Below are 288,358 nucleotides of genomic sequence, written 5' to 3' on the forward strand. Positions count from 1 at the left end.
AATGGAAATCAGGAACTGGAAATGCTGTGATGGTGGTCGCATGGTATAGCTGATGAAGACGAGGTAAAATGGGTACAAGGTCAGGATACAAGCGATGTTTGCGGTCTGCAAAGGGACGCAACTTGATGGCTAGGATCGAGGCAGTGAGTGAGGTCGATGACCGGAACAGCAGTTAGGATGCCTCATAGAATTCTGGTTGCATCTCAAAGAGGCACCAAGAAGCCTCTCATGGGCATGTTAAACTCAACAGTTGTACAACAGAATCAGCACTACGTAATGCACAACTTAAATAAGTTGAGGAGGAATACTTTATTTACATACAAGAAATTTTTTGCGTAGATAAGAATGGCAGAGGAATGGATCCGTGTTTGCTTAGTGTTCAGTATACTGCGATTTAAACAGCCAACTATCGCTCTGAACCAGCAGATAACGTGCATATCATTCTTGTATAAGTAATGTCCAAAACATGCTCTGATAAACTGTATGTCAGACAAATTTTCATTTGTATTTACTGTACAGTTTAAGTCAATAATACAACCGAGTTTTGTTGTAGATAGACGCAGCTGTCGGCTACTGCATGTTGAAGCACTATGGTTGTTACACGTCCATGACAGGTACTGCCTCGCCATATTCGGAGAGGATTTTAATATTCGACAAAGCACAAGCGAGATAACGGTTTGCTGATCACAACTTAAGTAAGTAAAAAGTGTCACAGGGTTTTGTTGGTGTACTAATCTGGCTGTACATTGCAATATGCGCTAGCATTATATTGGTATGTCAATGTCCCATAGTTTCACCGGACATTCACCAGTGTAGAAAAAAAATTTCAAATTGAGTTTACTGTGTCATAGCCATTCAGTACCTATTTCGTACATAGGCGTCCATCATTTCGCCCTCACAGAGTGAAATATTTTGTTGAAATAGAGGAGAAACAAAACATTTGCAGAATGTACACGGAGGTGACAAAAGTCATGGGATACCTCCTAATATCGTGCCAGAGCTCATTTTGCCCGGTTTAGTGCAGCAGCCGGAAGTGGTATGGTCGCTGGAAGTCCCTGCAGAAATATTGAGCCATGTTGTCTCTACGACAGTCCATACGTGCGAAATTGTTGCCGGTGCAGGATTCTTTGCACCAACTGACCTCTAGATTACGCACCATAAATGTTCGATGAGATTCGTGTTGGGCGATCTGGGTGCCCAAATCATTCGCTCGAATTGTCCAGAATATTGTTAAAACCCATCGTAATAAAATTATCTTGAAAAGTGAATTCCATGAATGGTTATAAATGACTCCCAAGCAGCCGAACATAACCATTTTCAGTCAATTATCGGTTCAGCTGGACGAGAGGACTTAGACCGTTCCATGTAAACACAGCCCTCACCTTTATGGAGCCACTACCAGCTTGCACACTACGGGACCATAACTTCATCGCGTCAGTCGTCTGCTGACATAGTCCATTAACACCAAATTTCGCCGCAGTGCCCTAATGGATACGTTCGTCTTACGTCCTCCATTGATCTCTGTGACTATTTCACGCAGTGTTTCTTGTCTCTTAGCGTTATCAACGCTGTGCAAACGCCGCAGCTGTCTCTCATTGAGTGAAGGCCGTCGGCGAGTGCGTTGTCTGCAGTGAGAAATAATATCTTAACTTTGTTACTCTCGCACATTCTTGACGCTGTGTATCTCGTAACATTGAATTCCCTAAGGATTTCCAAAAGTGAATGTACCATGCATTCAGCTCCAACCACCGTTCAGCATTCAAAGTCTATTAATTCCCGTCACGTGGCTATAATCACGTCGGAGACCTTTACACACGAATCACCTGAGTGGAAATGACTCCACCAGTGCACTGCCCTTTTAAGCGTCGTGCATGCTATATTATTGCCACCTATATACACTCCTGGAAATTGAAATAAGAACACCGCGAATTCATTGTCACAGGAAGGGGAAACTTTATTGACACATTCCTGGGGTCAGATACATCACATGATCACACTGACAGAACCACAGGCACATAGACACAGGCAACAGAGCATGCACAATGTCGGCACTAGTACAGTGTATATCCACCTTTCGCAGCAATGCAGGCTGCTATTCTCCCATGGAGACGATCGTAGAGATGCTGGATGTAGTCCTGTGGAACGGCTCGCCATGCCATTTCCACCTGGCGCCTCAGTTGGACCAGCGTTCGTGCTGGACGTGCAGACCGCGTGAGACGACGCTTCATCCAGTCCCAAACATGCTCAATGGGGGACAGATCCGGAGATCTTGCTGGCCAGGGTAGTTGACTTACACCTTCTAGAGCACGTTGGGTGGCACGGGATACATGTGGACGTGCATTGTCCTGTTGGAACAGCAAGTTCCCTTGCCGGTCTAGGAATGGTAGAACGATGGGTTCGATGACGGTTTGGATGTACCGTGCACTATTCAGTGTCCCCTCGACGATCACCAGTGGTGTACGGCCAGTGTAGGAGATCGCTCCCCACACCATGATGCCGGGTGTTGGCCCTGTGTGCCTCGGTCGTATGCAGTCCTGATTGTGGCGCTCACCTGCACGGCGCCAAACACGCATACGACCATCATTGGCACCAAGGCAAAAGCGACTCTTATCGCTGAAGACGACACGTCTCCATTCGTCCCTCCATTCACGCCTGTCGCGACACCACTGGAGGCGGGCTGCACGATGTTGGGGCGTGAGCGGAAGACGGCCTAACGGTGTGCGGGACCGTAGCCCAGCTTCATGGAGACGGTTGCGAATGGTCCTCGCCGATACCCCAGGAGCAACAGTGTCCCTAATTTGCTGGGAAGTGGCGGTGCGGTCCCCTACGGCACTGCGTAGGATCCTACGGTCTTGGCGTGCATCCGTGCGTCGCTGCGGTCCGGTCCCAGGTCGACGGGCACGTGCACCTTCCGCCGACCACTGGCGACAACATCGATGTACTGTGGAGACCTCACGCCCCACGTGTTGAGCAATTCGGCGGTACGTCCACCCGGCCTCCCGCATGCCCACTATACGCCCTCGCTCAAAGTCCGTCAACTGCACATACGGTTCACGTCCACGCTGTCGCGGCATGCTACCAGTGTTAAAGACTGCGATGGAGCTCCGTATGCCACGGCAAACTGGCTGACACTGACGGCGGCGGTGCACAAATGCTGCGCAGGTAGCGCCATTCGACAGCCAACACCGCGGTTCCTGGTGTGTCCGCTGTGCCGTGCGTGTGATCATTGCTTGTACAGCCCTCACGCAGTGTCCGGAGCAAGTATGGTGGGTCTGACACACCGGTGTCAATGTGTTCTTTTTTCCATTTCCAGGAGTGTATGTGCATATCGCAATCCCATGACTTTCGTCGCATCAGTGTATATATGTAGTGGGAAAGATACCCATGACCCACAATGAGATATACATGTCCATATAAAAGTAAAAATTTTGACGACTCTGACATGAGCTATTAAAACGCCGGTTTTCCGTAGTATCTTACCATTCAGGTAGACCAGGACAACGTATTTATTTACTTAAAGCAAAATTACTATTTTTGTAGAGTGCATAAAAATCAGAGCCATGCGCAAAATTACATCAAAACTCAGAAATAATAGGGAGCAGGCACAAACAGAGCAAAATATTTACTTAGAAATCGCGAAATTTCAGGTTAAAGGTAGTCGTTCGAAACCCATGGATATTTAATAACGCTATATTTCACATGACTTTGAACGCTGTTAATACAGAGTCAAAACTTCAACCAAATATCATGGTATGAATTTATATTACATTAGTACAAACGATCAGAGCTAAAGACATTCCCTCATGCATCAAGGTCTGATGTCATTTATTTCAGATGTACTAGGGAAGACAAATACGTCTTACAACTGAATACTTAGTATTGTGAAAAGATAGAGGGTAAATTATTTACACAGTTAAGGATCTAGCTTTGTGCACAAATTTCTCCATTTTTTGAGAACATAAGTTTAGTAACTTGAGATAAGATAACATTACAGTAATTCTACTAAACCACCAGAGGTACTGAGCATAACTCGTTCAGCTCATGACTCTGTACACTGTCCTTGTTGAGAACTACAATATGAAGTCCTCAGTGCCATAATTGGTAGTTTATTCAAAATACACGCTAACACTCAAAATGTTTGTTTACTCTGTTCCTCTACCAGCTATTATATACATATACATTCAGTCATTAAGTGAGACATAGCGAGTGCAGTGCCCAGTATTCAGCCCACGTGATGAGTGAAAATATTGTAGCGAGGATTTCTTAATCTGTGCACTAATCATCAGTTATCCAAATGCAATGAGTGTTTTAGTACTAACAGCATTGATGACATTTACTTCTCGCATTCCATGTGGATTCCGTGTATAATTCTAATATTTCCTAAAAGAATAAAAAAATTAAGTTAATAACTGATATAAATCAATTACCCACGTGTTTACAAACATTACTAAAAGTTAAACAAGATCAATCGTTAACTTAGATATTTATTAAGATCATAATGGGAATATATTTGATTAATATCTGTGCATCCTGTACAAGGCGGACATTAAATCAGGTTTAGTTACAGCTAATAAAAAGCTGCGATAAGGAAAGAGGGATTATTCTACAATTTTTGATTCTGACATCCGTCATATTTCTTTAGCAACTGTCTCTTGTTTTTACTGTGGAATGGGATATGAGTTAGGCAGTAAATTTTGTGTAGAAGTACTTCCATAGAATGATAAGTATGTATGATACCTTACCGATTATTCGAAACCTGCATACACCATACACTTAAAGAAGTGACAGTTCTTTAGGTTCGTCCTGCTGTTCAGAGTTATTACTTGAAGAATCTGACATTTTGCCATTAATGTGGACTTCTGCACTCTTGACTGTCCTACCGATTAAGGCAGCTTTTGCCTTCATAAACTTAACTCCTGTGCCTACTTAGTATTTTCCATGCACAACCTTCGTATTTTCAAATTCACAAGGATATCTTCACCATCGATAGTCAGATAAAACATGACCAAGGAGAAGTCTATTTTTGCGTCCCTCTCCCTCAGAAATTCCATGACAAAAATTAATTCATCTATTGACATATTTATAATTAAAAACGGGCAAATTGTGTCTCCGTTTCCTGTAAGTATCTGAACCTGCGTTTGCACTTTGACATTTCATAACCTTATATCGACAACTCCAATAAACTATGCAGTTTTATACTGACTAAATGTTATTTAAAAGGTCCGCTGATATTACACGCAGAGTAGCACCTTAGAAAATAACTGCGTTCGAAATTTTTCTCACAAAAGAACCAGTAGTTACATGAACTATATTTTCTCTGTGATAACGACATTAATAGAATTAAGTTCCTAACTCACTTCTAATGTCTGTGTCTTTGCTATGCGTTAACAAGCTCACTAAATTATGTTCTCTCGCGCAACACATGACCGTCATTGGATTGCATAATGCAACTGGCTCTAATTTGCTGAAGCAGTCATAGTCGAGCAGGATACTTCAGTCAGATCAATAACGTTTACTGTTGGCTGACTTCCAGCAAGCTGGAGTAGCTTGGGCCAGCAGCTTCCGTTAAGCATTAGAACGAAACACCAGTTCAGTTTGCGAATTTTTACTTTTTATTCATTCGATGGCTAGTTTTCGGGACGAGACCCATTTTCAAATCAACATAACATGGTCGAAAATGACGTTTCTTAGCCGCGCGGGATTAGCCGCGCGGTCTAGGGCGGTGCAGTCTTGGGCTGTGTGGCTGGTCCCGACGGAGCTTCGAGTCCTCCCTCTGGCATGGGTGTGTGTGTTTGTCCTTAGGATAATTTAGGTTAAATAGTGTGTAAGCTTAGGGACAGATGACCTTAGCTGTTAAGTACAGCCGGTCGAAGTGGCCGCGTGGTTCTAGGCGCTACAGTCTGGAACCGCGCGACCGCTACGGTCGCAGGTTCGAATCCTGCCTCGGGCATGAATGTGTGTGATGTCCTTAGGTTAGTTACGTTTAAGTAGTTCTAAGTTCTAGAGGACTGATGACCTTAGCAGTTAAGTCCCATAGTGCTCAGAGCCATTTGAACCATTTTTTGTTAAGTACCATAATATTTCACACACATTTGAACATTTTTGACATTTACGAAGATGTCAAAAATGTGCAGTAAACACGTAAATGTTCACTTCACAATTTTGACATCCTTGGAAATGCAATTTTCGACTACTTTCTGATGATTTGAAAATGGATCTCTGCCGGAACACTAGTCATCGAATGATTTAAAATTAAAAATTTGTAACTTCGACTAGTTTTTCGTTCTACAGAATTCATGTTGGGTTTTGCGATCGCTAGCATGTATCAACAGCATTGTTTTGTGTTGGACCACTTTTCTGGTTTGGACCCTTTATGTTTCATTGGCTGTGTTTTCCTGTATGGGAATTCCACTCGTTGTTATTGCTTTGATTCCATTGATCTACTCTGTCCCTATTATATACGGAGCGGTATCTATTATTAGCTCTTCTTATTTTGTTAGAATTCGGCAGACATTGGTCAGAATGCTGAGCACTGAGCAGCACAAGTGTCGCCGGCTGTATTTTGATCTGCCGTCATGGTAGAACTGTGTATGCTATGGAGTGGACTGACCCGTACCACCATTATTATTATTGGTGTTATTCAACTTAGAATATTCATGTATTCAATTAGCAGAATCCAATATGGATATGTGGTGTTCTATGTTTGTCTCTGGAAAGTGGACTGACTTTTCTCTAATATGCAGTGCCACGCAACAGGATGAATCTTTTCTTGTCAGGTGTAAAAATCTGGAACTCTCGGTGTTTCAAGAAACTTTATTCTAGCAAAACGTACGATAAAGAAGAAAGTTCCCAATTCGATACGACATATGGTTAGGTGACAGACCAGCATGATATAAATTCATGTCTGCACATACGGTCAGATGGTGCCGTACTGTTACAATCGTCACACGTCCTAGTTACCGAGGACAGCGTGTCATGTATTATCTGAGAGACAGTGGGCAACTCCTGCTGCATATGACTAACCTGAGAAGTGACACTGCCATGCCATTCAGGTAAATATTTACTTAAAATAGTTTTGATTTAATTCTCCAACTGATTCTTTTGAAGTGCCTCTCTCAAATTACTCAAGTAACAGACTGCTGTAAGTCAAGTTGTAATGCTGAATCTAATTTGTCATTGACCTTGTTGTCATGCGAAAACTTGAAAAGTCCTGTGAGAAGGTTTCCCTCTATGCGTCGAACTGTTCGCTAATCTTAAACTCTTGTTCAGCAGTATAATTATCTACTTTTGTATTTACCTTACGAACAGATTCTTCTATATAACTCTGTTAGTTAATTTTCGATAGCATCAGGATTGCGCTAGTATTCGGTTTTCAATTCAGAATTTCAGTTTCCATTCATTCCCTTGGAATGACAAATTTATCAATTTAGACAACGTTTCGTCTTATGTAGACGATATTTCATTATGCTTAGACCACAGATCATTTAGCATAGATGATATTACAGATGACATTTCATTCTGCCGTAATGACAAGTGTTCAAAACTTGTTTTTATCATGAGTCTAAACTTCAATGTAATGCTGTAAATGGGTCTTCCGTACGACTGATTGATGGAATAATTTATTTTCAGACTGCAATTCCATTTTCGCGTGCTGAAGTATCCGTATTTTCAACAGCTATAACAGGAAATTTGTTAGGTTCGGCATGTGATACTACGTCATTACATGCTTCAGACTCAATTTTTACAGACTTTCCTACCTTTACCCAAACACAGAGATGCCTGAAACTACTTTAATGAAATTAAATATTTTAGTTTAATAACACTGCACAATAATAATAATGCTGAACACGAAATTCTCAGCAAGGAGACATCAATCAGTCGAAACAAGGAAGCAGCACAGCACCATCTAGCGCACACCTTATACAATGTCAGACAACTTGTACGACTTCACTTCGCAAGTACTACAGATAATTACCAAAATTTTAATAACAACATTTTGAATAAAAATTGGCCGCGAAAAATTATTTTGATTGGCAACAGTTATGATACGTAGAGACAAAGTAAGATAAGGAACGTTTTCCTTACCTGATACGTTGTGACACGATGTAGATCATTAACATTAATTTCTAAAAATATTATATCCCTTCCTTCGTTCATCAATTTCTTTTTATCTATCAATCGCGTCCTTATTTTTCTTCAGCTTCAAACAGTTTTTGTCAGTACATTAGCGATTTGCGTTCATTACATGGAACAGAAGACAGCAACCTGTATGAATGTAATGAATATAAAATGTCATACACGGAATATTCATAAAACTGTCCTGTAATATTATAGACCGTGTAATGTATCCTTTCCCTGCAGTGCGGATCTTCGTGATTTTAGATCTAAATACAAAGTGAAATTTTAACGAAGAAATAACACACCATATTTCCAGCAAGAAAATAGAGCATATAGTTATGAAAATGAGAGAGCATCGAAGTTGACACGGTTACTGTGGTGTAAGAGGATTCTGCAAGAGATTGTTTCTTCACACTTGCGAGTTTTGCTACAGACCCGGAAGTCATCGCTGGAATGCAGCAAACTCGGTGACATAAGACCATGTAACTGATAATGTAACGAAATTGTTTGAATAATAATACTAATAACAATAATTTCAATCTGATTTCGTCAAAAACATAAGCTGCATGTTCAAATACATTTTTTTTTTTGAGTCATCAGTCTTTCGATTGTTTCGATGCGGTTCGTCACGGATTCCTCTCCTCTGCTAAACTCTTCATGTCAGAGTAGAAAAAAATGTTCAGATGTGTGTGAAATCTTATGGGACTTAACTGCTAAGGTCATCAGTCCCTAAGCTTACACAATACTTAACCTAAATTATCCTTAGGACAAACACACATATCCATGCCCGAGGGAGGACTCGAACCTCCGCCCGGACCAGCCGCACAGTCCATGACTGCAGCGCCTCAGACCGCATGTCTGAGTAGCACTTGCAACCTTTGTCCTCGTTATTTCCTGGATTCCCTCTACAGCTGCCTCTAGTACCGTGGAAGTCACCCCAGATGTTTTAATAGATATGCTAGCACCCTGACCCTTCTCCTTGTCAGTGTTTTCCACACCTTCCCTCTTCGATTCAGCGCAGAGCCTCCTCATACCTTACCTCATCAGTCCACCTAATTTTCAACATTCGCCTGTAGCACATCATCTCAAATGTTTCTATTCTCTCCTGTTCCGGTTTTCCCACAGTCGGTGTTTCATTACCGTACAATGTGTTCCATTTACAATGTGGGAAATGGGAAAAAAGCAGTAGCGCGTTTACGGCGCATGATCGTTGCTTCACCAAACCGACTACTACCAACAAATTTAAAAGGCCAAAAGATATATAAATGATGTAATTATCTCATGCATGCAGGACTATGCACACTACTAACAAACAATTAAAAGCTCTAGATTTAGTTATTATTTCATAACAGAATTTAAGATACGAGATTAATACAATCTTCTAGCAGTGGGCTAGAAGAAGAAGGAAGACTAAATATCAGTTCTCTCTTTTTTTTTTTTTAAGAAAGATAGTTCGAAAATAATTTACTGAAATGAAGTTCATAGTGTCACATGCAAGTACAATGATTTGTTACGTAGTGTAGATATGCAGTAGCCTCCGCTATGCGCTATACGGTCACCTACGGGGTAATTATATACACAAAATGTGTGTGTGTGTGTGTGTAACGTAAGTCGCAACACGACTTTTATTTCGTGTACGGTTCCAGGTAGTGAAATGAGATTTTCGGCAAACAGTTGCATAGTAAATGGCAGGGACTTATGTATGTGATAAACAGTCTTAAGTCTTGTATCGATCGAGTTATTCAAGCAAGTATGAATTTTCAAATAGTGACATACTTTTCTAACGGAATCCGAAAGCGTTTGAAAAGATAACTATAGTAATGTAATCTCTGTTAATTTTGTGGTTGAGTCTCTTCGGAAAAGAATCCGAGAAATTTACAAAAATTGAAAAGCAGTTCGGCTGGAATCGGCTATTCCACTGTTAACACGCTCATGCCAGGCTGCGGCATCGTATATGGCCTTTCGATTGTTTACTTGTCCACACTGCAAAACTAGCAGGATCTGGGACATCTGTCGGTAGGTCATTTCTGTTTCAATATTCCTTGCATGGAAACGAGTGCACAAATTAGGAGAATTTGAACAGCCTACTTTTATGCGACGAATGTCAAAGGCATGCTCTCGAAACGGCACGGCGGGATAGGAATGTCTATTCTAATCATTGTTGTCCGTCGTGTCAGGCACTTGAACTAGTTATTAGGTCATTCCTGCAAACAGGCAGCTTCAACGTCGGAGGACGAGGAGAAAGACTGCAGCTAACATAGCATACTGAGAAGCTGTCCTAGCAACGATGCTTATGAATCCGCACTGTGACATAAGATGTACTGCCAAGAATATAGCATTAGCCAGACGAGAGTCATTCGCATCTTCTATACGTATACGAGGGTTGGACCTTAAATAGTGCCAATTATTTAGTCACAACCGGTACAAAAGAGTTACATGTTTGCATCTGTAGCTGTCCTACAAAGTAGTCACCAGTGTTGTGTGGAATTCGCTGCCAACCATGTGGAAGGCGTAGTATACCGTTAGCAGAACTTGTTCTGTTGATGGTGCGAATGGAGCGGTCTACTGCCTGTCGGATCTTTAGAACAGTTCTGAAGCGAATGTTGCGAAGTGGTTCCATCATCTTCGGAATCAAATCAAAGTGACAAGGACTTAATTCCGAGGAGTATGGTGGATGATCCCAATCCCATCGACCGAACAGTGCAGCCACGGCTTGCGCTGTATGCGCCCGCGCATTGTCGTGCAAAATGATGGATGGGTTGTGCAGAAAGTGTCGCCGCTTCTTTCGCAAAGCTGGTTGCAGGTGATGCTCCAAAAACGAACAGTAATACTGTGTGTTGACTGTCTGCCGAGGAGGAACGTAATGCGTTAGGATAACACCATCACAGTCGTGCACGAGAATCACCATGACTTTAGATCGCTCTATTCGCACCATCAACAGAACCGGCTCTGGTAACGGTATACTACGCCTTCCACATTGCTGGCAACGGGTTCTACACGTCGCCGGTGAGTACCTTGAAGGACAGTAATAGGTACGAACATGTAACTCTTTTGTATCGGTTGTGAATAAATAGTTGCCACTATTTAAGTTCCAACCCTTGTAAATTCCACCCTTATCACCTGTTATTACATCAGGCACTTGGAGGATGTGATTTCGAATGTCGTATAGAATTCTATCGGTTTGTTTTGCAGTGCTTAGGAGACGACAATACGTTTCTCCAACGTGTGTGCTCTTTACCGATTAAGTAACTTTTACGAACTACGGTGATGCACTACTGGGCAGCTGAATATCCACGCTGGCTTCGTCTGGTACAACGCAAATGTCCACGGAGCGTAACCGTGCGGTGTCGCACCATAGAGAATTCGGTTGTGGGACTGAGTGAGATGGTGTAGCACACTAGACTCGCATTTGGGAGGACGACGGCTCAAACCCGCCTCCAACCATTCTAATTTAGGTTCTCTGTGATTTCCCTAAATCGCTTCAGGCAAATGCCCGTTTGGTTTCTTTAAAAGAGCACGACTGACTTCCTTCCCTAATCAGATGGAACCGATGACATCACTGTTTGGTCCCCTCCTTCCAGATCAACCAATCTGTTGTGGGACTGTACTTCTGGTCAGGGGTGTTAAATGAAAATACGTTTGAACATTATCTTACGAAGATCTTCAAGAAGAAGTACAACTGGAATAGCGACAGTATAAGTGGTTCCAACAAGATAGCTGCCCAGCTCCCATGTTGCAAAGCAAATATTGAATGAAAAGTTTTGCAGACCGCTTAAACGGAAGGAATGCTGCAGTACAATGGCCAGCCAGATGCCCTGATTTGACTCACCTTGATTTCTTTCTACGGTGAGCACTAAAATAGTGTATCGTGAAGCCCAGACTGTCCCAGAGGACATGCGCCATCGAATGGCGACAGCATGCAACGGCATATCATCCAAAGATATCGAACAGTAATTGCCTTGCAGTCAATGGTATTGATATTGAGCACACGCGTAAGTAAAGTGTAAAACTATGTTTCTTTAAGAAAAATATATATTTTGTGGGTGACATATCGTCAGTAATTCTCAATAAAATGTTTAATTTATTCAAAGTGTATTCCGGCTAGTTACGATTTGGAGTAATATATATAGACTCATTTGTCCGACAGCTGAAACTTCCTGGCAGATTAAAATTGTATGCCAGACCGAGAATCGAGACCTGTGTCTTTCGCGGGCAAGGGCTCTACCAGCTGAGCTACCCAAGCACGACTGACGACCCGTCCTCAGTTTCCTCAGCCAGTATCTCATTTCCTATCCTCCAAATTTCACAGAGGTTCACTTGCGAAACTTGCAGGATTTTCACTCCTGGTAGAAAAGATATTGCAATGACATGGCTTAGCCGGTCTTTGTGGCCTAGCGGTTCTAGGCGCTTCAGTCGGAAACCGCCCTCCTGCTACGGTCGCAGATTCGAATCCTCCCTCGGGCATGGCAGTATGTAATGTCCTTAGGTTAGTTAGGTTTAAGTAATTCTAAGTCTAGGGGATTGATGACCTCATATGTTAAGTCCAATAGTACTCAGAGCCATTTGAACAATTTTATTTTATTTTTATTAATTAATTTATTTATTTATCTATTTTTTTTGACATGGCTTAGCCACAGCCTGGAGGATATTTCTACAACGGAGTGTGTGCTGATATGAAACTTTCTGCCAGATTAAAACTGTATGCCAGACCGATACTCGAACATTGGACTTTGCTTTTTGCGAAGAAGGGCTCTTCCAACTCAGCTACCGAAGCGCGACTCATGACGTCACCTCACAGGTGTGAGAAAAGGTACCGAGTTGGAGTTTCGGTCCGGAACACAGTTTTGATCTGCCAGAAAGTTTCATATCAGCGCACACTCCGTTGCAGAGAATGTTGATCAAGGAATTGTCTTATCTTTAAGAAGCATTGAGACGACTCTGGACAAAGACAGGTCAGGTAATATATTTTTTTCTAATCTAACAACGTTAGTGCATTAGTTTTTCTGTCCATGAGTAGGGATGTTTTGTAATTATGAAGTATTAACGATAAGCCTTTCTGTTTCGGTATTGTCAAAGTAAGCAGCAACGGGGAGAGTTTATGGGGAAAAGTCACGTAACTGCCGTTGTAAGTGTACACACATCTGAAATTGTTTTCCTAATCCCCATGTGACGTGACCAAAGGTAGCTCACTATGTATCTAACTTCAATAGCCGAAAACCTCGCTTCGATATTTGAAGCCGTTCGAGAAAAAAAGGGCGTTAAATCTTACGCGACTCACCATGTACAACCACCCTCCCACAAATACCCACACATACATATACATACATACACACACACACACACACACACACACACACACACACACACACACACACATATATATATATATATATATATATATATATATATATATATATATATATATATATATATATTCTACTGGTTTTATTCATTTTCTATAAATGAAGAAGTATTTAAACAAGTTATACCGAAATATAGTTAGAAAAGAAAGTATTGAAATGTCTAAGCGAAAAGACTGTGTAAATTGTTACTTAGAGAACGGTATTTTAGTCTCTGTAAAGTGTTTTCTGTCCATTAAATGTGTCACAGTTTCACCTCAAAAGGAGAGCTTAATAAGGTTAAATATATATTTTTGTCTGACAGGGCTTATTTTTCAGTACGGTCTACAACTGTGCGCAGGATCATGTATCAACGTTTTATACGAAAGAGAGTTTTAGTTTTCTTTAGAAAGATTTGAACGTTATCAAAATTAGGCAGTGTTCAGGAGATTTCCATGCGTCCTAGAATCGTCTGATTTGTAGGTGCTCCAATCAATGATCCCTTCGGATTAACAAGCTCTTTCCTAGCATGGTTGGGAGGAAACCGACTCTCTCTTTTATCACAGGTCGCACCCCCAGTTGGCTGGCATCCACAGAAGTTCGCCGTTGACCAATGAGCTAGAAGGTAGCCTCTCTTTTGGCTGTCCGTTTAACAGCCATTGTAACTACATACCTGGTCTCTGGATTACGTTACAGAGAACAGTAGTAGCATCCACCCTCAAACATACACGTATTACTGTGTGTGTGTGTGTGTGTGTGTGAAAAATATTTCCAACATTTCGTGTTGATCTTATATTACAGAGAAAACCAATAAATTTCCTGCATCTTGTTAGTAAATAATCAATGTTATACATGTGAGCGGCACTAAAAAACAGTGTTAAAGTTGCAACAACAACCAATACCAGCACCATTTATGCCAGTAGAAATTTGGAGATAAGATTTTTTTCTTACTTTGACTTTCAGTGATAAGTTGTGAGATTTAATTATTATTAATATTTAGTGAAAATTCTATTTCTTTGTAACAATTGACTGGAATATTGTAGTACGCCATTGCCTGTTTACTTTAACTGCCTGTGTCGCAAAATTAAATTACCCACAACAAAATGATTACAATAAATTAAATTAGAGCACACCAGCTCCTCATGTTAACAAAATAAAGCTGCCTTATGTGCAATTGATTTGCAAATCTAAAAAAATAAAATCATTTTAAAAAATGTTTTTCATTTTGTGTTCAATAAACTTGTACATCTTAACTGTTAACATAATCTGAAGTCCTATAAAACACGTGGCATACACACACTTGTTCATAATCTACGAACGTATTTAACAACATTAGGTTTATGGAAACAGTGTGTCCCAGCAATAATGGTCAGTATTCAGGGATATGACAGGGGTGATGAGATGTATACCTTAAGCTCTATGAGCACTTCTTCATATTCGGTACTATACTAAAAATCTTTTATACTGTAAATTCTTTCCTCCCCATACATTGGATAGAGGTGATATGGGCCAAAGATGAATAAAATTGTCTAGTAAAAATTGGCCCTAAAAATGTGTACCTTAAGGGATATGTGCACTTGTTAAGTAGAAGAGATGTGTTTCACAGTAGCGAAGATGGAAAAGTACTCAAAACTCTTAAGGTATGCACTTTAGAGCCCATGTTTACCACACTTTCTGCTACGAACAATCGTTGCTGTCAAATCACTGATTATCGACCATCCCTCCAGGGACGCCCTGTACTGTGTGTTCTCCATGTTGCTTTTGAGAGCTTTCAGCAGACTGCCAGACTAAAATACATAGGAATAAAGTACGAAAAAAATAATTATTTCAACTTTGTGTACGTTATGTTACAGTAGCTACAGAGCGGTAGGAGGGATAATGTACACTTCCCTTTTACAACTAATTACTCCTTTAGTTAAATTCAGTTAATACTAGTTTCATATGCCGCAAACTGAATGACGGGTAACTTTTTCGTTCAAATTCCACATTCCACTAATAATCACATACAAACTGAGAATTGAACGCGTTAAAGCATATAGGTTATGTGGATCTCTGTTATTTTTAAATCAATACAATGAAATCTGTTACAAGAGCTCCCTTTATTCTCATTATTTCATTAACTTACGTTTCGTAGAATACAGAAGTCTGGAAAACTTTTGTGTGTCGAACGAAAAGACACTATATGTAAAGCGAACTTCTGAAATCTGTGAAATAGAAGGTTAATCGCATTTGTATCAGAATAAACGATTTTACATTCGGCTGTCAGTAGAATTCTAAAAAAAGATTGATGTTTACCACAACTTTGTAATCTGCACTTCGTTTGCGAAATTTCTCAGTAAATGCTGCTATTTGCCGACGCGCTTGTTGTGGCTTCTAAAGCAGCTCGTGGGAGAGATAAATGAATATTAAACCATGATCTGTTCCAGGTTCTTACCAGAGCATGATTTCCCTACGTGTAATGATCAACTATATCCATACTGCTCAAGAAAAATAAAAAAAAGTTAACCGTTTGCCGTCAGACAACACGACCATTAATTTTGTCATGATTCTCAGCACGGGATTAAAGGTGAGAGACACGTATTGTACGAAATTATTTCAGAGGGGGACACACTGGAGACCTGAGACGCCCCTCCAGGGCCGGCCTCAGGCAGTGCAGTGTGGAATCTGCGCGGAGCCGGTGACTAACATTCCTGCTTCTGTACAACATTTCTCCGCTATGCGGGAAGTGCCCGTTGGGCGAACGGTGGAACGTGCCTTGGTATGCAGTGTAATATCACAGCTATTTAAACAGACTGGGTGGGTTACTAAGAAAACGGCAAGAGACGAGCCACGTCGCAAACCAAAACTCGGTTAATTACACAATGGTATGTGGAGTCAATAACCCGTAATTTATCGTAACATACATTATTCCATCAGTGATGGACACTGGATGTAAAGGTTTCGTTTTGTGGATGAAAAATTCCGTACACCGAAATTTGAAATGCTCACGCGGTGCCTGTCGATTGCTCTGTAATTAAATGTTCAGAGTTCTGCACGGATTGCCACTATTAGCGAATACACATCATCAGTAATGGCTAGTTTATGGATAAAAGCCTGCAACAATGCGAATTTCATCGGGTACATCTCCAGGTATCAGCAATTACAATTATTTTGTAGTTACAGGCAGCGTCTATATCGTGAAATATTTTGGCATTTTATGCGATCGACGCTCGATGATCGCGATCGAATAAAGTGGCACAGTATATTTATTGCAAGGCTGGTGTATACTGGCTGCGTGAAGGCGTTCTTGAAATGTTTACTAGGCCCATGCCCTCCGCAATGACATTTCCATCCTTACCTTTTACTACCTCATCTACTGGCTGTGTGTTGCCAAGACCTAATCATTGGCAAATTCTGTAAGAGCGTAAGGGATGATACTGCTGGGTGTTATCGAAGTGCTATATGCAAGATGAAACGTTTCTGCCATCCTCTGTTAGTCCTTTTTGGTGCTTGAGTGACCAGCTAAGACGGCCGGAGTGGCCGAGCGGTTCTAGGCGCCACAGTCTGAAACTGCGCAACCGCTACGGTCGCATGTTCGAATCCTGCCTCGGGCTTGAATGTGTGTTATGTCCGTAGGTTGGTTAGGTTTAAGTAGTTCTAAGCTATAGGTGACTGATGACCTCAGATGTTAAGTCCCATAGTGCTCAGAGCCATTTAAACCATTTTAGAGGAATCTCGCTGAACGGACTTATTACAGACGGAAGCTAAAGTTGGCTTCTTCGCTGCACTTTCTTTTAATTGTTGGTAAATTTTTCGTATCTCTTCGTCCTATCCACAGTTTGTAATTCCAAATAGTATTTTACCGTACATATGCTAATAAGTACGGAGATATGTAACAGGTGCCACCTGGCCCCGTCAACAGAAAACGAGTGATGATTATATCATATACGAAATGGTCGTTAAACTTTTTCATGAAAGCTTGTATAGTACAGGCATATGGTTAGGAACGACTGAACTACTGAATAATGCAGGCTGTAAATCCACTTGCGGCATACAAACTGACGATAGCAGTACTCCTGCAAATTTATGAAAGACATTACCACATTTAATCAACAATTACCTCTGAAAGAAGAGTCGGAAACCAAAATTAAAGCGGCAGACAAAGACAACGCTGCGATGTATTGGTTGAAGTTATTGTAAGGTGACTGTACAGATCCAAAGAACAAGAGAGTTGGTTGTAGCGAATTTACGTGTACATTCCAAATCAGCCTAAAATTTGAAACGAGGTGCACGGTATAAGGCTAAACACAAAGACGACTTTGCTGGCCGTGTCTGCGTCCACATATTATGCAAAGTAGTGCCTGTGGTTGGATTGTATAGTTCATTGTTACTGTTGTTGTTGTTGTTGTAGTCTTCAGTCCTGAGACTGGTTTGATGCAGCTCTCCATGCTACCCTATCCTGTGCAAGCTTCTTCATCTCCCAGTGCTTACTGCAACCTACATCCTTCTGAATCTGCTTAGTGTATTCATCTCTTGGTCTCCCTCTACGATTTTTACCCTCCACGCTGCCCTACAATGCTAAATTTGTGATCCCTTGATGCCTCAGAACATGTCCTACCAACCGGTCCCTTCTTCTTGTCAAGTTGTGCCACAAACTCCTCTTCTCCCCAATTCTATTCAGTACCTCCACATTAGTTATGTGATCTACCCATCGAATCTTCAGCATTCTTCTGTAGCACCACATTTCGAAAGCTTCTATTCTCTTCTTGTCCAAACTGTTTATCGTCCATGTTTCACTTCCATACATGGCTACACTCCAAACAAATACTTTCAGAAACGACTTCCTGACATTTAAATCTATACTTGATGTTAACAAATTTCTCTTCTTCAGAAACGCTTTCCTTGCCACTGCCAGCCTACATTTTATATCCTCTCTACTTCGACCATCATCACTTATTTTTCTCCCCAAATAGCAAAACTCCTTTACTACTTTAAGTGTCTCATTTCCTAATCTAATTCCCTCAGCATCGCCCGACTTAATTCGACTACATTCCATTATCCTCGTTTTGAATTTGTTGATGTTCATCTTATATCCTCCTTTCAAGACACTGTCCATTCCGTTCGACAGCTCTTCCAAGTCCTTTGCTGTCTCTGATAGTATTACAATGTCATCGGTGAACCTCAAAGTTTTTATTTCTTCTTCATGGATTTTAATACCTACTCCGAATTTTTCTTTTGTTTCCTTTACTGCTTGCTCAATATACAGATTGAATAACATCGGGGAGAGGCTACAACCCTATCTCACTCCCTTTCCAACCACTGCTTCCCTTTCATGCCCCTCGACTCTTATAACTGCCATGTTGTTTCTGTACAAATTGTAAATAGCCTTTCGCTCCCTGTATTTTACCCCTGCCACTTTTAGAATTTGAAAGAGAGTATTCCAATAAACATTATCAAAGGCTTTCTCTAAGTCTACAAATGCTAGAAACGTAGGTTTGCCTTTCCTTAATCTTTCTTCTAAGATGAGTCGTAGGGTCAGAATTGCCTCACGTGTTTCGAGATTTCTACGGAATCCAAACTGATCTTCACCGAGGTCGGCTTCTACCAGTTTTTCCATTCGTCTGTAAAGAAGTCGCGTTAGTATTTTGCAGCTGTGACTTATTAAACTGATGGTTCGGTAATTTTCACATCTGTCAACACCTGCTTTCTTTGGGATTGGAATTATTATATTCTTCTTGAAGTCTGAGGGTATTTCACCTGTCTCATACATCTTGCTTACCATATGGTAGAGTTTTGTCATGACTGGCTCTCCCAAGGCCGTCAGTAGTTGTAATGGAATGTTGTCTACTCCTGGGGCCTTGTTTCGACTCAGGTCTTTCAGTGCTCTATCAAACTCTTCACGCAGTATCGTATCTCCCATTTCATCTTCATCTACATCCTCTTCCATTTCCCTGATATTGTCCTCAAGTACATTGCCTTTGTATAGACCCTGTATATACTCCTTCCACCTTCCTGCTTTCCCTTCTTTGCTTAGAACTGGGTTTCCATCTGAGCTCTTGATATTCATACAACTGGTTCTCTTATCTCCAAAGGTCTCTTTAATTTTCCTGTAGGCAGTATCTATCTTACCCCTAGTGAGATAAGCCTCTACATCCTTACATTTGTCGTCTAGCCATCCCTGCTTAGCTATTTTGCACTACCTGTCGATCTCATGTTTGAGACGTTTGTATGCTTTTTTGCCTGCTTCATTTACTGCATTTTCATATTTTCTCCTTTGATCGATTAAATTCAATATTTCTTCTGTTACCCAAGGATTTCTACTAGCCCTCGTCTTATTACTTACTTGATCCTCTGCTGCCTTCACTATCCCTCAGAGCTATCCATTCTTCTTCTATTGTATTTCTTTCCCCTATTCCTATCAGTTGTTCCCTTATGCTCTCCCTGAAACTCTCTACAACGTCTGATTTAGTTTATCCAGGTCCCTTCTCCTTAAATTCCCACCTTTTTGCAGTTTCTTCAGTTTTTATTTACAGTTTATAACCAATAGATTGTGGTCAGAGTCCACATCTGCCCCTGGAAATGTCTTACAATTTAACACCTGGTTCCTAAATCTCGGTCTTACCATTATATAATCCATCAGATACCTTCTAGTATCTCCAGGATTCTTCCATGTATACACCCTTCTTTTATGATTCTTGAACCAAGTGTTAGCTATGATTATGTTATGCTCTGTGCAAAATTCTACCAGACGGCTTCCTCTTTAACTTCTTACCCCAATCCATATTCACCTACTATGTTTACTTCTCTCCCTTTTCCTACTCTCGAATTCCAATCACCCATGACTATTAAATGTTCGTCTCCCTTCACTACTTGAATAATTTCTTTTATGTCATAATACATTTCTGCAATCTCTTCATCATCTGCAGAGCTAGTTGGCATATATTCTTGTACTACTGTAGCAGGCGTGGGTTTCTTGTCTATCTTGGCCACAATAATGCGTTCACTATGCTGTTTGTAGTAGCTTACCCGTACTCCTATTTTCTTATTCATTATTAAACCGACTCCTGCATTACCCCTATTTGATTTTGTATTTATAACCCTGTATTCACCTGACCAAAAGTCTGGTTCCTCCTGCCACCGAACTTCACTAATTCCCACTATATCTAACTTTAACCTATCCATTTCCCTTTTTAAATTTTCTAACCTACCTGCCCGATTGAGGGATCTGACATTCCACGCTCCGATCCGTAGAACGCGTTATCTTTCTCCTGATAACGACGTCCTCTTGAGTAGTCCCCGCCCGGCGATCCGAATGGGGGACTATTTTACCTCCGGAATATTTTACCCAAGAGGACACCATCATCGGCCGGCCAGTGTGGCCGAGCGGTTCTAGGCGCTTCAGTCTGGAACCGCGCGTCCGCTACGGTCGCAGGTTCGAATCCTGCCTCGGGCATGGATGTGTGTGATGTCCTTAGGTTAGTTAGGTTTAAGTAGTTCTAAGTTCTAGGGGACTGATGACCTCAGATGTTAAGTCCCATAGTGCTCAGAGCCATTTTAGGACACCACCATCATTTAACCATACAGTAAAGCTGCATGTCCTCGGGAAAAATTACGGCCGTAGTTTCCCCTTGCTTTCAGCCGTTCGCAGTACCAGCACAGCAAGGCCGCTTTGGTTAGTGTTACAAGGCCAGATCAGTCAATATCCAGACTGTTGCCCCCGCAGCTACTGAAAAGGCTGCTGCCCCTCTTCAGTAACCACACGTTTGTCTGGCCTCTCAACAGATACCCCTCCGTTGTGGTTGCACCTACGATACGGCCATTTGTATTGCTGAAGCACGTTACTAATGTTATGTATCTTTACACTAGCGTGGAAGAAGTATTCATCTGAACACAAAGGTTTGTAGGAGATGCATCAAAATATGTTTGAAAATGGGAAAACTGAATACTTAAATTTTCAAGTTTCACTCTTCTTTCAGTTTGGGAAAACAAACGCTTTCTCATTATAGATTGTTGGATAGATAATAAAAATTCTGTATCATTATCAGTCACATTTAGAACTCACACTGATAAAAATGTTAAATACTGCAGATTGCATGTAACAAATACTCTTCAGCTAGTAGGCCCAGTAATTTTCTTGAATATATATAAACTTACACAGGGTGTAACACGTATATTTGCAGATATCTCTACAAGGTGGCAAGGGCCTTGCTGCAGTGGATACACCGGTTCGCATCAGATCACCGAAATTAAGCACTGTTGGGTGGGGTCGGCACTTGGATGGGTGACCATCTGGGCCGCCATACGCTGTTGCAATTTTTTTGGGTGCACTCATCCTCGTGATGCCAATTGAGGAGCTACTCGACGGAATAGTAGTGGCTCTGGTACAAGAAAACCATCATAAAGACTGCGAGAGCGGTGTGCTGATCACACGCCCCTCCTATCCGCATCCTCAGCTGAGGATGAAATGGCAGTCGGATGGTCCCGATGGCCACTTGTGGGCTGAAGACGGTGTGCGTACCCTATAATGTACACACATCAGTTTGTTGGTTGTTTTTTCTCTACGTCAAACAGTCTTCCCACAAAACACATCAAGGACTTTACAACTTGCTGCGTTCTACACAGTCATACTGCACCAGTACGTGAACGATACCTGTCGCTATAGACTAACCGTTTTACGTCCATCCAGCTTCAACACTTGATGTGCTGTCCTGTTGAATTTAAACATTAATGTCTTGCTTTTACCACAAGTACTTGGAGATACTAACCAACCTAAAAACATACGACTTGTATTGTCTATAATTATTCGTCTACATATGACGTAAATACTTACATAATGTTTTTCTCTACACCATCCTCAGTCACCAGTAGAAATATTTGTTACATCTTTTATATGTGTGGTGTCTGTTCTATTGGATATCTCATACAGGACAGGCACCATGCATTTGTGGTATGTGTGTGTGTATCTTCATGTCTATGAGTGCAACGGGTCTTACGATTATTTCATTTCGAATGTACAGCATGTACGAACTCCTGTGGGAATCAGTGTGGGCTGCTAGCAGGAGGAGAAATGGATAGGGACGCTACTTAACATACGGCAGGCATGGGAATTTGGATCGGATGAGAAGCGCGCCAGGATAGCCGAGGTGGCCAATGCGACTTCTCGCATTAAGCAGGAAATCTGGATCCGAGTCAATGTCTGGCACAAATTTTCACTTACCGTCTCTGGAGTATTTCAAAGCCTGAAAGTGTCTGATGTCGACTTCTCTTTAATGAGAGAGATTTTCCGTCAGTGATATGGTTTTCACTGAACATTAACACGGAGAATTATTAGGGACAGATATCTACAGTTTTCAGTCTGCACCATGACAGTTCTTAAGTTACCATTTTTTTCTCTCCCAGCTTTCAAAAACTAATCAACTAAGCAGAGCACTTAACAGGAGGGTCTCAGTTCTATGGCGCAGCTTTCTCCCAAAACGTAGAGGTCATTCTAATCCTGACAGGGCTGTCAGTCTCGTTCTTAAATTAGTTTAATGGAGCACAAAGTGTCTATGTCTGGAACATTGTATCAACATTTCATACTTTTTCAATTATTGGAATACATAAAATTAAGATATATGGGTTGAAAATTTCGTGTTTGTGTGCATATAATTCATAAAGTTTGGAAAGAAGGTTAAAGATGAAACGTAAGTTGTATTTCTCTAAGAGTGTTTATCTTTAGATCGTTTTTAATCGGTGCGTCAGCTCTCGCAACACTGCGAGAAGAGGGCGGAGCGTAGCGTTGTGGCAGTATAAAGTGCAGTACGCTAGGCAGTTTCAAGCCCGGATAGCGTGCGCTAAACTTTAAATTTCACAATTATTTTTCAGTTCCTTCCAGTTCGTGTCGGCAGCTAAAATTTTGCGTACGGACTTTTTCCGAAGTCGACCGACACTGCGAAAAAAGCCAACTCACGTTACGTCGAACACAACACGTCTGACCATTCCCTTGCTAACATCCACTTCTACAGTGTGGTAACACTTGTTTTGAACGTCGATGCTAAATCTCCCTCTGTTTTTGTCACGAGACTTAGCAATGTCGATCGTCTTCTCTCACAAAGGAAACTTCCTTATCGGTGCAAAGAATGGAAATCGACTCCTCCACATTGCAGATTCCGTTAACTTCGTACGGTGCTATTTTAAGAGAATTTTTCACTATCGCCGACTATAGTGCCAATAACAGTTATTTCACAGAATATTAGAGGACTTAGGAAAAAGTGTTCAACGACAACTAAAGATACCGATTTCTGCAACTCTGAAAATACTCAGCAAGATCCACCAGTATTAACATTCAAATTAAATTTGTTTCGATGCTGAAACTGTGGCTAACGCATTCGTGTTCGAACCGCATTGTTTGCAAATTTCGCGATGTATCTGGAGCGCCCCCAAAACGAAGTGAAATAAGTTTAGCCACGTCGGGTGAACTTGCTGACCGAGTTGGTCCCATTGGATTTGTAGCGGCCGAGTAACCCATTTAACCGGCAGATATTTTCGCCGGCGGCAGTAAATAGTTGTGGATGTGGCGGTCAGCAGTGCGATTACACCGCGCCCGCCGGTGCAGCTGCTGGCCCAGAGCTGCGTCGGGCCAGTAATTGAGTGTGACCACCGCACATCAATTTATTGGCTTCAATAAACTGCGCACCCCCAAGCTGACAACGTAGTTAGTTGGGTCATCCATGATTAATTTAAGCTCCTTAAATGTTTCTTTTTCAATGGCATTCAAATGGTTTGACCAGTTTTTTTTCCAATTCTGCCTCTTTCTCTTCAGTTGTACACTCTAAGGGAAAAAAAAGCACAACGCACCACAAAGGAATTATCCGATTGGTGCAGAAATCGGTAGATGTGATGTTCATTTACAGACAAACAAATAATAAGTTTCCGAAAAATTTGATGATTTATTCAGTAGAAAGAACTTCCCAAATGGAGCAAGTCAAAGTCCAGTTCTGTCCCTTACACGTACAGTTACTCGGCGTAAAATATCACTGACTGGAGAAGAACTGTCTCCAGTGATTAGTCTCGCATCGAACCGAGTTCTGATGACCACCGAAGATACGTCAGAGCGCTCCAGACAACGTTGGGATACCAAAGTGACTATCGCCCTCCATACGACCAGATAACGAGTGAAGGTCTGGGGTGCCATTATATTTATAGTAGGACCAGTGTGGTTGTCATATATCACAGCGGTACTTCAACGATATTATACGCTCCGTTCTGTTCCCTTCATGGCAAGCTATCATGGGCTAATAATTCAGCAAGTTAATGCCCTCCCGCACACGGCGAGAGTTTTTACTTCTGGTCTTTGTGCTTGCAAAACCATGCCTTCGCCAGCAAGGTCACTGGTTCTATTCCCAGTTGAGAACGTTTGGGGCATTGTACGTAGACCAGAATTTTAACGATCTAATGTGCCAGTTGGACAGAAACTGACACGTTATCCCTCAGCAGGACACCCAACAACTCTGTCAGTCAATACCAGCGGAACAGCTACTTGCGTAAGGTAGACGTGAACGAACACGTAATTTACTAGCTCAATTTGTGAAGTTCTTCCTCTTGAATAAATCGCCCAGTTTTTCTGAAATGTTAATCATTTGTTTGCCTCTACATGTACGTCACATTTACCGATTTCCGTCCCATTTGGATAATTCCTTCGTAATACTTTTTTTTTTACTGTAGAATGTAAACACATCGTGTTTTGAAATAATGTCCCAGCGATGATAAAATCTTCTCATGTTGACAGCCGAGTCGATGTGTTGTTTTCCAGAAACGTTTCAGCAAGTTTCTTACTTGCCATCTTCAGGCTGACGCTGAAAAGACGAGCCTATCCTTGGCTCGATATGGTGAAATTTGGACTAAATTTGTCATTCCTGTGCTTCCTGTGGGAGAGAGGAAAAAAAATATCTTACCACTTTCTTGCTGGTGTAGCCCGAAAAAGAGAAAGACACACTCTGATGGCGGATTAGTAAAACTTAATCCCTCAGCAGGTCAGGCCAACGCGTGGTTGGTCTGTGGTGAGGTTGTTGGTCCAGTTCACGGATGAGCCGGTTGCGGGAGTGTTCCGCTTTCTCGTAGAACTTTTTGGCGATGACGCGGAACCTGTCCCGGAGAGGCAGGATCCCGGTGTCGTCGTGGAGTTGGCGGGTCGAGAAGCGCCTCGGAAGATGCATAGCAGTCTGCAGGGCGGGGTTCTGTATTCGCTGCATAGTCACAATGTGAGCACCTGCGGCTATCCCCCATACCATGGCTGCATACTCTAACAGTGGGCGGAACAATGTTAGATATAGCGTGATGACGAGTTGCGGTGGCAGTGGCGACTGCGGGTTTAGCAGCGGATACAGGGCGCGAAGGCGTCCTCTTGCTCTCCCTTTCACATCACGGATGTGACGCTTCCAGGTGAGCCTGCGGTCTAGGGTGACCCCTAAGTATTTCGCCGTCCCACTCCATGGGACAGGTTCTCCCAGGATTTCGACTGGCGTAAGCCCTGGCAGCAGAAGTCTTCGGGTGAAGACAACTGCCTGGCGCTTCGTGGAGTTGAATTTAGGCGCCATTTTGTTGCCCATGAGCCCAGGGCGTCGCACCCGCGTTGGAGATGGTTTCTCAGCACTTGGCCGATCATGCTAAGAGTGAACAGGGCTGTATCAACAGCGTACAGCGCCAGTTCGACTCCTGCCACTTTCGGCACGTCGGCCGTGTACAGTGAGTATAGCGAGGGGCCGAGGACCGACCCCTGCGGCACTCCTGCACGTATCTGCCAGTCCGTGGACGTACCGCCGTCAGCACTCACGTGGAAGGTTCGTTCAGACAGGTACGACCGTAGTAGCGTCATGTGCAGAAAGGCCCGTACAGGACTTGCAACATGCGGTCGTGCATTATCTTGCTGTAATGTAGGGTTTCGCAGGGATCGAATGAAGGGTAGAGCCACGGGTCGTAACACATCTGAAATGTAACGTCCACTGTACAAAGTGCCGTCAATGCGAACAAGAGGTGACCGAGACGTGTAACCAATGGCACCCCATACCATCACGCCGGGTGATACGCCAGTAAGGCGATGACGAATACAAGCTTCCAATGTGCGTTCACCACGATGTCGCCAAACACGGATGCGACCATCATGATGCTGTAAACAGAACCTGGATTCATCCGAAAAAATGACGTTTTGCCATTCGTGCACCCAGGTTCGTCGTTGAGTACACCATCGCATGCGCTCCTGTCTGTGATACAGCGTCAAGGGTAACCGCAGTCATCGTCTCCGAGCTGATAGTCCACGCTGCTGCAAACGTCGTCGAACTGTTCGTGCAGATGGTTGTTGCCTTGCAAACGTCCCCATCTGTTGACTCAGGGATCGAGACGTGGCTGCACGTGGATAAGATGTCTGTCATCTCGACTGCCAGTGATACGAGGCCGTTGGGATCCAGCACGGCGTTTCGTATTACCCTCCTCAACCCACCATTGGATCTCGACCAACGCGAGCAACAATGTCGCGATACGATAAACCACAATCGCGATAGGCTACTGTAGTGGACTGTTAAGGCAGCCAGTCCACAGTGAAGTAGCCGAAAGGGCACGCGTCAACTCACGCCGTCAGGCGTTAAGTCTGGAACAGGATACGTGATGAATGTGATAAAGAAAAGAACGTAGCTACTAGAACACTTAACTTTTATATCGTCCTTTGGTATACAGCATTCTTGATAATACAAGTGAGACTCAGTAGATACATGAAGTTACTTATGGCGCCTTGCTAGGTCGTAGCCATTAGCTGAAGGCTATTCTATCTGCTCGGCAAATGAGCGAAAGGCTTCGTCAGTGTAGTCGCTAGCAAAGTCGTCGTACAACTGGGGCGAGTGCTAGTCAGTCTCTCGAGACCTTCCGTGTGGTGGCGCTCGGTCTACGATCACACAGTGGCGACACGCGGGTCCGACATGTACTAATGGACCGCGGCCGATTTAAGCTACCACCTAGCAAGGGTGGTGTCTGGCGGTGACACCACAGCTACAATCCGACCTTTATCAAAGTCGGAAACGTGATGGTACGCATTTCTCCTCCTTACACGAGGAATCACCACAACGTTTCACCAGGCAAGGCCGGTCAACTGCTGTTTTTGTATGAGAAATCGGCTGGAAACTTTCCTCATGTCAGTACGTTATAGGTGTCGCCACCGGCGCCAACCTTGTGTGAATGCTCTGAAAAGCTAATCATTTGCATATCACAACATCTTATTCCTGTCAGTTAAATTGTGCATCTGTAGCACGTCATCTTCGTGGTGTAGCAATTTTAATGGCCAGCAGTGTAGACCTCAAGACAGCGTGTCTCCACTATAACCAAGCACAAGACATTGCTAAAGTAGATACCCTTCACATAGATCTCAAATGCGTCCCAACCATCACTAACCACAAGACTCTCCTAAAGTAATTAGTCTCCACATAGACCTTAAGACAGCGGGTCTCAACCGCGAACAAGCACAAGACAGGACTAAAGCAGATATCCTCCACATAGACCTGAAGATAAAGTATCTGACCAGTGACAAAGCAGAAGATTGCATCTAGAGGAGACAGTGAACCAAAAAGGTGGACTCTGATTCAGTACCGGACCAACATCGAGAGAAAATCTGTTTCGTTGTTTTTATCCTCAACACGTTTTCTGACGTTTACATATGACACTTTCTTCTCATACGTGCCAGCATGAAACTGTTTTTATACATGAGTAAGTTAGTATAAAGGCACGTGGTCTTTCGTGAAAAAAAAAAAACATGTTTATTTACGTATTTGGTAACGCACACATTTTTCCCATACGGTTTACAGCAAAGCAAAACAAAATACGTTCTCTTTTCACCATTAGAATTACGCAGAGTCCCTAAAAACTGCAAAAAGACGGAATTTCGGCTAGGATGGACTGGAATCTGGTACAAAGGCAGGTCCGCTGGATGACGCGCACTCTGGTGAATGTCAAGAGTTCGCTACAGTTAAGTTTCTAGGTGCGTCTCCTAACGTCGTACGCCGGTTATTATGGTAATGTTGCGTGGAAAGTCACTGTCGGGTGACGAGCAAGCACGTGTTTAAGCCTTACAAAGAAATGGGCCTGACTAGTCATCTGACTACTAAGAAATTATAGCCCTCACTTTGTGTTATCGGTGATTTTGTCAGATTGCGTGTACAGTATGGGAAAAAACGGCAAGTATGGCAGAACACGAAAATTATCAGCACCAGATACTCGTTGGATTCTGCGTAAAGCAAAAGTCAACCGCTTGTGCTAGTCCCAAATAGTGGCTGACTTGCAGTTATCAGTCACCTCCAGACGCGTTAGACCAATCCCGGCCAAAGACGCGAATCCGGCCTTCGACCTTTAAACAATGCACATTAGGAGGCTCGACTGAAGTTTGTGGAAGAACGTTTGTCGTGGACCGTAGAATGGAACAAAGTAATATTCAACAGAAGAAGTAGTTTAATTTGGAGAGGCCAGATGGTTTTCAGTATTATTGGCATGATTTCCGTGCAAAAGAACACGTTCGGATTAATATAAACTATGGCGGTGGCAGCATTATGATATGGACAGCATTTTGTGCTAAAGGCACGTCCAACATAGCATGGCTGCACCCCAAATTGAAGTCCGATCATTATACAGAAATGCTGGAAATTGAATCGGTTCGTATATATGAAGAGTTTGCCGATGATAATTTACTATTCCAACTGCGTAACGCAGGGATTCACAAGTCTTTCAAGACAAGGTTGTGATTTCAAGATAAAGGAATTTTGCTTCTGTTTTACTATCGAGAAGTCTGGATTTAAATCCCGTTGAGAATCTAAGGTGAGTCGTTGCACGACGTGTTTATCGCTATGACTGAGACTGTCCGAGCTGAAAACTGCAATTCGAATGAAGTGGACGTCAATCTCAGAAGGAGATCTTTGCCCTTATGGAGTCAATGCCTAAGAAGATTTTTGCACTTATCTAGAACAGTGGAGGTTCAACTAAATACCTAAATACTGGGTGATAGTTGTGATCTATTGACTGGAAACGTTAGGTTATTCTTATGTGCCTTTATATCGGCTTATACCCCTAAGGCTCCTTGTTCCTTCAAATTGGTAAAATAATAAAATGAGAATGCATTTTGTTTTGATTTGTTGTATACTGCACGGGAAAAATGCGTGCAGTATTAAACACACAAAAACGAATTTCCATCACTGTTTTCTACCTTTAGCAGTCCCACATCCGAAATTCTACTGTATTTCTTACAGATTTAATTGTCACAATGATTGAAACATTGCTCCAGTGTTAAAGAAGAGCAGTGTTCGAGAGGTACAATATTGTTGGAATTTTACATTTAGAACACGATAAATATACTTCTGTCGTTTGTAAGAACGCAGCTGCTTAGAAAGAGCTGTATTAGAAGAAATTGAGAGCTGAAGATTTATTTTTCAGACAAGCCTCAGGATTACTGGAAACGAACATCATGTATCTGCTGTTAACATTTTCTCTTTACTCATTTTGTATCCACTTATGCCCAGCTGGTTGCGAGTTCCATGTAATCCTTTAACAGATGATGTCTGTATCCGTGAAAGTACAACGTACGCTGCCCACAAAAAGTTTTGATCTTTTGAGAACTTATAAGTAATTCAGCACACTGATGGCAGACGTACAAAAATAGAATTCCCAGTAAACTAGCAACTTAAAGTTATACGAATAGGCAGACATGGAAGAGCAATAGAATTCAAACCTATATATAAATGACTCGGTAAATCTGCTCTGTGCCTTGTCGAAGTAAGTCATATATAACATTATTGGTTTCGTGCGGCAGTTGAGGTGGTAGGGGGAGCCAGAATCCAGTTATCAGAGAAGGATGTGCTTCCCATTACGATGGGGATACTTTACTGTGCGCACCTTATGAACGAATGAAGAGTCCACTTCCATCTGAGATAGCGGACGGATATTGTCGAGATCTACACTTTGTTCCGAGGGAGAAAATCGGTTTTCGGAGGCGAAACTTGTTTAAATGAAATCATTCCGTTGGGATTGTAAATACCTGCACTAATTTCTGTTCCTAAAATGGTTAGAAAGCATTCTGCAAATTCTGCCTTCTTAATTTTGTAGCTGAGTAGATCATTAACCAGCATAACTATTCCATACCTAAATAACTATCACGAGTTTCTCAAACCTAATTGTTTCCCCGATCGTGTCTCATAGGCCATGTATAATATGTGCAGCCGGGAATAAAACCGGTTCATTAGTCCACGCACAGCACATACAGCTTTCGGAACAGTGAGGCATTTTTTCAGTTGACATTGTTTGTACACGGTATAATCTATGGACTGCAATTTTTCTGTGACGAACTTTGGCCATAAACAGGGTGTTTCAAAATTCATATTACACACGTCTAGATGCTGTAGAAGGGACTTAGTTGATCAAGTTTGACACGGGAAACCACGTCTGGAAACGTCATCCAACACCATGAAAGATCGTCAAAGTTATAGGCCGCGGCGCCTTTATGTGTATACACGGTGAATCGGTGATGATATTACAGAGATTCAAGGATGATGGAAAAATATAACAATGTGAGGTGAGAGTAGCTGGTTGGAAACGAACGAGTCAGAGGTTACAAGCGACAATCATTCTGATACTGCCTCAGACAGTGGAGTACATGTACCTGTATTGTTGTTGCTGAGAATGTACTTTCAGAGGCGGAAGAATAGACCAAGACAACAAAACTGTCTAGTAAACACGGGGTCTAAAATACGTACCTCAGGAGCTATGAGCACTTGTTCATCTTCGTTAGTGTGAAACACATCTCCTCTATTGAACAAGTGCTCACATCTTTGAAGATATGCATTTTAGAGCCCACGTTACTAGACTTTTTTTCATCCATACTACCACCTCGGAAAATTGCCTACCCTGCAATCTTAGCAACAAAGGCACCGATACATGTTTTCCACTGTCAGAGATATCAGAAGGTTTTCGTGTCCAAACCAGGGACCCTTAACGCAGAGTGATACATTTGAAACGTCCCCTTTGAACAATTAAACATGACTGTGCTTAAACTGACACACAATATTTTTTTAGCGCAACGCAATCTGACTTTCAATAATCCCTACAAAAGAATGGCCCTGACTAACATTAACCTATACCTTTCGCAAATCACTTACCTCACAAAAATCTTCGTTACTCGAACTACTGCAATACAGCGAGCGCCACTACTGCCAGCTAAATAAAAGATTCAAACTACGGAATGCACTAACTACTGATGGGTATAGTTAGCAAATGAAAGATTTTAATAGAGAACAAACAATGTCTTTACCTTAATACAAATAATATATATAGCAGTTCATGACATCCAGTCTTACAAATTTCAAAACTCCGCCATTTCTCTCCCCACATCCACCACTGCTGGCGGCTCACCTCCAACTGCGCAACGCTACGCGCTGTTCGCATCCAGCTGCCCAACACTACAATGGCTAACAACAATGCAAACCAGCCAAAGACTGCACACAGCACAGCCAGTGATTTTTATACAGAGTGCTACGTGGCGTTTCCAATATAAGAAAACATAAACAGCCTACTTACATAGCCCCCATGCTCCCCACAAAAAATTTTACAAATTGTTTTGGGCAGTGGCCAATAATGATTTGATAAAATTTTTCATAATTACAATAACAAAGATATCAAATGCTCACACTTATTGATACAATGTTGGTCAAAAGCTAAAATTTTCTCACAGTCCATAAAGACAGTCCTGATCATTCATCTCAGTAAAATTGCAGTGTTTTTCTGAAAGTCTGAGCAGTAAAATTAAATGCACACAGAAGTAGTGGACTTCCATGCAGTCTTGAAGAAGTAGTGTTGTTCTTCCAACGGAAAGACAGTGCTGACTCTCGACATGCAGACAAGTAATGGGCCACAACAGAGCAAACCCACAGCAGAGTCATTCAAAGTTTTGAAGAATATTGGTAGGCAGGTCATCACAGAGTAGACCCACTGCAGTCCTGGTAGAGATTACGGTATTGGTGGGCCACCAGAGGTGCAGATTCACTGTAGTCCTGGTAGAGATTGTGGTATTTGTGGGCCACCAGAGGTGCAGACCCACTGCAGTCCTTGTAGAAATAATGGTATTGGTGGATCATCAAAGGTGTAGACCCATTGTAGTCCTTGTAGGACACAATCACCATCGAAGGGTCTTGCGGACAATATAGCAAGTCTATAACCACCACTTGTGCACTAAAAAAAATTTTTTTTAATGTCCTTAGAACCAGCAATGCTGTTATCCAGTCCCTTGCTGAATTATTAATACATGTGCAAACACTAACAGTCCCAACTTCTCACATATTGTCCATATACTATGACCAACAGAAACGTGTGCAGTGAAATGTAACTTAATTAGAAGAACTGGTGTCTATACAATTATAAATTTACAACATAATAATACAATTACAAAGGTACAAAATACATCATTAAAGAACATAATAGTACATATAACATTTGTAGTAATACAGGCTTTACAAAAGAATAGAAATAGACATATACATCAGTGTTACAGGAATTATGACATAAGTAAATATATAAAATAATGAGAATAGGTTTCGAAACATTAATTTCACACATGAGCATTGAAAGAAAGCAGAATTAATAATGTCTATAAACATCTTTACAAAGAAAATAACATATTATTAATGCAAATTATATTTGAGGATAACAGTATTCCTCATAATAGTGAATGTAGCTTAGTACTAGAAAAATTCTACAACATAAATCTTGTTAGCTAAACACATAAAGACAGAAAAAACACAAATACACGAGGGTACACAAACATATAGCGGAATAATAAAAAAGGAAAGGACAGGGTTTGTTTTACTGCAGTATTTTGCAAACAAAACTTTCTTTACTTCTTGGAGATCTCCCTTCATTTATCATTATTCCCAAAAAGACCTATCTATACCTCCTTTCTGTAGTCTATTCATATTTCTTTCAAAATAATTATTTCTCATTGAACGATACTCATTTTGGCCCATATCTTTTTCATATAACTTCTCAATGCATTCTTTCCCTATTATCCATAGTCAGTTTCTTATATAGTCTACCCCCTCTTAAGCTAAGTTAAATCTACTGAGCTCAGACATATATCCTAAGGGACAAGGCAACACAGCAGCACAAAACAATTAACACAAACAGCAATGACAAAAAAATGGAAATTGGCAAAGCAAGCAGCAGCAGCAAATGCAATAACTTATATGTAATTATGACAAAGCTCAAGCATAAAAAAATATTACAGTAAAGATGGCCATGTCTAATACCTATGTCACATCTTAACACTAGAGTGATGCATCATGAGAACTTACACTAGCAGATAAGTTACCAAATCGTAAAGAAATTATTTATGCAATTCCTGTGAAGGGAAATGTCTATGTGCCCTCGTTTTCTTGGAAGTAGATCATAAATTTCTTATTAACTGGATCTGTAGGCATAAAATAACTATATTAGTACATCTATTAAATTTTATTTTAACCAATGCTGCAGTGCAGCTAGAAACTAGATATTAAACAACATGAGTAAATAAATACATAAAGCAAGCTATATGGCATTTCTCTCAACTAGCAAGACAACAGCCGTGAAATGTTTCTCATCGTTTCATTAGGCATTTTAGTAAATATCATAAATTAAGAACTCCACAGTATAATCACATGTTTTCAAGACTGAGTGTGTCGTATTTGCGATGCTTTCTTCAAAGGAATGTCATAAGCGAGGATAATGGCCTTTTTTTTTTCACCTGTGCCTCTGAAAGGCACACACTAATGGCTTTTTTCAAGGCGACTGTCGGGCAGCTGGGTGCCCACGACACATTACGTGCAGGTGGTCACTTAACTTCTTACCGAAATATTTACGACACCAGTTTGCACTACAGGTCGAGAATTTGCGTTTCAAAACTGTAGAAACAAAATCCTGTAAATATAACAGCGTCCAAAAATTTTTCGCCAGCATAGTGATACATTCACGCATATACACACATTTCATAACTCTTAAAGTACGATTCTTGGTTTCCAACATCCTTTTTCACCAACCAGAGTCCCTAACTTCTATTCATTATTCATATACATATAAACATGTAATCACATTCCTCATATAGCATCTGCTTATTGATCATAAACATACCTCAACAGCATAATACACATTGTCATCGTAATAATATCATAACATCTCAGTCAATTCTCAAAATCGTCGTAGCTTTCTCCAATAATTTCAAAACCTAAAAAAATATTCTCTGCTCATTTCAATAGTGTCATCTACCTCAAACGTACTTTAAAAATCATGATCTCATACCAAATACATCATTCAAAGCCCTCATAGCATCACAATGGTTCAGAAAAAATATGAACAGTTCACAAAGTACAGCCAAAATACAATTTCGTTGTGTGAAGTTATCCAACTGTGTAATTACGTACACATCTGTCACTGATGTAGTAAAATAAATATTTGTCTCTCTCAGTTAAATGATCAGATAGCTGTGTAATTCTGTGTTAGAGAAATATGGTACCGATGCATAAAGTTGTATAAGCAAATACCATATTAGCTAGGGCTCCTTGTGCTTGCCAAACACATGGTACACAAAGTAAGCGTGTACCCCCCTGAGGATTAATGTAATTATACCCTCAGGTGTTACAGATTACAGCAATGGAATGAAATGTATCACAGAAAACCTTTGTATCATTGTACTTCAAATATCTTTAAAAATAAATGATTTAAGTACAAAATGAATCACTCAAATACGTTTCCTGTAGCGCTAAATGTGCGTCTTGCTGTAAGATAATCTCTGTGGAAGTGTCGTAGTTATTGTCCCCCGAAAGCTAAGTTCTGCAGAAGCCAATGTACTTACCTCATGATCAACAAAAGTGAAATGCTTTGCATATATATATCTTAGTTATTACGCTTATTGTCGTGATGAAGAAAGTACTGTGCTGTAAAGTATTGTTGTGCTACGGAAAAGGCTGTCTCATTATAACTATACCACAAAAGTTACTACTAAAACATGTTTTACTTTCCAGAATAATTCATAAAAACTGTGCAGATATAAAACAGATACACCGCAAAAGCAACAATGTAAATCGTGTCACATATTAGTAGCGTCGTGATATAATCGTGTAGCTGTCAAAGAAACCAAATACTAAGTCATCGGTAATCTCACAGAAAGTACTTTAAATCCATAATATATTTTCAAGTAAACCAAAATGTTGCATTAAAATCTCATTAGCAGTACTGGTAAATGTTCTAAGTATGTGAGCCTTATAGTCGTTAGTAATCGTGCAACTAACAAGTAAGAATGTACAAACACAATAACACTGAGTCATCTGTTCACCATAACAATGCATTCGTAATTTCTGTTTAAATAAGTTCTCTTGGTTCTTGATTGGAATTTTAACTTCAAACATTGTTGCATGGTAACAGTTTCTAAGTCTGACAATGCATACTAGAAATGTGAAATGAAAAGTTTTATGGCAAAGACAAAGTTAAAAAGCAGATTATCTTTCAATTAACGGTTTTACATGTGAAATGTGGTGTAAACCTTTACTCTTCCTAGTACGCAGAGTTTCAGCTTCAGTGGAATTATCATGTGGTATATGGTACATTGGTAAAGAATGCTAAAATTTTTCTCAAGGTTAGCGTCTATGTAATTTTTCCTTGAGCCAGCCGGCGCACGTGGCTGCCTGCGGTGCGAGTCTCTTTGTTGGCGTGCGTCGTTATTGGGATTAGGAGACCTAACTTCTACAAATTCACCTTGTCGAGAGTGCCCTGCTCTGTTTCAATTCCGCCAGTTCTGATGGAATTCAGATCTGTCGTTTTGCTGGTAGTTTACATAGTTTCTTGTTTGTCGGTCATGTGTTGGAGAAATTCTCCCGGAATCGTAACTGCGCGCTGAACTGTTTCATCTGAGGTTATTCTGTCTACCTTGATAATAATTTATTTTGTTCCCATACTGTCTGTTTCTATGGTAATCTCTGTCATATTCATTATTACGGAAATGCGATCTTTCTCTGTAACTACTATTACTCTGCCAGTGGTTGTCATATGGCTGGTGTCTGTTTTGGTCACGATTTGCGTTGTAACGATTTGCGTTGTAAGAATAGACTTGTCGTGTCCAGTTATTGTTTCTGTCGTCACGGAATTGTGACGGATGTGACCTATAGTGATTGTTTTCCTGCTTTCGCATCCTGCGACTGTCTGTGTCAATTTCTAATTCTTGTAACAGTCCCTGAAAAGCTTCAATGTCGTCTTTGCAACGTCCTGCCAAAATAATTTGTCGTAAATGTTAAGGCAATTTGACTAAGCAAATGCGGATGAGTTCTGAGGGGCTGTATGGGTTTGAAAGATATTGATTCTAATGCAACATGTCTTCAAAATATTTGACAAGACTGAAAAATTCAGATTGTTCAAAGTGTTTCGTCACTATGATGCTATGTTTTACTCGGTCTTGTGTAGCTTGAGATCAATACGCTGAGAGGAAGGCATGATAAAATACTCCTTCACTGTGGCAGTCGTGAATGACCGATCGCATTCTTACAGCTGGTTCATTCTCTAAATACCCACGCATAAATTCTAATCTGTGCTCTAATGACCAATTGGGAGGAAAACAATGAGAGAGTTGATGAAGCCACGCCTGTGGATGAATGTCGTTGCCGGAATTCTTAAATGTTTTGAAATTACGTGTAGTAATCAACAGCTTATAGTCAAAATCATCATGTCGGCGAGTCGTATATCGGTCATTGTTGCATCGTTTCGGCGGTTCCATCTCAAAATTCGGTGCACCTTGCCAATTTCTTTCATAATTTCCGAAATGCCCTATGTTATTATTTTGTGACTTTTCCGTATTTCTAAGTTCCTCTTCCCGTGTTGGAGCGCGAGTGTCCTCTGAAATACGTAATTCTTGTATTACTTGCGCCAACTGATCTTGTACTTCCCGAATTTCTCTTTTGTACTGTGTATTGATTTGATTTTGATTTTGTTTGAATTTTCTAACTTGTTCATTACTCTTCAGTGTCAGTGAAGGCTACAGGTCTTGTGTCATTCAGATCATCATCTACCTTTGTAGATAAATTATTTAGCTGATCCGAAAGTTGGACTACTTTCTCTGATATTGAACTAATTTCCTTCATGTGTCTTTCTGAACCAATTTTGCCGGCTGAAGTGGCCGCGCGGTTCTGGCGCTGCAGTCTGGAACCGCGAGACCGCTACGGTCGCAGGTTCGAATCCTGCCTCGGGCATGGATGTGTGTGATGTCCTTAGGTTAGTTAGGTTTAACTAGTTCTAAGTTCTAGGGGACTAATGACCTCAGCAATTGAGTCCCATAGTGCTCAGAGCCATTTGAACCAATTTTCAGAGTATCTACTGTGTCCTTTAAGTTTTCCTGAGTTTTTGCAAGTTGCGTAACCGAATCAGTAGATGCAACTGAGTCAATTTTAGCTTGCAAGGTCTCATGATTTTCATGAACAATAGTTTGCAGTTGTTTTATGGCTGCTTCGTGATTCTGTAATGCATTTTCATGCCGCGAAAAAATAGGTTGAAAATGAACACAAATTTGTGTTTTTACGTCATTACAGACTTTTTGACATTTCGATTCAATGTTATGTAACTCAGTAGTTAAATCTTCACGTGTTTGTTCAAGTGTGGTGTCTAACTTTTGAAGCTTTTGCTGTGTTTGCCTCTGATTTTGTTCCATGGTGTCTAACTTTTGAAGATTTTGTTCCATTGCGTCTAACTTTTGAAGCTTTTGCTGTGTTTGTCTCTGATTTTGTTCCATTATGTCTAACTTTTGAAACTTTTGTCCCATTTGTTGCATTAATTGTAATAACAATGCACTGGTGTCTGAAACATGTTCCTCAGTTCTTTTCGGCAGTGAATTTGCACCGGCAACATTCACATTTTGACAAGCGGAAAATGTGTCTTCACTCATTTGAGAAAACGGTGAGAACCCAAAACCTGAGTCTACAGTATTTGCAATATTGTGTTCTGTCCTTCCCGATTCCTGAGGTGAGCTGTTGCCGACCGATCGATCGATAATGCTTCCCAGTTCACTACCTGTTTTACTGTCTACGCCATTATTTGCCGCCCGCTCCATTTCCCTATGCACAATTACCAAATTACCACTTTTGAATGTCTGTTAATTCATTACAGAGTGGTGCTGGTTAGCTACGCTCGTCGTCACTATTATTTCTCAGTTTACTTTGGAGCCTAGTTTTACGTTTTTCACACGCCATTATTGTCACAATATTTCACACTATAACACAGAAAAGCACAATTTGAAGAGCAAAAATAAGAGAACACATTAACATAGCACTGAAAATAATATCTGGTTAATTGCAAGCGCAGCTGCGAAATACTTGGTGCAAATCTACATGCATGCCACAGCTGTTTTACTGTACAACAGTGAAAGACTGCACCTACAAGGAGATTCTCTCTACAATTACGCGCTAGCAATAAACAAAAGCTACACTAATTACACAAACTACAAGAAAAAATCAGAAGATTCCAGTGAGGTATCCTCGGCTAAGGGTCGACATATGAAACGTCCCCTTTGAACAATTATACATGACTGTGCTTAAACTGACACACAATATTTTTTTAGCGCAACGCAATCTGACTTTCAATAATCCCTACAAAAGAATGGCCCTGACTAACATTAACCTATACCTTTCGCAAATCACTTACCTCACAAAAATCTTCATTACTCGAACTACTGCAATACAGCGAGCGCCACTACTGCCAGCTAAATAAAAGATTCAAATTACGGAAGGCACTGACTACTGATAGGTATAGTTAGCAAATGAAAGATTTTAATAGAGAAGAAACAATGTATTTACCATAATAGTCATAATATATATAGCAGTTCATGACATGCAGTCTTACAAATTTTAAAACTCCGCCATCTCTCTCCCCACATCCACCACTGCTGGCGGCACACCTCCAACTGCGCAACGCTACGCGCTGTTCACATCCAGCTGCCCAACACTACAGTGGCCAACAACAGTGCAAACCAGCCACAGACTGCACACAGCACAGCCAGTGATTTTTATACAGAGCGCTACGTGGCGTTATTAATATAAGAAAACGTAAACAGCCTACTTACACATTTATCCTTCTCCATCATCCTTGTACGTTTATAGCATTATCAAGGAATCACCCTGTACGTACGTACATTTACAGGCGCTGTCGCCTATAACTTTGACGCTCTGTCGCGTCGTCGGACGAACTTTCCCTGCATGAGTTCTTGTGCAAAACTTGATTCGCTCAACAACCGCTGGGAGTGCGAAGCATGAATTGTGAAACACTCTGTATGCAGCATCATTTGACTGCTGTTTGGATAAACTGTTCATCTGATAACGATAATATCATCTATACTGATATACAAGTATGTGTGCTAGACGCAGACCATTTCATTTGATATCTTCAATGTGGTCAATAAAAGGGTGTCTAATCATACACTACAGAAAAAAAGCTCAAGTTAATCTTCTGTTACGCTGTAGCTGGATCGCCGAAGTCTCGTTAAGATGCGCAATGAACTTTGAGGTTCACATATGATGCTGATAGCTTCCTCAGAATATAACGTGGCATGTATACTCTGTGGAGTGTTTCTGAATGTGTACACTAGCCCACGATCAAATGCTTAAAAATTTTCTCAACGTTTAGTTCAACGTAAGGAATTGTGGCATAAAATCTCGTTCTATACCACAAGTACGACACAGCAAACGAGATACTGTCTTACTTCATTCTGGACATAAAATGGTGGTTTATAAATTTATTTTTAACTGAGTAAATCGCAGTAATACAGTAAATAAAAGTTTGTTGATATCTTGTGTGAGTTGCCAGACAACCATATCTGCAAAAATAACAATAAACATACAATTACCTTTACCATAAAGCGAATTTAACAACCTTTAAAACATATATTAGTTCAAAATAACAAAATAAAAGAGTAAAATAGTGAAAATGTACCAACCTTAGTAGAGGCTCATTCTTTATGTACGTGTAGGCCACCAAATCATCATTAGTAAGTCTATTTTGGGGCTATGTAGATAAACGGAAAATGTCTATCAGTTAAAGCGAACAGTTAACAATCCTTAAGATACACATTATTTAGAGGATGTTAGAGCGTTTAAAATATTAAAATCCCGTACCATGCTCATTAAACTGCCAGGCTTTAAATGCACTATAGGAAATGTATTCGCAGTTGTGAATACGGTCAACCTCCAACTGTAGAATGGAATGACGACATTGAAGATGTGTGCCGGACCAGCACTCGAACCCGGATTTCTCCCTTGTCGTGAGCGGTCGCTCTAACCATTTCGGCTATACATGCACACTCTAGGCCAGACCCAAACTTTCATATGTCGTCGTCCATGTGTCATTAACCTGCACTTGTATATTTATTGTAATGCATGCATTTCCGAAGGAACATTGCATCATGCTCCTTCCAAACACAGACACTACAGTATCATACTTAAGTACACTGTTGATCATATCAACAAAATTGCTAAGTGCAGTTCCGAACCTATGGAGACAAGTCGAAAATTTCCTTTCAGTAAAAGTGGAGATATTAACCACTTTTAGAGGAAAATTACTTAGAAAAGCATTGAAACACGAAAAACGTATAGTACAGTAAAAACGTACCATATTTTTTAAGAACTGTGTACGTAAGTACATTGTCGGCAGTATGCTCGTTACTTTTTGAAGAAGTTTGGTGACAAAAAATAAAAAGGAAGTATGGTTGTCACCGTTTAAAGCCATCAGAAAACTAACCTCTGTGTGTGCCTGTCTGCGCCAGTAATAACAGACATTTGGCGCGGTAATATGCGCAATAACAAATTAAGGAACGTATATTATGTATTAACGTCACAATAGCAGTTATAAAAAAGTTGAGACAAGTACAAAAACGTACATGAAAAGTTAAACTCTCAACATAAATATCAAATTCGCAGTGTCCTTCATAATACATAAGATACATACATTAGTACATAAGATCTAGTACGAGGGCTATTCAGGAAGTAAGGTCCGATGGGGTGCAAAATGGAAACCAAGATCATGTACGAGGGCTATTCCGGAAGTAAGGTTCGATGGGGTGCGAAATGGAAATCACAGTGAAAATCCGGTGAAGCTTTGTACAGATGCTTCGGGCAGTGCCTCTAGTATGCCCGTCAATAGTGTCACATCGCTCTTTTCAATTCTGAGCTCACAGTGAGCACGTAAAGATGCTTAGAGCAATAGGGTCTCCCTCAAAGTATGAGGGCCTGCTGTAAAATGACGCCTGATGTCATGCAGCCCACGTAACATAACTGTTATGCATTTCCTTCTGCGTGACAATTCTCCGCCACAATCCGCAGGGGCAATGAAGATGCTCCTGCAGCGTTTTCGATGGGATGTACCTGTAATTGACTCTCCCTTAGTTTTATCTCTGCTTATATGTACCGCTGGCTATGAAGACGATGTTCTGGCACAGACAACTAGCTGTAGACAAGCACAGAGAATTGGCAGGGAGCATAGGTGGCAGCCTTCTATGACGAGGGTATTGAAAAGTTGGTACAACGCTACGACAAATGTCTAAATCTGGAAGGCGTAGATAACTGTTGTAAATAAATCATTTTCGATTTTCACAGTGGTTTCCATTTTGTGACCGATCAGCCCTTATTTTCTATATAGGCCCAGTAGTATTTATTAAAATGATTAAAACCACGACCTGTAACAACCACATTTTAGATCAAGTGAGTGCTGATAAGTATGTGTTGTAATCTAGGAGTAGAAGGCCAATGGTCTGTCACCGTGACTGAGGCGCCACCACCCAGAATGCGTATGCAGTGGATCCATTGTCGCGGGTGCCCACAGTGGGGTATGACTTCCGCTTTCATGTTACCGAGATACTTTGGCTTTTTTATTTCAGTTTAAACTCATTATTTGCTTATGTGACATTTTAGATTGAACTCTCAGGTAAAGTCGGTGCTTCAATAAAGCATCTTATCTCTAAGCGCAAAATATTAAGCCTACAGACTTTCTAACAAATCAGCAGCTTTGGGGTTCTATCGAATATAATCAGTGTAATGCCAGATATAGAATGTAAGCTGTTTAATTTTTTGGCGTCTTTGAAACCAACAATACCGTTCGACATTACACGAATATTCATAAAGTTTTGATAATTGTGTTGTGGCATATCTTAACAATTTCACTTTATGTTCAACATGATAATGAAATAGACTTAATTAGAGAGACTGTGTGCACTTTAACTAAGGTTAGAGGCATGTGATGTATTTTTCTCGACCAAGCACGAGTCAATAGCCTGCAGAAATATTTTTAAAATTGCTTCCGTGGGATCTGTACCACGCTTGCTTGTGGTGATATTATTCCTCAGGATACTATTAGTGAGCACCCGTTATGTAAAACAGTCGCCACGTTTGCGTCCAGTACGTATAACGCCAGATAGAGCGTAAAGGAATCGGAATCATATTTCAATGCGAGGACTTTCTGCAGACATGGAGCCACTTTCAATTTTTCAGTGTTTCGCTGTCGCGCGCGCCGTTGACGCGGCAGCAAAGTGTCACAAACGGCGACCGGGGTGGGAATTTTTGCAGAGGCGAGTAACGGGAGCGCGACGCCTCGCACACAGCTTTGTCCCGCGGTGTGTCAATATATGGGGACACACATCCCAGAGCGACGGAACGCAAAAGAGAACGTGAAATAACAGCAGTCTGCATCGAGGTGAGCCATCAAAAGGGAATTCTGCACTCGGTAGATACGATTTTTAAATGAAATAGCTGTGCCGTGTCAACGTTCAGAAGGAAAGATGAGCGCAATCACAGCGACTGAAAACGGTATAAATATTGCTGCAGGCGTGTAGGTTTGCGAACATCATGACTTCTGCGTTATTTGTGTGCTCGACAGCGCATTGCTGAGTTGTCCTGGAGACACGATGTACTGTTCTGCAACTTTAACAAATACAACTGTTTCAGATAAATATGTCAGTTCCATAGTACACACTCTCATACAGATGTTATAATTTGTACGATTGTGTCTGCAAATAAACTTCTGTCATTACATGGATAATATAAAAATTGCTTAAAAGAGATTTGTGGGGCTTATACCTATGCATTCTGTACTATTCGTTGGATTTCTTTATTATCTTTCACAAGGCATCTACAAAAAACATCTCAAATCTGCGAACAGTCTGTGGGACAAAATTAGCTATTAAAATAGATTTTGTATAGTTACTTACCGTGAACCAACCCGGAGAACTGCTTGCCATTACTCCTGTTCCACTGGATTCTATTTGCTGTTTTCTGCCGTAAGTCACCTTCTATGCCGATTTGTAGCAAGTCCTCATGGATTCCATCTCTCTGCCTAGTGGTCTCCGTCCGCGGGAAGGAAAATTTACGAATTACAAAAGTCGTCGATGTTTACCTAACCGAGCAACATGACCTGCCCATATAAGCCGTTTCCGTCTCATCAGGCCTAAAAATTTGGCCTGTTGTAGATGTAATTCAGCTCACAATTATGCCGGATCCTCCAGACCTCAGTGATCAGGTACAGATCAAGATTATTGAAGTCTTTTTTTTTCCGTATACTCCAGGTTTTGCAATAACATATCCCTAAAGGTTGGATCTGTGTTTTTTACAGCTGGAGTTTGAAACTCCTTGACACTGCCTGATTTAAAAAACTGAGACTCGAATACGACTGGTTTGCGACTTGGCCTTTCGCTTTAATTTCTGCCTCAGTCCATGCGTCCTATGTAGAGATTACCTCTAGATATTTAAAATTAAGAACCCTTTTGTAGGATCGGTTTCCGACTACCAGTGGCTAGAGAGGATGTCTTGAACAGGCATGAGTCCTGCTCATCATGCTGCCATGTCCTCGCTGTCGCTCATCCTCACCAGTTCTTCCTAAGATCTGGACAATACGGCCGCGTCGTCGACAGGTAGAACAAGTGATTGCCGAATGTGAGGGTGATTTCAGAAATGGATTTCCGACTGTGGACAACATGTATGTACTACGACAGCTAACCGAGAAAATCTGGAAAAATACATGTGCGTTTCATACATTTTAAGAAGGCATTCGATTGCAGTGACCGGAAGAGCCTGATGAATTGCCTAACCGAGTTTGGTATACCCAAGAAACTCGTCAGCTTAATTATAGCTTGTCTCGGAAGCCAATTGATGGAGAGATTTAACATGAACACCGGGTTGATACGAAGAAGAAATATTTTTATGGGATCCAAAACATTGCTCTAATTCGTAAAGGCTTTAATGCTGTGTTTGCAGTAGCACTGACATTTAGTGTAGAAGGAAGTCTGTAATAAGCACTGGTTAATCTCTATAGTAGCGGCTATAAAAAGTGGACATTCTGTGGACACTGAATCAGTATTTCTTGAGGTGAACGACATATGGCGGAATCCTATATCGCAACTCAAAATCTGATATTCGAGAAGGGGGCCAACAAGCAACCACAGCAGGGTCCACAAATGTTGGGAGGAGAAAGTCACTCCAGCAGCCATGTATCTCATAATAAAGAAGCACTTGTATCTTGTGGTAAAACTGACCACCCCTCACCCGCTCTGGACCTCAGTCGATAAAAATAACAGAATAAGTGATATCTCAGTTATTTCAGGAAATAGAAATTATTGTAAAAATTGGGTGTACAAAGTCATTGATACGGTAACTGAAATAAAAGTAAAGTTACATCGCCGGCCGGAGTGGCCGTGCGGTTCTAGGCGCTTCAGTCTGGAACGGAGCGACCGCTACTGTCGCAGGTTAGAATCCTGCCTCGGGGATGGATGTGTGTGATGTCCTTAGGTTAGTTAGGTTTAATTAGTTCTAAGTTCTAAGCGAGTGATGACCTCAGAGGTTAAGTCGCATAGTGCTCAGAGCCTTTTTAACCAAAGTTACACCTAGCCTAATAAATCGTGTTTTACTACGAATAAAAATTTTCAGGTGTTTTAGAGTGACCGGTCCACACTACATTCGTTATAGTGAGCCCACTATTTATTTGCACAGACGTAATATACAATTTTTGTATTATGTTTAGTATACTATTATTTCATTCTACAAAATGAATAGAACATTATAGTAACCATAACGTATATTTTGCATTCAAATCTCAAATGTGTCCACTTCTGTATCTTGACATCTGTTCTAAGTCATACGTTTCATAGAAATCGAGTCATGATGTAACTTTTTTTAAGGTTTCAAATAAAAAACGGGTAAATAGGATCTTGCACTATGTACAAATACACATCTTTAAAGTCTGTGGCCCCACTTTAAGACAAAAAGAGACGTACCACGAAGGAAATATCCGAATGGGATGGAAATCGGCATTTGTGATGTACGTGTACATACAAACAAATTATTACAATTCCACAAAAACTGGATGATTTATTCCAGCGAAGTATTTTCAGAAACTGATCAAATCAATAATACGTTGGCCCACCTCTCACCGTTATGCAAGTGGTTACTCGGCTTGGCAATAATTGATAGAGATGTTTGGTGTCCTCCTGAGGTATATTGTGTCGAATTCCATCCAATTGAAACCTTAGATTGTCGAGATGGTTGGAGGCATTGCCCGTAAAACTCCATACGTTCTCAATTGGGGAGAGATTCGGGACCTGAAGTTAGGGCAAAGGTAGGGTTTGAGAAGCACAAAGACAAGCAATAGATAGCGGACGGGTATTATCTTACTGAAATATAAGCACAGGATAACTTACCATGAAGGCTAATAAATCGGGGAGTACAATATCATTGACATACCACTGTTCCGTAATGGTGACACTATGACCATCAACGGGATTCTGTTATGAAATGCAAATGGCGCCATAGACCATCATTCGTGGGTTGTCTGACCGTATAGCAGCTGGTATCCCACTGCTGTCTGTGGCGTCTCCAAACACATCTTTGGCCCAAATGTCATTGACTGGGCTAGAACTGTCTTCAGTGACAAGTCACGCTTCGAAACGAGCTCCGACGACCAGCGAAGACGTGTTTGGAGACGTCCCAGTCAGTGATGGGATACAGACCTGGCTCTCGTCCGCCATACGGCCCGACAACCACGAATGGTGCTCTGGACGGCCGTTTCATTTGTAGTAGGACCCCATTGGGGCTGACATCCGTGGCACTCTTACATCACAGCGGTACGTCGACGATATTGCTCACCCACTTTTGTCGCACACAATGGCTAGCCACTTTGGCTTACATTTTAACACAATAATGCCCGCCCGCGCACAACAAGTGTCTCTTCTACTTGTCTTCGTGCTTGCGAAACCCTAACTTGGTCACGAAGTCGCTGGGTTTCTTCCCAATTGAGAACGTCTGGAGCATTACCGTCAGGCTCCTCGAATTAGCTCGGGATTTCGACGATCTAACGCGCCAGCTGGAGAGCAGGAACGCTGTAGATTTTACTCGTTTCAGGTTTCAAACAAACGACTCCTAAAGTTCATGATATCATAGTTAGAGAAAGTCTCATTAACGTTTGTGAGGTTGCTGAGGTGAAGTCGTCAGTCCGAAGACAAGTACGATGCACCTGTCCATGCTAATCTTATACAAGTCAGCCTCTTCATCTCTGACAACGGCAACTTGCATCCATTTGAATCTGCTTACCGGACACAGAATTTGGTCCCCACCACACTTCTCTCCATTTGTAAAGGACTCTTCTTTGACGTCTTACGATGCTAATCAACATATCTCTTTTAGTCCAGTTGTGTTACACAGCTAACAGATCAGCTATTCTAATCGTTGATATTCTTCTGCACCAAAACATTTGCAAATCAATTATCTTTTTCGTTGCACTCTTTCCCATTCTCCTTTCACTTACATAAAATACGTGGTCATATGACACAAAAATACTTGCAGCAACGATTTCCTAAAACCTAAACTTACATTCTATGTTAACATGCTTCTCTTTTTCAGGATAGCTGTGTCAGTGTGCGTTTTATATCCTCACTTCTGTCACCATCATCTATTATTTTGCTATCGAAATAGGAAAATTCGTTTTGCGTCTCATTTCCTGATATAATTCCTTCAGCATCACTTGAGCTCGTACGACTACGCTCCAGCACTATCCTTTTATTCTTATTGATGTTAATCTTATATCCTTCATTCAAGGCACTACCTACTCCGTTCTAATGTTCTCACAATTTCTTTGCTGACTTTCACGGAATTACTCGAACAGTCCACGGGTATACTGCCGGTTCATAGTGTCAAACTGGCACAATATTTCGGCGATCAGACATGTCGCCATCGTCAGGGGCGCTGACGAACTGAGAACCTGAGGGCGGGCAGCCGATTTAAATCCCCTCCCCCCGCGGGCCGCTCTCTTCACCGTCCGCGCCCGCGCGTCGTCGGTCGCGAAGACGTGGGCGTCGGAATCTGTCGTAGCGTCGATGTGCTTGCTACGTCCGCCCTGGTCGCCAGTTCGTACTTCTTGCTGAGAGTCTTCTTAATTAAATTCAGTGCCGGGTCCCAAGCCTTGCTGAGATTGTAGCCGCAATCTCGGTTGATAAGATCTTCCCTGTTGCTAATTTCGATAGCCTCCCTTATAATGCTGTCCCGATACTTAGAGGTCTGAGCCAGGAACGCTCTTAATCCATCTCGTGTTTCTCGGACAAACAGTGCTCTGCTGCCGCCGACTTATTTGGATATTTCAGTCGAGTGTGCCTTTGATGTTCTCGGCAACGATCTTCGATGGTGCGTACTGTTTGTCCGATATAAGTCTTCCCACACTCGCAGGGAATTTGGTATATGCCGGCCTTCCTCAAACCGAGGTCATCTTTCACAGTTCCCAGTAAAGCTCGTGTTTTATTGGGTGGGCAAAAGACGGTTTTAACTCGGTGTTTCTTTAGTATACGGCCGATTTTCCCCGATAGTGCGCCATTGTACGGAATAAAGGCAGTGGCTACATCTTCTTTCGTGACTTCATCCGTCTCCACAGGTTGTGCTGTGGGGGTGCGATGGAAAGCGCGTCTAATCTGCCATTCCGAGTACCCGTTTTTTCGGAACACGGTTTTGAGGTGTTCCAATTCCTGGGGCAGATTCTCTGCGTCTGAGCTGCTGCGCGTCCTGTGTATTAGTGTTTTTAGTGCTCCATTCCTCTGAGAAGGGTGGTGGCAGCTGTGCATGCAGGTACAGGTCACTGTGGGTTTTCTTCCTACACACCGTGGCTCAGGGTACCATCAGCTCTTCTCTTGACCATGACGTCCAGGAATGGTAATCTTCCTTCTGCTTCGGTCTCCATAGTGAATCTGATGTTTGGATGTATGGAGTTTAGGTGTGTAAGGAAATCCAGGAGCTTGTCCCTACCATGGGGCCAGATGACGAACGTGTCATCGACATAACGGAAGAAACAAGTAGGTTTCCAATTGGATGACGCCAAGGCTTCGTCCTCGAAGTACTCCATGTACAGATTCGCAACCACCGGCGAGAGTGGGCTGCCCACTGCGACTCCATCCATTTGCTCATAGTATTCCCCATTAAACAGAAAATACGTTGGGGTAAAGACATGCCTAAAGAGTTCGGTGGTCTTCTCGTCAAATTTCTGCCCAATAAGCTCGACTGACTCTCGTAGAGGCACCCTGGTGAATAGTGAAACCACGTCGAAGGTCACTAGGATATCAGTGTCTCTCAGTCTGAAGCTGTCGAGACGTTTCAAGAAATCCATTGAGTTACGGATATGGTGAGGGCATTTACCTACATAGGGGCTACGTAATTCAGCCAGATATTTTGCCAGCAAGTAAGTAGGTGCCCTAATGTTGCTGACAATCGGGCGCATGGGTACCCCCTCTTTATGGACCTTAGGGAGTCCATAGAGTCTTCGTGGTACAGGCTTGTTGTTCTTTCCCGTAAGGACTACATTGAGAAGATGCAGCGCCTGCTATATGACGACTCCTATAGGAAGATCAAAGCTGACGCCACGAATAAGGCGGAGAACAAGACCAGGGCTCTACTCAAGGACGCAGATCTACCTGAGGGGGACGCCAAGAAATTGTCACCTCAAGGACCTGTACCACCAAGACGTTACATTCCAATAGTCGTTCACATTGTTGACATGCACAAGATACGACAGCGTAACTTGCACCTTTCCTCATTGCACATGTTAATGAGCTAGCAAATAACACGTAGATAAGTTTCTTGCACACGTGAACATTATAAATGTTGTGTATACGAGTTGAAAGCTGAAAATGTAACGAACAAGAAAGCGCTACCAGCAAGCAAAAAAAAAAAAAAAAAAAAAAAAAAAAAAAAAAAAAAAACCACTGATTTCGGAGTTCCAGCTTCGTTTGCTATCGTTAAAATAAAGTAAAAGTGGAGTGAAACGTATTACGGAAACACGTTTCTCACATTTACTTCTTTTTTGGTTATTCGAAATATGCTCTGAAGAAACAAAGAAATTGGTACACCTGCCTAATATAGTGAAGAGCCCCCGCGAGCACGCAGAAGTGCCGCAACACAATGTGGCATGAACTGGAATAACGCCTGAAGTAGTGCTGGAGGGAAATGACACCATTAATCCTGCAGAGATGTCCATAAATCCGTAAGAGCGCGAGAGGGTGGAGATCTCTTCTGAACAGCACGTTACAAGGCATCCCATGTACGTTCCATAATGTTCATGTCTGGTGAGTTTGGTGGTCAGCGGAAGTGTTTAAACACAGAAGAATCTTCCTGGAGCCTCTCTGTAGCCATTCTGAACGTGTGGGTTGCCCAAATCCGTCGGAATGCACAATGGACATGAATGGATGCAGGTGATCAGACAGGATATTTACGTACGTGTCACCTGTCAGAGTCGTATCTAAACGTATCAGGGATCCCATATCCCTCCAACTATACTCGCCCCACACCTTCACAGAGCCTGACCAGCTTGAACAATCTCCTGCTGACATGCAGGGTCCATGGATTCATAAGGTTTCCTCCATCCCGTACATATACATCCTCTTGATACAATTAGAAACGAGACTCGTCCACCCAGGTAACATGTTTCAGTCATCAACAGTCCAATGTCGGAGTTTGCGGGCACAGGAGAGGGGTAAAGCTTTGTCTCGCGCTATCATTAAGGGTATACGAGTGAGCCTTCAGCTCCGAAAGCCCATATCGATGATGTTTCGTAGAATGGTTCGTACGCTGACACTTGTGGATTGTACAGCGTTGAAATCTGTAGCAATTTGCGGAAGGGTTTCTCTTCTGTCATTTTGAACGATTCTCTTCAGCCGTCGTTGGTGCGGTTTTGCAGGATCGTTTTCCGGCTGTAGAGATAACGGATATTTGATGTTTTACCGGATTCCTGATATTCACGGTACACTCGTGAAATGGTCGTATGGAAAAATCACCACTTCATCTTTACCTCTAATCGCACGTGAGCCGACTGTAATACAACGTTCAAACTCACTTAAATCTTCATAACCTGCCATTGAAGCAGCAGTAGCCGATCTAGCATCTTCGCCGACAATTGTCTTACATAGGCATTGCCGACCGCAGCGCCGTATTCTGCTTGTCTACCACTGCCAGACTTAAGTGGAGTACAGCATCAGGTAGAACGAGGAGCAGGAAATGTGCAGCACGCTTCAACCAAGGCCAAGAAGCCTAGGAATGTACAAAGTGTTAGGAAGAAGAGAGTGCTGCTGCTAGGTGCGAGGTGTAGGCCCTCAGTTACAGGAAAGTATAGGGACAGCGTACCAGGCCACCAGTATCTTCAAGCCAAATACCGGGCTAAGTCATGTGAAAGAGGAGCTAGGGTCTTTATGTGAGGACTGTACAAAAGAGGACCATATAGTGATAGTGGGTGGGGCGGTAAACAGTTTGGACGGGGATGGGGCATATGACGTAGGTGGCGACCTGGACAAGGTAGCTTCCCTGACTCATGGCACCAACGTACACTTTGTTGAACTGTTCCGGCCTCATGATCGACCACAACTTAGAGCTGTGAGGCGAATCAATGTGGGGTTAGGAATGGCTCTGAGGACAGCCAACTTCGCTCATGTTTCTCTGGTGCCCGTAGGGACTATCAACAGCTGGGGTTTCACTAGGCATGGCCTACACCTAATCAGGACTGAGAAGGGAAGTTTGGTGCAGCTGATTGATGGAAGTATAGTTGGTGGATCTCGGGCCACACATGATCAAATACCTGTTGTCATAGGTAGGAAAAGTAGGTCTTTTTTAGGATAAATCCAGACAACAGGTTCCCCTACCTAAAGAGTATCTCGAGCACTTTGAAAAATACTGAAACAATTACTCATAAGACAGATTTTAACACCTCAAATATCACACATAGTAGATGTCACAAAGAAAAACAAACTATTGTAAAAAGTAACGTGGGGCATTTCACAGACTTAACAATCCTCCATCAAAAGATGCAATCAATAAAAAATTAAATACAATTATTAGAGGTTGAGCTCCAATCTTTGAACTGCTCAGTAGTTTGTATTACTGAGCACTGGTGTAGAGACACAGAAATCCAACATGTTGTATCATCATTGTATGAAAAGCAAAACTCTTACTGCAGAACTACTTCAACGGGTGGAGGAGCATGCATTTATATCAGAAAAGGAACACAGTTCAAATCAAGACATGACCTCAGTACCGTAAGTGAAGAGAAACACTTTGAAATATCAGCTATTGATTTAACAGTGCTTGATATCACCAAGAAATTCATCATTTTGTGTGTGTATAGATCTCGCAGTGGTAGTGTGGACACTTTTTTCAATTAGTTAACAGAAGTTCTAGAGAAAGTCTCAAGTACCAAGGTCAACATAATTCTGTGTGGGGACATTAATATCAACACTAACATCATAAATTAATCCAGCAGCACCTTCATAAACCACCTTCGAAGTTTTGGCATGTCCCTATTGGTCAATAATGTAACAAGGCTTACCACAAGGATTTCATCAGTAATCGACAATGTGGCCACAAATATGGTCAGGGAAAAATCTGATGTAGCTGTAAAAGATCTCGGACTATCAGACCATCTCTGTCAAATAACAACAGTAAAGTCAGGCATTGAATCATTCCCTAAACTAAGAGTCTACAAACGACATCTATCAGAAATCAAAATAAAATATTTTTCAAAAGAACTACGAAAAACAAAGCTGGGATTAAGTGTATAAGAAAACCAGTGTGAATATGAAATTCTCTAAATTCTCCACATTGTTTAAAATGAACTTCGAAAAAGCATTTCCAAACGTTTACATGCCTGTATCAACATCTCACAAAAACAGATGGATAACAGCAGGTATTAAGAAGTCCTCCCAAACACTTAAACACCTCAGTTCCATACAAAAGATTCGCAATGATCCAGAATTCTTAAATTTCTCTCATAGATACAAAAAGATCTATAGGAAGGTGCTGATTGCTGCAAAAAAGTCATTTAATGACAAAATAATATACAATGCAGATAATAAAAGCGAAGCAGTCTGGGATGTTATAAAAAAGGAAACGGGGGGGAGGCAAACAAATGCAGAATAACATACTGCTAAGGGAGCGCGATAAAGTAATAAATGATCCACAGCAATTAGCAAACTATGAAAACGAGCATTTTAAAGTATTGCACGGAATCTGCAGCAAAAATTACCCCCAAAAAATATAACACATATAAATAATGTTGCACTAAATACAATGATGTTACTTCCAACAACAGAGAATGAAGTCAGAAAAACAATTCAGAAACTAAAAAATAAAAAGTCAGTAGGCGTAGATGAAGTACCAATGTGTGTACTGAAACAATGCATAGAGATTATAAAAGGCCCATTAACAAATATAATAAATGAATTCTTCACATCACGTACATTTGCAGAGCAATTAGAACAGGCAAGAGTTGTATCTTTGTTTAAGAAAGGTTATGCAGAAGACATAGAAAATTACAGGCCCATTCCCATGCTGTCAGCGTTCCCAAAAATAATAGAAGAAATTATGAAAGACAGATTAATAAACTACCTGAATAAATACAATATTTTAAGCGAATCACAGTCTGGCTTCCGAATTGGCAAAAATACTGAGTCAGCCATAGCAGAATTCACAAACGTTGTACTTGATGCTCTTGATAAAGATGAGTGTGTCACAGGTCTATTTTTGACTCTTTTTAAGGCGTTTGATACAGACGACCACAAGACTCTATTACATAAATTAGAATCATTAAGAATAAGAGGGGTAGCTAATGACTGGTTTCGATCATACCTAACAGATAGGGTACAAAGAGTAGAGATAACACATACTTCAAATAGATCTAAACATTTAGTAAAACACTTATCGGAACTAAAATACATTAATATAGGGGTTCTGCAAGGTAACATATTAGGACCAATACTGTTCCTGATATATATCAATAAATTTCCCAGTAGTGTTACTCATGGTGAAAAAATCCTCTCCGCTGAAGACAGCAATATTATAGTCACTGAGAAAACAAGAGAACTCCTTGCCGACGAAAATTATGATTGGTCAATAAGTAATAAAGTGACATTGAACATAAAGAAACTAATGCCATGAATTTCAATTTGAAGCAGAAAAATGGCAATGTTAAATTAAATGTAGATGGCACCTCTATAGACTGTGTAACAAACGAAAAATTTCTAGGAATGAATGTCAATTCTCAGTTGAGGTGGTGTGAACGCACGAAGGTACTTCCAAACAGAATGTCATCAGCATGCAATGCCCTTAGAATCCTATCATCAGTGAGTAACATGCAGTGACTTTTAGTTACATATTATTCATATTTACATTCAGTTCTTAGCTATGGCATTCTTTTTTGGGGAACAAATGCACAAAATATGAACACAGTTTTCAAACTCAAGAAAAGAGCTATAAGAATATTAACCAAAAATACTAGTCGCGCTCATTGTGAAGATTTATTCATAACACTGGGGATTTTAACTGCTCCATGTGAATACAATTACCAGTCAGATGTACACATCAAAAATAACATTGGTAATTACTGCACAAACAGCTCTGTCCATGACCATGCAACAAGAGATAGACTCAACTTACATATACTAAGAAAAAATAAACATAAAACTCAAAACAGCATTTTCTATCAAGGAATAAAACTGTAGAATAAACTACCAAAGAGATTAAAGAAATTGCCAAAATACACTTATTTAAAAAAGCAGCTAAAAAGTACCTGATATGCAATACATTTTATACATTGAGAGATTACTTAGCTAAAACAGAGTAGGGGTTATAAAAATTTTATACAAATAAATAATAATAATAATAATAATAATGATTACAACATATCCAGCATTCCAAACAACACCTTCACTTTATGCTTATATCCTTCTTTTTTTCCTTTCTAGAAATAATTACCCCCAAACTTTGCATAGCATAGCACAATACTAACACCTCTTCCTCTTTCTGAGCTCAAGATCTCACTCATTACGGGGGCATGCCACTTCAGTTTTTCAGGATAGCAAATGGGAAGTTGCGGTACAGAAAATGGCCCAGAGATCGCCAATGTGTCGTGTGTGTGTGTGTGTGTGTGTGTGTGTGTGTGTGTGTGTGTGTGTGTGTAGTGAGTGAAGTGTTATGAAACAATGTGTGTATAGTGTGAGCAGTGACTGATGGTAAAATATGAGTGAACAATGTGGCATTACATTGTATAATAAGTTATTTGTAAAAAAAGTATTGTATACCAAGTGTAAATCTAATGATTTTATCTAATTAGAAGTCTGTAAATATATGTGTATACGAATTAGCTTATTTTAAATTGATCTAAATTTGTAAATACTTTGACATGTCCCATATCCTTGTAAAAGGAGATCTACATATGATAAAGCTACTACTACTACTACTACATATCTCTGTATTTAATTTTTACTATTTAAAACAGTTCTTGCGTGCAAAAGACAGAAATAATGAACAAAAAGCAGACGTAAACAGTTGTCTGTTAATATAGAGATCTTTTTAAGATGGCGGCAAGCCCCGTCCATTCTACCTTAAAAACAACCTACAGGCGGTAAGTTATAGCGCCATCACCCTTCTTTTTATTTTTTTTTCTCTGACGCGTGACTTATTCGCACTTGCTAATTATTCAAACTTTTAAATATTACGGAATATGCCACACATTTATATCTTCATTGTCGCACAATTAGATAGAAAAACTAAACGCACATTCTTCTTTCGAAACACCAAATCCAGCTATTGCTGTTGTGGTCTTCAGTCCACAGACTGGTTTGATGCAGCTCTCCATGCTACTCTATCGTGTGCAAGCCTCTTCATCCGCGAGTAAGTACTGCAACCTACATCCTTCTGAATCTGGTCACTGTATTCAGTTCTTGGTATCCCTCTGCGCTTCACCCCAGTATTAAAAACAATTGGTGGTGCCTTGATGCCTCAGAACGTGTCCTACCAACCGATCCTTTCTTCTAGTCAAGTTGGGCCACAAATTGCTTTTCTTCCCAATTCTATTCAGTACCTCCTCATTAGTTACGCGATCTACCCATCTAATCTCCAGATTTTTCTGTAGCACCACATTTCAAAAGCTACTATTCTCTTCTTGTCTGAACAGTCTATCGTCCATTTTTCACATTCTTACATAGCTACACTCCGTACAAATACTTTCAGAAAAGACCCTTAAATCTAACCTCGATTTTAACAATTTTCTCTTCTTCAGAAACACATTCCTTGCCATCGTCAGTCTACATTTTATATCCTCCCGTCTTCGACTATCCTCAGTTATTTTGTTGCCCAAATAACAAAACTCATTTACTATTTTAAGTGTCTCATTTCCTGATCTAATTCCCTCAATATCACCTGACCTAATTCGACTACATTCCATTATTCTCGTTTTTCTTTTGTTGATGTTCATCTTATATCCTCCTTTCCAAACACTGTCCATTCCATTCAACTATTCTTGTTAGTCCTTTGCTGTCTCTGACAGAATTACAATGCCATCGGCAAACCTCAAGTTTATTTCTTCACCCTGGACTTCAATTCCTACCCCAAATTTTTCTTTGGTTTCCTTTACTGCTTGTTCAATGTACAGATTGAATTACATTGGGGATAGGCTACAATCCTGTCTCATTCGCTTCTCGACCATTGTTTCCCTTTCGTGCCCCTCGACTCTTAACACCGCCTTCTGGTTTCTGTACAAATTAAAAGTAACATTTCGCTCCCTGTATTTTACCCCAGCCACCTTTAGAATTTGAAAGAGAGTATTCCAGTAAACATTATAAAAAGCTTTCTCTAAGTCTTCAAATGCGAGAAACGTAGGTTTGGCTTTCCTTAACCTAGCTTCTAAGATAAGGCATAGGGTCGGTATTGCCTCACGTGTTCCTACATTTCTCCTGAATGAAAACTGATCTTCCTCAAGGTCGGCTTCTACCAGTTTTTCTATCTAAGCGATTGAAATGAAGAAAATATAAAGAAGTGATATCTGTGGCTTCTAAAACAAATGACTTCTGCGACCTCTCTCCATTAAACTGAAGCGGGGACTAACTACGACGTTATATGGCTAAAATGTCAAATTACAACAATGTCTTACCCACTGGACGTACATTCGTTACTATTATTTATTAAGTTGTCTCTTTTACTATGTTGTGCGTTTAGTCGACATGCCTAGAGTATACGGACTGTTATCTCACTGCGATGCTAGTGTGGCATGTAGAAGACATGATAAGAAGAAAGCAGAAGTTCTTGCTACGTAAATTTTTTGGCGACTATACCCGTTGAGCACAAGAGGTTGCAAAGAGCCACACAAAAAAAGTCAGGATTTTATAAAATAATATATTGTTCGTAGTAGGCTGTAAGGTAAACGTTCTTTACTTAAATCATGCTATTAGCTCATTTAGACCATAAGTCATTTTCAAACACATGCATGTTGGTACGTACCACATATTGCAAGTTTTCAGATTATTTTGCTTGGAATGTTAAAAACAGACGTCATATTAGATTAAGAATGAACCCACATCAAAAACTCTACAACCTCACATGTCGCAAAGTACTTAGATTCCAGTTACCAACATGTGGCAAGTGATTATGTAATGTTTTAATGTAATTATGAAATATGACGTCCAGTTTTTTGTAGGTGTAAAGTAGAAGAATCTGATAATTACAGTATGTAATACGTAGCACCACATATGTGCCTCAGAATGACTTATAGTCGAATTTAGCTACTCTCAACATTCAAATAAAGAACCTTTACATTATAGTCTACTAGGGACCATGTTTTCTTTTATCAAGCATTTGAGGGTTGTGGATGCTCATAGAAATAAAACAAAAAAGTTAAATGAGGTTTACTGTACAATAAAGTATCGCAGTCTGCTGGAGTAATTTGTAGACTGTAATTGCGGCTTTCGCGCATAGCAGCATACTTATGTAACTGATCTAAGAGTAGTAGCTCCCGTAGTACTAATCACAGATGCAGCAGATACTTTTCTTGGTCGAAGGTAACCATCGCCTCTCCCACCTCCCTATCATAATTTCAAAACTCCACATAAGTAACAAGGCTTAATTGCTAAACTTGAGGGAATTGTTTCTTTTCCGAAGTCACACTGTAAAGTATTTTATAATTTCTTCATTTGTTGATGCCCACTAGATTTCATGCAGCGTCTTGTTTACTTATGATGTCTATACTGGTATTATCCCCCCTCGCCTCATATATCCTACTAAGCGTCAGCAAACTGAACATGAACTTGAGGACAGAACAAAAAGAAAACATGGAAACGCATAAATCGCTTCTAATTACACTTACATAAACTGCACAGCAATGTACCAACGAAGTTTGTGCGCACATAACGTATGAAGCTTCACTCAGTTTGATCCTAACTTATCAGTGAAAAACAAATGTGCTTTGAATAAATAGTCGCGTTGATCCGTGGACCTGCACGGTGGGATTTGTAATAATCTTCCCAGTTTGAAATGCAGAGGATTCACAAAAAAGTCACGAATGCAAGCGGAAAACAATGTGTAGGCCACACGGGCTATCTGTAGGCAGCCCTGGGGAACAATTTCCAAATTGGAACAGGTGCTTTCACTGAGGCGGCCATAATAGCGGCATTTGTTCCCGGCAGCTGGATAGCGGAACGGCCGCTGTTCGACCCATTACTGGATTTGCGGTGGCTCTGTTGTTGTCTGTTAATACCACTGATAGTCTACCGCATCGACCGCTATCCGGTATTAAAGTGAGTCGACAGTACGTTTTGCTGTGCGTCGTAGATACAAACTATACTGATTGCTGGCGGGACAAAGTGACAATGGCTTAGAATATGTGTATCATAATTTCATGACCTTTGATGTAAACGATCCGCGCGTTAGATACTTTTATCTGCTTACACGTTACAGTCCTACGAGCTCCTTCTTGACTTAAGAAGTATAAAAAGGACAGAACGCACGTATTCAAAAGACACAGGAACATCAGAAAAATTCGGTTGGTATATAATTTTTTAAATGATCCAGCCTTAAAAATGTAATTCAGCAGCTGTTCTGCGTCACTTAAGCATAGTTTACACGACGACACTAGGTTGCAGGCAACTGCGCTACCTGCGACTGCGCATGCGCGCCGCGTGTTCGCGCAACTCGTTGGTGAAACTAAACACTTTCGGCGTGTTCCAACTTTGGCGACAGTAGTTGCATGAGTTTTGAGGTTATGTGTGTTCGTAGAGTGTAGACAAACGGAAATATGAAGTGGGGAACGGAGAATAACGTTCGTTGTTTTGGGATCTACGCTTTGCCTAGGTGTTTGTGGGATTTCAGTGATGCTGTTTACAAAACTAAGCAACATATCTCTGCCGCTGATACCGTCACGTGCGATTATAACATAGCTGGTTTGACAATATCTAAGCTGCAAAGCAAAATTTATTGAGTTAGGAGCACATATACAACTGAATTAAGAAAAATATAAGCAAGTGTAATTCTAGCTGTCGCAATTCTCTCGTCTACTAGACTAAAATCCCATCGATAGAGTTGGCCAACTCTTTCTTAAGGAATATTGTTCACAGGAGGGAAAGCTATACAAATTTAAGAAGCAGCATTCTTTATTCAATATTCATATTTTTAAAACGTCGCTGCAGGACTCCCCATTCACATAGCCTATGTTAGAATTTTGAAATATTACCACTGTAAAGATCTCTCTTCCAGAAAGTAGTTTGCAAACCATTCTCTTCTTAATGCGACCTGCTTCGAGTAATTATTGTTGCTAATGTTAATAATTATTATTGTTAATATTAATAATTATTGGTGTTAATGCAAAAGTGTCATCACCAACTAAAACCGCATCTTGTAGCATGCCGAGTATTCTCGATTGTAATTCATGCAATGTGATATGTAATTTCAGTTCTGGCGACAAGTGCCTCATGCATTACAATATCTGTATTCCTTATCGCATAATTAACTCTGTTTAGAAGAAACGTTAACAGTTCTGGTGACATTCTAAGATAATTAAAAGAACTTCTTGTGTCTTTCATTACGCTGAGCAACCGAACTGACGTCTTTTCTTCATCCAGTCACGAATCGAAACACGTTTCTTATGCAGCGATTCAACGCAACAAGCTTTAACTCACAACTCGTGCGACGTGCAGCTGCCAAAACTTTCATATCAGACACAACTCAGGAACTCACAAGACAACGAAACTGAAGTATATATTGGTTTCGCTATGTCTACAGTGAAATATGAAACCATTTGCGTGCAACACATTCCACGCAACGAGTGGCGCAACCCAATGTCGTCGTGTAAACTAGGCTTTACTGTTCTACGTCACTTACGCTGCTACTCTGCACCTGACTGTTATTTCTTGGTAAGATCGTGAACTTCTTTTACGTATCTAATCTTTTGTACCTGTAATAGATTTCCGAGTAAATGAATTTTTACCTTTATAGTAGCTGAGATTCAGGAAGCTGCAATTCTCACAGTTTTCTATTTACCGCTACGAAAGTGTATCAGCTTCTTCAAATGAAAAAGAAATTAGCTGTGAATTCAATTTTTCTGACTGAACATTTATAGCTGAATTTCGTCGAAAAAATTACTTTTGTTGCATGATGGAAAATTAAGAAAGGAAGTGTGTTTTCGCGGCTTTAGTACCTGAGCTCATATGTAAAAGTACTTTCCAGCTCTATCTGCTCAAACATATCATGATGTCTATTAGAGAATGAATATGTTGTCTGTCAGTCCTTCACCTCTATGAGAGCTTGAACTCTGTTAGGGACACTTTCACGAGGTGTAGGAATATTTTTGGAGGAATGGCAGCCTATTATTCCTTAAGAGCCGAAACCAGAGAACATAGTGATGTTGGACGCTGGGGTGTGGAGAGAATCTGACGTTCTTACTTACCTCAAAGATGTTCCCTTGGGTTCAAGTCCGAACTCTGGACACGCCAGTCCATTTCATGAATGTTACTGTCCACAAGTCATTACCCCAAAGACGTTACTTTAGTACACAGTACACTATCAAGCTGATAGAGTTAACCATAATTTTCGAACAGTTCCTCAACTGTACGCAGTAAGCAGAGTTGTAAAATGTGATCATATCCTGCCGTCCTTAGCGTTCTCTTAAGCGCGACAAGGCGACCTACCCGTACCGTAGCACCGTGTGCTACACCACCGGAGGAACAGGAACGAATAGCCTGTATGTTACTACCGGGTCGACACTTCAAGTGTCTGTTAGCGTTACCTTGTAGTGAAGTGATCCCTGTTGCTATCGAACTTGAATCTACGTTTTCCAGTACAAATTCATTAGTGTTCGCACGAGAAATTATTGTTACACGTCTGTGTTTGCTTGGCCCTTAACTGATAATGAACCCTTTGAATATACACACATAAAAGAAAGTATTGCATCACCCCAGTTCCCAGAACTCCTTAAGATAGACGTTGACTGTGGATATTGTATCACAGACACACTCCCCTTTGACTGTTCAGAGATATCACTAAACCCGCCAAATTACGTAAACAGCTCCTATTAGATGGAGGGGGTCCGACAGCCGATCATTTCCAATCATTCCAACAGGAACGAGGTACATAGCTCGTGTTGTCTGAAGTTCAACAATGCCTAGACTGTCAGTACCACGGTTCGATCGCGTCCGCATTGTTACTTTGTGCCAGGAAGCGCTCACAACAAGGGAAGGGTTCAGGCGTCTCGGGGTGAACCAAAGCGACGTTGTTCGGACATGAAGGAGATAGAGAGAGACAGGAACTCTCGATGACATGCCTCGCTCAGGCCCCCCCAAGGGCTTCTACTGCAGTGCATGAGCGCTACCTACGGATTATGGCTCGGAGGAACCCTGGCAGCAACGCCACCATCTTCAATAATGCTTTTCGTGCAGCCACAGGACCTCGTGTTACGACTGAAACTGTGCGCAATAGGCTGCATGATGCGCAACTTCTCTCCCGACGTCCATGGCGAGCTCCATCTTTGCAAACATGACACAATGCAGCGCAGTACAGATGGGCCCAACAACATGCTGAATGGACCGCTCAGGGTTTGCATCACGTTCTCTTCACCGATTAGTGTCGCATGTGTGTGCATTAGTGCGGACGCGATCTAACCGTGGTACTGACAGTCTAGGCATTGTTGAACTTCACACAACACGAGCTATGTACCTCGTTCCTGGTGGAATCATTGGAACTGATCGGCTGTCGGACCCCCTCCATCTAATAGGAGCTGTTTACGTAATTTGGCGGGTGTAGTGACATCTCTGAACAGTCAAAGGGGAGTGTGTCTGTGATACAATATTCACAGTCAACGTCTATCTTCAGGAGTTCTGGGAACTGGCGTGATGCAACCACAGAATCATCGGAGACGTGTCTGGAGGCAACGTGGTCATGCTGAACGCCTTAGCGACACTGCCCAGCGAGTGCAGCAAGGTGGAGGTTTCCTGCTCTTTTGGAGTGGCATTAAATCAGTATCAGTAGCGAAAACTAGTTATGTAAACGCTTATCAATAATATTTCCGTCAATCAAAAATTAGACATGTGGTCGTATCACAAATAGCATCTTCAGCTTTGATTATGCGAAGACGAAAATGTCTCATCAAAAATTGCAGCTTGTGTCGTTTACCTGTGTACTAAGCGAACCAATTGTAATTTGAAGTTAAAAGGAAAAATTTCTTTCATAAGCGCAATCAATCAAACAAAGTGTTCTTTGGTATACATGAATTACGGTTGCGCTGTTTACTTTTATTCAGTCCTGTGTTTTTCATGGCTTTCCCAATAGCAAACGCTCCGACATCCAAGCCACACTATATCACCGGTCTCGTCTCCACAGAACACATCACTACGTGACCGCGCTGATTGCCGGGGCGGAGCTCGTACCCTAAATTCCTCCCGCTGATTTATTAATTGTTCACATTTCCTCTCTCTTTAAGAAAGATTCTGGCTATAACAGCCAGAGACAGCGGTCACGTGTGTGTCAGTTTGGTGCGTATGACTGTACGAATGTATGTGTGGTGTATGTATGTGTGGTGTGTGTGTGTGTGTGTGTGTGTGTGTGTGTGTGTGTGTAAAACGTTTTTCCTTGACAAATCCTCCTATTAGGCAGAAGAACATCTATTATTTTCATGTGTAAATGGTGGTGGGAAGGAATTACTAACATCCCTCTCTCTTTAACTATAAACCTAATAAATGATCAGAATGGCGGTATATTTGAGGAAAAGAACGACAATTGAGGCAATTGATGTTAATACAGAGCGAACATTAATAAAACTGACAAACTGCAGGGGCCGATTTCTGACTGGAAATGGAGGAAAAAGGTCCTATGAATAAGTGTTTGGAAATGCACATTTGGCAAGGTAGATGACGCAGACGAGTGAAACTTCCTCTGATAACGTGCAGTGTGTTACTTGGGTTTGCAGGCTATGAGGTCGATGCAGACTACTGAAATCAGCAGAATGGTCCCGTATTCATGTCGGGAACACGCCGAGATGAAGATTGTCTACGGCCAAGCAAATGGAAACGGTCGAGAGGCATCACTGCTATGCCAAAACAATTACCCTCACAGACATCAAACACATTCCACAAAATTTCAAGACCTGTGTGGGCGTTTGTATGGTCACAGGTCCTTTCAGACAGACGAACGTGCAGGGAGGCGGTAGATTATGCGTTCACCAGAATTGGAGGACCGGGCTCTACAGGATATTGAGGCCAACCCTGGCAAGTGGTCCGCTAACATGGCGTAAGCCAAAGTATGATTATGTGTACCCTGCGTGACAACCGTTACCATCGATATCACCTGCAACAAGTGCAAGGATTATCTGCAATAGAGTTCCCTCTATGGCAACTGATTTGTCGATGGTTTTTGCAACAGACCATTTCAGTTCTGGGTTTTCTGTCATCAGTCCTCTTCACCGACTAACCAACCTTTACCAGAACTGGCATCATCAATCTAAGTAATTGTCATCTGTGCGCTACAGACACGCCCTGGGGAATACTTGAGGCGTCTCTTCAGGATCGGTTCAGCATTAATGTGTGCGCAAGGATTCTTGGCGACCACGTTCTTCGACCGATTATTATTTGGCAACGCTTCGACAAAGGACTTTAACCGGACTTCTTGCTGGATACTCTACCTCGGCTGCTTGATAATGTGCCTTTGGCAATACGACAGGTTATGTGGTTTCTGCATGACGGAGCACTACCCCACTTTCGCATTATTCGCCAACACCTCAGCAACATCTTTCCCGGAACTTGGATAGGACGCCGATGCCCTGTAGCATGGCCTGCTAGATCACCAGACTTGACACCCCTGGATTTTTACCTCTGGAGAGCCTCTGAAAAGCGCTGAGTATGTTGAACCAGTTCCTTATGTGCAGACCCTTCAACAGCGTGTTCACGACGCCTGTGACGCTATTCGGAGAGGCCGGAAAGTGGGAAAGAGTGCGACCATCTATGATGCGACGTCTGAACGTGTGCATTGCATCCCAAAGAGGCCACTTAGAACATTTGTTGTGACGTGGATGCGATGCAATTCTGTACTGTGCTTCGGGACGATTTGTTGTCGTTGCACGCACGCAGTCCGTTTCCGGACACATGTTCATAGGGCCTTTTTTTCCTCCGTTTCCACTCAGGAATCCGTCCCTGCAGTTTGTCGGTCTTATTAATGTTCACCCTATACAAAATGACTCTTCCACATCATTACGATTTATAGTGCAAATTATATATGGAACGTGAAACTAAGTAACTGCTGGTACATCATAAAGCAAGGTATAATCTTATACAGTTGGAAAATCTCAAAATAAAACTCAAATTTAAAATAAATCGGATGATCAAACTAGACGTACATTCCACTTGCGATATGTTTGGGTATTCATGAAAAACTGACAGAGTTATTGACGAGAAATATTCCGGGAAAATTAGAAAATAGGTTACTGTTGGAAAGGAAGGCCTGTATGTTACCGTGGTTAGGCTTTCATTTCTAAAAATGACTTACCGGTATATGCATGTTAAGGAAGAAATAAGAGAACCACTTGTATGAACATCAAGAGCTCAGATGGAAACCCAGTTCTAAGCAAAGAAGAGAAAGCAGAAAGGTGGAAGGAGTATACAGAGGGTCTATACAAGGGCGATGTACTTGAGGACAATATTATGGAAATGGAAGAGGATGTAGATGAAGATGAAATGGGAGATACGATACTGCGTGAAGAGTTTGACAGAGCACTGAAAGACCTGGGTCGAAACAAGGCCCCCGGAGTAGACAACATTCCATTGGAACTACTGACGGCCTTGGGAGAGCCAGTCCTGACAAAACTCTACCATCTGGTGAGCAAGATGTATGAAACAGGCGAAATACCCTCAGACTTCAAGAAGAATATAATAATTCCAATCCCAAAGAAAGCAGGTGTTGACAGATGTGAGAATTACCGAACAATCAGTTTAATAAGCCACAGCTGCAAAATACTAACACGAATTCTTTACAGACGAATTTAAAAAAGTAGTAGAAGCCGACCTCGGGGAAGATCAGTTTGGATTCCGTAGAAATACTGGAACACGTGAGGCAATACTGACCTTACGACTTATCTTAGAAGAAAGATTAAGGAAAGGCAAACCTACGTTTCTAGCATTTGTAGATTTAGAGAAAGCTTTTGACAATGTTGACTGGAATGCTCTCTTTCAAATTCTAAAGGTGGCAGGGGTAAAATACAGGGAGCGAAAGGCTATTTACAATTTGTACAGTAACCACATGGCAGTTATAAGAGTCGAGGGACATGAAAGGGAAGCAGTGGTTGGGAAGGGAGTAAGACAGGGTTGTAGCCTCTCCCCGATGTTATTCAATCTGTATATTGAGCAAGCAGTAAAGGAAACAAAAGAAAAATTCGGAATAGGTATTAAAATCCATGGAGAAGAAATAAAAACCTTGAGGTTCGCCGATGACATTGTAATTCTGTCAGAGACAGCAAAGGACTTGGAAGAGCAGTTGAACGGAATGGATGGTGTCTTGAAAGGAGGATATAAGATGAACATGAACAAAAGCAAAACGAGGATAATGGAATTTAGTCGATTTAAGTCGGGTGATGTTGAGGGTATTAGATTAGGAAATGAGACACTTAAAGCAGTAAAGGAGTTTTGCTATTTGGGGAGCAAAATAACTAATGATGGTAGAAGTAGAGAGGATATAAAATGTAGACTGGCAATGGCAAGGAAAGCGTTTCTGAAGAAGAGAAATTTGTTAACATCGAATATAGATTTAAGTGTCAGGAAGTCATTTCTGAAAGTATTTGTATGGAGTATAGCCATGTATGGAAGTGAAACATGGACGGTAAATAGTTTGGACAAGAAGAGAATAGAAGCTTTCGAAATGTGGTGCTACAGAAGAATGCTGAAGATTAGATGGGTAGATCACATAACTAATGAGGAGGTACTGAATAGGATTGGCACAACTTGACCAGAAGAAGGGATCGGTTGGTAGGACATGTTCTGAGGCATCAAGGGATCACCAATTTAGTATTGGAGGGCAGCGTGGAGGGTAAAAATCGTAGGGGGAGCCCAAGAGATGAATACACTAAGCAGATTCAGAAGGATGTAGGATGCAGTAGGTACTGGGAGATGAAGAAGCTTGCACAGGATAGAGTAGCATGGAGAGCTGCATCAAACCAGTCTCAGGACTGAAGACCACAACAACAACACAACAACAACCCTTAATCACATTTAGAGTATCGCAAAATGCTGGAACATGCTTAAAATATGGCTTTTTTAACCCTGTAAAATGCTATTATTGGGCACACACGGAATGACGCATCAAAGGCAGGATTTCAGAGGTATACGATGTGTAAACTACAGTACAACTATTGCATTGACAATCTAATAAAACATGAACTCTATATAAACTGTGACTTTTCTTCGCGGAGGTATACCTATATCCAGTACTGTTTCTTTGACATTTCAATGTTCTTTTACTTTATTGACATTCTTCTTTCCTCAGTTCCCACGTTTATGTGCTAACAGAGAAGACACTAAGTTATTTGCTAACGTAAACATGAAAAATGATATTCATACGAGATGAAACCTAAAGATGTAACGAAGAAGAATCAATACCAGTAAGCGAAAAGCATGGGTTTCGGAGTTCCAGCTACATTTGCTCTCGATACATGCTCATTAAAAGTATAATTAAATGGATTACTAAAGCAAGCTTTTCACATCACTTCCTTCTCTTCTTTGTTATTCGAATTATACCAACAAAGAACATAGCCAAAAGTGTCGTATTAATAGAGCAAATACGCATTTACGAACAAAAAACGGCCGAAATAGCCTTTTTGATACTATGTTCTTCGTATAAGCACCGTAATTTTTAGTGTTTAAAACAGTTGTTGCGTACACACGACAGAAATAATGAACAAGAAGCGATCGTAAACAGCAGTCTACAAATATTTTGGGCTATTTAAGATGGCGGCAGGCCTCGCATACTCTGGCTTCAAATCAAAGTACAAAAGAACAGAAGTCCTTAGTGCCATCTCTCTTCCTTTTTTACCCCAATGTTTCGTCTACGAAAAAAATCTGATTTCTTTTTGCTTCTTTTCTTCTCTCTTTTAAAATGCCATTAACTTTGTAACATTTATAACCTTATTCGAATCCATCCCTGATTTTTCAAGAAATTTTCAATATGTAATCAAGGATGTAGTCGGCTGAGGTTATAACTGTTACAAAGTGAATTTTATATATTGACCATCTAGAGTATATTAAGGATCTTGGTCTTCCTTTACATAACCTTTTAAATTCTTATTTTTTATTGGTCTCTAGGGATGATAGAAGTAATTATAATTCAGGAGGCAGATATTCGTTTAAGTAACGAAGCTTTATTTCTTAACATTAATATCAATTACAACCAATACGTCTCAAGAGTACGAGTGCCAACAAAATCTCTCAGTCGCCATTAGCGGAGAGTAACCATAAAAAAAAAATGACAAACAAAAACCTATCTTCCACCACCACTTTGGACCATGTAGGCCCCAGTTAAACAATTTAAACAAAGTTAAACTCTCTTGAGGTATTATCGACACGCAACTCACTATGAGAGCCTAGTTGAAAACGTCGCTCGACGCTACTAAATCAGAAGTAGTGGTTTGCTGTACAAATGCTTTCAATAATGGTTTCTTGAGTGGTCTCTCTTCAACTATTTGAGGGCAGATCTTCACAAATTCACGGGCGAATTTATACTGTAAGCACAAGATAAGATTCTGCACTCCAGTGTTGGGGTCTTCACCTTAAATACAGTGAATCTGAGGTATTACTTTGCGCAAGGCCAAAATTCCACCTATACACAACCACAAACTAGCCACAAATCAATTACATTAGAGTGTGCTACAAGAACCACAGTAACATTCCCGGAAGAATACGACTATCAGTCAGCTGTCACAAGTCAGCAAGTGAAAATCTCAATTGTTAACACTTGCTCCTTAAAGCTCCAAAAACATACTATTATAAGTAGGCTGTTTAGGTTTTTATGTTGGCAACGCCATGTAGCGCTCTATATGAAAATCACTGACTGTGCTGTGTGAAGGTAGTGGTTGGTTTGCATTGTTGGAGTAATATTCGCCATTGTAGTGTTGGGCAGTTGGCTGTTAACAGCGCGTAGCGTTGCGCAGTTGGAGGTGTGCCGTCAGCAGTGGTGGATGTGGGGAGAGAAATGGACGTGTGTCCATCAGAGACAGTAAATTTGTAAGACTGGAAAATTCAGATTGTTCGAAATGTTTCATCATTATGATGCTATGTTTTACTCGGTCTTGTGTAGCTTGAGACCAATTTGCTGAGAGGAAGGCATGATAAAATTCTCCTTCACTGTGACAATCGTGAATGACCGATCGCATTCTTACAGCTGGTTCATTCTCTAAGTAGCCACACATAAATTCTAATCTGTGCTCTAATGACCAGTTGGGAGGAAAAAAATTAGAGAATTGATGAAGCCACGCTTGTGGATGAATGTCGTTGCCGGAATTCTTAAATGTTTTGTATTTGCTTGTAGTAATAAAAAGCTTATAGTCAAAAACATCAAGTCGGAGAGTCGCATGTCGGTCATTGTTACGTCGTTTCGGCGGTTCCATCTCAAAATTCGGTTTACCTTGCCAATTTCTTTCATAATTTCCGAAGTGCCCTGTGTTATTATTTTGTGGCTGTTCCGTATTTCTATGTCCCTCTTCCTGTATTGGAGAGCGAGTGTCCTCTGAAATATGTAATTCTTGTATTACCTATGTCATCTGATCTTGCACTTCCCGAATTTCTCTTTTGTACTGTGTATTGATTTGATTTTGATTTTGTTTGAATTTTCTAATTTGTTCATTACTCTTCAGTGTCAGTGAAGGCTACAGGTCTTGTGTCATTCAGATCATCATCTACCTTTGTAGATAAATTATTTAGCTGATCCGAAAGTTCGACTACTTTCTCTGATAATGAACTAATTTCCTCCATGTGTCTTTCTGAACCCATTTTCAGAGTATCTACTGTGTCCTTTAAGTTTTCCTGAGTTTTTGCAAGTTGCGTAACCGAATCAGTAGGTGCAACTGAGTCAATTTTAGCTTGCAAGGTCTCATGATTTTCATGAACAATAGTTTGCAGTTGTTTTATGGCTGCTTCGTGATTCTGTAATGCATTTTCATGCCGCGGAAAAATAGGTTGAAAATGAACACAAATTTGTGTTTTTACGTCATTACAGACTTTCTGACATTTAGATTCGATGTTATGTAACTCAGTAGTTAAATCTTCACGTGTTTTTTCAAGCGTGGTGTCTAATTTTTGAAGATTTTATTCCATTGTGTCTAACTTTCGAAGATTTTGTTCCATTGTATCTAACTTTTGAAGCTTTTGCTGTGTTTGTCTCTGATTTTGTTCCATCGTGTCTAACTTTTGAAGCTTTTGTCCCGTTCTTTGTATTAATTGTTATAACAATGCAGTGGTGTCTGAAACATGTTCCTCAGTGCTTTTCGGCAGTGAATTTGCACCAACAACATTCACATTTTGACAAGCAGAAAATGTGTCTTGACTTATTTGAGAAAATGGTGAGGACCCAAAACCTGAATCTACAGTATTTGCGAGATTGTGTCCTGTTATTTCGGATTCCTGAGGCGAGCTGTTGCCGACCGAGCGATCGATAATGCTTCCCTGTTCACTAATTGTTTCACTGTCTAAGCCATTATTTGCCGCCCGCTCCATTTCCCTATGCACAATTACGAAATTACTACACAGAAAAGCACAATTTGAAGAGCAAAATAAGAAAACACATTAACATAGCACTGAAAATAATATATAGTTAATTGCAAGCGCAGCTGCGAACTACTTGGTGCAAATCTACATGCATGCCGCAACTGTTTTACTGTACAACAATGAAAAACTACAACTACAAAGGAAATTCTCTCTATAATTATGCGCTAGCAATAAACAATAGCTACACTAATTACACAAACTACAAGAAAAATCCAAAGATTCCAGTGAGGTATCCTCGGCTAAGGGTCGACATATGAAACGTGCCCTCAGAAAACTTAATGAATTACTGTGCTGATGAACCTCTTACATTATTTGGTTTTCAAACAGCTGAGCAGAACTGAACGTACTCCGACATTTCGCTCTTTACTTATTCTGATCAACACTAAACTAACACACAATATTTTTAGCGCAACGGAATCTGACTTTCAATAATCCCTACAAAAGAATGGCCCTGACTAACATTAACCTATACCTTTCATAAATCACTTACCTCACAAAAATCTTCGTTACTCGAACTACTGCAATACAGCGAGCGCCACTACTGCCAGCTGAATAAAAGATTCAAACTACTGAAGGCACTAACTACTGATAGGCATAGTTAGCAAATGAATGATTTTGATAGAGAACAATGTATTTACCTTAATAGTGTTCAAAAGTCATAATATATATATAGCAGTTCATGACATCCAGTCTTACAAATGTACTGTCTCTGATGGACACACGTCCAGATCATCCGCTCTCAAAACTCCGCCATTTCTCTCCCCACATCCACCACTGCTGGCGGCACACCTCCAACTGCGCAACGCTACGCGCTGTTAACAGCCAACTGCCCAACACTACAATGGCGAATATTACTCCAACAATGTAAACCAACCACAGCCTTCACACAACACAGTCAGTGATTTTCATATAGAGCGCTACATGGCGTTACCAACATAAAAACCTAAACAACCTACTTACACTGTCACAACAATATGTAATTATACTCAGGGCAATTAAACATTAACTCGCTACCAGAAGATCTGCCTTTACCACGGGAATGTTTAGCTGAATTGTTACTCTGTTAACTACGAAAACAGAAATGTATTAATCCGAAATTATTTTAGGAGGAAGTGTGATGCTATCGCCGGTAGTGTCTTCCTATTGCGTGACTTGTCAAACCCGATAGCTTTCTCCCGACAACGATCTCAACCAAGACTATCTCTCTTCAATACTCGAACTGAATAACAGCTCAGCAGAAACGATACTACCTATCTGTACAACGTTAGAAACTGATTGTAACCATTGATTCACGCAAATGTATAACATCACTATTCCTTTGAAGAGTTTAAATATGATTGATGAAAGCCGTCGGGTGCATTCTCAGTAGCCAGCTCCGACAGTAGGCCGTAACTCATCTGAACTGCACGGTGACAGGTCGTCGCGCACCGCGGCAAAGCTCCAAAACTGGTGTAGAGCATCTCCAATTTATGGCAACCACAAGTACGACATACATATAAGGAAACATTTACAGGCATTTTTCACACTTCCTTGGGTACGAAACATACGCTGATTCAATAAGTGAAGGCGACAGAAAAGAAAAAAAATCGTGCTTGACACAGCACGATTACCTCCTCTGCACCTCACGGTTGATAGTGCTTAGGATGGTAGGCGGTTCCCAGGCATACGCCAAAGCAAAACCCTTCTATTAGATTTCCTTGGGGTACAGTTTTATATCACTGCAAATCGCTCGTTTTAAGTCATCCATTGTCGTGTGGCGTCGGTATTAATACAACCTCAAGTGTCGCTTAACAGTTACCACAGAAATACGGTGCTGATGAGGAGGTGCTCACATTTGTAAGCCCTAATTTTTAACTCCCTACGCCAAATAATTCTGCTAGTTGGACTAATGGTAGCAGTTTGAAACTCACGAGCGATTCCTTCCGTTGATTTTACGCGATTTTGAAGAAATAGCCTCAACAATGCGCGACTGTCCGTGTACGTCAGTACATAAGGTCTGCCTAGTTTTGGTTTACTTGTGGCTGATCCTTCGTATTTCCACTTCACAATTACATCACCAACAGCGAACCTTCACAGCTGTAGAAGAACTGAAATTTCCACGATGGACCTGTTACTCGGGTGACATCCACGTTCGAAGTCACTGAGCGCTCCTGACCGACCCACTTTGCTGCTGTTGCTTCTCCACTGACAAAGCTACATTCCCTGCTTCATTTAATGCTGCAGATTCCGCCTCCCCTGGCATCTATTGGTCAATTCCGTATTGCATAGGGGGGGGGGGGGGGGGGGTCCGGATACTTTTGATCCGGCAATGTATGGTCGACGCGATCAGTGCAACCTGTACTGCCTTTTTTATGTTCTTTTGTTGTCCATGTATTAAGTACATTCACAACACAATTATTCGATAAACACATTATTATAAAGTAACACGTATTGTTATAGATTTACCACTAAGTGGCAGTTTCTTTCACACTCTTTTTACAGATACGTTTAAGTTACCTGCAGAGAGACCCAATAAAACAGTTAACATTGTACCATACATCTATTTAACTACTGCCAGGACCGTTGTTCTCTATTGTCGCACACAGATACCAGAATAGACACTATTGTCTCATAAATATATTAAAAATAGTTCCAATCCTCTAGTTGCACCGAACATTTTTTGGGAGGCTTCCTTTCGTTACCAGGCGAATGTAACTGTAAATCCTCTGACGAATATTCTCAATTCTGAATCCTTTTGTCCTTCCCTCTCCGCAGGGACATTCGGCTGAGAACTAAATTCTACGGAAGACCGCACACTTTACCGGTCTCTGTTATATCGGTCGCCTGCATTTTACTATTTCTAAATTTGCAGTGAAAACTGAGTGATAACTCTTTTGATCGATGCAGAGTGAATACTATCGCTATGGCGAATGTAACAATGTTGTTTACCACTAGGGAGAGAGTAAGAGAAATTCTGAAAAATATCATCTTTCAAGCATTAAGAAACATCTTTCTCCTAAAACCTTGCATAGAAACGTCCAAGGAACGTTGTCGGGATCAACGCATGACTATAATTCAGTGTTCTGCATTTGGCTGTCGAAGATACAAAAAGGAGAAAAGATATAATTTTCCCAGCTCCATCGGTAAAGGCAATGGAAGGAATACCAAGAATATGTAAAATAAAATAACTCTCTATGTGCACTTTATACATTATAGGGGTGCCGGCCGCGGTGGTCTCGCGGTTCTAGGCGCGCAGTCCGGAACCGTGCGACTGCTATGGTCGCAGGTTCGAATCCTGCCTCGGGCATGGATGTGTGTGATGTCCTTAGGTTAGTTAGGTTTAAGTAGTTCTAAGTTCTAGGGGTCTGATAACCACAGCAGTTGAGTCCCATAGTGCTCAGAGCCATTTGAACCATTATAGGGGTGTGGATGTACATATAAACATGGATGCAGGGTGTGGTGGGAAGATACGGGAACACAAAGATGGGTGGGATGGCTGCTCAAAGGAAGGAGAAGAGAGAGAGAGAGACAGAGAGAGAGAAGCAAAACCAGTAAAAAGCGGTTTTCGGCTGCGGTCCCGATAAGTAAGGTAATATTGGCCTCCTGCCTACAGTAACAACCGTAGCACACGGCTGGCGAGCGCTAGAGAGTGAGCGCCCGTTGGGCTTCCACCGTGGTTTGAGAGACAACACACCTATGTGTCGGGTTATCAGTGTTTACCGACGACATACCAGAACAAGTTGCTGCATAATGCTTTCTCCTTGCGTTAATAGTCTTTTTATACCCTTTGACGTAATTCAGTTCTTCAGCACAGCATCAAGTACTGCGATCACTAGCATTCAAAACCTCATTAAGATTTGACCTTAAATTTAGACTGGAGAAAACTGTCAGATAGCGTAGAGAAAATCTAACTTTCATGTCGACACTAATGCCGAAACGTATTTTTTACAACAAGAAGCAACTAAAAATATCTGAAAAATATGACTTTTATGTGGCATTATCATCAAAACAAAGACAGCATGACACACGTTGAAGTAAGATGATTAAGTAAAGTACTCAAAAGTATCTGTTATTAAATTCAATGTGTGGAAAAGCAATTTGCGTTACTACCTCACTTTTTATGTGAAATAAGGCAAAACCTCCTACATTTTGGACTTATTTCTGAATGAGTATTGGTACAGTGAAAACCCCAGTGGGGGCGCGCCAATCGCGGATAAACAGAGACACGTGACCACATTCGGTCACTTCCAGCAGTTCCACACTAGCACAGTGAGTTGCAGTTCATCAGTTCGTCCGTGGTAAATCCCAGTATACAGTTCCGTAATAGCAAGCATCTATTTACGAGTGATTATCGCACAGTGAAGCGTAGAGTGTCTAGCAACATTCAGATTCAAAGACCGAACTTGAAAGCTATGTATAGTTCTTGAGAAAAGGCAGATTGTTTTGAATTTTGAACAGTACGAGCTTCTTTGGATGCCTGAACAAATGAATCATACGTAGTCTTTGGCTACCAGTGGTTGTTTTACTAGCAGAGCACGAGCCAGTGAGTGCATTCTTTGTATTTAATTCCATTTGTAGATAGTCAGATTCTATTTAGATTAGTTGCGATAATGTACATCAAAAGTAATTTACATTGTTAATCTCTATGTTCGAGAGTAGGGTGGCTAAGGCTACTCTAGATCAGAATACAGGGCGACATTTTAACCGAAATTTAAAAGTACTTGTTTTTACATTGCTAGTGAGGTGCTTTGGCATACATTTTTCAATTACCAAGTTTAAATGAAACTTCCTGGCAGATTAAAACTGTGTGCCGGACCGAGACTCGAACTCGGGACGTTTGCCTTTCGCGGGCACACAGTTTTAATCTGCCAGGAAGTTTCATATCAGCGCACACTCCGCTGCAGAGTGAAAATCTCATTCTGGAACCAATTTTAAATGTTAAAATTTCATCCTTAATGAAGGCCATATACATAATTTCAAAGAGAAAACTGTTGATTAGATAGTTAACTTTAATGTGTTAGTTTAGTTAGAGAAATGAAGTTGAATTCAAGTGTAAGGAACCTATCTGCTTTCAATGTTGGGTTTTGTATGTATGTTATTTTTATGAATTTTTCTTACATGCTTCATCTTGTGTTGCCCATATTAATTGTTTCACTTATTATGCTCTCTGATCGCATGCGTTCCAAGCGTGCGAGACATCTATCTCGTACAGCAACGAATATTCTCTTCCAGGAGGTATGTTTCCTATTTTCTTGGATGTTGCTGCCTAGGCTTTCTTTAAAGCTGGGACATCTGTTTGCTTAACCTTTAATTCGAAAGGTGGTGGAAGGGCGGCCTGAATAAAGTGAACATTTCATTTTCAATGGGTTTATTATCTACCCAAAACAATCACATAAAAGTTCACAGGTGCCACTCGGGCAAGATTATTTAAGGGACTTACATTGCATAAAATCTTAAGGAATTTAATAAATCACTAGGCAAACATTGAGAATCGCGACTCAGTCAAAATATTTACCAAATTTTCATTTCATGAAATCATAAGTTAATAAATCATTAGCCAAACATTAAGAACCGCCACTCAGGCAAAATATTACCATAGCTTTAGCAAAGCAACTCTGGTTAAGACACAACAGAAAATGTGTACCAACCGACGCAGGGCCCAAGCTTGTAAGGCCGTAGTTTAATCACGAACGGTGGAACCGGATGAGGGAAGCAATACTTAACTTCGAACCAAGATGTGGCTCCGTTTGCAACCCCATGTCGAGTAGGCCACCAAAATGTGAACCAAGCAAACGCTACCGAAGAGGAACACACGAGCTCAGGCGAAGTCCACCGCCCGTAAGCCGAACTTGTAATCTAAAGGGAAGCTCTGCGCTTCGGTTGCCGCTGCCTCAGCTCACTGAAACACAGACCACGCTCGACAACAGCAGGGAAGAAACTTTTCTTAACTTTAACATCTAAGATAGACCAGTAAATTAACTCTATAAAATCAAGTCTAAACAACAACTAATTTCACTCGCAAGTCCTTCAAGTGAAACAGTACTTGATAGACAAACGCTGAGAGTGGGAAATGAACTGGCTCATGAGAACCGACACTGACTAGAAGTTAAGGACACACGTCTGCAAATACATCGATATTATGCGGAAGCAGAGCATACGCTTAGTTAGAGGCTTCAAATGGAATCAAACAAACATAACTTCATACGTCTTGTGACGTCTTACTGCACCAAGAGCGATGACAACGACAGTTAACTAAGCGCTCTTAGTAAATAGCGTACTTAACTTGGTGTCTTGATGCTGGTGCGATTTTGCAAAGATGTCAAACCAGCGCTTCGCAAGTCCGTAAAAGCGTATCCCTCCAAGGGAGCGGTCACATCCACAGCTCACGAGGTCGCCGGCCAACTCCCGCCCCCTCTAGTACAACCGCGTGACAACCGTCGCCCGGCCTCAGGCACGCCGTCTTCGCCTCTGTCCGCCAGCCAATCGCCGACTCCCGCACCGCGGTGTAACGTTCTCAAAGCGCTGTGTCCTCCCCCCTACTCGCTGTTGGCGTACCCTTATATCTCGAGCCGGCCCAAGCCCAAAGACAAACCTCTGCACTAGGAAATCGATCGTACTCGTGTCAGAGATACTACTGGCCCCAGTTCCGCCAAGGCTTAAGTGCATAAAACATTCATTTTGGTGATGTTGAAAAACTAGGAACAATGTCCATTCTTTTGTGAAGAGGTAAAACTAGGAATTAACGCCATTCAAATAATCAATACTTATCAAGGGTTTGGGGGGGGGGGGGGGGGTGCTTATTGGACTATCTTTGTGGCAACATATATACGTTCCTTAGCTCTAATTGATCACTATAAACTGATTTTGTGTTGCTAATCCCATTTATATTCTGACAGACTACGAAGAATTTTATATACTATTCAGAGTTGAATTTTTCAGACGTGGCCCAACGGTATTGTTCAATCAGATAGCGTGCAGTCGATGATGCTGTTGCTGCAGCAGCTGTCAAATACACACGAGATACTGCTAGTGTGCCTCGCCAACCCTGAAGCAGACAAGGAACGTGGCCGACGATAATTTAAGATGTCGCCACCATTTTTTCCAGCGTTCGACCGGAATTAGAAGTCTGGCCCAATTACATAGTGGAATAACATTTCGTCTCACATCGTCTACCAGGTGATGCTGAGCGCGAAGCTTTCCTTATTTCCAGTACAGGATCAGATTTGTTTAAGTTAATGCAAAAGTTATGTCTGGAAACTGATCTAGTGACCCTGTCCTATTGTGGTAGTTAGTATAAATTAGAATCACACTTTGAGCCAGAAGTGCATGCTGCTGCACCCAGTAATAAATTCTTCAATGTTTTGGGAAGCCGAATCGAGAGTATATAAAGAGTGAAAATCACAATAATGGGCTCTACTAGAGAGTTTAAATTTCAGTGCCGATCAGGCATTCGCCAGATAGTAAATTTAAGAAAGACTTACTTAGCGTTACTAATCTGTATTTGCAAGACTGTTATTAATATAGGTTTATCAACAGGTAGAAATATCGGCTGATAGTGAAGTGCTTCCGATGCACCAGCAACCGATACAGCCAAGCGAGCAGCGCGGCCCTTCTAGGAAGTCACATGTATTTCAAACACCACGACAGAATCAACATTCCGTAAACACGTTCACTACTGTGATAGTAAAATTTTGAACATCCTGTGAAATTGATCGCAAGCGAGAAAGTGGCTTCTTTCGAAATGTGCATAGCCATTACTGTAGAAGATAAGGTACTAAGCAGAAGTTTTCAGCAACAAGCATATCGGGCAACGGAATGAAACACACATACGTACAAAATTGATTAATAATAAAATTAAAGTCTTGTTAGCGACCAACGTGCACCAGCTTCCACCGAGAAAATTGTAATGTGACTGCAATTTTTTTTTCAGTGAGTAAGATGGCCTTATCTGTAACACTAAGAGTTAACAAAATCCATTAAAATCTCAAACTGACGCACGCTCGTCAGTTTATATAATTAATCTACAAGCGTACAAGAAATTAGATTAGTGAGACTCATCATACTTTCAGCGTTCACTGTTTAGCAACAGAGACCAACAGATCGCACTCAAAGCTCGATCTATCACGCTTGTTATATACATGTGTACACCAAACAGGCAAAACTGATACAAGGGTGTACGGAAAAGTAATGCGTCCTAATTTTCTTGAGACAACTCTTAAACTATTTAAATAAAAGAAACTTTATTAACATTCTACCTCTTTATTCTTTATGTCTACGTATTTATGAATATAGTCACCATGGCGACGAACACATTTCTCCGAGCGACATACAAGTTTATTGATACTGTCAGTATAGAATGAATCCGTTGAAGGAGCTGCAGCCTCACTTCTGCTTGCACCACTTCATCACTATCAGAATGAAGTCTCCGAAAGTGTTGTTTAAGTTTTAGAAACAAATGAAAATTGGATGGGGCCAAGTCGGGACTGTACGGAGGATGATCGATGACAGAGAACCCAAGACGTCGGATTGTTGTAGGTGTCGCAAAACTTGTGTATGGTCTTGCATTGTCATTCTGAACGGAATGGTGCTGCATATGTGGACGAATTCTTCGAATTCGTGCTGCCAGTTTTCTGAGGGTCTCTCAGTACCTTACAGAGTTTGTGATGGGCCCCAAATGCACCACACTTTGAACACCCCAGAAGAATATGAGTATGACTTTGCCTACTAATGAAACGATCATGAACTTTTATGGCAACGGTGATCCTTTCTGGCCGTTCTCTACTGAAGCTCTCTTCTTTTCGGTGTCAAAGTGTGAAATAAGCTTTCATCAACGATCACACTCAAGCTGAAAACGCGAAAGACATTGTTGACAGATGTCCAGTGTCTCCTGTATCATGTCAGGGTTGAGCACCCGATGCACCCACTGTGAACACAGTTTTCTGTACCTCAGTTCTGCAGTGACAGCCTTTGCCTGCCCTCGTGACACGCCATGCTTAGATGAGAGCCGCGTCTGTGTTATCTGACGACCTTCTCTGATCAGTTCATCGTCTCGTTTCCCATGAGTCTCGTCGGATACTGTACGCGGTAGCCCACTCCAAACTCTTGTAACACACGTTGAGGTTAGCACCAGCGTTTCTTTAATTACGGGCATTGTTGGTGCATATACGTTCATCTTCGTAAAAAAATTTCATTCTATGGATTTCAGTTCGAGGCAGGTTTTTAGCGATTAGAAACTATGTTACAGCACGCTGTTTCTCACTTCCGACATAGCTACGTCACACACCGCCGTGTTACCCGCGACAATTGGGAGCCGTCTAGCGGCAGTGTTGCAATTTGCGTAAGCGAAGCCGGAAGGTCAGGTAAGTAATATTCGTTGCATTTCATACCTCAGTCTATTTGAGAGCAGAATAAAAAATTCGGAGCCATTACTTTTCGGCACGCCCAGGTAGTTGTCAGTTCACAGATTGCAACGAGTTTACAAGACTTTGATCTTTTCAGTACGTTACGCTTCACAATTCATTAACGAGTTAATCAGATTCTTACTGACATCTTGACTGACCAACTACGAAACTGTGCCAAATTTTTGACAGTATTTTCTTGCAGAAGCAACGAGTAGTGTTAAAAATTACGTGGCACTTACCACGTTGGAGTGAGATGTAGAGGCTAAATTTAGCAAAGCATGGAACGTTACTTTTGCGTTGAAGGATAAGAAAAAAGAGAAAATTGACAGCCTAAAAATTAAAATAAATAACCGGAAGCAAACCTGCATCGGAAATCATAAGCCGAATGGCACCTTAAGGAAATGTGGAGATTTCAAAAGGGGAGTCACTACGCAAAGCATCACCGATTCTTACCTAGTTCCGAAACCGGGAGCACTCATGTAGAAATTTGCTGTCGGTGGCTACCTTGCAGACCTTGCCATCAACGACGCTTACTTAAAAAAAAGTTGGACGATGTAACACAGAAACTAACGGTTATAATCCTTCGTTTGTTTTAAAACGGCACAAGAGGTTACCATTTGGGACTATCATTCCACAGAATTTGTTCCAGCGATATTTCAAACGCTATGGACTACCTATAGGTCTTGCGAAAAACTCCAGAGAAGCTGTACAGAATTTGGAATCTCTTTTCAAAATTTCGTAGAAGCAAATTTAAGGCGTAACAAAAATAAGTGCATATTCTTCCAGCACTAAATGCAATACTTGGGACCCATTCGATCTGCACACGGCGTCAGGCCTTCGCCATAGCATACTGACTCTACGAAAAACCGTGTGCCTCACCGAGACACCAAGCAATTAGAAGAAATTGGCTATCACAGGAAGTACATCCCATAAGTGAACCTCTTCACAGATTATTACACAAAGTCACAAAAAGGATCATTCAATGTTAAGGCGCATTCAACAAACTGAAACCAAGTTTGCTAAAAAGCAAATTTGTAATGACATACTATGATTTGAACAATATGTTCGCCAATTTTAGTCGATGTTACGGAATACGGAACTGACGCCGTTTTGTTACGTTGACAACATGATTTTGTATGACCAATAGAATTCACAGCAAAAAAAAAAAAAAAAAACTGACAATGGCTTAGTGGATCTACATTGTAATTGAGAAGGAGGCTCTTGTGATTATTTATGGTGAGAAAAAGTTCCGTGAACATCTTTACGGTCGTACATTCATTCTCCTTATGGGCCTCAAGTCGTTCATGCTTATCTTTGGATTGAAAAACACTGCTCTAACCAGGATATTTCACCAACAGCAGTACTGGGCTTTACTTTTGTCTAATTACGACCATGAAATAAGTTTCAGGTAAACTGCTCAACTTGCAAATTCAGATTTGCTTCCACAACTGCCAATAGGACATGACAAAAATCTTGAATTTTCAATGGATGTATATGTTTCATTAGATTTAATTAGTAAGGAAACAGGAAATTTTGCAATTAAATTCTAATAAACTGCAAGTTGAACCTAAAGAATCCAATTTTATCCAACATTAAGTAGTGCATTGAGACGGAGTTGACTCTAAATAGAAAGTTGACAACTCAGCTTGAAATGAAGTTATACTGACGTACGAGACATGCACTCTTTGTTTACAAAGTGTCATTATGGGACAATGAGAACCAGCAAAGGCAAGAAAGACACGAGTGGTTATTCCCGAGGTACTTAAACACAAAGTGCCTCAAACGCTACATCAGTGCCACTGGGGCATATGAAGTGCCAAATGCATTATCAGAGAGCATTGCTACTGGGCAAATATAGATAAGGACATAGAAGTGACGCTGAACGAATGACACGCAAAAAACGCCAGCACCCTCCTCCTCAATTATATTTACTTAATACACATGCCTCAGAATGCAGGTTAGATCTACACGCCGATTTTGCAGGACCTCTCGTAGGAAAATGCGTCGTCATCATAGTATATTTCAAATTTACAGTTGTGCTTAGAATGTCATCAACTACTCCAATGAAAACAGTTCAGAATTTGTCATGGACTTGCTCGACTGAAGGTTTGCTGAAAGCAGTTGTAACGCACAATGACATTTAGTTTTCGGCTCAGGATTTCAGGAGTTTCTGTGATCTAAATGGTATTTCACAATACAAAACCACACCATTTCGTTCTGAAGCCAGTGGAATTGCAGAAAGACTTGTACGCACCTTCAAGTCACATACGACAAAGCTTGTGCAACAGTACAATAAAGACAAAGATTTGTTGATTTATCTCTCTCAGTAAAGAGCCACTTTACATAATGCAAAATTTGCAGCTGAAAAACTACATAGGTGTCCATATCGCACTTTAATGTCAATTTTAAAGCTACTCGTACACCCACAGGCCGAGCTCAACGCGAGTCGAGACTTTTTTTAAGTAGTTGATGTATTCATTACAATGCTCAAATATGGCGAGAAATGTGGGGTACCAGGCAGAGAAAAATAGCAGTTCGGCAACGCCACGTTTAAAATACAATGTTAGTATGCTGTCGCAATGAACAGTAGGAGTCAAATGTGGCCGCATTGTGCTCAAGTACATATAGGCTGTTGCGTTTTACAGACGTCAATGCCGCCAGCCATCTGGGAAACCTTACATCTGCAGCCGGCAACCGTCTCAGCAGTTTGCCACTGGCATCAGGACCAAACTGCAGCTTACCACGACACGATGAATGTGTACGGCACACCCCACCTCACAGAAGAGCCTATAGACACTGATGTGGCCCAAAGCCTGGTGGTCGCTCCCTAACTAAAGTTTTGCCTCTGGTTTTTCCACACTGCTGGAGGAAAATACGAGGGGCAGCAACGTGTGTGCACCCACCATACCCATACATCGGAAAGCGAAGATTCGTGACGCTAATGAAGTCAGATGAATCAGGTTCCCTCCTCCGACCCTCCTCCAACCCTCCTCCCAGCGGAGGGATGCTATGTATAGCGGCGTGTGGTACAAAACAATATCACAACAGGGTGTCACCAAGGACACACTCTTCCCGCCTGGCAGTGCAAAGTTTGTACCGGTAGTCGTCTTGATTGAGTTCATAATCTGGAAGCAGTTTCTGCTTCTTCGTTTAAACCTTCAGATGCATCTGCTGTTAGTTCCGTCAGCCGCGACAGGAGGGGCTGAAAGATGGAAATACGATCACAGATGCAAAATTGTTCCGCGGTTCGCGAATAGGTGGAGCCGCATGACCACACTCAGCCAGGTCCTGTACTTCCATAGTTGCGGATCCAGTTACATTCGTCAGTCCTTCTGCACTACAATTGCAGCCGATGCTGATCATGCGCTGTCACCGTAATACCAAACCGCTACTTATAAGTGATCGTTTAGCAGCTAAACGCCGAGTGTCTTGTGAAATTTAGATTCAGAATCTGAACTTAATAGCTGTCATGTAGAGCAGTCCCGACGTACAAGATGCCGTAGCTTGGAATGTCTTTAATCCTTATATGGGGCCTATCGCACCTGAAATTTACATTCAGTTTATTCATCCGTATTCGTTGAATTGAAAAAAGTACGGAGCACTACAGTTTATCAGCAGAAAAGTGGGAAAGAATTTAATTCGATGTCTGCTCAAAGGCTTCACACACATAATAATCTTGCTAATAGGATTACAATGTAGAGACTGTAAGTACACAAGGAAGCTTCACTCTCATTACTCGGCTTCACTTAAGTCTTTTTGGGCAGAAGATCTCGAAATCCGTAAGTTTCGTTGCATGACTCAAACGTTTGATGAATTTACCTAGGTATGAATGCTCTGAGCGTACAGAGTGGGTAAAGGTAACGTAGAGGACTGAATGCTACAGGAAACAGATCAACTAGCAGCCTACATACATCCCAACGTAGTTGGTCACACGAAAGGATTACCATGAGAAAAGAGTCAAAATCAACCGCAACCGGTTGTCACTAGCCGACGGTGAAATACAGTATCAAAATTAAAAATGGAAGTGAACACAAAATGATACTGTCCATCCACCAACCAGCAGACTACCCTGCTCCACGTCGATTGTTTAGCAAAGAAAATACCTCAGATATTTTAAAATATTCCACGAAAAGAAACGGGAAGCAATTTAGATCTCGGCTTCATTCAGTTTAAATAATCAGAGAATACCGTACAGAGATTACTGGACATAATGAACGATGTAGGACACTGCCGAATCCCATGTGCAGGCAGTCACAAATAGGACACAATTAATTACGAGAAATTACATCCGTCACAGATTGAAAACGTTAAAGACCATCATTGGAATCATTAATATGAGAGAGGAAGCGCGATGATTTCATTTAAACCCAGGATATGCACGGAAAGCAGATCAGTAACACGCGAAAACAATAACTGAATGCAGGTTGGTAAAAAATGTAAACAACAAGACTAGAAACCATCGGTATGTTGCACGAGCATTATTCAAACAGGCATAAAGGCAGGTTGAAAAAAAATGGTTCAAATGCCTCTGAGCACTGTGGGACTTAACTTCTGAGGTCATCAGTCAGCTAGAACTTAGAACTACTTAAACCCAACTAACCTAAGGACATCACACATATCCATGCCCGAGGCAGAATTTGAACCTGCGACCGTAGCGGTCGCGCGGTTCTAGACTGTAGCGCCTAGAACCACTCGGCCACTCCGGCTGGCACAGGTTGAAAGAAAAACACTTCAAGACGATGACTGACAATTTTCAATTTCTTTTTTTTTTTTTGAATCGTCAGTCTTCTGACTGGTTCGATGAACCCCGCCACGAATTCCTCTCCTGTGGCAGCCTCTTCATCTCAGAGCAGCACTTACAACCAGCGTCCTGATTTATTTGTTGGATGTATTCCAGTCTCTGTCTTCCTCTACAGTTTTTACTCTCTACAGGTCCCTAGTACCATGGAAGTTATTCCCTGGTGCCGTAACAGATGTCCTGTCGTCCTGCTCCTTCTTCTTGTCAGTGTTTTCCATATATTTCTTTTCTCATCGATCCTGTGCTGAACTTCCTCATTCCTAACCTATCAGTCCACCTAATTTTAAACATTCGCCTGTAGCACCACGTGTCAAATGTTTCGAATTTTCTTTTGATCTGGTTTCCACACGGTCCATGTTACACAACCATACAATGCTGCGATCCAAACGTACATTCTCAGAAATTTCTTCTTCAAATTAAGGACTACGATTGATACTAGTAGACTTCTCGTGGCCAGGAACACCCTTTTTGCCAGTGCTGGTCTGCTGTTGATGTCCTTCTTGCTCCGTCCGTCATGGGTTACGTTACTGTCTTGGAAGTGGAATTCCTTAACTTCACATGCTTCGTGACAATCAATCCTGACGCTAAGTTGCTCACTGTTCTCATTTCTACTACGTTTCATTACTTTCGTCTTTCTTCGAGTTACTCTTAATCGATACGCTGTACGCAATAGACTGTTCATTTCATTCAGCAGACCATCTAATGTTCTTTCACAATCACTGAGTATAGCAATGTTATCAGCGAACCGTATCATTGATATCCTTACACCTTGATCGTGAATTTTTCTTTTTTCCATCATTACTTCTCCGATGTAAAGATTGAATAGTAGGGTCGAAAAACTACATTCTTGTCTTACAACCTTTATAATCAGAGGAGTTGTTTTTGGTCTTGTACTCATATTGTTCTCTCTTGGCTCTTGTACGTGTTGTACATTACCTGTCTCTCCCAATAGTGTACCCCTACATTCCTCAGAATTTCGAACATCTTGCACCATTTGACGCTCTTTTCAGATCAACAAATCCTATGAACGTGTCTTGAGTTTTCGTTACTGTTACTTCCATTATAGACCGAAAGTCATAACTGTCTCTCTGGTGACTTTACCTCTCCTAAAGCCAAGCTGAACGTCATCTAACACATGCTCTGTTTTCTTTTCCATCCATTCTTCTATTTATCTAAAAACATTTGACGTCTCAGTGTCTGCCTGCAGACCCAAGGGCGTCCTATTTTCTACTTCCTAAGGAAAAAAAAAGACTGGGTGAGAATACCATTTACTTACAGATACTATTCATTTCTTTTATTCATACAAACTGCAGCTCCTTCAGATGCAGGTGTCGGATTAATCTTTCATCTAATGAAACGAGTGTCTCTAAACTTGGAAGAGGCGTTTCAAACAGAACTCTATAGCATAGATAGCTAACTTTCAATGCATTAACTTTCTATGTATTACACTACTTAAATGATATATGTTGCAAACCTGTAAGCCAACTGCCTTGCACGGCAACGAATATTCTGTGACAGGATGTTCACTTCCTGCTACCTTCGGCGCAAAACTTATTTTATTGAATACAACAGTATTTTGTGGCACATTTCGAGGCTTAGTATCTCACGGGCGCTTTCGTGTCGTCCACAACATCTTGGCTGGCGTCGCTCTTAACAATGCTATTATAATTATTTTTTCAGGCGACAGTGTTATTATTCCCATTATTAGGTAAACCCTTACGCGGTGTCATCATTGTAGGCATAAATATAATGCTTTTACGTTCATACACTACACTGATGGTCTGTCAACTGTTTCGATGCGTCCGAAATAAAATCAGAAAAGGTATGGTGCAATATGTGGTTTTGCTTAGTGTAGTTAGACTGAGTTGATACGGGAAAATTTTGGAAAACACTCTAAGGTCTGGTGTGCATCTAGCTACGCTGGTCCGAGTTCTACGAAGGTAGCTTGTGGCTGCCCGCGTGTGGTTCAGCCGTATCTCGGCTGGCTGTTGTAACACGCAGATGATACACCGGCGTCACGGTACTTCCTGACGCAGCACCGCGCAGCATCCAGGGTGCCCTCGCTCAGTTGCCGGAACTGTAAACAGGTGAACTGCGGGAATTCCGTAGCGCGCAGATAAGGGGCTTAGCACTGTTGTCAGCCGAGGGCTGGGGGTGTGGTGAGGCTGGTCGCGCGGCGGTAGTATCGTTTAGATAAGGGTTTTGTGGCGGCGCCTGCGCTGCCGTGCCGCTGGTTACTGTACAGGCAGCCGCACAACCTCTGCACTTTTCCCCACGCAGAAAGTGAGTTGTCTGGGCATAAAAGTCTACTATATTTTCACTGCACAGTTAACCTATGTCACAGTTTGAAGAGTTGTAGTACCCTGTTTCAGGCGTTGACTTGTTCCAGTATGACTTCTCTCTACGGTAGTTGAAAACCAATAAAGTATTTGTCGTTCGGCCTGCTATTTGAATTTGCGCTGTAGCGACCACCCTCCAGCTACTTCTAGAGTAGACAGTTTTTTTCAGAGACGTCCTCTTTTAGAGAATACTGCAATAGTGGGAGGAGTAAATTTTTTCCCGTCCTGAAGTAAGGTAATGTAATATCATTCCAGCGGGTACCTCAGTCGTACAGAATTTCTATAATTTATGTTTTTATTTTCCATTACTTGCCAAATTCGGCTATTAAGCCTTTTTTAAGTTCTGTAAAAACAGTTGCACGCAGCACTACTTATCGCCAGTTTTGTGTTTGCTCGCCATGTGCTGTTGGCTGAACATCTAGGTACCCTGTACCCATGCAGGGTTTCAAAATAGTTCAAATGGCTCTTAGCACTATAGGACTTAACGTCTTAGGTCATCAGTCCCCTAGAACTTAGAACTACTTAAACCTAACTAACCTAAGGACATCACACGCACCCATGCTCGAGGCAGGATTCGAACCTGCGACCGTAGCAGTCACGCGGTTCCGGACTGAAGCGCCTAGAATCGCTCAGCCACCGCAGCCGGCCAAAAGGGTTTAATTCCATTGTAAAAGAAAGAGTTGAAATGTCATTACAGTTATAAGGCAATCAGTTTTAAACCGTTACGAGCGTACCTACAGTGAGGAAGGTGCTTTATCTGCCTACGACTGATGGCCAAGATGCTAATGCATGACGAACAATATAACTGCAAAACTTCTACCACGAGAATAATGTCCGGATTAGTAATTTGTGACCGCTACACTGATTTTTCATCAGTTGTGTTAAGTGGAATAGTTGATAAGGACAATAGTAAAGTATTAATTTGCTCTTTTTTCAAGCAGAATGCTGTCATGAATAGCTCCGTTAGAATAGTCAACCAGAAACGCCTTCATTGGTCTGGAATTGGGTGTACGGTTTTATGTTGTAAAATGTAATCTTTCATAATTAATAAAATGTTCTGCTCACTAGTGAGCGGGACTTTGGATCGGAAATTCAAAGAAGCTACGATCCCCTTTGAAAATGTCTTCCTTAGACGGGGACGAAAAGCTGGTGTTTAAGGTGAAATCCATTCGACCACGGCATAATAGGCCGGAACATTTTGTTAATTTTGGTTTATGCTGACGTCCAGGGTTCACGGTCTCAGTCTGTAAAACGAAGAAGCATACGATTTGCTTGTATGGTTTTCATTGGAAGTCGTAAGAATTGTGGTAGCACCTGCAACCAGCGTCTGTCGCATCTGATCGACTGTGAATGGTCTCACTAAACGGCTTTGACTCATTTATCATCCATTCCATGTTCAACCCGCCTCCACACCATTCTCGTAATAGTCTTCCACGCTAATATGTTACCTTTCTTTGTATACCAGTCTTTCCCTGAAAATCCGAATACTGACCTATCTTAGGACTATGGGCAGTTGTCGCATTAAAAGTTCATGCTACACTACCATACATCAGAATCGGCAATAGCAGGGAATTTAATCTTTCTATTGAAATTTTCCGGAAGAGTGGTTTTAAAAATGCTGAGCTGTGTATAAAAATCATTTCAGTCCATCTTTATAATCTTATTGTTTTCTCGCAATTCAGTACTGAGATAATTCGTAAGGTTTTGAAAATTCTAATTAGTGTAGCAAAATTATTCCAGGCCATCTTTACTTTTCCAAAGTTTTTCGGATGTCTTCATCTGCCCTAACTAGTTGTTGTTGTTGTGGTCTTCAGTCCTGAGACTGGTTTGATGCAGCTCTCCATGCGACTCTATCCTGTGCAAGCTTCTTCATCTCCCAGTACCTACTGCAACCTACATCCTTCTGAATCTGTTTAGTGTATTCATCTCTTGGTCTCCCCCTACGATTTTTACCCTCCACGCTGCCCTCCAATACTAAATTGGTGATCCCTTGATGCCTCAGAACATGTCCTACCAACCGATCCCTTCTTCTGGTCAAGTTGTGCCACAAACTCCTCTTCTCCCCAATCCTATTCAATACCTCCTCATTAGTTATGTGATCTACCCATCTAATCTTCAGCATTCTTCTGTAGCACCACATTTCGAAAGCTTCTATTCTCTTCTTGTCCAAACTATTTACCGTCCATGTCTCACTTCCATACATGGCAACACTCCATACAAATACTTTCAGAAATGACTTCCTGACACTTAAATCTATACTCGATTTTAACAAATTTCTCTTCTACAGAAACGCTTTCCTTGCCATTGCCAGTCTACATTTTATATCCTCTCTACTTCGACCATCATCAGTTATTTTGCTCCCCAAATAGCAAAACTCCTTTACTACTTTAAGTGTCTCATTTCTTAATCTAATACCCTCAACATCACCCGACTTAATTCGACTACATTCCATTATCCTCGTTTTGCTTTTGTTGATGTTCATCTTATATCCTCCCTTCAAGACACCATCCATTCCATTCAACTGCTCTTCCAAGTCCTTTGCTGTCTCTGACAGAATTACAATGTCATCGGCGAACCTCAAAGTTTTTATTTCTTCTCCATGGATTTTAATACCTACTCCGAATTTTTCTTTTGTTTGCTTTACTGCTTGCTCAATACACAGATTGAATAACAGCGGGGAGAGGCTACAAACCTGTCTTACACCCTTCCCAACCACTGCTTCCCTTTCATGTCCCTCGACTCTTCTAACTGCCATCTGGTTTCTGTACAAATTGTAAATAGCCTTTCGCTCCCTGTATTTTACCCCTGCCACCTTTAGAATTTGAAAGAGAGTATTCCAGTCAACATTGTCAAAAGCTTTCTCTAGGTCTACAAATGCTAGAAACGTAGGTTTGCCTTTCCTTAATCTTTCTTCTAAGATAAGTCGTAAGGTCAGTATTGCCTCACGTGTTCCAGTATTTCTACGGAATCCGAACTGATCTTCCCCGAGGTCGGCTTCTACTAGTTTTTCCATTCGTCTGTAAAGAATTCGTGTCAGTATTTTGCTGCTGTGGCTTATTAAACTGATTGTTCGGTAATACTCACATCTGTCAACACCTGCTTTCTTTGGGATTGGAATTATTGTATTCTTCTTGACGTCTGAGGGTATTTCGCCTGTTTCATACATCTTGCTCAGCAGATGGTAGAGTTTTGTCAGGACTGGCTCTCCCAAGGCCGTCAGTAGTTCCAGTGGAATGTTGTCTACTCCGGGGGCTTTGTTTCGACTCAGGTCTTTCAGTGCTCTGTCAAACTCTTCACGCAGTATTGTATCTCCCATTTCATCTTCATCTACATCCTCTTCCATTTCCATAATATTGTCCTCAAGTACATCGCCCTTGTATAGACCCTCTATATACTCCTTCCACCTTTCTGCTTTCCCTTCTTTGCTTAGAACTGGGTTTCCATCTGCGCTCTTTGTTGTGGCGTAACAAGCTAGTCACGCCACACTGAGGAGGAAGCCGAAACGCACGCGTACACACACGCCGACTGGCGTCAAGTCTGGAACAGGATACGTTATGACTGCTATAAAGAAACTACGTCTGTGGAATATACTTAACTTTTAATCAATCCTTGTGATACATCTCTCTTGACTATACAAATGAGACTCGTAAGATACATGCACTGTGACAATTGGCGCCTTGCTAAGTCGTAGCCATTAACTTAGCTGAAGGCTATTCTAACTGTCTCTCGGCAAATGAGAGCAAAGGCTTCGTCAGTATAGTCGCTAGCAACGTCGTCGTACAACTGGGGCGAGTTCTCGTACGTCTCTCGAGATCTGCCGTGTGGTGGCGCTCGGTCTGCGATCACACAGTGGCGACACGCGGGTCCGACATGTACTAATGGACCGCGGCTGATTTAAGCTACCACCTAGCAAGTGTGGTGTCTGGCAGTGACACCACATTCCTCCCCCGCAAATCGGCGAACGGTTGTGTTATAAGGCTGCCGCCCGCCGTGGGGAGGACCCCATGTTGACGTATGCGATGAGGTGGGAAGCCTAACAACAGGCGAGGCTGTGCCACCCGCACCCGGCCATTCGGTCCGAGGGGAGCTAGGGAATGCCTGAAAACCTAGTCCAGGGTGCACGTCAACATGCGGTGTATGCGCCCGTAATGAGACAGGAGGGGCCGAAGGGTCGACCTCCATTGCGTCGGGGCTCCCGACGCGCGATGACGCCATGTGGTCCGGAGCGGGCAAGAGTTCCATGGCGGAGGACAGCTGGTCACGGGAAGCGATCGGCGGCGCATGACCCAGGGAGGCGCTTGGCGGCTGCAGCGAAGCGTCCACTGTGGGCGGCGCCGGCAGGAGAACAGGCGGAGGCGGCGGCGCGTCGCCATGAGGCAAAACGGAAGGGGATGAGGCGAGCCAGTAGATGGGTCCCCAGGGCGCTGACCGGACGGCACCGTCGCTGAAAGCAGACGGGGAGCGGCAGAACCCAGGCGACGACAGAGGCGCAGCTGATTGAGATGCCGACGCACCTCACCAGAGCCCCTCAAAACCAAATACATCGCGCGGCCGAGGCAGCGAAGAATGCGCCCTGCGAGCCAACGCCGTGAACCGCGATAGTTGCGATAGAAAACATCGTCGCCAGGAGCAAAAGCAGTAGTCTGCCGCTGCACTGGAACCTGATGCGGCGGATGCAGCAAAGACATCAAGGTTCGATGAGGATGACCATGTAGCAAAGCCGGCGAGCGACCATCGCCGGGCTGAGAGCGATACGAAGACAAAAAGAGCAACAATGCGTCCTCCGTAGAACGCGACTCTTTCAACTTCAACATCTGTGATTTGAAAGTCCAGACCAACCGTTCAGCGGCACCGTTTGACTGAGGCGAAAACGGCGCGGATGTCAGATGTTGAATACCATTGGCCTTGCAGAATGACTGAAATTCTGCGGACATGAATTGTGGGCCATTGTCGGAAACAATAGTCTGGGGAAGACCTTCAATGCAAAAAATAGCGGACAACGCTTGGATGGTGGCAGATGACGTCGTGGAAGACATCCGGACAACAAAAGGAAAATTACTGAAGGAATCCACCACAACCAACCATCTAGCATTCCAGAATGGACCAGCAAAATCGATGTGCAAGCGTTGCCAAGGGGAAGTGGCTGTCGGCCATGCAAAGAATTTCCGCGGCGGGGCGGATTGTTGTTCGGCACACGCCACGCAAGAAGAGCACATAATCGCAATCGCAGCATCGATTCCGAACCAAGTACAGTGCTGACGAGCAAGTTGTTTCGTTCGCACTATACCCCAATGTCCTTGGTGAAGAAGCCGTAAGACAGAGGACTGAAACGAACGTGGGACCACGACTCGGGATTGATCATTATCCGAACGCAACAACAAAACACCACGTCGTACAAAAAGTCTCTCCTTCTGAGCAAAAAATCGGCGAACCAGCGGATCCTCGATCCGTGACTTTGACAAGGGCCATTGCGTGGCAACAAAACGCAAAACAGTAGCAAGGACAGGGTCAGCAGCTTAGGCTGTAGCGACACGACGAAAATCAATCGGAAACGATTCGACCATGTCATCGGTTTCCGAATCAATGAACATGCAAGCAAGTTCGGAAGAATCGAATGCTTTATCCTCAGCAACAGGCAAACGGGACAACGCATCAGCGTTTCCGTGCTTAGCAGTGGACCGATACAAGATATCGTAGCGGTACTGCGAGAGGAAAAGAGACCAGCGAATGAATTTCTGCGCTGTACGTGGAGGTACAGGCTTGTTCGGATGAAAAAGCGATGTCAATGGTTTGTGGTTTGTGACGATGGTAAAGTGACGACCATACAAGAAATCATGGAACTTAGTAACACCAAACACGAGAGCTAAAGCTTCTTTCTCTATCTGGGAATAATTGCGTTGCGCAGACGAGAGCAATTTTGAAGCAAAGGCAATAGGACGATCATGCGATCCATCTTTGTGCGCAAGCACAGCACCGATCCCGAATTCCGATGCATCGACCATCAACAAAAGGGGTTTCTGGGGATCGAATGGCGTAAGGCAAGTATTTGAAAGCAACGCCGATTTCAACCGGCGAAAGGCGCGGTCGCATTCCGTCGTCCAGACGAACGGAACACCTTTACGGCGTAAGCGATGAAGCGGAGCTGAAATGGAAGAAGCGCGCGGCACAAACCGTGCATAGTAGTTAAATTTTCCCAACACACTCTGTAGCTGTTTCACATTTTGTGGCGAAGGCAACTCCTGTATGGCACGGAGGTGCTCTGGACTCGGATGTATGCCTTGTGCATTTATGACATGGCCCAGATATGGTAAGTCACGAGCAAAAAACACACATTTGTCCTTCCTCAAGCGAAGACCATTTTGTCTCAAGACCTGAAATAACGTTCGTAGGTTGGCTAAATGTTCGGCCTCTGTCTTTCCGGAAATCACAATATCGTCCACATAGTTCGCAGCAGTAGCGACCGACGCACAAACAGTTTGTAAATATTGCTGAAACAATGCAGGGGCGGATGCACACCCGAATGGCAGTCTTTTGAATCGGTACAATCCAAGATGCGTGTTAACCACCAAGACGCGCTGGGATTCTGCGTCCACCAGTATTTGCAAGTACGCATCTGCTAGGTCCAATTTCGAAAAATACTTTCCCGGGCACAGTTTGTCAAAAAGATCTTCCGGGCGTGGCAAAGGAAAAGTAGCAGTCACAAGTTGTGGGTTCACAGTTGCCTTGAAGTCCACGCAAAGTCTCAATTTTCCGGAAGGTTTTGGCAAAATTACTAAGGGTGAGGCCCAGAGAGAAGCCAGCACACGTTCAATTACACCTTGAGATTCTAAACCGTGTAATGTTCTTGCGACCTCATCACGCAATGCGTGGGGAACATTGCGCGCTCTGAAAAATTTCGGTTGCGCGTCCACTTTGAGTTCCAAATGTGCTTCATAGTTCTTAGCGCAACCAAGGCCCGGTGCAAAAATGTCTGCAAATTCCTCACATAGACGAGAAACACTGTCTGAAGGCACAGTCTGGTTCACTGATAGGACCTTATTTACGATAGACATGTTAAACAACTGAAATAAATCTAAACCAAACAAGTTCACTGCCGTAGAAGAACGAAGAACGTAAAATGACACAAGTTTTGTTTGTCCCTTGTATGTGGCAAGAAGGCTGCACTGTCCTAACACAGGTATCTGCTGTCCTAAATAACTATTGAGCTGAACATTTGCGGCACGCAACGGAGGCTTGCCCAGCTGTTTGTACGTGTCTTGATTGAGCAATGAAACTGCAGCTCCGGTATCGAGCTGGAATGGTATCACTTTGCCTCCAAAGTCTAAGTCTACAAAAAGTTTATTGTCCTGCTGACGACAAGAGCGACTTTCACGTGCAATTTGAACTGATACAGGTACAGAAGCACTTGCGACTTTACGGGATTTCCGGCGACGTCGACGCATACTTTTTGTGGGACGAACACAGTCACTGTTAGATAAAGCGGCACTGGACGGGGTGGAATGAACTACATGAATGTCCATGGGCGAAGGTTCACGAGCCTGATTGTCCCTGGTTCGATTCCGGCGTGAAGCAAAGGGCCTGGAATGGTTTTGATTGTCTGATCTTAGCTTTTTCTGGCAAACACTTTGAACATGTCCTTTCTTATGACAGTAAAAGCAAATAGCTTGGCGTGACGGGCAATTGTCACGCGAATGTCTAGTGGCACACCGCGGGCAAGATTGTAGAACTGCATTGGCATGCTTACGCGGCACACGTGTTTGCGAGCTAGGCTACAGCTGCGCTGACATGCGCGAGGGCCGTTTAACGTCCCGTGCTGCGCGCCCGGCGGGCCGGTCAATGCGACACACTGCTGGCGAAGTTTCAAATGATTCCTGAGCAAAGTCAAGTGTGTCTTGCCTATCCAATATGTCTATCACTTGTTGAAGGGAGGGATTAACTAGTTTCAAAATCTGTTCCCGTATGCGAATATCAGAAACGTTCTGTGCTATTTCATCACGCAGCATAGTATCTGAATACGGAAGTCCACATTCACATGCAAATTCACAATCCCTAGTAAGTCCTTGCAATGTTGCAACCCACTCCCTATTAGTCTGACCGGCCGTACGTTTGGTACGAAAGAACGTATACCTTTTGGCAACTACATTAACTGTTTCTCTGAAATAGGCATCTAAAGCAGACAAAATTTCTTCGTAGGACAGAGTTGCTATGTCGCGTCGGGGAAACAATTTCACTATCACACGGTAGGTGGACACACCGACACAGGAAAGCAAAAATGGCTGCCGCTCATTACCTTGAATTCTGTATGCGGCTAGATGGAAGCCAAACTGGCGTGACCATTCTGGCCACGTTTCTTGCGTTGAATCAAAATTATGGAAGGATGGTGCAACGGCGTGTTGTGGCTGCAGTAGCGATGAAACGGCGGCGGCCGCATCGGGGTGCAGCGCACGTTGACCCTGGACGAGCTGTCCAAGGGCATCCAATAACGCCTGCGTCTGCTGATTCTGCAAGCGATAAAATTCGGACAGTACATCTGGCGAAGCCATGACACAAGTAATGTAAGCAAAGCAAGAAGAACGAAGACCGTTTTTACGCTCGTCGCCAATCTGTTGTGGCGTAACGAGCTAGTCACGCCACACTGAGGAGGAAGCCGAAACGCACGCGTACACACACGCCGACTGGCGTCAAGTCTGGAACAGGATACGTTATGACTGCTATAAAGAAAATACGTCTGTGGAATATACTTAACTTTTAATCAATCCTTGTGATACATCTCTCTTGACTATACAAATGAGACTCGTAAGATACATGCACTGTGACAATTGGCGCCTTGCTAAGTCGTAGCCATTAACTTAGCTGAAGGCTATTCTAACTGTCTCTCGGCAAATGAGAGCAAAGGCTTCGTCAGTATAGTCGCTAGCAACGTCGTCGTACAACTGGGGCGAGTTCTCGTACGTCTCTCGAGACCTGCCGTGTGGTGGCGCTCGGTCTGCGATCACACAGTGGCGACACGCGGGTCCGACACGTACTAATGGTCCGCGGCCGATTTAAGCTACCACCTAGCAAGTGTGGTGTCTGGCAGTGACACCACACTCTTGATGTTCATACAAGTGGTTCTCTTATCTCCAAAGGTCTCTTTAATTTTCCTGTAGGCAGTATCTATCTTACCCCTAGTAAGATAAGCTTCTACAGCCTTACATTTGTCCTCTAGCCATCCCTGCTTAGCCATTTTGCACTTCCTGTCGATCTCATTTTTGAGACGTTTGTATTCCTTTTTGCCTGCTTCATTTACTGCATTTTTATATATTCTCCTTTCATCAATTAAATTAAATATTTCTTCTGTTACCCAAGGATTTCTACTAGCCCTCGTCTTTTTACCTACTTGATCCTCTGCTACCTTCAGTACTTCATCCCTCAAAGCTACCCATTCTTCTTCTACTGTATTTCTTTCCCCCATTCCTGTCAATTGTTCCCTTATGCTCTCCCTGAAACTCTCTACAACCTCTGGTTCTTTCAGTTTATCCAGGTCCCATCTCCTTAAATTCCCACCTTTTTGCAGTTTCTTCAGTTTTAATCTAACTAGAAGAACTTGTAATGTCTCTTGCAGCGGTCTCTCCGCGATATTTACAGAAATTTTATAAATCATATAACTCAGTACATATCTCGAAATATCTCTTCTTATCTTACCGATTATCAAGGCAAAGTAGTGTCAAGCCCAATTATTCCTTGGAGCGTCCATTTACTCCATTGAATAGCTTCTCTGCTATCTATGTTTTTCTCTTAGGAAAAAGAATAGTGGACTTCTTGCCGATTAGTCTGAAAGAAGGATGTATATGTATGTACTGTTGAGCTAGTCGCCATCTTGATGAGATTCTGTATGAGAAGGAATTTAATACATGAACTAAACTAAAGTAAGTGTGTTCGCGTATTATTTAACTGTTTATTATTGACAGTGTCTGCTTACTACGCTGTGTTGCACGGGATCAGTGGGGAACGTCTGATTTACACTGGACGAACCTTCCGTTTTGTGTGCTCAAGATATCCAGTTACTTCAAATAAATAGGCTAACACGGTCTTACCAGCAGATCTCCGGTCTTCCCCATGTGATCACCGAAAGTTAATAATTATTACAAATGTTTCCAGGAGATCGACTGACAATTTTCGTCGCACCGAGACTTCGAAATTGCTTCACTGCCTTATGGAATTTAAGTTAAGCTTAATTTAATCAGGATAGAACAGTATTGAACTGTGTGAATGTGATAAGCCTGCTTTGTCAATGAAAATTCCCTTAATATACGCATCTTTTTACTATCCTGATCAGTGAAGCTAAATCAGGCCGGTGTGAGAGATGTTTTTAAATTTTTAGATCCCATACAAAATATATTAAAAACTCATCATTTCGTTCTATGATTCTTGAAATGTAGTTCTTGATATGTGATTATAATGAATTTTGATTTACGATAATACTTTTTTGTGGCTACTTTCCAAATGACTGCTATTGTTGGTCCTAGACGAAATTTATTTGTAGTAGCAACTACGTCATCGACAAAAAGAAAATGATTCAGAAACAATGCATCGAAACGTATTCCTTGTTAGTTTTCCCAGTTTAGAGATCTGCAACTACTGAGAAACATTTTGCTGATACAGACCTTCCTTCCTTGTCACATCATTTGTTGCAGATCTCAGTTGAAAAGCTAAGCCTCCGTTTGCTGGCCCAGTCCACAATTTAGTATCAACCGTCCACCCTGTTGTTCTCTGGCAATAGCGTCGTTCTGATGCAAAGTGGAGGGGTATGAGTCGGCACAACGCTCTCAGGCACATTGTCAGCCTCCCAGGTCTTGGTTCACTCACTCAGATAGTTCCTCAGTTGGTATCACAAGGCTGACTTTGCCATGTGGCAGCCATCTTAGAAAGGACGTTTGCAGTGCTGGGAACCGAACCCATATCCTCCAAATATCAGGCAGATACACTGATAAATTAGGTACCGAGGCAAATGTTTCTATCCTAATATTGTCCAAAGATATTTATTAATTCACACATATTGTTGAGTATACTAATACAGGCTGAATAAAAAGATTGTTTTTATGGGCTGTTACTGATATGCAGTCACGCCTTAAAACATTTGTGTGTGTAGCAATTACTGAAGGGGAAAACTTTACGTCTCGTTGAATGAGACAACTTCCCCTTTTGCTAAACATTTTCACTTTTAGTCAAACTAACTTTTTCTGTCATTAGATTATTCCTATTTCTGTAGTTCACAAATAATAACTCATTTGTCTGGGATTTATTAATTGCTACCCTTTACGTTGCAACTTCACCAGCATATGTGTTGAAAAAACATATTGAACACAACTCCTCCTCCCACTCTCTGCGTCCACCTCTTCCTCAATCTGTCTGTCCTTCTCATCCTTCCACCTCCGTCTGTCTCCTCCTTCCCACTCTGCTGCTTCATCTCCTCTTCTTCTCTCTTTGTCCATTTCCTCTATCTCATCTCCCTGACCATGTCTGCCTCCTTACTTCATCTGACTATATCCTCCTATTCCTTCTTTCCATCTCCACCACACTCTCCTTCCTTTTACACCTGACCACTAGCCCTCTGTCTTTCACATGTCTCATGCATCTCGTCCTCCTCCCCTCTTTCTGTCTGTTTCATCCTCCGCCTTGCTCTGTCCACCCCTCTGCTATTCATCTGAACCTCTCCATACCTGCACAAAGTGATGTGTAACCCCTGCATTAGAGCTCTAGGAAACAGGTCGATACTAATCGCACAACACTCCTGTCTTGCAGGGGCGGGCTACACATCAGTTACTTGAAAATCATTTATTTGTCTCTGATGTACAGGTGGCCATGCAAAGCCAGTCGATAAAGCTGGATGATACTGCTCTTGCACAACATGTCTGTCATGCAGGGGGGCATACATATAGGGGCGTAGTTAACTACTTACTCGAAAAGTAACTAATAACAGTGCTACAGTACTAGTGGCGTTGATATAAAACAGGGCAATGGCAACGAAAGAGAAAGCAAACACTGCCTTATATCTACAGCCACAGCACTATAAGTTGCAAGGACAATAGGGAATATTTATGTCACTGTAAGCAAGAGTGGAAATATGGGTATAAGAGAACTACAACTGTGGTATGAGCACTGCTTTTGGCCAGTAGATGGTCTCAAGAGCTTGATTTTGCTTGATTCCTCACCTGTGTATGAAAATAATACTCCTTTAGAGCAAACTATTCCACCTGAAAAAGTGTGTGTCATTGCACTTGATACCATCTGGAAGCAATGAACAAATTCAGCCTATGGACATTTGTTTTTCTGTCCCTATAAAACATGTTAACGCATTCTCTGCAGCTGCGCCTTAAACGATTTCCAGTTTCACAATAACCTTCACGACAGACTATTTCACATTCGGTTGCGTGCGATCACATTCCATCAGTTCCCATCACTTCGTTACAACAATATGATTCTATTTGCATTATTTAAAAGTGGATACCTAGCTGAATGTCCTGCAAGGTTTGTTCCCTTTCGATCTTGATGGTGTGAAACTTTATCACTGTGGTGTGCCATTTTTCATTAGGTGTTGATGGTGCAAGTTAATGATTTATTTTGAACATTTCTTGATTGTCAACGATGCCCATTCTGTGAAATGTAATACATATATCCCACAAAAGTTTGATCTCCATACCTCCCGGATTCTCATTTTCTGTAACCCTCGTCATGCACATGTAGAGCAACCCGGCCAATATTTTTTCTGAAATAATTATTACCGCAATACTTTCAAATGAGCCTTACTGAGGATTGAACATGCGACCTCGCACTCAAGGGGTTCCTTGTCAGAGTAACTTATCACTTTATCACTTGACACAGCATGTGTATTGAGCTTTAATGCTTGTATCTGCAGTTTATTTGGTATCATTTTCGTGACTGGTTAACCTTGCGACAAAGTAAATTTTCGGTCATTGTTCCAAGCTGGAGCAATGACGCAGTAAATTCGACGGTATGCTGCAGCCGATCTTTTGTTTTGTGATACTTATCCAGAAAGGCTTGCTCTAGGATAGCACAGTATCCATCACCAACATGTGACAGTACTTCCACATACTCCCGAAAATTCCTTGCTGCAGCACTGAAACTGAGCAATTTTGAACCCACTAATGCCATCTAACTACCCATTAGTTTACGTAGCATAAATTGTGGAGACTTATTCTCTGTCTACCTGGGAGGTTCAGATTAACTACCGACACATGATACCCTATGTCCACTAAAATCTATGTTGCATTCCACCTTTGCACTAGTCTATTCTGTAGGGAACACCGTCCGGCGGTTAAGGCAGTCCCACTGGCTTATTAACAAACGCTAATCACTACGGTGACCATTTTGCTTCTTATTTCAACAACCATGCGCTCGACGTCCCACTACTCTGCACTCATAGCATTAAGGTCGACGACATTGTTTCTAACATGGCCCGTACATCCACACTTGTAGCATTTCTCCTCTTAGAATATTATATTCGTTCATTTTGTCCTTGGGTCGGAATGTCGACCTCTTCGGGTTGCGCAGCAATAAAAATAATCTTCCAGGTTTCCCAATTTTACTCTCCTCGGCATATCACAAGTCTCCTCAAAAAGGCATCCAGGGTCCTACAGTCCATCTCCTGGAGAATAATTCTATCTGCTTACACGTTCTGTGTCGACCCCCGTAGATTTGAGCATTCATTCTCATAATTCTGTCCACGAACGCCTCTACTGACTCGTCTCTTCCCTGAAGCAATCCATTAAGTTTTCATAGAAACTTCGTGCCATTTTGTTTGTGGTAACGATGACAAAGCTCTTCATTTAGCCGCTCAAATACCTGTGCCTAATTTAACCCCATATGATACACGAAGACACAAGCTTTTACATCATCGACTTAGCCATGTACATCTGCGTCCCATTTGACTACCGAACTTAGCGGTAGCATCTAAGTCACTAAGAAACACTGACACATCGTCGGTGGATTTATCCGAAAAAAGCGTTAGTAGATTGGCTGTAACAGGATGGACGGAAGTGGCAGGAACACAAACGAAAACTTATTCCTCTACCGGTTGTCTATGCCAATTAACGGCCTTTGAAGTGTTTTCCTCCCTTTGAATTGCTTCATTCTTTTTCAATTTAGCACCGCAAACTCTCTCGCAAAAACCATAATCGTTTCCTGCACCTTTCATGGCTTGTGTTTCTAGCATTTGTGCAACCTCAATCAAACAACACAATATGAATGAAGGATACCAATCATAAACAGATAGGGGTACAAAAAATTACACTAATCCTTATGCCGGATCGACGCCCAACGTGACTCAAAGTACTGTGTCGACTACCTGGAAGCATGTTAACTAGTGTCCTGCAAAGTTACAGTACTCACAACTCGTTGAACGTAAATAATATTACCTAGGAACAGTTGTGCTATGAGTTGGTGCCTACTAGATAATCGATGTGCCTTCAGTGAAACAGTTTTGACAAACCAGTATTTATTATTCAGTATACATTAGTATGTGTGACATCGATCCAGACAGAATGTGCCTGCAGGGCACCGGTATGCACGCCTGCTGAGGGAGGCACTATCCAGCACATGCCCGCAGCTGCAGGCGGATTCCAGCAAGGGAAGCAATGGCCTCAACATCTACGATATCACCAGGTGGTAAACCCTGCTGACTGAGTCGCTGCGTCACCCATACTTCACAATGGTCTCCAGCAGCCTTGTGATTAGACTGCCAGGGCGAGCATTACTACGATGCAGACTTCGTGCAGAGGAGGAGTCACAAGGAGTCTACACACATGGATAGTGCTGGCAGCAAGAAGATTGCTCACACAAATGAAGGTGGACGCATACGCACACCACCATCCAAAAAACTAATTCTTAATATTTTCCTCTGCATAAGCATAGAAATATGGCTGGCAGTGTCTACATCCACAGGAGAAAATGTGTAGACCCAGGGAACTCATAGATCACTACAAGTGAAGACTGTGGATCATCATGGTTCCATACTCGTAGCTGGATGCCGGTGGATCGTAAACGATGAATATTTATATAGCCCTGGCCAGTACTTGTTAAGCTATATAATTGGTTTCTTCCATTAAAGTCATCACAGAATCTCGTCGTGGGCATGAGGTAGCCAGGCCACATACGCCGTAGTCTTCCTGTCTTCCTGTCTTTCTGCTGTGTTGGTACTTTGACGCCTCTGGTCATCCAGCTTGGTAACAGCTTGAAATTACTACCTCGGTTCCAGGACAGCATTTCCTTAACAGAGGCTGCAATCTCTACCTTCCAAATTCGTACGATATACATTGGGCAATTTTTTATCATTTTGGGGAACGTATACCTATGTGTATAAATACACACTTGTGAATATACATGGAAGTCGTACAAAATATGTCACTATGCATGAAATTCCAGGATAGCCTTGATACTAATTAACACCTCATCCAACAAGATTCTCCACGACTATTAAATTTCCACACTCAAATGTAGTCAGAAAGCCATCTATCATCGGTCACAGTACCGAGCACATACGCAGTAAGGTAATAAGAGTAGCCCTACTTACCAGAACCGTTTTGTGATATGATTCAACAGCACGACATAAGTGCACTGGCAGAAATTTACAACAAATAGTATTAATCGGCATTTGGAAAATTAATATTAATTTTTTGCAGCTTTATATACACGGCTGTGAAACAGCCGAAATGAATTACTATTTCACTAAAATGCGCATTCATAAAAGCCACAAAATAATGTGCACGTCTGTGCAGTAAATTTCAGCAATAATAGCCGCGCGGTTTCAGGCGCCATGTCACGGATTGCGCGGCCCCTCCCGCCGGAGGTTCGAGTCCTCCCTCAGGCATGGGTGTGTGTGTCTTGTTCTTAGCATAAGTTAGTTTTAGTAGTATGTAAGTCTAGGGACAGATTACCTCAGCAGCTGGTCCCTTAGGAATTCACACATTTTTGTACAACAATAAATATTAGTTACTTATAGAAGCAGAGTTAAGATAAATTTCACGTCTGCGAAGCAGGCGTTTGGCTCAGTACGGACAAAATATTGATGATCATACATACACAGCCGGCTCAGAGTGCGAATTTTCAAGAAACTATCAATCTGCAGAAACAAGATAATAGTGCTATTCCATATTGCTCAAGCTGCACACCAAGTTAGCCATCTTATTGACTCTAATCTCATGAGTACCGTAAATAGTTATCAAGTTGTAAAACTGGTTCTGGGATAAACTATGGAGCATGAAGTATCTATCTGACTGACAAAACCTTATCCCATGCTTTTTTTGTAATATGAGGCTTCTGACTGGTCTGATGTGGCCGGCCACGAATTCCTCTGCTTGTCAACCCTTTTATCTAAGAGTAGCACTTGTCACCCACCTACTTAATTATTTGATGGTTGTATTATAATCTCTATCTTCCTCACACGCATAGGCAGAGGAGTAATATATGATATCACTACCCTATGTGTGGCTATGTGTTTTAGTTCATTGTAAAAATATTTCTATTGGCAGATTTTATCTTGGGAAATTTATAAATTCTTTTCTTCATCCGTTTCATTACTTACTGTCGTTTATTTAATTTGTTTCACCACATCAGATCGTCTTGTTATCGGCGTATGTGAATAAGAAAAAGAATACAATTTGCAGTAACTTGTCAACAAAATCTGTAAATATATGAAACCTAACAAAGTTAAATTTAAGTCCTAATGAGTGGTCGCCATGCGAAGTTGTTCCCTTCCGAATAATCTAATTACTTTTCCTGTTCATGTATATTTAAAGTCTCAAACAAAAGAATTCACTTCATAGGCATTAAAAATGAAAGATACATTTCTTTTAAATTTCAGTTGATTATTTTCAATTTGAATGAAGTTAATGGTTCAAATGGCTCTGAGCACTATGGGACTTAACTGCTGTGGTCATCAGTCCTTTAGAACTTAGAACTACTTAAACCTAACTAACCTAAGGACATCACACACATCCATGCCCGAGGCAGGATTTGAACCAGCGACCGTAGCGGTCGCGCGGTTCCAGACTGTAGCCCCTAGAACCACTCGGCCACTCCGACCGGGGAATGAAGTTAAGTTCAGTGGATTTTTTTTAATTTAAATGCAAATGAAATTCAGACCAAAATGGTCGTTTTGGTTAATGGCGTGCATGATAATGAATATCTGTGTACGTAGCTACTGTTCTTCCAAAAGAAATTATTTTGTGGAATGTTAATCGGAGTTTGAATTAAGATGAGGGTTCAACTTTCAAAAAATAAAATAAATAACGGTAGAGGGCTTATCGCAAACAACCAAGTCGCTTCCATCCTAATTTAAAAAAGCAAGAAATTACTAGTATCATACACTCCTGGAAATGGAAAAAAGAACACATTGACACCGGTGTGTCAGACCCACCATACTTGCTCCGGACACTGCGAGAGGGCTGTACAAGCAATGATCACACGCACGGCACAGCGGACACACCAGGAACCGCGGTGTTGGCCGTCGAATGGCGCTAGCTGCGCAGCATTTGTGCACCGCCGCCGTCAGTGTCAGCCAGTTTGCCGTGGCATACGGAGCTCCATCGCAGTCTTTAACACTGGTAGCATGCCGCGACAGCGTGGACGTGAACCGTATGTGCAGTTGACGGACTTTGAGCGAGGGCGTATAGTGGGCATGCGGGAGGCCGGGTGGACGTACCGCCGAATTGCTCAACACGTGGAGCGTGAGGTCTCCACAGTACATCGATGTTGTCGCCAGTGGTCGGCAGAAGGTGCACGTGCCCGTCGACCTGGGACCGGACCGCAGCAACGCACGGATGCACGCCAAGACCGTAGGATCCTACGCAGTGCCATAGGGGACCGCACCGCCACTTCCCAGCAAATTAGGGACACTGTTGCTCCTGGGGTATCGGCGAGGACCATTCGAAACCGTCTCCATGAAGCTGGGCTACGGTCCCGCACACCGTTAGGCCGTCTTCCGCTCACGCCCCAACATCGTGCAACCCGCCTCCAGTGGTGTCGCGACAGGCGTGAATGGAGGGACGAATGGAGACGTGTCGTCTTCAGCGATGAGAGTCGCTTCTGCCTTGGTGCCAATGATGGTCGTATGCGTGTTTGGCGCCGTGCAGGTGAGCGCCACAATCAGGACTGCATACGACCGAGGCACACAGGGCCAACACCCGGCATCATGGTGTGGGGAGCGATCTCCTACACTGGCCGTACACCACTGGTGATCGTCGAGGGGACACTGAATAGTGCACGGTACATCCAAACCGTCATCGAACCCATCGTTCTACCATTCCTAGACCGGCAAGGGAACTTGCTGTTCCAACAGGACAATGCACGTCCGCATGTATCCCGTGCCACCCAACGTGCTCTAGAAGGTGTAAGTCAACTACCCTGGCCAGCAAGATCTCCGGATCTGTCCCCCATTGAGCATGTTTGGGACTGGATGAAGCGTCGTCTCACGCGGTCTGCACGTCCAGCACGAACGCTGGTCCAACTGAGGCGCCAGGTGGAAATGGCATGGCAAGCCGTTCCACAGGACTACATCCAGCATCTCTACGATCGTCCCCATGGGAGAATAGCAGCCTGCATTGCTGCGAAAGGTGGATATACACTGTACTAGTGCCGACATTGTGCATGCTCTGTTGCCTGTGTCTATGTGCCTGTGGTTCTGTAAGTGTGATCATGTGATGTATCTGACCCCAGGAATGTGTCAATAAAGTTTCCCCTTCCTGGGACAATGAATTCACGGTGTTCTTATTTCAATTTCCAGGAGTGTATAATGAAAGCAGGACAATTGGATGATTGATCATTTTCTAAAATGAAACACATTTTTGAACATACTGGTCCGATGAAACTTCCTGGCAAATTAAAACTGTGTGCCCAACCAAGACTCGAACTCGGGACCTTTGCCTTTCGCGGGAAAGTGCTCTACCATCTGAGCTACCGAAGCTCGACTTACGCCCGGTCCTCACAGCTTTACTTCTGCCAGTATCTCGTCTCCTACCTTCCAAACTTTACAGAAGCTCTCCTGCGAACCCTGCAGAACCAGCACTCCTGAAAGAAAGGATATTGCGGAGACATGGCTTAGCCACAGCCTGGGGGATGTTTCCAGAATGAGATTTTCACTCTGCCAGGAAGTTTCATATCAGCGCACACTCCGCTGCAGTGTGAAAATCTCATTCTGGAAACATCCCCCAGGCTGTGGCTAAGCCATGTCTCCGCAATATCCTTTCTTTCAGGAGTGCTGGTTCTGCAGGGTTCGCAGGAGAGCTTCTGTAAAGTTTGGAAGGTAGGAGACGAGATACTGGCGGAAGTAAAGCTGTGAGGACCGGGCGTGAGTCGAGCTTCGGTAGCTCAGATGGTAGAGCACTTGTCCGCGAAAGGCAAAGGTTCCGAGTTAGAGTCTCGGTCGGTCACACAGTTTTAATCCGCCAGGAAGTTTCATATCAGCGCACACTCCGTTGCACAGTGAAAATCTCACTCTGGATACTGGTCCGATTATTATTGGTAAAACGTTACAAAGGAAGCACTTACATCTGCTGCCAGAGAGGGAAGATGGAAACAATCTAATCACGGTTGTCTCATAGATAACGTTAACGTGATTCCTGATTCGTAAAACAAAAATAAGTGCAGCGTCAAGATTTTACAGTTGTTAATTTTCAAGAATACTATGCGTTTTTATAATAAACGCACAAAAAATACTTCTTTACTGTCCACACAATGTAGTTACCACGATTTAACGAATATTTTAACTGAAATAATATCAGAATTGCTCTACAGCAGTCTGTAAGCACCGAAGGTCACTTGACATTAGTGTTATTAACATGTTTCTTAGGGAATTCGCATTGAGGCACAAGAATTCACCCTTGTGTTTTTGTTGAAAGATGTGTTATAACAGTTTCTGCTCACTTGGAATGATCACGCCACTCCCGTGGCTGAACCTCGTCACCTCATGCAACAGTGGTTAAACATGGCTGCCGCTCCTTACCTAAATTCTGATACTGTGCTCCATGAAAACTCACATAATATGTGATTTAAACGTCAGATATGGATACAGGTTACGTGTCCTAAAAGAAGTTAATCTTTTTCGCAGCCTGAGAGGTTACATAAATTCGGAAATAACAATGCACAGGGAAATAACATAGTACTGCCACGTCTTAATGTGACAAGCAAATATTATAAAAAGCGACCATTCTGTTATGAATCCACACTTTTCAGTGTTATGATGATTAGTGACAGTCAAAGTGTCATTTTCTACAGGAAGACTCTCAGTCATGCAAATAAGTCCACACTGATGTACGGAATTTGGGTGAGTAGAAGAGTGAGATATTAATTTATAAAGTGTAATGACAACTCTAAAATAAGTAAACAAACTTGCTTTTATTTACTAATCGTGACGAAGTACGCTCAGCACAAATCAGGGAGCTCTAGGCTTCTGGTAGCCCTTCTTTTCTTGAAATCACCTCGTTTTTGTAATGAATTTATGTGTTACAGTTCTCTGGTGGCCTCAGTATATATGGAACTTCAAATTATGTATCAAAATGGAAATACATGGAGACACATTGGCCTAACAGCAAAACTCATATTTTCTGGATGAATGAACTGAGAGTGAAGCGTGAAATCGATCGGGAAATCAATGAAGTTTGCCGGGTGTCACAATATTCAGATATAAGTAACTGCAAATGTTACTGCCTGCTGTATAGACTTCAGAGAAGTATGAGGCCTTATCAGTTCTCTAATATGATTAAAAAATCAGCTGTTCGAAGAGATGAGGCAGTCCTGTGAGCTGTTACTGAGCACTTCCTTTGAGTACAGAGATCACTGATGAGGAGCCGTAGGAAGGAAAGGAATGGAGACGGGTTAAGATTAAGCTTCCCGTTGACGATGTGGTCATTATAGATGGAATATAGTCCTGAACTGTATTAGTGTGAGGAAGAAAATGGGCCGTGTCCTATTATAAGCAACCATCTCAGCATTTATTATATTAGGATTAGGAAAATCATTGAAAACATAAACTGGACAGCCGGACGGGAATTTGAACATTTCTCTTTGCAAATGGTAGTTCGAAGTCTTGACCAACTGAGCCCCCCTCGCTGAGTATGCTGTAAGACTCAGCACGGTCGTGCTGTCACCCAGAACAAACAAATCTGAAGAGTGTATCCGAGTGACGGTCCATGGACGTCTATAATCCACGTAGACGAAAATATCATTTTTGTCGAAGGTCTTATGATGACAGTGATATTCAGTGGCTCGGTGTTGGTGGGTCGTTAAATTTCCATCTTCCTTCGAAATTAAATGGATGCAGCATGTCGGTCTTGTTCTTCTTCTGTACGTTTGTGGTCGTACCATTATTTTTAGATGATAGAAGAAGAAACGTCGGCGCTTCAGTAAATATTTTAGTAAACTGTATACTTCCAGCGCAACAAGAAGAATCTAAAATTTAATTATTTTTCTGTTTAAGCACAATAATGCTGGTGTTCTCAGAGCAAAGATTTGCACTGTTATTCTTGTCTACTGAAGGAACCTATTTCAACGCCTCTAAACAGCTTTTGCATGGCCTAGAGCGTTTGTTAGGTGCCAATCATTTAACCCAAGACTCTTGCAGACACTATACTCCAGACTCGAAGAAAAATTTAAACTAATTTTAATATTAGTGTGAAAGAAAACCATCGCTCGAGGACTGAGTTCTTTAGTAGTGTAGAACAAAAGTCTTCACACTGGCAGATGCATGGTGCTACTCCTGAAAAGGACTTGACCTATTTCCTTCGCCAATACGAGCTTGAGGTCCGTCTCCCCACGTCGGCGTCGACAGAACGTTAAATCCTAACGTTCCCTCCTTTGTGTTTTAGTACAGACATTTACTACAACAGCCAGTCACGCAAGACTGCGTCGTGTTCTGAAAGGGTTATTCATTCTACAGCGGATAAAGTCGTCTGGGAGTTGGCGTGCAGGCAGCAGGTGGCTCCGTACTCGTGACGTACTAATGAAACGTCACTCAGGCACACGGCGTGCGCTACGCTGCGTCACTGGCAGAAGCCAGTCCGGGCCAAACAACGCAGAACGGAGCACCACCAAAACGTTTCATTTCTTTCCTTGCGCCAGTAATACACCATAAAACGAATTTTTGGGGCGTATACCTTAAACACAACTTTATACAAAATTGACTGCGTTATTCTTGCTGTATCCCATGCGGTCATGGTTGCGAAGGGGAGGGAGATGCATTGTAATAGAAAATATATGCCAAAATCGTTGTGATCCTTTTGACATTAGAATACATGAACCGGTACTGTTGTTGTTAAGAGTTTAGAGTAGGCAACTTTCAGAGGTGGTAGTAAGAACCCAAAGAGACAAAAACAAACAAAAAAGTCAAGTAAATTTGGGTTCTAAAACTAAATCTAAACAATTTATTTTGCTCTATGTTTCAAAAACTGTCTTCCATTTCGATAAATAGTACATTTTTCACTAAGAAATTAAGGTGATCGATTTTCAAAATTGGTGAAGTGAGACACATGTGTCCCACGAAACTACCTCGATCCATGTTTTCATGTGAAACTAGGATTTTCAGAACTACAATATACAGTTTAGAATGCTTTGATCAAGATGCCAATATTATTATGGAAAAAGTATAACAAATCGGTAAAGAAACACATTTATTCTCCCGACAATGAAAAACATATCACATACGAGTTTTCAACGTAACATATGAAGATGGTCAAACGGCAATGTTTCCTACGTTCTATGAAGTTTTATGAGTCATATACGTCCCATTGCGTATAAATTATGCACAAACCAACTGAATTACCGAGGAGCGTAATAACGTTTCAGAAGAAAGTATTTGGTGGGAAAGAAAACACAGTTAGTTGCTTCAAACATTCTTGGAATGGAGAAGAAGGTGATTTGATTTGATTTTCGTGAAACAGACTCAATATAAACATACACCGCCACATTTGATCTCTTACAGCCTTATATATATCCACCTCTTAGGCCATAGCATTTTTCTTCAATTCCTTAAAGCACCAGATCTAGACCGTTACGAGATATAGGCATCCAAACGCTCAAAACTGCATATTGATGTAGTGGGGCACGTGTAGCCTATCCCATCAACCACTAAAGCGTTAACAGCTACGTAGCTACATGCCAGCACTAGACAAACATGAGATACAGAAACTCAACACACAAAACTGCATATCGCTTTAGTGGAACACATCATCAACCACGGAAGGATTAACAGCTACGGCATTTGTTCAGTACACATGCTCGTAGCTCTTAAGGTAAGTGATTTAGGACCCATGTTTAACGCACATTTTTTTTTCTTGTTTTGGTCCATACTACCACCTCTGAAAGTTGCCTACCTTACAATCTCAGAAACATCAGTACTGCCACATGCATTTACTGTAAGAGATATCAGAATGATTTCCACTTATAATTTTCGACTCTGTCGTTGCCTTACCTCAGTCTGATACATTTACCCTTCTACATCACCCTTGAAAGTTTGTACCATCATCACGGAATCACCCTGTATATCGTGGATACTTGCTGACATTAGAAGCATGGTAGTTGAATGCAAATCATGCTCGAAAATAATGTACACATTGGAACTTCCCAGGCACATTAAAACTGCGAGCCAGGCCAGGTATGCCTTTCGTGGGCAAATATTCCAGGTTCGAATCCACTTCCAGCAAGTGGTTCTAACTTGCGAAGAAGCTTAAGATCAGCACACATTCTGCTCCAGAGAGAAAATTAAAAAGATGACAATCCCTTGGCGGTGACAAAGACATGTCCCATGCAATATCCTTTCTTTCGAGAGTGCTAGCACCACCTCGTATGCAGGTGAACTGTGAAGTTTGGTATGTAGAAGATAGTGTACTGGCGGAGATAAGGCTGTGAGCGGGTAACTCAGGGTTGTGCTTGAATAGTTCACTCGGTAGACCAATCGCCCGCGAAAGACAGTTTTACCGTTGCTGTACCGGTTCATCAAACAGTTTCAGTCTGACAGGAATTTTCATATCAGTATACTCTCAGCTATATAGTGAAAATTTGTTCTGGGAGTGTACACGCTGCAATAATGACAATAATTTCGAGTAGCTCAATGGCCGGGTGGAAGCCTATCCATTGGAGGCCACTTCACCGACTTGTGTGTCCCTAATCTACCCAAGTTATCCAATCGGGGAATGGGAGACTAAGATTTAATATGGAAGCCGCACCTCGTGTTGTTCCTGGCGACTAGAGTAAGGGCAGACGCCAAACTTCTGTGCTCCGACTGATATTCGATTCCGAGATCTCTTGATCTTCATGCACCTGTTAGTCACCTGTTAGTCCCGTCACGTATGCAGGAGAAGTCTGGTTATGTAAACGTATAGTCTGTGCAAATGGGCATTTTTACTACATATTGTTCACTGTAAGTAATAACAAGCCTCAATGGAGTGCTACGTGCGTGAACATGCCCAGTATCAGTACATGAAGACATGCGTGGAAAAGCGGGCTAACCATAAAATGTGAAAACTTTGAGATAAATGATATTTAGGGGCGATACCAATGTCAGTTTTGATAGTTTCCGTACCCAGCAACAGATGGCAACACTTATCTTTAAGGGAATTTGGGAATTCGTGGTAAGTTCCTATGGGACCCAACTGTTGCGGTTATCGGTCGCTAGGCTTACACACTACTAAATCGAACTTATACTAACTTACGTTAAGGACAACACACACACCCATGAGGGTGCCGCGTGAACCGTGGCAAGGCGCCCTAAACCGCGCGACTACTACGCGTGGCTTATCTCTAAGCTTTTACATTTTTTCCGCACATGTCTTCATATGGGTATACTTTTGACAAACCTACACTGAGGTGACAGAAGTCATGGGATAGTGGTGTGCACGTATACAGATGGCAGTGGTATCGCGTATACAAGGTATAAAAGGGCAGTGCATGTGCGGAGCAGTCATTTGTACTCAGATGATTCATGCGAAAAGGTTTCCAACGTGAATATGGCCGCACGACGGGAATTAAAAGGCTCTAAAAGCGAAATTGTAGTTGAAGCTAGAGCATGGGATATTCCATTTCGGAAATCGTTAGAGAATTCAGTAGTCTGAGATTCAAAGTGTCAAGACTACCTCGAGAATACCAAATATCAGACGTTACATTTAACCAGTGACAGCTCAGTGGCCGACAATCTACGCTTAACGACAGAGAGCAGTAGCGTTTGTGTAGAGTTGTCAGTGCTAAGAGACAGGCAACATTGCGTGAAATAACCGCTGAAATCAAAGTGAGACTAGGGCGAACTTTTCCGTTAGGACAGTGCGGCGAAATTTGGTGTTAATGGGCTACGGCAGCAGACGACCGAAACTAATGCCTCTGGTAACAACACGGTATCGCCTGCAGTGCCCCTCTTGGGCTCGTGACTCTATCGAATGGACCCTAGCCAACGGGAACATGTGGCCTGGTCAAACGAGTCCCAATTTCAGCTGGTAAGAGTTGATGGTAGGGTTCGGGTGTGTCGCAGACCCCACGACGTCTTAGACCCATGTTGTCAACAAGACACTGTGCAATCTTGTGGTGGCTTCACAATAGTGTAGGCTGTGTTTAGATAGAATGAACTGCGTTCTCTGATCAAACCGAACCAATCATTGGCTGGAAATGGTTATTTTCGGCTATTTCGAGACCATTTTCAACCGTTCATGGACTCTGTGTTCCCGAACAACGTTGAAATTTTTATGGACGGCAAGGCGCGCTGGCACTGGTCCAAAGCTGTTCGCGATTTGTTTGTAGAACAATCTGGAGTGAATTATTTGGCCACCCAGATCGTCCGACATGAATCCCACAGAAGTGCTAGGGGACGTAATCAAGAGGTCACTCCTTGCACTCCCAACGACGATCAGTCCAAGCCACGTCGAATTTGTGCCCTACGGTGGGCAAAATAAGGTCAGGTCCCATTTTAGGCGGTATCCCACGACTTTCGTCATCTCAATGTATGTATGATGTGCGGTATATTCTCCACCATAATGACGACATGACGTGAGTAATAAACTCATAATGGAACACGATTTATAACCACAAATATCTTGAAGAACAGAAGAGGACGATTTGAACTGTCTGATCCATCGTCAATAATTAATATTAAGTCAATAATCTTGGCTACAAAAAAATTTTTCCTTTGAGTAGCATTTATTGCAACACAAATTTCACTACAAAAACGTCAGACTTCAGTTTCTTATGTAAGGACAGTCAAAAGAAATGTCGAAACTATAGGTCCTAATGTTCACAGAAAAGTATTGCCGGGGTCAGGGATTTTCTCTGCCTCGTGATGGCTGGGTGTTGTGTTCTGTCCTTAGGTTAGTTAGGTTTAAGTAGTTCTAAGTTCTAGGGGACTTATGACCACAGCAGTTGAGTCCAATAGTGCTCAGAGCCATTTGAACCATTTGAAAAGTATTGCCCGACAAATATACCTGTTCTAGTCTTGCCCATAACTGATGTGGGACTGCAGAATTGAATTCTACATTACTGAAAGAAGAACCAGACAATCTGAAAGTTGACTAGAAAAGAAATGGCTCCTGCAACAAAAAGATGTAGCACTGAAACATAGTCGATTTGGAGCTACTGGTGAAAACAAAAACTTGAAGGAAAATACAGGTGAATCAACAGCCGTCGCATGCTCTGCATTCAGAGATTGGCAAATATTATAATACCAATTACGGAATTGTTTAAAGGTCTCTTAATTACACTATGTGATGAAAAGTATCCAGACACCCCCAAAAATCATACGCTGCTTATATTTAGGTGCATTGTGCTGCAGCCTACTGCCAAGTACACCATATCAGCGACCTCAGTAGTCATTGGATACCGTGAGAGAGCAGAACGGGGCGCTCCACGGAACTCACGGACTTCGAACGTGGTCAGGTGATTTGGTGTCGCCGCGCGGAGTGGCCGCTCGGTTGGAGGCGCCATGTCACGGACCGCGCGGCGACTTCCGCCGAAGGTTCGAGTCCTCCCTCGGGTATGGGTGAATGTATTGCTCTTAGCGTAACTTAGTTTAAATTACTTTAACTAATGGTAAGTCAATTTGGTCTCTTAGGAATTCGAACACATTTCAACATTTTGATTGGGTTTCACTTGTGCTATACGCCTGTACGCGACAACATTTACAAACTCGTAAACATTCGTAGGTGTACTGTTTCCGAAGTGATGGTGAAGTGGAAACGTGAAGGGACACGTACAGCATGAAAGCGTACGGGCTGACCTCGCCTGTTGACTGGCAGAGACCGCCGACAGTTGAAGAGGGTCATAATGTGTAATAGACAGACATCTATCTATCGAGACTATCACACAGGAATTCAAAACTGCATCAGGATTCACTGCAAGTACTATCACAGTTAGGCGGGAGGTGAGAAAATTTGGATTTCATGGTCGAGCGGCTGCTCATAAGCCACACATCACGCAGGTAAATGCCAAACGACGCTTCGCTTGGTCTAAGATGAGTAAACATTGGACGATTGAAGAGTGGAAAAACGTTGTGCGGATTGAGGTATCACGGTACACAGTGTGGCGATCCGATGGCAAGGTGTGGGTATGGCGAATGCCCGGTCAACGTCATCTGCCAGCGGGTGTAGTGCCAATAGTAAAATTCGGAGGCGGTGGTGTTATGGTGTGGTCGTGTTTTTCATAGAGGGGGCTTGCACCCCTTGTTGTTTTGCGTGGCACTATCACAGCACAGGCTCACATTGATGCTTTAAGCACATACTTGCTTCCCATTGTTGAAGAGTAATTCGGGGATGGCGATTGCACATTTCAACACGACCGAGAACCTGTTCTTAATGCACGGCCTGTGGCGGAGTGGTTACACGACAATAACATCCCTGTAATGGACTGGTCCGCACAGAGTCCTGATCTGAATCCTACAGAACACGTTTGGGACGTTCTGGAACGCCGCGTTCGTGCCAGGCCTCACCGACCGACATCGATACCTCTCCTCAGTGCAGCACTCTGTGAAGAATGAGCTACCATTCCCCAAGAAACCTTCCAGCACCTGTCTGAAAGCATGCCCGCGAGAGTGGAAACCGTCATCAAGGCTAAGGGTGGGCAAAAACCATATTGAATTCAAAATTACCGATGGAGGGCGCCACGAACTTGTAAGCCATTTTCAGCCAGGTATCCGGTAACTTTTGATCATATAGTGTAATTCGCTGAAATTCAGTGACGCAAGGAATGTTTTTGAACTATAAATAGGAAATAAGGATTGAGTGTAGATACATTGGATGCATATGTGTTAAGGAAAAGAGATGGGGAGAATTATTTCTCCGTTCAGTCTCCAGAAACTACATGGCTCGACATGGTGGTCACTATGTCACAATATGTCACATGGTGCTCACGAAAAAGTGGGAAGTGCACTATATTTATTACTGCTATCAACGAAACAGAAAACATGGTGTTGGAAAAGGAAAGGCAATAATGACATAAAGTAATATTTACTTGTGGTTAACTGATTCCGTTCTAAAAATCCAACTCATCTTCGATTGCCTGACGTAATATAATGTCCCATCGAATGAGATTCAAATTAATTTGTTTTGTTACGCGACTCACGACAGGTATGACGTTGCTTGCTTTCGCATATTTATTACAATTGATTAGCAGCTCACTTCGGGCTGTTTGTTTCTTTGCTGCTGCCTCAGCTTCACTTGTCATTCAAGATGAAGAAAGATGAAAGCTGTGTGTATCATGATCTGTTGGAGTCCATACTTAAACTAAGACAGACGCCAATGTGTAAACACATATTAATTCTGAATATTCTCTATAATTACCGGTACTGTAAATATTACATGAAAGGTTGGGTTTGTCCTGCTTGATTCGCAAGATATTTAATCCAGTTAGAGTAAATATTCAGTATGCAGTGTAACAATACTTGTATCTACATCTACGTACATTCTCCGCAAGCTATAGTACGGTGCGAGTTGGAGTATGCCCTGTACCCTACTAGTCATTTCTCCTAGTCATTTCCTTTCTTGTTCCACTCTCAAATAGAACGAGAGAACAATGACTATCTATGATTCCCACAGTATGAGCTCTAATTTCTCTTATCTCTGGCATATCAGTGGTCTCACAATCCTCATCCGTGTCCATTTCCCACTTTATAAAACAACAATGTAATATTTGAGAATCGTTATGAATAGCACGCAGACGAGATAGAATAGCCTAGTCGCCAGTTGCAATTTCATAACTATCAAGTATAACAAATCTCTTGTGTGTCAGGCTGGGTTTATTCTTTACATTAACTGTAACCGACCTCCCTTCAACAACACGCTTTAGAATTGCAGCATACGACTTCCACCAAGACCACTCGAATTCTTCAAATAGAACTACGTTACGCACGTGACTGTTGTATTCTCCAAACCCAAATTCAATACAGTACGACTTAGCGCTAATAGAAAGCACCGAACCTGAAATCTTTATAGGTACGGAAAGCTGGCTGAAGCTAGAGATAAATTCTGCCGAAATTTTTACAAAGGCACAGACGGTGTTTAGAAAGGATAGATTGCGATCAACCGGTGGTGGCGTGTTTGTCGCTGTTAGTAGTAGTTTATCCTGTAGCGAAATAAAAGTGGATAGTTCCTGTGATTTATTATGGGTGGAGGTTACACTCAACAACCGAGCTAGGTTAATAATTGGCTCCTTTTACCGACCTCCCGACTCAGCAGCATTAGTGGCAGAACAACTGAGAGAAAACCTGGAACACATTTCACATAAATTTTCTCAGCATGTTATAGTCTTAGATGGAGACTTCCATTTACCAGATATAGACTGGGACACTCAGATGTTTAGGACGGGTGGTAGGAACAGAGCATCGAGTGACATTATACTGAGTGCACTATCCGAAAATTACCTATAGCAATTAAACAGAGAACCGACTCGTGGAGATAACGTCTTGGACCTACTGATAACAAACAGACCCGAACTTTTCGACTCTGTAAACGCAGAACACGGAATCAGTGATCATAAGGCCGTTGCAACATCCCTGAATATGGAAGTAAATAGGAATATAAAAAAAGGGAGGAAGGTTTATCTGTTTAGCAAGAGTAATAGAAGGCGTATTTCAGACTACCTAACAGATCCAAACGAAAATTTCTGTTCCGACACTGACAATGTTGAGCGTTTATGGAAAAAGTTCAAGGCAATCGTAAAATGAGTTTTTAACAGATACGTGCCGAGTAAAACTGTGAGGGACGGGAAAAACCCACCGTAGTTCATCAACAAAGTTAGGAAACTACTGGAAAAGCGAAGAGAGCTTCACTGCAAGTTTAAACGCAGCCAAAACCTCTCCGACACACAGAAGCTAAACGATGTCAAAGTTAGCGTAAGGAAGGCAGTGCGAGAAGCATTCAGTGAATTAGAAGGTAAAATTCTATGTACCGACTTGACAGAAAATCCTAGGAAGTTCTGGTCTTAAGTTAAATCAGTAAGTGGCTCGAAACAGCATATCCAGACACTCCGGGATGATAATGGCATTGAAACAGAGGATGGCACGCGTAAAACTGAAATACTAAACACCTTTTTCCAAAGCTGTTTCACAGAGGAAGACCGCACTGCAGTTCCTTCTCTAAATCCTCGCACAAACGAAAAACTGGCTGACATCGAAATAAGTGTCCAAGAAATAGAAAAGCAACTGGAATCACTCAACAGAGGAAAGTCCAGTTGACCTGACGGGATACCAATTCGATTCTACACAGAGTACGTAAAAGAGCTTGCCTCCCTTCAAACAGCCGTGTACCGCAAGTCTGTAGAGGAACGGAAGGTTCCAAGTGATTGGAAAAGAGCACAGGTTGTCCCAGTCTTCAAGAATGGTCGTCGAGCAGAAGCGCAAAACTATAGACCTATATCTCTGACGTCGATCTGTTGTAGAATTTTAGAACATGTTTTTTGCTCGAGTATCATGTCGTTTCTGGAAACCCAGAATCTACTCTGTAGGAATCAACATGGATTCCGGAAACAGCGATCATGTGAGACCCAACTCGCTTTATTTGTTCATGACACCCAGAAAATATTAGATACAGGCTCCCAGGTCGATGCTATTTTCCTTGACTTCCGGAAGGCGTTCGATACAGTTCCGCACTGTCGCCTGATAAACAAAGTAAGAGCCTACGGAATATTAGACCAGGTGTGTGGCTGGATTGAAGAGTTTTTAGCAAACAGAACACAGCATGTTGTTCTCAATGGAGAGACGTCTACAGACGTTAAGGTAACCTCTGGCGTGCCACAGGGGAGTGTTATGGGACCATTTCCTTTCACAATATATATAAATGACCTAGTAGATAGTGTCGGAAGTTCCATGCGGCGTTTCGCGGATGATCCTGTAGTATACAGAGAAGTTGCAGCATTAGAGAATTGCAGCGAAATGCAGGAAGATCTGCAGCGGATAGGCACTTGGTGCAGCGAGTGGCAACTGACCCTTAACGTAGACAAGTGTAATGTATTGCGAATACATAGAAAGAAGGATCCTTTATTGTATGATTATATGATAGAGGAACAAACACTGGTAGCAGTTACTTCTGTAAAATATCTGGGAGTATGCGTGCGGAACGATTTGAAGTGGAATGATCATATAAAATTATTTGTTGGTAAGGCGGGTACCAGGTTGAGATTCATTGGGAGAGTCCTTAGAAAATGTAGTCCATCAACAAAGGAGGTGGCTTACAAAACACTTGTTCGACCTATACTTGAGTATTGCTCATCAGTGTGGGATCCGTACCAGATCAGGTTGACGGAGGAGATAGAGAAGATCCAAAGAAGAGCGGCGCGTTTCGTCACAAGGTTATTTGATAAGCGTGATAGCGTTACGGAGAAGTTCAGCAAACTCAAGTGGCAGACTCTGCAAGAAAGGCGCTCTACATCGCGGTGTAGCTTGCTGTCCAGGTTTCGAGAGGGTGCGTTTCTGGATGAGGTATCGAATATATTGCTTCACCCTACTTATACCTCCCGAGGAGATCACGAATGTAAAATTAGTGAGCTTCGAGAGCGCACGAAGGCTTTCCGGCAGTCGTTCTTCCCGCGTACCATACGCGACTGGAACAGGAAAGGGAGGTAATGACAGTGGCACGTAAAGTGCCCTCCGCCACACACCGTTGGGTGGCTTGCGGAGTAAAAATGCTGATGTAGATATAGATATAAACATTTTTACGACGAGATAAAACTTCCTCGATTATAGTACTCTTACCAGCACTGGTATCATCAAATAAGTACAGATCTTTATGAACCTTCGTGGACAGAAAGGCGGCGTTGTATCACTTAACACGACGGGTCCAACCACTGTACCCAAAATAACACTCTGTTAGTCGATGTACCTTTGCAAAGTTCTATTGAAATACTTGATAATATTTCTCAACGAAAATAAAAGATTTATAGCAAATAAAAATATGAAATACCTGATAGTATTTCTCAATGAAAATAAAAGATTTATAGCAAATAAAAAGAAAAAAAAAAGAAATTGGAAGAAGTAGCGATAAGAAGATGGGATGATGTGCTAAGGTCAGACTTCACCCATTCTCTTAACCATAAAACGAAATTGGTTCAAAACTTCATTCGTCATAAGTGATCATAATAATTTGAATTTGGCAATGAAGCAATTACAATATCGACACAGACGTTTGTAGATAATAGACCCGTGTGTTGGAGTTTATTTTACGAATCTCTGTGTGACAAAATATTATATTGGCACAGGCTGTGGACGAAAACGTTCTACACGGAGTCACATAAATATGATAAACCCTTAAAAAAATTTGGAAGTATTTATACTTTACATTAACTGATCTGTAAATATATCTTCTCACCTAATGACAAAGTCACTACTGTTACCATTGTGATCCTAGGTATTCTGGATTCTACGTATTGATTTTAAAACGGATACTACTTGTAATTTCTGTAAATTAAACCACTTTTTCAGCACAATGGTGCTGCTCTATCGGTCTATTGAATCTGCAGAGAGGAAGAATTGTAAAACCTAAGGAAAATCTTTTCACAAGAAATTAGTCCGTCGTCTAAGTAGTACCTGTTCAAGCACCACATCCTGGTGCCTTACTTTCATTCGTACCTCGTTCATAGACGTTATTTTGAATATTTCGCGTTGTGTTAGCTGAATGCTGTTCGGTGGCTAGTAAGGTTGTAGAGGCTCAACCTTTAATCTTGCTCGTATTGCAGAAAAGTAATTCTAATTGCCGCCCAGCGTTGTCATATTACCGATAACCACGACACACTTAACGGTGAAGCCTCCAGCCACCTATTAACGCAATTGACGATCGCATCTACATCCGGTTGTCACCGAGTGTCACGTCTTTCTTATCCCCTATCATGCCGACGCTCGCCTGCACTCTCACAAGATCCCAGACTCTACACTCTACAGAAACGTTGACTTTGTAGTTGTCTATGTCTTTTAATCTGGTCACCATATGGCAGCATAATGTTTTGTGAAACTGTGTTATAGTATCGTGATATTCATAGAAGGATATCAGTGTCTCTCATTTGTAGCAGCTTTGGGTATTTTCCCGTGCTGTCCATGGGTTTACTTATCAAGAGTGTCCATACAACAGAAGTGCCTGTGTTAGGAAATGAATTGCTATTCCATATGGACTGGAATTAATTCTCTATATCGGTTAGCTTAACCGAGGGCCAGCCTGACTGACTCATAGAGTTAACTTGACAAAGGTGACTCTGCACCCAAACCGTCACTATGTACATCTTGTGCCTGTCCCTCTGGACAAAAATATACTTGATGTAGCTCTCGATACTACTCTATATTGTGCAAGGCACTTCATCTGCGAATAACTACTGGAACCTACATTCTTCTGAATCTGCATATAGTATTCATCTATTGGTCTCCCTCTACGAAGTTTACCCCCCCCCCCCCCCAAACACACACCTTCAATACTAGATTGCTCTACGGTCGCAGGTTCGAATCCTGCCTCGGGCATGGATGTGTGTGATGTCCTTAGGTTAGTTAGGTTTAAGTAGTTCTAAGTTCTAGGGGACTTATGACCACAGATGTTGAGTCCCACAGTGCTCAGAGCCATATGAACTAGATTGCTAGATTGCTTGGTCGAGCGGTTCTAGGCGCTTCAGTCTGGAATCGCGCGATCACTACGGTCGCAGATTCGAATCCTGCCTAGAGCATGGGTGTGTGTGACGTCCTTAGGTTACCTACGTTTATGTAGTTCTAAGTCTAGGGGACTGATGACCTCAGATGTTAAGTCCCATAGTGCTTAGAGCCGTTTGATCCATTTGAACTAGATTGCTGATCCCTTGATGGCTCAAACGTGTCCTGCCAACTGATCCCTTCTTCTACTCAATTCATGCCACAAATTTCTTTACTCCACAGTTCTGTTCAGTACCTCCTCATTAGTTATGCCATCTAACCGTCTAATCTTCAACATTCTTCTGTAACATTACATTTCCAAAGCGTCTATGCTCTTGAACTGCTGATCGATAGTGTTTCACTTCCGTAAAAAGCTACACACCAGAAAAATACTATCAGAAAAGACTAACACTTAAACTTGTATTCGATGTTATAAACATTTCCATATTCCAGATATGATTTTCTTGCTATTGCCAGTCCTGTCTTATCCAGCCACCGTCCCTTATGTCTCTGTCGGCATAGCAGAACTCATCTACTTCACTGACTGTCTCATTTCATAAAGTGAATCCTCAGCAGCATCTAATTTTATTCTGCTATGTCCCATTATTCTTGTTTAGTTTTTGTTAATGTTCATCCTGTATCGTACTTTCAGGGCACTAGCCACTCGTTTCAACTGCACTTCAGAATACTGAGCTGTATCAGACAGAATTACAATGTCATCGACAAACCTCAAAGTGTTCATTTCTTCTCCCTGAACTTTAATTCCTTCTCCAAATTTTCTGTTGATTCCTATACTGCTCGTTCACTATGTAGACAGAATAAAATCAGGGATAGGCTACAATCTTGTTTGAGCCTTCTCAGCCCTTTCTTCCCTGTCACGCCTTCAACTCGTATCTCTCACCTGGCTTTTGGCAAGTTGTATATTACCGTTCACTCCCCGTATTTTACGCATGCTACCTTCAGAATTTCAAAGACTGGATATCATTCAAAATGTACAAAGTCTACAAAACCTAATACCGTAGGTTTTTCTTTCATTAACCTATCCTCTTACATAAGTCGTAAGGTCAGAACTGTCTCGCCGGCCGGTGTGGCCGAGCGGTTCTAGACGCTTCAGTCTGGAACCGCACGACCGCTACGGTAGCAGGTTCGAATCCTGCCTCGGGCATGGATGTGTGTGATGTCCTTAGGTTAGTTAGGTTTAAGTAGTTCTAAGTTCTAGGGGACTTATGACCTCAGATATTAAGTCCCATAGTGCTCAGAGCCATTTTTTTTTTTTTAGTACTGTCTGACATGTTCGAACATTTCTCCGGAACACAAAATGGTCGTCCTCAAGATCGGTTTCTAGCAATTTTTCCACTTTTCTATAAATATTTTGTGTCGGTGTTTTGCAACCCTGACAATACTTAGGTAATATTCACAACTGTCAGCACCTTCTTTCTTTGGAATTAGACTTGCTACATTTTAAACATACACTGCCGGATAAAACAGCAGCATCAAAAGATAATGTCAAGTAATGAAATTTATCTAGGTAGCATATTTCACTGATTAAATTTGGAAGATCACAGGTTAATGTAAGCACGAGATAAGCCATTGAAAATATGACATGCTGGTGCATTAATAACCGGTGTAACCACCAGAAAGTTGAATTGAATCATGCAAACGTGCATGCAGTGTGTTGTACAGGTTTCGGATGTCACTTTGTGGTACGGAGTTCAATGCTCGTTGCACCTGCGCGGTCAATAAAGGCAGCACAAGGGTAGGTTGGTTGCGGGCCCTCAACAGGCCTCTTTCTAACCAACACACGGTCATAACTGCCATCGAGGCAGAACAAACTTTCATCAGAAAACCCAACGGAATGCCACCCAGTCCTCCAGCGAGCTCACGTTTGACGCCACTGAAGTCTTAAATAACAGTGACTTGGGGTTGGTGGAAAACACTCAGTAGGGCGTCTGGCTCGCAGGTGTCGTTGAGGTAACCGATTTCTAACAGTTACTCATGTCAATGTGATGACAACTGGTGCTCAGATCGCTGCTACAATGCAGTACGATGCAGGCAGAGGCATATTCGAAAACAATCTTCTCTATGGGTAGTGCCACGTGGTCATCTGGAGACCAATCTTAACGCGACCATGCATTCCCGCGAACACTGCTGGACAGCAGTCACTTACAGTGGCTACATTTGTCCTACGTCATTATGAAATATCGCAGAAGGGACATGCAGCTTCTCGTAGCCCTGTTACACGGCATCGTTCAAACTCAGTGAAGCGCTGATAACGATGTCTTTGTCGCCTTAAAGGTGTTCTTGACTAACATCAACTCACCACGTCCAATTTCAAACATAAATAACGCTCGCGACCGTTACAACGTTTACTTAAAGCAAACCTGATTTTCTTCCTCACAGTGGCATGCAGCGCCACTGTTACGCGGCTGGCGAGAAATTTGAACAGACATCGTCTTTCATGTGTAGAAACATGTCGACCAACTTTCTTTCATGTCACACAAATCCTTCTTGGTGTTGCGATTTTTTTCCGTCGGTGTATTACCGAGTTCTTTAACAAATCGAAAGATATTTGAGACGAACAGTTAGAAGCCTTATCCTTGATATTAATGGCATTTTACATCGCTAAAGAAAAACTTCTATAAATGAGATACCTTTGTTACTGTCCGCCACGTGCCACACTTTTCCTTCGTGGATATCAACATTCGAGCTGTCCTATACAGATCACCTGTCTAACTTTCGGTGCCGCTGTGTCACTATTGTGGTAGGGAAGTCCTGCTATATGCACTCAGAGCCGGCCTGATGCAGTCGAGGTGGGCCCTCCTGTCAGCATTAAGGACAGACTTCTGCGCTCCCTGGGCGTAGCCTGCAGGTGACAGCTCAATTAAGACGGGGCGCGAGCAGCTGCGCCACTATAGAGTTAACACTAAATCTCGTGTATCGCATTAGCGACAACTCCACACTGATTAAACGCCGACGATTTACAATGTTCACATGTATGTAGTAACAGCTTTCGTTCATTGACAGACAGTAAACTTATTCGACAAAAATTAATTGAAAACACTTTAGTTTACTTTGTGTTTACATCTGCAGTGCCCTCGGTCTAAATTAGAAATGAAAGGTGTAAAAAAATAACCAAATACCTTTATTCAGATGGTTCAAATGTCTCTGAGCACTGTGGGACTTAACTTCTGAGGTCATCAGTCCCCTAGAACTTAGAACTACTTAAACCTAACTAACCTAAGGACATGACACACATCCATGCCCGAGGCAGGATTCGAACCTGCGACCGTAGCGGGCGTGCGGTTCCAGACTGTAGCGCCTGGAACCGCTCAGCCACTTCCGCCGGCAATACCTTTGTTATTCGAGACAAGTTGCAACTTCAATTTTTTATGTAAAACCGTTGTTTGTGTCATGTTGTGTGAAGACTGAACTATAACTACATTAAATTTACAAGAAATATTGGAAAACAATTTGGAGAAATGGGGCGAATACTGAACGTGATTAAAGTTACTGACTTCTATAGACGTCTGCAGACTAGCATTATGTTGTTGTCTCTTAACTTTCAGAAAATTTCTATGTATTTAATGTACAGCGTTTCCGATTTCTTTCGAAATACTAGACCTATTCAGTTCCAATAAACAAAGACTACGTTTCTTGTGAAATGTCAGAACAGTCACTAATATCATGTATTTGCTAAATCAATTGCCGGTTTCTATCGATTTGACCATATTCAATCTGATCTAAACACAGAAATGTGCATATGTTATAAAAATGTACGTGTTTGCATCGGTCTTGTAAGTGCAGTGAATCATGGCGCTCGATTCGATATATCGACCCTTGCATGCAGAATTGGCTGGCTGGTGGTGTGACGATGGTCGGAAGAGTGGTACATCGACAACGTGCGAGGCCGCAGGATATACAGGGGTTCCGTTCTGTGAAAATGAGAGGCAGTTAGGAACCTCAGGTGGATGCGACGACTGGTGTGTGTGGAGACGAGGAGAGAGAGCGTGCCCTGGTGGGTCAGACTGCTGCCTTCGTGTTGGCGTGTATGGTGCACAGCGGGGAGAAGGGACAATGTTCAGGCACTGATTTCCATCTAGGACTTCACAGCAACCTATATGGCCAATTACAGTCTCTGAATGTGGTGAGACATTTCTCCTGATAAGTGCATGTTTACATGTAAAGTACAACGGCCTTCGATGCTCTTAAGTTCTAGTGGAGCTTGAGGACTAAAATTCTACCACTTGTTCAGGAGTAGTAAGCCACCAGTTAAGTCAGCCAAAGTTCCGGAGCAGTGTAATATGTTATAGTCGAGGTGGTATATAGTCGTGGCTGTGACACAGATCGCTGTGCCCTTGTAAGTGTAATATTCTACCTTGGATTTTGTCGCTGTTATTGTTCTTGTGGGAACAATATTACTTGCTGAGCTGTGGTTGAGTCCCAATTTTCTTGTAGCTTAAATTCAAAGCCATTGCTAATGTATATTGACACTGTGCGGACCAATGTAGGAGCGTCCCTGCCACTTCCCATAAGTGAAATTGGTTTGTTCCCCATTTGTGTTTGTTCATCCTTGCGTTTAAAAATTCGCTAATTTAGCATTTTATTCTCTTGTAGTTCAGTCCACCCACCGGCCGGTGCCATCTCCCCAATTAACTGGCGAGAGGTTAGGACAAGATCCCGCCACCCTGGTCATCCACAGGTCTGGCGCCGCTTTCTTAGCAACCGACCGACTGCAGAGTCTGCCAGTGATAGTCTACCGTATCTTCCTTCGTCGTCGGCGTTGTCGTTGTTACCGTGAGACACCGTTGTACCAAGAGGAAAGGCGCGTCGATCTTAGAGCATGAGATATGATGACCTTCAGCCATTGACAACACACAACGGTCACGGTAGTACCTGATTCCAGAATAGCTGCAGTAGATAGGATCTACGAACTATCCCCTCTAGACCAGGTCCCCAAAACTTAACTCGTAAAAGATCCCTTCAAAGTAAATTGTCATAACAATCGTCTGTAAGGACTTCGTACAGCGAGAAGAAATGTTACAGTTTATGGAATAATAACAGATACGACCAAACTGTCTTGTCTCTTCTGTTTTATTTAACATAACTTCGTTCACAGTTTCATTTCGCATTCATCGAAACCCTTTGATGAACAGTTTTGGTTGCTTGACACCAACAGTTAATGATAAGCATACAGCTTTTCTCCTTTTTATAAATTGAAGCCCGCTCTCCGCGGTATTATTTAAATAAAACCGGTCTCAATACCGCGTCCCTCGTGAGATGCGAATAGACTTATCCCGGAATTGACCGCCCTGTAGGTGTACTCAATTTAATGACCACACTTCGCTATCCGCGATTTCGTGTAACTAAATGTCCATTTGTTAGTCTGATTATACACTGTGGCTATTTAAAATTCGCCCCTATATTTTTCACAACGCACAATTAGCACTTCTTTACTTATTTATTTCTAAGAGTAAACGGAAAAAAAGACGCCGTATCATCGGCTTAGTCGATATAAAGCAAAACACCTTAATATGCCCACTTTTACCTCTTATTATAGGATCGGCTACCTCACTCATTAATTTACTACATATTATTTCCAATAACACTAAACAGGTATCGCCGTTATATTTTAATTGTATTTAAAAGCATGTTACTATTATTATGACCGACCAAATCGTAACAAATCGCGCGGCGTGCGTTTTTAACGATAACTTTACGCTATTCAAGTTCCTTGACAACTATCTCGTAATGTTAGCCGGCCGTTGGTGGCCGAGCGGTTCTGGCGCTACAGTCTGGAACCGCGCGACCGCTACGGTCGCAGGTTCGCATCCTGCCTCGGGCATGGACGTGTGTGTTGTCCTTAGGTTAGTAAGGTTTAAGTAGTTCTAAGTTCTAGGGGACTTATGACCTCAGCAGTTGAGTCCCATAGTGCTCAGAGCCATTTTTGTAATGTTACACGGCCCCCCAGACTGTGATGTCTTGAAGAGGGTTCCAGACAGAACAGGCTTGTTTTTTGTGTGCTGTGACAGGAGAGGGTATTTGTTTCGGCGAATACACTCACTCTCAGATTCACTCAATAAGTCAGTACATACATTCTACAATATTTAAGTTGAGTTAAGGGGCCTAGACAAAATGCCCTTAACCAAATTCCACATTTGTTTATAGGTTGTCTTAGGAACACTTCGCACTAATCACTTCATGTTCACACCACATTTTTGTCTTGGATGAAGCCCTCAGTTCTTCAACCGACTGTGCAAAGCAGGGATCACAGCCGGGTTCGACGATTGGCATCCTAGGCCAAAACCCTTATCAAGCCACTTGTTTAACCAGAGAGGATTTGACCTTTTCTTTTCCTCTTAATTCCACTTTTAAATCATCCATCCTCGCTGTTCGATGAGAGGATAAATCGTATTACAGGGTCGTCATTGTTGCTGATACCAAGAAGGTATCTCAAAGGAAATCTTCGGTACATCCTTTAATTTTCTTTGTAAGTTAGTATAAGTACGTATTTATCCACTGGTGCTTTTATTTAGTCCACTCTGAGTGTAGTCCTGGTATCATTCTGTGTTTCTTGAATCTCTATTTCGCTCATTATTGATAATACTTCTCCAGGCCTATGTGAGGGAACAAGCCGTTAATTACATTAGTATCACAATCTGCCAGTAGGTAGCTTCCTTCATGAGATATTTTCATTAATTTGTATGGACCTGTATATAAATATTGCCATTTCTTTTTCAGTCTTTTCCTGGTTGATGCTTTTGGGTGATTTCTCAATAAAATTTCTTCCCCTACATCATATGTGACTACTTTCTTCACATTTTTATCAAAACTGGTTTTTCTCAATTGTGCTTGATGCTTCAGGTTTTCGTAGACCTTCTTCACCATATCTTCTTTCTTGGTAATTTTTTGTTATATCGAGGTAATTTCTTCATCCATTCTGGCACAATACTTTCACCAAATACTATTTGGTTATGTGAATAACCTGTCGATAAGTGCGGTAAGTCATTATACACTTTCTCAAATTCATAAATCCAATCGATCCATTTATAATGTTGTTTGGGTATGTACTAACTAAACTAACTAACTAACTCCGTCTACAGGCCGCAAGCGACCCATCGGGACCATCCGACCGCCGTATCATCCTCAGGTGAGGATGCGGATAGGAGGGGCATGGGGTCAGCACACCGCTCTCCCGGTCGTTATGACGGTTTTCTTTGACCGGAGCCGCTACTATTCGGTCGAGTAGCTCCTCAATTGGCATCACGAGGCTGAGTGCACCCCGAAAAATGGCAACAGCACGTGGCGGCGGGATGGTGACCCATCCAAGCGCCGGCCACGCCCGACAGCGCTTAACTGCGGTGATCTCACGGGAACCGGTGTATCCACTGTGGCAAGGCCGTTGCGTTTGGGTATGTACATCCGTAAAAATCGGTTCAACTCTTGGAAGATTCTCTTAACCGGATTTCCACAAGGGTAAAATCTTGAGATGAAAATGCGCTGGATTCCTTGTTCTTTCATAGTGTCTCTCCCTACTTTGCTTGTATAATAAGCAGCGTTGTCTGTCAAGATCATTATAGGTTTGCCGAGCTCAGTTATATAGTTGTTGATAAATTTGTGTAACATGGGTCGAACGTGGAGATTTTTCAAAGGATATAATTTCACATATTTTGAAAAGAGATCATAGAAAGCCAAAATATATCTGAACCGTCCACGTGTCATGGGACATGGCCCACAGATATCACATGACACCAACATTAAAGGTTGTTGTGGGATGTAATTCTATCTTCTGACAGTAGTTTATGGGTTTTGCCTTCTGACATATTTTGCACTTCTTAAGAATATTTGTAGCTAGACATCCCAAATTTGGATGATAGCAGTGTTGTGCTATTTTGGCTGTACATTTAGCGGCACCAAAATGACCCCAATTCAAGTGAGTGTACCATACTAGTGATTCTAAATATTTATTTGGAACAAAAACTTTCCAAACATCTTCTTCATCCTTCCTCCGATACAATATTCCGGATTTTAATTGATACTGTTCTTGAGAGTGACTTAGCGTTTTGTTTTCAACAGCATGTCTAATGGCTTTCCACAACTTATCATCTTCTTGCAGTTGTGGAAGACTTCGACCTAGCTGTGAAATCTGCCTCTCACAATATTGCCTTGATAAATTCATGACTTTAAAGTCAATAGCCCGTTCTTCACACTCGTCGTCATTCTTTCTTTTCGGTAGTCTTGAAAGAGCATCGGCTACGATGTTGTCTTTCCCTCTGATGTATTTGAGCGTAGTATCATATTCTTGCAGTAGCAAGGCCCACCGGGTTAAACATGAATGGGGTATCCTTCCTGTTAAAATAAAAGATAAAGCTTTGTGGTCGCAGAATACAATGATATTCTTTCTGTTGTGGGCTGGCGAGACAGCCAATCCACAATGGACGGGAGACCGAAAGGCACGCGTTTAAGCTCACGTAGGCTGGCGTGAGGTCTGGAACAGGTCAAGTAATGGATACTAGCTAATAAAGTACGTAGCTTCTGGAATACTTAACTTTAATCCATAATTGGTGAACATCGGTCTGACGGTACATGCATCACAAGATAAATAGCAAATGATAATGGCGCCTTGCTAGGTCGTAGCAAATGACGTAGCTGAAGGCTATACTAACTATCGTCTCTGCAAATGAGAGCGTATTTTGTCAGTGAACCATCGCTAACAAAGTCGGCTGTACAACTGGGGCGAGTGCTAGGATGTCTCTCTAGACCTGCCGTGTGGCGGCGCTCGGTCTGCAATCACTGATAGTGGCGACACGCGGGTCCGACGTATACTAGCGGACCGCGGCCGATTTAAAGGCTACCACCTAGCAAGTGTGGTGTCTGGCGGTGACACCACACTTTCCATATACAAAATAGCGAAACTTTCTAAGGGACCAGACCACGGCCAGTACTTCCAATTCAGTAGTACAATACTTACGTTCAATACTAGAGAGTGTTCTGCTGGCAAACCCAATTATTTTGATGGTACTGATATCTTCTGGATTGTCCATCTGGAAAAGAGTGGCACCCAATCCTGTTTTAGAAGCATCTGCAGCAATATAAAAATCTTGATCAAGTCTCGGATGATGTAACAGTGGAGCAGTAGTCAAAGCATTGCGGATGTTATAAAAAGCTTCCGTGCATTCGGAATTCCACTCCCACATGACATTTTATCTTAACAGCCGTAACAAACAGTCTTGGCTTCCTAACTGATTAGGTAATAATCATCGAAAAAATGAAACTAAGCCGATAAATGACTTAAATTCCGTTCTATTCTTTGGATAAGCACATCGGTCAATTACATCCATCTTTTTAGGATTTGGTTTTATCCCTTCAGGAGTAATTATATGTCCAAGAAATTTCAATTGGTTATGAGCAAACTTGGATTTGCTCAAATTTACGGTAACACCGTATTCCAAAAATTTCCCATAAACTCTTCTTAATAAGTCCAAATGTTCCTCCCAAGTTTCAGAAACAATTAGCAAATCATCCACATATAAAGTAACTTCATTCAAAAGGTCTCTGCCCAGTACGGTATCTAATGCCGATATGAAAACACCACCGTTTATTTTCAACCCAAATGGCATGACGGTAAACTGGTAACTTGAGCCTATAAAAACGAATGCAGTATATTTTCGAGATTCTTTCGATATTCTAGTTTGCCAATATGAACTGCGCATATCCAAAGAAGTTAAGAAGCGGGCACCATAAAACTTTTGTACTAACTCTTCTAGGTTCTCCGGTGGCTTTTGTACAGGTGTAATGATCTTATTGATCTCTCTGGCATCCAACACCAATCTGATGTCACCATTGGGTTTAATTACCGCCACAAGAGGGTTACAATATTCGGAATCTGAGGGCTCAATAATACCCCATTCTAACATTTTATTGATTTCCTTTCTGACTACTTCTTTCTTTGTCCATGGGATAGAATAGGAAGTACGACAAAAGGGTCTATGTGCATACGTCTTTATATGGTATTCAAAGTCTTTTATTATACCCAGACGTTTACTAAAAATCGACTGATATGCTTCCAACAAGTAGTACAGTTTGTCCCTTTGGATAACAGATAAATATTCTAACACCTTTTCCCTCAATGACATTTTATTCATCATTTCTTCAGAACATTCAACAAGGCAAATTTTCGTCATCAATACTGACATATTTTACCATTAGATTCATACACAATTGATTTGGAATTACTTGGCCCTTTCTCAGGGTGGCTGTCAAAACATTACCATTGGAATTAAATGTACATTCACCTTCCTCTAAATTAATTATTGCACCGGTCTCACATAAAAAATCCAAACCCCGGGTACATGGTACTGTCATTTTAGGAACAACCAGGAATGTACTTTCTACTTGAGCCCCCCGTATTGTAACGTCGACACGTACCTGTTTCACAGCTTTTTGCATTTTTGCGCTGAACGCGCCAAACACGGTACATCCTGTGATAGGAGAAGTGGGCATTTTTACCCCTCGGCTTATCTGTTTTAAACAGTCCAGCGACATGACACTAATAGTTGCTCCAGTATCAATTAATATTTCAACATCAACATTATTTATACTTGTTGGAATTATCGCCTTTAAAATTTGTCCACATTTATTAGAAACTTCAGGTTTTTCTTCAATTAATTCATTCCTTACATCCTGATCATTATTGTACCTTAATACTCTGTTCAAATTGATGCTTGCCTTCCTTCTCCTTTCCAGTCATCCTAGGAAGGCATTTGGTGACTGATATTAGTTTAATCTATCTCGTTGAGTCATCGGTGGGGGTTCATGAACTTCCACAATCCGTGCAGTATGATCCGAGTTATGGTATTCACCCCGTCGCACATCGGAGGCTCCTTCGCCCATTGGTATAACTCCTTGTGCTGGATGAGGACTCGAGGCATTTGTTCCATCCTGCCGATGAACATTATGCTTCGAATTATCTTCCCAAGGTCGAATACAATTGGGTTCATCACTTGGGTACCTGTTACTCTTATTAATATCACTATTATGCACATTCGCGTCACCATATCGAGGTTTACCTCTACCATAGTAAGTATCTCTTCTATATTTATTATAATCATTGTTTTTATTGCAACCATTGGACGAAGATTGTCCACGCTCCTGTGATGCGGATTTGACCTGGTTTTCGGTATTATTATTATCATACGTTAAATTATTATTATAACTATTCGTATTACTATGAGTGTGAGTCGACATCTGATTACTACTCATTTGTGTTGCGTGTTCCATAATCATATCTATAGAGTCAATCACCGACACGAATTGTTCTACATCGTGGTCAGGAACATTTATTAACTTTTCACGTATATTTATGTGCAACCGTCCCTTCAAAATTCTGATCACTTCCTTGTGAGAAATCGGATCACTCCAATAACATGTCTTATTTATGTACTTTTCAAAATATTGCCTTAAAGTACTCCTTTTACTGTTAAAATACTCAGGTTGATAAACCTATTTTCTTAATTTCTCTTGTTTACTCGACGACCAGTATTTAGCCAAAAAACGTTGTTCAAACTCAGCTCAAGTATGGCAACTTTCACTTACGTCGGTGGCCGATAATGCAGCTTCTCCGGTAATTTTGGATACTATAAATTGAATTCGGTCGTGTTCAGACCAGCTACGTGGAAATATTCTTTTGAAATTATTGATAAAGATTTTCGGATGCAGGTTGTTCTTTTCAGTGGAGAATTTTGGGAACTGTCTACTTTTAAAAATGCTGTTCTCCAACTTTAAAGTAGACAAATATCCTCGCTGACCAAAAGAATCATCATCTTTACCAACCGAATCATCAACTTCCCAATGCAAATTTTCACCACAATTGTACTTCGTATTATCACATGTTCGGTTGTTTTTCGACCTATTCTCGGAACGTTCGTCGCCTGTCAACAAATTTTGTGATGACTTGCGTTCTAAATCCGCCAATTTATGATTGGTTTCCTTTTGCCATTTAGGTAACTCATCAACTATTTTGTCTTTTATTTTCTGAATTTCGCTAGTGAAGAGCTTAATTAATTCATCATTTCTACTTAGGTGCTCATTGATATTTTCATTTGGCTGGGATCCAGTAGTAGTCTTAACCTTGTCTACATTTTCATTTCTTTTTATTTCTATCCATTCAGATAGATCCCCGTCAAGTCTTTTAGTTTGATCTACTAAATACTTGTCAATCCCCTCACGAGCATCGAACTCAAACTCGACTATTTGTTTCGAAAGCTCTTCTATCCGTGCGCTAGCATTGAAACAGCTGCTTTCACACTTAACCATCCTATTGGACAGGCGATCATAACTCTTCGAAACTACCTCATATTTCTTTTCTACGTCATGAAGTTTTCCCAATATATTATTATATTGCCTTTCTAAGGTGTTAAAAAACTCTACATCTAGTTCTCCAAATTTCGCATTTAATTGAGTCTCCCAGTCCGCCTTTAATTCTTTCTTAGTATTTTCCAGTTTATAATGAAAGGTGTTCAGTTTGCTTTCCAAAGAATCGATTTTAACTTATAATGAACCAAATTTGGCCTCAAATTTTTCATTTAACTTTTGACTGTCCTCTTTTAATTGCTTATTATCTTTTTCTAGTGAACCAAGTCTTCCATTCATTACACCCATTTGAATATTTAATGATACCAGCATATCAAACATTTTGATTAATACTTCCATTTTGAGGATCAACTTGCTGATCTACTTCTGAAACCTCAAGATCTTTATGTTCTCCCACACTGCTTACCTTACTTATCATTGTATTTGAATCTCCTAACGGCTCTAAATCAATAACTGTATTATTATCTGTACATGTCTCCTGTCCCACATTGAGCTCATGGGATGCATCATCCATATCCTCTTCACTTTCCTCTCTCTCTCTACTTATTACTCTACTCAACTGCACATTGTCATTTATTCTTTTCGTTCGTTCTGACATGATTATTCGCTACCAAGACATACACTTATTCTCACTATGTTATTATATATATTTATCTACCAAAATCACAAGTCTCACCTTCCCTTTTTCTATAATTATACTGTTATTTTAATCATACCTGCTAGTATCGCTCACTTTTAGCGATTATTGAAGAATACCTCTCTCATTGGGCAGATTCAATGGCTGCTACATTATTTTCCAACTCTAGGGTTCGTGAATCCGGATGACACTCGACTCGATGCAGCAATGCTCCTCGATCGTGCCGCACGTTGTGGCGCCACTTCTACCGTATCTTCCTTCGTCGTCAGCGTTGTCGTTGTTACCGTGAGACACCGTTGTACCAAGAGGAAAGGCGCGTCGATCTTAGAGCATGAGATATGATGACCTTCAGCCATTGACAACACACAACGGTCACGGTAGCTCCTGATTCCAGAATAGCTGCAGTAGTTAGGATCTACGAACTATCCCCTCTTGACCAGGTCCCCAAAACTTAACTCGTAAAAGATCCCTTCAAAGTAAATTGTCATAACAATCGTCTGTAAGGACTTCGTACAGCGAGAAGAAATGTTACAGTTTATGGAATAATAACAGATACGACCAAACTGTATGTCTCTTCTGTTTTATTTAACATAACTTCGTTCACAGTTTCATTTCGCATTCACCGAAACCCTTTGATGAACAGTTTTTGTTGCTTGACAGCAACAGTTAATGATAATGATACAGCTTTTCTCCTTTTTATAAATCGAAGCCCGCTCTCCGCGATATAATTAAAAAAAAACCGGTCTCAATACCGTGTCCCTCGTGAGATGCGAATAGACTTATCCCGGAATTGACCGCCCTGTAGGTGTACTCAATTTAATGACCACACTTCGCTATCCGCGATTTCGTGTAACTAAATGTCCATTTGTTAGTCTGGTTATACACTGAAGCTATTTAAAATTCGCCCCTATATTTTTCACAACGCACAATTAGCACTTCTTTACTTGTTTATTTCTAGTAGTAAACGGAAAAAAAGACGCCGTATCATCGGCTTAGTCGATATAAAGCAAAACACCTTAACATGCCCCATTTTACCTATTCTTATAGGATCGGTTACCTTACTCATTAATTTACTACATATTATTTCCAATAACACTAAACAAGTATCGCCGTTATATTTTAATTGTATTTAAAAGCATGTTACTATTATTATGACCGACCAAATCGTAACAAATCGCGCGGCATGCGTTTTTAACGATAACTTTACGCTATTCAAGTTTCGTTACAGCTATCTTGACTCGTAATGTTACAATAGTATGGGTCGAGGCATCTCATGTCGGTCTGCTCACGGTTCGAAGTCGGCCGGGACTGTAAATCAATAATAACTTTATTGAATGTATTTTACTTTCTTAAACATAGCTGGCTTTATTCTGATAGCTGCTTACATTTTAGGTTGAAATTTATTTCGCACTGACCTATTGGTATCTACACTCCTGGAAATGGAAAAAAGAACACATTGACACCGGTGTGTCAGACCCACCATACTTCCTCCGGACACTGCGAGAGGGCTGTACAAGCAATGATCACACGCACGGCACAGCGGACACACCAGGAACTGCGGTGTTGGCCGTCGAATGGCGCTAGCTGCGCAGCATTTGTGCACCGCCGCCGTCAGTGTCAGCCAGTTTGCCGTGGCATACGGAGCTCCATCGCAGTCTTTAACACTGGTAGCATGCCGCGACAGCGTGGACGTGAACCGTATGTGCAGTTGACGGAATTTGAGCGAGGGCGTACAGTGGGTATGCGGGAGGCCGGGTGGACGTACCGCCGAATTGCTCAACACGTGGGGCGTGAGGTCTCCACAGTACATCGATGTTGTCGCCAGTGGTCGGCGGAAGGTGCACGTGCCCGTCGACCTGGGACCGGACCGCAGCGACGCACGGATGCACGCCAAGACCGTAGGATCCTACGCAGTGCCGTAGGGGACCGCACCGCCACTTCCCAGCAAATTAGGGACACTGTTGCTCCTGGGGTATCGGCGAGGACCATTCGCAACCGTCTCCATGAAGCTGGGCTACGGTCCCGCACACCGTTAGGCCGTCTTCCGCTCACGCCCCAACATCGTGCAGCCCGCCTCCAGTGGTGTCGCGACAGGCGTGAATGGAGGGACGAATGGAGACGTGTCGTCTTCAGCGATGAGAGTCGCTTCTGCCTTGGTGCCAATGATGGTCGTATGCGTGTTTGGCGCCGTGCAGGTGAGCGCCACAATCAGGACTGCATACGACCGAGGCACACAGGGCCAACACCCGGCATCATGGTGTGGGGAGCGATCTCCTACAATGGCCGTACACCACTGGTGATCGTCGAGGGGACACTGAATAGTGCACGGTAGATCCAAACCGTCATCGAACCCATCGTTCTACCATTCCTAGACCGGCAAGGGAACTTGCTGTTCCAACAGGACAATGCACGTCCGCATGTATCCTGTGCCACCCAACGTGCTCTAGAAGTTGTAAGTCAACTACCCTGGCCAGCAAGATCTCCGGATCTGTCCCCCATTGAGCATGTTTGGGACTGGATGAAGCGTCGTCTCACGCGGTCTGCACGTCCAGCACGAACGCTGGTCCAACTGAGGCGCCAGGTGGAAATGGCATGGCAAGCCGTTCCACAGGACTACATCCAGCATCTCTACGATCGTCTCCATGGGAGAATAGCAGCCTGCATTGCTGCGAAAGGTGGATATACACTGTACTAGTGCCGACATTGTGCATGCTCTGTTGCCTGTGTCTATGTGCCTGTGGTTCTGTCAGTGTGATCATGTGATGTATCTGACCCCAGGAATGTGTGAATAAAGTTTCCCCTTCCTGGGACAATGAATTCACGGTGTTCTTATTTCAATTTCCAGGAGTGTATTTAATTATTCGTTTGGTGATTGCCGTGGCGCGTTTTGAGCTTAAATATCTTGTAACCTGAATTGCTATCAGTTAAAGACTTAGTGAGCCATGTGGCGCATGTGCCTTAATTATGGCGGTTAATTGAAGGTTGTTGACAGAGTTCGGTATGATTCAGGGGCATTTATTCTTAATTTTCAACTATTATTCAAATTGTTATGAAAAGATAAGTTGTTATGACATAGAGTTAAGTAAGAGCAGGGTACATATTTTCTTAATTCTAAAATTTACGGAAATTCTTACGAACATCTACTTTACTGAGTGTTGTGAAGTATTATTGCTAACTACAAATTGTTCGTAAACAGCATTTCATTCTAGTTTTCCATACTGGAAGGAATTTACTTAGTTGTGTCCAAGTGCTCACTGGTTAAAATTGTAAAAAATTAATTATCATCATTCAAACTGTGAATGAAGTTGCTGCTGCTGGGCTAGCCCTCCTACTCCACAGCCTAGTGTGCTGATATTTGTGACCTGCCCCTATGACCGTCACTACATACAGTACACAAACAATGACCCAACATATGGGACATATTTGATTACTATTTTATAATAATTTGAATCCATGTGAGACTGAAACGTATCCGTAATCGAATAAAGAATTACTAACGATCAGCGACTGTTGAGTCATTTACCAAAATTTCACAACATTGGATCGCTGTCACCTTCACAGTGACTACGTCACCCCTGGTTTAATGAATCACAGCTACTCAATCCCAGTCCTACAACGTATAACTAGCACTGTTTTTAGTGACTGTAACCAGTTCGGAGTGGCATCGTTTGCGAGCTCTGTCTTAGGCCCATTGTAGAAGCAAACGTTATGAGTCTTGATACAAACCCCAGGTGTATCTCGAAAGACCCAAGCGTGAGAATGGTGGTGGTGGTGGTAAGTTCTTATGGGACCAAACTATTCAGGTCATCGGTCCCTAGGCTTACACACTACTTAATAACTTTAACTTACTTACGCTAACGATAACACACATATCCATGCCCGAGGGAGGGCTCGAACGGGAAGAGCCGCGCGAACCGTGGCAAGACGCCCCAAGACCACGCGGCTACACCGCGCACCAAGTGTGAGAGCTGCCGAGGAGAGACACAACAAAAATACAGACGCCATAGGAAGAGAACATTCAGAACGTCCCATAAGCACTCCCTTTGCTATTGAGTGCAGTAAATATTTCCAGAATATGTTCCGTCCTCGAAATTCGTCCACTCTCAAATAGATGCGCCAAGGTTGTCGTTGAGATGATTGGTTTAGTACATACACAGCGCTACCCGGTATTCCGATTTCCAGAAGAGATGAGCAAAAAGGCGTGCTGCTGGTAACCCGCTACCTGTGACGCCACTACGCAGCCCCTCTTCCCATACAGGACCACTGCACTCGGGGTTGTCATTCACTAGCCGCTTGCAACAGTCACTTTACTACTGCGTCAGGCAATCTTCTCAGTCAGTGATTTCACTGTGTGTGTCGTGGGTGAACGGTACGTAGTCCATTTGTAAGAAGCTACAAACTGTGAAAGAGCTGTTTCTGGTGTTTTCTGTGCAAAACTTACTCAGAATTTTGAATCGTGAGTGGGATGGTGAATAAAGGTAACATGGTAGTTTTTGGTTTAAAAGGTTCGGAAATAATTGATCAGAGTGGCAGCGTGATAGCCACAGCAATTAAAGAAAGGGGTGTTTATGGATTAGAGGTTTTTCATATTTCCAATAGTTAGCCAGTATTTTCAGCAGAAAGTTTTTTATGGCATCGAAGACTCGGAAATCTTAATATGAAAAGGATGGCCGTGTTAAAAATTATGGCGTAAAGGAAGGTATAGCTTTAACTTATCTTGAAAAGTATACAAGGCAAGCAAGGCAGATCACCGTTTACAACAAGTAAAAATAGACATACAGGGCTGTAGCAGCTGATAGACAGAGACCATTGTGGAAAACAAATCACGACTTCTGTCCTCTCAAAATGAAGATTTAGTCGAAATATTTCCCAGTTTTCGCGCCATGCTTGAAAGACAGACTGGTAATAAGATAAAAATCTTCAGATCAGACAATGGTACCAAATATGCCAATAAACAGTTTAGGCAACAACTGAGTGAATTTGGAATCCGACATCAAAGTACAATTCGCTGTAGTTCCGCTCGAAACTGAGTAGCATAACTGCCTAACAGAATAATTGCAGAGAAAGCAAGCAACAAGTTAAAGGATGCAGGAATGCCAAAATATTACTGTGCAGAAGCAGTATCAACTGCAGTGTATCTAAATAACAGATCGCCTACTAAAACTGTAAAACAAACAAGACTCCGTATGAAGTTTGAACTCGAAAGAAAACTACTCATCTAATAATATTTGAATGTGAGGCCATGGTACAAGGTCCCAAACATTTTAGAAGAAAAAATCCTGACAGTTATAATCAAAATATGACTGCAAAATTAAGGGAATGAAATACATAAAGTACGGCGGTAAAATTGTGAAAACAAAGGCTATTGGACCTGATTACAAATAAGTTGGTAACCTCAAAATATATGTGAACTTTAATGTTATGAAATTATTTTATCTTGTCTAAAACGTGTGAGAGTACTTAGGCTTGATCTACATAATGTAAATAGCAAATTGATCTAGGTTCCAAGCGTGATTTGATAACTTGGTGGAAAGAACAGAGATTGAAGAGCCGATAACCTGGGTTAGAAACCTACGTTTTACTGTTAAAAATCTTTTACAATAGCTAAGAAAGTGGTGAATTACATCTCTAAAATACTACAACTGTCCCAGGTTATAATAACTCTGGCTAGGAGCTAGAATGTTACAAGAACTAACGGTGTCCAAGGACTAGTTTAAAAAGATTATGCCCTAGATCTTTTAAAAGTTAGGCCTGGACCACGGTACTTAATTTCTTAAAAAGGGATAACAACATAAGTATGTTAAAAGTTTTAAAAACTCATTAAACGAGTCAATCTTAGGGTGAAGTATCTAATATATTTCAACTGATACTACAATGAACCTCGTTTTTGTTGTTAAACTTAGTGTAAATTTGATATGTCTATTACATTTAATACAGGCTATTTCTTTCCATATGCAAGTGAAAGTTTGTAGCAAGTTCACTGACGCAGGCAAAATACAGATTTTAAAATCATTTCTCGATTTTGAGACGAAAACAGGACAAGACCGTTTTCTTCAAGGACTGCTGACTAAAATATATGTTCAGCATAAAAAGACACGAACTGACAACCTGAAATCAAGCTACTGTAACGTTCTTTATAGTGTTTTGTGTTATAGGATGTGGAAGCTTTTCTGAGTTTATGTGGAATATCACAAAAAATAATGTGACGTCTCATATTACTTCTGGTAGCAAGTGGTAGCAGCACGTGGGCCTCAAGAAGAAAATAGTGGTACGAATAAAAATTCTAAAACTGTTGCACCTGGAGAAACTAATGAAAAAATACATGAACACCTCATGCCATTTTCCTCTTAAGGAGGCTAAATATGCAAATTAGCATATCAAATACCTCAATACTGACCTCAGTGTTAAAATTATACAATCTCTTTCTTGTACAAAATACCAGGAATCAAAAGTAATTTACGGGATTTATGTAAAATATTACAGTGAAAACTTGGATTATACTTTTGCTAGGACACAGAAAGATATATGAGCCACATGTGAGGAACTATGTATAAAATAGAAAAGTAACTCCCTGAATGATAATATAAAACACATTGCAGCCACAGAACTATTAGTAGACAAAAACAGTTCCAAGAAATTTCACAAAAAGAAAGAATGAGGTTAAGAATATGAGTAAGAGTCGAGACGATGTTACATGTATTTGTCTCGACTACATGCAGAACCTGCCTCTACCCCACATTCCTCTACAGGATGTTTTTTGACTTTACCAGCTGTGAGTGTGTATATTCATGTATCCATGACAAGAAGAAAAAGGACGAAAATTTTCATTTATACCATGAGGGTATAGGACATAGACGACCAAATGAGGTCCCAAATTTTGTCATTGACTATTACTACTAAAATTATACCGAAAAAAGCAAAAGTGTCATATTTATTTTCCCATGCTTTCAGGGGAAAACTCGTAACTACACTATATCCAATACCTAATGACACTGGTTTCCTCTGGATGACTTAACAAAGTTTTTCAACACTAGCCAGTAAGGGGTGATTCATTCCTCCCCTGAGATCATAATTTTGCCGTTATAACGAGACAAATGAACCGAATTAATAGTGTATGCAACGATGCTGGTGGAGCAAGTCTAAAGTGTACTTCGTTAGGAAATTTTTCAATTGATTTCAAACACTGGTGGAAGAAAGTTTGTAAGAGAAAAGTTTTATCTACGGAATCTCAGGTAACACTATATCTCAAGAAGAAAAAGAACACTTGGGTATAGCAAAATACTTCATGTTCACAAAAAACGAGTGTAGAAAACTTATAACTTTATCGAGGGTTAAGATCTCATAGGTTAAGCTGGCAAAATGTGAAGATATATAATTCCCTGCAGAAAAGGCGTACCTGAATAAGTCTCTGATTAACTCGAAAAAAGTGGAGGATATTAACAAACTCCAGCAGTATGTTCTGGGAGAGCATATTATACACCTCTACGATGAGATCTGTGAGTGACCAGCAAAGCACAGAAAGCTGATGAAAAGGCATTATGTCAAAGCTCATGAAGCTAAATGTTGCACACATATTTTTGTGCAAATATGTCTTAGAGAGTGTCATTATCTGTACTGGTGTTCAGTTTTGTAAAATTAAAATAATTTAACCCATATTACACTTGCTCTAAAATATTTTATTTAGCTTTGAAAGGGGCGTCAGTGCCTTTATTGATTAATTTGTTTAGCTCAACAAAACTGTACAAAATAAGATTATATGATAGAAAATGTCCTTCCTCAACAAGTAACAATGTGCCCTGCACTTGCCTGTACAATACAGCGCAAGCTATGTAACTCGTAAACAGGTAAAAAGAGTCGTTTATGAGCAAGTTCTTAGATTCAGTCAGAACCAGTGAAAATGGCTGGCACACAGTATTTCAAACAGTTTCACAAATTTAGTCTTTGTAAGACCGCACACAAGGTAGATTCTATAGAATCGATCATATGTGTACGCTAATAAAACAAAACAATAAGTGAATACTAGTACTTTGAAACAATTTATACCAGTGACAATATCCGTTGATATCGTGTTTATAAGTAATAGTACCTGCATCCTCCAGGCAGGCATTGTCTCTAGTGAAAATAGCCCTGTATTTACGGTTCAGTTTTCGCCGGGGTAGTTATTCAAAAATGGCTCTGAGCTCTTCGGGACTTAACATCTTAGGTCATCAGTCCACTATAACTTAGAACTACTTAAACCTCACTAACCTAAGGACATCACACACATCCATGACCGAGGCAGGATTAGAACCTGCGACAGTAGCGGTCGCGCGGTTCCAGACTGTAGCGCCTAAAACCGCTCGGCCACACCGGCCGGCGGGTGGTTATTGCCTTCTATTCAGAGTGATAGTGTTTATATACTGCTTCTCGTGTCTGAATGTGTATGCGTGATACCAGGAATCAGATCTGACCTGGAGTCAGCTTCATGGGGCCCTAATGCCGGTAAATCAGCACCAAGGGCCGCTTGCAACGGTCGGAAAAGTAGTTGCGCCTTAAAAGATGGCTGTTCAAAGGGTTGTAAAATTTCATTGCGTGGTCTTTAAATAAGTCAACCATGAGTTTTCCATCAGCTGCGCCTTGTAGGTGCGCCGCTGGGAAGTTCCTCGGAAGTTCCATGCGGCTTTTCGCGGATGATGCTGTAGTATACAGAGAAGTTGCAGCATTAGAAATTTGTAGCGAAATGCAGGAAGATCTGCAGCGGATAGGCACTTGGTGCAGGGAGTGGCAACCGTCCCTTAACATAGACAAATGTAATGTATTGCGAATACATAGAAAGAAGGATCCTTTATTGTATGATTATATGATAGCGGAACAAACACTGGTAGCAGTTACTTCTGTAAAATATCTGGGAGTATGCGTGCGGAACGATTTGAAGTGGAATGATCATATAAAATTAATTGTTGGTAAGGCGGGTACCAGGTTGAGATTCATTGGGAGAGTGCTTAGAAAATGTAGTCCATCAACAAAGGAGGTGGCTTACAAAACACTCGTTCGACCTATACTTGAGTATTGCTCATCAGTGTGGGATCCGTACCAGATAGGGTTGACGGAGGCGATAGAGAAGATCCAAAGAAGAGCGGCGCGTTTCGTCACAGGGTTATTTGGTAACCGTGATAGCGTTACGGAGATGTTTAATAAACTCAAGTGGCAGACTCTGCAAGAGAGGCGCTCTGCATCGCGGTGTAGCTTACTCGCCAGGTTTCGAGAGGGTGCGTTTCTGGATGAGGTATCGAGTATATTGCTTCCCCCTACTTATACCTCCCGAGGAGATCACGAATGTAAAATTAGAGAGATTAGAGCGCGCACGGAGGCTTTCAGACAGTCGTTCTTCCCGCGAACCATACGCGACTGGAACAGGAAAGGGAGGTAATGACAGTGGCACGTAAGGTGCCCTCCGCCACACACCGTTGGGTGGCTTGCGGAGTATGAATGTAGATGTAGATGTAGATGTAGACCTGATATATTCTTCGCAGAGCTTTGTTTTGGAGGCACTGGAGTTTGGTGAGATGAGGCAGGGCAGGCGTAGTCCATTATTGGCCATATGTAAGACCAACAAATCTGAATACCACATGCCGTGGAGAGAGCTTAACGCTCTTTGATGAGTGGAAAAAGTGCCCAGAGTGTTGGTCATCCTCTCATGGACTTCGTCAAGTGGTGCTTCCATCAGAGTTGGGGGTCCAAAGTCACACCAAGGTACTTTACGGTAGGCGCAAGTTAAAGAGCGTAATGTTAGGGACGATCGAGACACGCCTCCTAGGCAGTGGCATAGATTGACTTTTTGCAGCACTGCCGGCTGTTGTGGCCGAGCGGTTCTAGGAGCTTCAGTCTGGAACCGCGCGACCGCTACGGTCGCCGGTTCGAATCCTGCCTCGAGCATGGATGTGTGTGATGTCCTTAGGTTAGTTAGGTTTAAGTAGTTCTAAGTTCTAGAGGACTGTGACCTCGGATGTTGAGTCCCATGGTGTTCAGAGCCGTTTGAACCTTTCCTTTTTTTCAGCATTAAAACCCATGCGTCAGTCTGTACTCATCATTCAATGTCAGAGCAGACAGTTTGTAGTCCTCTCTGGACGGCGACCTGCCACCTGCTCAGGCACGTGAGAGTAATGTCGTCGGCGTAGACATATGGGGTGACACGTGGCGAAGTAGGGAGTTTGGTGGTATATGCATTTTATAAGACAGGGTCAATTACCGACCCCTGTGGTGCTATTTCATGTACTTATCTGGGCGTTGATTCACCATGAGGAGTCTTAACAACGAAAGCCCTGCCTTCGAGGTAATCGGCGAGTGACTTCACCAGTGATATAATCCTTTATTGTGTGTAAAGACTGTACGAGAAGGCCAGACACTGCCAAATGCGCCCGTGACATCTAACAATATCATGCCACAGTATTGTCGTTGAATGCTTGTGTGGCTTTTTCTGCTACGCGGAGTAGTTGATGTGGTATAGAATTTCCAGTTCTGAATCCAAATTTCTCTCTAGATAGGACGTCTTGGTGGGTAAGGTGGTGGGTCTGTCGGTGAAGAAGAATGCGCTGAAAGTCCTTGCTCACTGTTGGCTTATCAGCCGGTAGCCCTTTGGGTCTGCCTGATTTTCACCGCGGGCTGGAGTGGCCTAGCGGTTCTAGGCGCTACAGTCTGGAACCGCGCGACCGCTGCGGTCGCAGGTTCGAATCCTGCCTCGGGCATGGCTGTGTGTGATGTCCCTAGGTTAGTTGGGTTTAAGTAGTTCTAAGTCCTAGGGGACTGATGTCCTCAGAAGTTAAGTCCCATAGTGCTCAGAGCCATTTGAACCATTTTTTGATTTTCGCTGGGTTTGGGAACCGCGGCAACGACCGTTCATGTCATTGCTGTGGGGTAGAATGTTTGCCGCAGTATCTACATCTACATCTACATCCATACTCCGCAAGCCACCTGACGATGTATGGCGGAGGGTACTATCGGTTCTCCTATGTTGGAGAAGGTGTTAATGAGATAGACGATGCTTTCCGGGGGCAATTCTTTTAGCATATTGGCGTCGATCTCATCCTGCCTAGGAGTTTTATTCGTGGGTAGATATGACCGCCTTCTCATGCCTTCTGATATTATGGTTCTGTACTTAACAATACAATAACGTACACGAATATGCAAACATTTACATTTTTATTCTAAGTAACGCGAATCAAGGATATGTGCATAAATGACATAGTTCCAGTGAGTACCGTGAACGATAAATTAAAAACGTCAATTTTTGTTCTGGGTCCGTTATTTACCTGGCACTTCTGACGCGTAACCAATGTAAGGGTGAGCATGCTGCAAATCAATATGAGAGATTATTAACGTGAGCTGCATGATGAGAATAAAGTAGTCAATAAAGAAGCGTCTCCATAATATCTATGGCGGCGGTGAGTGGTCGCCAGTGGAACGGGACACGTGACGGGACAGAGGCGGGCCCCCTGCGGTACCCCCGTGCGGGGGGGTGGGGGGGGGAGGCAGAGGCGGCGGCGCTCCCGGTGCCGCAGCCGCAGTCGCGGGCCCGCCTGCCTGCCTTATCGCGAACTCGCGTGAATAAGCCGACGAGCTGCCGGCTTCCTTCACGGCCCCTGAGGCCGCCTTATCTCTTTCACGACGCACTGCAGACGCCTACTTTATTGAATGGCCTTCTCGTGATATTTACACGCCATAAACCTGGCCGCGTGCGGTAATTTCTATTTCGTCCACCGTAACGGAAATTATGACACTTGTAGGTCAGAACTGAGGTCCTTATACAGGCTCACACAGAAGCGAGTGTACGAAGTTTTCTTGTTAAGCAAGTAGCAGTTAAATTTGTCAAGGTTAACTTTATTTCTTTACCCATGCATAAAGCCATCATATTCTGGATGAAATTCAACCGACTAATCGTATTTCAGTACATTAGAAATTAATAACCCTATTACTTAATACCGTTCACAGATTTTCTTTTTCCTTGTGTTCCTATCCTAACCTAGGGCGGGGCGCTTAACGTCTCGCCTCGATGTCGAGCTCGAACTTTTCCAACTTGATCTCAGCAAACTGGGATAGGGAAAGAATATTGCCAATTAGGAGAAGACACCGATTTCAAGCATTTACCACAAAGTCTACGAAAATTACGCAAAATCCTTGTTGACAACCTTGTGAAACTATTTTCATAGTTAATAATGTTTACATACCATACTTAAAAATGTTTTGATACTGAATTTACAAAAAAACATGACACTAAATAAATGGCAGGAGTATCATCGTAAGTTGCATTACGAAGTTTCCTTCAATTATTGATAGAGATTAGTATCGGAGATGCGTCCATTCTCAAACCATACTGTGGGAACAGATTTGCAGGAGATTTTATAATATGAGGGCCGTTCAATCAGTAATGTAACAGGCTGGTTTTTTTTAGAATCCCAATGCACCATATTACTCCCGAATCTTCTGGCCACAAAACCCTACTTTTCAATATAATCTACCGACGGCCTTACGCCACCTTACCGGGAGGGCCTTTGTGCCTTTATGGTACCATTCTACCGGTCGACGTCGGAGACAACGTCTTGCTGCATCAACAACCTCCCCATGGCCCACGTACTGCTTCCCGAGGATGCATACTTCATCGAGCCATCAGATGGAAGTAGGAACGCGATATCCAGGCTATATGGTGGATGAGAAAAACAGTCCAGTGAAGTTTCCTGAGCTCTTTTAGGGTGCGCAGACTTATGTGAGGCCTTGCATTGTCGTGAAAAAGGAGAAGTTTGTTTGCTATTTTCTGAAGTCGAGGGCCGAACAACACACTTTGACTTGATCATTGCACCGTGAGGAGGTGTCAAATACAACAACCCCATCAGAATCTCAGTCGCCACGAATTTAGCGTCTTACGGTGCGGCTTTGAAATTTTTCTTTGGAGGACAGATGGTGTGACGCCACTAATGGATTGCCGTTTTGTTCAAAGTGATGAATACATGTTTCATCGCCTCTGACGATGTTTGACAAAAAATTGTCGCGATCAGCCTCGCAAAGTGCAAGCGATTCCGAACACATGGTTCTTAGTGCTATGTATGGTCTTCCGTTGGATGGCAAGGAACCCAGTAGTCACAAACCTTTGCGTATCTCTACATCTACATCTACAGCCATACTCCGCAAGCCACCTGACGGTGTGTGGCGGAGGGTACCCTGAGTACCTCTATCGGTTCTCCCTTTACTCCAGTCTCGTATTGTTCGTGGAAAGAAGGATTGTCGGTATGCTTCTGTGTGGGCTCTAATCTCTCTGATTTTATCCTCATGGTCTCTTCGCGAGATGTACGTAGGAGGGAGTAATATACTGCTTGACTCTTCGGTGAAGGTATGTTCTCGAAACTTTAACAAAAGCCCGTACCGAGCTACTGAGCGTCTCTCCTGCAGAGTCTTCCACTGGAGTTTATCTATCATCTCCGTAACGCTTTCGCGATTACTAACAAGGGAACCTCCCCATCGCACCCCCCTCAGATTTAGTTATAAGTTGGCACAGTGGATAGGCCTTGAAAAACTGTACACAGATCAAACGAGAAAACAAGAAGAAGTTGCGTGAAAGTATGAAAAAAATAAGCAAAATATACAAACTGAGTAGTCCATGTATAAGATCGGAAACATCAAGGACAGTCTGAGCTCAGGAGCGCTGTGGTCTCGTGGTTAGTGTGAGCAGCTGCGGAATGAGAGGTCCTTGGTTAAAGTCTTCCCTCGAGTAAAAAATTTTAATTTTTTATTTCCAGACAATTATCAAAGTTCAGGCACTCACACACAATAAACTTCGCTCTACAAAATTCCAGGGCATGGTCAGATTTGCTTGGACATATGCAGGATTTGACGGTCTACACACGGAAAAATTTGAAAACGTTAAAAACATATGTTTTGACAGAGCACAGGGAAACTGTGCGACTCTGAAACTGTTGCATTCATTTGTTGCAGTTTATGTGACAAATTCTTATGTTTTCCATCACTTTTTAGAGAGTGATTATCACATCCACAAGAAAACCTAAATCGTGCAATGTAGAAGAATCTTTTTACCCATTCGCCAAGTGTACAAGTTAGGTGGGTCGACAACATATTCGTGTCATGTGACGCACTTGCCGTCACCAGTGTCGTATATAATATATCAGATGTGTTTTCCTGCGGAGGAATCGGTTGACCTATGACCTTGCGATCAAATGTTTTCGGTTCCCATTGGAGAGGCACGTCCTTCCGTCTACTAATCGCACGGTTTTGCGCACCGCAAAACACAGACACTAAACTTATTACAGTGAACAGAGACGTCAATGAACGAACGGGCAGATCATAACTTTGCGAAAATAAAAAAATTAATTTTTCACTCAATGGGAGGCTTGATTCAGGTACCTCTCGTTCTGCAGCTGCTCACGCCAGCCACGGGACCACAGCGCTCCTGAGCTCACACACTCCTCGATGTTGCCTATCTTGCTCATGGACTACTCAGTTTCTATATTTTGCTTATTTTTTCATAGTTCCACACAACTTCTTCCTGTTTTCTCGATTGATCTGTGTTCAGTTTTTCAAGGCCTATCCACTGTGACAACTTGTAATTAAATCTGAGGGGGTTGCGATGGGGAGGTTCCCTTGTAAGTGATCCTGTAACGAAGCGCGCTGCTCTCCGTTGGATCTTCTCTATCTCTTCTATCAACCCTATCTGGTACGGATCCCACACTGATGAGCAGTATTCAAGCAGTGGGCGAACAAGCGTACTGTAACCTACTTTCTTTGTTTTCGGATTGCATTTCCTTAGGATTTTTCCAATGAGCTATCAACTTTACATGATCATTCCACTTTAAATCACACCTAATGCGTACTCCCAGATAATTTATGGAATTAACTGCTTCCAACGATGAGCGAGTGTGTCATCACAATCAACAGAGACGTCCATTTCAGCAGCGAGGCTTTTGATTGTGTTCTGTCTATCACCTCGAATGAGAGTGTCTGCACGTTCCAACATCGCAGTAGTCACAGTTGTTCGCAGCCTGTCTGCATGTGGGAGATAGAGAGATAGGGCAGTCTTGCGCATCTTTGTGCGATGATGACAAACTTCTCGCCCAACGACTCACCGTGCTTTTGTTCACCGACAGGTCTCTGTAGATATTCTGCAAGCACCTATGAACAGCTGCGATGCCTTTTCTGTCTTTCTTGCTTCGTCCGTAATGAGCTATTTTGCTTTCTAAGGAGCAGAATTCGGTTAATTCATCTACTCTGTTATCACCAATTCTTATCTTAAGTTCTCGTTGTTCTCGTATCTGCTACTTCCACCTACATTCATATTTTTCGGTTTACTCTCAGTCCTAATACTATACTCATTAGATTTCATTCCATTCAACACATCCTGTAATCCTTCTTCACTTTCACTGAGGACAGCAATGTCATCAGCGAATCTTATCAGTGACATCCTTTCACCTTGAATTTTAATCCCACTCTTCAACTTTTCTTTCATTTCCGTCGTTGTTTCTTCCATGTACAGATCGAACAGTAGTAACGCAATTCTTCATCCATATCTTACACCCTTATTAATCTGAGCACTTCGATGTTGGTATTATAGTTTAATTCTTCCCTCTCAGCTATGGTACATATTGTGTGGTACCTGTGTTTCCCTTTAGCTTAACCCCTATTTTTTATCAGAATTTCGAACATCTTGCACCATTCGACACTGTTGAACCCTTCTTCCAGGTCGCCAGATATTATGAACGTATCTTGATTTTTCTTCAGGTTTGCTTCCATTATCAACAACAACGTCATAACCACCGCTCTGTTGCCTTTATCTTTCCTTAAGCCGAAGAGATCAAGTCCTGAGTTTTCTTTTTCATTTACTCTGAGCATTATTCTTGTCAGCTACTTGAATACATGGACTATTAAGCTGCCTGTGCGTAACTCTCGCACTTGTTGGCTCTTATCGGCATTGTGTGGATGATGTTTTCTCGAAGGTCAGATGGTACATCGTCAGACTGATACATTCCACTCACCAATGTGAGTGGTTGACTTGTTGCCACTTCCGCGAATGTTTTTATGAAGTTCTATGGAACGTTATCCATCCATTCTGTCTTATTTGGTCTTAAGTCCCCTAAAGCTCTTTTAAATGCTGACTCTGATACTTGATCCCCTATGTTTTCCCCTTTTACTCATGTTTCTTTGTCTATGAAGTCATCACACAAAATCTTTTCCTTATAGAGGACTTCAGTGTAGTCTTTTCATCTATACACTCGCTTCCCTACAGTTAAAAGTGGAATTCGCATTGAACTCTTAATGTTGAAGGCCTTCCTTTTAATTTCTTCGAAAGTTGTTTTCATTTTTCTATATGCTGAATCACTCCTTCCGACAGTCATCCCTTTTTCGTTTTTTTCAGATTTTTCATGCTGCCATGCTTCCCGGCACTTCCTATTAATATCATTCCTAAGTGACTTGTATTTCCATATACCTGAATTTTTCTGGACATTTTTGTATTTCCTCCTATCGTCGATCAACTGAAGTATTTCCTAAGTTATCCATTGGTTCTTCGCAGAGACCTTCCTTTTACCTATGTTTTTCTTTCTAACTTCTGTGATTGCCCTTCTTAGAGATGTGCATTCATCATCAACTGCACTGCCCTCTGAGATGTTCACTATCGTAATATCTGCAGCCTCAGAGAACTTTAAGCACATCTCTTCATTCCTTAGCATTTCCGTGTCAAACTCCTTTGTGCATTGATTCTTCCTAATTGTCTCCTCAACTTCATCCTGCTCTTCATCATTACTAAACTGGGTTCAGGGTCTGTATGTGATCCTGGGTACGACTTACAATCCAATATCCGCTTTCAGATTCTTTGCTTGACCTTGATGTAATCTAACTGAAATCTTCCCGTATATTCTTGCCTTTGCCAAACATAGCTCCTCCTAGCATTAGTGGGTAAAAGTATTTATTTTGCTTAAAAAATTAGAATAAAATACTTAGAATTTTTCAGAAGGCAGAAAACAGTCTGCTTGAGTGATTAAATGGTTAAAAGATGTCTTCCCATAGATTCAGGCAGTTCTGGTGAGGATGGCTTCATGAATGGTATCATTAGTAAAAAGTGGTGCGTGGACATGGCTTTCATGTGGATTTTCTGTGTAAATATGTTTCGGTATGTGACTGGGGATAGAACTGATTGGGTAAAAGACCTAGAAACGGTGTGTTTGAAAGAGCGACGAGAGAGATGACACGGCTTTTAGCACACAGTAGGACGATGGCTCAAACCCGCTTCTGGCCATTTAGATTTAATTGCTCCATAATTTCCCTAATTGTGGGATAGCTCCTTTGGAAGGCAATGGTCGACTTCCACCTATATTTCTTATAAACCCGAGCTTGTGCTCCATCTCAAATGACCTCTTTGTTGGCGGGGCGTTAAATCCTAATCTCCCTTCCTGCCTTCCATTTTATGAAAGAAGTGTGGGGACGTGAATATCGACAAAGTTCCATTCCAAGAACTAGTGGAAAAACATGGTTTTTGCCGGATTTCGACTGAACAATTCCTAGAACGTGGTTGCTAATAAGAAGGCGTCAACGAATCGAAAATAATATCCGACGCTGAAAAATAATGTTCGATGTTACTTTCATTGTTCATGCTGTTCAAAAATTACCTGGAAGACAATTACCGTCACCCCCCATTCTTTACCCAGGTGTCACAATCATGTACAGGTAGAAAACGTCGTCACCGAAATAGCTCACGATGTCCAGCGATGGATTTCCTGATTTCGAAATTTATATATCTCCAAAACAAACATCCCTAGACGAATTTACACTATGTGATTAAAAGTATCCGGACAGCTGGCTGAAAATTACTAACAAGTTCGTGGCGCCCTTCATTGGTAATGCTGGAATCAATATGGTGTTGGCCCAACCTTAGCCTTGATGACAGCTTCCACTATCGCAGGCATACGTTCAATAAGGTTCTGGAAGGTTTCTTGGGGAAGGGCAGCCCATTCTTCGCGGAATACTGTGCACTGAGGAGAGGTATCGATGTCGGTAGGAGAGACTTGGCACGAAGTCGACGTTCCAAAACATCCCAAAGGCGTTCTTCATGATTCAGGTCAGAACACAGTGCAGGACAGACCATTACAGGGACACTATTGTGTAATCTCTCCATCACAGGTCGTGTATTAAGAACAGGTGCTCCATCGTGTTGTAAGATGCAGTCGTCATCCTCGAATTGCTTTTCAACAGTGGGAAGCAAGAAGTTGCTTTAAACATCAATGTAGGCCAGTGCTGTGATAGTTCCACACAAAACAACAAGGGGTGCAAGCCCCCTCCATAAAATACACGGCCACACTGTAACACCACCGCCTCCGAAGTTTACTGTTGGCACTACACATGCTGTCAGATGATGTTCACCAGGCATTCGCCATACTCAAACCTTGACATTAGATCGCCACATTATGTACCGTGATTCGTCACTACTCACAACGTGTTTCCACTCTTCAATCGTCCAATGTTTACGCTCCTTACACCAAGCAAGGCGTCGTTTGGCATTTACCGGCGTGATGTGTGGCTTATGACCAGCCGCTAGACCACGTGTTCCGAGTTTTCTCACCTGCCAACGAACTGTCATAGCACTTACAGTGGATACTACTGCAGTTTGGAATTCCTATGCATTCGTCTGGATAGATGTCTGCATACTACACATGACGACTCTCATCAATTGTCAGTAGTAGAATAAGTTTGTATTTTCTGGCTCACAAGCTCAATTTTGTAAAAAATAAAAAAATTGTTCATTAACACTCACAACCTTTTATTTTTCCCAAAATTGACCTAGTTATCCAGAACATACAAAATCATTGTACTATCCCTTTTAGCTAATAATAATATAACATAACATACCATAACATAACATAATATAATTTAATAATACAATAATAACTATAGTAAAAAATCATTTATTTTACATACATTTTCCATTGGTGAACGTAATGTCATTAAATAAATTAGGTAATTAACTAATATTTTAAAAAACAATTTTTAAAAAAGACATTTTAGATCATTTTCTTAGCCCCAAACATTGTCCTTTTTTGACTTCCACGAATAACTCGATTTTTAAAATTCTTTTCGAATCAAATTTTTAAAAAAGCAGATTTTATAACTTTTTCTTAGCCCAAAAAATTGTCCTATTTTTGACTTTTGTGAAAAAGGTGTTTTTTGAAATTATATTAAAGAATAACTATATAAACATATTTACTCTCTGCTTTAGTAGCCATAAGATTATATAGATGAAGTAAATATGATTTCAGGACCTAAATTTTTAGACTCTGGATTTAAAAAAAATTTAATCAGATACGTAAGAAAATTACTTTACTTTTAGCTGCTTTTTGAATGTAAGACAATTAATTAGAAAAATAATTTTAAAAAAATTTCACATTGTGAACTCCAGATAATGAAATTCATTATTTCTAAAGTTTCTTAATTCCTTTATTTTTCAGTTTTCATTTTTTCTATGATTCTTAAAATGTTTGAGAAAAGTATATAAATATGAAGTTAACACTTTTATAATTTTTTTAATTTTTAATTCATTTACATGGAAGCAAATATTAATACTTAAAAATTTTCAGTAAGTAATCTATGTTGTGCTTCATATGTAAGAATCTTTTTACCATACATAATCACATAAGCAAGTGTATCATTTGGAATTTTATGATTAGAATTTGCACAAAGATTCATAGTAGTTTTTTGTGTAGTTACAACATTCTTTCTGTCTGTCATATTGATTACATAAATTGGATAATTAGCTATAGAACTAAATGGATTAATAATAATATCTGATGTTAGTAAAGTTATTCGTTTAAAATCTAGAAATGCATCGTATGCTGTAAGAAAATTATTTGGCGGATTAATATTCCACATTTCTCGAGGAAAAACTTCAATTCTACCATTTTTAAATAAATATTCTGTAGTTTAACTTGATCAAATAATGACAAACCAACTAATTGATTATTTTTACGATTTGTCTGAAATACAACAAAAACAAAATATAGCATATCAAATTCTGTAGAGTTATAGTAGTTTGTTATATCTAGTTCAAAACTGTTTTTACCAGATAATCCAACAACTTCTTGTGTTTGAAGTTCATAGTAAGATATAGGAATTTTCGGATTTTTAAGAATAATTTTAATTTGTTCAAGTTCGTAATTTGGTTCATATATAACAACAGGCACACGACTTTCCATAGATTCTATAACAATTTTATCCTCTTTAGGAAGACTACCTTTCACTTTAATTCCAGCATCATTTTTATCAGCCCAACGAAGAATTAAATCTCCAGAAGATGAACTACATGTAAAAATTACAGCTGAATCTCCTTCCCACATAATTTCTTTATAATCTTTAAAAAAATCCACCAAGCGTTGGCAATTGATAAAGAACTTCATTTTTTACTATTTATTTTTACTGCATTAATTATATGCACTTCTAAACTTATTTTATCAGTGACAGATGAAGTTAGATGTAATAAAACCGATGAAGAAACAAAAGGATGCACAATTCTAGATAAAATATTATTTCCTTTCTTTATCATTATAAAATCAAACAGTTTTGCTACATAATTATCAATAAATTTATTGTTTGATTTGCCAACATATGTTGGATAACCGATACCATCATTTCCAATAATACAGAAATTCATATATAGTTGTGCATGATTTGGATGAAACCAACCATCACAAATATTTATTTCAATATCTGTATCTCCGTTACGAACATTTCACAGGGAATGAGTAAAACTAATAATTTTCAATTTCATTCATGATTTATTAAAGGAAAAAATTATTAGCATTAGCAAAGCAGACTTTAGTCAGCTACTAACATATTTCTAAAACAACTGTTACAATAGCACCATTAAAGTCATCAGTTATAGTAACTTCTAAATCTTGAATTGTAACAAAAATAGGAACATTTAAGGATATTTTGGTACATAAATTATTGGTCCACCAAACTCTGCATTATGTTTGAATGAAGCAATAATATTAGTTTCATTATGAAAATTGTTTTACATACATTCCATCAACAAGATTAAAATTTACATTTATTAATTCAAAAGGAATTGTTTTAGGAACATATTTATAGCTATAGTTTTTTCATTAGGTAGAACAACTTTATTACTAAAACCAAGTAAATTTCCAATACTATCTTTTATATCAATATATAATTTTACACAGGGGTAAAATACAGGGAGCAAAAGTCTATTTATAATTTGTACAGAAAGCAGATGGCAGTTATAAGAGCGGAGGGGTATGAAAGGGAAGCAGTGGTTGGGAAGGGAGAGAGACAGGATTGTACCCTATCCCTGATGCTATTCAATCTGTATATTGAGCAAGCAATAAAGGAAACAAAAGAAAAGTGTGGAGTAGGTATTAAAATCCATGGAGAAGAAATGAAAATTTTGAGGTTCGCCGATGACATCGTTATTGTCAGAGAGAGCAAAGGACTTGGAAGAGAAGTTGAATGGAAAGGACAGTGTCCTGAAAGGAGGGTATTAGATGAATGTCAACAAAAACAAAAAGAGGATAATGAATGTAGTCGAATTAAGTCGGGTGATGCTGAGGGAATTAGATTGGGAAATGATACATTTAAAGTAGTAAAGGAGTTTTGGTATTTGCGGAGCAAAATAACTGATGATGGTCGAAGTAGAGAGGATATAAAATGTAGACTGGCAATGGCAAGGAAAGCGTTTCTGAACAAGGAAAATTTGTTAACATCGAGTATAGATTTAAATGTCAGGAAGTGTAGCCTTGTATGCCATGTATCGAAGTGAAATGTGGATGATAAATCGTTTAGACAAGAAGAGAATAGAAGCGTTCGACATGTGGTGCTACAGAAGAATGCTGACGATTAGATGGGTAGATCATATAACTAATGAGGAGGTACTGAATAGAGTTGGGGAGAAGAGGAGCATGTGGTACATCTTGACTAGAAGAAGGGATTGGTTGGTAGGACGTGTTCTGAGACATTGAGAGATCACCAATTTAGTATTGGAGGGCAGTGTGGAGGGTAAAAATCGTAGAGGGAGACCAAGAGATGAATACACTAAGCAAATTCAGAAGGATGTAGGCTGCAGTTGGTACTGGGAGGTGAAGAAGCTTGCATGGGATAGAGTGGCATGGAGAGCTGCATCAAACCAGTCTCAGGACTGAAGACCACAACAACAACAACATAAGAACTGCAACAATTGGACCAAGTGGTTGTGGAAACACAGCATTTATGATTGATAATTATATTTTAGTTCCAGAATGGTTAAACTGGTAGAAAATAGAACATTTTTATGTTTCTTCAAAAAGCTTAGAACTTCCTAAGTATCAAGAATTTTTAAAACTATGTGAAAAAACTGAAAACAAACATAATGAGAAGATTGCTAATTTTAATGAAAATAATGAAGAAATTATTCCTTTAGATGAATGCAAAAAATGAATCAGTTATGGTATTCGATGATTGTAAGAGAATATTTAACTAGAGCAGACACAAAGGTATAGATTGTTTTCATTTAGCTCAAACTTATTCAAAAATACCAAAACAGTTAGTTAGAGATAATTTAAATTTCTTAAATATATTCAGACAAGATAATGCAAATTTAAATCATATTTATCATGAATTTGTTGGTGGAGTTTTAAAATTTGATAATTTTTAAAAAACGTGTAGTAACGGATGGAATGATGGGTTTCTATTTTTCACAATAGACATGATTAGAAAACCAAATGAAGGTAAGATTAGAAGTAAAATACAACATTTCTTAACATCATAAACAATAATTAAAAATATTAACATTAATGTTAAACATAAATGTTAAACATAAAAATAAATGTTAAAGATAAACATAACTATTATTTTTCTTCCTTAATAAATGTTTGCAAAGTATGATCAAGAAGTTGTTAAACAAGTTAAACAAAATAGAAAGTAAGCTGAAGAATTAAAAGATCAATTTAAGCTTTGGAAAAAGCAATCAAGAACAGAATATGAGAAATACAAGAAGGAAGCTTAACGTTTAATTGACAAAATTAAACAAGTTAAACAAGGAATAGAAGGTTTAGTTGATAATGTTTTAACAGCAATTGTAGAAAATGAGAAGTTGAAAAACAAATGATTTCATATCGTCATCATATAGAAGATGTAGGAGAGTTATCACCAATTAAACCATTAAAAGATTGGTCCGATTTTGTTCCTGGAAAATATGATTATACATACAGAAGTTCGAAATACATTGAATAAATACCAAGAAGAAAAAGATTCAAGTAGTTGTCAGAATGAAACTAAAAAGATAAATGTTAGTGAAAGAATGTTAAAGTAATTATTCATAGTGAAGAAAAAGTTTTGGGCTTAAAACCAGTTGGCATGTTTAAATACATTGACAATTTACCTGTTGAACTCAGTGGAGATAAAATAAAAATTGGTGAAAAAACATATGAAGGTACAGATGGATTAATGTGACTTTTAAATGAAAAACAAATTACTATAGATGATATGAATGAAAAATTCGATGGTGTGGATCAATCAAATTATTCAGATGTATTACATAATTCGGGAGCATTGTATTCTGGTAATGATATAAATCAAATATCAAGTAGAAGTAATAAATATCAATGTTTGATAAAACCAATTGTAGATGATTATTTTCCAAACTTAAGAAAACATACTATAAATGATTCAAGACCAAGTTCTCCTAAAAAATATACAGAAAAACCAATTCAATATGTTTGCTTAAATGATGTTAGATAATTAATTGAAAGATTAGCAGCAATTCATGGTGAAGAACTAGCTGGAAATAAGAACTATCGTAATAAAAACTTAGTATAGCACAAATGTTAACAAATAAATTTTGTGATTTTAATATTGATAATCGAAAAGGAATTTCATATTTAATTACCGTTTTGAATCATCCACATACATCTTGGAAAAGTGATAAAAATGGAAAAGCAAAAGTAAATACTTTAATTAAGAAATTACCATTTGACATGCATCTTCCAGGTTATAATTATTTTGGTCCAGATACAAAATTAGAAGAAAGATTAGCTAAAGGTGGTAAATGAATAAATCCATTAGATGAATCTAGTAAAAAAACATGATTATTGCTTATAGAGATAATAAATATTTAGAAAAAAGCCATATGGCTGATAAAGAAATCCAATTAGAGGAATAATGTATGGAAAACGAAAATTAGGTATGGAAATTACTGTTGATGAAAATGGTTGGCGATTATAAATTTAAAAAATCTTTATTAAATTGTGAACTATGTAAATTAATAACTTTACAATTGATGATACTTTGTTACCTAGTGACACAACAAAACCAAAGTCAATTAAATTAAAGATAAATAATGAGCAATTAAATGCAATTGAACCATTTTTAACAAATGTTCAAAAAAGGAAAAAAGAAAAGAAAGTTAGTGAACATTTACTTACTACATTAGGTATTCCTGTTGTTAATAAAAGTATTGAATATTTAACAAAAAAGAAACATGGTAAAGGACTAACACAACATGAAGGCGGATATTTACTATAATTATTAGTCACATTACCTAATTTGGCAACAATAGCTTCTTTGGTTGGTGTATCTGCATCACTTGTAAATGCAGTTATAAATACGAAGGAAGCTGATAAAGAATTTGAAGAACAAAAAGACATGATTAAGAAATGTAAAAGATAACTGGTAATGAAATAAAGAAAACTAAAAAAATTCCAAAAAGTAATTGATAGCTATCCTAATTCTTTAGGTAATTTTAATATAGAAGAACTTACTAAACAATTACAAATTAATAACTTTTCTTGTGTGTACATGATTGATGAATTAGTAAATAAGCCATCTTAGATTGAATGAGGTATAGTTAATTTAGTTACATCTGATAATTGTGGTACACATTGGGTTGGTCGTTATAAAAATAACTCTCAAAAAGTTGTTTTTGATTCATTTGGTGCTAATATTTTTGCTATTATTTAGGAAAAGAAGAACTATATTACAATACAGAAAAAATACAGCATTTTGAAGAGGTAATTTGAGGACATTTATTGTTATTCATTTTAAAATTGCTGTGTGAAAATTATATTTTTATTCATATTTTAGATTTAATAAATGGACATTTTTGGAAATAAGATATATCTAATTAAACAAAATGAACAAGTACATAATACATCTACATTCGATCCAGAAAAAATTAAAAATAGTATTATACAACTACAATCATCAATAGATCGAAAAATAACTAATGTAATTAAACAATTTCCAAAAGAATTTACAGCTATTTTTAAAGTAAATAAAGGATATATTGGTTTTAAGGGTTGAACAATTGCTAATTTAAATGATCCAATTGATATTAAAGATGTAGTTAACAAACATTATTTCGTTAATGAACTATTAAATTTGGTTACAAAACCAGAATACGCAAGTATTTTAATGCAATTTAATAACTACGTTAATTAAGAGGCGTACAACAAGTTTCTTTTAGACTTAAAGGAAGAAATAATATTATAGATGGTATTATGGCACATAAAGATGGAGAAATACACGATATGAAAAGAAATCTGATTAATGCTTTAAATAAAATCGATTCTGTAGAAATTTATGTTACATCATTAGAATCATAAATTAAAAAATGCTGGACAAAAAAGTAGGTAAAGATCGAGGAGTATTGGAATAATTAGATTAATTTTAACTTTATTAAATTTTAATCGATATAAAGTGAAAATCATACTTCACATGATTATCATATTTATTGTTTAAAGTGTAAAAAGGTTACTGATACACCTAATCCACGTAGAGTAAGGACTAAAAACGATAGACAAAGAATTTAAGGTCTTTGTACAGTATGTACAAGTAAAAAGAGTAAATTTGTTCAAAATTTAAGTGCTGGTGAAGGTTCAAATGATAATAATGTTTGTGAAAACATAATTAATTAATTACATAAACCGATGAGAACGAATTATAAAAGAAGAAATGATGTTCATTTTAGTATAGAAGATTTATCGCAAGCTTTTTTTTAAATGGAAACTGGTAATGTAAAGGGAATTTCTAAAATAAACAAAGGTTATAAATATTTATTAACAATAATTAGTGTTTTTCCAAAATTTCCTTTGGCTGTTTCAATTAAAGATAATAAAACTAAAATTTTTGTTGATGCATCCGAAAAAATTTATATAGTCAGAAAGCCACATAATTTACTAACAGATAATGGTAAAGAGTTTTGTAATCAAGAATGTAAAGAATTATTAAGGAAATATAACATTAACCATCATTCATTTTTTGAGAATTAAAAGTATCCATTGTTGAACGATTTAACAGAAAACTTAAAGAAAAACAATGGATGAAATTTGCTTTACAAGGATATTATGTATGGATCAATCTAGTTAAAAATCTAGTTGATGAAGATAATGAAACAACACATTCTACAATCAGAATGAAAATTATAGAAGTAAATGAAAAAAAAATTAAATTTAAGTAACATTGTATCTTGTGAGAAAGCTAAATGTAAAAAAGGTGATAAAGTTGAATTAGTAAACTTAAAGGTCTTATGAGAAAAGAATATACAGCTAATTGGCCACTGAAATAATTGAAATTGAATATGTTATTCATTCTAATCCAATTACATATAAATTAAAAGATGTAAAACGAAATTTTTATGAACAAGAACTACAGAAAACTAAATGTCCAAATGTATACTTTGTTGAAATAGCTTTAAAAAAGAAAGATAATAAAGTTTATGTTAAATCGTTAGGTTTTGATAATTCATATCACAGTTGCGTAAATAAAGATAAAGTTACTTTATAGCAGTTCAGTTTGATGAAGACTAATTATATCATTAATCAATTGTTCTTGGGTATACTTATCCAAAATGTTGAAATAATTCGTATGAAAGACAATCTTCAAATTTTCTTTCATTCTTTGGTACAGATTTATTGAATTAGGATTATAATTCAATCTCAACATTTCTTCACAATATGGGTGTCTATGTTATATTTTATATAGTTGTGTCTGTAAATTTTTTCGTTGTGTTCTAATGACATAATAGTTATATTCACATTCATCTTCAAATCATTTTGAAAGAATAAATGCTGGACTAAAAACTGCCATCAATTGTTTTAGGAATTACATGCAGTAATCACTTATTTATTTTTTTCATTTCTTTTACATATTATTTCTGAAGCAATATTAACTGTTTCTCTCAATTTTTGGATATGATCATCTCCCATTTTGTTTCTATTATTTTTTATTTGAAAACTCCTGTGTTTAATTTATTCAATTCTTGTAGTTACTGTACACCATTATCTTTGTCTTTTATTTGATATTTAGAAGCATCAGTCATCTCTTTTCTAATCTTATATTCACCATATTTTCTAGTTGATAGTAAAACTTCATGAGTAACAATATTATAAATTGTATAGCATCTTTTTGATTTTAAAATTAAAGAATATAATACAGATTATTGATGAAATTAGATGAAAATAGTTTGTTTATCGATTCTTGATTTGTACTCACAAATCATGATGCTCGAAATATTAGCAAAATTTGCTTTATCTTCTGAATCAACTTGTTTAATAATACCATCATTTGTCTAGTCTAAAATCTCAGAAATCTTTAGCTTCGAACCATGGATTATTTTCACCATCAATAATCATGAAAACTTGCTTATTGTTGTAAATAAGCTTATTGGTGATGTTCTCTACAATCGATTCCATTTAAGAAAGAAATTTTTATATTTTTGCGAAAAATAAATAGTAGTGGAGATTTGTTGTAATTATAGCTAAATGATTAATTGAAAATTATTATTTTTTTATAAATCCAATAAAATTATTTCTTTAAATGTAGAACGAAAACAAAATGTGAACTAAACTATCAGAAACTTATCTAGTAATTGAGGTATGTGAAGAAGATATTGTTTGCCCTATTTGTTTAAGTGTTGTAAATAATAATCAGTTTTTTGAAAGAAGCTGCAAACATTTTTCATAAAAAATTTATTGATGAATGGTTAAAGGAAAAAGATAATTGTCCACTTTGTAAAAATATTATTAAAAATAAAGTACCTGAAAAACCTGAAATAATTGTTATTAATCCTATGTTTGATGCTTAATATGAAGCAGAATATTATGGTGATTCTGATTATTATTGGTGATGATTATTTTTAACAATTATTTATGTAAATAATTAAAAATTAAAAAATTTAAGCATTTCTAATAAATTTTTTTCTATATAAATGGAGCAAGCACGAGCTGAAGCAGACTTAAGACAGCATCACGTTCAACAAGATTGTTCTGTGAAAACTAAATTTTGTAAATATTGTAATACAGAGAAATCAGTTGATAATTTTACTTTACAAAAATACACAAAAGATTGGTAAAGAACCATATGAGGGCCATGTTTAAAAAATATCATGTACAAAATTACTATAAATATCTAACTCCTTGTGTATGAGGAAAAAGTGTTGCTAAATGTTATTTCAAAGGACATGTAAAGTGAAATCCAAGTGAAGAACATACGAAAATGAAAAATGAAACTACAATGAATAATGAAGAAGTTTTAAGTGAAGAAGAAAATTAACTATTTTAATTGTTTTTATATAAATTCTCACATAAAGATAAACCTAATAATAAATGTAAGCAATGTACCTAAGAATATATTAAGAGTAACAAATTTTTAATTTTAAATAACAATCCTTTATGATTAATTATCTATTATATAACAGTACTTATCCATCTATTAAATAATATTCATTTTATTAATAAAAATATTTTTACAAATCTAAGAAATTTTATTAATAAATAGAAAAACAATCAAATTGATTGTTAAACTAAATAGTAAACTAATCCTTTTAAAAACTAATTATCTTTTAGATTATTATTAAATAATATTCCTTATCCATCAATTACAAATTTATAATTTTATTATTAAAAATAATTTCTTCAAATCTATAACATTTTTTTGTATTAAACAGAAAAGCAAAATGGAAAGATTCACTGCTGTTCAACAAGAAAAATTGCTAATCATCTACAACAATATACCGTTGCATGACTGTTAGTTTCGTAAAATTAATAATTTATGGTGATATTCAAATTTACATAAAGCTGATTTAATTAGATTTATTATTAGTAGTCGTTGAATTAGTGTTAGAAGTGATTAATTTTGGAAATAATATATATGTCTTCGATCTGAGCTGTCAGTGAATTAAGTGAAAATAATACAAATATTTTTGAATATAATAAGTCTGAAGTAAGCGATAATCTTAAAAATCATTTAACTGATGTAAGTAATGATAAAAAATATTGTTAATATTTATATAGCTGAAAAAGTGAGAGTTCATCAAACAAATGTTAAAAACGATGAAGCTGAATTTATTGAAAATGTTTGGAAAAACTTACAATTTTATGAAATTTATGATGAACCATTAAAAGGAATATTTCCATTTTCTACAAGTATATTTCAGAAACTAAGAGATAGAAGAAAAATCAAAGATTACTTAGTTGAAAAAGTATTTGCGGACAGATTACATGCTATAAATTTATAAAATTATGTAGATGTACTTGATCCTATCCATTTCTTTAATGCAGTAAAAGCAAAAATTATTAAGATTGTTAAAGACTATTTGAAAGTACATCATCGTGTAAAGACAAATTATAATTTATATTGTGAAAATAAACTACAAAGAAATGAAATAAATGAAGAAGTTCAAGAATTTGGACATTATACACTAAACTATACAATTGAAATATAAAAAAATTTAATAAAAAATTCAAATACGGTAAAAGACATATTTTAGAAAAAAATATCTATTTTCAAGCATAGGATCATTAACTAGAATTATTGGTTTACAACTAGCAATTAATAAATATGTTCCACTAAGAGAATCATCTGATATGAATTTACTAGAATTATAATAATTAACAAAAAACCTTGTATTAATGTGGAAAATCATGATCAAAAGTATTTTCTGTGGTCTATAAAATCAGCTTTGGTTCCTGTAGATAAAAATTCTGACAGAGTAACAAAATATAAAATTGTTGGTCTTGATCTCGATATAAAACTTGAAAATATTGAATTTCCTGTTCTAGTTGATCATATTCCAAAAATAGAAAAAATAATTAATGTATCTATTAACGTTTATTCATTTAATGATGAAGATAAAAATTATCAAGTGTATCCATTAAAAATAACAGAATCTAAAAAGGAAACACTTGTAAATGTATGTTATTTAAGGAAAGATAATAATTCACATTATTGTTATATAAAAAATTTATCTACACTTGTATCAAGTCAAATTACCAGACATGAAACATTAAAATTAGTTTTTGATTTATATTTACTACATTTTAATAGTAAAGAAATATTATATGAACACACAAAAACTTGTTTAACTTACAAACCATTAAATGTTGAAATACTGGGTAAAGGAAAATCTGTTTAATTTAAAAATTGTCAATTTATACAAAAAGATCCATTTTTTATTTTTGCTGATTTTGAAAGTTTACTTTTCAAAATGGATAACTCTGAACCAAATCCCTAAACGCCATCTAAAATGAAATATAAACATTAACCAAGTGGAGGTTGTTATTGATATATATATATATATATATATATATATATATATATATATATATATATATATATATATATGACAATATCACCTCCACTACATAAATATCCTTATACAAAAAATAAAAAACTTCATCATCATGATCATTTAACACAGAAATATATTGCTCCATTATGTAATATGTGTAATTTAAATATAAAACAACCTGATAAGCTAACTATTTATTAATATAATTCATCTGGTTAATATTCACATCTTTTTGTAAAAGAACTTGGTTATGATGGTGAAGCAATAGAACTAATACCAAATAATGCAAATAAATATACTAGTATTGGTAAACATGCAAAAAAATTAAATGTGAGATTTGTTGATACATTTAGATTTATGGCTTCTTCACTTGATAGACTTACATCAAATTTAAAGAAAAATCACTTAAAAGTATTAAAAGTATGTTTCTCCAGAGTTATTGAACTTAGTAATTAGGTGTATATCCATATGATTACATGGACTCTTGGAATAAATTAGAAGAACTACAATTGCCAACAAATCATAAATTTTTATAGTGAATTATATGATTGTGATATGTGTGATGCACATTATTAAAATCCAAAATTAGTTTGGGAAAAATTCAATATTAAAATTCTTGATTTATATCATGATTTATAATTTAAAACTGATGTTTTATTATCAAGTAATATTTTTTAAAATTTTAGAAAAACATGTATACAAACACATAATCTGGATCCTTCTTGATATTTTACTGCACCAGGTTTATCTTGGGATGCAATGTTAAAAATTAATATCAAAATCTTGAATTAATACATGATTATGATATGCTTCTAATGGTTGAAAAAGAAGTAAGAGGTGGAATTTCACAACTGTGTAAAAGATATGTATAAGCAAACAATAAATATTTAAAAGATTTTAAAAATAAAGAAATATCAAATTATATAATGTATCTACATGCAAATAATTTATATGGTTATTCTACAAATCAATATTTACCATATGGTGAATTTCAGTGGGAAGAACCAAATAAATTTAATCATACAAAAGTAAGTGAAATGTTAAACAATAGTGGAGATGGATATATATTTGAAGTAGATCTAGAATATCCAAAATAATTATATGATTTACATAAAGATTTACAATTAGTTCCTAAAATGAAACTTATTCCAGGTCCAAATGAAAGTAAATTAATGACTGCTTCAGATAAATGTGTAATTATGTAGAATAATATAGAAATCTTAAACAATATTTATTTTTAGGAATGAAACTTACAAAAATTCATAAAGTTTTAAAAATGAGCAGTCTGATTGGTTAAAGAAGTATATAGATCTAAACACACAGGTAAGAACCAAAGCTAGAAATGACTTTGAAAAAGATTTCTATAAATTAATGAATAATTCAGTATTTGGTAAGACAATGGAGAATACAAGAAAGAGACAAGATATAAATTAAGTTTCAAATAGTAAAGTATGAGATTAACTGGTCACTAAACCAAACATTAAACATAGATTTATATTTATTGAAAATGTTGCTACTATCTGTATGAATAAAACAAAAATAATATTTTATAAACCTATTTACATTGGATTAAGTATACCTGATTTACCTAAAGAATTGATGTATGATTTTCATTATAGAGTTATGAAACCAAATTTCGAGAAAATATTGAATTATGTTATCCAGATATAGATAGTTAAATTTACAATATTAAAACAGAAGATTTCTATGAATATATGAAATCAATGAATGATTATTTTGATACGCCTGATTAGCCAACAGATAATATTTACAATATTCCACAAGTAAACGAAAACGTTGGTAAAATGAAAGGTGAATGTAACGGAGAAATAATGGAAAAATTTTGTGGTTTAAGAGCAAAAATGTATGCTTATAAGGTTGGTGACAAAATAGAAAAGAAATCTATAGGAATTTAAAAAATGTGCTGTTAAAAACAAAATCCCGTTTAGAAGAATATAAAGATTGTTTATTTAACAATAAAGAACAATATAGAAAATTTAATTTAATTAAAAGTGAAAAACATGAAATATATGCAAGTAAAGTGAACAAAAAAGCACTAAGTCCTTATGACAATAAAATATATGTCTTGGAAAATGAAGTAGATACATGACCATGTGGTCATTACTCATTATTGAAAATCTAAAAAAAAATATTTATTCTTTATGAATGGAACCGATAATCAAGATGCTAAATGCTGTCAGTGTCACAAATCAGATTTAAAAAATAACTGAAGAGGTAAATGATTTATATAGTGTTACTGACTGTAAATATTTAAATAAATGATATGAAGAAAAAAATTGGAAGCAGCTTAATAATATTTTTTAAGTTATTTGGCCAAGTAGATATTACAAATTAATTGATCCTTGGGAACTTGAAATAATTAGAAAAGGGCAAATGAAACTGAAATACAGAGGGCTGAAGAAACTTCGAAACAAATAATGAATTTCATGATATAGAGTCCACAATGTGAAATTTTTAAAAATTATTTTTCTCGGCAATTTTAACATGTTTTTCACAAAAGCTAAAAATAGGACAATCATTGGGGCTAAGAAAATGTTGCAAAAATGCTTTTTTATACTTATTCTTTTAAAAAATGCGTTTTTCACATAAGTGAAAAGTAGGATAATTTTTTGGGCTAAGAAAAGGTTATAAAATTGCTTGTTTTTGTTTTGAAAATAATATTAAAAAACGAGTTTTTCACAGAAGTCAAAAATAGGACATTTTTTGGGGATAAGAAAATGATCTAAAAGTGTCTTTTTTAAAAATTGTTTTTAAAATACTAGTTAATTACCTAATTTATTTAATTACATTACATGAATGTATAGGAAATGTATGTAAAATAAATGATTTTTTATTATAGTTATTACTATATTATTATATTATATTCTATTACGTTATGTTATATTGTATTCTATTATTATTAGGTAAAAGCGGTAGTAGAATGATTTTGTATGTTCTGGATAACTAGGTCAATTTTGTGAAAAATAAAAAATTAGAAGTGTTAACAAACAATTTTTTTTATTTTTTATAAAATTGAGCTAGTGAGCCAGAACTTGCAAAATCATTCTACTGTCAGTGGTCTGTCAGTCAACAGATGAGGTCAGCCTGTACGCTTTTGTGCTGTACATGTCCCTTCACATTTCCACTTCACTATCACATCGGAAACAGTGGACCTAGGATGTTTAGGATTGCGGAAATCTCGCGTGCAGACGTATCAAACGAATGACACCCAATCACCTGACCACGTTTGAAGTCCGTGAGTTTTCCGGAGCGCCCCATTCTTCTCTCTTCCGATGTCTAATGACTACTGGGATCGCTGGTATGAATTACTTGGCAGTAGGTGGCAATGTAATGCACATAATATGAAAAACCTATGTTTCTGGGTGTGTCTGGATACTTTTGATCACATATGGTATATTGATTGTGAAGGGTATAAGAATTTTTATACAGAATTTATACAAATGTTTCGAAATAGTTCGAAAAGCTGCTAACACATGGCACTGTAAACGCAATATGTAGTTCCTATAAGCAGTACGCAGTACCTCAACATCGATGTTCCACTGCTGAGGTGTGAAAGGTTAGCGTTTCGAAAGAAGAGGCTGAAAATAAATTTATCTGGTACTGGAGTTCCACAACGTGCATGACACCCTACGGGAACGAGATGCAGTTTTAAAACATGATTTAATGTTCGAAAAAAACCGGACACATAAACCATTCACAAGCTCATCACCAGATTCCAGCAGACAGCATGGCTGATGATCTACTGAGGAATGTTGGCCCCATCCAAACAGGAATTACTCCTGAAAATGACTCCACAGTTTCTGTAATTATTCAATAAAATCCAAGGAACCATTTAAATAATTGCGGTGGAGAAAGGACTGAAGGTCTCCAGTACCCAGAAAATACCAGAGAAAGAGCCTCCATATGTTTACATTCAAAATCCAAAGTCACCAGGCCTTACCTTTACGAGCTGAGGTCTGATTTTCTGAAACAGGTTCTCACAAATATTGATAATGAAGGGTTGGATGTTGGCTGCATCTGAACTGCAGATGAGGAACTCTGTCATATGAAAGAAGACTTGAATATGAAACACTGATCATTTTAAGGTTCCAAAAATCCGCATTTGTGTGAAGTGGAACCACAGTATACTGTGAATATTACTGTTTGCACTGCAGTATACAGCAGAAGCATTGTTGACCCTTTTTTTTCATCTGAGAAATGATCACTAGTGGATGTCACGTTGCAACTTCGGAACATTTTGCTGCCACTAAGCTAGCATTGGAGGATCAACCAGGCACCGAGTGGCTCGGACAAGATGGAGCTAGGGCCAGTGGCGTAGAGCTGGTGCTTCACTTTCTTGATGAATACTTCCGGGCATAGCAGTGCATTGGATTGCGAAAATTTACCGGCGCTGTGATGATCTGACCTCCACAGTCGCCCGATCTGACTCCTTATGTCTACTTTTTGGGTGGCACATTGAAAGACACTGTCTACTGGAACCATCCCACCACGCTGGACGACTTCTGTGGCATCTGAATCCACTTCCATTGAGGCAATATAGGATTTGATGGCAAATTTCATTGTTCGTTTGCGCCATCTCCCTACTGAGTTGTAGGCATTTCTACAACATTGTCTTAATATTGGGAAGACTATGGATGAGTGTAATTATGAATGCTGAGACTCTACGAGCTGCACAGCGTGACCCATTATCTGTTAGCTGCTTTTCGATCTATTTCGAAACTTCTGTATAAAATTGTTACTCGATCTTAGTGATTCCTTTGCTAGACACCCTGTATGTATTGCCGGAAGATTTTGAAGGGACCAGCAGTTGTTGCATGGACTGGAAGCTCATATTTTATAAAATAAATGACCAAACACCTTGATTCTGTTTAATTAAACGATCGGCAGTAAGTCATTCGATACCGTCTTCAAGTGGCTGGGGTATCTATCCGTAGCAACTAGAGATGGATCGATGTGGCAAAGACAGTTATGGGCGATGATGATCATGACGATGAGTATGATGATATTGTGGTGTGCTCTGTGAATGATCAGTTGCTATCGTTAAAGCGACAGCGTCAATGAAATGCTCACTAAATTCCGTTAAGAGATGTACAGAGACAGGTCATGTGCATAGCACAGAGCACCACTTCCAAATTTCCTAGACTGCACTTTCCAGTACATGACAAACGTCCTCCATCATGGCAATGACAGAAAAAATTATGAAATTTGGGTTTATACAGTTTGAAATCAAGAAGTTCACCACCACCCCACACCCCCCACCCCCACCCCCAGTCAACTGTCAGTGGATGGAACAAAAATTCTGACACTCCCCTCCTCTTTTCTAACGTCCGACATCAGGTAACAGCCTTTGAGTGTGTTAGCGTGTATAGAATAAATGAGAGGCGTAAGAAGTGGACCTGTAACTCTAGCTACTCGGTTGCTATGACACAAACTAGTGTTACCCTCTGGGAGGATTTTGAGTTTTAACTGTGTGTTTGTCTAATGGATAAAAAGGTATTGGACAGTGATTCTGAATATACTCTAATTAATAGAAATCCAAACAGGCTTTAATTTGGGGCTAATGAAAGTAGAAAAGTTCATACAAATGAAACAATAAACCGTCTCCAGCCTAATTAGACCTATTAATTTGAAACACTGTGTTTAAGAAAATTGAATATTAGTTGTCGTAGAGACTTTCGTTTAATACATACGAATACAGGGCGATTTAAGGAGTGGATGGTAGTAGTTACCATTAATGCACCAACCAGTAATTATATTAAGCAAGGTTGTACCCCATTCATAATAATAACAGTTACAATTACTATCATCACTTGATTCATTACTGAGATATTACTGCAGGAAAGACTGAACTAGAGTTGAGCATGAAAAGATTTCTGGCATAACTGACAAGCAAATACCACAAATAAAATTAAATAATATACAATTACACTGTTTATATCGTTATTTATGGAAATTCATCAGATTTCTTTAGTAGCGACAATATTCCATTTATCCTTCCAATTTGAGGAGAATACAGTGGGGACCCATAAACTGATACTGTCTCAACAGGATACTCTATGATTATTTCAGAAGTGAAGTTCAATTCAACCAAAGTTAAAGTTTAACCCCATTTGGAATAATTTATGTTTTCATCCTTTAAAGCAAATTACTCAACACTGAGCCCAATTAAGCTCAAAAAAAAAAAAGTCGTTCATGATAGCAATCAAGACTATATTACATTTCAAATAACTTTAATTTATGTGCCTTTTTATCATCTGAGAAGCAGGTATTTTAGGCAGTAACATTTACACACTCTGGCACTGTGTTTTTGCACATTTAATACAGAGAAACAAATCACTATTTCCTTAAAAACAGGATACTCAGTTTTCTGCACACTTAGGAGTGGATTCTGCATCGGTTCAAGATTAGGATAACATAAGGGTTCAAACACAGATTTATAGCACTAGAATTATAATTGAAACCAGTCACAAAAATTATCTGGTCAATGCTATAATACATATGTGTATGCCTGAAGTTAGTGGAGCAGCGGCGAAATAGTGGTGGCAAGCGACCTGGCGGCTAGCGATACTCATGGCTCTTTGCAATTTCTTCTTGGTGACCGATTTTTGTCGTATTAGAGCCATTCCTTATTGCCAATAATATCAAGCAACAGCCAAATCCACATCAGAGGAAAATTACCATACAAAAAGGGCTCCAAATGCCTCCCTTGGCACCCTCGATGTTTACTGTGTAACGACTATCCACTGACTGCGTATCGTTCCCACCAAGGATATGCCCGGATCGACCAACAAAACCACCTTTTACATCGCGCCAAGCCACTTCCATTGCGAACGGTCTTCCCTACAGCAAGTTCCTTAAGCAAGTCACCAGCTTCCAATATACAAATTTTTCTTTATGAAGATACATATATTACAAAATTTCATAATTTTAAGTATCATATATCTCTTTTCATACATACATTACAAACTTTAAATTTGTAGACATAAATCAATAACCTTAACTAACAAAGATCAACCACTTCATAATCATAGATGCACATTTACATAGTATAAACCTCTTACAATCGATATTAGTGTTACAGACACTTATTCTGTGACAGAGCACGACGTTGTTTAGCTGTACACAGTGTTCTTAATTCACGGTTATTGTCAAGGAAATACACGAATTTCCATAGGTTGTAACATGACAATGTCAGCACAGTTGTCAAGATTTCGCATTTCGTCCTGATTAATCGAATTAACTCTAAACACAAAAATATCAAACTTTAACCAGAAAGCTCGTTACAAAATTATTCTTATTACTACATCGCGAGGTTAGCCAATATTACGACAAATCATCCGATTGCGATTCTAAGTTAGGTACTGTTTCGGATGACAATCAAGTCTCCGGAGAATGGTTACTTTTTGCAACAAGCTGAGCAAAAGATTACTCAAGGTTACTCGAGTTCACAGTGGACGCAAGCTGGTGAACCAACAGGTTTACGCCTCTGCACTTGGTATTTACCTTAGGTGCGATGAGATGTCGGCAGCATGGCTGCTCTCATTCTTTGAAAGCCGTATAAAAGCTAATCAAAACATTTGCTGATTTTAACAACAGAAACTCTCCTATGTTTCTCATTAGGTAAGAAAACATGCACTCAAATGGCTCTGAGCACTATGGGACTTAACATCTACGGTCATCAGTTCCCTAGAACTTAGAACTACTTAAACATAACTAACCTAAGGACATCACACAACACCCAGTCATCACGAGGCAGAGAAAATCCCTGACCCCGCCGGGAATCGAACCCGGGAACCCGGGCGCGGGAAGCGAGAAAACATGCACTCATCCCTAGTCTTGAAATATGGCGATATGCATGTGCATAATATAATGATCCCTCAGTTCTTGCAAGAAAAATTAACTATGTGGCTGTTTCGTTTCTCTGTTGTTGGAGCTCAGTGATGCTACAGCTAATATGTATTTGAATTTCAGCCGATGTGAACGCAGTTTTCACACCAGATTAATCTTTTGTGTTGTACAGAGCGTGATGCGCCCTGTTCTGCACTTGACGATAGTTCAGAGGGGAGTCCCTGAAATTTTCGGTCTTGTGTGTCTCGTAGCAAAACTGTCCCCCACCTGAGTCCTTTCATGCTCCATGTCACGGCTTTTTCCAACCAATAGGAGCGTTCATTTCAGTTTGTGGAAACAACTCTGCCAATCGCAAAGGGCCTACCATCAAATTACATCGAAATTTGGGCACTTTATTCCTTCGTAGTTCATGTCAGCCATTCGGACACTTTCTGTCCGTTCGAGACGCCTAAAAGTTACATGTCTACATCATGAGCGCACCACATGCAGTACACATGATCGACTGCATCACCGGTTTGTTCGTATCCATCTGGAAATTCCCCAACACAGTTTTCTAAAGATTCTTCCCATACCACTCTAGTGGCCCACCACTTGCCCTCCTGCATGAGTCACCTGGCCCATTCGTTGTCCTGCGCCGGGGTCACTTTAAGTGCTTTCCATTGTACTCGGGCTGTGACGTCATCACTCACATCTGCTCCCAAACGAAACGTTTCCTCCAGAAACTTCTTTCATCTCTTGCTCATTAACATGAAGGATTTAGGTGTGTTAATATCAGAGCGGTCTAAGGCGCTGCAGTCTTGGACTGGCGGCTGGTCCCGGCAGAGGTTCGAGTCCTCCCTCAGGCATGGGTGTGTGTCTTTGTCCTTAGGATAATTTAGGTTAAGCAGTGTGTAAGCTTAGGGATTGACGACCTTAGCAGTTAAGTCCCATAAGATTTCACAAGGATAATTTAAGTTAAGTAGTGTGTAAGCTTAGGGACTGATGACTTTAGCAGTTAAGTCCCATAAGATATCACACACATTTGGACATTTTTTGTTAATATCGTTGATTGAGGTTCATCCCTTTGCATTGCATACTGTACATTTTAATAGGCAAATCTGTTCATTTTCACCGAAGTATGTTAGGTGACGTATTCTCCTTCCTGCTACGATGTACAAAAACGCTCATGTAAGGTGCAAAATTTATATCCATTTAATCTGGCACCTTACAAAATGTGCCAAATTATTCTAGTACACATGTCGTGCTATTTTCGGCCTCTACAGCAGAAGAATACTTACAGCTAGGAAACTCTCGAACAGATATAGCTGAAAAGGCCACAGGCATAATCACAAACTTTTTGGTGTGTGTGTGTGTGGGGGGGGGGGGGGGGGTGATGGGGAGAGGTTCCTATATGAGCTAGGAACTTGAGGTAAGAAATTTTGGTTTAGCCAGGAACAACAGTCATTTGTATAGCCATTTCAACATATGTGTTACTGTAGCTACGTTACAGTATATTCTGCAAGGATTTAACGATGAATCGGAGCTGGTGCCTAGACAAATATATTACTACATTTCGTATAGTATTTAAATGGGCTGAAATTAATGATCAAATAACAGCACCATTTGTACATGCTCCGTTAGTATTTTATGTTCAAAAACAATCGCACTCGTTTCATTCAGATTTTAAGAGCGGAAACATTGTTCGGATTTTTTTGGGTAGATACAATCGCCCTTAAATAACTCTGGAAAAGAGCAAGACTGATGGTTCACCGGTTTATCGGAGTTTGGTCAATGATAAGTTTGAACCATTTGAAAAATCTTGCTTATTATGGATATTACGTGTAGAAGCACTTTTCTCTAGTACTAGTTCAAACTTTGTACGAAGGTAGGTAAATGTAGAAAGTCAAAACTAATTTTTTCTATCTTATAATCTTTATCCATTGTCAAGACACTATGGTTTAAAATAAAGTAAATGTAGCAGGTGAAATTCCTTCTTACTTGAAATGAATGCACATAGACAATTTAAAATTAATTAAATGAATACAAAATGCTTTCTTACGAGAAAAGTGGAAACTCGCTTTCAAAAATCTAGCATCATTAGTATTTTATTCCAAAAATCACTTTTTTCATGAGTTTTTCTCAAGCACGCCACTTTTATGTTTCGATCTTGTGCGAATTGGTTCAAATTTTCTAAGAAAGTAGACAAGTACACGTAATTCGATTTATCTGGAAGCTTCAGAGACCTTTAGATCACTACATGTTGACATACCAGCGCTTTTTTACGAGTTCACCGTACTTCTCCAGCGCACTGAGCTCTCACACATCGGCCCTCTTTTACATGTATGATGGCGGGAGTAAGAAGAAACAGACACAAATTTATGTACTTCTAGAAAGTGCAATGAATCTGCAATAGGAGCATACGAGAGTGGGGGTGCGTCTGTAGTAGGAAGTATCTCAAAGTGGGGATGCATGCATCCTAAAATTTACTGACAGGTTGTGTAATATCCTACGACACGACAAATGTTCTGTTAGATGACATGTTATGCAACAAGACATCATGTGTCATGTTATTTTTCTCGACACGATAGTTTATATTACACGAGATTGGTATAAGCACTAACAAAAAGTGTGAATATGTCAAGATGTTTTGATTTAAATGTCCTTGAAGTTACCAGATAACTCGAGAGCTACTTTATTTCTTTTACATCCATAACTGTTCCCAGGAGATATTCGCTCTCTTTGTCCTACGACAGGGTCATTTTTCATTCTGGTGCATTCCATAAGCGACTCCGTGTAGCAGTGTTTGTCCCTGACACGGCAACACTCTCTGCCACAAGAATATAATGGCTCAAACGGCTCTGAGCACTATGGGACTTAACTTATGAGGTCATCAGTTCCCTAGAACTTAGAACTACTTAAACCTAACTAACCTAAGGATCCCACACACATCCATGCCCGAGGCAGGTTTCGAACGTGCGACCGTAGCGGTCGCGCTGTTCCAGACTGAAGCGCCTAGACCCGATCGGCAACTTTGGCCGGCCAAGAATATAGATAGTGAGATGGTGCCCATAATGAAAACGTTTAAAATTTCAGCGGAATTGCATATGAAACTTGGTGCCGATTTTTTCAGAGAGGCAGTTTGAGGACAGCGCTGGGAAGAGCGTTCCTAAGTCATCTCAGAATCCACAGAGAGAAGCTGCCTGTTTACAGTGACAGCGACAGGATAAAGTCTGCAAATGAGTACGCACATTTGTAATGATCGGTCTTGGTTACAAAAATGTTTTTACAATCCGTTGTTACCGGTTTCGGCTACTGCCATCTTCAGATGTGTTACAAATAAAAAACACTGGTGTAACCAAAGAAGTTCTACTGTTGTTGTTGTTGTGGTGGTCTTCAGTCCTGAGACTGGTTTGATGCAGCTCCCCATGCTACTCTATCCTGTGCAAGCTTCTTCATCTCCCAGTACTTACTGCAACCCACATCCTTCTGAATCTGCTTAGTGTATTCATCTCTTGGTCTCCCTCTACGATTTTTACCCTCCACGCTGTCCTCCAATGCTAAATTTGTGATTCCTTGATGCCTCAAAACATGTCCTACCAACCGATCCCTTCTTCTAGTCAAGTTGTGCCACAAACTTCTCTTCTCCCCAATCCTATTCAATACCTCCTCATTAGTTACGTGATCTACCCACCTTATCTTCAGCATTCTTCTGTAGCACCACATTTCGAAAGCTTCTATTCTCTTCTTGTCCAAACTAGTTATCGTCCATGTTTCACTTCCATACATGGCTACACTCCATACAAATACTTTCAGAAACGACTTCCTGAGACTTAAATCTATACTCGATGTTAACAAATTTCTCTTCTTCAGAAACGCTTTCCTTGCCATTGCCAGTCTACATTTTATATCCTCTCTACTTCGACCATCATCAGTTATTTTACTCCCTAAATAGCAAAACTCCTTTACTACTTTAAGTGTCTCATTTCCTAATCTAATCCCCTCAGCATCACCCGATTTCATTTGACTACATTCCATTATCCTCCTTTTGCTTTTGTTGATGTTCATCTTATATTCTCCTTTCAAGACACTGTCCATTCCGTTCAACTGCTCTTCCAAGTCCTTTGCTGTCTCTGACAGAATTACAATGTCATCGGCGAACCTGAAAGTTTTTACTTCTTCTCCATGAATTTTAATACCTACTCCGAATTTTTCTTTTGTTTCCTTTACTGCTTGCTCAATATACAGATTGAATAACATCGGGGAGAGGCTACAACCCTGTCTCACTCCTTTCCCAACCACTGCTTCCCTTTCATGTCCCTCGACTCTTGTAACTGCCATCTGGTTTCTGTACATATTGTAAATAGACTTTCGCTCCCTGTATTTTACCCCTGCCACCTTCAGAATTTGAAAGGGAGTATTCCATTTAACATTGTGAAAAGCTTTCTCTAAGTCTACAAATGCTATAAACGTAAGTTTGCCTTTTCTTAATCTTTCTTCTAAGATAAGTCGTAAGGTTAGTATTGCCTCACGTGTTCCAACATTTCTACGGAATCCAAACTGATCTTCCCCGAGGTCCGCTTCTACCAGTTTTTCCATTCGTCTGTAAAGAATACGCGTTAGTATTTTGGAGCTGTGACTTATTAAACTGATAGTTCGGTAATTTTCACATCTGTCAACACCTGCTTTCTTTGGGATTGGAATTATTATATTCTTCTTGAAGTCTGAGGGTATTTCGCCTGTCTCATGCATCTTGCTCACCAGATGGTAGAGTTTTGTCATGACTGGCTCTCCCAAGGCCATCAGTAGTTCTAATGGAATGTTGTCTACTCCGAGGGCCTTGTTTCGACTCAGGTCTTTCAGTGCTCTGTGAAACTCTTCACGCAGTATCTTATCTCCCATTTCATGTTCATCTACATGCTCTTCCATTTCCCTAATATTGTCCTCAAGTACATCGCCCTTGTATAAACCCTCTATATACTACTTCCACCTTTCTGCCTTCCCTTCTTTGCTTAGAACTGGGTTGCCATCTGAGCTCTTGATATTCATACAAGCGGTTCTCTTCTCTCCAAAGGTCTCCTTAATTTTCCTGTAGGCAGTATCTATCTTACCCCTAGTGAGATAAGCCTCAACATCCTTACATTTGTCCTCTAGCCATCCCTGCTTAGCCATTTTGCACTTCCTGTCGATCTCATTTTTGAGACGTTTGTATTCCTTTTTGCCTGCTTCATTTACTGCATTTTTATATTTTCTCCTTTCATCAATTAAATTCAATATTTCTTCTGTTACCCAAGGATTTCTATTAGCCCTCGTCTTTTTACCTACTTGATCCTCTGCTGCCTTCACTACTTCATCCCTCAAAGCTACCCATTCTTCTTCTACTGTATTTCTTTCCCCCATTCCTGTCAATTGTTCCCTTATGCTCTCCCTGAAACTCTCTAAAACCTCTGGTTTAGTTTATCCAGGTCCCATCTCCTTAAATTCCCACCTTTTTGCAGTTTCCTCAGTTTCAATCTGCAGTTCATAACCAATAGATTGTGGTCAGAATCCACATCTGCCCCTGGAAATGTCTTACAATTTGAAACCTGGTTCCTAAATCTCTGTCTTACCATTATATAATCTATCTGATACCTTTTAGTATCTCCAGGGTTCGTCCATGTATACAACCTTCTATCATGATTCTTAAACCAAGTGTTAGCTATGATTAAGTTGTGCTCTGTGCAAAATTCTACCAGACGGCTTCCTCTTTCATTTCTTAGCCCCAATCCATATTCACCTACTACGTTTCCTTCTCTCCCTTTTCCTACACTCGAATTCCAGTCACCCATGACTATTAAATGTTCGTCTCCCTTCACTATCTGAATAATTTCTTTTATTTCATCATACATTTCTTCAATTTCTTCGTCATCTGCAGAGCTAGTTGGCATATAAACTTGTACTACTGTAGTAGGCATGGGCTTTGTGTCTATCTTTGCCACAATAATGCGTTCACTATGCTGTTTGTAGTAGCTAACCCACACTCCGATTTTTTTATTCATTATTAAACCTACTCCTGCATTACCCCTATTTGATTTTGTATTTATAACCCTGTAATCACCAGACCAAAATTCTTGTTCCTCCTGCCACCGAACTGCACTAATTCCCACTATATCTAACTTCAACCTATCCATTTCCCTTTTTAAATTTTCTAACCTACCTGCCCGATTAAGGGATCTGACATTCCACGCTCCGATCCGTAGAACGCCAGTTTTCTTTCTCCTGATAACGACGTCCTCCTATGTAGTCCCCGCCCGGAGATCCGAATGGGGGACTATTTTACCTCCGGAATATTTTACCCAAGAGGACGCCATCATCATTTAATCATACAGTAAAGCTGCATGTTCTCGGGAAAAAATACGGCTTTAGTTTCCCCTTGCTTTCAGCCGTTCGCAGTACCAGCACAGCAAGGCCGTTTTCGTTAATGTTACAAGGCCAGATCAGTCAATCATCCAGACTGTTGCCCCTGCAGCTACTGAAAAGGCTGCTGCCCCTCTTCAGGAACCACATGTTTGTCTGGCCTCTCAACAGATACCCCTCCGTTGTGGTTGCACCTACGGTACGGCCATCTGTATCTCTGAGGCCGCAAGCCTACCCACCAACGGCAAGGTCCATGGTTCATGGTGCTACTACCTGAAGTAAAATCTATAAAAGGCCTGTGATACATAAGAAAAATGAAATGTTCAGATTATTAATGGCCATACATACCACAAAATATTCTAATTTAAGTATTAACGTCAAAATCTGTACATGCGGGTACATAGTAAGTAATGGTGAGGGTCATTAATTAAAACCACTTTGCATGGCAACATGAGCGTATGATACAAGAAAACTAAACACCACACAATATGTAGAATTAAATCCTTTTGTCTTCTCAGTGCATAATGTTAATACAGGAAAGTTTTGTAATATTCGGGACGAGATTCTTTTACGTGCAACTGTCAGGCTCATAGTGAACGGCGATGAAGGTGTATATTTGTATGTTTGCATAACTTTATGGCTGTCTGGAGAGTATTATGGAACAGCCTTTGGTGTGTTGGAGGTATGAGAGGTATAAAACTATTTACATTCGAGTTGAAATATCTCTCTAAATAGTTTGACGCTACACAACTCTGTACAGGCAGTGCTGCGACGCCCTGGACTGCAAGACAATCTATATAGCGGGACCGATGCTGGTTGTGGTCCAGGAGGCAGCAAGAATCGCGCCGTCTGCTCGTTAGCCAGTAGCGGCCGTCAGCGTTTAATCCCGCTGCTGACGCAACACGCAAACAGCGGACGGTCGCGTCGCGGCCAGCCAATTAGCTACGTGCCCGTGCGGCCGCCGCTGGTACACACATGCTGCGTCCTGCAGTCGCTCGCCTCTCTTGCTGTATCTTTTATGATAGCTTGACGTCTCCAATGAGCGCGTCGCGACTGCCTGTTAAACCCTAATCTTCCTTCCTTGCTTCTCAATTACTGTTGTGATTTTTTTTTATTGCAGTTTCATATCGAATTTGTCTTATACTTATGTCCGGTTTCGTTAAAATTAGTGACTTATGGATGCTGCGCACAGCACATAACACTGTCGGTTTACTCTGTAACTGCGAGGGCGTTCAGTAACTAATGTAACACATTTTTCTTCTCACAAGGAAACCTCCCCATCGCACCCACCTCAGATGTAGTTATAAGTTGGCACAGTGGATAGGCCTTGAAAAACGGAACACAGACCAATCGATAAAACAGCAAGTTGTGTGGAACTATGAAAAAAATAAGCAAAATATACTAACTGAGTAGTCCATGCGCAAGATAGGCAACATAAAGGAGAGTACGAGCTCAGGAGCGTCGTGGTCCCGTGGTTAGCGTGAGCAGCTGTGAAACGAGAGGCCCTCGGATCAAGTCTTCCCTCTAGTGAAAAGTTTAATTTTTTATTTTCAGACAATTACTATCTGTCCGTCTATTATGTTTCCATCACTTTTTTGGGAGTGATTATCACATCCACAAGAAAACCTAAATCGGGCAAGGTAGAAGAATCTTTTTACCCATTCGCCAAGTGTACAAGTTAGGTGGGTCGACAACATATTCCTGTCATGTGACGCACATGCCATCACCAGTGTCGTATAGAATATATCAGACGTGTTTTCCTGTGGAGGAATCGGTTGACCTATGACCTTGCGATCAAATGCTTTCGGTTCCCATTGGAGAGGCACGTCCTTTCGTCTACTAATCGCACGGTATTGCGGTGCGGTCGCAAAACACAGACACTAAACTTATTACAGTGAACAGAGACGTCAAAGAACGAACGGACAGATCATAACTTAGCGAAAATAAAGAAAGTAAACTTTTCACTAGAGGGAAGACTTGACCCGAGGACCTCTCGTTCCGCAGCTGCTGACGCTAACCTCGCGACCACGGCGCTCCTGCGCTCATATTATCCATGATGTTGCCTATGTTGCACATGGATTACTCAATTTGTATATTTTGCTTATTTTTTTCATAGTCCCACACAACTTCTTCCTGTTTTCTCGATTGATCTGTGTTCAGTATTTCAAGGCCTATCCACTGTGCCAACTTATAACTAAATCTGAGGGGGATGCGATGGGGAGGTTCCCTTGTCAGCCTGTTCTAGCTCAAAAAAAAAAAAAAAATTCGGAATTTGTTGTGGAACATGTTGGAATATTTACGCTTCAGCCACTACAGTTTCATGAAGTTCCGATACGTGGCGGTACTATACGTAGCCTTCAAAATGCCGTCCATAACAGAGGTAGGTTCCAAGCGGAGAGCCGTCATTGAGTTCCGTTTGGCGGAAAACCACCGCCGGTATTCATAGGCGCTTGCAGAGTGTCTACAGAGATGGAACAGTGAGAAAAACCACGATGAGTCGTTGAGAGAAGCCGCTGTCATCATCGCAACAAGGTCGCTCAAACCTGTTCGATTTCCCTCGGGCCGGCCGGCCGGCCGCACACTGCACACTCCTAGAATGTTGTAAAGTGCCGATACTCTCATTCGCAGTGATTAGCTGCACGCTTCTGTCGATAGTGCTGACACACTCATCCTCCAGTTGGGGTACCCAAAGCCGTGTGCCGACTGAGCTCTTAGCAGTCTAACAGAAGATAATAAAGGGCAACGAAGATCCGTCTGTGCTCAGATTTTTGAGCGTTATGAGGCTGATCGTGACATATTTTCGTGGAACATCGTCACAGACTATGAAACGTATTCGCCACTTTGAACCGGAAAAAAAACCGTAATCCGTGGAGCAGCGCCGCATCACTTCTCCTCCAAAGAAAAAGTTCAAATCCACACCCTCAGTCGGTAAAGTCATGGCACAGTCTTCTGAGACTCTAAAGAGGTTGTTTTGTTTCATGTTCTCACTCATGGTGTAACGATCACCTACAAAATGTATTGTGCTTGAGCCGTTCGTAGCTCGTGTTCGTGCCATATCTCATTTGATACCCTGTTTTTACAGTACTACCACCTCGTTATCTTGATTTTAATTAATGGTGTCACTGAGTTGCCGCCTTGCCTGTCCGTGAGCGGTAGCAGCGGCGCTTATTGATATAAGCCCTGGCGTATTATCTTTGTTGACTGCTATTACTTCCAGGTTGTCACGTGTTAAGAGGGAGTTCGGAGCTGTCAGTGAGTTGTAACGCACCAGCAGTACAGTTTTGGCCTGGCAGTGTTGGAGTTGGCATGCGGCACAGGTTCAGTCGGGGTGCGGCAACAGTGAGGTCCGGACCGCCATGACTCGCCCGACGGTTGCCGACAGACAGGATTGGAGTGGGGACGACTTTGGTTGGTCGTCGGTCGGTCGTCTTGTTGGACGACGTGCATTTGACCGGCGATCGCTTATGGGTTGGCTGTGTGTGCAGACTCGTGATTCCTCCCTGTTATTGTACAGTCACTGCCGTTAGCATTGTCTAGTTCTTCACGCAAGTGTTCGTCAAACCGTGTGTAGTTTGTCTGATTTTGACTGACAAGTTATTTTAAATGTTGTCGGCGTACTGGCTCTGAGGAGTCGGTCGGCTGGGTTGTTGTCGGATCGTGAATAGTTGGCCCAACTGCCGGTCTCAGCTAAGCGAGCGTTAGTGTTTGAATTACAGGCCGACCCTCGAACATCTGGGCGCCCTTGTGTGTTCTGCCCTATTCTTTTTAATTTGTTCTTGTTGTTTGTATTTGCATGGCTTCTAACCGATTTTTTTAAAATTAGGGTTGTTTTCCTCTTAAGGCCTTCAGCGTAGTTTAAAGTACTGTTTCACGTAAGCCCTTCGGCATTTTGATTTTTTTTTTAAATTTTTAAGTCTTCGACCTTCAGCCGATTTGCATTTAACTTGTTTATTTTAACCTAACTAAAGAAATGTTTTAAGATAAGGCTTGCCTTTTAAATTTCTGATTATGCTTGCATTTTAAGTTATTGGCCATCAGCCGTTTTTAAATTAAAGTGGCTTTCAGCCGGTAATTAAGTCTCAAAGGTTAAAGCTGTGCGTTAAAAAAATTTTTTTGGGCTCTTGTAATGTTTGATCAAATAATAAGGTTGTATGTTCGAGTGTGGCTGACAGCTCCTTATTTTGGCACATTTCCACAATTTATTCTATCTGTCCTGTCCTGCGGGTTAAGCAGGGCATTTAAGTGCTACCCTCAGGAAATTGACGAAACGATTTAAACATGTTAATCGCCAGAAATATGCAACGAGCCTCTCCTTCTCCAGGACAACGCAATATCTCACACAAGTCTACGCACCCAAGAAAAGCTCATAAATCTTCATTAGGCTGTTCTTCCTCATCCACACTACAGCCTGGATCTCACACCTTTCCACTTTGGCCCAAAGAAGTATGCACTCCTTTGGCCCAAATAAGTATGCACTCCTCTCGAAGCAGTACGTGGATGATGGGGTGGGGTGGGGGGAGGGGGGCTGGTATTGATGCAACAACGTTTTGGCTCTGATGTCGACCAGTGGAGTGGTACCATGCAGGCAGACAGGCGCTCCAAGTAACGTGCTACAAGGCCGTCGCATTGGACGGAGATTTTGTTGTAAAATAAGGTCTTGTCGTCAAAAGAGTGGGGAATAGTATGGTGTATTGGAATCGTGCATAAAATCAACCTAGTTTCAGAAAAAAAATGAGCTGCATTACATATTGAACGCCCCTCCTGCTAAGTTTTGAAGACCTTCACAGTTTTAATTACGAGAGCGTGTTCAGAAGTAATGTCTCCGAATTATTTATTCTGTTCTCAGTATCGGCTGAGGTGTTACATGTCATGCATATTACTCAGTTGACTTTCCCGCTTCGGTGACGGAAGTTGCAACACCTAATTTTGGCGTGTAACATGGTGGTGTGTAACATAACTATGTCGGTGCGTGAGGAACACCGTGCTGTAATCAAGTTTTTAACCGCAGAAAAGTGCCTCCAATTACAATCCATAGATGAATGATACTACCTACGTCAGTACTGTGCTACGTAAGGTTGTTCGTACTCGTAATGAAGGAAACTGAGGTGCTAACTTCAAAGTGTGTGACAGTGTTTGGAGTGCACGACCACGTACAGTGGCAGACGAGACTCATCAGGTTGATGAACCGGTCAGAGAAAATCGTCGGGTAACGCAAACACAGCTCCCCGGTAAGTGAGGCACGTATCAAAAGCGTGCAGGGTACAGGAAACTGTGTGTACTGTGGGTGCCTCGAGTGCTCACTCCTGTCGTGAAACAGTGGAGCTTGCACGTCTGTTAACAATTTCTTAGCGTCTGGAGCTTGAATGGAATGAGTTCCTTAATAAGTTTTTGATACGTGTTTAAAGCTGTGTTAACCATTTTTACCCTGAAAACAAAAGAGCATGAATTGAGTTCCGCCATAAAGGATCACCGACGGCAAAAATGTTCAAGACAATGGCATCAGCCGGCAGAGTCACGTTGACAGTATTCTGGGACGTTCCGGGTGTGGTGCATTTGGGTTTCGCTTCGAAACTCTGCAAGGTACTAAGTAAAAATAGAAAGCTCGATTTCGAAGAGTTTGTCCACCCACGGAGCGAGCTCTCTTCCAGCACGACGATGCGAGACCGCACACGAGCGCTTCGACATCTGCAGCAATACGCCTCCTTGGGTTCAGTGTCATCAGCCATATCTCCTACAGCTTCGACTAGGGTTCACCCATCTTTCATCCGTTTCCAAACTTAAAAACGTCCTCGGAAGCTTCACTTTGATAGTGATGCAGTGCAAGCAGAAGTGAGGTTATGGCTTCGTCAACAGAGTCAAACACTCTACAATGGCGGGATCGCCGCGTGGGATTAGCCAGGCGGTCTAAGGCGCTGCAGTTATGGACCGTGCGGCTAGTCCCGGCGGAGGTTCGAGTCCTCCCTCGGGCATGGGTGTATGTGTTTGTCCTTAGGATAATTTAGGTTAAGTAGTGCGTAAGCTTAGGGACTGATGACCTTAGCAGTTAAGTCCCATAAGATTTCACACACATTTGAACATTTGAATGGCGGGATCAATAGAGCAGTCTCTTGTTGGGAAAAATGTTTTCGTCGCCAGGGTGACTACGTTGAGGGATAAATACCCATGTAAAGACGAAGAAAAAGGATGCAGAATGTTAATAAAGCTTGTTTGTTTAAAAAAGTTTGAAGAATTTTCACACACAAAATTCAGGGGCATTACTTTTCAGCGAGTACTCGTTCTGTAAGAAAAACGTGAAAATAGACGCATTTTTATCTTGATATCGAGAGGTAAAGGGCTTTCACGTGTTGTATAATTTATGAAACTATTTTCATTTTAAACTAATTTTAGTCATGTGATTCTTCAGTGTCTCCCGGCGTATTTCTTGCTCGAACAGTCCACGGATGTACTGCTGGTCCATAGTGTCCAACGGGCACAATATTTCGGCGATCAGACATGTCGCTATCGTCAGGTGCGCTGACGAGCTGAGCTTCTGAGGGTGGGCGGCCGTATTAAATCCCCTACCTTCGCGGGGCGTTCTCTCCGCGGTCCCACGCAGAGAGTCTGCAGAGCTGGAACACCTTAAAACTGTATTCCGGAAAAACGGGTAGGAATGGCAGGTCAGACGCGCTCTCCGCCCCACCTCTAGATTACAGCGTATGGAGACGGAAGAAGTCACGGAGAAAGAGATAACCACTGCCTGTATACCGTATACTGGCGCACCATCGGGGAAAATAGGACGAATATTGAAGAAACACCGAGTAATAACTGTCTTTTGCCCACAAAATTAAACACGAACATTATTGGGAAGTGTCGAAGACGATCTTGGTTTGCGGAAGGCCGGCATATATCAGATTCCGTGTCAATGTGGGAAGACTTATATTGGACAGACAGAGCGCACCATCGAAGATCGTTGCCGAGAACATGAGAGGCACACTCGACTTGAGTACCCCAACAAGTCGGCGGTCGCAGAGCACTGTTTGTCCGAAAATCACAAAATGGACTACCAACATACCAGGGTTTTGGCACAGACATCCAAATACTGGGACAGCGTCGTTAGAGAGGCTATCGAAACTTGTACCAGGGACGGATTCGTCAACCGAGATTGCAGCTACAACCTTAGCAGGGCATGGGAAGCAGAATTGATTGTAATTAAATAGACGCTCAGCAAAGGAAACGAACGGGCGACTAGGGCGGACGAGGCAATTCCACCGATGCCACAACAGACGCCGACGCCAGCGTCTCAGCGACCGCTGACGGGCGGGCGCGGACTCCAGAGAGAACGCCTCCCTAGGGGAGGGGGTTTAATACGGCCGCCCGCCCACAGGAGCTCACTTCGTCACTCGTATTCTTGAGTGCGATTATTTTGTTTACGTTGGGTACAAAGATTGCATCCCACCAATGTTATAGCCTCAAACAGTCCAACAGCCCGGTATCTTTTCATTTGAAACAAGTTTAGTGATAATCTACCTTGCTTTTCCTGCTATCATATTCTACATTCTTTCCACGATTTTCAGTACAGGAAAAGTAAGTCTCTGAAATATATTTGTGCCACATGTTTCACGGCATTCATGCATCAATGTTTAGCCCTTTAACGTACGCCAGTATGCTCATTCTCTCCCGCCAAATGTTGTTGTGTTAGGTTTCCATGTTCCTCCACTAAGAACAACGTACGTTAGGCTTTCGTAACTGGTGTATCCTGACAGTTTAGTGTGTTGCTAGAAACTGTAGCTCACCGAGAAATTTTGTCCTGCCCATATGTGGAAACTGTAAAAGATTATAGTACGATTTATTTTACATTTTAAAGGCAGCTGTATTAAGTAATCATCAATTTCGAACACAGCCTCCACTGATCACAGTACGCAACGGCAGGCAATTGCCATTTAGGCTTGCTGTTAATTAGAGCCATGGTAAAAATTTGTTTTGTGGTTGACTTGGTGGATACAAGTGTTATGTGCTCCTACTGCTCATTTACTTTCAGTGTACTCACGGCCTAAGTAGTGTATGTGTGGTTCGATCATTATAAGAATTTCATTGCTATGTAAGGAGAAGCAAATGTTTTGGCAGTTTTGATGCCTAAGTAAAGTTGATTGTTTCTGAGGTGACGGTTCAAAACTGAAACTACATAGGATCTGTAAGTCCTTGAATTAGTGAAGTAAAATGTTATTACACGTTATCTTCGTATGTGACAAGAAATTACAATAACGCTTAAAAAAACTAAGCCCATCAGTTTAACAGTGCTAGAAATCCAGCTCGATCTCAAACCGCCGCTGCTTTGTTCCAGGCCATGCTAAAAGTGGAGTTACACTACGCATGCTACTGGTAATAAAGGAATATTGGATCGGCCCGTCTTCATTTAGCACTACCGAGAATACGAAGTTGACAGTTTTCACGACCGTCCAGACCCACAACATCTGAAAATGCATTTCCGGTGCAAGTCGCAAAGTACGGAGTGTTATCTTTATTTGGACGTAGAAATCTACAGCACGCGTGATGGTGAACTCGAACAAAAAGTATTTAGAAAGCTAGCCAACAAATACAGAGAATGCCTCATCAGCCCCCAAAGCAGACGAACTCTGCGATTTATACGACAGCCACGAGAGTATCCTTCTCCATTCATCCAGTCTCGCAGTAAAATACAGTGTGCAAGGACGTTCAGTTGTTTTCAGCTGAAGAGGTAGGGCCCTATAATGTAATACCACAGAACGCAAGTAGCCACCCTGGCTACTGGAAATAGAACCCGAAACGTTGGTAGTTTGATTATATTGTGAGGAGGTCACAAAAACGGCTGCCAGAACCTACATTATTATAACGGACGCTGGCTTTATAATGAGTGAAGGTAAGTGGAAAAGAGTCAATAGAAACCCTTGCCTCTAATGACCTTTTAGTTTCATTTGATCTCATTTAACTGCTTTTTTAGAGGACTTCTGCTTCCGAGGTCTTGTCTCTCACCCATCGTCGTGAAGCTTGGCTACAGCAGACACCTCTTGATATATCACACAATACCACATATCTTATGTCATTAGCTGCCGTGACAGCACGTGACACTAAGGGTCAGCAGTTAATCATATTCTGTCTCATACAGTATGCCATACATCACGCTACGTTTGTTGTCATTAGGGGACAACAGCCTGTACACCGAAACTCAGTCGCAACATACCATGCACCGTTTCTGTCAGCAGCAAGTGACACCCCAGCGGAAATGACGTTTCAGATTACTCTATTGGGGAACAAAGAATATCAACGTCAAGATAACGAGTAGCCTCTAAATGGCCGGTCGAGAGTCTTTTTGTCGCATTTATATATTGTCACACACATCAGCTATTGCCACATCTTTAGGTAATATGTAATATTCAAAGACTATCCATGGTCATTATAAAGCAAATAATGAAGAAAGCAGACCTTTCTAGAGGAACCTGCTGTTCAGAACTTACTTGGCGATTTCTACTGTAAAATGTCTCTCAAAAATAAAGTTATACATCTAGATTACTGAATAGATGGTATTTTTACTTTCTATTTTATTTTAAAGAAATAAATACTACCTTCCAGTTGTAACAGGAATTAACTCTTGTCATTAAGTACTAAAATTTAGAAAAAAGAACGTAATAACGTGGAAAATAGCTCTTTCCATATTTTCTTAACAATTTAAGTTGATCAAATAAACCTTTTCTGCTTTAATACAGTTGGATACAGTGTGCCCCACGAGGCACTAAACTATGTATTGGAAATGTGATTGTAATACTAATAATAAGAAGAAGAAGAAGAAGAAAATCGACCGGTATTTGTGGATCCCTGCAGTATGTGGGTTTTACAACATTTACATTAGCTGATTCTCAGGGACTCTAAGATTAATAACATCAAAGTAGACACTTTTTATAAATTTCGATGCACTGAACACGAATAGAACGATTAAAATTGTCCCCTAACTCAGAGTTACAAGTAAAATGTGACTTTACGTTTCACGTATATTGTTACCATAATCATCAGGATATGTAGCTTAACTGAACTTTCCCACCTTAATCCAGCCGTTTCTTTGCCTTCCTCTTGTGGGTAGTGTCTTGAGCATCGCCCTGTAGCATCCAGCTGAAATCAGCTGACATAGCGGTAGAAAATGGTTCAAATGCCTCGAAGCACTATGGGACTTAATATCTGAGGTCATCAGTCCCCTAGACTTAGAACTAGTTAAACCTAACTAAGGATATCACACACAGCCATGCCCGAGGCAGGATTCAAACCTGCGACCGTAGCAGCAGCGCGGTTCCGGACTGAAGTTTCTAGAAACGCTCGTCCACAGCGGCCGGCCATAGCGGTAGTCCACCGCTCTGTGTACCACTGCTCCATTTGAGAAACGGGCTGGTGCTCATCACGGGATGCACCACAGCTCCCTGGAAACACTTCGAGGAGGGAGTAAAGGAAGTGGAACTTCAGCGTCATTGAGCCCCGGAAAAATTGCTGTCTTGAAGAGCGCGCCGCAGCGCGTAGTGTAAAGCAGTCGCCCTCCTTTTCTGGCGGTGGCGCCGCTGTGGCAATCCCAGCTTTGGTGTCTCCGTCTGGTGGAAAAGGGGAAAAGTTGCCTGTTCACTTGCATTTAAGGGGCGCTATGAGCTCAGTGGTGGTTAGTCTGTCAGTCTCGGGCAGTCTGGTCAGTCGGTCAGTCTGTCAGTCTGGGAGTCGGTGCAGTGAGGCGACAGAGTCTGTCAGAAGACAGACACTCGCATGTTAGTCGGTCAGCTCTAAGTCTCAGTCGCTGTTGGGTTGTGGACTGAGTCGGTTTCGTCGTTACTCCGCGGTTGGACGAGTTGGCAGTCAGCAGCACGCAGGTCCGCACGGTGCAAGTACGCACCGGGGCCGTGGTCGACGCAGACGGAAGACCGTTGGTCGATCGGTCGGCTGGTCGTCGGATGGCGACATATGGTCTGATGAGCACGGACACTAGTATCAGTCGGGAAGAGTTGGCAGCCAGCAACCGTCGGTTCCGTATGGTGTTAGTATTCGCCGCGACCGCTGTCGTTGAAAGCGGGCTGCCGTTGGTCGTTTCCTCGGCCGGTCGTCTTAGTCGACGACGTCTTGGATCCTCAGGATGAACACCATTTTCCGAGTCGGGATGTGGTTGGACCTTGTTGGTTCGTTGGAACTGAGCAGCGACGTAGTCTCCACAGCGCGAAGCCAGGCCGGGGCTTTTGGCGGCGGGCACGCGCTGTTGCACGTGGAGGCGCTAGCTGCGAGAGCAACTCTTCGCTTTCCTCTGAAGCAGGATCCTCAAGTTCAGTAATTAATGACTTCTTTTAAAATCTCGACTGTTACGATTTGTTCGTTGTCTGTGGATTGTTGTTTCCTCAGCAGTGATAACAAGTGGTGGGTGTTGCTGTCTAGAACCCGCAGCCTTCTTCCGTAGTGATCTGACAGTTGTGACTTGCGTTTTCTGTATTCTTTTAAACTTGTCTTGAGTGGTGTTTGATGCTTTGATCTTGGTCAGGCCGAGTTAGAAAGTGTAGGTATCTTGGTTTACTCGACATCGGCCGATATTCTCTGTTGTTTGAACAGTTGGATCTGACGGTTGGAAATCGGTCGGATTGTCAGTCGGAGTGCTAATATGTCTGTCGTTCGGAGCTGCCTCTGTCATGTTTGTCGGATTCGGTGTTAACGAATTTATAGAATTAAGGGAAAGGCCGAATTCCTGAAATATGTTTTTATCTTGCCTATCATCTTGCGAGGCGGTATATGTGTAATGTAGAGCACGTTGTACACTTTATGTAAGTCTGAATTTCATGGGTTTTATTTAAGTAGTAATTTTTATAAAGTTGCCACCCTCCCACCGTAAGAGCCTTTAAAAACAAATTGCACTTTTGGTGGCAAATAATTTCTTAGTGTGAGTGTTTGTACTTTTTCCATCCCTCTTACGGGGTGCATAGTTAATGTGTTTGCGTGAGTTGTTAAAATTTTTAGTTTAAAGTAATCTGGTGTGTTGCAGATTTGCACCAGTGTAAGTTTTCAGATGTCGTTGTGAGCGGTCGTGACTACGGCCGTGTTGAAAGGGAGTGGAAGCTTCTCAGCCCGAAGGCTCCTATCGTAAAATAATAAAAAAAATTGTTATTCTGCCTCTGAATAATTGTAACATGATATTTAGAGGCTGCTTTCTGATTGTAATTTTAAATCTGTTTTTGAAAAGGCTTTTAGGAATAAAATTCACACTTGTTAAAGGTAATTTTATTTTCCATCAGTTATTTCATGGCAGCTATTTCCACGCTCACCTAGTGTGATTAAATGTGTTAATGTTCTTGGTGAATCGCTAGTAAATAAAGTAAATTCTTTAAGAAAAGATTTTGAAAGTAAAATTACAGTTCAACCATGTTGCAGCTAATGACCTTAAATGAATGCACGAATTCGTCCATGAGGTCCTCTTGTTTCCCAAGAACAAAGTTGTCACATTACCAAAACAATGCCACTCATGTAGCTGATCAGAGGTTAGAACGGACACAAGGCATGTGTTCTCCAACAGCTGAGATCTCTGTACACCAATGAATACCCCATTTGTGACCTTGTCAGTGATAAGTCGTCCGCAGCTCGTGGTCGTGCGGTAGCGTTCTCGCTTTCCACGCCCGGTTTCCCGGGTTCGATTCCCGGCGGGATCAGGGATTTTCTCTGCCTCGTGATGACTGGGTGTTGTGTGATGTCCTTAGGTTAGTTAGGTTTAAGTAGTTCTAAGTTCTAGGGGACTGATGACCATAGATGTTAAGTCCCATAGTGCTCAGAGCCATTTGAACCATTTTTGAAGTGATAAGTCGTGGAAATACCTATCACAAACACTGCAATGCCGCTTCATTTCTGTGCACAGTCTTAACGAAATCTGCCATGATGATGAAGATGATGATGATGATGATGATGATGAGGTTTGGTTTATTGGGTGCTCAACTGAGCGGTCATCAGCGCCCATACAAAGTCCCAATTTTTATACAGTCCAGTTTTATCACAGTCCAATCTAACCACTGTCGCGAATGATGATGATGATCATGAAATCATGAGGCAACACAAACACCCAGCCCCGGGCAGAGAAAATCCTCATCCCAGCCGGGAATCGAACCCGGACCCTGTGATCCAGAGGCAGCATCGCTGGCCACTACACCACGAGCTGTGGACAGTCTGCCATGAGTCCAACTTAATGTGCAATGGTGTGAGAACAATTTTGTTCGGAAGAGCTAAATATTATTCTCAAACATATTTTGGCCCAGGCACCAGAGCTGCGTGTATGTAGTTTTTTTTTACCTTGAGCGAGAGTGTCACCCTCATAGGTAGTAACAATATTTAGTGTGACGTCCTTGCAAACCCAGCGACATCGCAGTGACTTTGAAATCTCTAGACGCCAACCATTAATGTTTACTGTAATTAGCACAGTTTACAACGGATTACAACGTAGAATAAGTTTTACGCAACATATGTAACAGGGATGCAGGGACGGATGGCCCTTCATTACTACTGTGTAAAAGTACTGCCCTATGAGCCGTGCGCGACTCATGTTCATGCCGTTCATTACTTGACATCTTGTCTTTGCGTTACTGCCGTCCCGTTTCGTATTCGATTTACTGGCGTCACTAAGTTGCTGCCCTGACTGCACGTGAGTGGCAGCAGCAACGCTATCGATAAGAGCACTGTCGTACTATCTTTGAAGCGACCGCTAGTATTTCCGGGTCGTGGTGCGCGGTGAGTACAGTTGGGATCGATCTCCAGTAAGGTATGCCCATCCAGTACTCGCCCGACCACTGGGGACACACGTGCACTGTCGGACGGAAGGAGACTTGAGCGGGGACGACCGTTGGTTGATATTTCGGTCGGTCGCCCCAGCGGGTGACGTGTATTTGCTCTTCCGATCGCTTCTGGGCCCCTTCAATTGATCATCTTGCGGGACGTGGGTCGGTTCCTTGCTTGTGCGGAGATGTCGGGTGGCCAATGGCCAGGAGTTCCCTCTGCATGGTTGGGTCTGAGCCAGTGTGCCCAGTTCGCCGTGTCTCCGAGTTCCGAACGGACATGGAGTTGTGTCGGGGTGGAGCTGCAGTGAGGCCCGGACAGTCAAGACTTGCCCGACTGTTGCTGACACACATGTCTTGAATGGGGACGACCTTGGCCGGTCGTTCATTCGGTCGTCTCATCGGACGATGTATATTTGGTTGCCAAACGCTTCGGGTTCTCTGTGTGTGTCGACTTGTCGTTCGTCCTGGTTGTTCCACAGCGATTGCTTTTACGATTGTTCGAGTTCTTGTGGAAGTGTTTTCGTGGAACTGTGTCTAGCTTGTGAAATTTCGACTGAACAGTTATATTAATGCTGTCTGCGTACTGGGGTAGGCAGTCGGTCTGTTGGGACAGTGTAGTGAGGAAGTCTCCACGGCGAGGGCTTTAGCGTAGTGTTCCGCAATGTGTTTTTCCTCGCAGTATTGATGCTGTCCGTACCGCGTATAGTTTGACAGCCTTTCGTGTTCATATTTTTGAATGGTTATTGTGCCTTGGCTGTTTTTAGACGCCAATTTTTAAGATGTAGTGCTGCTGGTATCTTCGTCATCGGCTGATATTTTCCGTTGTCGTCCCGTTGGTCGGCGGAGTGGAATTAATTAAGTTGTCGGTCGGTCCTTCAGCCGTCCCTGGGTCGGGTTGCGACCTGATGACTTAACCTTATTCTTGGCTGCCTATCTTACCGAATCTCACGTCAGAGTTACCTCCTCAGGCCGACCCTTGAAAAACTTCAGAGCACCATTGATCTGTTGTTTTTAGATTGTGTTTTTTGTCTCAAGTACGTGCGAGGACTTCATCCGCCTATTAATTTAGTTTGTTTTAATTTTAAAATAAGGCCCTCAGACGTCTTAAGTTAAAATTTTGAAGATTCTTGTCAAAATATTTGTTTTAAGAGAAAAAGGGGAATTTTGCTCTATTGCAAATCCTTGTTATCTAGGCCTTAAGCCGTGAGTTGTTCTATGTTTAGTATGTGGCTTTTAACCGAGTTTTTATGTAAAATTTTGTAACTAAGGTCTTCAGCCGTGTGTATTCCTTAAGGCAATTTTAATAACTTGTGTTCGTTCCTTCAACTATATTGTTTTTTAATTCTTTTAAGGGCATGTGTGATTGAGTGTTTTAGGAAAATAAAGTTAGTGCGTTTTGTACAACTTCCAGTAACTGATCGTGGCCCCTTTCCACAACCATAACCTGATCGTCTCTGTCCTGCAAAGCCAGATTTCACCCTCAATCTTGTTTCTCAGCCTTCTATAAAGTGTCTCTTGGTTTGATTTGTATCTAATGTTCAAGTCTTCCAATAAACTATTTGTCACTACAGAATCTGATGTGTCCTTCAGTACTGAAATGACATTAAAGTTTTTTTTCCGACGCTGCAGGAAAACATACAGACATGCACCGCGTCAGTGAGAAAATTCTACTACTGCAGTCGTGAGACCAAGAGTTTGGTTTTAGGTTTTGAAAGAACTAAATCGCTAACACGTCACTGAGCTCACGCTTTTCGATTTTGTGTGTTTCTCCATATGAAGATGGTGGAAATATGGCGTCAGTGTCACAGTCGTATGATATTTTTTGCTGTGTGTATCGTTTCAGCATCATTGCTATCACTGCTTGATAGTGGTACATGTGGGCGAACAGGAGCTGTCAATCCTTCGCTATGAGCCACAGGGCGAATGAAAGATGGGATGCCAGTGTATTGAATACTCCTGTTTCTCATGATATTGGTTCCATTCCGAAGCGAGGTAGCATACAAAAATGGCAATCCAATGCGTGATTTGTGGATTCAAGCCAAATAGCAGGCACACCAAACACCTTGGCCTAAAGCAGTGTTGCCAGAGTTTACTGGAAGGTCCACCATGATCAATTACCGCTGAGGAATCCTTGTCACAGTGACTTTGTATGTAGCTCTCATAATGGCGCATACATGTGACTGCCGAACATAAACACCTTATTTACTTGTGACTCTGAGCTATATGTATACTTTCGTTTCTGTAAAAAATAAACAACGAAAATATGTTGACCCGTATTATGCCACACATTCTTATAGCTCTTCAGTAGATTTACCCATTGTTATTCATAAATGCTGGAATGATTAATTGAAACAAAGGAATGTCTTATCCTTTTTTATCTATGAGATTTGATTGAGACCATCCACAATACATTGACTAGTATGCAAATGTAGATATAGGATGATTCACTTTATTTGCTTCGTGGTCGACACGTTTTGTCCGTCAGATGCTGTAATTCAGTTGGAGTCCACGTTCCTATTTTATGCAGTTTATTAATGTCCCAATGGAATTAATGGTTCTAATACTGCCGAGCGGTCTAGGGTGCTGCAGTCATGGACTGTGCGGCTGGTCCCGGCGGAGGTTCGAGCCATACCTCGGGCATGGTTGTGTGTGTTTGTCCTTGGGATAATTTAGGTTAAGTAGTGTGTAAGCTTAGGGACCGATGACCTTAGCAGTTAAGTCCCATAACATTTCACACACACTTGAACATTTTTTTTTGTTCTAATATTATGAAAACAAGGCGAAATTTAGTGATTTGTGCTCTGTAAAATGCATCATTGTCATAGAACATGGTTGTGACGAACCCCACTTTTTAAAAACTGCAGACCAAATAGTACCGTTGTTTCACCGAGTCTTTAGAGAACTACATACAGGGATAGGATCAACTATTCTTTGACGAACGAGGTACTTCTTTACCAGGGAATTAGACTCCATTGAATGTGAAAAAAATCTTAAGGAAACTGATCAGAAATTGTGTGGTCAGAAAAAAACTGCGAAGGAAGACGATCTCTTCTTTAGACCTTTGTATCGGCTATTGTAGATATTTCACTGTGTCACGTCGTAATATTTGGTTCTAAATGTAACCACATCACAAGAGATAGGGAAAATTGCAGTTTTATAAGTTTCTCATGAAACTCTGAAAGCTGGCCAAAGGATACACAGTGGGCTCTGTAAGGCCCTTGACAATTGTTTTTAGATTTAATGAACGTAACTTTTGCAATGATAATAGACGTCACCTAACGTAAACGTCACTTCTTGTTATACAAAATTGTTAAGGCTTTCGTGGCCACTTGTTGACAAACTGCCTATTGGCTTCTGTCTCGGGTTCTTCGGCCGACGTTCATCTAATGATTTTTCTGACGTTTCGCCAGCACGAGTGGCTGGCATTGTCAAAGCTTCACCCTCCATTGCCGGTGGTGAACTGGAAGCGAGCTCGCGGCCGCAGACTATATGTACCTGGCGCGCCAACGTCCGATAGCTTCTCCGCGGTCATTTCCGGTGCGGTTCTCCTCTTGCTACCTGCGACGGTCGTTCGCTGCAGTACGGGAAGCCAGGATCCATTTACCTTAAGGCTTTCCTCTTTCTTGTTGAAACTGTTCGCGTGTTTTTGGATTTCTACAGCTTCTCTGAACAAGCGCGTGTGATAGTGCTTCTCTACAGCCAGAACTTCCGTGTCGGCGAATTTTATTACGTGGTCGGTCTCATTCAGTGCGTGCTCTGCCACGGCCGATTTCTCCACCTGCCCCAACCTGCAATGTCGCTTATGCTCTTTGATCCTGGTGTTAATGGATCGTCCAGTCATTCCGACATAAACTTTTCCGCATGTGCAAGGTATACGGTATATTCCCGACTTTGCAAGATCAAAGAGTGTCTTAGATCGGCGAAGGAGAAAAGAGACCCACTTTATGATTGTTAAAAAGAAAAAACCTTAAGAATATTACCTCATAGTACAATAATGTGGGTTGGTTATGGTAACCACTTCTGTCATCTCTCTGTCTGTTACTAGTGCTAGTATTAATATTATTGTTATTATTTTACAATCATTTTGAGGAGATACAAAACGCCTTGAACGACTAGAGATAGGACGTTCATATTCACATGACAAGTGCATCAGCATGATCTGCAGAAATGATTAGCAATTGAACCATGTCGGCTAGCAGGCTCAACAACATCGATATCAAAATGTTCCAATGTGTGTGAATTCTTAATGGACCAAACTGCTGATGTTATCGGTCCCTAGACTTACACACTACTTAAACTAACTTATTCTAAGAACAATGCCCGAGGGAAGACTAGAACCGCAGGCGGGAGGGTCACGCAGTCTGTGACATGGCGCCTCAAAACGGACGGCCATTCCGCGCGGCAACATCGATATCGGGCGCAACACCACCTACTAGTGAAATATTCCTGCGGCTTTCATTGTCACTATAAACTGACGGTAATGGATCAGTGGGACTTCAGCAGACACGCAGGATGCCTCCCAAACATATCAGCGAACCGTACCGTCAAATCAATGAGATTTTATAAAGGCGCGTTATTTGTATGAGAGAGTGTGATGCGCCATCTGGAAACAGCTGCTTATGTGGCAATAAATGTTCCGGTAGTGCAACGGGTGTCTGAAGAATGGTTCAATGGGCCAGAGAAGGTCGTAAAACACGACGGGATGGCTCACCAGCCAGACGATCCCCTTAGAAGATTGACACCTTATCAGAATGGCATTGCGGGATGTATCTGCGTCCTCCTTGGGTCTGTTGCAACAGTGGAACACTGTAATACATCGTACACTATCAAGGGTGATAGTCTGTCGCCGTTTATTATGACATGGGTTACGTGCGCGTCATGCACTCCTCCGCCTATCTTTTACGAATGTGCAGAAACATGTTAGACGGCAATGGCGTATGGAACGTCGGCTCTGAGGACAGGAATGACATCAGATAGTGTTTTGAGACGAATCCAGGTTTGCTAGAAACTGATGGCCGAAATTTGGTTCACCGCAGACAGGGAGAGCGGCATCACAGTGACTGCATTTGCACAAGACATAAAGTGGCGTCGGAAGGCCATATAGTGTGGGGAGTCATTGGGTACAACTCCAAATCACAGTTAATACATGTTCAGGGTACTGTGACCAATATGACGTACGTGACTGACATTCTGCGATCTGTAGCTACACCCTTTCTGCACAACACCCCATTCGCCATTTTTCAGCAAGATATTGCGCGACCACATGTTGCTGCACGAACATGTGCTTTTTTGGTGTCACAGGATGACAGCCTTTTGCCCCGGCGCGGCAAATCACCGGACTTGCCGCCAATTGAAAATGTACGGGATATGGTGAAACGACGGGTGCTGCACTGTGACCCAGTGCCAACCACCACAGACGAACTTTGGAAAAACGCGAGTGCAGTATGGATGGCTATACCACAAGAAGCCATTGGAGCCTTATACGCGTCGATGCCATCCCGCATTGACCAAGTTATAAGGGACCATGGCGGACCCTGTGCTTATCAGGGAACAGGACACGTGCTGAACCGAGATGACTGAAATGCTAATCATTTCTGCAGAAAATATTAAAGTGCGTGTCCTGTGAATGTGAACGTCCTGTCTCCAGTTGTTCAAGATGTTTTTTGTTTTTGTTTTCTGAACATGTGCGTAATATCTCCTGTTATGTTTTCTACCATTCCCTCTCTGTTGAAAAAGTTTCGGTCTTAAATATTTTCAACATTTCGCAGCCCTGTCAGCAAGTGTATAAATATTAATTTTAATTTTAATAACCAACAGCCTCAGTTGAACCGTTTACCTAAAATTTACCTAGGTTTCAGTAGGGATAACTCAACCTTCTACAGAATAAAAGTAACTACCGTTTGTCCCTAGTGAACGTCGTCAAGCTAAAACTAAAAATCCATAAATTATCGTCAGACAGTAAAAACTTTTCTGGAACTGCCTCGGCCCTTACTTCGCGACCGCGATGCGGCAACCACGAGTGCTGTACCAATACATGTCCTGGCTCCCTCTCCTGATTTTGCTTTTTACAGTTTCTTTTTTAGCATTCTAAACAACAGTATTCGTACATACAGCCGGTAAACCTGCTGCATGAAATTTATTCTCTCCAATGGTTTGGTATTAAACTGTTCCCCGACTGGATACCTAACATTAAATTGCCATGCATTTCTGATACACTATTTCTGTTTCAACACACTTATTTCCCTTCTAATTCTTTGTTATTACTTCTTATTCCTTTGTTACATTCAGAAATTTCTTTTTATATCTATTTCCCTTTGGTATAGACCTGTAGATGATTAAATTAAAACGGTTAAAACCGTGCAGCGACTCACAGAGGTCTAGCGTGAGCTGTAATTATACAGTGAAGGGCCAAAGAAACTTGGTATAGGCATGCGTATTTAAATACAGAAATATGTACACAGGTAGAATTCGGCGCTGCCGTCGACAACGCCTGTATAGGACAACAAGTGTCTGGCGCAGTTATTAGATCGGTCAGTGCTGCTACAATGGCAGGTTATCAAGAGTTTGAAAGTGGTGTTATAGTCGGCACACGAGCGACAGGACACAGCATCTCCGAAGTAGAGACGAAGTGGGGATTTTCCGGTACGACTATTTCAAGCGTTTACCGTGAATATCAGGAATCCGGTAAAACATCAGATTTCCAACATCGCTGCGGCCGGAAAATGATCCTGCAAGAACGGGACTAACGACGACTGAAGTGAATCGTTCAGTGTGATAGAAGTGCAGCCTTTCTGCAGATTTCAATGGTTGGTCATCAACAAGTGTCAGCGTGCAAACCATTCAACGAAACATCATCGATATAGGCTTCCGGAGCCGAAGGCCCACTCTTGTGCCCTTGATGACTGCATGACACTAAGCTTTGCGCCTCACCTGGGTCCATCAACACCGACATTGGACAGTTGGTGACTGGAAACATGTTGCCTAGTCGTAAGAGTCTAGTTTCGAATTGTATCGAGCGGATGGACGTGTATGAGAATGGAGACAACCTTATAAATCCATGGACCCTGCATGTCAGCAAGATACTGTTCAAGCTGGTAGAGGCTCTGTAACGGGATGAGGGGTGTACACATGGAGTGATCTAGGACACATGATACATGGCACGCACGTAAGGATCCTGTATGATCACCTGCATCCATTCATGTCCATTGTGCATTCCGACGGACTTGTGCAGTTCCAGCAGGACAATGCGACCCCCACACGTCCAGAATTGCTACAGAGTGGCTCCAGGAACACTCTTCCGAGTTTCAATGCTTCTGCAGACATTAACGTTATTCAACATGCCTTACAAAGTGCTGTTCAGAAGAGAACTCCACCCCCTCGCTACTCTTACGGATTTATGGACAGCCCTTCAGGATTCATGGTGTCTATTCCCTCCAGCACTGCTTGAGACATTAGTCAAGACTTTTCCACGTCGTCTTGCGGCACATCTGCCTCCTTGCGGGATACCATATGATATTAGGCAGGTGTACCAGTTTCTTTGGCTCTTCAGTGTAGTATGGCAACGAAACGTGGCAGATATTCCAATGCTTTACGCTTTACTGCGGAACCGATTTACGCTGGAAAAATTATCTCCAATTTTGGCCATTAGGTGCACATCGGGAGCTGTGAATGCAAGGAAGACATATACAAATGTTTCTATATGAAATGGATTAGGAACTGGATGTAGGCAGAAAAAGTTAAACAAGTGAGAGAGCAAAATGTTGATTTTATTGCGAACTGTCGCTAATATAATATGTTCACTATGAACACGTGGGAAGCCGAGATCATGCATCCTTAAAAGCACGTGATCAACAGTTGCTCACAGCAGTTTCGGTGGGATATGCCCAACGTGTTCCAGTATAAAGGCCTTCTGATCTGACCACGTGATCAAAGTTGTTCGCCATAGTTTCGGTGGATTATGTCCAACGTGTTCCTGTATATTGACCTTCCGATCAGGAGAGATGGAACGTGTCCGTAGTAAACACGTCGTTTTAGATACCCCCAGAGCCAAACTCGCATGGACTCAGATGACGTTGATCTTGCATGCTTCGGTAAAACCTCTGGAAATAAAACGTAGGTGAAAATTTGCATTAAGCGTCTTGCACTAAAACAGTGTTTTCCACACAGCTGGGCTCTTCCAAAGCAGGAATCACATGCTATACTATGAGGTCTTGATAACGTCACGTTACACCTGACAAGCCCTCTGCGTGTAATCTTTTCAAATACGAATGGACCAAGAGTAAACGTGGATGTGAATCCACACCTACAGTCACATATGTCGAGTGCGATTGCTCTTAGTACACAAAAAGTGGTCTAGTAGTACCTCAGATTCGACAGTCATTCTTTGGACCCTGTAGTGCCTCGTCACTCCATAGGCTGTTGCTCGGCCACATGTTGATCCATGTCACAAGTTAAAGAGCGAATCAGTAGGTCGCTGCTGATCGCGAGGTTTCAGTTGCTGCGACGTACGGATGCTATACAGGATTTTTCTTTTTTTTCTGTCATCAATCATCTGATTGGTTTGATACTGCCCGCCACGAATTCCTCTCTTGTGCCAACCTTTTCATGTCAGAGTACCACTTGCAACGTACGTCCTCAATTATTTGCTGCATGTATTCCAATATCAGTCTCCCTCGCCAGTTTTTGCCCTCTGTAACTCCCTCTAGTAACACGGAAGTTATTCCCAGATGTCTTAACGGATGTGCTTTCATCCTATCCCCTCTCCTCGTCAGTGTTATCCACATATTCCTCCCCCTCTGATTCTGTGCACAAATTCCTAATTTCCTTACCGTATCAGTCCATCTAATTTTCAACATTTGTCTGTAGCACTGCACCTCAAATGCTTGGTTTCTTTCTGTTCGACTTTTCCAACAGTCCGTGTTTTACTACCACACAATGCTGTGCTCCAGAGTATATCCTCATAAATTTCTTACTAGTAAACTTGTCTTAGCTAGGAATACCCGTTTTGCCAGTACTAGTCTGCTTTAGAAATCATCCTTGCTCCATCCGTCAGTGGTTATATTGCTGCCCAACTAACAGATTTCAACTTCATCTACTTCATGACCGTCAATCCTGATATTAAGTTGCTGGCTGTTTTTATTTCTGCTTCTTCTCATTACTTCTGTCTTTCTTTCATTTACTCGAAATCCATATTCTGTACTCATTAGATTGTTCACTCCATTCAGGACATCATGTAATTCTTCTTCACTTTCACTCAGAATTGAAATTTCGTCAGCGAATCGTAACACTGATACCCTTCCACTTTGAATTTTAATTCCACTTCTGAACCTTTCTTTTATCTCCATCATTGCTTCCTCAATGTGCAGATTGAACAGTAGGGGCGAAAGGCTACATCCTTGTCTTACATCCGCACTTCGTTCTTGGTCATCCACTCCCATTATTTCCTCTTGGCTGATGTACATATTGTATGTTAGCCGTCTCTCCATAGCTTACCCCTATTTTTCCCAGAATTTCGAATACCTTGCACTGTCGAATGCTTTTTCCCGGTAGTCAAATCCTGTGAACATGTCTTGATTTTTCTTTAGTCTTGCTTCCATTATCAACCGCAACGTCAGAACTGCCACTCTGGCGCCTTTATCTTTCCTAAAGCCAAACTGATCGTCATTTAGCACATCCTCAACTGTCTTTGCAATTTTTCTGTATATTATTCTTGTAAGCAACTTGGATAGATGGGCTGTTAAGTTGAGTATGCGATAATTCTCGCACTTATCAACTCTTGCAGTCTTCTCAGTTGTGAGGATGATATTTTTCCGAAAGTCAGAAGGTATGTCGCCAGGCTCATACATTCCACATACAAACATGAATAGTCGTTTTGTTGCCACTTCCCCCAATGATTTTAGAAATTCTGATGGGATGCTGTCAGCCCCTTCTGCCTTGTTTGATTTTAAGTTCTCCAAAGCTCACTCAAACTCTGAGTCTAATACTGGATCCCCTACCTCTTCTAAATCGACTTCTGTTTCTTCTTCTCTCACATCAGACAAATCTTCCCCTCATAGAGGGCTTCCTTGTACTCTTTCCAGCTATCCTCCCACTCCTCTGATTGAACAGTGAAATTCTCGTTGCACTGTTTGTAGTGGACTGTTAAGGCAGCCAGTCCACAGTGAAGTAGCCGAAAGGGCACGCGTCAACTCACGCCGTCCGGCGTTAAGTCTGGAACAGGATTCGTAATGAATGTGATAAAGAAAAGAACGTAGCTACTGGAACACTTAACTTTTATATCTTCCTTTGGTATACAGCATTCTTGATGATACAAGTGAGACTATCTTGAGATACATGCAATGGTACAAATGGCGCCTTGCTAGGTCGTAGCCATTAACTTAGCTGAAGGCTATTCTGTCTCTCGGCAAATGAGAGAAAGGCTTCGTCAGTGTAGTCGCTAGCAACGTCGTCGTACAACTGGGGCGAGTGCCAGTACGTCTCTCGAGACCTGCCTTGTGGTGGCGCTCGGTCTGCGATCCTGACAGTGGCGACACGCGGGTCCGACATGTACTAATGGACCGCGGCCGATTTAAGCTACCACCTAGCAAGTGTGGTGTCTGGCGGTGACACCACACTGTTTATGGCACCACCCTTGCTTGTAACGTCACCGAAGGTTAATTTGACTTTCCTGTATACTGAGTCAGTCCTTGCGACAATCATTTGTTTTTCGATTTACTCACATTTTTCATGCAGTCATTTCCACTTAACTTCCCTGCACTTCGTGTTAATTTCATTCCTCATAAACTTGTATTTCTGTATTCCTGAATCTCCGTGAACATTTTTGTACTTCCTTCTTTCATCGATCAACTGAAGTATTTCTTCTTTTACCCATGGTTTCTTCGTAGCTACCTTCTTTGCACTTACGCTTTTCTTTCCAACTTGTGGGACTGCCTTTTTTAAAGATGTCCATTTCTCTTCAACTGTACTACCTACTGAGCTATTCCTTATTGCTGTATCAATAGCCTTAGAGAACCCTCAGGCGTTTCTCTTTTTCGCTTAGTACTTCCGTATCCCACTTCTTTGCGAACTGATTCTTCCTTACTAATCGCTTGAAATTCAGCCTATTCTTCATCACTACTATACTGTGATCTGAGTCTATATCTGTTTCTGGGTACGCCTTACAGTCCAGAATCTGATATCGGAATCTCTGTCTGACCATGATCTAATAAAACTGAAATATTCCCGAATCACCAGGTATTTTACAAGTAATCCGCCTCCTCTTGTGATTCTTGAACAGAGTATTCATTATTACTAGCTGAAATTTATTACAGAACTCAATTACTCTTCCCCCTATCTCATTTCTTGTCCCAAGCTGATATCTTCCTGTAACCGTTTCTTCTACTCCTTCCACTACAATAGCATTACAGTCCCCCGTGACTATCAGAGTTTCATCTCCTTTTATGTACTGTATTACCCTTTCAATCTCCTCATAGAATTTCTCTATCTCTTCATCTTCAGCTTGCGATGTCGGCATGTATACCTGAAATATCGTTGTCGGTGTTGGTTTGCTAAAGATTCTGATACAAACAATCCTGTCACTGAACTGTTCACTGTAACACACTCTTTTCCCTACCTTTCTATTCATAAGGAATCCTCCTTTCGTTATACTTCATTCTGCTACTGCTGATATTACCCTGGATTCATCTGACCATAAATCTGTCTTCTTTCTATTTCACTTCACTAACCCCTACTATGTATATAGATTTAGCCTTTCCATTTCCCTTTTCAGATTTTCTGGCTTCCCTACCCCATTCAAGCTGACATTCACATCCCAACCTGTAGAACGTTAACCTTTCATTAATTTTTTGAGCTATTAGTCATAGTGCCTAGGCAGTAACGCCTCAGTTGTGCGACTTAATTCGTGATTTCCTCTCAGAAAGGCAACAGTTCGTAGTAATAGACGGAAAGTCATCGACTAAAACAGAAATAATATCTGGAGTTCCCCAAGGAAGTTTTATAGGCCCTCTATTGTTCCTGATCTACATTGACAACATAAGAGAAAATCAGAGCAGCTCTCTTAGATTTTTTGCAAATGATGCTGTCATTTACCGTCTTTTAAAGTCATGAGACGACCGAAACGAATTTCAAAATGATTTAGATAAGATATCCGTAGGATGCTCAAAGTGGAAATTGATCCTGATTAAAGGAAAGTTTCAAGTTATTCTCTTGAGTACTAAAAGAAATCCACTAAATTTCGATTACACGATAAGTCACACAAATCTGCCGGTTGTAAATTCAACTAAATACTTAGGGATTACAATTGCAAGTAAACTAAATTGGGGCGATCACACAGATAATGTTGTAGGTAGAGCAAACCAAAGACTGCGATTCATTAGAAGAACACGTCGAGGGTGAAACTGGTCTACTAAAGAGACTGCTTACACCACGTTTGTTCGACCTATTCTGGAGTCTTGCTGTGCGGTGTGGGATCCGCATCAGGACATAGTGACGGGTGATATCGAAAAAGTTCAAAGAAGGGCACCACTTTTTCTTTTATCACTAAGTAGGGGAGATAGTGTCACAGACATGATACGTGAATCGGAGTGGCAATCATTAAAACAAAGGCGTTTTTCGTTGTGACAATATCTTCTCATGAAATTTCAGTCACCTTTTTCCTCCTCCGATTGCGAAAACGTTCTGTTGGCATCTTTTGCATCAATCTTCTGACTGGTTTGATGCAGCCCGCCACGAATTCCTCACCTGTGATAACCTCTTCATCTCAGAATAGCACTTGCAACGTACGTCCTCAATTATTTGCTGTATGTATTCCAACCTCTGTCTTCCTCTACGGCTTCGCCCTCTACAGCTCCCTCTAGTACCATGTAAGTCATTCCCTCATGTCTTAACAGATGTCCTATCATCCTGTCCCTTCTCCTTATCAGTGTTTTTCACGTGTTCCTTTCCTCTTCGATTCAGTGTGTAACCTCCTCATTCCTTTCCTAATCAGTCCACCTAATTTTCAACGTTCGTCTATAGCACCACATCTCAAATGCTTCGATTCTCTTCTTTTCCGGTTTTCCCACAGTCCATGTTTCACTACCAACCAATGCTGTACTCCAGACGTATATTCTCAGAAATTTCTTGCTCAAATTAAGGCCGATGTTTGATATTAGTAGACTTCTCTTGGTCAGGAGTGCCTTTCTTTGCCATAGCTAGTCTGCTTTTGATGTCCTCCTTCCTCCGTCCGTCATTGGTATGTAGCAAAATTCCTTAACTTCATCTACTTCGTGACCATCAATTCTGATGTTAAGTTTCTCACTGTTCTCATTTCTACTATTACTCATTACCTTCGTCTTTCTTCGATTTACTCTCAAACCATACTGTGTACTCATTAGACTGTTCATCCTGTTCAGCAGATCATGTAATTCTTCTTCACTTTCACTCAAGAAGCAGTGTCATCAGCAAATCGTATCACCTTGAACTTTAATTCCACTGCTGATCTTTTCTTTTATTTTCATCATTGCTTTCTCAATGTACAGATTGAACAGTAGGGGCGAAAGGCTATATCCTTGTCTTACACCCTTTTTCATACTAGCACTTCGTTCTTGGTCGTCCACTCTTACTATTTCCTCTTGGGTGATGTACATATTGTATATTAGACGTCTCTCCAGAACTTACCCATGTTTTTCCCAGAATTTCTAATACCTTGCATCATTTTACATTGCATCATTTTACATTGTCGAATGCTTTTTCCACGTCGTCAAATTCTATGACCGTATCTTGATTTTTCTTTAGTCTTGCTTCCATTAACAACCGCAACTTCAGAACTGCCTCTCTGGCACCTTTAGGTTTCCTAAAGCGAAACTGATCGTCATGTAGTGTGTCCTCAATTTCCTTTTCCATTATTCTGTATATTACTCTTGTAAGCAGCTCTTAAGCTGATTGTGCGATAATTCTCACACTTGTCAGCTCCTGCCGTCTTCGGAATTGTGTAGATGATGCTTTTCCGACAGTCACATGGTATGTCGTCAGACTCATATATTCTACTCACCAACGTGAATAGTCGTTTTGTTGCCACTTCCTCCAATAATTTTTGAAATTCTGGTGTAATCGTATCTATCCCTTCTCCCTGATTTGACCTTAAGTCCTCTAAAGCTGTTTTAAATTTGTCCACACTTTTCCTGCAGCCATTTCGTCTTACCTTCCCTGGACTTCCTGTTAATTTCATGCCTCAGCGACTTGTATTTCTGTATTCCTGAGTTTACCGGACATTTTTGTCCATCAACTGAAATATTTCTTCTGTTACCCGTGGTTTCTTCGCAGTTAGCTTCATTGTGCCTATGTCTTTCTTCCCAACTTCTGTGATGGCCCTTTTCAGCGATATCCATTCCTCTTCAATTGTACTACCTACGGAACTATTCCTTATTGCTGTATCTATAGCCTTAGAAAACTTCAAGCGTATCTCGTCTTTCCTTAGTACTTCTGTATCCCACTTCTTTGCGTATTGATTCTTCCTGACTGATGTCTTAAACTTCACCATACTCTTCATCACCACTATATCTGCTCCTGGGTTCTCCTTAAGATCCAGTATCTGATTTCGAAACCTCTGTCTGACCAAGATGTTACGTAACTGAAATCTTGCCGTATCCCCTGGCCTTTCCCAAGTATACCTCCTCCTTTCGTGGTTCTTGAACAGTGCATTCGATATTACTAGTTGAAACTTGTTACGGACCTCAGTTAGTCTTTCCTCTCTCTAATTCCTTGTTCCAAGCTCAAATTCTTCTGTAACCTTGACTTCTACTCCTTCCCATACAACTGCATTCCAGTCCCCCATAACTATTAGATTTTGATCTCTCTTTACATACTGTATTACCCTTTCAATATCCTCATACACTTTCTCTTCCTATTCATCTTCAGCTTGTGACGTCGGCATGTATACCTGAACTGTCGTTGTTGCTGTTGGTTTGCTGTCGATTCTGATAAGAACAACCCTGTCACTGAATGTTCACAGAAACACACTCTTTGCTTTACCTTCCTATCCATAACGAATCCTACACCTGTTATACCATATTCTGCTGCTGTTGATATTACCCTATACTCATCTGACCAGAAATCCTTGTCTTCTTTCCACTTCACTTACTGACCCCTACTATATCTAGATTTAGCTTTGGCATTTCCCTTTGAAGATTTTCTAGTTTCCATACCTCGTTCAAGCTTCTGAAATTCCACGCCCCGACTCGTAGAACCTTATCACTCCGTTGATTATTCAATCTTTTTCTCATGGTAACGGACTGTGCGGCTCGTCCCAGCGTAGGTTCGAGTCCTCCCTCGGGCATGGGTGTGTGTGTTTGTCTTAGGACAATTTAGGTTAAATAGTGTGTAAGCTTAGGGACTGATGACCTTAGCAGTTAAGTCCCAAAAGATTTCACACACATTTGAACATTTTTTCTCATGGTAACCTCCCCCTTGGCAGTCCCCTCCCGGTTACCCAAATGGGGGACTATTTGGGAATCTTTTGCCAATGGAGAGGTGATCATGACACTTCTTCAATTACAGGCCGCATGTCCTGTGGATACACGTTACGTGTCTTTAATGCATTGGTTTCCATTTCCTTCTGCATTCTCATGTCGTTGATAATTGCTGATTCTTCCGCATTTAGGGGCAATTTCCGACCCCTAGGACAAGAAAATGCCCTGAATCTCTGTCCGTTGCTCCACCTTCTTTGCGAAGGCCGTTGGCAGAATGAGGGTGACTTCTTATGCCCGAAGTCTTCGGCCGCCACTGCTGATTATTAATCAAAAGTTAAGCAGCAGTGGGATTCGAACCCGGGACCAAAGACGTTTTGATTATAAATCAAAGACGCTACCCTAGACCACGGGTGCAAGGTACCCGCTGACGTAGGGAAAATTGATCATCACGATAAAATAAGATAAACCAGGGCTCGCACAGAAAAATTTAAGTGCACGTTTTTCCCGCGCGCCGTTCGAGATTGGAACTGTATAGAGCCAGATTGAAGGTGGTTCATTGAACCTTCTTCCAGGCACTCTATTGTGAGTAGCAGAGAAGTGAAGTAGATGTAGATGTACACGTAGATGTAGATTGTCATCTACCCATTGGCAGTCTCCTCCCGGAGATGTGAATGGGGGACTGTTTCGAAATCTTTTGTCAATGCAGATATAATGAAGATACCTTTTCAATTACAGGCCACATGTCCTGTGGATACACATACCACTGTAAAATAGACCGCGGAATTTTCCGCACTTTGTTTGAGCGATGGACAATTCACGTGACATTGAACGAGCACTGGGACTACTCGGGTCACGTGGTGCATGCTGAGTTACAGCAACCTATCTCATCCACTGAGATAGGACGCCTTCCTCTTCCAGATGCCACCCTAATCTCACCCGTTTTTAGAATTTCATTATCATATTATTTATATCGTTTAATGTCACCGGGCCTTTCCACAGTCCTTTCAGCCGGCGATACTCTCTTAACGCAGCACTGTCACTGCCGCGATTCGCATAAAACAGATTCAGTAACAGCGCAGGGCGTCTCTTTTTTGGTAGTCATACCATTCACGTTATGGCTCGTCAAATAACATCTTGGACGTCATACTGCCATACAAACGGTGACAGCGGCAGATTTGCACCTGTTGGCCACAAATGCATCTAATAGTTCTTCCAGCGTGAAAAGGTTCCGCATTAATGTATTAAGAAATCTATCAAGTTTCGAAGCCATGCAATAATTACAGCACACACTGGACCTCCAGGAGTAGCTGAACTTTAATTGTAGCAACCCAGTACTTCTATTCTTGTGCTTCAATTTCGCCTAAAATTACCTTTCACAGCCTCCACCCTGGAAAACAACCGTTCTCCTATGTTACCAACATTACTTGTAACCCCTCTATTTGTTTGGCATTAGTACGAATTTTATTTTCAGCTTCTGTAAATTTATCTTCCAAATGATAAAATATTCCACTTACGTCGATTATTTTGCCTCAGTCCTACAGGCTAGCTTTGATTGCATCCTCCCACCCACACCCCACCCACCCTCCTTAACTTCTGATTTAATTTCCGCAAATCATCCACATATCATAACATTCAAAAGTTCAAAAGCAATGAAAATCGATCTTCTGTCAACCATGACTGTCAATGCCTGTCTCTCTCCAGCTTTTCAGACTGTCTGCCTCACTTATGTACACTCTATGTCACAATCTCTTGACAATTTTTTAATTTTTTCAACTAAAGAGATGATCATAAAAACAAATAAAATGCTACTCAAGCTTCTAATACGCTGCCTCTGCCGATATGAGTTAATGTGATGATCTGCCGAAAATGATGCCTGAGATCACTGGCTGTGGGACAGAGTGTGGTATGCAGCATAGAGTTACCACAGGATTTATGGATGATGACCGTCAGGCTCTGTGGCACAGCGATAATGGCGTGGAATCACTGCAGCATGGAGACGTTGCAACTGCAGCATGGAGACGCTGCAATCGGAACAGTTCAGTGGCGTGAATATGGAGCATTTCTGAGATGCTGTTGCACAAAGGCAGTTGCACAGACGCCAGGATTGGCTGCAGGAGGAAGACTGTGGCACAGATACGTTGCAGCATGGAAACGTGACGGCGCTGAGTCACTGCGACGGAGACAAGTGTGTGGATGTGCTGTGGCACAAAGACTGCATCGCGGAGATGCTGTGGCGTGGAAATGCAGTGACGCTGAGACACTCCACCTCAGAGTCAGCAGCATAAAGATGATGCCACATTGAGGCAGATGTGCTGCAGCACAAAGATGGTGGCATGGAAGCACTGAAGTATGCGGAATGCGGCTCAGAGATGCTGCAATGCTGATGTGCTGCAGGGACAGCAGCACAGAGGCACTGCTGCACGAAGTCTGTGACACAGAAGCTGTAGCGTGGAGATGCTATGGCGCTGAGATACAGCGGCTTGGACGTACGACAGCACACATCGCGGTGCAAACAGGTGGTGGCATGCACACAAAGTGGCACTATGGTGGAAACTACAATGGCCGGCCGCTGTGGCCGAGCAGTTATAGGCGCTTCAGTCCGGAACCGCGCTGCTGCTACGGTCGCTGGTTCGACTGCTGCCTCGGGCATGGATATGTGTGATGTCCTTAGGTTAGTTAGGTTTAAGTAAAATGAAATGATAATTAAATAGACACCCTAGCTGCAAACAGGCGTTGATATACTTCACTGGGGACATGTTGAAAATGTGTGCCCCGACCGGGACTCGAACCCGGGATCTCCTGCTTACATGGCAGACGATCTATCCATCTGAGGCGCACTACGAATGTAGTGGTGTGGACATGTTGGGAATGTGGATCTCACGGGGAGCGTGCAAGGGATAAGTCCCTGCAGACGCACTATCCTCTGTGCCCTTGGTGGCTCAGATGGATAGGGCGTCTGCCATGTAAGCAGGAGATCCCGGGTTCGAGTCCCGGTCGGGGCACACATTTTCAACATGTCCCCAGTGAAGTATATCAACGCCTGTTTGCAGCTAGGGTGTCTATTTAATTATCATTTCATTTCTAGCAAAGCTGCATGGTCATCCACGGTATGTGTTCTTTCGGGAACAGATACTACCGTCATACATAGGTTCAACTAGGGGACTGATGACCTCAGATCGTAAGTCCCATAGTGCTTAGAGCCATTTGTACCATTTTTGAGACTGCAATGCAGAATCAGTCTGGCACAAAGATTGTGACACAGAGACTGTCGCACGGAAGCTCTGTGGTGCTGAGACAGCCTAACCACAGTGAAACGTCGTGTCGACTGCTGCCTGTTGTTGCAGCAAAATGTGCTGCCATACATAACGACTGTACTGCTGCTACTGCTGTTGCTGCTGCACTACGTAAAGTTCATGACGTAACAGATTTATTGGGATACCTGATCCTGAGGTTTATCTTATAATGAATCGCAGACAAGCCGTTCTTATGAAATCTTAACAAGGGCTCAGTAATAATAATGAGAAATTAATAACCAGTCAGCATCAGTTCATTGTTAAATAACCCTCAGAGGACGAGTACACCAATTTAGATATATATGTGGCTCATCTGATCAAAAGGTGTTCCGTCATGCACTGTTCCTATAAGTCATTACGGAAGCGTGGATCATACATGACCCGCCTTAATTAGCAATGACAAAACTGTAAAAAATTAAAAAGATCAGTAAATATATTATTCAAATCTCACACAAATTTATTCAGATTGGTGGTCTCAAGTGAGTTGTAATTCAACATAATATAGATACAAGAAACCAAAATGATTAATTCTGTTGTCCAGACAGAACACTCGGCAGCAATAATATATCTGAAATAAAGGCATGGAACCGTCCATAAAGTCACTTAATGTGCAACTAAATCGTAAAGGTCAGCCAGTGCATAAAAATCTTTACACAGCATAAAATTTACTAAAGTTCAAAATTTGTCATTGTTGGCCTGAGCATGGTTCAATGCCCACTGACACTCAAATTTCCATAATATTCCTAATTTCCAAACTGGTGCAGATGGAAATAGTTCCAAGCGCCGAACTACAGTTAAAAGTGGCCACTGATCTCACAAAATGTACCAAAATTAACCCCACCGACTGAGAGACGAAGAGGAAGATTCCAATACTCTGCACTGCCTGCCTATTTAAAACTGGGTCATGTAACCAACTGCGTTAATGATTACTGAAACTTACAACTGGCCGCCACCCATGAGATTATACAGATTACCATATTTATACATTTTAAAATTTACATTACATATTCTTGGTTAATTAGCAACCCCCCATCACATTATTCAATTGTAAACTTAGCCAGAGTACTGGCTTTATTCAGTTTAATACTCCACAAACGGAACAGTAGAAAACTTTGTCAGCTTCACAACTTTATTCACCTTTGGCACTGCGGTTCTACGTTATTCAAACGAGAATCTAACACGTATGAAGTATTCAAAATCTCGTTAAATTAAGATGTGGATTTCTCATATAACGAACAATCCTCTCATACTGGTAATAATCGTTTGGGTAGATGTGGAGAATATTCTTGTTTTGGCTACCTTATTCGGATTATTCAACAAATAATTTATAATTATTCGTGTATTTGTTTAACAATAATAGACATATAGCATAGAGCCGAGATCAAATTGTACATAACTTTGTATCACATACATATGTTGAGTGGATAACAAAAAACAGTCCGTGACTGCAGCGCCTTAGACCGCTCGGCTAATCCCTCGCATCATCTGGATAACATATTATTGACTTCATTTTATGCACATGATAATTTCAGAGCGCTTGTCTTACTACTGCGAATTCGGCGCTATCTTTAGATTTTTTTGTAGCATGCGAGGACATAGTTTTAGCGTTTCCGTAAATACTTTAAATTTCAGTTTTAAAATAGTTATTAGGTCATTTTGCCTCATTTAAACACACAGCGGCACACTCGTCCGTACAACCTCAGATTTCCAAAACGCCGGCCGAGCCGCCCCCCCCCACACACACACACATTCGGTCACAGCCCCCTGCAATAGCCTGGGTACCTAGCAGGCCGACTTACCTGGCCCAGCTACTTCACGGCAACTTGTTAGCCTTATACTGCTCAACCAAATACCCAGCTTTCATGCACGCACTCACTGCTCGTAATATCACGGCGTGCCTGTCTGTGGCGTGCTGTTAACAAGCTGACACGCTTCATAACATTTTGACACATAAGTACTTTATGTTGTGAATATCAAACGTAATTATATTCCTATTTTAAACCACACTATATGGCTCAATTGTAGATCTCACGTTTTATTGTGTTCACCGAGAACCCTCCAGTAGCAATAAAATTTTTGTAAGTTATCTATATTGAATGTTAATCATACTTTAATATAAGTAGATCGTACTTTGGCTTGATAGCGTCTGGTTGCTTCCCATAGTTAGTACCCCAGTACTTGACGACATGAAGCACAGCTTTTTATAACATATGAATTTATTCTACCCGACTATTAGCTTCCGTATGCTGGTGAAAAAGATAGCTGGCTCCCCTTCCTTGAAGGGATGGTCATGAGGGAGCTTGATGGCACATTAGGGTAAGCTGTTTATATGATGTCAAATCACACTGACCTATGTCTTTAGGCCGAATGCTGTCGCCATCCGACTAAGCGTGATGATAACTTCGTGCCTTGCTTCACAAGGCCCACGTCATATCATACGCTTAAGATTGTCAGTTGAGTTAGCCCACCTACAAATCACTTTTCTCCATAATTGTTACAGTGAAAGTCAGACCAGACATACATTCCTCTATCGACCTGCTGTGAATCGGGTGAGTGATGAAAATAACAAGATGACACATAAGTCTACGGCCTCTTTTGCTTTACACAGGCAGAATTTACAGTATTTTGTGTCGAAATACCACGTAATGTGTGTCTCTCGACCTCTTTTTCTGGTTCGTAAGGATGGTATGTGGCGTCCAGATCACTCAACAAATAATCACAACTGTCTGTGTATTTGTTCAACAATAACAGAAATATTATAATTCAGATGTAATTTACAACCGTTCGTGTATTTGCTTAACTATAATAAAAATATGGTCGTTCAGTTGTTGCGTGTCGTATTGTGCTGTACTGTGTTCTTTAAACACCGGACAGCCCGTCTGAATTTAATTGTTGATGTCATCTGGAGGAAATAATCAAGTCCTTGTTGAACGATGGGACACGAATTTAGATTCCGTCCTACTGTTCACCAGTATGTGAGGAATCTATTTGTTACGGCCTCTCTTCTCTCTTAAATCAGTGGAAAATTTGCACATCATATTTGGCCGGCCATTGTGGCCGAGCGGTTCTAGGCGCTTCAGTCTGGAACCGTGCGACCGCTACGGTCGCAGGTTCGAATATTGCCTCGGGCATGGATGTGTGTGATGTCCTTAGGTTAGTTAGGTTTAAGTAGTTCTAAGTTCTAGGGGACCGATGACCTCAGATGTTAAGTTCCATAGTACTCAGAGCCATTTGAACCATTTGAACCATAAAATTTGGACAACTTAGAAATAAGATTAATAAAGCTGTAAGATGGATAGACAAAGAAAGATATAAAGCTCTTTCAGATTTGCAGCACTGACAATGTTGAGCATCAAAGGACAACTTTCAAGAGAATCATACAGCACGCTTTAGAGACAGGTGAAAAGTAAAACTTTAAGGGTTCGAAAAGACCCACCGTGGTTCGACAACCGAGTTACATGAATGCTGGTCAAAGCGAAGAGAGAGTCTTGGCAAATTAAACATAGTAAAAACCTCATAGTCGAACAAAGAAACAAAGCAAAAATTGGCGAATTCGAAAGTAACATTCTGTTTACCAACTTAATAGATAATTCTAATCAGTTTTCTGAATCTACATCTACGTCTACATGGATACTCTGCAAATCACACTTAAATTCCTTCACAAAAATTCGCTATTGTTCCACTACCGAACAGCGTGCGGAAGAAACGAACACTCTCTCTTCTGTGCGAGCACAGATATCCCTTATTTTATTATGATGATCGTTTCTCCCCATCTAGGTCGGCGTAAACGAAATATTTTCACATTCCAAGGAGAAAATGGATGACTAAAATTTCGTGAGAAAATACCGCCGCAACTAGGAACGCTTTTGTTTCAATAACGTCCACCACAAATCCTGTATCATGTCCGTGACACTCTCTCCCACATTTCTGGATAATAGAAAACATGCTGTCCTTCTTTGAACTTTCTCGATACACTCCGTTAACCGTATCTGGTAAGGATCCTACACCGTGCAGCAGTGCTCCAAATGAAGACAGACAACTGAAGTTAACGGATCCCTTTTAGCACTCACGTGGACGACCTCACACTTTTCATTATTTGGAGTGAACTGCAAATTTTCGACCCCTCCTGATATCTTTTTTTTTTTCATTTCTTAAATTGTTCAGCGTTTTGGTCTTCTGACGATCTTTCTAGACAATAAACGACAGCATCACCTGCAAACAACCTAAGGCGGCCGTTCGGATTGTCTCCCAAATTGTTTATATAGATAAGGAACAGCAGAGGGTCTGTAAACTATCTTGGGACGCCGTAAATCACCTCTATTTCACTCGATGACTTCCCGTCGATTACTACGAAATGTGACCTCTCTGACAGGAAATCACGAATCCAGTAGCATAACTGAGGCGATATTCCATAAGCCCTCAATTTGATTACAAGCCGCTTGTGAGACGTGGTGTCAAAAGCCTTCTAGAAACCTAGAAATTCTTCATCAATGTGAAACCTCTTGTCGACATCATTCAAAGCTTCGTGAGTAAAGAGCTTGCTGTGTTTCACAGGAACGATGATTTATAAATCCGTGTTGACTGTGTGTCGTCAAAAAGCATCCAATTATTATTTTATTCTGGTTGCCAGGAATTACTTCTACCCATACTAATTCACAGGAATTATCTAGTTCAATTTCGCTGCGAGATAAACAAATTGTAACAGCAACAAACACGCCATCGCCAACAGTATTTAGCCTGCTTTCTCTGAACACCGTTAAGTCCTTATTTCGGCTGATTTTTACCTCCAGCTTTACCCTGCTTTTAGTGCTTGTAACAACCCAAAGCCCCTATTGTGTTTACCCGAGACCCTCTAATGTAAAAAACCGCTCAGTCCATGTCAGTCGTGTAGCCGCCTCCTGCATGTGATCGACTCCTGACCTATTTAGCGCAATCAGAAACCCTACCATCCTATGGCACAAGTCGAGGAATCCGCTGAACCAACTCAGCCTCTGATTCATATCTTCTACTCGGCTCTGTACAGGAGGTCCGCTATGCGTCCTGTCGACTATGCTACAAACGGTGAGCTCTGCTTACATCTTGCAGGCGAGATTGGCAGCCTTTACCACTTCTGATAGCCGCATGAAACCATGAAGAATCTCTTCCTATGCCAAGCGACACACATCACTGGTACCGACGTGAGCCACCACCGGCAGTTGGCAGCACCCTGTGCTGTTTATAGCCTCCAGAAGGACCCGTTGCACGTCTGGAATGAATCCATCCAGTATGCACACGGAGTGCACACTGGCTTTCTTCTCCTCCTTGGTAACCATGTCCCTAAGGAGCCCCATATCGCAACTAACACTTGAGCTCTTAACTACCAATAACTCCACGCTTTGCGACTGCTGGGATCTTGTAGGCTGAGACGTTTCCTATTGTCAGGCATAGACAACACCTGGAACCTGTTTGTTACACTAACTGGGAATGCCTTGTGCAGCCTGTCACGCTCCGAGGCGACATCCCACGCGACCACGGGTGAGAAGTCAATGTTACTGTGAGCAGTAAATGGGCTGGACGCCGGTGCGGACCAAGTGCCACCAATTCTTCTCGCATCCGCACATAGCAATCACAGTCCCTATCCATACTAAAGACCGTGGAAAACTAGATTTCGTACGCAAACAAAGGACTATCGACACGCTATGTGGAACTGTAATGTAGACACTGACGAAAACGCACTAAGTGTGTCTAATAAATTAGATTAACAGTCGGAAATTCAAAAATTCTCATTATCAACTTGTAATATGTCTCATAATAGGTTTACTTTCCCACACAAACAAAACGCGGGAACAGCTTAAATTGAACATTGAATTAACAGGAAGAAAGTCAAAAATTAAACCACTAAAACACACGGATGAAACGAAGTAGTTCGCTCCATGTTAGGAAATTGTAAAATCTGGTATTTGACTGTTGCTGCCGTTTATCAGCGGGCGGCTGTTGCCTGACTGGTCCTAATTTAAATCAGTAGATCGATCGAAGCCATACGTCCAGTCACTCTGTGATCATAATGGCATTGAAACAGAGGATGACAGGGAAAAGACTGAGATACTAAACATCTTTTTCCAGAACTGTTTTACAGTGGATGATCGCGCCATAATTCTTCTTTCATATCGTTTCACGAATGACAAAATGACAGCTACGGAAATGAGTGACTAGGCAGTAAGGGACAGGAGAGGGCACTGGATCCGACGGGATACCAGTTCGAGTCTACACAGGTTACGCTAAAGAACTTGCTGCTCTTCCACCACAAGTGTACCGTAGGTGCATACAAGAGCTTTTCTAATGACAGGAAGAAAGCGCAGGAAATTGCCATTTTAAGAAGTGTCACCGAAGACTCAAAAAGCTAGAGGCCTATATCTCTGACGCCGATCTATTGTGTAATTTTGGAACATGTTTTCTGCTCGTGTGTTATGACGTTTCTGGATACCGACAATTCCCTCAGTAGAAACCCACTTGGATTCCGGAAATAACTATCGTGTGAAACCCAGCTCGCTCTGTTCGTCCACAAGGCCCAGAAGGTAGCAGATACAAGCGCCCAGGTAGATGCCTGTTCCTTGACTTGTGGAAGGCGTACGATACAGTCCCACACTGACGCCTCGTTGACATATTTGTGTTGAGAGCATGCGGATTATTAGACTATCTGTGAGATTGGATTGGAGAGTTTCTAGCAAACAGCACACAGCTTGGTACTCTGAACGGGAAGAAGTATTCAGAAGTGAAAGTGACTTCAGGCTTGCCCTAAGGGAGTGTCGTAAGACCATTACATTTTACAGTTTGTATAAATGATCTAGTATGTAATGGTCGATGTTCCATGAGACATTTCACGGAAAAGTCGCAAGTAAGAAAATTATGGCAAAATGTATAAATGCTTGCACAGGATCGAGGCTTGGTGCAGGGAGTGACAACTGACCCTCACCATACATGGGCAAAAATATCCTTTTTGTATGATTAAGTGATTGCAGAACAATCACTGGAAGCAGTTACCTCCATAAAATGTCTAGCGGTCGCTTACGGAGAAAATACTATGAAGATAAAACGAGAGAGATTCGAGCCCACAAGGAGGCTTACCAGCAATCCTTCTTCCGCGAAACATATGCGATTGGAAGAGGAAAAAGGGGAAATGACATTGGTACAGAAAGTACCCTTCGCTACACACAGCAAAGTGGCTTGCGGTCTGTAGATCTAGATGTAGCTCTATATGTACATTTAATTTACAAGTGAGTCAGTCAATAAAACGGGTCCGAAATCTGCCATGATATGCACCGAGTTTTGATTATCTGATGTTTCTATCTTTTTCAGTGCCCTCACACGAACTCAGACGTGCGCGCTTCTAACCTGACGAAATTTGGTAATACCGTTGCGTTACAACATATTGGTCCGACTATCAGGACCGTGGAAGACCGATGTGTGCAACATAAACCTCACACGGGCTTATAACAGCCAATGAAATCTGTTACTGCAGAACATCGTCTTGGTCATCCTGTGGAATATAACAACACAGCTATCCTAGTGTGAATTTTGAGTTATTGGGATAGCCCAATAAAAAAATGACCTCGTAAATAGAGACGGTGGTTTTTCATTAAATTCTTCTCGAAATCCCGCTCTCTCTCTTGTCACACAACAGATGGATGGCGTCAAAGTTACTTGCTGGCACTTTTGTCATTCATATTCATTATAAACAACTTGTTGTGTTGGTCATGTTTCGCTGCGTGGCCGTAATTGTTTACGGTGTGACCCTTCTGCGTTTGCCGTATTCTGGTTCCTGGTGGACACGGAAAATTCTAACTAGAAAGTGGGACAAGATGATGGGACATTTGTTAAGACATGAGGTAATGCCGTCCGTGATGCTGAAGGAGGCGAAGAGGGCAAAAATTGTGCGGGAGAGAGACATAGTGATATACGTAACAAATAATACACGATACTGGGTGTAAGTGCTAGCAGGTGTACTCAAATGTGCTGTTGCTCGGCAATATGCTGTGAGTCTCGGTAAACAGTGGTAACTCTTCCCGTTCACTAAAAGGCTCCGCTTCATTTGGTGGTCTTGCAGCTTCAGTAATTCCTTATTCGGAACGCAGTATTATCATTGGTGCATAATGGCAAAGTGAAATTTCGTCTAGAATCGCATAATGATGCCAGACATTATTCAGATTTTACGTCATTTTTCTGAACACGAATTTTAAATGTGTTTTCATGGACTTTTCTAAACCGTACGCAACTACAACGGTACTAAAATTCTTCATGTGGAAAATGTCATTTTTGTAAGGTTTCTGTCATATCAGCAATATCACGAATCTTAATACTAAGGTTGACGGTCATGACGCCCATAGGTTTCATCGGGCAAAGTCAGAAGGAAACTCAATCAAGTCACAGTACTTATGTGATTAATTAAAAATCAGTTTATCAAGTAATAGTGTTATCGGCGTTGGTACAGCGTTGCCATGAATTTTCTCCAACTCAATCTGAGACTAGGTTCCCTTTTTCAAGTAAGATTATAATATTTAATGCCAGAACTCTTTCTATCCCCATATCTATAGCTCGTCTGTTGCCGACAGAGACTGCTGTCAGGTAACAATTGCACTCTGTACTCTTCTCAATCGTAAAAATTACTACAGGATTTACGCTAAGAGAAATCAGTCCACCCCATTACGTTAACCTATAGGAAGACGCAGTAACCGAATGTGCTGTGCTTGAATCTACAGCCATACAGAAGACAACACATGATAAACGTGTGTACAAAATATAGTCTAACCGAAATGAGGGTTTGAGATGAGAGGTTGTGAATTGGAAAGAAACACATTCCCCCCGGGACTGTGACTGCGCAGTAGTCGGCTATCCGGCACAATCTCCGAGACAGCCGGACGTAACAGCCGGACGTAACGTCAGTCCTCCGGGCCAAGAGACTCGCGGCACATTCGATTACTGGCAGCGTATCGATCTCTGGCCGTGTCACCGGGACCAGCTAGCAGCCCTTTCATCTGATTGCGTCACAAAATCCACAGAGCAATGTCAATGCTGCGAACGCCGTTCCAGCCGCCACTTCACTGGACCGACTGTCCTGCGACGCAAGACGGATTTCAAAGAACTTTTGCCGGGCTGCTGCCGCCCCTTGGTGTTTTTTTTTTCTTTTTCACAAAGAGTTTAATTTTTTTTTGAAAAATCTGTATTCTTGATATTTACATACTATACATATATACCACCCACCTCTTTTTCACAAAGAGTTTAATTATTTTTTTAAAAATCTGTATTCTTGATATTTACATACTATACATATACAACCTACCTCACATGATTGCTGAGTCCTTAACGGTCACAATATCATTATTATTAGCAGCTAATTGCGGCGTTTACAGGTGAGCTACTCTACAGTACAGTGTGTTCCAATGGGCAGTTTATATCCTATATTAGTACTCTACTTATTCTAGTGGCTACTTATGGCTAAACCTCTACTGCCTTCAGCGTAACATATGTGTCAGTGAAGTGTATAAACCTATTGCACGGCCTTGCCCACCGAGCTAACCCCGATGAGACCAAGGATGACTTGAATCGCTGCAGGTTCCTATTTATGTTTCCTTCTACTAACAAGGGAACCTCCCCACCGCACCCCCCTCAGATTTAGTTATAAGTTGGCACAGCGGATAGGCCTTGAAAAACTGAACACAGATCAATCGAGAAAGCAGGAAGAAGTTGTGTGGAACCGTGAAAAAAATTAGTAAAATATACAAACTGAGTAGTCCATGCGTAAGATAGGCAACATCAAGGAGAATCAGAGCTCAGGAGCGCCGTGGTCCCGTGGTTAGCGTGAGTAGCTGCAGAACGAGAGGTCCTTGGTTCAAGTCTTCCCCCGAATGAAAATTTTACTTTGTTTATTTTCCCAAAGTTTTGATCTGTCCGTACGTTCACTGACGTCTCTGTTCACTGCAATAAGTTTAGTGTCTGTGTTTTGCGGCCGCACCGCAAAACCGTGCGATTAGTAGACGAAAGGGCGTGCCTCTCCAATGGGAACCGAAAACATTTGATCGCAAGGTCCTAGGTCAACCGATTCCTCCACGGGAAAACACGTCTGATATATTCTATACGGCACTGGTGATGGCATGTGCGTCACATGACAGGAATATGTTGTCGACCCACCTAACTTGTACACTTAGCGAATGGGTAAAAAGATTCTTCTACCTTGCCCGATTTAGGTTTTCTTGTGGATGTGATAATCACTCCCAAAAAAGTGATGAAAACATAAGAGTTTGTCACATAAACTGAAAATAAAAAATTAAACTTTTCACTTGAGGGAAGACTTGAACCTAGGACCTCACGTTCCGTAGCTGCTCTCGCTAACCGCGGGACCACGGCGCTCCTCGACTCCCAGTGTCCTTGATGTTGCCTATCTTCGCATGGACTACTCAGTTTGTATATTTTACTAATTTTTTTCATAGTTCCACACAACTTCTTCCTGTTTTCTCGATTGATCTGTGTTCAGTTTTTCAAGGCCTATCCACTGTGCCAACTTATAACTAAATCTGAGAGGGGTGCGATGGGGAGGTTCCCTTTTAAGATTCTATTCTACGTCAAGTCCCGTGCATGTCTCAGTTCGGTTTGATGTACCCCATCCCCCTAGTCCTGCATGTGGGGGATTCTAACTGTAAGTCGACCTATCCACGCACAGGCGGTACTGGATCAGGGTACTGGGACACATTTGGTTGTTTGGTACTAGTCACCATTGTCCCTCAGTTATTCTGATAGAACTGTCCGTGATACCTCGTTTGCTAGCCGGTTTTAAGTTCGAAATGTATCCCCACGTCTCAGTAGGGAGTATGTGTCATTGTTTGTTAGATGAAGTCGTAACGCGGTTGCTACATCATTGAGAAGGGGGCACTTGTAAACCACATGGGTGGGAGTACCCTCCGATGCGCCACAGTCACACGCAGGTGGAACCCTCCTCCCAAACTGACATATATATGTCAGATAGGGCTCTTGACCAGTGAGAAAGTGGAACAATCCCAGATTTGGCTCAAAGTACTTCATTCCGAACCGTTTTTTCACGTCTGGCATAAGTTGAAATGTTCTACGGCCAGTATCATCAGCCTCCAACGATTCCGGCCACAGCTCCTCGCCTCTTCTCCTAATCGCACCCTCGTCCCCAAACCGAATGCCCAGAATGTCCCCTGTTTTATCAATGTTCCCTTTTTTTTGGCCCAGAACCATGCTGCTTGCTCTCTAATTTTAATATCCAGAGGACAGAGCCCCATTATCACTAACAGGGCTCTACCGAGAGATGTCCTTTATTCCCGCACTGACATTAATATCATGTTCCTCTCCAGTCTTCTGACTGACATGGCGGGCACCACCATTGAGAGCCTGGGCGCCCAGTTTTGACGTTAATATGCTGTTATGAAATAGTTTTATCAGATGAAGGGGAAGATGGACTGTTTTATGGCCAATGGAGATAAGAGTATTGAGTACTTGTAGGTCTCTTTGGGTAACGGTTTAAATGTGCTTTCCAAAGTTCCACCTTTCATCAATGATGACTCCCAAGTAGCGTTCCTCACATCGCCGAAGAACTGGCAAGCACTCAATTCTCACTGTGGGGTACCTTAAGAGTTGCCCTTTTAGCAAAAGATATGTAGACTTATTCGATGAAATTGTCATTTTTGTGTTCCGGCACAATAGTTTTATTTTTTTCCATTCCCCTTTCTGTCTTCAGCTCTATATCTTCGCTGCTACGGCAACCAACCAACAGAAGGAGGTCATCTGCGTAGGCTATCACCTCTAGCACCTCTTCGCTCTTCTGTAGATTATCCAGTAGTGGCTCCATGTGGATGTCCCAGAGCATTGGACCTAACACAGAACCCTGAGGACATCCCTTTTTTCTTGATTTTTCCAATTTTCCCGCTAGGGGATGATAGCCACACCACCTGATCCTCGCAATAGCTCCTCAGGCAACCATATAGCGGCCCTGGACACTTTTCTCCCGTAAACAGGAGAAGAGCGTAGGTCACCACAGGTGGTCGAAGGTGCCACTGAAGTCCACGATGAAGCAAACTACGTATTTTTACAGATATCAGTCGCAGACCTCGGCCGCCAGGGCGATCGCCTCAGATGCTGACCGCCCAGACCTAAAGCCGAACAGCCTGCTACTCATCCTGCACAGTACAAGATAGGCAGTCAGTCTGTCAGCCAACAGTTTCTTTAGTTATTTCCCAAACAAGTCCAACAAAGAAATCGGTCTGTATGATTTGGTTTCAACTGGGTTTTTGTTGGGTCCTTTCTTTATGTTACAACCTTTGCAACTTTCCAGATTTTTGGGAATTTTTGCTGTCTAAAGCACTCATTGAATAGTTGGGTGAGTGGTGTTACGAGTTAAGGGGCTAAGAATTCCACCACCTCCGCAACAATGCCGTCTGGCCCAGGGGCTTTCCCTCTCTTTAGCGATTCTCCTCTTCAGAAAAGGGGGAAACTTCCCTATCATTGATATATCTATCAATATAGTCATTTCACAATTGGCGCTGCCTTTCAGTATCCCCATCCGCACTGTCGTCAGGCAGTAGGGACTGGAGGAGGACCTCAGCAGTTTCTTGCCAGGTTTCCGTCAACCTGTCCCCATGCCTGACTGTTGATATCGCCATTTGAGAGCGGATCTTATCTCTCACTAACTTGTATGGTACTCCCCGTGGGTCTATAGCTAATTGATTTAGTACATAGCTCTGTACCCTTACCGCAAGAAGTTCATTTTGGAAACTTTCCTTTGGCTCCCGGTATTGCTGCAGCCATCTTTGCCTTTCACACCAGACAACACTGCGCTGATAGTGCCGTCTCAGACTTCTGACAGACTGGCGCATATCCTCTAGATCGGCTGACACTGGAGAGGCCTCCATGGCCTTCCTCCTAGTCGGTACGGCTACCTTCACCGCTCTGGTTATCGCACTCACCAGCTCTTCGGCATAGTTGCTCACGTCTGTGTCATGCATTGGGTCATCTTGTGGTAACTCAGGAACGTCGCACTTCCTCGCTAAGCGCTTCCAATCTGCTCTGTTGTAGTTCAACTGAAGCTCACACCCCATGGTCCAGTGGCACTCTGTGTCGCCTAAAGTGAAGGTGATCACTTGTGGTGGCATTGTCTTCAACCTTTCAATTTCTTATGATGTTAACGGCGTTTGAAGTTAAAATCTTCTGGGTTATTAGGCCGTGTCATGTTTCTTCTAAAATGATCGACATTTCTACCCATCTGCCGGGACCTTCAGCAGGATAGCAGTAGTGGACACCAGAAGATCCTGAGGAAAGTCCCTTTAACAGGACGTAGAAGATGCTCCACTAAACAATTTGAGGAATGGAGCCTCAGTTCGGAGTAGCCAGCTTAAGGAAATGATAGGAATGAAATCACATTACTGTGTACATTTTTATTTCATTAGTTACAATTAACGGCAAATACCATCACTGATACAAAGAATGCATCATTTGCACTGTATCTCTTCAAAATGTGCGGAAACTGACGGCCATAAATCTCAGTGCAGGTATGATATCGGCCAACAATATCTGACGCACCGTGACAAATACCCCTGGTGTGTTTCGAATCACATCACCGGCAGCTACAGTTCTGGAAATTAACTGCATCTCCGCCCACTGGGGCCTCATACACAATTAACCGTACATGTGCCCTTACGAAAGAATCAAAGGCATTCAAGAAAGGCGACCTCGCAGGGCATGGAATAGGACCTCCCCTTCCAATACAACGACTAGGAAATACACATTGAAATGGTTGCGAACATCCACACTGAAGTGAGGCAGTGCACCGTCATGTTGTTGATTCATACCACGTTCAGTCATGGGCCAATATAAATACCATACAACAGAGCCACCCTATGGACAAGTAAAGTAAACAAAACCTGTATCATGACTTCCTAGTAATCAGGCTCGTCCTCCTTGTTTCCGTGCATGAAATAAAGAATGTACATGTAAATAAACAGCACAGTACGCGTAAACTTGTACGCATGTTAGTTGCAAATGAGCTAGAAAACAGTAATGCTAGACAAAGCAGTAGACAAGTTTACATCCATATATCCTCAAGTCGGTTTCTCCGACCGCAGGTTCCCTATCTCAAATTGTTCAGCGGCGCATTGTCTGTGTCCTGTTACATTTTTGCACTCTCTTACAGGAATATCCGGTATACGTGATCTAGTAGAAAGCGGCGAAGATGTTTAGCACTGCTCGCAGATAATGCGGTTCTCCATAAGAAAGTAGCAACACCAGAAAGCAGTTTCGATTTGCAGAATGACCTGCAGAGGATTGATGAATGGTGCGGGATCAGGCAATTGATCCTAAATGTAAATACATTTAAAATATTGTGCATGGACAGAAAAAGAAAAGCACTAGTAGACAACTACACTACTGATGGTAAAGTGTGGGAAACTGTTCGGTCTTAAAATATATGGGGTTAATTATCTAGAGCGACCTTACGTGGAATAACCATATAAAGGAATTAGCAGGAAAAGAAGGTGACAGACTGAGATTCATAGGAAGAATCCTTAGAAAATGTAACTCATCCACGAAGGAAGTGGTTTACGAGGCACTTCTTCCGTCTATTCTTGAGTACTGTTCCTCTCTCTGAGATCGTTACCAGGTGGACAGATAGAAGAGACAGAGGTAATGAAAAGCGGCGTGTTTCGTCACGGGATCGTTTAGTCGGTGCGAGAGCGTAGAGAGGCGCTCAACAATTTCCAGTGGCAGAAGTTACAAGAAAGGCGTTGTGCATCAATGGAGAGGTTTACTGTTGAAAATGCAAGAGAGCACTATCCAGGAACACTGGCACATCGTATTAATTTCTCCCACATATTTCTCGCGTAATGAGCACGACAATAAAAGTAGAGAAATTAAAAGTTAGTACCAAGGCTTACGGACAATCATCCTCCCGCACGGCACGCCACTCACGAATGGAACAGAGGAGTGGGGTTCAACTAGTGGTACCAGAAGTATCCTCCGCCATACATCGTTAGGTGAGTAGTGGAATATGTTGTAGAAGAGGTTTTGCGAAAAAGTCTCGTCATTCACCCAAGGATTCCCAGCGAAGTTTCTCAAGCATTTTTGTTACACTCTCATGTGGGTTATATCGACCTGTTAGTCCTAGCACTGCGTCTGTGAATTCATCCGATGTCTGTTGTTATGTCTACTTGATAAGGGCTTGAAATACTGGAGCAATACGCTCGAAATACTGGAGCAATACCCTGAAACTGGTCGAACTAGAGTCCTGTATGCTGTCTCTCCTTTCGTAGCATCACATCTTAAACGCTTCGAATTCTTCTTTTCCGTTTATTAGCATTAGCTCTAAATACTTATGCGACGTGCTAAAGAAGTTCACCACTAATTATGTAATCAGACATTATCGATTATTTTTTCTTAGTTGCTTACATTACCTCACAATAATCCACCCCCTGAACAGGTCTACCATTCGTTGCAAAGATGGAAATTTTGTCCACGTTTTTCTGCACTTCCTTACGGCCATCCAACGATGATATTTTCCGATACATGGCGGCAACTTCACTGAACACTCCCATATCGAGTTGGACCTCATTTTTCCCGGCATGGTGCAATAACTCGACGACACTGACTCAAAAAGTTGTTGGAAGTGCTCTGCAGAAATATTACGCCATGCTGCGTCTATACCCGTCCATAACTGCGTAAGTGTTTCCGGTGCAGGATTTTCTGTAAGAACTGACTTCTCGATTAAGTCCCATAAATTTTCGATGGGATTCATGTCTGGCGACCAAATCATTCGCTCGAACTGTCCAGAATGTTCTTTAAACCAATCGCGAAATATTGTGGCCCGGCAACGTGGTGCATTGTCATCCGTAAAAATTTCATCAATGACTGGGAGCATAAAGTTCATGAGTGTCTGCAAATGTTCTCCACGTAGCGGAACACAACCATTTTCATTCAGTGATCGGTGCAGTTTGACGAGAGGACACAGTCCATTCCATGAAAACAAAGCCCACACCTTTATCGAGCCACCACTACCTTGCGCAGTACCTTGTTGACAACGTAGACCATGGCTTCGTGGGGTCTGCCCCTCGTTCTAAAGTTACAATCAGCTCTTAACAAATTTAATCGGGATTCATCTGACCAAGCCACGCTTTTCCATTTGTCTAGGGTCCAATCGGAATCGTCACCAGCTCAGGACAAGCTCTGCAGGCGATGTCGTGCTGTCAGCAAAGCCCCGTGCATCGTTTGACTACTGCAATAGAGAATTAACGCCAAAGTGCGCCGCACTGTCCTAACGGATACGTTTTTCGTACTTCAGACATTGATTTCTGCGGTTATTTCACGCAGTGTTGCTCGTCTGCTAGCACTGACAACTCTGCGCAAACGCCACTGGTACCGGTGGTTAAGTGCGTTATTTGTGGTGAGAGGTAACACCTGAAAATTGGTATTTACGGCACTCTCTTGACACTGTGAATACATAATCTCGGAATACATAATCATGTCGGAAACCTTTTTGGAAACCTTTCCACGTGAATTAACGGAGTAAAAATGACGCGTCCCTCAATGGAGTGCGTTTTATACCTTGTGTATGCGATACTACCACCATCTCACAATCTGTATGTGTGCATATCGCTATCCCACGTCTTTCGCCACCCCACTGTATTGCTTACGTATTCTGAAAACACTAGAGGTCCTACTACGCAACCTTGGGGCACACACGATACTACTTTCGTTTCCCTGGAACATTCGCCGCCCACTATGACTACTGAAAGCTGTTAGTGAGATATACCTCGAGATAATCACATACTTGCTGAAATTCGCCATGTGGTCATATCTTCGCCGAAGTCCACAATGTGGTCTAGTGTCGAACGCCTTTCTGGAATCTAAGAAGACGGAATGAAACTTTACGGCTGTGTGTATTGTGTGCAAGACGTCATCTGAGAGTAGCTAGCAATTATTCCCAGCGTCTGCGATTACTTTTGGTATGTATTCCATTTTATGCCTTCCACTACAGTTCTTTTTTTTTCTCCTACGGCTCCTCCTAGTGCCAAGGAAGTTATTTCCAGTTAATGTCTACATTCCTGTCACTTCTTTAATCGTTATTTTGCACACATTCCTTTCCTTCCAGGTTCTGCAGAGGACATGTTCAGTTCTTATCTTCTCACTCCCTGTAATTTTCTGGACGTATGGTATTAGAAATTAATTTCTCAAATGAAATCCTCTGCTTGATAGCTCTCGTCATTTTAGCGATGGTTTCCCTTCTTGCGTGTCTCACACGGTTTCTCACATTACCCATGCTTCGTCCTGTGTGTATTTCCTAGACAGCAAAATTCCTTCATCTATTCTAATTTGTGGTTCCCAAGATCTACCTTATCACTAATTTCGTGTTTGTTTTACTCCGTATTAGATCTATCTGTTCCTTTAGTTTACTTTCAATCTGTAGTCTGAGCTCATTAGCGTGTTCTTTTCTTTCAGTAGGTCCTGTAATTTCCCTCATTTTCATCGAGGATAGCAACGTCGTCAGAGAATCTTGGCTTTGGTATCCTATCATCCTGAATTTTAGTTCTGCTGTCTTTTTTCGTAGTTGTATATATTGAACAATGAGGGAGAAAGACTAAATCCCAACAATTTTAATCCGAGCACTTCCCTCTTCATCTTAAAATGGTTCAAATGGCTCTGAGCACAATGGGACTAAACATCGGAGGTCATCAGTCCCCTAGAACTTAGAACTACTTAAACCTAACTAACCTAAGGACATCTCACACATCCATGTCTGTGGCAGGATTCGAACCTGCGACCGTAGCGGTCGCGCGGTTCCAAACTGAGGCGCCTAGAACCGCTCGGCCACTCTGGCCGGCGTCTTCGTCTTCCGGCATTAATATTCTCCCTTCGTTTCACTATGTACTCCTGAATTCTGTATGATTGCAGTAACAATAACACCGTCATTGTACGGACTTTCTGATAAATCTGCTGATTTTTATCACTACATTTAGTAAATATTTCACCTCGAGTCCCACTTAAAGATTTTATTGGTTTCTCCGTATACAGATATTTTCATGTGTGTTACCTCAATATGTGCACTCATCGGTGTTGGTTGCCTTTTCTTTCCATCGAACAGTCTTCCCGCAAACACATGAAATAATGTACTACTTGATGTTGCCTGCACGGCCATAACTGCACCACTAAGTGGACTACGCCTGTCAGTATAACTAACAATTTTGCGTCCATGCATCCAGCTGACCTACTGTCAAGAGAAAAATAAGCATTAATGGTGTGCTCTTTCCACATCCACGTGGAGGTGCTAACCGCAATAAAATCATAATACTCAAAACAACTATAATTATTAGTCTGAAAATGAAGTAAATACTAACCTAAAGTTCAGTACATCGTCCTCAGTCACCAATAGAAATATCTACACTTATACCGATTACAGTCTGTATATGAAGAAAATGTTTGCAACAAGGAAACAGCAATTAACACATTAGAATCTGAGTTATGATTATTACTCAGATAAACATAACCTGGCCCGCGAAAATGTAACAGCCGTATGCAGTGGGCTACGTACGTAACAGTGTGGGAGTAACGAATGCCACCTAATGCTTACGGTGTTTAGGTTTCCTAAGGTATTTGGAAGGTCTCGACTCAATTCTTTACATTTAAAAGCACAGACACTGTGCGAGACGTACGCTTAAAGCTATAACAGTCGCGTCAGAAACATCAAGCAGCGGATAGTGTTAGTCCATAAGTACGTATTCAGCCTCCAGTGCGACACTTTTCTTCCAACTGTGACTTATCAAAAGACCTCATTTGTAGAAGCCCGTCTTTTTATCTGTTCAGGAAACGTTCCACCTCGAAAGTCATCTCATCCTCATTGTGTAAATCTCAGCCACGTAGTGGCTTCTTCCTCTGAAGAAAGGGGAGGAAGTCACAGGATGCCATGTCAGGAAGGTACGGGGGACGAGTCCGATTTTCATAGTCCAAAGAAGCACCGTATGTGACTGTGCCCTAATCGAACGAGATGAGGTATCGTTGTACAACAAAAACTTCCCCTTGGAGAGCTTCCCGAGTTGTCGTTCCCCTTCAAATGTAGAAAATGAAACTGCACACCATACTGCACTGAATCAGAGGATTGCACCATTTTGTTTTGGCCTCATTGGTGACATGATATGCTACTGTGGAGCGGGAATTTCCATGTGTTACAGGAGGACAGATACGAAATTTCAAATAAAGGAAATATTATTTACGCAACTTTATATTTTCTAGGTGACAATAAACATTTTATGACTTCCTATCGTACATAGTCGCTGTTCGTCATCATCTAAACCTATTCCTATGCTGGCACCTAGTCTAGTGGTGCAGTGGTCGGCACACTGAATTCACATCCAAATGAATGGGGATTCATATCCTCGCCCAGTTATCCAGAGTTAGGATTTTTGTTCCTTCCCTATATCGCTTGAGACAATGGTCGGTAACGTTGTTCCTTTGAAAATTACAGCTGATTTTCTTCTCCATCCTGCCTCTCAGTCCGAGATCTGTTTTGTCTCTACCGATCACGTTACTGGATGAATGTTAAGCTCTACTGTTTTTTTCATATGTCTCCGGCAATAAACCTAGTTGATGTACGTATCATTCAATTTGCTGCCTTCGTGAATTTCACGAGTTCCGCAATAATTGAATACGAGTCTCAGCTGTTCAGAAATATTTTGTTGCTCCTACTTAGCAAGATAGTTTGTAACAGTCTGAAAGGTGGCTATTAATCTCTACAGCTTTGGGTTTATTAACATTAAGTGATAGTAAAATATCATTATACAGGTGATTGAGCTGCACCTAATGATGTCGTTTTATCCAACATGCAATGACTTATCTGGCCATCACGAACCGCGTGCGACATTTTCATATTCTCTTGTTCGCTACGGGCAAACTATTACTCCTACGAAAAAAAAAAGAACAGGACCTTTTTATAGGAAATTTAATGTAGTTAAATTTTGTAACGGGATACTTTTCCGGTATCGAATAATTGAAGAACAATGTACAAAAGTGACCTTCAAAAGTATCCCACTCCCACACTCAGCCCATTAGGGTCAGGATTTCTAGTACATTGTTCGTGGCACGCCCTCCTACCACTGTACATGTTTTTGCAACTACACGAATTATTTCCCACATTTGACCTTTTTTGGTCTTCGTTAACTGGCCTTATTACGTCACAGGCTTAGCCGAGCACTTATCCATAAAAGGGTTAAGTCTGGATCGAATTGTTCAGAGCAAGTTAAAAAAATCGTTTGTCATTCATTAACCTCATGGACAAGTTTTAATTAATAATGTTAACGAAATAGACAACTGTGCTGCCGACGTATTAGCCAAATCAATAGAGACCAAAAATTGTCGAATATCGAGAATAGTTCGTATAGTCGGAAAGTTTTGTACAGTGGTAGAAATGAGTGCCAAGAACAACAAACTATAAATAACAAATGGTCAGTGATGACTGTGAGGGTTGGAGATGCGTTTGAAAGTCAGTTTTGTACGTTTCTCTTGAATAATTCTAAAACCGTTGTCCTCAGCGAAAACTTATCCCAATTCAAAATTTAATTACGTTAAATTTCCTACAAATAGGTCGTACTGATTTCTCCTAGTTTGCGCGTAGCGAGCGAAGATATATGAAAATCTCCTGTGCAGTGTATGAAGGTCAGATATAACACAGCAGGTTGCATAAGACGAAAATAAGTTGGGGCTGCTGAATCACCCTGTGTAACTCACAGTAATAATGTAGTATAACGATGCACAGATTCTGACATATTATCTGGTTCTCAGATGTGCTACACTGGCATATCTTCTGGTCTTTTTTTTTTTTTTTTTTTGTTTATTGTGATTTACAGTTGGCCGACTTGTAATACTGTTTATAGGTGATAAAATCGGTCCTTTTACGTCTCCTTTACCAAAACTGTGAATTTATATATGTTAATAGGCTTTCATGGTCCTTGTCACTGATGATAAAATATGAGTTGTTACGCTTCGTTGTACTCATTTCCAAACTTCGTCACTGCCCCATGTCTAGAGTCCTGTGTTGGAATCTATTTCTGTTTCCCACCGGTATCCCCGGATGACTGAACACTGTTGTGATGGCCTTGATAAGTTTTTTTTTTTTTTGGTCATCAGTCTACTGACTGGTTTGATGCGGCCCGCCACGAATTCCTTTCCTGTGCTAACCTCTTCATCTCAGAGTAGCACTTGCAACCTACGTCCTCAATTATTTGCTTGACGTATTCCAATCTCTGACTTCCCCTACAGTTTTTGCCCTCTACAGCTCCTTCTAGTACCATGGAAGTCATTCCCTCATGTCTTAGCAAATGTCCTATCATCCTGTTCCTTCTCCTTATCAGTGTTTTCCACATATTCCTCTCCTCTCCGATTCTGCGTAGAACCTCCTCATTCCTTACCTTATCAGTCCACCTAATTTTCAACATTCGTCCATAGCACCACATCTCAAATGCTTCGATTCTCTTCTGTTCCGGTTTCCCCACAGTCCATGTTTCACTACCATACAATGCTGTACTCCAGACGTACATCCTCAGAAATTTCTTCCTCAAATTAAGGCCGGTATTTGATATTAGTAGACTTCTCTTGGCCAGAAATGCCTTTTTTGCCATAGCGAGTCTGCTTTTGATGTCCTCCTTGCTCCGTCCGTCATTGGTTATTTTACTGCCTAGGTAGCAGAATTCCTTAACTTCATTGACTTTATGACCATCAATCCTGATGTTAAGTTTCTCTCTGTTCTCATTTCTACTACTTCTCATTACCTTCGTCTTTCTCCGATTTACTCTCAAACCATACTGTGTACTCAGACTGTTCATTCTGTTCAGCAGATCATTTAATTCTTCTTCACTTTCACTCAGGATAGCAATGTCATCAGCGAATCGTATCATTGATATCCTTTCACCTTGTATTTTAATTCCACTCCTGAACCTTTCTTTTATTTCCATCATTGCTTCCTCGATGTACAGATTGAAGAGTAGGGGCGAAAGGCTACAGCCTTGTCTTACATCCTTCTTAATACGAGCACTTCTTTCTTGATCGTCCACTCTTATTATTCCCTCTTGGTTGTTGTACGTATTGTATATGACCCGTCTCTCCCTATAGCTTACCCCTACTTTTTTCATAATCTCGAACAGCTTGCACCATTTTATATTGTCGAACGCTTTTTCCAGGTCGACAAATCCTATGAAAGTGTCTTGATTTTTCTTTAGCCTTGCTTCCATTATTAGCCGTAACGTCAGAATTGCCTCTCTCGTCCTTTTACTTTTCCTAGAGCCAAACTGATCGTCACCTAGCGCATTCTCAATTTTCTTTTCCATTCTTCTGTATATTATTCTTCTAAGCAGCTTCGATGCATGAGCTGTTAAGCTGATTGTGCGATAATTCTCGCACTTGTCAGCTCTTGCCGTCTTCGGAATTGTGTGGATGATGCTTTTCCGAAAGTCAGATGGTATATCGCCAGACTCATATATTCTACGCACCAACGTGAATAGTCGTTTTGTTGCCACTTCCCCCAATGATTTTAGAAATTCTGATGGAATGTTCTCTATCCCTTCTGCCTTATTTGACCGTAAGTCCTCCAAATCTCTTTTAAATTCCGATTCTAATACTGGATCCCCTATCTCTTCTAAATCGACTCCCGTTTCTTCTTCTATCACATCAGACAAATCTTCACCCTCATAGAGGGTGAAGATAAGTTACTCTTGTGGAAATACAGGGATTGCTGCGACCAAGTTGGTACATAGCCCATTACGAGAATTTTGGGCGGATGAGTAGCTTGTCTGGATGTCCGTGGCGCTTCAGGTAACCACTCACCTTTAACAGGAGATCCGTGTTCGAATCGCGGTCCAGCACAAATATCCAATTTACACCATAGAATTATTTCGATGCCTGATTGCGACTAGCGATCGGTCTTCCCTTCGAAATTCTTAGCATTGTTCTCTCATGTGCTTGAACTTCCCGTAGAAGGTCTTTGTGTTCCTTTTGCGGTTTTGTAATTATCACAGGTAGAGACAAAGAAAGGTCACCACATTTGGAAAGAAGCACATAATACTTAATCCACGTACTTACTTGAGTTCGTACGAACTTCATATGAAAACAAAGGGACTAAAATTTATATCTCAGAGGCGAATAAAAGTCGAATGCATTTTTTTCACATCTAGTCTAGCTGAAATATTTTACGTATTGGACCTGATATTGCCTGAGCTTAGATGGTAGCGATATGACAGTGAATCCAAGTTCACATATCTGGTCACTTATGTAAGGATCTTTCCCTCGTCTGTCCAGTGGAGCAACTTCCATACGCAACTCTGCCAACTTACCACGGTTCGCACGGCTCGCCCAGTCTGAGGTTCGAGTCCTTCCTCGGTCATGGGTGTGTGTGTGTCTGTGTGTGTTGTCCTTAGCGTAAGCTATTTTGATTAAGTAGTGTCTAAGCCTAGAGACCGATAACCTCAGCAGATTGGTCCCTTAGGAACTTACCACAAATTTCCAATTTCCAGGGTACAGGTTGTGACTGGCAGGAGACAGTTTTTATAAATGGTCTGTTTAGCTCTTAAAGGGCCTCCCTTCATACTTTGAAGCGGAATCCTTTTTGTATTCTGTTTGAAACTTCTACACTGGTGTCCAAAATTACAGTAACGAACGGAAGTTTTCCAAGGTTGTGAAGAATTCGGAACGTAAGCAGCAGCAATATTCGTAACGGAGACAAAAACTTTCTTCGTTTTTTCCGACTTTGATTTGCACACACATTCCGATTATTAGTTAATATGCTTAGTATGGGGTGTGACAACCTCTGGCAGAAATTTAGGCCTACCAAAGGCGGGACATGCTGTCAATGATATCATCAGTGATATGAGACAATAACGGCTATTCTTCACAGAGAGCTGCTCACAAGTCTTGGAGTGTGGCTGGTGGATGGTGACACTGTGCAACCTGTCTTCCTAGTGCACCCCAGATATTCTTTGTGGGATTCACATCAAGAGAGCGAGCAGGCCACGCCCTGCGTGCAGTATCTTCCGTTTCCAAGAAAACATCAACTGCTCTTGCTCTATGAGGTCGATCATTATCTTCCATGAATACGAAATCTGGCCCCCACCACCATGCAACAACAGCACATGAGGCCCCAAGATCTCGTCACGGCACGTGTTAAATCTTGCCGATTCACCCATACAATTTCAGGAAGTGGTACTCATGTGGTCGACATAATCCCTGCCCACAACACTAGGGATCCTCCTCGATATCGTTGTCTCTGCATGATGTTGGGTGCCGAAATTGTGTTTCACGTTCCCTCCAGATGCGAATGCATCGAGAATAACTCTCCAGACCAAACTGGGATTCATCTGTGAAAGAAACATAAGCTCACTGTTCGACCACACAGGAGGCATGTGAAGGTGCATCAGAGGTACACATACAGCAGGTAATCAACAATAAAGGCCAACAATAAAAAGCCCCCTTTATACCATTTGTCTCGATACAACACGTCCAGTGGGTGCTACGACGTCGGATGCGAGGTCCATGTAGTTCTAAGGTGGTACCGTTTCGTCCTTACATTCAAATAACGGTCCTCTCTTTCGGACATCAAAAGTGTTAGGCCCTGCTCTGCTCTTTGGGGTACTTTTTCGGCCTCTATAAATTTTTGACACATCCCAGAAACAACAGAACGATTCACATTAAGCCATCGGGCCTCATCAGTTTGCGACTGTCCTGCTGCCATTCTTCTTTTGGCTCCCCACCACAGAGAGTGTAATAGGCGTCTTCTTCGTGCCATACTGCACCGTCTGTGACAGTATACACAGCGACTGTGGATGTGGGACTACCCGGCAAACACTGCCATTCTTGTTTTGGCTCCCCACCACATAGAGTCCGGTAGGCGTCTTCTTCGTGCCATACTGCACCGTCTGTGACAGTACACACAGCGATTGTGGATGTGGGACTACCCGGCAAACACTACCCGTTTTGTAAGGTGCCCTGACGTCATCGTTGACGTGGTTGTCCACTGACCGGAATGCCATTTTCCGTGCAGAACGCGACTGCACGGACATCTGTTGACAGTTGTTATAATAATAAAATAAATTAGACACAAGACAGGAAATAGTGGTTTATTGCTTTACTTTTGCACACCATTGTAGTTTGGCACTTCCATCACTTGTTATGAGACCACTCAGGTAATTGAAACTTTCCATGCTTTCAATCTTCTCTCCTTCTAGTGTGATGTTGCGAGGTGTGGGTGCCCTACTTATCTTCATTACCACTGCCTTGCTCTTATTCAGTCAGCTTGAATTCTTTAAGTTTTTTACTCCATTAATCCAGTCTCTTCTGAACCTCCATTTCCTTCTCTACACAAATCGTGATATCATCAGAAGCGAAAGAAATGAGATCTTCACTTACTACTTCCATGATTTCTCTCCTGATTGTGACTGAGTGTGGTGAAGAGTAACAGGGAAAGCGATGTGCATTGCTGAACACCTCTCTTTGTCTTAAACCATTTTGATCTTCCACCTCCTACTTGTACACTATTTTCACCACCTTCATACAGCATCTGAACTTTTTTAATTAATTAATCAAGAACATTATGTTTCCTCACCTATTCCCATATTTTGCAACTTGGTACACTTACATTCTTTCTCAAATCCAGGAACATCACTATCAGGTTCTTTCCTTTGTCCCAATACTTCTCCATTAACTGTCGGAAGAAGAAAATGAAAACTATCGGTTCTCCGTAGTTTCTGAATCCATGCTCTTGTTCCTCGAACTGATGTTCTAGGAATTTATTCAGTCTCTGTTCTATAATTTTCCCCCTTATCTTATGGCAATATGATAGCAGTGTTATTCTCCGGTAGCTGGTTCACGACGTTCTACTTCCTTTCTTGAACAGTGATCTTATATTTCCCTTTCCACAATCATCCTGCACATTGTACACTTTTCATATCATCTCCCGGCATCCGACTTATCCATTGTATTCCTTGGATTCCAGTTGCTTTAATCGTATTTTTACTATATCTTAAGGTGCCTATCTTGGCTAAAAATATTAAGTTTTGTTTACTATGTTACGAAGATAGACGAATCTGATGAAGATATCAAGGATCGGAACCTTTCACAAAATAAAGAAAGAAATTTGTGATAAAAGACTGTTTTCATTTACACATGTGGTGATGTTTCCTTGGGTCACGATATGATTTTCACATTTATGGAGCAGTTCTTACTTGATACGTATGTCAAAAGATCAACTTGTGAGCAATTTCGGGTCGGTCTGCTGGTGAAGACCTTTAGGATGAAGTGCAGCGGAGACAGGGGCCGGCTCCCAGTGGTAATCAACTAACACCCCATGGGGCACGGCGCAGTTATCACCGCGTACGTGCAGCTGGCGCACTAAAAAGAGCGTTGGTACAAGCCAGACGTGAGACGTGCACTACTTCAGAATGAAGTAACATGAAACGTTTGATCATGGTGTGGAAACTGCTTGCTGTCGTCAGAAAAAAATGTTCTTTTGATGAACATTATCATTTCATACTAGTCCTAAATTTGTTTACATATGTAAAAAAAAAAAAAAGACAAAACGGTTTTAAACTGCTGCGTGTAACGTAAGCTAATCACTGTGTTCCGTTTACAGTATTCTGAGCGTACATCTTCCCTTTTACGGAAGTACTCTCTAAGACCAAAAACCTAAGCACGAAGAAGGAATTATCCGAATGGTACGGAAATAGGTATGTGTGAGATGCACACACAGGCAAATAAATGATACAGTTCTAGAAAAATTTGATCATTTATTCAAAAGAAGGAGCTTCACAAATGAAGCAAGTCGATAATGCTTTGGTCCACCCCAAGCCTTTATGCAAGCAGTTACTCGCCTTGGATATCCTCCTGAGGCATATCGCGCCAAATTCTGTTCAATTGACATGTTGGATCGTCGAAAATCTCGTGATGACTGAAGGACTCTGCCCATAATGATCCAAACGTTCTCAGTTGAGGATAGATCCAGCGACATTGATGGACAGGGTGGGGTTAGGAAAACATGAAGATGAGCAGAAGAAACTCACACTGTGTGAGGGCGGGCATTATCTTGCTGAAATGTAAGCCCAGGATGGCTTGCCGTGAAGGGCCACAAATCGGGGCATAGATTATCGTCGACTTACCGATGTTCTGTAAGGGTGCCGCGTATGACAAGCAAAAGGCTCCTGCCATTAAAAAAAATGGCATCCTGGTCCAGGGCGCCTCCAGGCATGTATTCACTTGAGATCGGGGTTCATTGCATAGCAGGGCTCATCGCTGAAGACAATCCTACTCTAGTCAATGAGATTCCAGGCCAAAGACGTGTCTGGAGACGCCCTAGACAGCACTGGGATTCAAACGTCACTGTCGCCTGTGATAAGGCCCGATAACCGGGAGTGATGGTCTGGGGTGCCATTTATTTTCGTGGTAAGACGCCTATCATTCAATTTTAAGCCAAATAACTGCTTGCTAAGGGCCAGTAGTGTATCAACGCATTATTGACTTGCTTACTTTTTGAAGCTCTATCTCTTATATTTTTTTCTGAAATTGTAATAATTTGTTTGTCTGTACATGTACATCTACCGATTTCAGTCCTATCTGGATCACTCATTCGTGAAGCGTTGTTTCTTCTTTCTTTTTTGTCTTAGAGTGTGTAAGATGGCGAGAACTATGCACCTTACATGAAGTCATTGAAGATCACCGAACTCACATTGAGTGAACAGTAGGGCTGAACAAAAATGACTGACAAGGCGCAATGCATATTGTAGATGGTATAGTATGGACGTATTGGAATAATTAATGTTGGGTGATGCTTTTAAAGTAAATCACGTGACATGAAAACTTTGTGGAAACGTGTCGATTTACTGGATGCTAGCTTATCCCAAGGAATTATTCAGAGTAGACCGCGGCCGGGCTGTGGAGCGGCGAAGGGAAGCAACAGTAAGCTGCTTAGGACGGATCAAACTCTGAGAAAGCAGTAATGGGGTGTGACCTCCAGCTGCCTTAAGATGAGTGACAGTGAGAGGGGTTGGTTGACCCCATGCTGGTACCAGGAAGCAGATTGAGAACTTGTATGCCTGTTGATAAATGTCCGTTGTCCTGTTTCCAGTGAAACATGCGAGAAAGCCGCGCAAAGCTACGGTGGAGCGGTCAACAGAGGCCAAAATATGCGTGTTCGTGACTATAGCAACTTCACGCTGAATTCACAGTCCACAGAGTCTGAAGTAAATGTTCAAGAGCGACAGAATGAAATATGTCGGCTTCCAATGGGAACATAGGACCATGGAATTTGAAGTACTCTCCTGGGAGTCAGAATTCCGGAAAAATTAGTGTTTTGTGCAGACGTTAGGGGTGGCCTGGGAGGAGCTAAATAGCAGAAGTTGAGAGGTAGGGAAATTTTGTGGGAATTTGTTCACTTCCCAGAGAAGGCATTAGTCAGCACTGGGAAGCGACGTATAATTAACGCCATTTGCGCTACAATTGGCGTAAGTGATTTTGCTGGAGGAAAACCGAGCCAAAGAGCAGACTGGCAAAAGGCTCCGTAGAAGTCTTCCATTCCCAGATTGCCCTGAGTGCGGTCATGGCGTTCTTTACTCAGCTTGCCTGAGAGAGAACATCTCTGCAGTTTGGGACTTAGCAAACGGAAAGATTGAGCTTGGAGATAGGAAGTTTTCGTTCAGCTATGTACTGAGCAAGACAGCTAGAAGTGAATAGACGAGTGCAGCCTTGCAGCACCACGAGGTCGGCCGACGTCCGCACAACGACGCCGCCCCGCAAGGCTGAATTCTGTGATATTGCGCCTGCTCCAGCTTGAGTTGGGCCACTGATTAATTTGTTGGATCACGTCGGCAAAGTTTCCACAAGGGTCTCATGGGCCGTGTATTGTAGAATTCTTCTCGAACTTGGCATTACCCCTGGGTCAGTCGATAGGAATTACTTTTGATTTATCGCACTTTACTCTACGCAAACGCAATTTATTACCACTGCCTGTTAGGAGAGTCATGTAATGTGATGATTAAAGGTCGTGAGCTAAAATAGATTTGTGCTAATCGACTGCATCTGTTTTCAATCAATTAGTTGAAATCCCAAGTCACTTTCTTAATTAATGCTATGTTCAACATTTGCATCTGGTGTTCAATAGCTGAATATAACATCAATGTGCCCCACTTTTTAGTTAAAAGGGATCACTTCTGAATCAGTTAATGTCAACACTGCCACCGCAGTTCAATCAGGAGTCACAGGGCCTTATTACTTTCTTTGCATTATCCGGCATTGTGGCAGTTTTGCACTCTCTGTTGATCTGTTAGTCAATTACCTAGGGTGAACACACGTCAAAACCAAATAAGTGACGTGTGTGGTGTTACAAGTGTATTAACTAATGTTTCAGATAAAGTGGTCAGCATGTACAATATTTTATCAAAAGTATCCGGACAGCGTGAAGACATACGTTTTTCGTATTAGATGCATTGTGCCGCCACCTACTACTATACTCCATACTCCATACTACTATACTCCATATCAGCGACCTCAGTAGTAATCAGACAGCGTGAGAGAGCAGAATTGTGCGCTCCGCGGAACTTACGCACTTCGAACATGGTAAGGTGATTGGGTGTCACTTGTGTCATATGTCTGTACGCGAGATTTCCACGTTCCTAAAAATCCCTAGGTCCACTGTTTCCAATGTGATAGTGAAGTCAAGACGCAAAGAGACACGTACACAGCCGGTTGGTGTGGTCGAGCGGTTCTAGGCACTTCCGTCTGGAACTACGCAACCACTCTGTTCGCAGGTACGAATCCGGCCTCGGGCATGGATGTGTGTCCTTTGGTTAGTTAGGTTTAAATAGTCCTAAGTTCTAGGGAACTGATGACCTCAGATGTTAAGTTCCATAGTGCTCAGAGCCATTTGAACCATTTTGAGACATGTACAGCAAAAAAGCGTACAGGCCGACCTCGTGTGTTGACTGACAGAGACCGCCGACAATTGAAGAGGTTCGTAATATGTAATAAGCAGAAATCGATCCAGACCATCACACAGGAATTCCAAACTGCATCAGTATCCATTGCAAGTACTATGACAGATGGGAGGTGAGAAAATTTGGATTTCTTGGTCGAGCCGCTGCTCATAAGCCACACATCACACCGGTAAATACGAAACGACGCCTCACGTGGTGCAAGGAGCGTAAACATTGGACGACTGAACAGTGGATAAACGATGTGTGGAGTGATGAATCACGGTACACAATGTGGCGATCCGATGGCAGAGTGCGGGTATGGCGAATGCCCGGTGAACGTCTTCTGCCAGCGTGTGTAGTGCCAACAGTAAAATTTGGAAGCGGTGGTGTTACGGTGTGCAGCACTCCGTGAAGATCGGGCTGCCATTCCCCAAGAAAGCTTCCAGTACCCGACTGAACGCATGCCTACGAGAGTGAAAGCTGTCGTCAAGGCTATGGGTGGGCCAACACCGTACTGAATTCCAACGTTACCGATAGAGGGCTTCACGAACTTATAGGTCAATTTCAGCCTGGTGTCCGGATACTTTTGATCACATAGTGTAATAGTGTTTCTCCTAAGAGTCAGTTGAACTGTTGTTTCAGTGTTTGGCACAATATTTAGGCACCCGATCTTGTGGACTCTGGTGGTATATCTAATAAACAAAAACGGAGGTTTCAGTTTAAACAAGGCGTGGGGTACTGCAATCACTTTATTAACATCTCATTGTTCACAGCATGCACCAGAGGAGGAAACTTCTAAGACACTGTACGTTTGAAGTAATACCAACACAGGCTCTGCGAAACAAACTTGCATCAATGGACTCTGCGGGAGTCGGGAGACGAACAATCAAACTATAGGTATTGGCATGGGGTCAAAAACTGTCAACCGTCTGGTTGCAATCAAGAAGCTAGTACACATGACAGCACAACTCGCTGCACCTGAAGTGGAAAGACTGTGAAAAAATGTACTAAAAAGGCTGTTGTATACTGAGAAGCATGCCATTAATTAATCACGCCTCGAAAAACTCGTCATCGTTTACTACAGCAGTTCTTTCGTACAAAATATTTCAGTCGTCATACATGCAAGATATTCTAAGCGAATAAAATTATATTCATAATTTGACTGGAATGTACTATAGGCGCTGACCCAGTTTTATACTCAAAATCAATGGCCACAAAATATAATTGTAGATGATAAGAACAGAGAAACCAGTTCGACTGATAGAATCATTATGGGGTCACGGACACACATGGTAGTGTCGACGTAGCCACTCGTGTGGGGCAACACTTTTTTCTTCGGGCAACTGAAAAGTTCAGACTGTCAGCATTAAACGGAGAAAATTGGCCCAAAAATATTGAGCCTAAAATGTAAAAATTACGCAGTTAAAAAACGAAATATTTAAATTCAGCATCGTGTTGTAGGCTTGTCGTGTAGGAAGAAGGAGTTGCCCTGTCAATTAAAATAACATACCTATATAAAAACTACACTAATAATGTTCAGCTATCGACATTTTGATGCTTGTGCTAGTGACGTAGAGATTCGTGGGTTTGTTAGTTGGTATAATGACAACATACAGCATTCTGGTTGGTAATTTTGAAGTGTTGAGGAAACAATTATATGCACGTTTAAAAGTTTTTTGTCCTAAACAGTATGAAATAAGAAACTGTGTGCCCGACCGAGACTCGAACTCGGGACCTTTGCCTTTCGCGGGTAAGTGCTCTACCATTTGAGCTACCGAAGCACGACTCACGCCCGGTCCTCACAGCTTCACTTCTGCCAGTATCTCGTCTCCTACCTTCCAAACTTTACAGAAGCTCTCCTGCGTACCAAGCAGAACTAGCACTCCTGAAAGAAAGGATACTGGGGAGACAAGGCTTAGCCACAGCCTGGGGGATGTTTCCAGAATGAGATTTTCACTTTGCAGCGGAGTGTGCGTTGATATGAAACCATGTCTCCGCAGTATCCTTTCTTTCAGGAGTGCTAGTTCTGCATGGTACGCAGGAGAGCTTCTGTAAAGTTTGGAAGGTAGGAGACGAGATACTGGCAGAAGTGAAGCTGTGAGAACCGGGCGTGAGTCGTGCTTCGGTAGCTCAGATGGTAGAGCACTTGCCCGCGAAAGGCAAAGGTCCCTAGTTCGAGTCTCGGTCGGGCACACAGTTTTAATCTGCCAGGAAGTTTCATATCAGCGCACACTCCGCTGCAGAGTGAAAATCTCATTCTGGAAACATCCCCCAGGCTGTGGCTAAGCCATGTCTCCGCAGTATCCTTTCTTTCAGGAGTGCTAGTTCTGCATGGTACGCAGCAGAGCTTCTGTAAAGTTTGGAAGGTAGGAGACGAGATACTGGCAGAAGTGAAGCTGTGAGGACCGGACGTGTGTCGTGCTTCGCGAGCTCAGATGGTAGAGCACTTGCCCGCGAAAGGCAAAGGTCCCGAATTCGAGTCTCGGTCGGGCACACAGTTTTAAGCTGCCAGGAAGTTTCATATCAGCGCACACTCCGCTGCAGAGTGAAAATCTCATTCTGGAAACACCCCCCAGGCAGTGGCTAAGCCATGTCTCCGCAGTATCCTTTCTTTCAGGAGTGCTAGTTCTGCATGGTATGCAGGAGAGCTTCTATAAAGTTTGGAAGGTAGGAGACGAGATACTGGCAGAAGTGAAGCTGTGAGGAACGGGCGTGAGTCGTGCTTCGGTAGCTCAGATGGTAGAGCACTTACCCGCGAAAGGCAAAGGTCCCGAGTTCGAGTCTCGGTCGGGCACACAGTTTTAATCTGCCAGGAAGTTTCATATCAGCGCACACTCCGCTGCAGAGTGAAATCTCATTCTGGAAACATCCCCGAGGCTGTGGCTAAGCCATGTCTCCGCTGTATCCTTTCTTTCAGGAGTGCTAGTTCTGCATGGTACGCAGGAGAGCTTCTGTAAAGTTTGGAAGGTAGGAGACGAGATACTGGCAGAAGTGAAGCTGTGAGGACCGGGCGTAAGTCGTGCTTCGGTAGCTCAGATGGTAGAGCACTTGCCCGCGAAAGGCAAAGGTCCCGAGTTCGAGTTTCGGTCGGGCACACAGTTTTAATCTGCCAGGATGTTTCATATCAGCGCACACTCCGCTGCAGAGTGAAAATCTCATTCTGGAGTATGAAATAATTTTAAGTAAATATTTTAATTAAAATTTTCCACACTGCATCTGTTCTAGAGATTTAATTGAGTCCCTTTCAATTTCATGTTATCTGATCTCCATCGGCCAATTTACAACAAGAGTTACGAGAGATGCTGATTATGGGTTTAGGGAGACTAAACAGCTAATGTCATCAGTCTCCTAAATGATATGGGATCAAGCGTATTGCTACTAGAAACATCTTTACAGATACATCAATATCGTAAAGCTGTAATACGAAGGACACAGGGAATGGCGTTTCACGTCATGACACTCCACGGCTATCGATGAATATCATGATGTGTGGTATGAACGAAAGTAACAGGAATAGTGCAAGAGAAATAAATTAAAAACAAATTGATGAATTTACGAACTTTCTTTGAATGTGAAAAATGAATTTATCAATGGTAGCTGCAAATTCCTAACAGTTTTAGTAATGTTTTCCTGACAGTGGTACATAATTTAGGTTTGTACATGTTCTTAGCAGATAAGAAAATCCAACCAAAACAAATTTCATAGCATTCCATTACAGTGACATTTTTTCACGAAACACGTATCGTTTTATTACAATAAAACATCTTCATTGGTGTGTAAAGATATATATATATATATATATATATATATATATATATATATATATATATATATATATATACAATTTGGCTTCCTTTCTAGGTCAAAAAGTAGTTTGTTACAAAATATCTCAGTTACAGTGTTTTATGTCCGGATTCCACTCACACGAGGAAACGCCTTCTGCTGTCCTTTCTGAGGTATTTCTACTTTTGGTGCTGTTGTTTTCCGGCTATTCCCACATTGCTTTGTTGAATTATGCATTTCTTGATGTGAAACACAACATTAAGTAGCAACACTTCTGTTTGCAGTTTTGTGGCTAAACATATGTGTGTGTGCTTTACGTGGGTAGTGTTGCTGGTCACATGTGTTACGTCATTTAATTATTTTACTATGTATTTATTTAATATTTAAGAGTAATGAAGGAGTAATGATGGAGTTCTTGAGTAGGTGAGGGGGACAAAGTTGAATGAACAGTGAGTGTAAAGTAGAGGAGTAGAGAGTGAGCTGGTAATGAGATGGTGGAGAATCGGTGAGAAGGAAGAAGCCATATTAAAAAAGAGTCGGGAGGGGTGATATAGCGTGAGAGAATAAGAAAAATTTGAAAGGAAACGTTTCTTTTTTTTTTTGCTTTTATTTATTATGTTGTCTGTTCTCTAAATTGGTCATTACGAAACTGTCTATTGTGTGTCAATGCTTTGTGTAGAAGTTAACGTGAAAAGGGAGGAGATGCCTCATTACTGGTTTCCTTAATTTTCCTAATGTGCTAGGCATATTGTATTCCTGTTCGAGGTAGTCTGCAAAAGTTGAGTAGTTTGTGTTATATTTTAATGTTCTATCGGGCTCTTTGTATCTTATGTCATACGTTCCGCAGTCATCCCAATGTAGATATAGTCACAGTCCCTGCAATTGAGATGGTAGATACCAAATTGTTGGTAGCTGTCCGGTTTTGGTTTTGGCTTTAGGATGTGGTTCTGAATTGAATTATTCGTTTTATAGGGAAAGCAGTTTTGCTGTACATGCGACTTTATATCTCTAACATTTTCTATTATTTGAGTGTTACTTTTTATTGACTTATCATTCTCAAGTTTGTATGACAGGGTGATCTGTGATGGTATTTGTTTTGCGAGTTGGTGTGTGGGAGCTACTCTGAAAATTTCTGTCTAGTGGATGGGAATGTCTATCTTATGAGCTATTGGCTGGCACCTCCATGCCTCGTTGCATTATGGTTTTATACAAGTCTCTGTTTCTCCTTGGCTGATTAAATATGCTCTGTGTTTTTAGTGTGTTTTGACAGCTTTGAAATGTATTTTAAAAACATGCTTAAAACACAGAGCATTAATTGAGAATGTTAAACTTCCGGGTTCTCACAGAAGGAAACTTTTCTGTGCAGGCAGGGTCCTTGTAAACATAAGATTCACAGAAATAGCAATAAAGAGCATCATTCTTCACTACATGTAGTGTGTTATGTATTTCTGTCATCATACTGAGGTTACCTGTGCTATAGCCGGCGGCTGTGGGCGAGCGGTTCTAGGCGCTTCAGTCCGGAACCACACTGCTGCTCCACTCGCAGATCCGAATCCTGCCTCGGGCATGGATGTGTGTGATGTCCTTAGGTTAGTTAGGTTTACGTAGTTCGAAGTTTAGGGGACTGATGACCTCAGATGTTAAATCCCATAGTGCTTAGAGCCATTTTTACCTGGGGTATGGCTGTAAACTTACTTGTGCTGTAGCTTAAAAAACATTTTCTTATATCAATCGTTTTTCTATATGAAATACAAATCTATTTCAACTTTTCAATTACATGGTCCCAAGCTGTCTCCTTTACACTTCGTTGCGTCAGAATAAGTACGTAACTCCTTGAGTGATACGCAAATTTGTGTTTTCTCCTTGCCTTCTAAAATTCAGTGAAGATTGGAAATTTTTAAAAAATAAGTAGCCACAAAATTTAGTTGAAGCAGGGATCAAGGTGTCTGTGTAGAGACAACGATGCTACGGGAGCGATGTGAATAAACGCAGATACTCCGAAAAACTAGACTACATCTACAAAATCAATAGTCATGCCAAACAACTAAAGTATACTTCATTGGGATGTATTACATACACGGGAATGGAAATAATTAACAGAGTTCCAGTCAGGTCAAATTAGAAAAATTATCAGTCCTGATATTTTGGAGGAATATACATCTAATAGCAAGTACAGCTAAATAAATATTACGAGCACTCTTAATAAAACGGGTTAGAAAGCTTAATTACTTGAGCTTTGAGTGTAAAGCAAGAAGATGTGCCCAAAGAAATAAGTTACAAGAAATTTTAATGATTCCCCAATTCCGTAACAGTGGCTTTTATTGGAGTTCCGGCAAATCTCATATAACGTTTTAGGAAAAAGAAGCTTCAAAGTTACTCGGAGCACGGTTGATGTGCTGCAAGAGATTATCAAGGAGGGAATTGGAATTTTATCCCATTCTCCTTGGTCTTACTAACCGCTACAGAGGGACGTCCTCAGAGACTAAAGACAGCATGAAATACTCCGTATTAAAATGCCCGACAACTTCTTAACGCACACAGAATCAAAGTTATTGTAAGACCAGTCTCCATATTATTTTTCTGCCGGAACTGCGCTCGGCACGTTGTAACTGCTTACATAAATGGACGAGATACACTGAAATAAACGATACCGAATCAGTTATTATTATAACTGAAAACAACAATAAATGGGAAAAAAAGGAACCCGGAAAAGAAGCGAAAGAAGAAGAAAATAGTACAGTGGAAACATGCTTTACATAATAAAAGACTCTGCAGTCATTCATGTTTATAGAAAATAATTCCAATTTTTATAAACCCGTGCGAAAATGAGGAATCAGTCAAATAAATCAGTAGAAGCTTGCACTGTACGTGCTGGAGTATTGTCCTGCAAAATGATGGTCAGTTCCTGCAGAAAGTGACATCACTTCTGTCTTTAAGCTACTTGTAGGTTGTGTTACAAAAAATGAACAGCATAGAGACAGAAGAGATGAGACTTTCTGCAGAACCTGACCATTATTTTGCAGGACAATGCTCAAGCACGTACAGTGCAAGCTGTTACTGATGTGTTTGACTGACGGGGCTGCTAAGTGCTGTACCACCTACTACACTCTTCTGACTTAAGCTCTCGTAAGTTCAACTCGATTTCTAAACTGAAAACTGAAGGAAACACTCCACGGCATTCGCTTCAGAACTGCTACAAATTCGTCGGGCAATAGAACGCGCCGCTCGAACTGTCAACACAACTGGCACTGCTAAGAGTATCCTACGACTTCCACATCGCTGGCAACGAGTTATACACAATGCTGGTAACTACTTTGAAATTCAGTAAAACTTTAAAACACGTATTTGTTTTGTACGAGCTGTAAATAAATAGTTGCCACTATCAAAGTTCCAAACCTCGTACATCAAACCACACGAAATTACTACAATTATTATTATTAGTTATTGCTTCGAATGGAACTAATCAGTAGCGTTTGTCATTATCCAGTTTCACTAATTTCTGTTGTGTCTAATATCCTATGTGTTGTTATTCACACTCTGTACATAAGACTTGATGCCCACCCTACTCTGAATTTGAGATCATTAGATCATTTCCATAATGCGACCTTTTGACTTCAGCTTCATTTTTTTAACCCATATGCATTTAATTCTGCGTAACATATCATTGCAAAATGTAAACCTAGATTAGTGAAAAGCTTATATCAAACTCAAAAGAATTAAAGCAAAACCTGTAACACATACTTAGAAATGTAAGAGTGTAATCTTAGTAATGAAAACACGTCCCCTGAATAAAGAAGCTGTAAGGAAAAAAGTAAAACAAATATGTTAAAAGAAGCACCGAGACATTAATGAAATCTGTGAACTGGATAGTTCCAAAAGAAGACCTGCTTAGCTTGACAGAATCTTTACTAGTCATTTTCTTCATTTGTTTCTTATTCTTCCTTTCACTTCCACTCCATATTCACTAATTCTCTTGCTAGCATAGTTCCAACAACTTACCAGTTATTCATGAAGCCGGTCTCCCACCAACTATCCCATACTATACATAAACTGTGTCACAATTCATCACATTTTCTGTCCAAATCGATATGATGAAACTGCTGACGCGATATATTTGTTAGTGGAAGATCTGTGTCTCTCGTGATATTTCACACGTGTCTCCAATTCTACAAGCCAAGTAGTGAAATAGACAGTACAGTCAACATATTCATCGTTGTTTTGTTGATAGATGTTTTATCAACGTCTTGATTGCACAGTACTGTTATCTAGGTGCTCTTTTCTGTGCAAAACCACTGAACGTTCTCATTCCTAACGAACAGTTTGAAGTTCGGTAAAAGTGCGACTTAATCATGCAGTACTTTAGATGCTAAAGGCAGCCTCTCATTCTTATTTTGTTGTTAATGAATTGTGAAACATGTAACATGATCTTCTGTTATGCTAGTAAAACGTTTCCCACTCAGATTCTTATTCTACCTTGAATAAGTATCGTCACTCCACGTTTCGCCTCTCAACTAATTTTCAACATCCAGCTGTAGGGTAACATTTTAAATCTCGGCACCGCATTGGAAACACATCGAATCAGCAACTACATCTACAGTTCCATTATATTGTATTACCTGATCTTGCTCATTACTATCAAAATTCTCTTACACTCATTTTTGCTGTTCTTCCAAGCTATTAACCGTTTCAAGTTTACAAAGTAAGTTTAAAATTGTATGTTAACACGTCGTAACCTAAGCCAGAAGAGGATTTTCATCTCCGAAAGCTGTTATTGCAATCCGCGCATACTGAAGGAATGCAGTAAGTACTGGTTCCATCGTCGCACAGATCGAGGGACCCAAACATTTCCTCTGACGAAACACTGAGAATCCTGGTACTTCGATGGAACACCTTGGTTATTTTAAAAGTAAATAAAATTTATAACTTTTTAAAAAATGACAAAACCATTTTTTATTGATTACTACAATTTTAAATTCTAGCTAATAACAAAAAAGTTACCAGAATTTCGCGGAACACAGTTTGGGAAACCGTTCCATAGACGAAAAAGTCATTGGAACTTTAGCTAGGAATTTGGAAGTGCAGGGAAGGAAATCATCTACATTATTTGTGAGGGAACGATCCGGGCATCTGCCTTAAGTGATATAGAGAAACTATGAAAAACCTAAATCCGGGTAGTTATTACAGATTAGACAAGGATGAGGAACTAAATTTATAGGGGTGGCTCTACTGAAGATCAATACATCTTTACATTCGACTTAAGCGATTTAGTAACATTACAAAAAAGTTAATAATAATAATAATAATAACTCAACTCGTCGGCACGATAAAAGTGCGCTATCACACCTCAACTGTCTGACACAGTCCTCGTAATCCCAGGCGACGTAAATGAATGGAGTCTCAAAAATTCAAATGGTTCTGAGCACTATGGGACTTAACTTCTAAGGTCATCAGTCCCCTAGAACTTAGAACTACTTAAACCTAACTAACCTAAGGACATCACATACATGCATGCCCGAGGCAGGATTCGAACCTGCGACCGTAGCGGTCGCGCGGTTCCAGTCTGTAGCGCCTAGAACCGCTCGGCCACCTCGACCGGCAATGGAGTCTCGCTCTGGTTTGTGGACACAGTAAATATTAAGAGGCCAACAGGATTTGAGGTTGATTTCCGAACCAACGTCGAACCAGGGATTATTTCGATACTGTAAGTTTTCTTTCTGCACTATTAGTTTCTAGAAGCTATCAGTTAAGCAAGAACCTCGTTCTGATATCTTCTGTGGTAGACTGATCTGCTACAGCAGTCGTACACATCATTCGAGTTCTATCCGAACTGGGGCAGTCATTTCTGTGAGGGACAGATTATTTACAGTTTTGTTACGGAATGCACCCGAATCTGAACCGTAACACATGCGCAACGGACGTGAAGAGTCAAACTTGCGAGAAGTTTCCGATACTCTGTCTACTAATACATAGACGCAAACAACCCGTGGGAGACATTAGCCAATACATAACTTGAATTATTGAAACCAAATATGGATCTGTAGGCCCAGCAAACGGCTCGGGGCGACATACTGACTGTTTTCCAAGGCACAGTCTCACACCATTTTGCGTGATGGAACGCCTTCTTACCATACTCAGAGTTCCATGGGAAGAAATAATTAATGACATTAACACTAAACACTGAATGCATTATAGCGTCGTTGAAATAACACTTAGATAACTAGAAAATTCTTCCAATAATCTATAATTCTGGTGTGACAGAGCTTTCTTAAGGTTGCTTATGAGGCTGCTCACGACAAGAAGATAGGATATGTGTCAGGACATCAGGAAATGGAACTAGAGGGAGGACGTAGTTGAAGAGATTACTGCAAGAGAGAAATTCATGGTGGACCACATCAAACCAGTCAGAAGAATGATGACTCAAAAAATCGAGGATGAGTATGAAACATACTCTCCATAACAACGTAAAAACAAAAAAAATCGCTTATTGAATGTAATTAACAAATCACAAATTCGTATATTCTAACATGTGTTTTGCTTCCAACTAATATTCTGCAAAATTTCTAAATGTGAAATAAAATAAACTACTGCCTTAATCTCCTGTTGCTACCCAGTTGCGATTACTATAACATACATATTGTAAGACACAAAAAACCAACAAATCAATTATTTCCGCATCTAAATCGTTATATGATGCTTGTCAAGTAACACAATGTTCTTCACAGGTCTAAAATGCCTGCAAAACCAAGTGAGCAACACGCAAAAGTGTCAGATTGTTATTTTCCACCCACCCACCCTGACACAAACACACACAGACACACACACACACACACATCCTTCACATTTATGACTAAACATTGATTGTGAATTCGGATGTAAGTGCCCTAGTGCTCTTTCCATGGCTAAATAGTTACACATAAGATACTAAACAAACAGCGACATTTGAAGTTAGGCAAAAACGAGAATACAGAAAAACTTGCTTGATGAGGGTTTTAACTGCAGTGAACGGGTGTTGATTAAAACATTGCACCCGCAGTTTATGAGTAGCATCTTCGACTACTAATCAGACCTCCTCGATGCCGAATTTGAATCCAGTCAGTGCTTAAATTCTGAATATAGCTCATCAACAACGGCGACCCTGCAAAAGGGGTGGAGGAACGGACAGAGATTCAGGGCAGTCTCTTGCCCTTTGGGTGGGAAACTACCCAAAGGCATAAGAATCAGCGATTATCAATGGAATGACGATGAAGAAAGCCATGTATGCCACTGCGTTAAAGACACTTAATGTGTGTCAATAGGACACGTAGCGTGTAATCTAAAAAAACTGTCATGATGATGTCTACATTGGAGAAAAGAGCCTGGATTCATCCCCCATTCGGATCACCGGGAGGAGACGACCAAATGGGAGATGATCATGAGAAAAAGATGGAATAAACAACGAAGGGATAACATTTTGTAGTCAGAGCATGGAATATCAAAACTTTGTACGCAGTGAGAAAGCAAGAAAATTAGAAAAGATAAATGCAAATGCTCAGTCTCGATATATATTGGAGGAGAAATGTAAAGTAGATAAAGATCTCTGGTCAGTGGAATATAGGTAACAAATGGCGTAACGGGAGTAGAATTCGTTATGAACAGGAAAAGAGAACAGAGAGAGAGCTACCGTAAACAGTTCCGTGATGGGGCTGCTCTCATCAGATTCGACAGCAAACCAACGCCAACGATGATAGCTCAGTTCACACGTAGACGTTGCAATCAGAGGATGAGGAGATAGAGAAAGCATATAAAGGTACGGAACTGGTAATTCATTATGTAAGCCGAGATAGAATCTAATAATCATGGAAACTGGACCGCGGTGGTAGGGAAAGGCATAGGAGAAAGTCTTACGGGCGAATAGGAATGGGATAGGAGAATCATTAGCTCAATTCTGCTATAAGTTTCAGATGGTAAAATCGAATACTCTGTTCAAGATTCACAACATAGGGAAATGTACTTGAAAAAGATCCGGAGACATGGGATGATTCTGGCTGAATTATATCATGGTCAGACAGAGATTCCTAAAAACCAGATACAGAATTATAAGGCGTACCCAGTTGCAGATATAGACTCATGTCACAATTTAGTTGTTATGAAGATCAGACCAAAGTTTAAGAGAACCGTCCGGAATAATTAGTCACATAGGAAGTGGGATACCAGTGTACTAAAAATGATGATATGCATTAGAATTTCCCTAAGAGTCCAGATACTGGGATAAGCAATACCAGAGCAAGAAGTTAAGATAAGGAGGAGTGGACAACTCTAAAAATGGCGCACACCGATGGTGGAGACACAAACATAGGTACAAGAAAGCTATCTGCAAAGTAACCTTGGGTAACAGAAGAGATACTAAAACTGGTTGACCAAAAAAGGAAGTACAAAAAAGTTGAGGGAAAGACAGGAATCCCATAATATAAATTACGTAGAGTTGACAATATGAGTTGGAAGTGCACGGATTAAAGAGCGTGTAAGACAGCTATATAGTATTTCGCCCCGGCTGTTCGGTCTATACGTCGAAGAAGCAATGACGGAGATACAAGAAAAGTTCAAGAGTGGGATTAAAATACAGAGTGGGAGGATATCAGTGTTAAGATTCGCTGATGACATCTCTGTCCTCCGTGAAAGTGAGAAAGAATTACAGGATATGCTGACTAGATTGAATGGTCTAAAGAGAACAGAATATGGATTGAGAGTAAATCGAAGCAAGACGGAAGTAGCAAAAATGAGAACAGCAAGAAAGCGACAGGATTGATGATCGCGAAGAAGATGAAGGTATTGTGCCACCTAGTCAGCGAAACAGCCCATGACGGACGGCGCAAGGAGGGCATCAAAAGGAGACTAGTTCTGGCAAAAAGGGCATTCCTGGCTAAGAGAAGTGTACTAACAACAAATATGGGTCTTTATTTGAGGAAGAAATTTCTAAAAATGCATACCTGGAGCACAGCATTGTATGGCAGTTACATGGACTGTAGGGAAATTGGAACAGAAGAGAATCGTATCATTTGAGATGTTATGTTACAGAAGAATGCTATAGATTAGGTGGAGTGATAAGGTAAAGAGTGAGATGGTTCTCCGCAGCATTGGCGAGCGATACAAGAATCAGTCTTTTCTTTTCATGAATCTTGCGACTGGCTTTCTGTGGCTCGCCGTTACTTGCACTCTTGGGCCTACCACTTCATCTCAGAGTAGCGATTGAGTCGATCGTCCTCACTTATTTGTTGGCTGTATTTCAAGATCTATTTTCTCACGAATTTTTTACTCTCTATAGTTCTATGTACCACGGAATTTTCTCCTTGATGCCTTAACAAATGTCCCCTCATCCTGTCTCTTCCTCTTCTTAGTATACTCTATACATTCCTCTTCTTGCTGATTCTGTGGTGCATCTTATTTCTTCTCTCTCAACCTTATTTTCAACATCTCTCTGTACCGCTACGTTTCAGTTCGATGGTCTTCTTTTGTGGTTTCCTCGCTGTCCACGGTTCACTTCCATACAATGTGTTTGAAGCTTGTTTTCTCAGAAATTTCTTCCAAAAAGTGAAACCGATGCGAGATGCCAGAATATATTTTGGTAATGATATCCCTATTTTGTTGTGCTAATATACTTCTTATATCCTCCTTGCCTTATCCATAACGTGCTGTTACGTTTACAAGGTACAGATTTTCTTAATATATTTCGTGGTCAACAATTCTGATGTCAAATTTACCGTTAACCTCATTTCTGTTGCTTTCTATTTCTGTCTTCCGTCGCCTTATCTCGAACCCATATTTACCACTTGTTAGACTTTCATTTGCTTTCAGCACATTCTGCAGTTCCCCTTGACTGGCATTGAGCATAGCAATGTCATCAGCGTACTTCATTGTTGATTTACGGTCACCTTGAATTTTAGCCCCACCACTGAACCACATATGAATAAAAGCAGAAACAACTCGGAGGAAGATAAACCATTCACAATGAATATTCAGTCTGCAGTGGCGTGTGCAGTGATTTGAAACTTCCTGGCAAGTTAACACTGTGTGTCGGACTGGGACTCTGCCCACTTGACTGTGCAAGCACGACTCACTGCCTTACCACTGTTGGAAACACATACGCTACTTTTCTAACTTCTTCTAATATCTCCTGGATACCCTCGGGGAGCAGCACTCTTCGAAGAAAGGATACTGCTGATTTTCTCTTCTTCCAGGAGTGCTAGTCCCAGAAGGCTGCAACAATGAAGGAATGAGAGACGTAAAACTTAATTAAAGTGACACTGGTGAAAACCGCATAGTGATCTGAGGGAAGAATTACGAGGTACTTGAATTTTAATTGTGCTCAATGAACCAAATTCACAGGAACCGGAGGCAGCCATGCACATTGTCGGGAAGAGAGGCAAGGTTGCACACGAAATAGCCGGCGAGCATGGCGGGAATTTAAATTACTGCATCTGGGAGTTCTAAGGTTAGTGTCTGAATACTAACACTTACCGAAATAAAAAGGTGGCGTAGTTTACAGAGGTGCATACACCTCAGCTACGAGCTGATGGACCAGTTCTAGGATAAAGGTAATATCTGGAGTACCACAGGGAAGTGTGAGGGGACCGTTGCTATTTACAATATATATAAATTATCTAGTAGAAAGCGTCGGATGCTCTTTAAGGCTATTCGCAAATGACGCAGTAGTTTATACCAAAGTAGTATCGCCAGAAGATAGTAAGAATTTGCAGAACGACCTGCAGAGAATTGATGAATGGAGCAGATTCTGGCAGTTCACCCTGAACGTAAATAAATGTAACATATTGAGCATACATAGGAAAAGAAATCCACTACTGTACAGCTACACTATTGATGACCAAGAGCTGGACACAGCGTCTGCCGTAAAATATTTAGGCGTAACTATCCAGAGCGACCTTAAGTGGAATGACCATATAAAACAGATAGTGGGAAAAGCAGACACCAGACTCAGATTCATCGGATCAGCTAGAACTGATAGAGATAGAGAAGATCCAATGATGAGCAGCGCGTTTCGTCACGGGATCATTTAGCTGCGGGGAGATCGTTACGGAGATGCTAAACAAACTCCATTGCCAGACGTTACAAGAGATGCGTTGTGCATCACGGAGATATTTACTATTGAAATTTCCGAACAGCACTTTTCAGGAGGAGTAGAACAACGTATTACTTCCCCCTCACATACATGTCGCTTATTGGCCACGAAGAGAAAATTCGAGAAATTAGAGGCAACAGCGACAATCGTTCTTTCCACGCACTATTCGCGAGTGGAACAGCGTTGGAGGGACCAGATAGTGGTACCGAAAGTACACTCCGCCACACACCATTAGGTGGTTTTATGAGTATGATGTAGATGTAGATGCAGATTGCAGAATGGAAAAGGAAAAATAATCCTACATAAAATTACAAATTGTCATAGTTAGAAGGTAAGAGAAATTGTATCATGAACCATTCTGCGAATATCTCCACTGGAGCCGTCGATTTAAGCTGTTATACTATGAAAAGCTTTAATATTCCTGAAGTATGTGGTGACATCACTGTAGCCCAGGACGTGTTCCAGTGGGGGCGACGTGCCATCGTTACAGAGAAAGCGTCTGCTGCTGTAAGAGGCTGGACGCTCAGCGAACGTCAGCTCCACCTCCATGGTAAAATAAGCTTTGTTTTTGCTCATGTTGAGTTAACAGTATCTAATCAAGTACATTGGTACAGGTGGTATAAATGATTGGTATTGAGAAAGCTTATTTTGATTTGAGACAACCTGCACAGACTTAAACGATGGTAGATAATGAGCAAGGTTTATGCCATGGCATAAGCCATCACTCCAACCCATATGGGTAAGTAGGATGATGGGACTATTCCATTGTTCAGTACATCACTGATTTGATTTTCTCGGCGCTGATAACCACTTGGTCACAACGGTGATACGATCAGATTATGTTTGTGTCTGGGAGAATATCAAAACATTAATTGCCATTAAATCTGAAACTATCGTGACATTCTGAACTGACGTCACGCATAGCAGACAGAATAAATCCTGTGCTGCACAGCGTAACTTCGTTGTGGCAGCTTAGAATTGTATCAGTATTGTCATACTAAGAGGGAGGAGTTACAGTCGTGTGAGCTCCATGAATCCTAATAAAACCAGGCGTAATTTTGTGCAACGACCGTACATCGTAAAATTTAAGGACACTGGGCCTCATCAAGATATAAAGATTTTACCAGCTAATCATATACGGGTGTACCAATCATTCCCATAGTGTTGTTGCATTAGAATAACTCGTCAACAAAGATGTCATATGTTGGAGCGAACATAGTAATAGCTGCAGGTAATGTCAGGTAAGTTTAACAGGTCGATGATAGGCTGATGGTCACCGAAGATGCAGGACCAACAGGTAGGTCTGCGACTCAATTGAGTCACACACCCGTAGAAGACTTCCGTTTCCTGATGAAGACAGGTGGTTCATAGTACGTCGTTTGTTAGTTATTTTCTCTTAATTTAAACCGACGTGTTTTGTTTAGATTGGCACCAAAAAGATTAAATCAAATTCAGGTCAAATACAAGAGAAATAACAGAACTGTTTCAATCCGGCTCAACCTGAAAGGATACCTCATACAATGGTTCACATGGCTCACGTCATATCCAGCTCCGGAATTTTTTCATCCGCGTTAGAACATCTCGAAGTCATCTTTCGCCAGAATGGTTTAGACAAATGACAGTGAGCCTGGTCCGTACCACGCCTAGTCGGCGTGGAGCTTTCACTATGGGCTGTAGGGATTTCGAAAACTTTTCAAAGGTTTTCATATAATTTGACGTAAAATATTTGGTAAGTAGTTATTATTATACGCTTTAACTTGCAGTAACTCTGCTTTACAAATTTTTTAAAGATACTTCCCTGGAACCTGTGGGCGCTTAGAAATTTTTAATAACAACAGAGACACAGATGTGGGTGCTAGGAAAAAAATGGTCGACTACCCTTGGTTTAGATCATATTATAATAGCTAGAAGGCACCCAAGTCAATATTATTTTCGCTTTCTCATTAAAAATATCCAACAAGGTTGGTCATATTCTGCAGAAATATGATGTAAGATATGTTTTTCGACTATCAAGATTAGTGCCCTTTGAGGTTCCTACCTGTCTCCTAAGGTAAGTAGTGGGGTCAATATGATTTCGTATCTCTTTTCGCTTTTCAGAAACAAGAAAGCGATAGACCCCAAGGTCTCCTCTTCTTTATTATGCCATTCAGTAATACTCACCTCATTCAGCGTCTGGAAAATGGCGTCTGTAACGCAGATGCGTTCCAAGCAGAGAGCTGCCATTGAGTTTCTGTTGGTGGAAAACTAAAGTGTCGCAGATATTCATGGGCGCTTGCAGGATGTCTACAGAGACCTGGCAGTGAACAAAAACACTGTGAGTCGTTGGGCGAGGCGTCTGTCAGCAGCGCAAAGAGGTCGCGCACACCTGTCCGATCTCCCGCGTGCCGGCAAGCCAGCCACACTCAGCTGCGACTCCCACAATGACGGAACTTGCGGACGCTCTCACTCAAGTTGGTCGACAGATCACAATCAAACACCTCGCTGCTCAACTGGACATATATGTTGGTAGTGCTGAGACACTCGTCCATCAGTTGGGGTACTGGTACTCTGGTATTGCAGAACACTTCCTTGGCACCGGTAATTCTAACGAATATAACAACACATTGATTTTAGCATGTAGTTCCAGCTACTAGGATAATACACTGAGGAAACAGCTGATACTGAATTACCGAGTGACCTCGTGAATAGCGGTGGAGGGTTTTCCTTCGTTTCTATGTGGAATCGTGATCTCTCCTTGCTTAAATAATAGGGGGCAGAGTTAATGCTGCCTTACCCTTTATTTATTACTGTTCACTTCTGAAGCTGGTCATCTGTGGTTGTGTGGTGGTGCTAGTATTTACAGTGTGTAAATGTGTGTGTGTATGTGTGTGTGTGTTTTTTATATTTCAGTATATGCTCTGCATACAGTGTTTTTAAATTTGATTGCACAACGCGTCATCGATTCATTTGTGTCTCGATAATGACACTGTATGATCCTGTCAAAATATCGGTGTTGCCGAAGACGTAACCCAGCTTCACTCCCGTAAATTAGTTGGGCAAATTAATATATGTTTTGTTGGGGGCCAGACTTGGTCGTCATTATTTGAATCAAACGTCACATCTCTGAAGAAGTAAAACTTTTCGTCCTGTATACGAGCGATACATGTGAAATGGAGGTGAACAGAGATAGAAACTTTAAAAATCAATTTATGAAAAGAATGAAGTGAATATGAAATACATGAAGGGTCTTGCACCTCAGGGTTCTGTGACTGGGCTGAGACTGCAAAATGAGTGGGCTTGTACGACGCTATAGGCTCTCTGATGGGCGAGCTTAGAGGTTTGATCTCCAGCTATCAATGGTGAAAAATTGGCGGTCGGCTGGTGACTATGTGCAGCATCGTATATGGTGGGCTCCATATGGGTCAGCGGTCGCCGTATGGCATGTTCTTGGCAGCAATCGGCATCTGAACTATTCGGCTCTTTTGTACGAAACGAGTGAGGAGCGTTATCCACACGTCAGAGGCTTCAGAGAACCGGTTGTTAAGTGTCGGCGAATCGGTCCGGAGGTATCTCAGGTGAACATTCGGATCAGGAGTCTAACGTCTTCTTCGAATCAAGAGTAGCACTGAATGTAATAGAATAGAAATATTCTTGAAAAAAGCATCAAACTGGAATGAAATTCTTCACAGCCTATAATGGGAATTGGTATAGCAAGGACTAGAAAAATGAGCGTGAGTAAAATAAGCATGAAGAAAGAGTGCACACAGAATCTTCATTACCAACTTTCCATACAGACTTCCGACAGCGAAAGGAAGTCGTTTCCTGCCGTAGAAAGCCTTAAGGTGTCCAGAGCTCCAATGCTCACTAACTATGGTCGCTCTCTTAAGAAATACTAAGCTGGCGTCATGTCCCTCCTGTCAAACACCAACCTTTCGATGCAAGATTTCCAGTGGACAATGGTAAGCTATCCGCACGTCCACTCCGAACACTACCCGCCTTTCGGGGAAGGTTTTCCCATCAACGGCAATAGAAGTTTAAACCTCTTCTTTTGTAAGTACGGGGGACGTTCAGTAAGTAAACCAAGACATATTTTCTGAACGCAGGTTGGTGTTATTCAGGATTCTAGTACACGATATTATTCTCCACTCGTTTCTCTACAAAACCCAGTTTTTCAACATAACCTCCCTTCAAAGAGACGACCTTACGCCAATTCACATGTGCCTGTATGTTCGCATGGCACCACTCTATTGGTCGACATTGGAGTCAACGTCTTGCTGTACCAATAAATTCCCCATCATCCATGTACTGATCCCACGGAGTGACCTCTTCATTGTGCCAAACAGATGGAAGTCGGAAGGTGAGGAATCCAGCGAACACACACTTTTGAGTACGATGGACGAGTGAGTCAGCACTACCAACAGAAATGGCCAGTTGAGAAAGGAGGTGTTTGATTGTGATCCTTCGATCCCCTCGAGTGAGAATGTCTGCACATTCCATCATTGTGGGAGTCAGAGCTGCGTGCGGCCGGCCGACACGCTGGAGAACGGACAGGTTTGCGCGACCTCTTTGCGATGATGACAGGCGCCTCGTCCAACGATTCACAGTGTCTTTTCAGTGCCAGGTCTTGGTAGACATTCGGCAAACACCCATGAATATCTGCGATGCTCTCCTTTTCCGCCAAAAGAAACTCAATGACATCGTTCTGCTTGGAACGCACCTTCGTTACAGAAGCCATTTTGAAGGTTACGTATAGCGTCGCCCCAACTTTTAGGGCCAAATGGGAATATTCCGCGATGACACTGACCAAATTTTGGCTGCTAACTAGGCGACAAAACTATTGGACACCTCACAGAATGGAAGAGCACATCAGTAATTCTGAATCATTCTGTGATGTACTACCGAAGGATATTAAATCAATTGGTATATATAAAACTGAAGTTATATGGCCTGAAGTCGACAGTGAGAGTCATTATAAAAGCCAATAACTGAGCGTTTTACGCCAGACAACTATAACAATAGAAAGAAACTGGGCGATAAAAATATGGGACGCCCCTTGGAATAGAAGAGCACTTCAGTCATTCTGAAGACAGTATTATGAAAACGTAGTAGGGTTAATTGAAAATTAGGTGCTAGAAGCGATGTTGCGAGAAAAATTTGACATAGTACTGAATGACCCATGTCGAAACAAAACAGAAGTAGTAACTCGCGTTTCCTTATAATCAGTACAAAAAAAAAGTTCACCTTTTATGTAAGATGTATAAACAGTGAAAGCACGCAAAGGCTTCAAGAAGACTGCAAACAAGGCAGATGCTGACTGATATATTACCGAATGGTCAGTTTAATGGGGAACGATTGAAGAATAATAACATGATAGTAACATGCTAGAAAAAAATGGAGTAATCAAATAAGAGACGACCTTTTGATGTACAGTATATCGATTTCTTGTTTCTGTAAAAGAAAAATGGAAAGGAAAAGATACGAAGTACTAGAGTACACTTATCGGAAGTAGAATGTAGGGAGCGAAGGATTATCTGTGAGTTGAACTGCACTTACGTGAGTCGAATGACATGAGAGAGAAGCAGTAAGCGAGCAGTGAGTGGCCGAGGGTTTCAGTTTATCTACCACATTACTCATTCTTTACATGGAACTAGTACTAACGGAAACCAAGGATAAATTCATGCAAGGAAATAAAAACTTCGATGTCAGCTGATGGGATTCTAATCGTATTAGACGCGGAAAAGATTTTAGATGACAAGTTGAAAAGTTAAGATAGTGGCACGAAAAGAGGTTTTAATACCAACGTCAGCAAAACTAGAACAACGATGAGATTAGCTAGATTAAATGAGGAGATTTTGAGGGAGTTAGATTAGTAACTGTGAGAATCAACGTAATAGAGGAAATGTGTTATTTTGGTTGTAAAATAAGTGACGGTGTCCAGTGTGAAGTGGATGTAACCTACATACTGGAATTAGCAAGTAAAACGTTTCTGAGAAAAAGATATTTGTTAACATCAAATATCAACTCAACTGTTTGCAAACCATTTCTCAGATTATTTGGGATGTAGCCTTATTATAAGCGGCGATCAAAAATATTCCGCTCGAAGACAATAGAATCCAAAATCAGTATGCCAATCAGGCAAAATCGCCGTGAGCATTGAGGCAATCTTCTCATCAACACACCAGACTGAAAACAGCCTTCACGTAAAACATCGTGTCCAGCTGCTTGGTGAAGTCCGTAACTAGCTGCTGCACATCCTCGTGCGACAGCAAACGGTGTTTATTAAGTGAACGAAAAGGTGATAATCGCGTGGGGAGTGATCGGGACTATAGGGCAGGTGCTCGATTGTCTCACACTTGAGTTCGCGTAGCTTCTGCCTTTCGACATCTGCGATATGGGGGCGTCATGTATCGAATCGTGACCACCTTGGAACTTGGTGCACCATTCCACAACGGTGGTCTTTGACAGATATGCTGCCTCATTCGCATTCTCCATTCTCTGATGGCTGTCTACCGGCGTTTGTCCTTCGACAGCCATGAAAATAATAGCAGCACGTTGGTCCTGTTTGGATGCATTTGGTAATAATGTCGTCACAATTCACGTTTATCGCAAGCAGTCCTCAAAAGCTTTTGTCAAACCAATTTCTTGCGTGCATGTCGGTACTCGCACTGGGAACGCGCTACGTTGCATGTACGCTGCACCAACGCCTTCTAAGGGAAACTTTATGATCGCCCCTTGTATTTGGAAATGAAATGTGGGTGATAAGCAGTACAGACAAGAGGAGACTAGAAGCTTCCAATATATGGTGTTATAATACGTTACTAAAGAGTATATATGTAGATCGAGGAATTAATGAAGAGGTAGCGAATGGAATCCGAAATTTAGAGCTTTATGGGACAAGTTACAATACGAGACCGGAATAGAAGGGAGAACCGATAGAGGTACTCAGGGTACCCTCCGCCACACACCGTCAGGTGGCTTGCGGAGTATGAAAAAAAAATGATGGAAAGAAATGGGTCAGAATGTCGTATATTGACGATATATTGACCAGTATTATGTTAAGCTTAATGCTGTTGGAAGCCAGCGAGAACATTCCAAGATAGGAAATCAGAACCACATTACAGAGTGCACGCAAACAGTCGGCGTTTAACTTACCGGAGGTAAACAGTAATGCTAGAGTACTGCGAACTGCAGACACTCTGATGAGCTGTCAGCGGGGAGAAGTTTCGCTTCAGGGAATTAAATAGTAGCCCCACCCACCGACAAGACGCCATTGTAATGCGTTCTTGCAAGTCACAATAGCAAGGGCGGTGACGTTTAGCTACCAGCTGAACGCTGTTGTTACCAAACCTGGAGTGCTGCTCTCAACGTTCGTAATTTACAGTACTGCTAGTAATTGTCATTTCTGTTACCTGTCACCCCACGAACTCAGCAATTGACTTCTATTGTGCAGCCAGTTGCTTCCTTCGCTTTTCCTAATGTTTTAGAGTTATCCTCCTGTGTATTAGTTAGTCTGATTGCAGGCAAATATTGTTTGTCAGACCCCTGGGTATCGTTGAGTCTTCTGATGCGAGTATAAAGTGTCCCAGAGTCCAAATCTCTCTTAGATGCTCTGTGACGGTGTTTGGCACTGATCCTTGCAATCATCTGCCTTTATTGGAAGTTTGTCTTTCTGCATTTGTCCTTAACCGCTCGGAAGTTGCAGACTTACACCTGTAACCCCCTGTCTTCCCTCTATACTATGTTCGTTCAGGACAACAACCTAATTCGTAAAGGAAAAGTCATTCGTACTTTAGTTGTCAAGCGTGGGATCGCTCGTGTGCACGCTGGTCTCTCTCTCTCTCTCTCTTTCTCTCTCTCTCTCTCTCTCCCTCCCCCCCCCCTTTCTCTCTCTCTCTCTCTCTCTCTCTCCTTCCCCCCCTCTCTCTGTGTGTGTGTGTGTGTGTGTGTGTGTGTGTGTGTGTGCACGCGCTTGTGTTGGTGGGTGGGTGTGTCGGTGGGTGAGAGGGTTTGTCGGTGGGGGAGGAGGATGTGAGCTGCAGTATGCATGCAGAGACGAAGACACTTACACAGGACAGAATAGCATGCAAAGTTCGGTCGACCCTGACGTCGAACTGAGGACCACACCAACAACACATGGGAATTCGTAGTGCAATACTACTGGCGCGCTTCACAAGAAACTGTCTGTTCAGGACGCACTTAGGCAATTATAATTTTTTCTTAGCTTCAACAATTGTAGTAATTTATCTTTGATAATGAACACGTATTAATGTAAATATATTTATCTGAATCATTAAATTAGTTCAGGCCCTATGTTTTGATGCTCGTTTTCAACAATATATTCGAATTGCGCCTTTATCACCTCAAAAAGCACTCTGTCAACAGAAAATTTGCATATGCTATACAGCTGTTGATCTCCGACTTATATGGATAACCTATGAGATTATCACAGTCCAGTGTAGCATGTATAATGAAGTATTAATCACACAGGTATTGTGAAGCACAGTGTTTCAGAATCCTTGAAAAGCTTCTTTTTCTGCTTCATTTGTCTGTTGGACAACTTTCTATCTGCTATGGTCCACAGGCTTGCTCAGAGCTACCGCGTGAGTCGTTTTATGTACATTGTCTATGGATGTTCGTTTCGCCCCTTCCATATTTTCATGTATCGCTACTAAAAGTGACGTTGCAAAATCAACATGTCTGTATCTTTAGCAGCTGTTAAATAGTTTCATACCTACGCTTTGAAGACATTCTTATTTCCTACATACAGCAGTCTTACTCTAGCACAGTGAATTTACTTTTGCAGATCAGAACTTGTCCTGTGAACGTCTTGTTCTTTTATGTGTGTGACAAATTTAAGGCGTTGTAGACGTAGAGTGGGTTCAAGTATTCGAACGTAATAAAGTAAGTTAACGAGTTAGAACACTCGCTTTGCCAACGGAATGTCTTTCTTACCACTAGCTGCGTGGCCGTGCTCGACCAGAGGACAGAAAAACTTACAGGACGGACAGAGCCGAGTGTCTTTTGTCAGCCTCTGTGAACTCTGACGTCAGCAGGAAACAGTTCCAATAAAAGAACGTCGCCTTCAGAGGGAACTTGTCTCGGTGAAAGGGCCGGCTCGGCGGCGCGTCGCACACGTCCCGAGTGCCGGAGCATTCCGCGCGGTCGGGTTCGTTTCGTCCCCTCCGCCGTTGCCATCAGCAGCAGCTGCCTCGTGCAACGGGCGCCGCAAAGCAAGAGCTGGATCCACCTCCTGATAATCACAATTTTACAATATATCGTAAATACTGTTAAGGCCAATATGTCATATTCAGAACGTAAAACTCACGCTTCCGTACCTCAAAGAGTAGATTCGTTTCTCAGTATATGTAAGTTACTACACAAACTTTCGTAATTTGGTATTACTTCGAAGTACAGAAGAGATGCATTTACTTTTTTATCGCGGTAAAAGGGAAGTCACCGTTCGTACGATGGAAGAAAACAACATGATACGAGCAAAAAAAGATAATATTGTACTTGGGAATAATGTCAGCCAATAATTAATATAGAAGGTTGCAGATTATGGTACCCCATCGTAAAATTAGCGCCAGTACATCTTATACAGATGTGCCTTCCTTAGCTCAATATCGACTGTAAGTATTCTCAAGTTCCGACAAGCTTCCACCTACTACTTTTATTTCCTCTATATTCTCTTAATATGTTGTGAGTTGCAAAAATCCTACCTTTTCACCGTTGTTTGTCCGCAGCACGTTGTCTTACGGTAGCGTTCTCGCTTCCCGCGCACGGGGTCCCGGGTTTGATTCCCGGCGGGATGAAGGATTTTCTCTGTCTCGAGATGACTGGGTGTTGTTGTCTTGTCTTCATCATCATCAATCATCCCAATTACGGCCGGAGGAAGGCAATGGCAAACCACCTCCGCTACGACCTTGCGTAGACGGTGGTGAGGGTTTCCCGCATCGTTCCCTACGCTCCTCGGAGTATGGGACCTCATCATCATCACCGTTGTTTTCTAAGTGAATTTGCAGGTGCGTTCTATTGCCTTTGAATCACGTATGTCAAATACAAATATTTGAAGGCCATACAGAATTTCTGCGTCTCCTTCACACGACTTTCTCGAAATGTGCATATGGATTTCCATTCACAATTACACAGAACCATGAACGGAGTTCCAGTGACATGATTTCGAAATGATATATCCTCCCCTTGGACCTCTGATACTGAAGGAAAATACACGCTATAACAGTGGCGAAAAGATTAGCTCTTGCTTTTGGACAACTATATTGGCTTGAAATGGAAGTTCAAAGTAGCTACTGCATCAAAATCTAACATAATGTCAGACGTTTTCCACGCTACAGTACTGCAGTAGTGCATAAGTTATGTAGATGACCAACTAATGTTTCTTTCTCTGGGTAACTCAAAAGTTATTTAGGACGGAACTGCTGTAACGATAGGACGGTATGGAGATAAGGACAACACAACACCCAGTCGAGGGCGCCCATATCGCAAGCAAGTGACCACCCTATCTCTCATTGAAAGGAAAAAAAAGTATGTAATACTATCAGGTATGATTTAAAAGTCGACATTACGCAGGTTTTAACTGGGTCTAAAATGGAACATTTTATGGCTACAGAGAGGTAGCCACTCGTCTTGCAAAATATTAAACATACTCCATATCCTAGGTCCCCTCCTCTACAGACTATCGTATGGGTGCTCCTACACCAAGTCGACGAACTAAGAAAATCTCCGGCCCAACCGCACAAACCCGGACCCCTTCGGTTACCAATCTGTCGCCATAACTGCGGAGTTACGGACTTCTTCACATGTTCTGAACAGCGTTGATAGACACACCTTCCCCCCCCCCCCCCCCCGCACCATAGGAGCGACATATCTTTCGGAAACACGTAGACGTGACCCTAGCACTTTGCCTGAAGATTAAGATTAGAAAAGTAGTCAAAACGTAGCGACATGTCGACGCCACGATTCCTCTGATGAACTGAGAAAGTTTCGTCATCGTTAACCAGTGTTTGTATGTTAGCAAGATTGGTTGCTCAACTTCTAAAGAAATTCTTAGCAGTTACGAAATTAATATAAATGCCATTACTGACATTATTACCTATATTCATTTAGTAAAATATCTCTTCATAACAGGGACAATAATATTATGAAAAGAATAGTTGCTGCTCACTATATAGCGGAGATGCTGAGTGGCAGATAGAAACAAGTCTGTCGAAAAGTGAGATTTTGGCCAACAAGGCCTTTGTCGAAAATAGACAGCATACACACACACGCAAACGCAACTCACACACATGACAACAATCTCTAGCATCTGAAGCCACACTAAGCAGTCTGCACAAAAATTCCACGGAACAGTGGCCACAACTGGGTTCCAAATTTCTGTAAGAAGGCGTACTATTTGAAATGGACCAGATCAAGTTCCAACCATCAACCTTTGATCACCAAACTCGGCAAAATTGCACAAGCAGGCAAATTCATGTATTCAGGAGATATTATTGAACCAGTGGGATACAACCGAGAAGCTAACACAGAAAGAAAATTAAAAGTACAAACCTCATACACACTCATGTGAAACAGATACAACAAAGACATTTATGTCACAAACGGGAAAATTACGAAGTAATAATGCAGTTCTTAAAATTGAAGTTCTTTATGCATCTGGAACTGTGATAATGGATGCAGAACAGAACAGAAATTATTGAAGGTTAGGAAAGGAAAACTTTCAGGAAAACCTAAGGATTAAAGAGCTAAAACGAAATTGGGATAAAAAAATGAATGACTGGACACTTACCTATTTACATAAAATTAAAGGATACCGTTAGGAATGGGTCATTATGGTTTTACAGTAATCTGTGTAGAATGGGCAAACAATTGATTCTAAGACTATAGCCATAGCCTTATTAGTGACAAACTACAACTGGGTAACTTAAGTTAGTAAAGACTTAAAGGATACTGGCACTGAAGGTAGCACGAAGTACAACAACGTTTTTTCACAAACACAAATTAGCTGAGGAGCCTACCACATGACATTCTGGATGGGTAGGAGTAAGTAAAAAAGAAAAACATAGTGAACCAATAGAGGAACAGTGGATAGTAAAGGGATTAAAGAAGTATAATTAAGTTCAGAAAGGTTCCTTAGTAATACACAGCATAAAGAATTCTGCGTGACAACCTATCTGATAGATTGTGGTCACAGATATTACTAAAATTAAAACTAGAAATGAAAAGATAATAAGCTGGCCGGTGTGGCCGAGCGGTTCTAGGCGCTTCAGTCTGGAACTTCAGATGTTAAGTCCCATACTGCTCAGAGCCATTTGAACCATTTGAAAAAGATAATAGAAACGTTTGGAATGTGATAATATAGAAGTACTTTTAAAATTGGATGGACTTATAAGATATGAGTTTCCCAACAGAATCGATGAAGAAAGAAACATATAGGAAGCAGTGACAAGAGGAAGGGGCAGCATAGTAGGACGTGTGTTAAGGTATCAGGGAATAACTGCCACCTGACTAGAGGGAGTTGTAGAGGGTAAAAACTGTAGGGGGAGAAACAGGATTGGAATGCATCCAACAAATAATTGAGGCTGTAGGATGCAAGGTGTACTGTGAGTTTGAGAGGTTAGTACATGACAGGAATTTGTGGTGGATAGCATCTCTTCCAATCAGTGAGACGGTGGGTGACTCGAGATAAAACAAAACAATGCAACAACAACAACAACAAAAAGCTGAAACAGAGTGGAAAGGACTGTGAATGGAAGGGATATCTAGGTAATGGATTCGAAGGTATGGTGTCAGAGGCCACTCCCGCAACACGGTAACCTTTTGCTCTTAGTCCGACTGGGTCTCCAGCAGTTACCGCCCAGTACAGTGCTGTCATCGGGGGCGTTTCTAGTTACTCTATTTACAGTACCTCATCTCTGACTGCGACATTTCTTAGGAAGCTCTTGATACCATCACGTCGGGGTAATCACCTTGTGCTACCGTTCGAGGGCAGCCACTGTGCGTGACCTACTTGTCGGCGCGGCTGCTGGAGTGTCCTTTGTGGCGCCGGTTGTGAGGCCTTGCAGACGGGGCCCGCTATCGCTAGTAGGGAGGTGCCCTCAGGAAGCAAGGGTGAGCCGGGGCAGGTCTTTTGAAAGGCCGCATAGCTGTGTTCTTGAGCGCGGGTCTTATCTGCTTCACGGCGCGCTGCAGCCGTTGCCTCTGCGGCCGCGCCGTGCCTCGGCACTCCCCGAGATGGAACATCTCCTCCCTGCCTTCATGGTTTTACATTCCGAAGCTAGCTAATGGATAATTTTACTACCTCTGAACAAGAAGACTGTGACTTTTATATATCCGAAGAGCTCTGTATAATGAAATACTTTCGTCTGTAGGATTGCTCTTTTTCTATGGGGAAGTGTTCTACATCTACATACAAATTCACAGCTATCCTCTGAAAACTACCGTGAAGTGGACGGCAGGGGGTACTTCCCATTTCTAGTTCCACTGGCATATGGGGTGTGGTAACAATGACTTTAAACACTCTGTGCGCGCTGCAAGTCTGGAAAGCTTGTGCCATGATGTTAGATTTTGATGCAGTAGCTACCTTGAACTGGCATTTCAAGCAACTGTAGTTGTCCCATAAGCAACACTTCGAAGTCTCAGAGCTAATCTTTCCGCCACTGGTATAGCGTGTATTTTCTTTCAGTATCAGAGGCCCAAGAGGAGGAAATATCATTTCGAAATCACGTCACTGGAACTCCGTTCATGGTTCTGTGTAATTGTGAATGGAAATCCATATGCACATGTCTAGAAAGTCGGATGAAGGAGACGTAGGAATTCTGTCGTCGAGATCCTTACGGCGACGATGATACTACAACGTTCTTAGATTCTTTACATAAAAACGGCACTAGAAAAATTTTAAGTGCGGTTTCGTGAGGTAGGTACCATTTGTCTCCAAGTGTCTGCTATTTCAGTTTTCTCATCTAAGTGGGAGAAGCAAACCCAAGACAATTCGAACTGCCTTTATTTGTATCTGTTGCTCTGTTGGTCCTATGTGGTACAGATCTCTGGTATTGCAACGATGTTCTAGGATCGTAAAAATTTTCTAAAGTGAAGATCGCATAAATATTTCCATATTTTCAACAGAGTTTTTCGACAGACGTTACTGTCATCTTCAGCTCTTCGAAATTTTTCATACAAAACGTGTTCATTGTAAGTTTGAACCTTACGCTCAATTGTCAAGTTAGTGGATAAAATTGAGCACCTTATACAAAGGTTTGTCAGAAATAAAATATTCTGACAAACCTTTGCATAATGTGCTACATTTTATCCGCTAACATGAAAAGTAGGCGTGATGTTCCAACTCAACAATGAACACTTTTTCTAATAAAAATGTTTAAGATCTGAATAAATATTTACGCAATCTTATCTTTAGGAAGCTTTTTCGATGTAAAACATACCTCTCATTATCATTTCTAAATATGAGAAAATTCAATTCTAGGATAGGTCAAACGAGTGTTGAGGAAGCAATCTCCTTGGTAATAACGATTGCACGTTGCAAGTATTCTACCAAAGAACCAAAATCTGCAACCTGCTTTATCTGTGACCTGCTTCATCTGTTTTATGGAATCTAGGCACACCAGTCACTTAGAGTAGAGAAACTAATCAAAATGTAAAATTCCATGAGAACCACTGATAATAGTTTAAAAAGCAACCAGAAGGAGAATTGCTGTATAATGTCGTGGAGAAAACCGCTCATTACAGATTCACAATTCCTTTTGTATTGCAACAAAGTAATGATTTTATGTGCGAAGATGAGTCAATAAATAAGTCGCAAACGCCAGAACACATTATATCGTTTTAAATTTTGCACGTATACTTATTCTGAAGGCGGTAGCACGTGTCGTGTGCAGGGCAATCGACACACAGTATTTCGCCGCCATTGATTAGTTTTCTGCAGTCAGAGTAACATTGCAGGTGTGCTATGCGTGAGTACCCTACTAGAGCAATGAAATTTTTGTGAACTGAGGGACTGTCAGTGGACCACCACCATAGCGAAATCTGTCCAGTATACGGTTTGCACTGTATTTCATGGAAATTTTTGTTCAGTTGGATACAAGAATTCAGCAAAGGGCAAAAAGTCAATAACTAGGAGTGTCTCGGCCGCCCTGGTTATAGAGAGATGGTACATTCTTTTTCCGTCCAGAGATACTTCTCCACCGAAGCAAAACATCGGTCTTGTGGGTTGCAGCGATTTTAGGAAACAAATTAACTTGTAAGATGCCGAGAGGTCACTCGTTAGATGCGAAACAAATTTTGACAATCTTAGAAATTTATCTGTAACTACTGAGGTCGACACAAAAATATCGACCAAACGGACAACTTTCAATTCTCTGTTAGCACGTAAATAAAGATGCGTTAATAACTAACAGTGAATAACTACACTCATCAAAAAAAGTTTTGCATCAGCTCGGTTCCGAGAAAACCGGAACCTGTACATAGAATTGGAATATAGATCAACATAAACATCATTTCCGCGCTTTTTGTTGCTCATTAAAACCACACATTGTATGTTCTACCACCAAACAGCGAGACCTTCACATGTGGTGGTCCATATTTCTGTACACACCGATACCTCTAATACCCAGTAGCACGTTCTCTTGCACTGATGCATGCCTGAATTCGTTGTGGTATACTATCCAGAAGAAATACTTCAGTTGATTGATGAAAGGAGGAAGTACAAACATGTTCCAGGAAAATCAGGAATACAGAAATATAAGTCGCTGAGGAATGAAATAAATAGGAAGTGCAGGGAAGCTAAGACGAAATGGCTGCAGGAAAAATGTGAAGACATCGAAAAAGATATGATTGTCGGAAGGACCGACTCAGCATACAGGAAAGTCAAAACAACCTTTGGTGACATTAAAACCAACGGTGGTAACATTAAGAGTGCAACGGGAATTCCACTGTTAAATGCAGAGGAGAGAGCAGATGGGTGGAAAGAATACATTGAAAGGCTCTATGAGGGTGAAGATTTGTCTGATGCCATAGAAGAAGAAAAAGGAGTCGATTTAGAAGAGATAGGGGATCCAGGATTAGAATCGGAATTTAAAAGAGCTTTAGAGGACTTACGGTCAAATAAGGCAGAAGGGATAGATAACATTCCATCAGAATTCCTAAAATCGTTGGGGGAAGTGGCAACAAAACGACTATTCACATTGGTGTGTAGAATATATGACTCTGGCGACATACCATCTGACTTTCGGAAAAGCATCATCCACACAATTCCGAAGACGGCAAGAGCTGACAAGTGCGAGAATTATCTCAGAATCAGCTTAACAGCTCATGCATCGAAGCTGCTTACAAGAATAATATACAGAAGAATGGAAAAGAAAATTGAGAATGCGCTAGGTGACGATCAGTTTGGCTTTAGGAAAAGTAAAGGGACGAGAGAGGCAATTCTGACGTTACGGCTAAAAATGGAAGCAATGCTAAAGAAAAATCAAGACACTTTCATTGGATTTGTCGACCTGGAAAAAGCGTTCGACAATATAAAATGGTGCAAGCTGTTCGAGATTCCGAAAAAAGTAGGGGTAAGCTATAGGGAGAGACGGGTCATATACAATATGTACAACAACCAAGAGGGAATAATAAGAGGGGACGATCAAGAACGAAGTGCTCGTATTAAGAAGGGTACAAGACAAGGCTGTAGCCTTTCACCCCTACTCTTCAATCTGTACATCGAGGAAGCAATGATGGAAATAAAAGAAAGGATATCAATGATACGATTCGCTGATGACATTGCCATCCTGAGTGAAAGTGAAGAAGAATTAAATGATCTGCTGAACGGAATGAACAGTCTAATGAGTACACAGTATGGTTTGAGAGTAAATAGGAGAAAGACGAAGGTAATGAGAAGTAGTAGAACTGAGAACAGCGAGAAACTTAACATCAGAATTGATGGTCACGAAGTCAATGAAGTTAAGGAATTCTGCTACCTAGGCAGTAAAATAACCAATGACGGACGGAGCAAGGAGGACATCAAAAGCAGACTCGCTATGGCAAAAAAGGCATTTATGGCCAAGAGAAGTCTAATAATATCAAATACCGGCCTTAATTTGAGGAAGAAATTTCTGAGGATGTACGTCTGGAGTACAGCATTGTATGGTAGTGAAACATGGACTGTGGGAAATCCGGAACAGAGGAGACTCGAAGCATTTGAGAAGTGGTGCTATAGACGAATGTTGAAAATTAGGTGAACTGATAAGGTAAGGAATGAGGAGGTTCTACGCAGAATCGGAGAGGAAAGGAATATGTGGAAAACACTGATAAGAAGGGACAGGACGATAGGACATCTGCTAAGACATGACGGAATGACTTCCATGGTGCTAGAGGGAGCTGTAGAGGGCAGAAACTGTAGAGGATGACAGAGATTGGAATACGTCAAGCAAATAATTGAGGACGTAGGTTGCAAGTGCTACTCTGAGATGAAGAGGTTAGCACAGGAAAGGAATTCGTGGCGGGCCGCATCAAACCAATCAGTAGACTGATGACAAAAAAAAAAAAAATACTATCCACAAGTTCATCGAGGCACTGTGGTCCAGAATGTCTCACTCCTCAACGACGATTCGGCGTAGGCCCCTCAGAGTGGTTGGTGGGTCACGTCGTCCATAAACAGCCCTTTTCAATCTGTCCCAGCCATGTTCGATAGGGTTCATGTCTGGAGGACATGTCGTCATCCTGAAGGAAGTCATTGACAAGATGTGCACTATGGGGGGCGCGAATTGTCGTCCATGAAGACGGATGTCTCGCCAGTATGCCGCCAATACGGTTGCACTATCGGTCGGAGGATGGCATTCTCGTATCGTACAACCGTTACGGTGCCAGCGGCGTACGTCGGCCTCACATAATGCCACCCCAAAACAACAAGGAAACTCCACCTTCCTGCACTCGCAGGTGTGTCTAAGGCGTTCAGCCTTACCGAGTTCCTAAAAAACTAATCCGACGATTGTCTGGTTGATGGCACATGCGACACTCATCGGTGAAGAGAACGTGATGCCAGTACTGAGCTGTCTATTCGACTTGTTGTTGGGCCCATCTGTACAGCGCTGCATGGTGTCTTGGTCGTAAACATGGACCTCGCCATGGACGTCTGGAGTGAAGTAGCGTATCATTCAGCCTAGTGCGCACAGTTTGAATTGTAACACGACGTCCTGTGGCCGCACGAAAATCATTATTCAACATGGTGGCATTGCTGTCAGGGTTCCTCCGATCCATAATCCTTAGGAAGCTGTCATTTACTGCAATAGTAGCCAGTGGGTGGCCTGAGCGAGGCATGTTATCGACAGTTCCTGCCTCTCTGTATCTCCTCCATTGCCGAACAACATCGCTTTTGTTCACTCCTAGACACTTGGACACTTCCCTTGTTGAGATCACTTCCTGGCCCAAAGTAACAATGTGGATGCGGTCGAACCGCGGTACTGAAAGTCTAGGCATGGTTGAATTACAGGCTACACGAGTCGTGTACCTTCTTCCTGGTGGAGTGACTGGAACTGGACGGCTGGTGGACGCCCTCTATCAAATACGCGTTGCTCATGCATGGTTGTTTACATCTTTGGGAGGGTTTAGTGACATCTCTGAACAGTCAAAGGGACTGGTTGGTTATACAATATCCACAGGAAACGTATATCTACAGGAGTTCTGGGAACTGGATGATGCAAAACTTTTTTGATGTGTGTATTATATGTTCAGTGTACTAAATATGACTGTAATATTCTTGGCGTCAATTATTATGTCTCAACATTTTGGAACACAACGTACACAATGCAGGGATCCACTAGGAGTTTGACATCCATTAGTTTAGATGACTGGAGCGATGAGTAACGACCAGTCTTAGGAAGGTGTGGAGCCGCAGACGGGTTGGCAGTGAATATGGACGTAAAACTGTGCCGTGTCCGAGGAGATAAAATTTTGACAGCTTCAACACCGTCTCGACTGAAATGACATTTATAATGGTTGTGGCTTTTATGGTGTGGATTCTTTTCTCAAAATTACGGGCCGTGGGTGCAAGGTATTTCAGTCATAGTCTAAGATGAAATTTTCAGCTGTGGAAGCTTCAAGAACTGTAGCTCCTACAAGCAGCTCTATTTTCTGCACATTATTCCATCAGTTTTGAGACGTGCAGAGGTTGACATATTGCCAGCAACCAAAAATTTGCGATGACTCTATAACACCTTCAACAATTAAGGCAAGAACATTTTCGTAAATTTAATTGTGCTTAGAACTGATCAGAATATTACAGTCACTTTATACTGATCAACTTTTGAATATAGGCAGATATTCAAAAAGCTTGTTAAATTACGTCACTAACATAACCGTGATTCCTGATCATAACATTTTCTAAAAGTTTCTGTGTAAATTTATGCGATTTGAAAAGTCATATTAGAATCTAAAATATACAACAGAGAATGTTTGATGCATGTTCTAATTAAATTCATATATAACTGTGTTGTGGTTTAAAGAGCTGCTATTGTTTCAGTTAAATGTTGTGTCTCTCTGACAAGTTGTTGCTTATTATCTTTACATTAAAATTGCTTTTAATTGATTAATTTCGACAAATACGTATTTCAAAAACTTTATAGATGGTAGCCATTGTGCTACGTATTTTTTTCACAGTTTGAATCCATTTTGTCTCTATGTAAAAGTCAATTTGTGAATGATAATTAACTTCAATTCAGTAATAGTAACATTATTGTTGAAACATGGAACTATTTCTTCGGAGCAGGTGACCTATATCTTCGTAGAATAAGATTTTTGTACCGAAGTACTGTAATAAGGTAAAGTAAAACCAGTTTCCTTCGACCTACATGCTGCCATGATGAGGACAGAACCAAATTGTAAGAAGTACTACCCAGGTAGGCGTTGAAGTGAAGTATCACTTTATATGTGAGCCCAAATTATAAATCAGACGCCTTATCCTCATCGCATTATGGAAAGACGTCAGTAATAGTTTTTGATTGCTTAAACGTTAAAGTAAATTCCAGTTAGATATCGCATGGTCAAAAGAAATTTAAAGAATTCAAAGTGCGTTAAATGAAGAGTTTTGAAAGTATCTAACCAAAATTGTATCCTTTTATACTGTGAAAGTATCAGTGATAAGATTGTTCTAAATTAATTATTCAGCAAACCTGCATCTGACTGCGTCTGTGAACTTGTTTCTTGCACTCCTCCACTTTGCCAGAAATGCAACATGTATTTGACTGAGCAATCAAGTTTAAGAGAATAGTGCCATTTGTGCAATGGCATTAAGATGGTAGTGGAAAATTAACTTTTGACCCTGATGTTTACTTGGTTCTTTCATTGGTGGGTAACTTTAGTTTACTACTCATTTTCATATTCAATACAAGCGAAGGATGTGGATTACGATTCAGTCTGTTAGATTTAAACACAATGTTGATCTCAACATACATATTGTTAAAATTTTAAGTCATACACAAAACCTACTATTTCAAACATTATCGTAGCACGAATAACTCTTACAAAAAATTTTACAAAACGCTTACTGCATCAAATCTTGGACATACAAATCCTAACTCTGAACATTATCTAACAAAAACGAATTTGAAATGATTATATATCTTCTCTCATTTACATGCTAAAGTTTGGTCAGGGGGAGCGACCTACCTTAACACTGTCACCACACGTCTGCTTCCTCCGTGCACCTAGCTGCGACTCCTCCCTTAAAGCTGTCTGCACACATTTGCTTCGTCCAGGCACCTACCTGTGACTGCCCGGTTTTTTTACTGCGTGCACCCGGCTCTCTTAACCATCAAAGATCCTCCTGCTCAAAGATATTATACTCGTTCCACCTTGCGGTTGGCAACTACCAACTATTTTCTGGAGCTACCCTGATCAGACTTTAGCATATACCTTTCATTTTGTAAAATACAGAATAGCGGCTAGCGCTTAAGTGAGTAATCGAAAGCAGAATCGGTGTCTCAAGAGAGCACAGTAACATCGAACGTGGACTAGTCACTACGAGTCACCTGAGTAAAAGATCCACAAGGCACAATTAGGGAACTGACGAGGGGACAACAACTAAACCAATACTGGGCAGACATCATGTACTGACAGACAGAGATCACTGAGCATTCCACAGCGTGGCTGTAAAAAATTGCATGGAATCGTCGAATGGAATCACTCATGCGTTTGTGAGTTCCAAAGTTCCACCAGACGTGCAGCTAGCACAACGATTTTTCATGAGGAGGTGAAAACAATGTGGTACGTTAGTTGCGTTTCTGAGTGACGTTCAAGAGGGTAATTTTATCTTGGAACTGTTCCATTTGGTCCGTCTTTGCCTACAGAAACGATAATATGGGAATTGTGGGTCTGTCTTGAGGCAAAACACTTTTGTTATTTTTTTTCCCAAACTAGTTTCAGCGACAAATATCGCCTTAATTTAGTGGGTTCTGTAAGTAAAAAACATTTAGAAGATTGCATAGTTATAACACACTGTAAAACATTACTACATGAGCACTGTTTGTTTTTCTAATAGTGTTTGCACTTAATACTTTCATAATATGTTAACAGAATCTTCCGCATTTCTTGGTAGAACAATATTACAATAAATGAAAATCACCAGTTTGCTTATGTTCTATAATAATTACGTTTACAATATTACTTCCATAATACCTTATTTTTATACGTTACAGAGTGGTTTTCAGATTTTTGTCGCTGTGTATGACCCATTTTCTTTACTTTTTTATTGCCATTCTTCTCGGCATACATCATGTCACCTGCAAGTATGTGAGCAGCTGTTAGTAAACAACTCCACTTCACAATGGATGCAGAAAAAAACGAGAAACTAAATTTCTTGGCCCTTACAATTACAAGAAGGAACCACCAGCATGAATTTTCCATCTACAGAAAACCCACGTCCACAAGCACTGTTATCCACAGCCCATTAAACCACCTGACAGTGCATAAATACCCCAGTTCCATATGCATGTTCCACAGGATAAACAGAACCTCTCTTAAACCAGAAAATACGCACAGGAACTAAATATAATAAAAAAATAGCTGTTGAAAACGACTGTAAAACAGACATCATAAACAAACTCAACAACAAGGTAAAAATGAAACACAGAAATAGGGGTCATCGACACAAGAGCAGAACCAAAGGATCCGAAAACCCAGAGGCAGGACATACAGACAACACAGCACACCACACCAGGTAAGGAAAAAGAAATAGATAGTACACAGTAACATACAAAAATAAAATATTACATAGCAATGGAAACATCTAGAAAAAGTAAGAGATCCCAGTAACATTCAGAACAAACAACACAGTTCAAAAAGGCTAAGACCAGACAAAAGAACCTCAGACAACTTCAGTCATGCTTTCATATAGCAACTCACATGCAACTCCTGCCAGGCCCAATACTTACAACAACAAGCAGGAAATTCCGAAGGAGGTACACAGAGCACATGAGAGGTCAAAAGAATTACAGCACACATTCCACTTTCGCAGAACACCTAATGAACAAAAACCATAACTCCACTAATATCTAAAGTGATCTACACATCCTGAAAACAAAGCAGCAGTTTATACTGACAACAAACAATAAAAGAAAATTATTACATACAAAAAGGCTGTAGAGGAAGGGAGAAACGTAATAAATGAAAACACAACACTTTGCCACAACACACCCTTTACCATTCTGGGAGAAGTGACCCAGGACACAGAACACAAAGTACACGCACGCAAAAGAACCACGCCTCCATCAGGCACACAGACGTAAATAAGGGACAGAAGTCAGAACTCCCGCTACAATTTTCAAATCCTTATCGCAACATGCGATACATTTCTCGCGACACACCCGAACAGCAAAGTGGTGTAATGTTTTGGATTATGAACGAAGAGCGAAAGCTATGTTTTTCCGTTTGGAAAGTAGTGTAAGCCGTCCAACGAACGTGATTACACGACAAACTAAGCAACACCCTAGTACAAAACAAAACTGTATACACAATACTATCGCAATCCCTACTGTATGACGCTGACAGACGTAAGTTCACGTTTTTGTACTTGTTTCGTAACATATTTAAAGAACCCACTGATTATGACGATATTTGTCGCTGAAAATAGTTTGAGAAGAAATAAATAACAAGTGTCTTGCATCAAGGCGGACTCACAATACCCATATTGTTGTCTGAGAAGGTGATGCCCTAGAAACCTGCGATTTGGAATGATGAATGACACTGTACCATGTGGCAAACAAAAGGAAGATTTTGGGTTTGTCGAATCCCTGTACATCGTTAACTGTCATCGTTTGCAGTGGCGACAGCGTATTTCAGAAGAGATGGTGTTCGATATGGGGATGTTTTTCGCTGTTAGGGTGTGGTCCATCGGTTTCGTTATATTTATAATGGTTTATAATGTTTTACAAATTGTACCAATTACTTTCTTGCGGCAGTGGGATAATCGGATTGAATCCCAAAGTCGTAGCAATATTGCTCATGTTAGACCGAGTTTGTAAGTTATCATGATGGGATGCCGAACTCCTAGTAGAAAGACTGCAATCAACTGAAACACTGGATTCCACATTCTCTCGTTCGTCCTCTTCCTACGACGTATGTAGGAAGGAATATTAAAACGTTGGTATGGGCTATGGAATATACCTAACTGTTTTGGTCCTCTTGATAGCAAACATTTCCGCATTCAGTGTTCCACAAATATTGGGTCCACAGATTATTGTTATGAAGGATTCCTTTCAATAGCTCTATTGGCTTTGTGTGATGCAGATGGAATGTTCACTGCAATAGAGGTTGTAGACTACAAATGGAATAGTAATGATGCTGTGTTCCGCAAATCAACACTCGGAGAATTATTGCATAGTAATAATTTGACAATACCCGAAGCAACTCCCTTGCCAGGCGAGGCAAATGACAATCCTTTTCTGTTCTATTTTGTGGCAGATGAAGGATTTCCTCTCCAGGTCGCTGCTGATTCTATAGTTTTCTATTTAAAGTGTAAATTTCCTTAACATTTCAACTTGTCTGCATTGAGTACTCACAACAAAATTACAATTTAATTTCAATTCCATTCCATTGTCATCATTTGACACTAAAATCAGTTCAATAAATGTGAGTAATCCAACTGAAAATTAGACAGTTTCAAGAAATTGATTTCGAAATTTAAACATTCTATCTCTCTCATTTTCATTTCAAGGAATGGATTATTTAGATGAGTGGGACATTTGCTATTCGTAGACATTATACCGTGTTATCTCAGTTTTAAAGTCAATGGGTGACAGGCCAGCATGTACAGTGGGCCCAGACAAAATAATTTCTTGATTTTTACATCATACTCAAATGTGTATTTCAATATTTCATCTTCAGTAAAAAGATTAAATTGTATTTTATGTGTACTACACACTCTTTTTTTAAGATCACTTAACATGTTTTAGTTGTATAGGTATTCAATTCTTTTAGGAAACTTGTGTATTCATGTTTCTAAGAAGATTATTCAGTTCATTCTCTAAATATTCTTTGATTACTCCATCAAAACCACTTGTATGATCTGTTAAATCTACTACCTTTAAAATCAATGTATCCTTTCTTTATCTTAAAGATGTTACATAGTTCTTTATGAAATATATTCATTAAATTTTCTATTTTTGGATCAATTTCTCGTTTAATTTTTCCAGTTTTCCTGATTTTATATTTCTAGTATTTATCCTATTACCAAAAATTCCCATTTATTAATCTCCAAATATCATGAAACTTAAATTATTTGACAACAGTTTTAAAACAAATGACCACATATTACTTCATTAAAATTTGGTCCTTGCTGTGCATTATAGAACATCTCCATTGATCTGAGGCAAATGCCAGGATGGTTCCTTTGAAAGGGTGCATCCAACTTCCTTCCCCACCCTTCCCTAACGTGATGGGACTGATCACCACACTGTTTGGTCCTTTCCTCCAGATCAACCAGCCAACTTGAACTAAGATTTCACCATTTCTTCAGGACTGTTTACTCCAAATGTGCCAAACATAATTTCTGTCATTATTCTTATAATAACATATCCAATGACTGCCAACATCATCAGATGTACCTAAATTAACTATTCCAGACACATTGTTTTTGTTTATTAGACAGTTAATCAATTTCAAAAACGCCATGAATATGCTTGATTTTTTAGTTGTTTAGAAAGTTCTTCTATATTAAAATTACTTAATGAATTAGGATACATAGCAATTTTTGTATTTTTTCCCCTGCAGAACCTTTCTTCTCCATTGCTAAACTATGTCTTTTTTGTTTTTCTAATTCTTCACCACTGTTCTTTTTATTTATATCTTCAATTGCAACACCAACTGCTCCAGGAGCTAATGTGCCAGCAGCAGTTAAAATGGCAATGCAGCCATTACTATTGAAGAAATATTTCTTCACGTTTTGATAGTCCTGAACCTTCTTCCTTCTTTGTTAGATATTTAAATTTCTTCCACACATCGAGTGGCCAACTGTATGAGTAAATTTAAAACAGATTTCTTATATCATTTCTATTTTGAGCATCTGTTCAGATATTATATGTACCATGTGACTGTCCATAATTTAATTTATTTTTAATACCTTTCACTTTGGTCTTTACACTAGGTTTCACAGAATAATCAGTGCTGAAATTATTGATTTATATAGATAAAAATTTTATGAGCATGAATATTTTTGTAGTTTCTAATTTATCCCTTTTCTATTAGAGAATCGATAATTGTTCACTACAGCATTTTTGGTATGATTTGTCTTTCTTAAAAAACAGCTATTAGAACCATGTAATTGCTTGCTGTTTAATTTATTGATAATTCCTTTAGCTTTAATTTTATCAGTAGGTTGCTATTTGTAGTCAGTAGTAAGGTAATAGATTTGTATAGGAAAATATTTAAGAAAATGAATATTTTTGTAGTCCCCACCCTTTTTTCATAAACTTTGATACCCATACATAGTTTTTTCTTTCCATCTATCATTCCTATAATTCCAGTTGCAGCTTATTTTTCTCCAAGTGAAGCATGAGAAGCATGCATTCTCTCTTTTGCTGATTGTCAGAGTTATTAATCTGCTTCTTGACTTTTCCTATTTTTTTTTAGGTTTCGTTGTTTACATGCTTCTTCGAATGGATTTAGAATATTATCAATATGCAATAGTCTTTCATCTAGTTCATTGAATGGTCCACTGTACAAATTTCCTGGTGGATGCATTCTGGCTTTGTAAAATTATTTAAAGTCACTTTTATTAATCCTTTAGATGTTTATCAGAATTTCAAAATTAATACAGCAAGTTATTCAAGGATCTAATCAAATATTGAATTCCTTTTGGATTTTTGATAATGAAATCACAAAATTTATTTGTTAACATCTGTGTTATGCCAACTTTTTCATTATGATAATTCATATTTCCAGCTATTCCTTCCCCATGAATTACTGCTAATCTGTTGACTGGTACATGTATATCATTCATTCAGACATATTCAATTGATTTTACTATATACATATATACATATATATATATATATATATATGTATATATTACTCTATATATATATATATATATATATATATATATATATATATATATATATATATATATATATATATTACTAAATCTTCACTCAAACTTTATTCTAAAACTGCTTTCAGTTTTGGTAAATATACACAAACAATTTCTTTTATCAGCACTTTTCATTTGCTGCCCATATTTGATGTTACTTTATTTGGACCATTATAAGAATATAATCTGCTGAGTGGTACAATATATTTTCATAATGAACAGCATCAAATTTTTCACTCGTATTATCCACACTAACATATCTTTAGTTGAAAGATATATTAGACAACCTGTATCTTCATATTCTTTTTCACCAGTAGTTAATTTATCTCCATTGAATTCAACTGGCAGTGAACCAAAAAATTTAATTCTACTGACAGGTTTTAATCCAAAAACTTTTTCTTCAATATGGTTAATATACTTCAACATTCTTTCGTTTATATTTATTTTTTAAACATCGACCTGCTTTCTACTTTGGGTTTTTGATTCACTTAATGTGTAACACTGAACCTGATCCTTAACTATTTTAAACTTTTAGTCTAATCTTCTTATTTATTCAATATAGTTCGAATTCCTGATTCGCTGAATGTATAGTCATATAAAGCAGGGTTGTCATGAGACCATTATTAATCCGGACTTCGTCAAGCAGGTAATTTTCCATGATATGGAACCATTTTTGTTTCAGTCTCTCTATTTTCTTCAATTGATATCAGAAAATGATTGCCTAATCCTTCAGTTCCTTGTTTTAATTGCTGAGTTGTATCACTGACAGGCTGATCTTTTTTATATTTTTCATATTCTGTTCTGGGTTGCTTTTTCTGCCTCTTGAAACTTCCTTTCAGTTCTTCAACTTTTTTCATGTTTCATCCAGCTTCTTTAACAATTTCTGAATAATATTTTGCCAACATTTATTAAAGATAGAAAAACATTAATTTCTCATGTTCTCTTTAACATGTTTAGGAAGTTGTTAAAAAATATTTGATTTTTTCTCTGTACTTGCTGTCATTAGGTTTCCTAGTCACCTGTACTGTATGAAATAGAAACTGATTCCAACATTTACTACACTACTCCTTAAAATTATGAAAACTTAAATCACTACCAACAAATTCACAGTAAATACGATTTAAATTTGTGTCAACTTCCTTAAAAATATTTAATAAATTAAGTTTATCTCTGACTATTTGTGTAGGTATTTAAGAGTATGTGTGAGCTAAATAAAAACAATCTATTCCTTAATGCCTACCTGTACTGAATTCTCTAATTACGTTGTGAGTTTCGGGAATGAGATCATCAAATACTACAAGTAAATTATCTTGGGATTGATCCAATGGCATCATTTCGTTATTATTGTCTACATAGTAGGAACCTTAACATTAGTTTTGTTTTTTAATTTATTACGCATTTTCTAAATTATTGAGGTTTCGATTGGTCTAAACTTCTGGAATAAACAGACAAGTGATTGAATTTATTCCAGTTCAACCATCCTGGTGCTGGAATGTAACTGTCAATCATTAATGTCATTTTTTCACATCCACTTGGTTCTATTTTTCCACATTGAACAGAATTTGATAAGGGTTCATCATGTTTTTCTTTCTATTTCTATCCTGGTATTCTTATTTTTGGTTGCCAATCAGTTTTCATTAATTAAATAATTTTAATAGTAATAAATAAGTCATTTTTTCAATTTTTTAAGATGGTAATATCAGGCTGAGATACAAAGGAATGACAAAACTTAAAAGTAATATTAATGGATTTCTTCACATACAATTTCTAGTTTAAACTTTTATTTTTCTTTTAATATTTATATTATTCAATGTAAATAAAAAAATGCTGAGGAACTTTATATAGGTAAAAAGGAGCAGTTCACTTCATTGTACTTTCAGGTGCTCACTCTCAGGTAACTTTTTTAAACAGTTAAATTTTTATTACAACAGAATGAATGAGCCAGAAATAAATTTTGGTGTATTAAATAGATTTTGTAAATGCAGGCTAAACTCTTAAGAAAAAAATTTGGCCTGAACCTACAGAATATATCTACTTACGATCCAAAAATCATTGTCTATAGTTCCCAATCACTTTTTGTCCATAGTACCAAGTTGATCCATGAGCTGCTGCTGACTGCATCTCCCACACTGTAGTCCGATCATCTCAGAGGGCTCTGAATGAGTAGTTAGCCAAGCCTTGCAAGCTTCTCTCAAAGGCATTTCATGTGAAATGAGGAGCGAGTAATAGTGGCTCTGTTGATGACATGTCCATGAACTGCATGCTACCAGGGAGGTTGTGACTTTGATCACTCTCATGTGTAATTCTGTTAAATTTATCCTACCTCATCACATCTAATGTCCAGTACATTAAACTATTAGATATTATGGAAAACAATATCAGTAAGCAATTGCAACCTGCAAAGCAATTTTTACTTTTTATAGTAGTATATCGCAATTGACGGCAGTTGGTTAAATTTATGTGGGAAACATTTATTTAAACAAAGGGGGTACATGCATTATATACTAGCCTACAATGTTTAAATTGGTAATTTTTGGACATTTTTGGACATTTCAAGTCCAAAAGCATGGCATATAAATTCACATCTGTTAGAAGAAAAAAAGTTATTTTATAAACAAACCTATTATTTATATTTCGTTCTGAAAATGTAGAAAAGTCTCGTTGGTTAATGAATTGCATCTTAAAACCCCTAGGTTTAAGCCAAGGCTTGATTAAATCATCATGCAGTGTATACAACACAGATTTCTTCGAAGGGATTGACAGTACATCCTCTTAACTATACTGCATTAGTCAAACAGGTGTTTCTTAAACAGTTTATTACATGGGTGAATTACATTTCCCTAATATTCCTTCAATGTGTCTGAGACTCGCATTTGGTTTTCCATACATTCTGTTTTGTATGGCCGTTCTACTTGAGGTCGACCCAGACGATTACAGTTATTTTATGTTTCTTACAATTTCTAGATATTTGTCATCAATAGTGCTATCAAACAATACTGGATCTTTAGATATAATTAAGCACACTAATCACATTTATTTACATTCAGTGTCAGCCCCCAGTCCCTATAGTGGTTCAAGTCATACCTAGCTAATAGGAAACAAATGGTGTCAGTACAATGGACTAGTGAATTAAGTCATCATCAGAATGGGAAGAAATTACATGTGGTGTTCCACAAGGATCCATCTTAGGGCTATTGCTTTTTCTTGTGTACATTAATGATCTCTCATCAGTTACACTGCCAGAAGCAGAGTTCGTTTTGTTTGCAGATGACACAAGTATTGTAATAAATAGTATGTCGAGTGTAGTTCGAGAAAGATCTGCTAATGATATTTTCATGGATATTAATAAATGGTTTAAAGCCAACTCATTGACATTAAACTTTGAAAAGACTCACTACATGCAATTCAGAACCTGTAAGAGGTTTCCACCCAGCATATGCATAAAGTATGAAGAAGAGCAGATAGAAGAGGTTGACAGTCTTAAATTCCTGGGATTACAACTTGATAATAAATTCAGTTGGGAGGAGCACACCACAGAACTGCAGAAACGCCTTAACAAATCTGTATTTGCAATTCGAGTGTTAGCAGACATAGGCGACATAAAAATAAAAAAGCTTGCATACTTTGACTACTTTCATTCCATAATGTCATATGGTATAATATTTTGGGGTAACTCTTCAAGTCAAACAAAAGTTTTCAGAGTCCAAAAGCGTGTAATACGTATTATTTGTGGAGTAAATACACGGACGTCATATAGAAACCTCTTCAAAGAACTGGGTATACTAACCACTGCCTCTCAGTATATTTACTCCTTAATGAAATTTGTCCTAAATAATATATCTCTTTTTCCAACGAACAGCTCAGTTCATACATACAATACCAGTAACAAAAATGATCTGCACAAAGACTTAAAAGCACTTTAGTTCAAAAAGGGGCCCACTACTCAGGAACACTCATTTTCAATCATTTGCCAGCAAACATAAAAAATTTAGTTACAAATAAAGATCAATTTAAAAGGAGCCTGGAAGACTTACTAGCAGCCAACTCCTTCTACTCCATAGACGAATTTTTTAATAGAAACAAATGATGTATTGTATATATTCATACTATTAGTATTGTTATTTCAGCTAAGAAATTAAAAAAAAGTTGACATGTTCCACATCCACGAGGATCTCCTCAGCATGGATCTATGGAACGAAAAACTAATCAAATCTATCTAATCATAGCAATCATCGATCTTGCGTGGTAGAGTAATTATGATGTACGCATACATAGAGACAGTGTTTGGGCATCAATCGCCGACATAGTGTAAATGAGGCATAATAAGGGGAACCAGCCCGCATTCGCCGAGGCAGATGGAAAACCGCCATAAAAACCATCCACAGATTGGCCAGCACAGTGGACCTCGACACTAACCGTTGGAAGCGTTCGTTTCGGGGACCGGCACGCCTTCCAGCCCGGAAAGCAGTGCGTTAGACCGCACAGCTAACTGGGCGGTCTCCACAATCAGTTAATCACACAATGCGACTTTATCAGTATTGCAAATAAATTTTCCACGTGTATATTTCAGTGCTATATAACAGTCAATTTATGACAGCAGCACCGAATATGTTATGCACTCGAAATATTATGTGTTTTGATAAATGATAATACAAACAGTTTTATGTTGACACAAGATGGAGTTTATTTTTGTTCATGATAAGCAACCTGCATGTCCTTTTTAGTCTCTGCCCCAAAACAATTATGCTCAGATGGAAAGAGGACAACAATCAGTTACAGAATCCGTAAGTTATTGGAGATCTAGCTTCTGGCTATAACATTGTTACCATCGTCGAATTATAAGAAGAGCCGTTACCGTCGGTGCATAACAAGAAGAGCCATATAGGCATAACTATGTCAGAGCATGAACACGTGACTTCTGGTGTTAACATTTACGTCTTTGTCCTGGAAACTCGTTGATATAAGTAGAATAGTCTTCAGTGATGAGTACCGCTTCGAATTGAGCCCCAGCGACCAGCGAAGACATGTTTGGAGTCGCCCTGGACAGCGATGGGACACCAGCCATACGACCCGACAAGCAGAAGCGATGGTCTGCAGTGTCATTTCTTTCCATAGTAGGACCCCTTTGGTTGCGTCCGCGGCATTCTTATAGCGCAGCGGTACGCCAGCAATATTCTACTTCCACTTTTTTTCCTTCATGGTACCCCATCTTGCGCTTACGTTTCAGCAAGGTAATGCTCGTCCACATACGAGGAGATTTTCTACTGCTCGTGTTTGCCATACTCAACCTTGGCTATCAAGGTTGCCGAATCTCTCGCCAACTCAGAACGTTTAGAGCATTACGGGCAAGGCCCTCGACCCAGATAGGGATTTCGACGATCTAAGGCGCCAAATGGACAGAATTTGATACGATATCCTTCAGGACATCTATCAATTAATGCCAAGCCAAATAGTTATGTGTATAAGGGCCAGGGGCTAATCAATACGTTATTGACTTGTTCAATTTGTGGAGCCCTATCTCTTGAATAAATCATTAGTTTTTTTTTCTGAAATCGTGGTTTTTCTGTTCATGTACATCACATCTACCGATTTCCGTCCCGTTCGGAAAATTCCTTCGTGTGCGTCTTATTTTGTCTTACAGTGTATATAAAATACTACGTAAAGCCAATCGCTACGATTAAATTTTGTTTAACGGTCTCGTAGGAGAGCTATAATCTTCAAAACACAGCCAGAACGTGATCACACTGGCACGATACTGAAGGAGCAAACGAAACACGGCAAGTTAAGAAGAGAGTTAACTGAGCTTCGTTTTGCAACGCTAGCCGCTTTGCCGTCATATAAAAGCGAGTTGCAAATGTTTGTTTATAGTGCTTCTCGCTGCACT

This window comes from Schistocerca nitens, chromosome 2 (assembly GCF_023898315.1).
Source record: "Schistocerca nitens isolate TAMUIC-IGC-003100 chromosome 2, iqSchNite1.1, whole genome shotgun sequence".
NCBI classification, from domain to species: domain Eukaryota; kingdom Metazoa; phylum Arthropoda; class Insecta; order Orthoptera; family Acrididae; genus Schistocerca; species Schistocerca nitens.